The following is a 211,822-nucleotide window of genomic DNA, read 5'->3' as shown; positions in this document are numbered from 1 at the left end:
CTATCCATTGTCCTCAGGATCTCTTTGGGCAGGGAGATAAGCACCAACACAAGTTAAACTACAAGTTGTACCTTTCTGGTGTTCACTGAGTTGTAGTGTCCTATAGTTAGGACCTCTGTTTTTACACCTCATTGTGAATCAATCTGTCAGGGAAGTCTGGTAAAATAACTACAAGGACTCCAATTCCAAATGATATAGATATAGATATAGATATAGATATAGAGTAGATATAAATATAGATATAGAGTAGATATAAATATAGATTCATTCAATCCTCACCTGAGGATACTTTTTTCCATTGATTTTTCTCTCTCTTCTCTCTAAGCATGTCCTCAGATGACGATTAAAAAAAAAAAGAAGCCGAAACCGGTTTGGCTCGGTGGATAGAGCGTCGGCCTGCGGACTGAGGGGTCCTGGGTTCGATTCCGGTCAAGGGCATGTACCTGGGTTGCGGGCGCATCCCCAGTGGGAGGTGTGCAGGAGGCGGCTGATCGATGTTTCTCTCTCATCGGTGTTTCTAGCTATCTTTCTCCCTTCCTCTCTGTAAAATATCAATAAAATACATTTTAAAAAAAAAAGAAGAAGTTGGCATTCTATGTTATTTGGCAGTAAAGCAGTTGCTTATTGTCCTAGGGACTCAAAACACAGCAGCCCTCCTGCCTGTATTAAGGGATATGCAGTTGCTGAGGGGCAGCTAATAGCGGGCTTCGCTGACTTACAGTAGAACTCTTAAAATGTCTCACTGATTAGGAAACTGGCACAGGCGATTGGAATGAGGTGATCGGTATAAAGGTCCATAGTATTGCCTTGTTCTTCAGGCCCCCTAATGTGACGATGTCTTTCTCTGTAAATGCAGTCAGCTGCAATGCAAGGAGGCAAGACTAAGTGTAATATTCTCAGAGATCAGAAAAGAGAAGCTTCACAGCCCTGAACTCAGCCCATGATTTCCTATCTAAGCTCTGAACTGCAAACGTGGAGCAGAAAGCCAGGGAGAATGAGCCAAGTCCTTAGGTAAAGTGCTAAGAACTAGAATTTGCAACAGGATGAACCGGGTTATTCTCTTTAACAGATCTGAAGAGGCAACGGAGCAGAACTTGACAAGATTCTTGGCACTTATTAGCATTCTGAATCCCCTCCAATGAAATATACAGGCAGTCAGATGAAGTGTCGAGGAAGTTGTATCACTAGAAAATCATATCTCTACTCTCTCTAGGTCCGAGGTCGGCAAACTGCGGCTCGTGAGCCACATGCGGCTCTTTGGCCCCTTGAGTGTGGCTCTTCCACAAAATACCACAGCCTGGGCGAGTCTATTTTGAAGAAGTGGCGTTAGAAGAAGTTTAAGTTTAAAAAATGTGGCTCTCAAAAGAAATTTCAATCGTTGTACTGTTGATATTTGGCTCTGTTGACTAATGAGTTTGCCGACCACTGCTCTAGGTGAACAGGGACCATGAACCAGAGCAGTGATTCTCCCTCGACCAGCAGCATATCAGCATCACCTACAAACTGCTGGCCATGTAAATTATCAGGCCTCACTCCAGAACTCCAGAATCAGAAACTCTGGCGGTGCAAGTGTGGAGCAATCTGTGGTTTAAGTATCGTCAAAGATAGGGCAATAGTTAAAGCAGTGAAGACATTTCATTCAGCCAATACTGACTAGGGGGGAAGCTGAGCCCCATTCCCATTTGTGCAGGGGGGACTGGGCATTTGAAGGAGGGAGAGGAGCAAGCAGGGGCTCCGTGGTGTCAGGGAAGTGAAAAACTACAACGGGCTGCTCAGTGTAGGTGCAGTTAGGCCGGCTGTGTCTGCTAGCTGTCCATTATGGAAGTTAGGAGTCTATCCTCCCACCGAGACTGGGAGATAGGGGCCCTAGGCTTCCTGATGATTGCAGTTCAAGGGAATGGCCCTTGAGAGAGACGCCCTGGAGCTGTGGGAGATACATCTACAACTCAAAGGGACAGGGAAAGGTAAATTCTTTTGACAGTCCTGAGCTTTTCCAGGTAGGAACTCTGCCTTAGGCTGTTAGAAGCCCCACTAAAATTTGGTCAAGTCTCTTAAAGCAGGTGTTTGAACAGAGTGTTTGTGTTAAAGTTTTTGCAGATCTCACTAGCCCTCCAGGTGCACTCTCACGTTTGAGAATCACTGCTCTTTTAGGGCAGGCCCTGGCCCAAGCACAGACTACTTAAGCAAGGAGGTACATCAAGCACTGGCTGGTGTTTCTCAGTGGTCAGAGCATCAGCCCATGCACCAAAGGGTCGCAGGTTCGATTCTCAATCAAGGCACGTACCTGGGTTGCAGGTTTGATCCTTGGCCTGGGTCAGGGTGCGTGCAGGAGGCAACCAATCAAAGTGTCTCTCTCACATCAGTGTTTCTCTCTCTCTCTCTCTCTCTCTCTCTCTCTCTCTCTCTCTCTCTCTCTCTCTCTCTCTCTCCCCCTACCCTCCCTCCCTTCTACTCTCTCCAAAAGTCAGTGGAAAAATACCCTCTGGTAAGAATTAATAAAAGGGCACATCAATAAATGGACTCCCGCCCTAGCCGGTTTGGCTCAGTGGACAGAGTGCCGGCCTGTGGACTGAAGGGTCCCAGGTTCGATTCCGGTCAAGGAAACATGTCCGGGTTGCGGGCTTGATCCCCAGTGGGGGGCTTGCAGGAGGCAGCCTATCAACGATTCTCTCTCATCATTGATGTTTCTATCTCTCCCTCTCCCTTCCTCTGTGAAATCAATAAAATATATATTTAAAACAATGGACTCCCAGACACTTTTCTATGCCTGCGATTTAGTTCCTTTTTCCTACGCAGGTGGAAACGGTGCATGCTCAGACCTGGTGGTTGATAATAGTATGCCCCTCTCCTTTCCTGGAAGACAATGTTTATCGTGGTTAATTTACTTATTTCTCTACAGATCTATTGGTGGCAGTTAAGTTTTAGAATCAAGAGGAGTTACATTGAGTTTGTCACTGACTTAGAGGAGGAAGGGGCATGTTCATGCAATGCCATTGCTCCTGGATACAGTAGTTGCATGTGACTTGCAGTTGTCCAAGGGTTATGTCAGGTGTGGGCGTTTTTGAAATTGTCGATTAGGGGAAATGGCATATGTGTTTTTGGCTGTAAAGAGGAGGACTATGGGTAAACATCTATTGCTTTGTCTCCCCAGAACCTCTTTTCTACCTTATCCTCATGGTTGCAGCAGGAGCCAACCTTTATATATCTTTCCAGAGAATTTGGGGTTGAGCTGAAGGAGAGATGTGGCTCAGTGGTTGAGCGTCGACCAGCAGGTCACAGTTCGATTCCTGGTCAGGGCACATGCCCGGGTTGCGGGCTCGCTCCCTGGTGTGGGGCACACAGAAGGCAGTCGATCAGTGATTCTCTCTCATCAATGATGTTTCTCTTTCTCCCTCTCCCTTCCCCTCTGAAATCAATAAAAATAAGTATTGCTGAAACCGGTTTGGCTCAGTGGATAGAGCGTCGGCCTGCGGACTGAAAGGTCCCAGGTTCGATTTCGGTCAAGGGCATGTACCTTGGTTGCGGGCACATCCCCAGTAGGGGGTGTGCAGGAGGCAGCTGATCGATGTGTCTCTCTCATCGATGTTTCTAACTCTCTATCCCTCTCCCTTCCTCTCTGTAAAATATCAATAAAATATATTTTTTTAAAAAATAAGTATTTTAAAAATCCTGCTGCCTTCAAGTACCTGACTTCCTTGTTCCTAAAGTCCACCTGCATCATCCTGGGGTTTTGTGAGATACCGCCAACTTTTTATAAGAAATTCGCGTCATTTTGCTTAAGCTTGTTCAAATTGGGTTTCTATTATTTACAAACATGAATCTTAACATATATACTACAGGAGAAATGCTATGTTGGACATAGGCTCTAGAGAGGGTAGAGAGAACAAGCTACCCTGAAAGCAGAAGGGGACAGTGGATGTCACAGAATAGTGGTTAAAAGTGTGTACTTTTTTTAAAAAAAATAAAATTTTATTGGTTTCAGAGAGGAAGGGAGAGGGAGGGAGAAAGAAAGAAACATCATCGATGACAGAGAATCACTGATCAGCCACCTCCTGCTCGCCCCCTAGTGGGGATAAAGCCTGTGACCCAGGCATGTGCCCTTGACCGGAATTGAACCTGGGACACTTCAGTCCGCAGGCCAACACTCTATCCACTGAGCTAAACTGGCTAGTGCTTTTTTTTTTTTTTTTAATCCTCACCCAAGGATATTTTTTCATTGATTTTTAGAGAGAGGGAAAGAGAGAGGGAAAGACAGAAATATTGATGTGAGACAAACGGGCCAGGGCATGTGTGGTTGTTGTTGTTGTTTTCAAGATTTTTATTGATTTCAGAGAGGAAGGGAGAGGGAGAGATAGAAACAACAGTGATGAGAATCACTGATAGGCTGCCTCCTGCACACCCCACACTAAGGATCGAGCCTGCAACCCGGGGCATGTGCCCTGACCTGGAATCGAACTGTGACCTCTTGGTTCATAGGTCAGTGCTCAACCACTGAGCAACACTGGCTGGGCAAAAGTGTGTGCTTTGCATGATCTCATTCATATGTGGAATCTAATGAACAAAATAAACTGATGAACAAAATAGATCCAAAGACACAGAAGATTGGAACAGACTGCAGAATCTGAGGGAAGGTGGATCAGGGTGGGTGGGAAGAGATCAAGCAAAGAACTTGTATGCATATTTGCATAACCCATGGATACAGACAGTAGGAAGGTGAAGGCCTGGGGCAGTCTAGAAGGGGTCAATGGGGGAGAAGGGGGACATATGTAATACCTTCAATAAAGATATAATTTTTTTATATTTTATTGATTTCTTACAGAGAGGAAAGGGAGAGGATAGATAGTTAGAAACATCGATGAGAGAGAAACATCGATCAGCTGCCTCCGGCACACCTCCCACTGGGGATGTGCCTGCAATCCAGGTACATGCCCTTGACTGGAATTGAACCCGGGACCCTTCAGTCCGCAGGCCGACACTCTATCCACTGAGCCAAACCGGTCAGGGCAAGATATAATTTTTTAAAAAGTGTGTGCTTTGCCTAGCCAGTATGGCTCAGTGGTTGAGCATCAACCTATGACCCAGGAGGTCAAGATTCGATTCCTGGTCAGAGCCCAGGCCTGGGTTTTGGGCTCGATCCCCAGTGTGGGGTGTGCAGGAGGTAGCTGATGGATGATTCTCTCTCATAATCATGTTTCTAACTCTCTCTTCCTTTCCCTTCTTCTCTGAAATCAATAAAAATCTATATTTTTTAAAATTAAAAAAAAGGTGGAGGAGAAACCAAGATGGCGGCATAGGTAAACACCTAAACTGCTGCCTCGCACAACAATTTCAAAACTACAACTAAAAGACAGAACGGACACCATCCAGAACCACAGGAAAGCTGGCTGAGTGAAAATTCTACAACTAGAAGGAAAGAGAAAACCTCACAGAGAATTGGAGGTACGGTAAAGGGGCTTTGTGCGCGCAGAGAGGAAGGGCGGCTGAGAGCCTGGCTGACTTTCTCTGGCGGAAGGGGGAAGGAAGCCTCCGACCGCACTGAACCCCAGTTCTGACTGCACTGAACCCCAGTTCCGGGCGAACCCCTGGGGACCCACGCTCTTACGGGGAGAGTCTGGACTCTCGGGCGGAGACTCGAGCTGGGAAAGGTAGAAGTCTGAAGGCGCACGCGGGCCAGTGCGCACAAAGGCTGCGGAGGTTGCCACAGGCTTTCCCTAGTGGAAGGGAGTCAGAGGCTCCTGACGGCACTGAGCCCCAGTTCTAACTGCAGTGAACCCCGGTTCCAGGCGAGCCCCTGGGGACCCACGCTCTTGTGGGGGGAGTCTGGACTCTCAGGCGGAGACTCGAGCTGGGGAAGGCGGAGGACTGAAAGCGCACATGCGTGCAAGGGCAAGGCTGACAGGAAGCCAAGACTGAGACTCCACCCCATCCAAGCTGAGCACAGAGGCTATTGCAATTTGGCAAGTCTAATCCTATAAGGCTGTCTCCAGCACCAAACTTCTCCCAGCATAGACACAGCTGATCCTTACAGACAACTGGCCTGGAGGTCAATTCTTCCCAGTGATACCAACAACAATAAAGACTTAATTACAACAAGGCTGTACACACAGTGCACAAAGGGGTGCACCAAGAGTGTCCACCTCAGGTTAACTGGGGAAGCAGACCCACTGGGCCATATTGGAAACCTAGCACAAATATCTACCTTACCAACTCAGGGAATCAATGAAAATGCGGGGTCAAAGAATCAGATCACAAACGAAAGAAATGGAGGAAAACAAACGACTGGATATAGAATTCAAAACCACGGTTATAAGACTTTTTAAGGATATCCTAGAAAAGGCCGATAAATATAATGAGACCCTCGAAGATATGAAAAAGGACCAACTAGAAATTAAACATACACTGACTGAAATAAAAAATATTATACAGAGACCCAGAAACAGAATAGAGGAACCCAAGAATCAAGTCAAAGAATTGAAATACAAAGAAGCAAAAAACACTCAACCGAAAAAGCAAAAAGCAAAAAAAAAAAAATCCAAAAAGTTGAAGATAATGTAAGAAGACTCTGGGACAACTTCAAGCGTACCAACATCAGAATTATGGGGGTGCCAGAAGAAGAGAGAGAGCAAGATACTGAAAACCTATTTGAAGAAATAATGACCGAAAACTTCCCCCACCTGGTGAAAGAAATAGACTTACAAGTCCAGGAAGCCCACAGAACCCCAAACAAAAGGAATCCAAAGAGGACCACACCAAGACACATCATAATTAAAATGCCAAGAGCAAAAGACAAAGAGAGAATATTAAAAGCAGCAAGAGAAAAACAGTTAATTACCTACAAGGGAGCACCCATATGACTGTCAGCTGACTTCTCAACAGAAACTATGCAGGCCAGACGGGAGTGGCAAGAAATTTTCAATGTGATGAATAGCAAGAACCTACAACCAAGATTACTCTACCCAGCAAAGCTATCATTCAGAATTGAAGGGCAGATAAAGAGCTTCACAGATAAGAAAAAGCTGAAGGAGTTCATCACCACCAAACCAGTATTATATGAAATGCTGAAAGGTATTCTTAAAGAAGAGGAAGAAGAAAAAAGTAAAGAGAAAAATTATGAACAACAAATACATATCTATCAACAAGCGAACCTAAAAATCAAGTGAATTAAAAACCTGAGGAACAGAATAATCTGGTGAATATAATAGAATCAGGGGCATAGAAAGGGAGTGGACTGATAATTCTCAGGGGGAAAGGGGTATGGAGGGTTCATGAAGAGAATGGACAAAAATCATACACCTATGGATGAGGACAGTGGAGGGGAGGTAAGGGCAGAAGGTGGGGTGGGAAATGGGTGGAGGGGAGCTATGGGGGGTAAAAGGAGAAATAATTGTAATAATCTGAATAAAGATTTATTTTAAAAAAATTAAAAAAATGTGTGTGCTTTGGATGTAAGATCTGGGTTCCAATACCAGTTCAACTACTTTAACATGTTACTTAACCTCTTGACCCCTTACTGGATCTGTGACATAGGGACTCATTAATTTATTTAACAGGGAAACCAAGATGGCGGCATAGGTAAACACCTAAACTGCTGCCTCGCACAACAATTTCAAAACTACAGCTAAAAGACAGAATGGACATCATCCAGAACCACAGGAAATCTGGCTGAGTGGAAATTCTACAACTAGAAGGAAAGAGAGGGGCACACGGAGACTCAGAGGAGCTGCAGGAGGCAGAGGTACTGAGACATGCTCACGGAGAGAACGGGCGGCTGAGTGCCTGGTTAGCTTTCTGTAGGGGGAGAGAGACGGAATCTTCTGACTGCACTGAACCCCAGTTCTGACTGCACTGAACCCTAGTTCCGGGCGAGACCCTGGGGTCCCAGACTCATACGGGGGGAGTCTGGACTGTCGGGAAAAGAGAGGAGCGCACGGAAACTCAGGGGAGTCGCGAAAGACAGAGGACTGGAGGCACGTGTGCAAGTGCACGCAGAGAGGATTGACTGCTGAGTGTGCCACGGGCTTTCTCTAGTGGGAGGAAGGCGGAAGCTCCTGACTGCGCTGAACTCCAGTTCCAACTGCACTGAACCCCAGTTTCGGGCGAGACCCTAGGGACCCAGACTCATATGGGGGGAGTCTGGACTGTTGGGAAAAGAGAGGAGCGCACGAAAACTCAGGGGAGCCGCAAAAGGCAGAGGTCTGGAGGCGCGCGCACGAGTGCGCACAGAGAGGACTGACTGCTGAGTGTGCCGCTGGCTTTCTCTAGTGGGAGGAAGACAGAAGCTCCCGACTGCACTGAACTCCAGTTCCGGGGAAGAATCTGTGAATCCAGATTCATTGGGGGAGAAACTAGACTGTCTGGCAGTGGGCGAAACTTGAGGGCGGCTTTCTCTCAGAGGTGCTTGCAGCGATTACCGAGAGACACTGAGACCTAGGGGCCTCATAGGGCAGGGCTGACGGGAAGCCAAGGCTGTCTGCTCAGCCCTGAGACTTCGCCTCATCCAAGCTGAGTACAGAGGCTTTGCAAGTCTTGTCTCATAAGGCTGTCTCCAGCACAGAAGTTCTCCCAGGGTAGACACAGCTGATCCTCACAGCCAATTGGCCTGGAGGTCAATTCCTCCCAGTGATACCAACAACAATCAAGACTTAACTACAACAAGGCTGTACACACAGTCCACAAAGGGGTGCACCAAGAGTGCCCACCTCAGGTAACTGGGGAGGCTGAGCCACTCGGCCATATAGGACACCTAGCACACAAAGCTACTCTACGAACTCAGGGAAGCAGCGAAAATGTGAAGACAAAGAAACAGATCACAAACGAAAGAAATGGAGGAAAGCAAATGACTGGATATAGAGTTCAAAACCATGGTTATAAGGTTTTTCAAGAATTTCCTAGAAAAGGCCAGTAAATTTAGCGAGACCCTCGAGGATATGAAAAAGGACCAACTAGAAATTAAACATACACTGACTGAAATAAAAAATATTATACAGAGACCTAACAGCAGACTAGAGGATTGCAAGAATCAAGTCAAAGATTTGAAATACAAAGAAGCAAAAAACACTCAACCAGAAAAGCAAAAAGAAAAAAGAATCCAAAAATTTGAAGATAGTGTAAGGAGCCTCTGGGACAACTTCAAGCGTACCAACATCCGAATTATGGGGGTGCCAGAAGAAGAAAGAAAGCAAGATACTGAAAACCCACTTGAAGAAATAATGACAGAAAACTTCCCCCAACAGGTGAAAGAAATAGACTTACAAGTCCAGGAAGCACAGAGAACCCCAAACAAAAGGAATCCAAAGAGGACCACACCAAGACACATCATAATTAAAATGCCAAGAGCAAAAGACAAAGAGAGAATATTAAAAGCAGCAAGAGAAAAACAGTTAGTTACCTACAAGTGAATGCGCATACGACTGTCAGCTGATTTCTCAACAGAAACTATGCAGGCCAGAAGGGAGTGGCAAGAAATATTAAAGTGATGAATAGCAAGAACCTACACACAAGATTACTCTACCCAGCAAAGCTATCATTCAGAATTGAAGGTCAGATAAAGAGCTTCACAGATAAGAAAAAGCTGAAGGAGTTCATCACCACCAAACCAGTATTATATGAAATGCTGAAAGGTATTCTTTAAGAAGAGGAAGAAGAAGAAAATGGTAAAGATAAAAATTATGAACAACAAATACATATCTATCAACAAGTGAATCTAAAAATCAAGTGAATAAAAAATCTGATGAACAGAATAAACTGGTGAATATAATAGAATCAGGGGCATAGAAAGGGAGTGGACTGACAATTCTCGGGGTGAAAGGGGTGTGGGGGGGTGCGGGAAGAGACTGGACAAAGGTCGTATACCTATGGATGAGAACAGTGGGGGGAGGTAAGGGCAGAGGGTGGGGTGGGAACCGGGTAGAGGGGAGCTATGGGGCGAAAAAAGAGGAACAATTGTAATAATCTGAACAATAAAGATTACTAAATTAAAAAAATAAGAAAAATAAAAAAATAAAAATGAAAAAAATTATTTAACAGGAATAAAGCTGGGCACTGGAAGAAAAAGTAGTTTTCAAGTCAGTCAAGTACCTTAGAAGGGAGATGGTAATGATAGCTATCTCAGAAGATTAGATGGTCCCTAAGCGGTTTGGTTCAGTGACTAGAGCATCGGCCTGCGGACTGAAAGGTCCCAGGTTCGATTCCGGTCAAGGGAATGTACCTTGGTTGCAGGCACATCCCCAGTAGGGAGTGTGCAGGAGGCAGCTGATGTATGTTTTTCTCTCATCGATGTTTCTCTCTATCCTTCTCCCTTCCTCTCTGTAAAAAATCATTATATATATATATGATGAAGTAATGTCCTTGGCATGACTGCACAGTAAGCACCTAATAAATGTTTGAAGCGTGGAGAGAAGCATAAAGAGGTTTCATGGAGAGTTCACTTGGACTATCTTCTGACATGTTCCACCTAAGTAGTAACTAGCTGTTCAGTTTCTGCAAGGGGCCCACTTAAGCTTTCTCTCTTGCTCAAATCTGTGGAGCCTGTTGAGAGCCTATAAACTCATATGGTTATAGAAAACAATCCATTAGAATGTCTAACGAGACAGCCATATTGCTTGAGTTTCTTTCTTTTTTTAAAAAAATCTATTTTATTGATTTTTTTTTACAGAGAGGGAGAGGAATAGAAAGTTAAAAACATCGATGAGAGAGAAACATCAACCAGCTGCCTCCTGCACACTCCCCTACTGGGGATGTGCCTGCAACCAGGGTACATGCACTTGACGGGAATCAAACCCAGGACCCTTCAGTCCGCAGGCTGACGCTCTATGCACTGAGCTAAACCAGTTAGGGCTGCTTGAGTTTCTTGAGCCAGCCACTGGCTAATAATAGGGAGGGAATTTGGTTACTAAAGGAAACAAGACGGTGGCTCTTAACCCTAGTTACATTAATATGTATGATATTAATATATCACCTAGGGAACTTTCATTTTTATTGAATTTATTGGGGGTAACACTGGTTAATAAAGTTACATAGGTTTCAGGTAGTATACAATTCTATAATACATCATCTGTGTATTGTATTGTGTGTTCACCACCCCAAGTGAAGACTCCTTCCATCACCATTTATCCCTTTACTCTCTTCAACCTCCCCTCATCCCCCTTCCCTCTGGTAATCACCATACTGCTGTCTGTGTCTGAGAGTTTTTTGGTTTTTTTTTTGCTTAAACCCTTCACCTTTTTTACTGAGCCCTCCAATCCCCTCCCCCTGACAGCTGCTAGTCTGTTCTCTGTATCAATGAGTCTGTATTCTGTTAGTTTATTTTATTCATTAGATTCTACGTATGTGTGAATCATGTGGTATTTGTATTTCTCTAACTGGTTTATTTCACTTAGCATGACGCTCTCCAGGTCCATCCATGTTGTTGCAAAAGGTAAAACTGTCATTATTTGCAGGTGACATATTATACATAGAAAACTCTAAAGACTCCACCAAAAAGCTGTAACTAGTAAGTATGAAAGCATACACCATGTGCTTTCAATGATGGAATTAACATCATTAAAAATCCCTACCTGCCTTGGCCGGTTTGGCTCAGTGGATAGAGCATTGGCCTGCAGACTGAAGGGTCCCAGGTTTGATTCCAGTCGAGGGCACATGCCTGGGTTGCGGGCTCGATCCTCAGTAGGGGGCGTGCAGGAGGCAGCCGATCTATGATTTTCTCTCATCATTGATGTTTCTATCTCTCTCCCTTCCTCTCTGAAATCAATAAAAAAAATCCCTACCTATAGATAAAGTACCATCTGGGAAAATATGTAAGGGATACAATTTACACTGATTTTTGTGGTTTATATTTATTTTCTAAAAAAGGAAAACCACTTTAATTTCACTGGCAATCTCTCACATTGAAATAAAAAAGTGCCAATTTTTAATACAAAAAAATAATTCCTACTTAATCTTGAATATTTCTGAATGATCTCTTCCTTGATGACTGTTTGTATAAACATATGCATGATCTTTCTACCTAAATTACCAAATGAACAAGTGATCTGACATTGATAGTCTTCTAAGTCACAGTATTGTGGTGATAAGAAATGTGGGAGGGACATAGCCAAATGTACTTTTTTTCTAAAGATGGACCATAATCAGTCAATATGAAAAGAAATAATATGTGCAGAGGGCATATTTTGAATTTTCTTGTACTATATATACTACAACTGAAATTATGAAACAGGTACTAGATAGAACTTCATGTAAGATGTGTAAAAGAATACACACTAGCCAAAACCGGTTTGGCTCAGTGGATGGAGCGTCCGCCTGCGGACTGAGAGGTCCCGGGTTCGATTCCGGTCAAGGGCACGTAACTTGGTTGCGGGCACATCCCCAGTGGGAGGTGTGCAGGAGGCAGCTGATCGATGTTTCTCTCTCATCGATGTTTCTAACTCTCTATCCCTCTTCCTTCCTCTCTGTAAAAAATCAATAAAATATATTAAAAAAAAAAGAATATGCCGAAACCGGTTTGGCTCAGTGGATAGAGCGTCGGCCTGCGGACTGAAGGGTCCTGGGTTCGATTCCGGTCAAGGGCACGTACCTTGGTTGCGGGCACATCCCCAGTAGGGGGTGTGCAGGAGGCAGCTGATCGATGTTTCTCTCTCATCGATGTTTCTAGCTCTCTATCCCTCTCCCTTCCTCTCTGTGGAAAATCAATAAAATATATTAAAAAAAAAAAAAAGAATACACACTAATCCTCTAATTTGATGAAAACCTACTGTAAATGTATTTGGATTATGTTTCATGTAGTACATCTGACAGTACGGCTCGGGATTTTTCCTGTGAGCTTTTGAGTCAGATAGACCTGGGTTTGGATCCAGGCTTCACCGTTTACTAGCTCTTGTTACCTTGGTGAATTCTTTAAGCTCTTTGATTCTCCAATTTTCTCTGTAAAGTGTAGATAAGTAACAGACCTAGTTTATACGATTGTTTTATGAATTAAAATATCACGGATAAAAGCGTACCTAACATAGTAGGTGCTCAGTAAATCACAGTGACTCTGACACTTATCGCTGATTGACAATGTGACCCAAGATTCGTTGGGGCTATAAATCGAGAGAGAACACAGCTTGGTTGGTCTGACCAGCCGGTGTAATCTATAGGACTTGATTTTAAATATCTGCCAAATTAAATTTGGTAAGTGAAGAACTAGTTTAAGCCAGATGACTGCAGTGACTCCGACAGTATTTTAATAAGATGACATACTGATTTTTAACACAGCCTTTATTTTCTGTTTGAAAACAAAATTTCCAGGAAACAAAATACAATGGTTGGGTACAAATGAAATAAAAATCACAGTTTCAAATAACCAAAATAAGACAACTGCTTAAAGGCAGATCACTTGGTTTACCCAAAAAAAAAAAAAAGAAAAAAAAAAAGAAAAAAAAAAGAAAAGTTAAGGTCAAGGATTAAAATGAAGTTTAACAACATTCTATATAACGCTACATTCCCCAATTAAGAAAAGAGAGTTCAGCCCTGGCCGGTGTGGCTCAGTTGGTTGGAGCATTGTCCTGTACACTAACAGGTGGTAGGTTGGATTCCGGGTCAGGGCACATACCCAGGTTGCGGGTTCAATCCCCGGTCGGGGAGTGTACTGGAGGCAACTGATCGATGTTCCTCTCTCTCTCTCTCTTTCCCTTCCTCTCTCTTAAAAAAAAAAATCAATGAAAAAAAAGAGTTCACATATACAACTAAATGTTAAATGTAGAGATGTGACTGAAATTCTGTATACTTCATAGTAAATTATGCATGAAAGTTTATTAATTGCATAAACTTCCTGAGTGGCTCCCATGCTGAACTAGGTCTACATGCTTAATATTCATATCAAACAAAGCTTTATGTGATTGAGCATGGCAGACCTTGAACAACTGCACTTTCCGATCAGTCACTATTTCTGCTGAGGGTATGTTCTGGACCACAAACCTCAATCTGAAATCTTAAAATATAGTGAACAAGAAATGCAACTTAAAAAAAAAATACTGGAAGGATGACAAGCACACAATTAGGAATTTATTTTACACTGGCACTTTTTTTCTCTCAAGAGCCCAGTTTCTCTCTTCCCTTCTTGCTTGACTTTCAGCCTTTTAAACTTTTTAAAAATGAAAAGAAAACCTTCCAGAATGGGAGCTGGTGGTGTGTACACTCTGTTAGCTATCTCAGTTAAAAATAACTTCAGTGTAACCCAGTCACTATCCCAGGCCCCTGCCTAAGTCGGCTGTCAAGACCTGACCAATGTTTGTGTTCATCCTTCACATGTAAAACTATCTCCAGGGTGACCTGAAAGCATTTGGCTCCATTAAAGTTTCGTGCTAATTACACTTCAAAGGATTTTAGCAAGTTTGACTGTCGCAATTTTATAGTCTGTTTTTTTTTTTTTTTTAAAAATGTCAATCCCAGAAATTACATTTACCAAATCAAGTAATTGTCTTTTCTATGCCACCCTGCCTTTTCTGGTTCATCGGGTGGGGAAACAAGTCGCCAATAAACAGAATGAAATGTGAACAATCTATTCCAGAAAATGGCCCACATGTCATCTCAAATTTTCCTGAAACAGAAAGATGAAAAAACTGAATCCCAAACTGATGGCACATATACCTCAGGAATGTACTTGTGCATGAAGCCTGAAATACAGTATTTGTTACCATGAAATATGCTGTAGTGTTGCACATGGTAAACATGTGGAACAAGGGCCATGTGGTTTACAAACATTTGCTGAGTTTTTTTTTTTTTTTGGAAAAACGGAATGCATCATTTTCATCACTCGGAAAAGACAGCAAAGAAAGTCAATGCCTCCAATAAACTTTAGAGATTGGATCAAGTTATCACCAACTACAATTTAAGTGAAAGCTTACAGCTAATTCCAGGTAACAAAACATCACTGCAAATATCTCGCAGATGCTAATATGCTGAATGACAGGCCACCGCTGTAGGATTTGTCAAGCTATTTCACTGTGGTAGTCAGTTAAAACAGTTTCACCCATAGCCCTTTAGGAACACAGATAAGAAACGCATCTCTAATAAAAGACACAAAGTTACAGGCACTGAACTGTCTAATTTGGGTGCTTTCTTATCATTTGCTCATTTTACAACTAATTCCTACAACTAATTCTTCTATTGCCACAAGCTGGATTTATTTATCTGCTCTCCACCCCCAAATCCCCAAAGCTTATTTCAGAGATGCATGTGGCTCTCATCACTTAAACACAGATCAGTGGCAGAGTGATAGCCTCTCTCATCACAAATTCAGAGTTAACGCTGGAACAAAGAGGCAGGCTAGGTTAATAACCTGAAAGAATACTGAGAATCAAGGCAAAAAAAAAAAAAAAAGCAAGTTTCACAGGCAGTGTTTACTTGTGCACCCCCAAACAGCACTGAAAACGAGGTAGATTAACAAAAGCAACTGGACTGGAATTAAACCTGGGGTTCTAAAATGATACATCCCATCATACTCTACACTCAAAACACTCTACACTCAATCTAAAAATCGCAGCGGAAAAGTGCCTTTTAAACTTCCACAGATAATTTTGCTGTCAAACCATTAGAATTCATGCTCGATATAAAACTGGTAAGAAGAGGATGGGAAACAGAATGGATATTGGTTATATTACAGCAAATTACCTTAAACAGAGATTCAAGACTGCTACAAATATACATAGGGTAATTTTCATTAGATTTACACCAATACTGGTTTCATATTCTTAAGATGTTACACCCAACTTCACAAACATAGCAGCAGGTAACTCATGAAGAGATGCTCACATTAGCACATATGGAGGTACAGTACTATTCGTCAGACTTGCACTTTGAGAAGTAAACATGGCGCTGGACATACAGACTACCCCCCAAATAAACGTTACAAGCAGATGACATAATACAACCCTTTTCTCTCCCACAAGAAGGAAAATGAAAAGGACAGTTTGTTTTTGGGAAGTGGGTAGAAGGCCCTTGTTATACAGTAGGCTCTTGGTTAAGTAAGAAGGGAATTTCTGAGCTTTACCTCAAGAATTAATTATTTCTGGGTTGGAAAAGTACCTCAGCAAGGATGCAAACAGCACTATTATATGATTTAGCAAAAAGTTAGGAAATAATGCAAAATCCCTATATAGAAAACTAGCCAATATTTACAGTCAAAGTGACTATAAGCTGAATCAAACATTTAAGTAATGGAAAAAATAAATAAAAACCCCACAGTGATGTGAATAACACTGTTTTCTTCATTTCTGCACAAAGTCACTGGTTTGTTTTTTTTTTTTTTGCATTTTTACTTCCACACACGTTACATATACACAATGTATACATAACATATATGTTAACTCAACCACTGCAGTCAGCATGGACGCGGCAGCACACTATTTACCATCTTCAAACTTTAGAAGACTACTTTTCTTTCCAGCAAAAAATCTGAAAAGATTCTAAATACTACAAGGCACTGCAAAAGTCTGCAGGCAAACAAATGATGAATCAGACATAAAACAGAGGTGGTGGCAAAACGTGGGGCATGTGATATAGAGCAGCCATTAATAAATGGAATTGTGCATATCATCCATGGAGCTTTTTTCATCTTGGGGTAGGTACACTGTTTAAAAGGATTGTGACTGGAGCCCTGGCTGGTGTGGCTCAGTTGGTTGGAGCGTTGTCCTGGACACTGAAAGGTGGCAGATTCGAGTCCCGGTCAGGGCACATACCCGGGTTCCATCTGCAGTCAGGGCGCATACAGGAGGCAGCCCATAGATGTCTCTCACTCTCCATCTCTCTTTCTCCCTTCCTCCCTCCAAAAAACAATTTTTAAGAAGTAAAAGAAAAATAAAAAGGATTTTGACTAGAGGAGAAGGGACCTTCAAACCTGCAGTATTTTCACCTTCTGGGTCAGTGGTCTGAAAGGTTGGCGACCGCTGTTCTAGGTTATAAGTCTCAATGTAATCACACAAATCCAAATCTTCTAATGAAACATGAGCAGTTTGAAAGAATTACAAATTTTAGGCACGTTGTTTTTCTATAGATGGTAAACACTGCAATGCAAGCATTTGCATTACACTACTGTCCTAAAATCACTCAACTCGCAAAGCAATACTGTATAAGGAATTTGAAGAATGTGTACATAAGATTTAGGAAGACTCATTCAAACTAGCATGTTATGCAAAAAAACTTTGGCTCTTACCAACAGCAATTCTCAAAATGCTACCCTACATGCCCCAAATGATAGTGACAGAATCTTTACCATGGCGAGGGCAATCCTCAGGTAAGCAGTATAAGACATAAATCTTTTTAGAAAGGGCACTGAATGTCACAAAGTAAACGGTGCAAAAAAAACCCAAAACTACACCCATTAAGTTTGCTTCATTACCTGGCAGGCTCATGGGCTAAAATTTATAGTGGAATATGGAAGAAAATCTGTTAACAGAAATATTGGGTGAGAATTCGGAATGTTTACCAGTAGACAGAACTTGTTCTTAAGGTAAACGTGCACTAGAAACCACCTTGAAATTGTCAAGAGTGAAAAGTATTTTAAACATGTCTATGTGGCGGTCGGTAAATACCATTTACGAATTTGACTCGGGTTTCACAGACTGAGTGTTAGGTAACTCTGTGACCAGCCTTTTAAGATGATTATAGTTAACCTTGTTTGAAAACCAAAAGTGTATATTTTGACATTGCCTTCCCTCCTCCTAAAACTGGATAAAACCCAGTAAAGTGCAACTTGACAGTGACCTCTCGCAGATTCTACAGAGGCTGCAAAAATAATCTAAGATCTAAAAACAAGAGGCTATAGATACTAACTAGAAATTATAACAACTAAAAAAAAAAGGCAATAAAAAAAGCTAAGGGCAATTAAATAGTATACTTCAAGGGTCTACTATTTCACTGCAGGACAGTGTATACCCCACATCTCTTAGAACCCTGTAAAGCCAGTGTTTCATGTGTAAGTCTTGAAACCTACAAAACCTACTGTGTCAAGTAAATTTCACTTCAGAAGAATGGGTCAATAGAGGTGTGACTTGAATCCTCTTTGTTAGGAATACAAAGATTCCCCCCCAAGTGAGATTCATATCAGCTGCAATATATCCCTTGCAAAAGAATGCAAGCCAAACCAATGCCTCTCAGATGCTCAAAAACAACGCAGTGTGCACATGAGAAACAAGGAGACAGCTGCTTTGAATTACTATGGAAATCCTAAAACAGCTACATTATCTGCAGAATCAAGGAACTGTTACAGTTCTGTTTTTATCCTTTCTTTCCGCCTCACCTAGAACAAGGCTTCACTCCTACAGCTGTGAAGACGGGAAGAAAATCACATTAAAAAGGGCTCGTGTTCTATATTAGTTGACAAACGTTATTCTAGTTTTATACACCAAAACATTTCCTGCAGCATTACCCTGCCTTCTGGGAGAGGTAAACCTAAGACAAACACGTGAAGAATCCCACAAGACTCCGGCTGTCGGAGGGTCTCACTTTGTCCACATTGGGGGAATATCAATTTAAATAGTTTTTATACATTTTAAAGAAAAGTATCATCCAGCTGCAGTTGGCAGCAGTAAAAAATGGAGGCTTTTCAGCAATTCATGGTAAGTGTCCTGGAAATGGTAATGCTCAAGCCGAGCTCATTTAAAGCATTCTGAACAGTATTTTTAAAAAATCAAGTATCAAAGAGGATAGGATTTGAAGTGAAAAAACATTTCTGTGCGCAGTGTTCTATGTACAAACTGCACAGTTCTACAGAATGACGAGCTATATCAAAGACTACATCGGAACCCAAAAAAATACAGTGGAAAGTAAACTCAAATGAGGAAAAGATGGCAGAACCCAAGAAGAAGAGAGTTTAATATCTTAGGTGTCCCGGAAATAATTCTGAAGAAAAACTCCCTTTTCTTCATTCATCATTTACTCTGATTCACTTGGGACCCGGAGGGTTCGTGGATGGATTCTGCACTGAGGATGATGGAAACGCAGGCAAATTCATTCCTGGCTGGAACGGTGGCCCTGGTTGGGTAGGCATGACCACAGGCTGTTGAGCTGGTCCGGGAATTCCTACCCACTGTACTGGATACCCGGGCCCCCCCACAGCATTATACTGACAGACATGGGACACTCCATATGATGGTAATGGCCCAGGATACGAAGCGAGTGGGAGTCCTTGTGGTGAGGACGCTGGAACAGCTCCACGGATTTGGGGCAGAGAAGAAATCCATGTTGGTGTGTAGCCCAGAGCAGATGGAGTATTCTAAACGAAAACAAAAATAAAAACAAAAGATCAGTTTATTTGGCAGATGCTTTTACCCATCTATGTTCCTTCCTATTCTTTTTGGCTTTCTGCGCCCATGATTACGATGAGTGGCTACCATTTTTGCAGCACCTTTCTGTGTGCTAAGCATAGTTACATACCTTGTCTATTTCATCTTCATAACTGCCCTGCAAGGTAGGCATTTTCAGATGTGGAGAAAGAAGTTCAAAATTGGTAACAGCTGACACACTAAGCAAATTCATAGTGAGCTGAGGATTTAAACAATGTTCCAGCGAACTCTAAGGGCCCTGCTAAATCTCTGTTCGGTTTAATGTCTCCTGTCCTCATGCTAGCATTACTCTTCTATTTTTATTTCCTTCTGCCAGTCCTGGGAATTCCCTTATTCAGCACCACACACAATAGCCCATCTTACTATATTACATAATCCTTTGAAGACAGAGGAGCATGATTTAGTATGGCATGGGGCAGTGGTCGGCAAACTCATTAGTCAACAGAGCCAAATATCAACAGTACAATGACTGAAATTTCTTTTGAGAGCCAAATTTTTTAAACTTAAACTTCTTCTAACGCCACTTCTTCAAAATAGACTCGCCCAGGCTGTGGTATTTTGTGGAAGAGCCACACTCAAGGGGCCAAAGAGCCGCATGTGGCTCGCGAGCTGTGGTTTGCTGACCACGGGCATGGGGAAAAGAGCCTGGGATACAGTAGGTACTCAATAAATGTCATCGCCCTACCCTCTTCTACTCACTGTCTTTAAATAAAGTCTGACATTTCTGTTATATTTTTAGAAATTTAAACTCAAGACAATCATGCTTTTGGCAGTATTGAGGAAATATATTCCTGTCTGATTCTTCTTATCATATTGTATTGTGATTAAGCATATGTATAAAGATTATTGAAATCTTATGCACATGGGACTAATAAGTCTAATGGAAGTAAATAATTTTCACTCAAAGGAGAGATTAGTATCAGTCCCAAATGCTTAGTTTTTCTAAAGTGAATGGTCAAGCTAAAACCATTTCAACTAAACTGAAAGTTTCAAGGCTAAAGTTAGGGTAAAGTTTTTGAGCTTGACTGAAGGATAAATGACAATATCTCTTGAGGTGAAAAAACTACCACACATTTGCTTAAGTTCCAGCAATCCCTTCTTCATATCAATGTTTTTGTTCTGTTAAAGTAAAGCTGAATTTAACACCTCTGATTCAAAAGAGCACATACAGTATGATTGCATTTTTTATACATATACTAGAGGCCCAGTACACAAAATTCATGCACTGGTAGGGTCTCTAGCGGCTGCTGGCTGGGGCCTCCCTCCCTTCCCCCAGCCAGCCCCACCCCCTGGTCAAATTCCTGGACAACTCCAGGTTGAGGGGACAATTTGCATACTACACTTTTATTATATAGGATTTCCATGTATCCATATACAGACATAGAAAGATATCTAAAATGGTGTTTATCTAAAGCTAGTGACAATTATATCTGGGTGGTGGGATTTGAAGGCAGTGTTTTAAATTTTGTACTTTTCCACATTGATTAAATTCTATAACAAGTATTTTATAAACAATAATGTGACTTTTATTTTTATTTTATTTTATTTTATTTTTTATATATATTTTATTGATTTTTTACAGAGAGGAAGGAAGAGGGATAGAGAGTTAGAAACATCGATGAGAGAGAAACATCGATCAGCTGCCTCTTGCACACCTCCTATTGGGGATGTGCCCGCAACCAAGTTACGTGCCCTTGACCGGAATCGAACCTGGGACCTTTCAGTCCGCAGGCTGACGCTCTATCCACTGAGCCAAACCGGTTTTGGCATGACTTTTATTTTTAAAAGACTGAACTGGATATTTCAAAAGCATCTCAGGCCCTGGCCGGTGTGGCTAAACGGTTAGTGTTGGCCTGAGCACCAAAGGGTCGCAGGTTGGATTCCTGATCAAGGGCACGTAACTGGGTTGTAGATTTGATCCCTGGCCCCAGTTGGGGCACATGCGGAGGCAATTGATGGATGTGTCTCTCTCACACCAATGTTTCTTTCTCTTCCCCATCCCTTCCATTCTCTAAATATCAAACATACCCAGGCATGTGCTCTGACCGGGACCCCTAGGTGTACAGGATGACCCTCCAACAACTGAGCTACACCAGCCAGGGTTTTAATTCTTATAAGTAAAGAGAATTTGGTATAAACAACTTACTTCATGTACTTTGTTCCAGTTGTCAGTCTCTAATTTGTGTTGACTCTGTTTAAGTTGGTTTAAACTTGGCTTAATAAGAGAATTTCCAACCGTTTCCTTTGTCCAGTCATCTACCAGTTTGTGTAAGTCATCTGTGAACATCCCTTTTTTACTAGCTGGAGATTGCTGGCTTGATGCTGTATTACTCTCCGCACACAGTGGATCTATAAGGGAAACCATGAAAAGGAATTAAAACTGATAAATACTTATTTGAACACCAATGCAATCGACAGAGTAAGCAGACATTTCAGTTTATCTGGGGTCAGTTCTGGTTTAAAGCTGTTGTCCTGAAGTAATTACTAACCAAACTCCTTTCGTTCCCAAACATTTCCTCTTGTCTGGATCGCAAATTATATGTTCACCTTAGGTATAAATCAAGTATCGTAAATAGTAGTATCCCTTAAAAAATTAGCATCAACCCTAATCTTTTCATCAGTTTCCTCAGATACTTAGAAGATTTAAAAAACAAACAAACACAGGATGTTAAAAGTAGAAAGAATCTTAGAAGTCTAATCTAAACCAGTTGCTTTATAATGGGGAGAAGAGGCCCAGAAAAATTAATTGACATGCCTGGGTTAACGCAATTAGTTGCCACAGAGCTAGGCCTGGAAATATGAAGCTGAGACAGGGACTCTCTCTCTTTTCAGTATACCATATTGACTTACAATGAGCTTCAAAAAATTAGTGGCTTAAAAACAACACAAATTTATTATTTCATAGTTCTGTAGGTTAGAAGTCTGACATGGGTCTCACTGGGCTATGATCAAGGTGTTGGCAGGGCTGCAATGTCTTTCTGGGGGCTTTAGAGATGTTCCCAGGCCTTTTCCAGCTTCTGGGGGCTGCCTACATTCCTTAGTTTGTGGCCCCCTTCCTCTGTCTTCAAAGCCAGCGTATTGATTCTCTCTGACACTGCTTCCCTCCTCACATCTTTTCTCTGACCCTCTCTTCTGTCTCCCTTTTGTAATTTAAAGAATGCTTCTGATTACATTGGACCCAGATAATCCAGGAAAATCTCCCTATCTTTTAAAAAATATATATTTTTATTGATTTCAGAGAGGAAGGGAGAGGGGAGGGATAGAAACATCAATAATGAGAATCATTGATCAGTTGCCTCCTGCACGCCCCCCCACTGGGCAAAAATCTCCCTATTTTAAAGTTCATTGAGCCCTGGTTTGTTTGGCTCAGTAGATAGAGCACTGGCCCGCAAACTGAAGGGTCCGAGATTCGATTCTGATCAAGGGCATGTACTTCGGTTGCAGGCTTGTTCCCGTGCTACAATGTGTGGGAGGCAACTAATCAATGTTCCTCTTCCACATCGATGTTTCTCTCTGTCTCTCGCCCTCCCTTCCACTCTCTCTGAAAACCAATGGAAAAATATACTTGGGTGAGGATTAGCAAAAAATAAATAAAATCCACTAATTAACACCCTTAATTCCATACACCTTCAATTCCACTTTGCCATATAAATGAACATAGTCACAGGTTCCAGGGATTTACACACAGACTTCTTGGGGTGGGGAGTAACCATCATTCCGTCTACCACAAATTCTATTGAAATCTCACATACATCCTTAATGTACACCTTCAACTCCCACCTTGACTTTGCACATGTAACCAAGGAAGTCTGACTTAACTAACAACTTCTTTATTAGTTAAATAGAGACTGATCCTTAAAAAAAAAAAAGTACACCCCTAGCTTGCTTTGCTCAGTGGTTAGAGTGCTGGCCCTCCAACCGAAGGGTCACGGGTTTGATTCTGGTCAAGGGTACTTACCTCGGTTGCAGGCTCCATCCCCAGCCCTGGTCTGGGAGGGGGCTGGAGGCAACCAGTCGATGTGTCTCTCATGTTCATGTTCCTCATTTTCTCTCTCCCTTTCTTCCACGCTCTCTAAAAATCAATGGAAAAAATATCCTCAAGTGAAGATTAACAAAAACAAGTACATTTTCTAATATTCTCATAAATAATAAAGATCTTGTATCAGACAGAACATGACTATATTTTTAAGATTATCTTTGTTGGCAACAAACAACAAACTCTAAATGTTACACGAGCAGTTCCCATTAATTGCTAAAATTTCAAAAAGTACTTGGGGACTGAAATTGGGACTTCAGGTTTTTGTTTTCCAAATAAAAACATGAAATACATTAATCTGCTCTCCAAAATCTCTCATTTATCCTCATCATTATTTCATAAAAGAACATTTAACACCAAAAAAGGTAGAAAAGAATCTCAGAATGTGCACCTCTTCAAATCATCTTAGCTTAATAAAAAATACATGAGCATTATTTTTCCCATTTTGCTGATCATTGGCCAATTTTTTTAAAACCACTTTTAAAATCGATTTACCTGTAGCAGCTGAATCACTGTCCACCTGTGTCAAGGACTGAGGGCGGCTTCGAAGTTTGCTTCTGAAAGATCTTGGTCGACGCGGTGGGGATGCGGACGGCACAGAAACCTCAGATGACTGAGGTTTGCTATCTTTAATTGCCTGGAGGCGATCATAGAGCTCCTGCAGCTCCTTATTCTGCTGGGTTTGAAGATTTATCACCTCCTGAATATGTCTACATAAAATGAGGCAGAAAGCGTTTTAATGGTGCTGGTTCCGTACAGAGGAGCTAAAAAATGTCACACCAGTACAAGTAAAGTTTAACAAGGAATTTAGATTAAGAATGTGGATATACAGAATGTTTTCAGAATTTTAAAATGGGAAATGTCTTCTTAAGCATACCATTAAACTAATCAGACATAAAGAAGAAAGGTCAACAAACTGACGGGAATAAATTTCTAAAACTTCAATATCGTGAAAAACAGCAAAACAAAGTTTAAAAATCACAGAGCATTGATAATATCAATTTTTTCTTTATTATTTGATGCAGGCATAAACAAGAAAAAAAAGTATCTGCATTATATAGAAAAGGTTAATATTTAGAATATGTAAATAATTCCTAAAAATCAGTAAGAAAAAAAGAAACTATCTTTTAGAAAAGAGGAAATGAATATGAAAAGGTGACTCCAAAGAAAAAGAAATACAAATAACCAATAAATGAGATGATGCACAACCTCACTTTTAGTTAAGATAACACAATTTTTAAAAAACGAATTCATCTGATTGGAATAAAACTAAAAGGATCAACAATATCCAGCCCAATGTTGTTAAGAAGTAGGAAAATAGGCACTTTCATATGTTTTTGTTTGGTGCGCAAAACGGTATAGCTACATTTGATAATAGCAATATCTATGGAATTTAAAATGTACATATCTTTTAACCCAGCAATTCTACTTTTAGGTATTGATCCTACAAAAATACTTGCATAACTGTTTAAAAAATAAGGATGTTCACTTCAAGCAAAACATGGGATAAAACTGAAATGTCCATTAAGGAGAGATTAAATAAACTTTCAATGGTGATAAGCTATTTCAGTGTATGGAATAAATATTATTTGTGCAAACATGAATATACATAGGTGACAAAGTTAAGTAAAAAATTGCAGCATAACATGTGTATCATGATAACACTTTTGTCAAAAGCAAAAACTATATATTTTTAAATGAAACAGGTCACAGTGGTTGAGGAATTATATTAGGGCATGAGAAATAGGAGATGGATTTTTGTAATTTCCTAAGTCAGTGGTCGGCAAACTGCGGCTCGCCAGCCACATGCGGCTCTTTGGCCCCTTGAGTGTGGCTCTTCCACAAAATACCACGGCCTGGGCGAGTCTATTTTGAAGAAGTGGCGTTAGAAGAAGTTCAAGTTTAAAAAATTTGGCTCTCAAAAGAAATTTCCATCGTTGTACTGTTGATATTTGGCTCTGTTGACTAATGAGTTTGCCGACCACTGTCCTAAGTGATAAGAGCAATGGGAGAATCGTTTGGTCTTGTGTCTTCAAATAGCTCCAGAGTAATAAAGGTGAAAGGAGTGTCTTGTTATTCATAATGAGAAACGATGCACAACCTCACACTGGTGTCTAGGTCAATCAAGTGGCTTTTGTAAAAGTCCCAGGAGAACCAGCCAAGTGATTATAGGATGAGAATTTTCATCTCCTCCCCCCGACCCCTGATGAGGGGCGCGGCTGGAGATTAAATTAATCACCAATGGTCAATGATTTACTCAGTCACACCTATCTAGATGAAAATTCCATAAAAACTCCTGTATTACAAGGTTCGGAGAGTTTCCAGGTTGGTCGGAGAGTGGCACTCGTGAGAGTGCATGGAAGTCCCATGTTCCTTCCCCCATGCCTTGACATTTGGCTGTTCTGGAGTTACATCCTTTGGGGGGAACCTCCAATTGATAACAGGCTAGTTAGAAGCATAGGTAATACCACCTGGACTTGTGACTGGCATCTGGGGGGGGGGCAGTCTTGTAGGACTGAGTTCATAATTAGTGGGATCTGATGCTGTCTTTGTAGTTTTCAATCATAAAAAAAGTTTTCAATCATTACAATGTCATCAGTCCTGCCCGGCCCGCGTAGCTCACTGGTTGAGTGTCGACCTATGAACCAGGAATTCACGGTTCAATTCCTAGTCAGGGCATACGCCCGGATTGTGGGCTCAGTCCCCAGTGTGGGGCATGCAGGAGGCAGCAGATCAATGTCCCACTCTCACATCGATGTCTCTCTCTCTCTTTTTCTTTCTCTCCCCCCAACACTTTCCTCTCTGAAATCAATATATATATATATATATATACACACACACACATACATATATGTATATATATGTGTGTGTGTATGTGTATATATATATATATATATATATATATATATATATATATATACTTAAAATGCCACCAGTCCTAAATTAGTTAGCAACCTAACAGTTCTATAAAACCCAGGGCACCCCTAGCTGGTTTGGCTCAGTGGATACAGTGTCAGCCTGCGACTGAAGGGTCCCGGGTTCGAGTTCAGTCAGGGGCACATGCCTGGGTTGCGGGCTCAATCCCCAGTAGGGGGCGTGCAGGAGGCAGCTGATCTATGATTCATCAATGATGCTTCTATCACTCTCTCCCGCTCCCTTCCTCTCTGAAATCAATAAAAATATATTAAAAAACACACACACACACACCAAACTAAACCCAGGGCAACTAGCTAGGTGACAAAAGAGAAACAGTTCTTACTTTTCTCGTAATTTTTGAAGCTCCACCTTCAAGTCCTCATCCTCTATTTCGGATTCATCATCACTGCTCATTGGGGAAGATGGTGAATAGAAGAGTGAGCTCTCTGTCTGAGCACAGGCTTTTTCTTCATGGAGTGGTAAGCACTGATCGCTCTCCGGATTACTCTCTGCCACAGAGTTCCCTCTGTCAGTAAGAGTGGCTGAAAATTCACCATCAGAGCAAAGCTGTTTCTCAACAGTAAGTCTCTCTCTCCCTTTAAGCAGCAGTTCAGAGCCAGACTGCATGCTACTTCCCGTAGCTGAGTTTTCTTCCAATTCCTTTTCCGGGGTTATCGAAGATACATCAGTCTCACCAGCTGTGCTGAAAGATGAACTGTCTCCTGGTTTAGGAATTGGTTTACCTTCCTGAAAGGTTTCATGAAGAGCTTCTGGGTTCTGAGGAGAAAATACAGTCTCTGGACTGTGCATGGCAGGTTCTATTTCTACTACCTGAGCCTTTGCTGTTTCAGTGAAGGCTGGAGCTTCTTCACTAGAATGGCTTGGCATCTCATTGAAGGCTGGTCCGTGTTTGATTCCAGTACATGTCACTTTCTCGGACTGCTGTTGAGGGATTGTAATCACCTGAGATACAAAAAGGCAAACGTGGCTGGCTCCGCCTAACTAAAGAGCAAACCCACAAAGAAATTCAGGATCAACATGTGGCACAGACAAGTGGCTATTCTGCTTGTGATGTATGCATTGATAATACCAAAGCTTTAAAATCCCATAAACCTCCCCATATTGCAAGTCTTTCTTTTTAATTTTGTTATTTGTTGATTTTAAAGAGACAAAGGGGGGAGGAGGAGAGAGGGAAGGAAAGTGGGGGAGAGCGAGGGAGGGAGGGAGGGAGGGAGAGAGAGAGAGAGAGAGAGAGAGAGAGAGAGAGAGAGAGAGAGAAAAACATCGTTCCACTCATTCATGAATTCATTGGTTGATTCTTGTGTGTGCTCTGACAGGGGATTGACCCTACAACCTTGGTGTATGGGCACGAGGCTCTAACCAACTGAGCTACCCCACTAGGGCTTCAGAGGCTTTCAATTGGTCCCCTTGGGTAAAGAGCCTTGGCGCTGATTGCTCAAATGAAATTCCACAATTTAAGCCTGACCGGTTTGGCTCAGTGGATAGAGCGTCGGCCTGCGGACTGAGGGGTCCCAGGTTCGATTCCGGTCAAGGGCATGTACCTTGGTTGCAGGCACATCCCCAGTGGGGGATGTGCAGGAGGCAGCTGATCGATGTTTCTCTCTCATCGATGTTTCTGACTCTGTATCCTTCTCCCTTCCTCTCTATAAAAAATCAATAAAATAGCCCTGGCCGGTTTGGTTCAGTGGATAGAGCGTCGGCCTACGGACTGAAGGGTCCCGGGTTCGATTTCAGTCAGGGGCATGTACCCTGGTTGCGGGCACATCCCCAGTAGGGGGGTGTGCAGGAGGCAGCTGATTAATGTTTCTCTCTCATCGATGTTTCTGACTCTCTATCCTTCTCCCTTCCTCTCTGTAAAAAAATCAATAAAATATATTTAAAAAAAATTCCACAATTAAAAAAAAAAGTCCATAATTAAAGATGCCAAGATACTAAAAGACATGAAATGGGATTTATAAAAACAGGTGACCCAACCTCCCACTGTTACAGAAGAACGGAGAAGAACCAAGCAACGCTTGGAGAGATGGAGTTACATTTATTATTATTATTATGCACGGGCCCAGAGAAAAATGTCTCTAGAATTCTGGGCGAAGTCACACAGGAAGTTTCCTGTATTTATACCTTTTTACCCTCTTGGTCTCCTAAATATGGGGTTTTCCGGTCCCCTTTGCAAGTTCTTAAAGAGCCCCTAAGTGCTGGGGCTTTGAGACCGCAACCAAATGCTTGGCCTGGTGCCAGCACTGATAACTTCATCCGGGGAAGGTTTAATGGCCTCTCTGAAATGAGAGTCGTCTTATTTTCCTTATTATTTAAGCAAGCAAGCATTTACAGAAGCCAAAATAGCAGGGTTAAAATTTCAAACAGCAGTTTTTATATAAGATGGATGCTTCACCACCACAAAATAATGATCCCTTTCTGTGTTCTCTTCCAGCTACTAAAATCCATTTCTTTTTTTTTAAAGGATGCCATTCATTCACTCATTCATTTTCCATCACTATGTATCCCCCCTATATAAATCCCCATTTCTTTAGACACCTTTGCTGGATGGCTTCAAAAGGTGAAGGGATGCAAATTAAATATGACAATGATCTACACTGTCTTCAATGCTGTTACCTGTTACAATGCATTGTAGATAAGGATTTAATCAAAAGCACAAACCTGGAACCGTCCCCGCTGAAAGGATCCACTCATCGATTTGCATCTACTCAAAGGCCTACTATCAGCTGCGGACTCTCCTGCCAGAGGAATGGGATCAGGAGCAACTGTGGATATCACATCATCTGTTTCCACTGTAAGTTTCGCCAAATTGTAAAGAGAAAAGAGAAAATTGATTAAGACTAAATTTGTTTACATTTCCAAAAATGAAGAAAAGCAGAAAAAAGCTTAACTCCGGCTAGACAATTAAAAAGTGTTACCCTAACTCTCAACCAGACATTGCAAGATTTATCCCGACTTAGTATCTATATGAAATGAAAAAACTATAAAATCAAATTACTTACAGAAGAAAAAACAAAATGGCAATGACATTAATGGGATGTGTCACATACATGGGCTACGTGGAAAAAGTGGCAACATTTGTGTATGAAGAAAAAAACCAAAAACCAAACAGAAGTAAATGAAAAGTGATGTTACCTAGTCTAGGTCCCTGACTGTAAGCACACTACCTTGACGGACTTTTGATCTCTTGAAAAAGCTGGTTGACTGCCGTAGCCTGTATGCCCAGCTTTTTAATTTGCGAGTCCAGGATTTCTTGCTAATAGGATTTTTGAGACTAGGACAAGTAAAGCTTAGGCCAAAATATCCACCTCCTGTGTGCAGACGAGTGGCTCCACCGCTTGGCACAGCAGCAGGATGGGCCTCTGGATCCCCTGGAAGTGAGGCATCTGGGGACATCTCCTAATCGAGACAAAAACCAAAATGGTAAAAATTTAGGTAAGGTGTAGCAGTTGGTTATACCATTGCAGTTTCTTGTATGGACTAATTGGTAATCAAAAATCGAATGCCATGTATACTTGCATTAATAGTACCATTTCAGTCAGAACCTGAAGTATTCAACTTATGGAATGAAGCCTTCCCCTTTCTTTAAAAATATTATTTAGATGTCAGGCCCTGGCAGAGCTCAGTTGGTTAGAGTGTCGTCCCCATCCACCAAGGCTGTGGGTTCCATGCCAGGTCATGGCATATATAAAAATCAACCAATGAATGCATAAATAAGTGGAACAAATGGCTGTCTCTCCCTCTCTCTCTCCTCCTCCCTCCCCGTTCCTCTTTCTGTCGAAAATCAGTAAATAAAAATATATATATTACTTAGACTTCAGATAAATAAAACAACAGAATATGAATCTCCTACCCTAGAATATTTTCCCTTATAGCAACTTTGAAAAATTGAAATTATTTCCTTCATATGCACTAATTTACTAAAAAAGGTTACTGAAACCCTACACTTTTTTTCTTCTTTTTAAGATTTTTAAAATGTTTTTAAAATTGATTTCAGAGAGGGAGAGAGACAGAAACTTCAATGATAAGAGAAAATCATCAATCGGCTGCCTCCTGCATGTCCCCTACTGGGGATCAAGCCTGCAACCCCGATGTGCCCTGACCAGGAAACTAACTGTGACCTCCTGTTTCATAGGTTGATGCTCAACCACTGAGCCACATTGGCTGAGCAAAACCCTATATATATTTAAATATATTTTATTGATTTTTGCAGAGAGGAAGGGAGAGGGATAGAGAGTTAGAAACATCAATGAGAGAGAAACATCGATCAGCTGCCTCCTGCACACCCACTACTGGGGATGTGCCCACAACCAAGGTACATGCCCTTGACCGGAATCAAACCTGGGACCCTTCAGACCACAGGCCGACACTCTATCCACTGAGCCAAACCGGTTAGGGCAAAACCCTATATTCTTAAACTGAACATTTTTATTTATGCTTGTTATCTAGACATGTAGATTTACAGGAAAATATTACCAAATCAAATTTTTTACTTTATGTAAGCACACAGAAATTTACAATGGATCTCAAAATTACTTCAAATTCATGCTCTAAAAACTGTTAACATCAGGCTACGCATGGCTGGCAATAAAATCATTCTTCCCTCTTCTTGACCTCCTATCCCTCTCCTAAAAAAGCTAGAATTAACGGTTGTATTCTAAATAAGCACTTTAAAAATAAGTTCCCTATAATAATTAACACAAAAATTAATATACACAATCAAAAATACTTTCGGAAACATGAGAATGGTCACTACTAATCTAGAAAGTTAAAAGAGTATTTAAAAGCTCAAGGAATGGGATTTAGCATTTGTCTGAAGGAAGACAGCCTAAGTGGCACTAAGTATATTGCAGTCCTGGGTAAGAATTAACACTTGGGGCAGGTTAGCAGTTATTGAAAATAAAATTCTAAACAAGTAGTTTTCATTTTCCAAAATCCCATTTGGAATGGTAATAATACTACCTTCATGAAGAGGAAAAATAGCCCTAGCTGGTTTGGCTCAGGGGTCCTCAAACTTTTTAAACAGGGGGCCAGTTCACTGTCCCTCAGACCGTTGGAGGGCCGGACTATAGTTTAAAAAAAAACTATGAACAAATTCCTATGCGCACTGCGGGCCGGGACAAGTCAGCTGCTAAGCAGGACAGGCAGCGGCACCCAGCGGGCTGGATAAATGTCCTCGGCGGGCCGCAGTTTGAGGACGCCTGGTAGAGCATTGGCCTGCAGACTGAAGGGTCCCGGTTAGAGTCCTGGTCAGGGCACATGCCCGGGTTGTGGGCTCAATCCCCAGTGCGGGGCGTGCAGGAGGCAGCCAATCAAGGATTCTCTCTCATCATTGATGTTTCTCTCTCTCCCTCCCTCTCCCTTCCTCTCTGAAATCAATAAAAATATATTTGTAAAAAAGAGGAAAATATTCTTAATAATATTATAATGTAGAAAGTGTTGCATTGGTCCCGCTGAAATTACAGACAAGACTTTTCATAAGTAATAACTGGATCAATGTGGTAAATCACATAAAAGTTCTAGCCTCCTTTACCAATCCAAATTCACAGACACGCAGGAAAAACAGATGTAGACATATGCATATATAATTAAAGGAGGAAAAAGCAGCCCATGACATATGCAGGAACTGTTACAAAATGTTGCAAATTCGAGTGGCGGATATGGGCAGTGGGAGAGAGTCCTGGCCGACCAAGATAATTAGTGGTTGGCTAGAACGCTTATAAAGTTCCACACGATCTGTCTTCTCTTTGCCTCTCAACATCATATCATAACACCCTCCTACATGCTGGCTTTCTTTTGGTTCCTGGAACAGGTCTCCATCTGTGAATGTCACCGCCAAATACAAGTCCTTCCTTGACCAACCTACATAAAGTCATCCTGAGTCTTTCTATCATAGCCCTTTACTTGAATTATTTATCTTTTTAGGGCCTATCTTCCCCCACTAGAATGTGAACGGCACAAAAACAGAGATCTTGACTTATTCAATGCTCACTGAGTGGAAGAGTAAACTGCTTGGGGTAGCAAAAAAGGAACAGCCAGGCGGTTCTGGTCCTTCTCTCTCCACCTCCACAGCAAGCAAAAGACAGCGGGAGACATCTGCTCCCAAATTCAGAGTGGTAAGAGGAAAATGTGTGTGGCCAAGAGAAAGGTCAGCAATGTAGGGAGGAGACAACATCCAGGAAAAAGGGGAAGCTCGTCTTCTGGGCCACCCCCTAGGCCAGCGGGTGCCAACCTTTCGGACCTCAGGGACCACCAGTGGTCTGTGGACCACCGCTTGGCGACTGCTGCTCTAGGCAGCATTATAAACAAGGTGCAATCCAGTGCCAGGAAGCATGGCCCATGCCTTTCTCCAAATTACTGGAGGTAGGCTACAATGATGATGCATAGTATTTATGAGGCGACCAGCAAGACGTGTTATAGGGGAAAAAAGAAGAGTACACAACTAAGAATCACCAAACACTTATGGGAAATCAACACAATAAAAAAAACATTTAACTCAACAAATAGAACAGCCAAGGAACTAGCATTAGTAACATAAAATAAGACTAATATCTTCAAGAGATGTGTGAATATACAACATCTATAAGAAAAAACAATGAACTACCTACAATGACTAGAAGTTAAAAACATAATCATCGACTTTAAAAAATAGCTGAATAGGACGTTAGAAACAGCTTAAAAATTGAGAAATTCTCCCAGTATAGAAAGCAAAGGGACAGAGATGAAAGTGTGAAATGAAAAGTTAATAGATAAGAAAAACAGGAAATGAAATAAAACTATCTCTATTCACAGATGATATGATCTTATATACTATACAGAAAATCCTAAATAATACACCCAAAGCTGTTAGAGCTAATAAACTCAGCAAACTTGTAGAATATAACACCCCCCAAAAAATCAGTTCTATTTCTATACACTAGCAATAAAAATAATCTGAAAAGTAAATTAAGAAAACAATTCCAGCCGAAACCGGTTTGGCTCAGTGGATAGAGCGTCAGCCTGCGGACTGAAAGGTCCCGGGTTCGATTCCGGTCAAGGGCATGTACCTTGGTTGCGGGCACATCCTCAGTGGGAGGTGTGCAGGAGGCAGCTGATCGATGTTTCTCTCTCATCGATGTTTCTAGCTCTCTATCCCTCTCCCTTCCTCTCTGTGAAATATCAATAAAATATATTTAAAAAAAAAAGAAAAAAAAAGAAAACAATTCCATTTGTAATAACAACAAAGAATGACAAGTGGTGCTGGAACAACTGGATCTCCACATACAAAATACTGAAGCTAAACCCTTCTTAATACGATATACAAAAATTAACTCAAAATGATCCTACCGTATGTAATTAATCAAGTGTGAAATAAAATAAAGACATATTTGGACATTAAAAAACATTATTATTTCAACATGGTATTGTTTTTTATTAAAAAACACACCATGTTTCACATATTCAAAAGTTCAGCCATTTAAACTATCCCGCTTAGTGGGTTTTTAAAAACTGAATTTACTGGGGTGACATGGTTCACAAAACAATACAGGTTTCAAGTGTACAACTGGGCAAAACATCATCTCACACTGCATTGTGCACCCATCACCCAAAACACACACACACACACACACACACACACGTCTCTCATGCAACATATTTTTTAAAAAATATATTTTATTGATATTTTACAGAGAGGAAGGGAGAGGGATAGAGAGCCAGAAACATCGATGAGAGAGAAACATCAATCAGCTGCCTCCTGCACACCTCCCACTGGGGATGTGCCCGCAACCAAGGTACATGCCCCTGACCGGAATCGAACCCGGGACCCCTCAGTCCGCAGGCCGACGCTCTATGCACTGAGCCAAACCGGTTTCGGCTCTCATGCAACATATTTTAAGATATCAGTCACAGAAACATTTCGGGGAGGGAGGAATTTTAGGACACCAGAAACAATGGCAGGTAAGTTTGATCAAGATGCAGCAATGGACACTTAAAAGAAACAAAAGAATCCATTTGACAGTAACACTTGGAAGAAGTCTCCTTCAAATAACAAAGTATAAATGACAGAGAATTATATTTCATTTTTTATAGTCCTAATCACATAATATGATCATTAGATAACATTTATAATATAAATGCTGTTTATTGATTTCCAATTCTTTAAATCAAACTATAGACAAAGTACAACCAATAGTTACAGAAAATATATAGATGCTAAACTTTACCAAAATTAAAAAATAATCCTATCTAATAAAAGAGTAATATGCAAATTGACCATCACTCCAACACACAAGATGGCTGCCCCCATATGGACACAACATGGCCACCACAAGATGGCCAGCAGGGGAGGGCAGTTGTGAGGGACCAGGCCTACAAGGGAGGGCAGTTGTGGGCGATCAGACCAGCAGGGGAGGGCAGTTGTGAGGGACCAGGCCTGCAAGGGAGGGCAGTTGGGGGCAATCAAGCCTGCAGGGGAGGGCAGTTAGGGGTGACCAGGCCGGCAGAGGAGGGAAGTTGGGGGTGACCGGGCCTGCAGGGAAGGGCAGTTGAGGGGGACCCAGGCCTGCAGGGGAGAGCAGTTGGGGGGGGGGGAACAGGCCTTCAGGGGAGGGCAGTTAGGGGTGACCAGGCCTGCAGGGGAGGGCAGTTAGGGGCAAACAGGCTGGCAGGGGAGCAGTTAGGCATCAATCAGGCTGGCAGGGGAGTGGTTAGGGGGCGATCAGGCTGGCAGGCAGAAGTGGTTAGGGGCAATCAGAAAGGCAGGCAGGTGAGCAGTTGGGAGCCAGCAGTCCTGGATTGTGAGAGGGATCCCAGATTGGAGAGGGTCCAGGCTGGGCTGAGGGACACACACCCCTGTGCACGAATTTCGTGCACCAGGCCTCTAGTCTACCTAATAAAAGAGTAACATGCCAATTGACCGTACCTTTGCGACTCCCACCAGCCAATCAGGAGTATGCAAATTAACCTAACAAAGATGGTGGGTTAATTTGCATATACAGGTGCCGAGTGGCTGGGGGCGGGGCGGGATGCTTGTGTCGTCGCCATGGCGATAACACAGGCATTCAGCACCACCCCAGCTGCTCCGGGCCTTTAGGCAGCGTGGGAAGGCGGAAAGGCGGCTCCGGCCAGCACGAAGGCGCTGCCGGCAGCCAGGGAAGGAAGGCCCATTCTTGCACGAATCTTCGTTCATTGGGCCTCTAGTATAATTAATAAAAATTGGAAGATGTACAAGTGGAGGAAAGAAAAAGTATAATTTCCTCACCCTTCATAGCAGTAAGCCAATAAGTATTGTCTGAAATTACTAAATTAAAAAAATAAATAAGTATATTATTTACTAGTTATTAATGGCAATGAGCACAAGAATTGAAACAGAAACTTAGGTCCTAGCCCAGGGGTGGGCAAACTTTTTGACTCGAGGGCCACAATGGGTTCTTAAACTGGACCGGAGGGCCGGAACAAAAGCATGGATGGAGTGTTTGTGTGAACTAATATAAATTCAAAGTAAAGGAGCGGAGGGGAGAGCAAGAGAACCTTCCGCTCTTTCGGCTCCGCGGGCCAGATAGAACAGCCAAATGGGCCGGATCTGGCCCGTGGGCCGTAGTTTGCCCACGGCTGTCCTAGCCGGTGTGGCTCAGTGGATAGAGTGTCAGCCTGTGGACTGGGATTCCAATCAAGGGCACATGCCCAGGTTGTGGGCTGGATCCCGAGTAGGGGGAGTGCAGGAGGCAGCAGATCAATGGTTCACTCTCATCATTGATGTTTCTATCTCTCTTCCTCTCCTTTCCTCACTGAAATACATAAAAATATATTTAAAAAACACAAAAAACCAAACAGGATCTTAGAACGGCCGGTGTGGCTCAGTTTTTGAGCATCAGCTTATGAACCAGGAGGTCAGGGTTCGATTCCCAGGCAGGGCACATACCCGGGTTGTGGGCTTGATCCCCAGTGTGGAGGGGGGGTGCGTACAGGAGGCAGCTGATTGATGGCTTTATCTCATCACTGATGCTTCTAACTCTCTCTCTCTTTCCCTTCTTCTTTGAAATCAATAAAAATATATTAAAAAACAAAACCCCCAAATCAGGAACTTAACCGTGTTTGGGGAGTGCAATGGGGGGTGGGGGGTGTTAACAAAACAATTACTTTAGTACAAAATAAGTGGGAAAAGATGCAATCCACCCGGCCAGTGTGGCTCAGTGGTTGAGCATCGACTTGTGAACCAGGAGGTCACAGTTTGATTCCCGGTCAGGACACATGCCTGGATTGTGGGCTCAATCCCCAGTGTGGGGCATGTAAGAGGCAGCCAATCAATGATTCTCTCTCATTATTGATGTTTCTATCTCTCTCTCCCTTACTCTCTGAAATCAATAAAAATATATTGTTGCCGAAACCGGTTTGGCTCAGTGGATAGAGCGTCAGCTTGCGGACTGAAAGGTCCCGGGTTCGATTCCGGTCAAGGGCATGTACCTTGGTTGCGGGCACATCCTCAGTGGAAGGTGTGCAGGAGGCAGCTGATCGATGTTTCTCTCTCATCGATGTTTCTAGCTCTCTATCCCTCTCCCTTCCTCTCTGTGAAATATCAATAAAATATATTTTAAAATATATATATATTGTTTTTTTTTTAAATATATTTTATTGGTTTTTTACAGAGAGGAAGGGAGAGGGATAGAGAGTTAGAAACATCGATGAGAGAGAAACATCGATCAGCTGCCTCCTGCACACCTCCCACTGGGGATGTGCCCGCAACCAAGTTACATGCCCTTGACCGGAATCGAACCCGGGACCCTTCAGTCCACAGGCTGACGCTCTATCCACTGAGCCAAACCGGTTTTGGCGAAAAAAATATATATATTGTTAAGAAATGCAAACTAGTCCACCTATGTAAAGAAGTATATGTAGCCCTGGCTGGTATGACTTCAATTAGTTGAGGGTCACACTATACAACAAAAGGCCACCAGTTTGATTCTAGGTCAGGACACAAGCCTGGGTTTCGGGCTTGGTCCGTAGTAGCGGGTGCAGAAGGCAGCCAATCAATGTCTCTCTCTCTCATCAATAAAAACATTAAAAAAAAGAAGTATCTATATATATAAAAGCCTAAGCGATCATTCAACCGGCCGGTAGCTACAACGCACAATGACCACCAGGGGGCAGATACTTAATGCATAGGCATGGAAACATGGAACAGACTGCTGAATCTTGGAGGGAAGGGGGAAGGGTGGGAAGAGATTAACCAAAGATCTTATATGCATACTAGAGGCCTGGTGCACAGATTCATACACCAGTGGGGTCCGTCGGCCTGGCCTGCGTCCTCTCGCAATCCGGGACTCCTCAGGGGATGTCACAGAGCCAGTTTTGGCCCAATTCCCACAGGCCAGGCCGAGGGACCCCAGTGGTGCACAAGAACAGGACTGATTTATTGATTTTGTGGGTGGGAAGAACTTACTTTTATATTTACAGTTAAAAATGTCTGTTGTTAGTTTCCTTTTCAAGAATTTTGTTATTAATGTAATCTTGTTTTTGTGGGTTTTAATTTATTTGAAACTTTTCTTTATAATAAAAGTAAAAATCATCCACAATCTCATGACTTTCTTTTTTAGGTTACATAATGTAGCAATTTAATTTCCCTTTTCTGTCTCTTTAAATCACAGAAGTAATCATTATCTGATGTTTATCTACTATTTGGTACTTAACCCTTCTTTTTTTAAAAATCATTATTGTTGAAAGTATTACGTATGTCCCCTTCCCCCCCTCATTGACCCCTTCCAGCCCGCCCCTGTGCCACTCCCCCACCTGCCCCAGGCCTTCACCACTCTATTGTATGTATCCATGGGAAAGTTCTTTGGGTACTTTTTGGGTACTTAACCCTTCTTGACTTGAGCTTACACAGATCTATTTACATACCTGGAATTTTTCATTCACAAAAATAGGATTGTGCTACATACATATTGATCTGCAACTTTATTTTTTCAATTTATAGTATATTATAGTAACGTTTCTAAATCTTTACCACTATATCTATGATTTTTATTATTACATTTAAGTAGTATTTGTGTATATATACAGTAAAATCCATCCCACTTCCAAACCTATAGACATAGCTGTAAATAAATCTTTTCAGACATGGTTTTAACTGACATACACACATTTATCTAGACATACTTCTTTATATATACTATATATTTACAAGACATGGATACATATTATATATTTATTTGTATACTAGAGGCCCAAAACAGGTTTGGCTTGCAAGTTCCTAACTAATTCACCAGAGGGCGCTCTTACCATAAATAGGTCTGCCATCTCTGTTGAGAAGCTCTGGTCACCTGCAACTAAGATGGCCTTCTGAAATACCTGTGCCCTCGGAATCTTGTGACACAGACAATTACATTCCGAAGGATAGAACTTAAGCAAAGAATGTTTTGCCTGGCTGGTGTAGCTCAGTGGTTGAGGGTTCACTTATGAACCAGGAAATCATGGTTCGATTGGTCCCCAGTAGGGGGTATGCAGGAGGCAGCTGATCAACGATTCTCTCTCATCATTGAAGTTCCTATCTCTCTCTCTCCCATTCCCTTCCTCTCAGAAATCAATAAAAACATGTATTTTTAAAGAGTGCATTTTTTACAAGCACAAGGATAAGGAATTGTTTAGAAAGAATCATACTTACATGTAAACATAATTCGCTGGGTACAGAAGTAATCACATTCAGGTCCCTTTTGAACACTGATATGTTAGCAGGCTGACTGGCAGCCACATTGGACAGAACCTTAGAGCCTGTCTGCTGAAAACTGGGGGACTGCGCAGGGCTGTCTTGAATTCCACAGTGACTGATGGCTATGACTTCTGGCAGTGGACACGAGAGTGTATCTTCAGCACAGGAAGAGAATGGAGAGTCTATGCTGTGGGTGTCCTTCTGGCTGTCAGGGTAGATGCTAGTCATGCTATGCTCCTGATAGAGCAAGTTTCTTAGTTTTTCATCTAGAGTTTTAATTCGGTTATCTGCAAACTCCATTTTTGGAGGTCTTTCCCCATCTGATTCCAGGACAGTAGTGGGTAGAAGGGTAGACGGTTCAAGGCCGGGGGTCTGAGTGGGGATGACCTTCTTAGGAGAACTTGCTTCAGTGTTCACTGTGGTTTTCTCTCCTTCTTGGGAAATAAACTCTGCATCCATAGTTGGCTGCTGCACTGATAAGGATTGAGGCCTTTGATCAGAAATCAATGCTGAAGTTTTAAGAGAGTTACCAGCAATCTGAGTTGACTCGCCAGGAGGTGCCGTAAGTACATTAGCCTGACTGGCAGCTTGGTGACAGGGAAGCACAGGTAGAAATGTTCCTGCTTGGTTGGTGGGTCCCTCACATTTAACTGGAACTGTACGAACTGAAGTAGCAGTGTAAGCGGAACTACTTACAACTGGTGCCATTCTATGCCTGTCATCTTCCACTTGATAAAGTACAGCTGACTGCTTAGTTTCTACACTGGCACATTCAGAAATCTTACCATCTACCACATCCTTGTGTTCTGACTGGGAGGTGAAAAGTGCACGCTGGCATGGATTATTTTCTAGAGTGAGCAGTGTGTCCTGTGACATTTCCTTATTATTTGTTTTTCTTGGACCTGGAACAATAACAAAGAATGGGTAAGCATGTATTGGTAAGCACAAAGCATGAACTGCTACCCAAACTCAAAGGGGACAGGTAAATCAAGGGGCAAATGAGAACTTGTGTGAAAGTACTTTTGTAAAAAGGACTCAGAATATACAATTCTACCTGTGAAGGAAAAGGAAACCTTTTCTTTTTAAAAAATAAATATTAAATAAAAATGGTTTAAGTTACACCCTGGTATTAACATCTTCCAAAATGATTATGAAAATTCTCATAAGCACAAAATACCCATGAAAACAAGCTAAAAATATGGTCCAGCCCTAGCCAGTGTGGCTCAGTTCATTGGGCGTCATCCTGTGAACCGAAAGGTTGCAGGTTTGATTCCTGGTCAGGGTACATGCCTGGGTTGCAGGCTCAATCCCCAGTAGGGGTTGTGCAGGAGGCAGCTGATTGATGTTTCACCCTCACATTGAAGTTTATCTCCCTCTCTCTCTCTCTCTCTCTCTCTCTCTCTCTCTCTCCCTTCCTCTCTCTCTAAAAGCAAATTAAAAAACCTTTAAAAAAAGATACGGTCCATATTTTGCACCCCTATCCTCCAAGTCTGGATAAAGTTGGCAGAGAATGAATGCTTACTAGAAAGTGGATATAGCCCAGGCACTGTAGATATGGACTGCTGAAGAGAAGGAGGAGATTGAGCCTCACGGTTTCTTATCGTTTGATTGATACAGAATCGCCACCGACCAACTGGGGATGACTGAGGAGCAGATTCATCTGTGGAAAATTTAATATGCTAAGCAACTGTCAGCATGTTTACCTTGTTGACTAAGGAAACCAGGTTAAAACACCAATTTTTCTTGTACCTCCATTTCAAACAACACTAGGATGTGTGCAATTTATGAGACCAGACCTCCTCCCCAATCCTGAAAAATACTCTAAAGAATTAAGAATAGCCCAGCCCTGCCCTAGCTGGTTTGGCACAGTGGTTGAACCATCGGCCCTCAGACTGAAGGGTCCCGGGTTTGATTCCAGTCAAGGGCACATACCTCAGTTGCAGGCTAGATCCCCAGCCCTAGTCAGGGTGTGTGCAGGAGGCAACCCATTTGTCTCTTTCACATCGATGTTTCTCTCTCTTTGTCTCTCCCCCTCCCGTCCACTCTCTCAAAAATCAATGGAAAAATATCCTCGGGTGAGGATTAACAACAAAAAAAGAATAGCACAGCCGGTGTGGCTCAGTTGGTTGAGCTTCGTCCCATGCACCAAGAGGTCATTTCCCGGTCAGGGCACATGCCTGTGTTACAAACTCAATCCCCAGTAGTGGGTGAGCAGGAGGCAGCTGATCGATGTTTCTCTATCATTGATAGTTCGATCTCCCTCTCCCTTCCTCTGTCTCTAAAATCAATAAAAACTTAAAAAAATGTTTTAAAAAGAATTAAACGTAAGATGACTTCAGAGAAAGATTTTAGATTCTTCTGAAACAAACATATCAATAGCAGTTAGAAGCCGGGCACTTTTTTGGGGGAGTTGGGGGAGGAAGGAAGCACTTTTACTGTTAAGGCCTACATTTCCTGTTCTGTATCCTGATTATGGTGCTTATAGAAATCTACACTAAGTATTACAACTTCCAGGACTGTACACCAAAAGAAAAATGTCAATTTTACTGCATGACAACTTAAAAAAATAAAGTAAAATAAGCCCCTACACATCTTTACCCCGACTTTGTAAACTTACTGAAATAAGTAATTCTCTATTAAATGTTACCCTAGTTTGCCAGCCAGAAATCTGTTCAGACTCCTGCTAATGAGAAAAAGAAGATAGAAAAGGACCCTGGCATTCCAACACAAACTGAATTTCAGGGTAATGGTATCTGGTTCCATAACTCGCACACCACCTGTTGCTTCTTCGTGTCGTTATAATTCCTTCAGAGGTCCTCATTTGTCTATGGCTTTTCTCCCCCTCCCAGATACTCTAAATATACCCATGACCAGAGCTGAGAAGAATGGAGAGATAAAGTCGTCAGAAAAAAAAGAGGACCCCCCCCCACCCCGCTTTCAGCCCCTGGAAGTTTATCTGGTATCTGATTTACAAAAACTTAGTGATCAGAGCAAGGAGAAGCTTATCACTAGTGGAATGAAATCATGATATCAGTGACTATTAAAACACGAGGCAAACTTTGAACATAATGATTCTAGTTAAGAACGTTTCTGTACATCTCACACGGGGGGGGGGTGACTTAGCAGTCAAGTTCAAATAATAAAGCCGTTAAAGATTATCAGTACCATGACTGCTTTTCTGGTAGCATACCATACAGCAACTCAGAAATAAATTAATCAGATAAAGAACCAATACTTGAAGGAAATTTGGAGAATGGTGAATGGTTTTACTTCCTATTCTACTTTCTTCTGGGCTATAAAGTTCTTTCAAAGTGTGGGAAATCCTATATTAACAACTTACTTAATTCCTTTATTGGCTAACATCTTTCTCAATGAAGATGTGTAAATTAGAGTCTCCAAATGTCTTGTTTCAAATGCCAACTGGTAAATTTTATTAAATATACTTACTGCTGGTTTGAGTGGATGCAGAATTTATCTGTGCTTGTTCAGATGACCCTGTCTGAATTAAAAACGAATAGGTAAATAAAGAAGTTCCTGATACATATCCCAGAAGACCTATTTGCTAAATAATTGCTCTTACTTGGCCACTGTTGGGTTCTACAGCGACAGCGTCAACTCCACTGGCTCTTTCTGTAGCAGAGTGGACATGAAGAATCTCCTGGGCTTGACCTACAATAGCCCTCAATTCTTCTACAAATTTTTCTTTCTCACTATCCAGCACAAAGTTATCTTCGACCTGTCCAAAAGTAAAAGTAAGTCTATTTACGAGAATGAATTTAGTGCCTTCAAAATTATAATATTATGTCTATCAATGGTTACTACCCCAAAGAAAAATAAATTAAAATTTATTTACATCCAAATGCCACAACAGAATTAACAAAGACCAGTTATTAAATTGTTAGTTCTATTTTGAGACCACTAACATTTGTCAGGTTGGCATTACCTACCAGAGAAGAAGCCAGCATTTGAAAAACTATCTGGCATTCCATAAATTGATTGTCATTTGAAGGACATAACTGAGGCAATGGCCGGGAATATATCTCTAAAGAAAACTGGCAGAAACAAAAGCATGCGTACTCTTCCTGTTACCCTAGCCCATCCCCATTTTTTAAAATAGGTTTTTATTTTTTAAAAATATATTTTTATTGATTTCAGAAAGGAAGGGAGAGGGAGAGAGAGATAGAAACATCAATGATGTGCCAAAACCGGTTTGGCTCAGTGGATAGAGCGTCGGCCTGCGGACTGAAGGGTCCCGGGTTCGATTCCGGTCAAGGGCATGTACCTTGGTTGCGGGCACATCCCCAGTGGGAGGTGTGCAGGAGGCAGCTGATCGATGTTTCTCTCTCATCGATGTTTCTAGCTCTCTATCCCTCTCCCTTCCTCTCTGTAAAATATCAATAAAATATATATATAAAAAAAAAAAAAAAAAGAAAAGAAAAGAAAAGAAAAGAAACATCAATGATGAGAGAGCATCATTGATCAGCTGCCTCCTGCACATCCCCTACTGGGGATCGAGCCTGCAGCTGTGCATGTGCCCTGATCAGAATTGAACCCTGACCTCCTGTTCCATTGAGCCACAACCGGCCGGGCACATCCCCATTTTTTAAAAATGGAAAAATATGCCCTGTACAGTGTGACACAGTGGAATGTCATCAAGCACTGAGAGGTTTCTGGTTTGATTCCCAATCAGGGCACATATCCGGGTTGCAAGCAGGAGGCAGCTGATCAATGTTATGTTGTTTCCCTCTTCTCCCTTCCTCTCTCTTTAAAAATCAATAATCTATTCCTTTAAAAAATAATAAACAAACAAATAAATGGGAAAATACTAACTTAAGCCTAACAATTCAAGAAAAATATGAAAATTAAATGACGTAATGAACATTACTTAAACACTGAAATATAACATGTTATATCAGTAGCTAACTCATTAGAATTAACTGGTGAACTTTTTTTTACTTATTTAAGCTGGGGACAGTAAAACAAGGAAGGGCTGAGGAAATGAGCCTAGACTGGGTTACTTAGGCTCACTAAAAAGTCAGGGAAAAGGCGACCTTGAGGACAGGCTCGGGGTGTTTGCCGGGGATGAACTGCCACTGCCCATTGCTGCCCTGGTTGCAAACCTCATGGGGTCCCTTAAAGTTTAGGAGATGCATGCCTGTGGGGAAAGAAGCTGGTATGGGCAGGTGTTATGTGCACAGGCATGCTCCTGGGAAGGAGAGCAAATTCTGGTGAACTTTATAAACTACTAGAGGCCCGGTGCACGACATTCATGCACTGGGGGGCAGGGAGCCCTCAGCCCTGCCTGTGCCCTCTCGTAGTCCAGGACCCCTCGGGGGATGTCAGTCTGCCAGGTTAGGCCCGCTTCCTGGCAGGCAGACATTCCTGGCTTCTGGCTGAGCGGCGCTCCCCCTGTGGGAGCACACTAACCACCAGGGGGCAGCTCCTGCGTTGAGCGTCTGCCCCCTGGTGGTCAGTGTGCATCATAGAGACCAGTCGTTCTGCAGTTCAGTTGATTTGCATATTAGGGTTTTATTATATAGGATTGATGCTTAGGCCTCACCTCCAAACACTCTGATTTAATTAAGGACCTAGGGAATTGTTTTTTAAAAAACCTCTTCAGGTGATTTTAACATGCAGCCTGGGATAAAGAACCACTGACCTAAAACATCTCTTAATGAAACACCTTCATATTTTGCAGATAAAGAAACTGAAACCAGAGGAGGTGCACTGGCTTCCTCTTGATCATAACCAATTTAGCTCTGCACAAATTTTAAAAACAGTATCCTAAGAAAAAGATGGCTCTGAATAAATGGTGGAAGAGTTACAGGGAAAAAAGAGGGAACACTGAAAGGAGAATCATTTGGTTTTACTGTACTTACCATATAGTCCGCAATATCCTCGGGTGCATCACCATCAACATCAAACTTGAAGGTGACCATCTTGTTATTGTGTGTCTCCAGCTGACACTCTACCATGTTGTCTCCAGAGGTTGACACCTGGGCACAAACATTTCACCACCAGATTAAGAATCAATCATTGTTGAAGAATCAACATAGTTAAAATGGCTATCTTACCCAGAGCAATATACAGATTTAATGTGATCTCCATCAAAATGCCAATGGCATTTAAAAAAATAATTATATATATGTATATATATTGCTAATCCTCACCCAAGAGAAACACTGATGTGAGAGAGACTCATTGATTGGTTGCCTCCCACATGTGCCCTAAGCAAGGCCGTGGATCGAGCCTGCAACCAAGGTACATGCCCTTGACTAGACTGAACCTGGAAGCCTTCAGTCCGTGGGCCAACACTCTATCCATTGAGCCAAAGTGGCTAGGGCAAAAAATATATATTTTAAAAGATTTTTAAATTGATTTTTAGAGAGAGGGAGAGAGAGAAACATTGATTTGAGAAGGGACATCAATGAGCTGTTTCCTGCACACTCCTTACAGAGGATCAAGCTCACAACTCTGGCATATGCCCTGATCAGGAATTGAACTGGTGACCTCTTGGTTCATGGGTCGACACTCAACCACTGACCCACCTCAGCCAGGTGGAAACAGAACTTTTATAACAAGGCAAAAACAAGTTATAATAGTATCACTATCTACAATGCAAAGACCTAAATTTGGTCATTGATTTCCAAAACTCTCTTTAAAAAAATACTTTTTAATTGATTTCAGAGAGTAAGAGAGAGGGAGAGAGAGATAGAAGTATCAATGATGAGAGAGAATCATTGATTGGCTGCCTCCTGCACACCCCTTCCTGGAGATTGAACCTGCAACCCGGGCATGTGCCCTGGCCAGGAATAGAACCGTGACTTCCTGGCTCATAGATCGACGTTCAACCACTGAGCAATGTTGGCACTGCTAATGAAAATGTAAACTGGTCCAACATGTTGTTAGAACAGTGATCTAGCAACATGTAATTTTCATACTGTTTGACCCACTAATTCTACTTCTAGGAATCTAAGATAAGGAAAAAATCAGGGATATGTAGTACAAAGGTTTGTGGTTCCAAGGGTGTTTGCTGCAAAGACAGATGGAGACAGACAAAAAGAAAGAAACAGCTTAAAAAAAAACAGAAGGCATGATTTTATCTCTATACAAGGAACTATCCAAGGTAGCCATTTAATTTATTTTTTTAAAATATATTTCTTTATTGGTTTAAGAGCGTAAGGGAGAGAGAGAGAGAGAGAGAGAGAGATAGAAAAATCAATGATGAGAGAGAATCATTGATTGGCTGCCTCCTACACAGACCCTACTGGGGATCAAGCGCACAACCCAGGCATGTGCCCTTGGCCAGAATCGAACCTGGGACCCTTCAGTCCGCAGGCCGATGCTCTATCCATTGAGCCAAACCAGCTAGGGCAGTGGTCGTCAAACTCATTAGTCAACAGTGCGGCAAACCACGGCTCGCAAGCTGCATGTGGTTCACGAGCCGCAGTTTGCCGACCACTGAGCTAGGGCAAGGCAGCCATTTTAAATATGTTATTAAAAATTACTTAATGTGCCGAAACCGGTTTGGCTCAGTGGATAGAGCGTCGGCCTGCGGACTGAAGGGTCCCGGGTTCGATTCCGGTCAAGGGCACGTACCTTGGTTGCGGGCACATCCCCAGTGGGAGGTGTGCAGGAGGCAGCTGATCGATGTTTCTCTCTCATCGATGTTTCTAACTCTCTATCCCTCTCCCTTCCTCTCTGTAAAAAAATCAATAAAATATAAAAAAAAATTACTTAATGAGCCGGGCTGGTGTGCCTCAGTGGTTGAGTGTCAATCCATGAACCAGTAGGTCAAGGTTCCATTCTGGTCAGGGCACATGCCCGGGTTGCAGACTCGATCCCCAGTAGGAGATGTGCAGGAGGGAGCCAATCAATGATTCTCTCTCATCATTGATGTTTCTATCTCTCTCTCCCTCTCCCTTCCTCTCTGAAATCAATAAAAATGCATTTAAAACTCTTAAAGTTTGTGGTACAGACACAATTGGTTCTGAAAAAAATTTTAAATTTATTTAATGAAACAATAAAATATATATAATATACTAAGTTTTTTTAAAAGGCAGGATTGCCCTGACCGGTTTGGCTCAGTGGATAGAGCATCGGCCTGCGGACTAAGGGGTCCCAGGTTCGGTTCCAGTCGGGGGCGTGTACCTTGGTTGCAGGTGCATCCCCGGTGGGGGGTGTGCAGGAGCCAGCTGATTGATGTTTCTCTCTCATCGATGTTTCTATCTCTCTATCCCTCTCCCTTCCTCTCTGTAAAAATTAATAATATATATATATTTTTAAAAAGGCAGGAGATAAAATTATATATAAGGTTTAGCATCCATCCAAAACCTATACTATATTGATTAGAGATATGGGGTTTACAGTCTGATCTGGATTCAGGTCTGACTATGGCTTGCTAGTCGAATGACCTTGGGCAAATTACTATACCTCTCTAATTCTCATTTGTAAAGATAAGTATACTATCACACATCATACAAGATTATCAAAGGATTAAATGATAAAACAAATATATAACATTTGGGGTGTCTACCACAAAATAGTTCAATACATTTTCACTATTACTGGTACTATTACAATCAATGTAAAAGATGATACATACATACAGAATAAAAGAGATGAAACAAACTAAAACATTAACAGGTATTATATCTGAGAGTGCAAGTGATTTTTAAAAACATATATTTTTATTGATTTCACAGAGGAAGGGAGAGGGAAAGAGACATAGAAACATCAATAATGAGAGAGAATCATTGATCAGCTGCCTCCTGCATGCCCACCACTGGGAATCGAGCCCCCAACCCGGGCATGTGCCCTTGACTGGAATCGAATCCGGGACCCTTCACTCCATAGGCTGATGCTCTATCCACTGAGCAGAACCAGCAGGGGCAGTACAAGTGATTTTTATTTTCCCTATATTTCCCATGTTTAACAATTAATACATAATGCTCTTATTATTAAAAACTTTTAATGAAGGAAAAGTTAATTTAGAGAATCTCACAATACCCCACTTGCACAGTAACATCGCCCTTCCCTGACTCCCCAGACCTCTATGTGCACTTAGCCCACCCATGTTCACACACTGACCTGCAGGACAGTAAGCTGGAACTTGGTCCCCTTCTCTGGTCGAGGACAGGACACTCTTCTCTGTTTGATCCGATCCTGTTTGCCATTTCCACTTGGGTTATCGGGGGTGTTGTTGTTTTCCTTCACAGCTGCCACATCATGCTGCAAACTAGTAATTAAAAATACAGAAGCAACTTCTATTCAATTTCTCAGAACAGACATTCTTCTGTGATTCTCAAAACGCAATAGTTAACCCCAATCAGACTTACCAAATAAACTTTCTTCATGGGTAGAATCATTTTATACTGATATTAAAATTCTAAGAAAACCTCCCAATTTAAGATCATAAATAATGAGTTTATGGAAAATAAATAAGTAGTACAATATCTTTTAAAAAGTTATGACTTCACAATCCTGTAATGTACTAAAAGCAATTGAACTGTATACTTTAAATGGGTAAATTAAAAAAAATATATATTTTTATTGATTCCTGAACAAAAGAGAGAGGGAGAGATAGAAACATCAATGATGAGAGAGAATCATTGATTGGCTGGCTTTGCATGTCCCCTACTGGGGATGGAGCCTGCAACCTGGGCATGTACCCTGACCAGGAATTGAACTGTGACCTCCTAGTTCATAGGTTGATGCTCAACCACTGAGCCAAGCCAGTTGGGTTACCCAAGGATATCCGTTTCTATTGGTTTTTAGAGAGTGGAAGGGAGGGATGGGGGGACAAGAGAGGGAGAGAGGGAGCGGGGGGAGAGAAAGAGAGAGGGGAAGGGGGGGAGAGAGAGGAAGAGAGGAAGAGAGGGAGAGAGAGAGAGAGAGAGAGACAGACAGACAGACAGACAGACAGACAGACAGACAGACAGACACACATCCATGGGAGAGAGACACATTGATTTGTTGGGGCCAGGGATGGAACCTGCAACCCAGGTAAGTGCCCTTGACCAGGAAACGAACCAGAGACCCTTCCGTGTGCAAGTCAATGCTCCAACCACTGAACAACACTAGCCAGGGCTGCAGAGTTACTTTAAAATTCTCCATGCATCTCCCCTCAAAGTACAACTAAAAAATCTGGAAATAATATAGTAGACAATCACAGGAGGGCACTGATGGGACTCCCCAGAACTTAAGGAAAAAGACTGCAGCTTGGTATCTACCTTCCCAGTGACACAAGGCAGTCCACGTTTAGTGTCTCTTAACCCAAAGCCCAAAGGCAAAGGCAGCCCAAGTCTAGTGGTCTCCTGACCCCCAACCCAGCAGCAGAAAGGGTTCAGGTAAGCCCTTTCCTCCCCCTAATGACACTGCTGGCCACTCCACCAGCAGCATGTGACCTAGAGACCTGGCCTGGGACAGCGGGCCTAGAGAGTGCTCCCAACCCTTCCATCCAGAGGTGGGGCCCAGGAGAGGCAGGTGATCCAAGGAGACCAGAATCATACTCCAAGTACTGTGAAAACTAAATGGCCATCAGAACAGGGTGACGACTGCCTGATAAGCTACAATATTTAAATAGAGTCCAGAATCCCCTGAAATAATATCCAAAAGGTCCAGGAGATAAATGAAAATTCCCTGTCACACCAAAAACCTGGAAAAAGCACACTTTGAATGAGGAAAGACAGTCAGAGACACCAACACCAGAATGAATAAGATATTGGAAGTAACTGACAAGGATTTTAAAGCAGCCATCATCAAAATGATTCAATAAGTAATTACAAATACTCTTGAAGCACATTAAAAAAAATTTAAAATCTCATTAAAAATAGAATACACTAAAAAAGATCGAAATGGAAATTATAGAACTATAAGTACAACCACAGAAAAACAATGCATTGGAATGGGCATAATAGCAGAATGAATAGGACAAAAGAAAGACTCAGTGAACTTGAAAACAGAGCAATAGGAATTAGCCAATCTGAAAAACACAGGGTAAAACATTAGTTTACAACTACCAAATAATAGCACAATTATATATCTCATTATAATTTATTTCTTTACATTAGCTGGAATTTTACTCTATATTATTTCTTTCCTTTATTAATTCTTCTAAGTTTTTCTTAGAAACAGAAATCTACACTAATAAAAGAGAAAAATGCTAATTGACTGTACCTCCACTACGCCCACAGCCAATCAGGAGTGATATGCAAATTAACCCAGCAAAGATGGCGGGTAAATTTGCATACGCAGGCAGCGCAGGCAGTGCCCTATGCCACCGCCGGGATGCCAAGCCGAGATCGGGGACCGGGCAGGCGGTGGGGGCAGCACCCAATGCTGCCTGCCCGGGTCCAAGCCTCCCGCCCTGCCACCTGCCCAGGTCCAAGCTGCCCTGCGATCACGGGGCGAAGAGCCCAGGCCAAGCCGCCCCGCGATCATGGGGAGAACCGGCCAGGCTGAGCCAACCCGCGATCACGGGGAGAACAGCCCAGCACCCCATGATCACGGGGAGAACAAGCTAGGCAGAGCCTGGCCAAGCCGCCCCGCGATCCCAGGCGAAGAAGCCGTTTTGCTGACCAACCTGTGCTAGGGACCTGTTCGGGCGCGTGGTGCGGAGTCCAGGGCCTCTAGCCTGCAGCCACAGGAAGTCTCCCTCTCCCCAGAGGGAGGAGCACCAGCCAAGGTCTACCCAGCGGCCCGGTCCTGACTGCGGGGGTGAGTTTCTGCAGGCTGGGGTTTGATCCCCACGCATTAGCAGTAGGAGACCAGTGCCTTTGTTATTGCTGTGTGTCTGGGTTTTAATTGGACAAATGCCTGGTGGTCCCGGTCACCAGCTTAGCAAAATCTTTTAGGAGGAGAATTCTGTCTGGGTTTCCTCAAATTCCCTCAGCCCCTACTCATCCCTCTGTAAAGGCACAGAACACCTGAGGCCCTTAAATAAAAATCAGAGGTCTCCAGAAACAGTGGGCCTCTCTCATCACAGTCATTTGGACTGGATGGCATTTGAGTATTTATCTAGGCACCGTGACAGAGAAACACAAGCTCAAGTCATGATCTCTGCCCTTAAAAAATTCACAATCTTATTAGAGCGAGTGGATGATAAAAGCGCAGTAATAACATCAGAATGTAAGGCAACAATACAGAGAGGAACAGAGGCAATTGCTAGGATGGTTTTCCAATAAGTACAGAGTATGTGCTATGAATTAAATAAAGAAAAATGTGTGGAAGTAGCTGCTTCATGAGTATGGCATCCCTTCCTATTTTAAAGGAAGCTGAGTTCCATGTGAACTGTGTACTACGCTATTATATCTGAGGCACAGGACAAGGGAGGCCCTAAGTGTACTATGCTTTGATATTTGAGTCATTCTTTATTGTTCAATGTGATTTATTTCTGTATGCCTCAGTTTTGTAATAGTTAAATTACTAGAATAATACATCTTGCTATAAAATATTACTAGAAGATCAAATGATCAGGTGACATTTATTGTTATTTTCTATAAATGAACACAATCTCTGGTATGCTAAAGTGATAGGTATTATAGAAATATTCAGATAGAGAGACCTACAGGCTTGATTACAAGTGAGGATTACTATCACAACCCAAATTTATTGCTTAAAAAAAAAGCAGGGAGCCAACTAGAAACTGAACCAAATATAAGCCCTTGAAGGGCAAATGTAAATTGGATAAGCTTTGCTATTACAAGAGCAAGAAGAAAAAAATTCAGATGCAAGAATGAAAACCACATTGCATCTACTCCAAGTAGCTGATAAAGAAAAAGAATGGTATACTATGAAAATACTTAATACAGATTGTAAAGACATTTGTTCAAAGAGGATTTCCTAGAGTAGGTGATATTTCAGTTAATTTTTTTAAATGTGAAGAGGTTAGCTAGATAAGAAAAAGGTGTAGGGGTCCTGAATTGCAGAGGGTGCAGGCAGGGCTGAGGAAAACCCCCTCCGTGCACGAATTTCATGCACTGGGCCTCTAGTGTTATAATAGAACAAGAAAATGGTCAATAATTTCACAATACATGATCTTCATTAAAATAAAAAAGTAAAAAACAATAACTACTATTTTTATTGAATGTACACATAAATTCAAGAACACAAAATCTTCTCCAGTCATGATACAATGGGCCCCTAATGATTGCAAATACTTCAACATATCCTCATCATTTCCATGGTTTTAAATTTGAAGATACTCACCTTCTAACTAAATCCGGTTTTAGAATTGCTGCTTGTTGTTCAGCTGCAACCGGTTGGGATACAGGCTGTAAATAGTATAGAAATAAAACTTATGTTAACAGCAAACTTCAGGCTAAAGATGAAATTTGGTATTATTTCAGAAAACATACATGTTACATTTCTTCTTTTTTTAAAATATATTTTATTGATTTTTTACAGAGAGGAAGGAAGAGGGATAGATAGTCAGAAACATCGATGAGAGAGAAACATCGATCAGCTGCCTCTTGCACACCTCCTACTGGGGATGAGCCCGCAACCAAGTTACATGCCCCTGACCGGAATCGAACCTGGGACCTTTCAGTCTGCAGGCTGACGCTCTATCCACTGAGCCAAACCGGTTTTGGCTACATGTTACATTTCATATTTTGGTTAATTCAATAACCAGGAAGAACATCTATACTTTTGTATGTTTACCTCACATTTAAAAAAATATATATTTTATTGATTTCAGAGTGGAATGGAGATGGAGACAGAGATAGAAACTTCAATGATGAGAGAGAATCATCAATAGGCTGCCTCCTGCACACCCCCTACTGGGGAATGAGCCCGAAACCAGGGCATGTTCTCTGACCAGGAATTGAACCGTGACCTCCTGGTTCATAGGTTGATGCTCAACCACTGAGCCATGCCGATCGTGTCAGAATATATTTCTTTATAGTTAAAAAACCGGATTGATTGCTTTAAGAGATGGAGAGAAAAACATCAATTTGTTGTTCTACTTATTTATGTATTCACTGGTTGATTCTTGTATGTGCCCTGACTAGGGACCAAACCCACAACTACCATATTGGGACGACTCTCTAACCAACTGGACTACCTGGCCAGGGCAGAACAAAATAGCTTTTTAAAAAAATATATATTTTATTGATATTTTACAGAGAGGAAGGGAGAGGGATAGAGAGCTAGAAACATCGATGAGAGAGAAACATCGATCAGCTGCCTCCTGCACACCTCCCACTGGGGATGTGCCCGCAACCAAGGTACATGCCCTTGACCGGAATCGAACCCGGGACCCTTCAGTCTGTAGGCTGACGCTCTATCCACTGAGCCAAACCGGTTTTGGCTGAACAAAATATCTTGTAGAAGGAAAGAAAAGGTTGCAATCTGATACTTTTTTCTACCCAAATTATATTTCATTTATGAATGTAAGTGAAAGGTAAGTTTCACATACCCAAAGGATCAAAAATAGCACACCAAAGTAACCTTGAAAAATTACACAAACCCATTTTCCTAACTACAGAGGCATTTAGCAAAATTTAAGAATCCAGGATAGTTAAGTTGTGGTATAAAAACTGGTGCTGTGTACTAACACTATCAATCAGTATTAAGTCCAAATTATTAAAACTGCATTTCAAAATTGTACACATAAAAACTGAAAATGTAAAATGTATAGTATGATAAAATAAAAAATACCTTTCATACTATCCCCCAGAAACAGTAGTTTGCCTTTTCCTTAAATACTTTATATAGTAGTAATGCACAGGTAATCATTCGACTTATCTCATTCCACCAATCTCCCAAATTGAAGATTTCAACTGTGCTATTTTACAGGCTGGTTCCTTCCTGGAGAATGAGATCAACCAGAAAGGTCCCCATTCTTTCAACATGTTCCATGCTTTACCTAATTTACATTCAAAGGGGAGAAGGCTGAATAATGTCCCTGTAAATCAATCCAAATGACTAATGTCCTTGGACATTATGAAGCTATACAAAGCAGTGTGTGCCTTTTGTGAACATTTTTTTGACAATGTTCAGGAAACACACCCACTACTTAGACCAATTTCCCTTCAATTACAGTACAGTAATTTCACATAAAACCACTATTGTGCTAAATAGCATTTTTACATAAATGGTTTAATACCCTGAAAGCCAGAATCACTCTTTCTAAAGAAACCAGTCATAACTTTCGCAATTTTTACACAAAGATTTTCATTTAATGGAATTAACGGCTTTATAGAGGAAGTTACAGTGAAGATGAAATGAGGTGGCTTGCTTGGTCCTCAGTGTCAGTTCACTAACTGTAAGATTTACTCTGTTAGAATGCTTCAGAAAATGGTCTCATGATATATTAAAACCTTCTTTACCAGAATAAACTTGTCTTAATCATATTCACACACAGTAAGCCCACAGATGTTTCTCAATAAACTGAACTTGCAGATTCTTTGGCCAATTGATAGCAGCATTATAAACATCAACAAAACAAAGTCTATTCTTCATATAGTTTCTGTACTGTCCTAAAAACAGAAGAGCCCTGGCTGGTTTGGCTCAGTGGATAGAGTGTCGGCCTGAGGCCTTAAAGGTCCAGGGTTCGATTCCAGTCAAGGGCACATAACCTCGGTTGCAGGCTTGATCCCCAGCCCTAGTTGGGGCGCATGCAGGAGGCAACCAAATAATGTGTCCCTCTCATCATTGATGTTTGTATCTCTCTCTCTCCCTTTCTCTCTGAAATCAATATATAAAAAACCCCCACAAAAAACAGAAGAATAGAAATGTAACCAGAGACAAAGCAAACATCTAAAAGGCACTGTTATCTTCAGTAACTACCTTTCCATGGTTAGAATTAAAATCACCAAGTCTGAAGTGTAAAGATATTGTGTACTTCACTGATTAAGAAAGTGGAGCCACACGGCCGGTGTGGCTCAGTGGTTGAGCGCTGTCAACCCATGAACCAGGAGGTCCCTGTTTGATTCCCAGACAGGGCACATGCCCGGGTTGTGAGCTTGATCCCCAGTGGGGGGCGTGCAGGAGGCAGCCGATGGATGTTTCTCTCTCATTGATGTTTCTATCTCTCTATCCTTCTCCCTTCCTCTCTCTCTAATAAAAACACATTTATAAAAAAGAACGTAGAGTTGAAAATTATTCAACTGAGATCAGCTAGGAAACAGTAGGAAAACAGGAATTGCTAAGAACCACAATCTCCAGAGTGATTTTATATATAGACAACTCAGATATGCTAATATGTAGATTTATCTGTGAAAACAGTTAATGCATGATAACATTTTATTGACTCCTGATGCATTCAAAGTCTGAAATCTGGACAGTTCTGTCACTGCTTCTAAAGACGTATCAACAAAAACCCCTTCTCCTCCTTGTCAATACTAAACATTAACAACAACAAAAATCACTCAGTCACCTTTCTTTTATAATGTTAATCCGCATTATTCATGCAGATAAAAAATTCTAAGAGACTAAAGCAACATCATAACAAGGAATATATACATCTACTCTAATACTACAGTAAACTAAAAAAGAGTGCCATCCACAAATCATAAATGGTGGAGAATCTCCGAAGGAACAGAAACCAATGGATCACATCCATAGGGAAACAAAATCTATGGAAAAACTAAAGTTTAGAAAAAGATAAGCACCAAATTCAACAAAGATATTAGTTCTTTAGAACAATGAATTTCAAGTAGGTACTTAATGCTGCCTGGCAATCTTACTACTGTTCATTCTACCATTCTCCTAGGAAACTATTTTATAGCTTTGCCTCTTTCTTCAAACTTTTCTTTTTAAAATATATTTTTATTGATTTCAGAGAGGAAGGGAGAGGGAGAGAGAGATGGAAACATCAATGATGAGAGAGAATCATTGATCAGCTGCCTCCTGCACATCCCACACTGGGGGATCGAGCTGGCAACCCAGGCACGTGCTATGACCAAGAATTGAACCATGACCTCCTGGTTCATAGGTCTAAGCTCAACCACTTGGGCTTTCCTCAAACTTTTAATACCCACTTCCTTCCCAAACTCATGCTCAGAATATGGCTTTCTATCTATTTCAATGAGAAAATGAAAAGCAACAAAGAAGAGCATTTCCATAAGCTCCCACTACCAGATCTGCTCACCTAATAGCATTTGTGACCATATTCTCTGCCTTTGCCTTTATTATGGAAAAAACCTGTCTGGGCTCTTATGCTAAGGCCAACCCCTCTATTTAGAAACTAAACTTTAGCTCCTCTCACCTTCTCAAGGACATCATTCCAGTAATTCTCCTATCTCACCATATTTTCCCCATGCTCCTAAATCATTCCTTTTATAAACATGAGATTGTATCTCTATTAAAACAAATCTTCTCCACCAAGGCTTGTTGAGATGTGACCGATTATGAAGCTGGGGCAGTGATGAATAGGTTATGTCTGGAATGTCTTGTTGTGTAAAAGATAAGTTCAAAGAATGATGGGGACATGTCAAAAGGACAAAGGAACCAGCTTGAAGAGGATCCCACTAGCCAAATCTGAGATAGATGGTGCATCAAAATAAATAAACTCATAATCATTTAAAAACAACTTTTATTTAAGCGGAAATCAAAGCAAAAATTTTAAACTTCTTATAAATAAAGATAAAGTAAATAGAACACGAGTATTGGTATAAGAATGGATAAAGGTCAAAGGAACAAAACAGACAGTTGACAAATGACCCAAGAATGTATAGTAACTTCAGATATGATAGAGATGGCATTTCAGATCAGTGTGGAACTGATGGACTGTTTAATAAAAATGTCAGGAGAAATGTCTATTAACTTTGAAAAGACACAGCTAGATCTCTGCCTCACACAGCCCACAAAAAACAAAATCCAAATGGAATATAGAGCTAAACAAAGACAAAATATTTTCAGTATCAGAAGGAAGTACAGAATAATATTTTATGCTCATGAGCCTTCCTAAGCAAAATGCAAAATCCAAAAGCAAAAAAAAGGGGTGTGGTGAATAGATTTGATTGTATAAAGGATAAATGCTTCTGTGTGACAAAGGATTCTATAAGCAAATTAGGGACACAATTAGAGATTAGTATTAGAATGTATAAAGAAATCAGAGAAAAAGAGGAAGACCTCAATAGACAAATGGACAAAAAGATATGAATGGCATTTACAAAGAATAACAAATATTCAATAAACATATGAAGAAGTAAAACTACTGGGGCAGGGGCTGGGTGGAGGTGGGCAAAGGAGTGGGGGATGTAAGCACCTGTAATAGTGTCAACAATAAAAAAAAGGGTAAAAAAGTAAGCAACTACTGATACACATAACAACCTGAATGGATCTCAAGTCAATCTCAAAAGTTTATATACTGTATGATTCTATTTATATAATACTAGAGGCCCGGTGCACGGATTTGTGCATTGGTGGAGTCTCTCGGCCTGGCCTGCGGGGATCAGGCCAAAACTGGCTCTCTGACATCCCCTGAGGGGTCCCAGATTGTGAGAGGGTGCAGGCCAGGCTGAGGGACCCCACCGGTGCACAACTGGGCCGGGAAGGGACCGCGGGAGGGCTCCAGGGCATGTCCGGCCCATCTCGCCCAGACCCAATCAGCTAAACCCCAGCAGCAAGCTAACCTAGCAGTTGGAAGTCTGCCCCCTGGTGGTCAGTGTGTATTATAGTGACTGGTCGAATGGTCAGACACTTAGCATATTAGGCTTTTATTATATAGGGTTCTTGAAAAGAAAATTATCATGATGGAGAACAGATTAGTGATTGCCAGGAGTTAGAGGTGGGGAGGGAGGGTGTGACTATAAATGGATAGCTCAAAGGAGTTTTTAGGGGTGATGAAACTGTTATCACCTAATTGTGGTGATTATTCTATAAATCTATACATGAAATAAGTTAATAGAACTACAGATACACAAAATAAATGAATGCATGTGGAAATTGGTAAAAGCCAAATAAGGTTTATAGTTTAATTAATAGTATTGTACCAATGTCAATTCCCTGGTTTTAATTATTGTACTATGGATACATTACATATATATTGGAGAAAGCTGAGTGAAGGGTACACGGGAACTCTGTACTCTTTTAGCATCTCTATGTGAGTCTAAAATCATTTCAAAATAAAAAGTTAAACATAAATAAACATATGAAGATATACTCATCATCTCTAGTACTCAGGAAATTCAAACTAAAATAATATATTATTTTTCACTCATCAGCTTATCAAAAAACATCTGAATTATCAAACACTGACAGTAAGATTATACCACTGGCTGTAGAAATTTTGAATTGGTCTAGTCCAGGGGTGGGCAAACTTTTTGACTCGAGGGCCACAATGGGTTCTTAAACTGGACCAGAGGGCCAGAACAAAAGCATGGATGGAGTGTTTGTGTGAACTAATATAAATTCAAAGTAAAGGAGCGGAGGGGAGAGCAAGAGAACCCTCTGCTCTTTCGGCTCCACGGACCAGATAGAACAGCCGAATGGGCCGGATCCGGCCCGCGGGCGGTAGTTTGCCCACGGCTGGTCTAGTCCCTTGGGAAAGCAATTTTGTAACCCTAATATATAAAAACCCAGGGTCTGTAACATCCAAAACAGCTAGACCAACCGGAAGTCAGTGCTGACTGCCCACCACTGCAGGTGTGGCGACCCAGCACTGACTGCTGAGGGGGCTTCAGATCAGGCCCGAAGAAAGGCTCAGGGAAAGAGAGGCAGGATCTGACCCGCAGCCTCCGTGGCAGCTGTTCATCAGCCCTTGCTTCTCTCTTTCTATCAGGGCCTGGCCAGCAGCCGCGCCTCTCTTTCTCTTGGGCCTCCACTGAGGCTGCTGATCAGCCCCTCTCTGATCAGGCCCATTGATAGGCCCAGAGACGCTGACTGGCATAGAAACTAACCAATCAGAACCAAATCTGGGTGAGCTGCGAAGGCAGAACCTAAGGTGGGGACTGAGGAGGGGTTTTAAGGGCAACAGCTATTTGGTGTAAGGTGTAAGAAAGCGGTTCAATTTTTTAATGACTGGTTTGGCAGTAAAGTGCATATGGCTGGCTATCAGTCCAGATATAGGGATTATGTATTTTTGTCTGCCAAGAGCATCTCCTCCTGATGAAAAAGGCTCCCCCCCCCCATTTAAGCAATCCTATCCTATATAATCTATACTACTAAAAGAGTAATATGCTAATTAGACCGGGTCGACTGGCAATCTTCCAGAGGTCCGACTTCCTTCCAGACAAAGCCATGGGGGTGGGGGCCAAGGCAGAGGCCCTAAGGGGCAATCAGGCCGGCAGGGGAGAGCAGTTGGGGTGAGATCAGGCCGGCAGGGGAGGGGACGTTTGGGGTGAAATCAGGGCAGCAGGGGGCAAGATCAGGCCAGGAGGGGAGGGCAGTTAGGGACAATCAGGCAGGCAGGTGAGCAGTTAGGAGCCAGTGGTCCCAGATTGTGAGAGGGATGTCCTGTGGGATTGGGCCTACACCAGCAGTTGGACATCCCCCAAGGGGTCCCCAACTGGAGAGGGTACAGGCTGGGCTAAGGGAACCTCCCCACCCCGTGTACATGAATTTTGTGAACTGGGCCACTAGACTTACATAATAAAAGCCCAGCAACCAAACAGCAGAATGACCAGAAGGACTGGTTGACCAGTCGCTATGACATGCACTGACCACCAGTGGGCAGATGCTCAATGCAGGAGCTGTACCCTGGTGGTCAGTGTGCTACCACAGTGGGAGTGCCACTTGGCTAACTGGGTTGAGTGGCTGCTCCCACTGCGAACCCTGGGTCGATGGGTAGGAACCTGGGCTTCAATCGTCGCCTCCTCGCCCCAGACTCCTCCTCCTCGCTCTCTGCCACTTCCTCCAGACGCTTGCACCCCAGAGGCTGGGAGGTGGGTTCGTGGCCACCGCAGGACTGAGGACTACTCCACTGCCTCTCAGTGCTATTGTCCCTGGGTCCAGCCCTGACCGGTTCCCCTGGAGAGGCGAATGCTCTGGCTCCACGGAAGATGCCGGACCAGAGAGCAGCCACTCAGAGGGCGGGTCCATAGCTGCTCAGCAGACCAGGATGAGCAGTGCTCCTACAGCGGGCTGATCCCCGCAGGCCACGCCCCCCACCAGTGCATGAATCCCATGCACCGGGCCTCTAGTATGTATTAAATTAAAAAATGTGTAGAACTTATGGTCCAGTATTTTTGCTCCAGTGCCTCGTCTAGTATGATCTACTATTATAACATTAGTTTAAATAGTGAAAAATTGGAAACAGCCAAAATGTCCATCAGTAGGTGGAAGAGCTAAATAAACTGCAGTGTGGTCTTACAAATGAATACTATAGGGCAATTACAGAAAAGCAAGTATATCTCTATGTAGTAACAGAGACATATCTCCAGGACATATAATTGAGTAAAAAAATACAAAGTGACACATATGATAGGATCTCTTTTATCTCTTTTGGAATGGTGCTTAAAACCATTCCAAACCAGAAAACAATACTATACGATCTAAGGGTACATATCTATGTATGTAACTACACTAAAACAAATCTGGAAGGATGTCCAGCCAGCATTAACTTAGTGGTTCAGCATCAACCCATGAACCAGGAGGTCATGGTTCAATTACCAGTTAGGGTACATGCTCAGGTGGTGGGCTCGATCCCCAGTGTGGGGTGTGTAGGAGGCAGCCAATCAATGATTCTTTCTCATCATTGATGTTTCCATCTCTCTCTTTCCCTCCCTCTCCCTTACTCTCTAAAATCAATAAAAAATATATTTAAAAAAATTTTAATCTGGAAGGATACACACCAAGCTGAAAACAGAAGGGACAAGGACACAGGGAGGTCAAATGAGACTTCTCTGCCTTGTTTTAAATTATTACCAGGAGTATATATTGGCTTATTACCTAAGTAATTAAATTAATCAGAAAAAGATTTTTAAAAAGAATGCAAATATTGTGGTAGAGAATCAAAATGATATTAAAACACTGTACTGAGTAGAAATAAACCTGCATAGAAAAATGCTGAGGTTGAGTATTTCTCTCCAGAGGCTTAAAATAAAACCATCTAAACAAATGTTTGATTAGACCACAATGTCAACTGAAAAGGAACCAATGTCAACCACCAAAGTACTAATGCACTAATACTATGACATCACAGAACAGGAGGTAAAAAGTGCTGACCTCAGCAATAGATAAAAATTAGAATAAGTGATTTTCCCTATTTCTGGGTAAAACAATCAAAAGCACAGTCGACACATCTGAACTCATGATCCGCTTTGTCTCTCATAAGCCCTATTGCTACGTGGGGAAATAAAATGGAGAAATAAGAATAGATATTAGGTTGTCCACCAATACAAGTTCATTATCAACTTAGAAGTCCTGATTAGGCAACAAGAATGATGAACATAAACAAAGGATTGGTCTCCCATTGATAGCAGGCTGATAGCAATATATACAGCCATTTTTATTTATTTATTTATTTTTAAATATATTTTTATTAATTTCAGAGAGGAAGGAAAAGGGAGAGAGAGAGAGAGAGAGATAGAAACATCAATGATGAGAGAGAATCATGGATTAGCTGCCTCCTACACGCCCCACAATGGGATCAAGCCCACAAACCAGGCATGTGCCCCCAATCGGAATCGAACCCGGGACCTTTCAGTCCACAGGCCGACACTCTATCCACTGAGCCAAACAGGCTGGGGTGCCATTCTTATTTATTAATTTATTCAACAAGCATGTTAACAAGCAACTATTTGTGTCCAACACTGTGCTAGGTGCTAGGAATAGAGATAAATCAGGTACAGATCTCACTGTAAAGAATTTTCAGTTTTATTGGGGGCACAGACACAAAATATAAGCACCGCCTGCAATGTGACCCAGCTGAAGAGCCCTCTCCCCTTTGCCTAGGGCTAGGCCCTCCTAGGCCAGTGATCAGCAAACTGCAGTTTGTGAGCCACATGCGGCTCTTTGGCCCCTTGAGTGTGGCTCTTCCACAAAATACCACGGCCTGGGCGAGTCTATTTTGAAGAAGTGGCGTTAGAAGAAGTTTAAGTTTAAAAAATTTAGCTCTCAAAAGAAATTTCAATCGTTGTACTGTTGATATTTGGCTCTGTTGACTAATGAGTTTGCCGACCACTGTCCTAGGCAGTAAGAAAAACCGCCAATTCACTCCATTCCTCTGTCATTAACTCTCCAGGGTTTACAGATGGGCATATAGTGGTTACTTACCTCAATTAAGTCAGGGATGCTATTTTTCAACAACAAAAATGAGGAAAGAGAGGTTCTACTTCTGGAAGGACCCCATCAGAACCCTGTAGTTACCAACAAAAAGTGCTGGACAAATATAAAAAACAACTGCCTGAAGGCATAAGAGAACAACCAAAAGCAGGTAGAAACTGATAGGAAGGCGCCACTTGGAAGAAAGGAAGGACAGTGGATGGATGAGTTTGCCATTTTTAGGCTTTTCCTCTGAGGGAGGGCCCTACAGAAGCTAAAACTCAGAAAAAAACCCATATTCTTATAAGACTGAAAACACATATTCTTGCAATATACTCAAAACAGTATAAATATAACAAGAAAGAATCCTAAAAAATTTGCAAGTAGCTCACAGGAAGACAAGGAAAGGGAAACAGAGGAAAGAGAAACATAAGGAAGAAATCAAAAGCAAATACTAAGGAACCAAAACTTATTTTAAACAGAAATGGTTTAAATATATCAATTAAAAGGGAGACACTGGCAGAGTGGATAAAAAACCAATTATATGCTTTCTACAAGAAACTCACTTCAAACACAAGATAAATAGGTTGAAAGTAGAAGGATATAAAAAAATATGCTGACATTAATCAAAAGAAAGCAGGAGTAGATCTGTAATATCAGATAATGTAGACTTCAGAAAAAAGAAAATTGCTAGGGATGAAGAGGGACATAATATAATGACAAAAAAATCAATCCACCAAGAAGGCACTGCATCCTAACTGTGGATGCACCACACAAGAGGCCTTCAAACAAATGGGGGGAAAAACAACTGACCTAAAAGGAGAAATACATAAATCCACAATTATAGTTAGGAACATCAACCCTACTCTCAGCAATTGGTCGAACCTCTAGACAGAAAATTAGAAAGATATGGAAGAACTGAACTACCAACTAATGTAAGATTCAAAAAATCCTCAACAAAATATTAGTAAATTGAATCCAATAATGTACAAAAAGGATGATATATCATGACCAATTGGGTTTGATGCAAGGGTGTTTCAACCTTCAAAATCAGTCAATATAACACATTTATCAATAGGTGAAATAAAAATAGTATGAGCTTACTAATTAACACAGGAGTCGGAATAATGGAGCAACACCTCAACTTGATAAAGAGCATGTATAAAAAATCTATACCTTATAATAGTCCTAATGGTGAAAGACTTAATGTTTTCCCCGAAGTTTGGAACAAAGTAAGCATATTCATTCTTACCACCCTTATTCTACACAGTACTCAAAATTCTAGCCAGCACAATAAAAGAAAAAATTAAGAACTAAATGGCAGAGTTAAGAAAGAGGTTAAACTGTTTCTATTTTGGAGATAATATGATTGTCAACAAAAACAAGTTTCAAGAGCGTCGGCCTGCGGACTGAAAGGTCCCAGGTTCGATTCCGGTCAAGGGCATGTTATCTTGGTTGCGGGCACGTCCCCAGTAGGGGGTGTGCAGGAGGCAGCTGATCGATGTTTCTCGCTCATCGACGTTTCTAACTCTCTATTCCTCTCCCTTCCTCTCTGTAAAAAAATCAATAAAAAATATATAAAAAAAAAAAAGAACCCTCCTAGAACTAATAATAAATTCAGCGAGGTCATAGGCTATAAGATACATACAGACACATACAAATAAATTTGCTTTCTATATACTAACAATGAACATGTAGAAACTAAAATTAAAAAATACCATTTTACAATCCCTCCAAAGAAAATTAAATACTTAGGGATAAACTTAGGCAATAAAAGCAATCAAAGTAGACCTAAATAAATGGAGAAATATACTGTGTTCATGTACTGGAAGACGAAACATAATAAAGATGTCAATTCTCCCCAATTTATATATAGGGTTAATCAAATTCCTATCAAAATCCCAGCAGGATTTGTTGTAGACAAGCTTATACTAAAATTTATATGGAAAGGTAGAAGTCCTAGAATAATTAAAGTAATCTTTAAAAAAAGAGGACAGCCGAAACCGGTTTGGCTCAGTGGATAGAGCGTCGGCCTGCGGACTGAAGGGTCCCGGGTTCGATTCCGGTCAAGGGCATGTACCTTGGTTGCGGGCACATCCCCAGTGGGAGGTGTGCAGGAGGCAGCTGATCGATGTTTCTCTCTCATCGATGTTTCTAGCTCTCTATCCCTCTCCCTTCCTCTCTGTAAAAATATCAATAAAATATATTAAAAAAAAAAAAAGAGGACAGTGGGAGGAATCACTTTCCTAATGTTAAGATTTTCTATACAACTACATAATCAAGACCGTATGTAATTAAGAGAGGGATAGACACAAATGCACTAAACAAAATAAAGAACCCAGAACAAGACCCACACAAATATGCCGAACTGATTTTTGACAAAGGTATAAAAAGAATTCAACAGGATAGTCTTTTCAACAAATATTATGGCACTAGATCAATTATACATGGACAGGCAAAAGAAAAAGAAAAACCCTCAATCTAAACCTCACATCTTATACAAAAATTACAAAATAACATAGGTCACATGGATCATAAATGAAAACCCATAAAAATTTTATAGAATCCCTATTAAAATTTTGCTAGACATTTTTCTGGTAGAAATTGTCCATATGATTCTAAGATTTATGTGGAAATGCAAAGGACTTAAGAATATACAAAAAATCTTGAAAAGCATAACAAAGTAGAAAGATTTGTACTACCTAACCTCAAGACATGCTATAAAGCTACGGTAATCATGACATTGTGGTTTGGCTTATGGATGGACAACTAGATCAATGCAATAGGTTATATAGCCCAGAAACAGATGAACATTTATATGGTTACTAGAGGCATGGTGCACCAAATTCATGCATGGGTAGGATCCCTAGGTATGGCGGGCGATCATGGCCAATCGGGGCCTTATGGCTGCTGACCAGGGCCTCCCTTCCCTGACTGCTGGCTGCCAGCTGGGGCCTTCCTTCATTCTGCGCCGCCCCCTGGTGGTCAGTGCACATCATTGTGAGCAATTGAACTCCCTTTCTCCTGGATAGAACTCCAGATGGGACAATTTGCATATTAGGCTTTTATATATAGATTTTACTGTTGACAAAAGTACCAAAACAACCCGATGGGAAAATGAAATCTTTTCAACAAATAGAGCTTGAACAATGGGATGTTCATGCGGAGAAATAAAAAAGGAAATTTGATCCCCTACTTCATGCCATTCATAAAAATTAATTCAAAATGAACTATAAATCTGAACATAAAACCTAAAACCATAAAACAGGAGAGTATCTTTGTAACGTGGTTGTTGGCAAAGGTTTCTGAAGCCACAGAAAGCAATATATCAGTTTGATTCATAATAGCAGAAAGCTAGAAAACTCTGGTATTCAAGAATAGTAAAATGCATTAATAAATGGAATATTACTTGGCAGTAAAAATAAAAAGAACAACCTACTGATACACACAACATAGATTAATCTAAAAAACATGTCAAGTAACAGAAGCTTTACACAAGAGTACATACTGTATGGTTCCATTTATATGAAGGTCTAAAACAGGCTAATCTATGGTGAAAAAATCAACAGTAGTGGACTGTGGGGAGATGTAATGGGGACTGACTGGGAAGGGGCATTTGGAACTTTCTGCAGTAATGGCAGTATTCTATATCGAGTGGGCAAGTTACATACAGCATGTAGGCCAAATCTGGTACACCACATGTTTTTGTGAATAAAATTTTACTGGAACATGGCCATGCCTATTCTTTTGCATTATTGTCTATGGATGTTTTCATGCATGCAATATGAAAGATGAGTTGTTGCAACAGAGACTCAATAGCCCACAAAGGTTAGAACAGTCATTCTAGAACTTTACAGAAAAGGTTTGCTGCCCTAGCCCAGTGGTCGACAAACTCATTAGTCAACAGAGCCAAATATCAACAGTACAACGATTGAAATTTCTTTTGAGAGCCAAATTTTTTTTTAAAATATATTTTATTGATATTTCACAGAGTGGAAGGGAGAAGGATAGAGAGTTAGAAACATCGATGAGAGAGAAACATCGATCAGCTGCCTCCTGCACATCTCCTACTGGGGATGTGCCCGCAACCAAGGTACATGCCCTTGACCGGAATCGAACCCGGGACCCTTCAGTCCGCAGGCTGACGCTCTATCCACTGAGCCAAACCGGTTTCAGCGAGAGCCAAATTTTTTAAACGTAAACTTCTTCTAACGCCACCTCTTCAAAATAGACTCACCCAGGCCGTGGTATTTTGTGGAAGAGCCACACTCAAGGGGCCAAAGAGCCGCATGTAGCTCGCGAGCCGCAGTTTGCCAACCACTGTCCTAGCCGGTTTGGCTCAGTGGATAGAGCTTTGGCCCATGGACTGAAGGGCCTGGGTTTGATTCTGGTCAAAGGCACATACCTCAGTTGCAGGCTCCATCCAGGTTCTGGTCAGGGCATATGCAGGAGGCAACCAAACTGATGTTTCTCTGTCTCTCCCTCTCTTTACTACTCTATCTAAAAATCAATGGAAAATATCCTCGGGTGAGGCTTAACAAAAAAAAAAAGGTTTGCCAACATCTGTTTTATATTTTGATAATGGCTTAGTTTACAAAGGTGTCAAAACACTGAATTAGCTGTAGCTGGTTTGGTTCAGTGGTTGAGCATCAACCTATGAACCAGAAGGTCAAGTTTTGATTCCTGGTCAGAACACATGCTAGGGTTGCAGACTCAGTCCCCAATAGGGAGCATGCAGGAAGCAGCCAGTCAATGATTCTCTCATCACTGATGTTTCTAGCTCTCTCTCCCTCTCCCTTCCTCTTTGAAATCAATAAAAAATATTTTTTAAAAAACTCACTGAATTAGCCCTAGCCAATTACTCAGTGGTTAGAGTGTTGGCCTATGAACTAAAGGGTCCCAGATTCAATTCCAGTCAAGGGCACATACCTTGGTTGCAAGTGCAATCCCTGGCCCTGGTCGAGGCATGTGCAGGAGGCAACCAATCAATGTGTCTCTCTCACATCAATGTTTCTCTCTGTCTCTGTCTCTCCCCCTCCCTTCCACTCTCTCTAAAAATCAATTGGAAAATATCCTTGGGTGAAGATTAACCAAAAAAAGATTGTCATAAGGGTGGGCTGGAGGCAAGTTATAAGAGGTCAATGGGAGAAAAGGGGGAACATATGTAATAGTTTCAAGAATAAAGATTTTTTTTAAAAAGTCACTGAATGACAATCTGTGTATTTCACTGCACATAAATGTAAACTAAAAAATATACACAAATACTGAATTTTAGTCAATGATATACATGCTAAAGTATTTCTGCATAAAGTATACTGATGTCGGGAGATGAAAGCAAGATGGCGGCATAGGTAAACACCTAAACTGCTGCCTCCCACAACAATATCAAAACTACAACTAAAAGACAAAAAGGACACCATCCAGAACCACAGGAAGGCTGGCTGAGTGGAAATTCTACAACTAGAAGGAAAGAGGAAAGCACATTGAGACTCAGAGGAGCTACAAAAGGCTGAGGTACGGAGACTTGCATGTGGAGAGGACAGGCAGCTGAGTGCGTGGCTGGCATTCTAAAGCAGGAGGGAGACAGAAGCTCCAGACTGCGCTGAACTCCAGCTCTGGGTGAGTTTCTGGGAACCCAGACTCATTCGGGGAGAAACTGGACTGTCTGGCAGCGGGCGAAACTCGAGGGCAGCTTTCTCTCAGAGGTGCTTGCAGCAATTACCGAGAGACACTGTGACCCAGGGGCCTCATAGGGCAGGGCTTTCGGGAAGCCAAGGCTGTCTGCTCCACACTGAGACTCCACCCCATCCAAGCTGAGCACAGAGGTTTTTGCAATTTTGCAAGTCTTATCCCGTAAGGGTGTCTCCAGCACAGAAGTTCTCCCAGCGTAGACACAGCTGATCCTCACAGCCAATTGGCCTGGAGGTCAATTCCTCCCAGTGATACCAACAACAATCAAGACTTAACTACAACAAGGCTGTGCACACAATCCACAAAGGAGTGCACCAAAAGTGTCCACCTCAGGTAACTGGGGAGGCTAAGCCACTGGCCCTATAGGACACTTACCACACAAAGCTACTCTACCAACTCAGGGAAGCAGCCAAAATGCGGAGACAAAGAAACAGATCACAAATGAAAGAAATGGAGGAAAGCAAACGACTGGATATAGAGTTCAAAACCACAGTTATAAGATTTTTCAAGAATTTTCTAGAAAAGGCCGATAAATTTAGCAAGACCCTCAAGGATATGAAAAAGGACCAACTAGAAACTAAACATACACTGACTGAAATAAAAAATATTATACAGAGATCTAACAGCAGACTAGAGGACCACAAGAATCAAGTCAAAGAGTTGAAATACAAAGAAGCAAAAAACACTCAACCGGAAAAGCAAAAAGAAAAAAGAATCCAAAAACTTGAAGATAGTGTAAGGAGCCTCTGGGACAACCTTAAGCGTACCAACATCTGAATTATGGGGTCCAGAAGAAGAGAGAGAGCAAGATACTGAAAACCTATTTGAAGAAATAATGACCGAAAACTTCCCCCACCTGGTGAAAGAAATAGACTTACAAGTCCAGGAAGCGCACAGAACCCCAAACAAAAGGAATCCAAAGAGGACCACACCAAGACACATTATAATTAAAATGCCAAGAGCAAAAGACAAAGAGAGAATATTTAAAGCAGCAAGAGAAAAACAGTTAGTTACCTACAAGGGAGCACACATATGACTATCAGCTGATTTCTCAACAGAAACTCTGCAGGCCAGACGGGAGTGGCAAGAAATATTCAAAGTGATGAATAGCAAGAACCTACAACCAAGATTACTCTACCCAGCAAAGCTATCATTCAGAATTGAAGGTCAGATAAAGAGCTTCACAGATAAGAAAAAGCTAAAGGAGTTCATCACCGCCAAACCAGTATTACACGAAACTAGAGGCCCAATGCACAAAATCTGTGCACTCAGGGGGCTCCCTCAGCCTTGCCTGTGCCTTCTCACAGTCTGGGAGCCCTCGGGGGATGTCCGACTTAGGGCTTTTGGCTGAGCAGTGCTCCCTCTGTGGGAGGACACTGACCACCAGGGGGCAGCTACTGCATTGAGCGTCTGCCCCTGGTGGTCAGTGTGTGTCATAGTGACCAGTCATTCCGCAAGTCAGTCGATTTGCATATTAGCCTTTTATTATATAGGATGCTGAAAGGTATTCTTTAAGAAGAGGAAGAAGAAAAAGGTAAAGATAAAAATCATGGCCCTAACCGGTTTTGCTCAGTGGTTAGAGCACCGGCCTGCAGACTGAAGGGTCCCAGGTTCAATTCCGGTCAAGGGCATGTACCTTGGTTGCAGGCACATCCCCAGTAGGGGGCGTGCAGGAGGCAGCTGATCGATGTTTCTCTCTTATCGATGTTTCTAACTCACTATCCCTCTCCCTTCTTCTCTGTAAAAAAATTAATAAAATATATTTTTTAAAAAAAGATAAAAATTATGAACAACAAATACATGTCTATCAACAAGTGAATCTAAAAATCAAGTGAATAAAAAATCTGATGAACAGAATAAATTGGTGAATATAATAGAATCAGGGGCATAGAAAGGGAGTGGACTGACAATTCTCAGGGGGAAAGGGATGTGGGGGCTGCGGGAAGAGACTGGACAAAAATTGTACACCTATGGATGAGGACAGCAGGGGAGGGTAAGGGCAGAGGGTGTCGTGGGAACCGGGTGGAGGGGAGCTATGGGGAGAAAAAAGAGGAACAATTGTAATAATCTGAACAATAAAGATTTATTAAATTAAAAAAAAAGTATACTGATATCAGCAGCTTTAATTTTGAAATGTACCTGAAAAATAAGATGAATTGATAAGCACAAAGGGATAGGTAGAGCAAATACAGCAAAAAGCTAACTATAGAATTTAGCTGGTATGGATATGGGTATTCACTGTACAATTTTTTCAACTTTTTTGTACTGTTGAAATTTTTCTTAATAAAATTTTTGGGGAATTATTTTAATTAGGTAAGGAAAGTATACAACACATGGTCACAGAAATGGATATTCCAAACCAAAATACTTTGTGAAGAACTCGATTCTAAAGAAATAAATCTCAGAATCATGCTTTGTCTGAAGAAACTTCAGGTGCAAAGATCTTTATTAATCCTTGACCATTCCTGCTAGGAGTGAGCACGCACACATAAGAATCTATTTCTATATATATGAAAGACTAAGCGACCAGCTGACTGGCCAGTAGCTATGATGCACACTGACCACCAGGGGGCAGATGCTCAATGCAACTTTGCAGAGTGCCCTCTTGCACTCCGGGAACCCCCAGGGGATGTTGGACTGCCAGTTTTGACCAGATCCTCACAGGTCAGGCCAAGTTACTCCACCTGCTGGAGGGACCTCACTCTGCAGATGCCCTTTGAGCCCCGGCGCCACCCCAGGTGCGGCCAGCCAGGGAGGGACCGTGGGAGGTTGGCTCTAGGGCGTGTCTGGCCCGTCTCACCCAGTCCCGCCCTGCTGGCCACCTTCTAATTAATTTACTTTCAATGTGCATGAATCTGTGCACTGGGCCTCTAGTTCCTTATAATTTATGCCAGCAATTTTCAACCAGTCTGGTGTGCACAAGAATTTTTAAATCATGCAATACCTGACTGTTTAGTCAGGGACACTGACCTCTTTTCCCTTAGATTGTCAAATTAAAAAATGACAACACCTAACATAACAATAGCCATCCAGTGTGAACAAATAAAAATTATAACTACTTTTTGTCAGATTGTCAAAAAAATACATTTTTGGGGTGCTGCAGAATTTTAGTAATTAGTTTTTATGTGCCATGAGATGAAAAAGATTGAAAATCACTGATATATGCCCTTGATAAAGAGAGAATTTTATAAAACACATAATACTTGAGATAATAGCTCTTTGGAACAGTAATATATCATAATTAGAAAACTCTTACAGTACAGTGTACATTTTATCTAAGAAGCTCAAAGCATTTTTATTAGCCAAACTCAACAAATTCAGGGATGTTAGAGATATCTAATGCAGAACAGAAGAGTAAGAAAAAAATAAACTGGATTCTCAGTTCCTTCCTTCAATGATTTCAATCAATCCCTGCATTAAATAAATCTCACTGAAGTCATCATACCTTTTTTTCTCCTTTCCAGTAGAGAAAACAGCTATCCTACAAAGAGGCTGAATGGTGTCATGATTAAGGGCTCAGCCTCTGCAGCCAGGAAACTGGGGTTTAAACCCTGGCCCTCCTGTATGTCATTAAGAAAGTAACTCAACCTCCTGAGCCTCAGTTTTCTCACCTGTAAAATGGGGGTAATGACAGCTACTCTTCATAGGTTTGTTATGAGGACAGTATATGTTAGGCTGTTAGAAAACAGCATTTGGGACCTAGGAATCACTCAGTGGTGATCGTTAGTATCATTTCATAAAGGCAATGCTTTATAATAAATGTAGAACAATAAAATAGGCTCCTAACATTTTAGGACTAACAACTACACTGGCCTCCTTGCTATTCTTCAAACATGCCAGACACACTCCTCCCTCAGGGCCTTTCCACAGCTTATTCCCTCTGCCTGGAATGTACGCTGTGGACTACCTCGCCTCCTCAAATGTCACCTTCTCAATGAGTCCTAACCTGATCACTACCTTACTGAAAATTGCAACCCACTTTCCTCCTTACCCTGTTCTAAATTTCCCCTGATCTCTTTGTACTGTATTATATAATTTACTTTTTATTATGGTAATTGAGTTTTCCTTCGATTAGACAACAAAACTCAGTGACAGAAAGCATTTTTGTTTTTTATTAACTGACATATCCCAAGTTGGTGCTTAAGTAATTGTTGTTATCATCATCGGGTCTCATCCCTTCACTTTACAGATAAGGAAAACCCAAAGAGACTTGGATCAAGGCCACTCAGTACGGAAAAGAGCCAAAACTGGGACTGTGACTCCCAGTTCAGTGCCATTTCTACTATAGCTCACTATCTCCCTGACCCTGGAACATTACAGAAAAATCACAATCATCCACTATCTTCTCCCAGGAGGATTTACCTTTGGAAATTCTTGGCTTTGCAAATGCTGTTGTATGTGTAACAGAAAAACACTCTGAAAGGCAGTGGGAGCCTGTACTGGGAGACCAAGTGTTGATAGATGAACAGAAGAAGATGGCTGATTTGGAAGGGCTATCCTAGCACTTTGATAGAGGGTCTGCTGTTGTAGTTGTGTTTCTGATGACCCAGAAACAGGTGCTGAGCCAGAAGCTGGCTGCCACTGTGACTGGACAGCAGGCCACTGCCGAGTCCATGCTGGCTGGTGCCATGCTAGGTGTTTCTGTAGGGGAAAAGTCTGACTGCTGTCTAATGCCTGAAGCACTTAAGGCTGCTCTAAAGGTTGTATTATATGTTGTCCCACTGCTGCTGGTTGCAACTGTTCTTGGAAAGGACGTGTAATCTAGACCGTGTTTGGAATGGCCTTTGGAATACCTAGTAATGGCTGAACTTGGTTAGGTGCCTGTGATTGAGGTACCTGCTGCAGGAAAACAGCATGTTGGCTACACAAAGAATGATGCTGCTGCCATAGCTGGTTTGGCTCAGTGGATAGAGTGTTGGACTGTGGACTGAAGGGTCCTAGGTTTGATTCTGGTCAAGGGCACATGCTGGGCACATGCCTGGGTTGCGGGCTCGATCCCCAGTTGGGGGTGGGCAGGAACCAGATGATCCATGGTTCTCTTTTATCATTGACTAGAGGCCCAGTACACGAAATTCGTACAGGTGGGGGGGGGTGTGTCCCTCAGTCCAGCTTGCACCCTCTCCAATCTGGGACCCCTCGAGGGATTCCAACTGCCCATTTAGGCCCGATCCAGGATTGGGCCTAAACGGGCAGTTGGACATCCCTCTCACAATCCAGGACTGCTGGATCCCAACTGCTTGCCTGCCTGCCACCCTGATTGCCCCTAACCACTTCTGCCTGCCAGCCTGATCACCCCCTAACCACTCCCGCCTGCCAGCCTGATCACCCCCTAACCACTCCCCTGCCAGCCTGATTGATGGTTAACTGTTCCCCTGCCAGCCTGTTTGCCCCTAACTGCTCTACCCTGAAGGCCTGGGTCCCCCCCGCAAATGCCCTTCCCTGCAGGCCCGGTGGCCCCCAACTTCCCTCCTCTGCCGGTCTGGTCACCCCTAAATGCCCTCCCATTCAGACTTGATGCCCCCCAACTACCCTCCCTTGCAGGCCTGGTCCCTCCCAACTGCCCTCCCCTGCTGGCCATCTTGTGGTGGCCATCTTGTGTCCACATGGGGTCAGTCATCTTTGACCACATGGGGGCAGCCATCTTGTGTTGGAGTGATGGTCAATTTGCATATTATTCTTTTATTATATAGGATAGAGGCCTGGTGCACGGGTGGGGGCCGGCTGGTTTGCCCTGAAGGGTGTCACGGATTAGGGTGGGGGTTCCCTTGGGGCGTGGGGTGGCCTGGGTGAGGGGCCTGTGGTGGTTTGCAGGCTGGCCACGCCCCCCAGTGACCCAAGTGGAGGCCCTGGTATGTAGAGGGTTCCCCTGGGAAGGCACATGGGAATTCTTTAATTATTGTCAGCTGAACCCAGTGGCGTCGGCAAAGCCACGCCCTGGGAACACTCCTTGCAAAAAGGGCAAGTGTGTTGTCAGCTTGACCTTCATTTCAGCCCATGATGTGGGGAAGAGGATTTTGATATCTAAATCCAGCCTAGCACTAGGAATGCTCAGGGCCTACTCAAGAATGCAAATAATCTCCTTTTGTCTTGACTTTTTGGTGAAACTTCTTGGTATTTGGGGGTATAAAATAAACATGCTGCATTGGCTCTGGGTCACTGTCTCTCCATCAGAAGAGGGCAGCGGTCCACCCGGTCCCAGCTTTTCTTTCTATCTCTGTATCCTGTCTTTCTTTTATTTCTCAATCCCCAGCCGCCTCTCCCCAGGAATTGGACCCGCTCTCTAGCCGCGATGGACGCGGAAAAGAGAGAAAATAGTTACACTGTTATCTAGGATTTATTTATCTTCTATAATTGAAACTTTGTAGCCTTAAGCAGAGGCCAAGGCAGGCCAGGGCAAGCAGAAAGCTTGGCTTCTTCCATTGCCGGGGAAACCCAAGCCTCCTGCTCTCCGTGGCCGCAGCCATCTTGGTTGGGTTAATTTGCATACTCGCTCCTGATTGGCTGGTGGGTGTGGCTTGTTGGTGTAGCAGAAGTATGGTCAATTTGTATATTGCTTTTATTAGCTAGGATGTTTATATCTCTCCCTTCCTCTCCGAAATCAATAAAAATATATTTTAAACACCAGGTGTAAGGATTAAATAGGCAATATTCTTTAATACAAAAAAAAGAATGCTGCTGCTGATGTGACCTTCTTGAGTAGATTGCTGATGGCTTTTGTGTGTTTGTCTATGAGATGAATGAATTATCTGCTGATGCTGAATGAAAGCTGAGTGAGAAACCTGGCTTGGTGTTAGATGTGAGGCAGAAAGCTGTGCAGAGAAGTACAGGGCTGGATGTGGGCCAATGAGGAGGTCTGCTGAATGAAGGACATCTACACAGAGTGTTGAAACTGTCCTTCCACAGCCCTCTGAGATGGAATGCTAGTTGACTGGGCTTTTAGCTGCTGGTGTCCAAAATTGACATCTATCTGGGGTGGAGCTTCTGAATGCTGGACACTAAAGGGTCAGTAGAAAGTTTCTGTGGCCCAGCCAGCGTGCTCAGTGGTTGAGCATTGATCTATGAACCAGAAAATCACAGTTTGATTCCCAGTCAGGGCACATGCCGGGGCTGCGGGCTCGATCCCCAGAGGGGGGTGTGAAGGAGGAAGCAAACCAGTGATTCTCTTTCATCAATGGTGTTTCTCTCTCCCTTCCTCTCTGAAATTAATGTATATATGGCTAATATGCTAAGTGTCAGACTGACCGGTCGCTATGACGCTCACTGATTACCAGGGGCAGACACTCAACACAGGAGCTGCCGAGCTGCAGTGACTTGGCAGTGGCGGTTCTTGGGTGATGCACCCTGAAACTAGGGAGGGAGCCCAATTCCTCGAGGGGACGCATGATTCCACCTTTGGCCGTAGGTTATGTTGTTGCTGGGGCACCATTGGCCCGAATCTGGTTTACTGCACACTTGCGTCTGCATTCCACACCCTGTATGACAGCAACTTTGCAGAGTGCCCTCTCACACTCTGGAACCCCTCGTGAGATGTCAGAGAGCCAGTTTCAGCCCGATCCCTGCAGGCGATCCCTGCAGGCCAGGCCAAGGGACCCCCACCTGCCAGAGGGACCCTGCTTACTCCCCAGACGCCCTTCGAGCCATGGTGCCACCCCAGATTTGGCCAGCCGGGTAGGGACTGCAGGAGGTTGGCTCCAGGGTGTGTCCTGTCCTTCTTGCCCAGTCCCACCCTGCTGGCCACCTCCTAATTAATCTCCTTTCAATGTGCATGAATCTATGCACTGGGTCACTAGTATATATACTGAGTGGCCATATTATTATGATCTCTGAATGCATAATAATCTGGCCACTCAGTGTATATCCTATATAATAAAAGGGTAATATGCAAATTGTCCCCTCGACCAGGAGTTTGAACAGCAGGCAGGCCGGCCAACCGCCCATGTCCCCTCCCCCTGGCCATGCTGGTCAGACCCTACCCATGCATGAATTCATGCACTGGCCCCTCCCCCCTCTCTGTGTGTGTGTGTGTGTGTGTGTGTGTGTGTGTGTGTGTGTATATATATATATATATATATATATATATATATGTATATATATATGCATTCAGAGATCATAATAATCTGACCACTCAGTGTATATAAAAGAATATGTCTGTGTATCTAAGGTTGATGTTAAATGTCTTTTGTTGAAGAATTACCTTAAGGCTGTGTTAAATAGGCTTGTTAAGATGTCTGTGCTACATAAGGTGGTACTGAGTACAACTTCTGACCTGCAGAGTTTGTAATAATATGTTTTCTTGCTGTTAGAAGGGTTTAGAGCAGCCGTGGGCAAACTACGGCCCGTGGGCCGGATCCTGCTGTTCTATCCGGTTCTCTTGCTCTCCCCTCCGCTCCTTTACTTTGAATTTATATTAGTTCACACAAACACTCCATCCATGCTTTTGTTCCGGCCCTCTGGTCCAGTTTAAGAACCCATTGTGGGCCTCGAGTCAAAAAGTTTGCCCACCCCTGGTTTAGAGTGTATACATGCTGGGTTATAAAGGTTGCCTGTTGCCCTAACCGGTTTGGCCCAGTGGATAGAGCGTCAACCTCCGGACTGAAAGGTCCCAGGTTTGATTCTGGTCAAGGGCATGTACCTTGGTTGCGGGCACATCCCCAGTGGGGAGTGTGCAGGAGGCAGCTGAATCGATGTTTCTCTCTCATCGATATTTCTAACTCTATCTCTCTCCCTTCCTCTCTGTAAAAAATCAATAAAAAATATTAAAAAAATAAATAAATAAAGGTTGCCTGTTAAGTTGTCTGGATGGTGTAATAAGTTTGTCTTGAATAAGGGGCATGCTATAGAGACAGTGCCTGGTAAGCGGGCTGTTCCATCAGTTGCATGGGGTAAGCTGCTTGGATCCTATATGCTCCCTGGTCTGGAAAAGGTGACTGAACTAGAAGTTGCACTGGATAAGCAGGCTTCCCTTGGCCTGGGGCTGAATAAGAGGGTTGTTCCAGTGGGTGAGACTGGATAAGAAGTCTGCAAAGAATGAGTTGGCTGTGATCCCGATGGCTGTACAGTGTGAAGAGGATGCTCTCTGGCTGGCAGTATCAACAGGCTGTGCTGAAGCCCGGATTGGGTAAGCTGACTATGATGAGCTTGATCCCGAGGATGTATCCCAAAGAGCAGATGCTCAGGAGCCTTCAAGGGAAGGATGGAAGTTCTGTGATGGTCCTGGATAAGTGTGTTGAACAGAATAAGATAGCTGTTCCAGAGTCTGAATCACACTTTCAATACCACCCTTTGGCTGTCACTGAGTTGCATGAGCTTCAGACTCTTGCAGAATACAGACAAAGCTTAAGGGTGGTTTTTTTTCCAATTATTTGAGCAATGTCTCAAGATTCTCGTTATACAATGTTAGTTTAGGTGCATCCTCAAGAAGAATGTCATAGGTGAAGGAAAGCAGAAACTTTCAGCTTTTAGTGACTTTTATAAAAACCACTAGAGGCCCAGGTCCCTAGGCATGGCCAGAGATCAGGGCCAATCAGGGCCTTCCTTCATTCGCACCGCCCCCTGGTGGTCAGAGCATGTCATAGTGCGCGATTGGTCTCCCAGTCAACTTCCGCAGGGACAATTTGCATTTAGGCTTTTATATAGAGAGATGATGAATTTATGAAAGAGAGCCTTTGCCTAGCAGAAAAATCTAGGCAGTGTTGGATATGTTTAACTGAATACAGGGCTTCTAAAATGTATCTTACCTTTGTCTGTGAGACCTTCTGGACAGTTAATGGGGACACCAGGGGTTGTGAGACTGGTGGTCCAAGGACATGTACAGGCAAAACAGTGGACTGACCTTGAGCCATAGGCAAAATTTGGGGCTGAGTCAGCTGTGGCTGCTTCTGTAACAGTCAAATAAGAAAAAAGAACAGATTAAAGATAATCCCTCCCATTTACAGTAAATATACTGATTATATATTTAAAAATATAACAGCTCATCTTACCCCTGAAATCTGCTGGTAATGTCCTACTAGCTGCTGGGGTGGATAAATCTTCCCTGGAACATTCATTTCGGCCTGTGAGATGTTAGAAACCACTTGAGAGCCCATCATCTGGTCCGAGGAATAGCCTGTGCTGGGCTGACTTGCATCTGAGTGTGTAACTGATCCAGCTCCAGCCTCGGATAAATTGTCACCTAGAACAAAGAAAATAAGCAACAGGTAGAAGTGAAAACTTGAAGCACCAGGTCCAAATGGCATAGGAAATGGTGTTTCTTTCATTTTTTTTTTAAATATATTTTATTGATATTTTACAGAGAGGAAGGGAGAGGGATAGATAGTCAGAAACATCGATGAGAGAGAAACATCGATCAGCTGCCTCCTGCACACCTCCTACTGGGGATGTGCCCGCAACCAAGGTACATGCCCTTGACCGGAATCGAACCCGGGACCTTTCAGTCCGCAGGCCGACGCTCTATCCACTGAGCCACACCGGTTTTGGCTCTTTCATTTTTTTTACCCTGACAACCTGAGACATCTTCAAATAAAATATGCACAATGCAGAATTAATAAAAAACCCTCAGTGTAAACTCTCTGTGCTGACATGGTAGAATGGCAAAATTTTTCTTAGTAAAGCAAAAGCTGAAAACAAAGAATCACATAAAAATCAAATCCATTTGCTGGCCATTTCACATATATCCCTAACTAGCCTATACTTTTCAATAGGGTTTCAGTAAAATCTAAATGTCATATTCTTTTTTATTCTCCTAGAACCTAGCTAGAGAATAATACTGTCATTATACAACAATTAGCTATTACTATGAAAATGCTCTGTCCTTCTAGAAAAGAGAATGCATTACAATAGAAAAATTAGAGGCACTGTGTTAATTTTATACTTGAGTAAAAATACAAAGGGTCTTAAAGTATAGAAAATTCTTTCTTAAAGAAAAAATCATACCCTTTAATTCCTAGTTTTCTATATTAAAGGACTTATTTAATCCCCTAAAATGGTAGAAAGATTATAATCCTTATGCCACTAGTACCTTGGGCAAGTCATGTAACAGAACAGTTTCAAATAAAACTAACTGGCTTATCTATTTCAGGGAATTTGTAAAAGGACTGATAAAATGATAGATAACAATACTTTGAAAAATAAAAAAGTATTATCTAAAGATAAGGGAATATAATTACACATTTGTTTGCTTTTATTTACTTTTTTTTAAGGAAGAGGAAGAGAAATATCAATGTAAGCGCATAACATCAATCGGCTGCTTCCTGCACACCCCCTACCAGGGATCAACCCCCAAACCCAGGTATGTGTCCTGACTGGGAATTGAACCAGCAACCTTTCTATGCACGAGACGAGGCCAAAACAACTGAGCCACACCAGCTAGGCATTGTTTATTTTTAAAAGTTGTAACTATGTTACCAGTAACAGAGGAGCATTGCTGTTGTGGTTTTCTTTGCAGAAGCTGTTGTCGAACTTGTTGATCGACTTCGGTTTCTTCACATTCAGCCGCGGTGTGCTGAGCAGGAGCAGGGGGCAAAGTTGTATTCTGGGGTGGAGGGAGAACACTCCCCACAGACTTGCACTGCGAATCTCTGCGTTCTTCTAAAGAGCCAGCTGGCTTCTTCTCTCTTGTCTTCTTTATCAGGGTCACCCGGTCTCTAATGGACTTAGCAACAGCTTTGGAATCACTTTCATGGAAGAATCCTGACTTGACCTACAAACAAAACATAAACAGCAAACTATATCTTTAACATTTAACCCTGGGGATCAATGGGGTGACAGATGTTGCAGCAAGATCTGCCCTCACATCCAACATTTAAGATTTTAATCTTTTTTAAAAAAACTAGTGGAGTTCTTTAGTGCCCCCAAATCCCAAATGCTATTAAATAACAGTTTCTATGTTCTTTCTTAATTAGACATAGGTAAATGTCAGAGTCTTTAATCAACATAAGGAAAACAATACTATCACCAAGCATTGTTAAAAGAATTCTGGTCTTAAATCAAACAAGCAAATAACTTGATGTTTCAGTATATGCAGTCTTATTACAGGGCATTTATGACTGCCCTGTTTTGTGACATTAAAAGGGTTTGCACATTAGCAACATTAAGTGCCTACAATAGGCTCTAGAGACATAGCGGTGATTAAGTTGGCCCTTTGTCCTATATGAGTATACAATCTGATGCTGAGGGACAGATACAAACTTAAAATGAAATAAGAGGTAGAAATGAGCTGCTGTAAAAGCCCTAAAGGAGCACCTGCCTCTCTGGAGGAAGTAGAGAAAGTGTCACAGAAGAAGATAAACTCTGACCTGGATTAAAACAAACAAACAAAAAAAGGAACTTGGCAGGCTATTGAGTGTAGATGACATTTACAGATCAACACTCCAGGCAGAGGGAAGTATGCTAACAGCAAAGTACTACAGCGTGCTAGGTGTTAGAGGAGTGAGGAGAAGTTAAGGACTTGTCTGAGAGGAACAGGGCTGAGGAGTAGAAAAGACTTGGGGAGGTGCTATGGCCTATCATTCTCAGTCCTACTATCTGCATTTTAGAGTATGTCTCGGGAGTCTGCAGACTTGGGGAAATTTCATGGTAGTTGAAAGATGATTAAAATGTGAGGCGGTGTCCATATATTTAAGTTCACTCCCTTTGAAAGCTAAAAAAACACACAAACAAACCCCATAGTAAATGGATTTTTAAGTTATAAGCCCATAAGGACAGGGAGAATAAGAGAAAGACAACCGCAACAATAGTTTGGACTCTTTTGAATACGGAAAACAGATAATAATTGACTTAGCAAACCTCAAAAAGGTGAACTAGAGAAAGCTGAGACTCATTCCCATACACGCTCAACACTACTCACAAGGTGCAGGGACTGGTAGTACCAAGTACTTCCAAAACTGGGTAAAATCAAAAGAGATGACTAAAATAAGGAAGACTAAGGGAAAGGGTTTTGAGAAGCAGATATGTAGGATCCTGTACCCCGCCCTCCAAGGAGTCTACAGTTTAGTTCTCTGGACTATGGAACACCAGGCACAGTTGAGGATATGGCTTCCAAGTGGAAAACAAAAAAATTAAGTGACCAGATGCATGCTGAATGCCATATGCAGAAACTCCCAGCCCTCTTCCCCACTTGGCTACCAAAATACCAGTAACCAGACCCTTACCTTGCAGGAAGGACATTGAAAGATTCCTCTCTAGGGAATCTGACCAATCCAAGAAGAAAAACCTACAAATATTGATGTCAGAGATTCCCCAATTAATAGCCCACTCTGATACCCGGTGGTAGAGGTCAAAGTTAATAAGTCTGACACAAGCAATCACACGGTCCAATCAGCTTGTCAGTCTCTGTGGTAGGCAAAATGATGGCCCCTGGAAGATGTCACATCCTGATCCTCAAACCTGAGCGTATGAGATGTCACTGTGCTATGCACAGTTGACATGAAGGTAGGGAAATGATCTGGTTGAGCCTTTTACCAGCTGGTGACACTAGAAGGATTTTTTAAAAAATATTTTATTGATTTTTTACAGAGAGGAAGAGAGAGTTAGAAACATTGATGAGAGAGAGACATCGATCAGCTGCCTCCTGCACGCCCCCCACTGGGGATGTGCCCGCAACCCAGGCACATGCCCTTGACTGGAATCGAACCTGGGACCCCTCAGTCCGCAGGCCGACGCTCCATCCACTGAGCCAAACCGGTCAGGGCGACACTAGAAGGATTTAACATGCCATTGCTAACTTAAAGAAGTGGGGCATGTGAAGGGACTGTAAGAACTGAAAGTGGCCCCTGACTAACAGCCAGCAAGGAAATGGGGACCTTAGTCTTACAACTGCCAGCATTACATTCTGCCAACATCCTGGATGAGCCTGGAAGCCGACTCTTCCCCAGAGCCTCCAGATAAGAGCCTTGGTAGCCAATACCTTGACTTCAACCCGCGAAACCCCAAGCAGAGAATCCAGCGAAGCCCACTAGGACTTCTGACCTACAGAACTGAGATAATAAATGAGTATTGTTTTAAGCCACTAAGACGTTTGTGATAATTTGTCACACAGCAATAGAAAACTCATAGACTCTTTCACTATTAATCATGAACAGCCGGCCAAGAATTACCAGAAATATGAGAAAAGCCTCTAACAAGAAGATGGAGCACAAAACTAACAGAGGAAAAAAAAACAGCAAATTGGAGTAAAAAGACTATGCAGGGAGAAAAAAACGTCAAAAGCACTCCCTTTACTAAGGTTACAGAAAGATGCGATAATATCATATCAACACAACAAAGAACACGATTTTTACTCTAAAAAAGAAACAGACCAAAGTATAAAGGAACTCTTAAAATTAAAAACATGATAGCAGAAATGAAAAACTCAATGGAAGGGTTAGAAGATAAAGTTGATAATAACTGCCAGAAAGGAGAATAAAAAGACAAAAAGATGGAACATAAAAAAGATAAGAAAATTGGAGAAATAGTTCAAGAGGTCCGACATCCAAATAATAACAGTTCCAGAAAGAGAAAACAAGGGGGAAGAACTCATCAATAATATACTTCAGGAAATCTCCCAGAAACTAAAGGGTATGAGTTGGCCCTAGCCAGTTTGGCTCAGTGGATAGAGTGTCGGCCTTCGGACTGAAGGGTCCCGGGTTCGATTCCGGTCAAGGGCATACAAATCAGTTGCAGGCTCGATCCCCAGCCCTGGTCGGGGAGCATGCAGGAGGCAATCAATCGATGTGTCTCTCTCACATCGATGTTTCTTTCTCTGTCTCTCTCCCCTCTTTCCACTCTCTCTAAAAACTGATGGAAAAATATCCACAGGTGAGGATTAACAATAAATAAATAAGTTTAAAAATAAACAAATAAAGGTTATGAGTTGACAGATTGGGAGGGTCCACTGAGTATCCAAGGCAGTAAATGAAAATAGACCCAAATCAAGACATAACTGTGAAATTTTAGAATACTGAGAAGAATGCCAAGATATTACAACTTCTAAAGAGGAAAAATGGATCCAGAAAACATGCAAAAGATCCAGAAAAATGTTCAGAACAACTTTGCATTTCTCAATATCAATATGGAAAGCTAGAAAAGCAATGAATGACTCTTTTAATTTTTTTTAACTGCCAATCTAAAATGCCTTAGCCAGCCAAATAATCGGTTAAATATGAAGATAGAAAAAAGACACTTTTTATATATGCAAGTCTCAAAGAATTTACCTCCCATGTACCTTTTCTGAAGAAGCTAACAGAGGAAGTTTGAAACCATAACAAAAGAGTAAGCCATGGAAGGGAAAAATGTGCGATTTGGGAACATGAAGTCCAATACAGGAGAGAGGCAGAGAAGTCTATGAAGACAGTGAAGGGAGATACCAGGACGAGAGCTGTGCACCAGATGTTCAAGGCAGTCATTCCAGATTAGAAGTGTGACTAGAAAGACAGACCTGTCGTCTCTAAGATCTCCACCATCACTGTCCCATTTTTTTTTTTTTTGGTTAATCCTTAACAGAGAATATTTTTTCCATTGCTTTTAATAGAGAGTGGAAGGGAGGGGAAGAGACAGAAACATCGATGTGAGAAAGACACATCGATTGGTTGCCTCCAACACACACCCTGACTATGGCCAGGGATCAAACCTGAAACCGACGTATGTGTGCCCTTGACCAGAAGGGGCTGACGCTCTAACCATTGAGAAACCGGCTAGGGCCCATTCTTCTTTTTAACCTGAGAACAGAATGTCCAGATGAGCCTGCTTCACAGTATCTGTACTTCACTAACCTTGACCACATGCTGCTGAATGAAGCTCCTGCAAGCCCTCCCTCCAAGCACTGCAAAGCCCAGGTTGGGGACCCAGACAACTCATTCTGGTCCACACAACAGCCCCACTGATGCACTGACTGAGGGGAGCCACATGTCTAGTTCCCTGGAATCCCACGTGACCTCACCCACTGACTTCCCCAGAAGGGGCTCTTGTAAACCCTTCGGGAAGCTGAAGCCAGGCAATGACTGAGAGGTTCTGTTCAGCTCCTCCTCTCCTGAGCAGCTGCACCTAGGAGTAACTTCAGTAACCAGCGGGGTGTGTGCTTGCCCTCAGGTTTTCAAAACAAAACCATGTGTTACTTAGGTAAACTACAATGAAAAGCAAAGGAATGAACAACACAAAAGTCAGAATAGATATTGCTGGTGGTGATGAGCGAGGGAAATGCAACCTGGAGGGGCACACAGATGGTTTCTAAGATACCAATTGTGTTCTGTTTCTTAACAAAGGTAGCATATTATCAGTCTTTACACTGTATGTACAAATTTAATATACTCTGCTGTAGCAGTACATTTCATAGTACAATATCAATTTAAACAAAGAAAAGGAGAAAATGAAAAAAGAAAGTAATGAGAAAGGAAATCAATGCTGATACTTCTAAGGGGCGGGGGAAATAGCAGTAGAATTCACTTACCATTTCATAGGCTACTTCCTCAGGGGTATCTTTTTCTAAATTGAAACTGAATTCAATAGCTTCATTGTCTTTGTGCTTGCCTTTCAATTTTTTAGGGTCTTCAACCCAGAGTCGTAAAGCCAGAGATGAATTTGAGCAATCATCTTCCTCTGCTAACTCCACCCTCAGTCCTGTATCCTCAGCAAAAAATGCGTGGTTTAGTAGGTTCTTGATAGACAACCTAATAAACAAAATACATAGCTCATTAGCAATCCTTCCAATCATAAACATATAGAACCTTTAAAACTAATTGTATCAAAGTAACAATCTATATTAAAATTTCTATTAATTAAACTATTAATCTGCCTTGTCATAAAAACAAAGTATTTTCTCTAACTTATTATTACCAAGGATGCAAGAAAATTTCCAACTAACATGCATCTGTAGGGACCTTAATTAAAGATCATTACTAGCAACATATCTAGATACTGAAGTTTTACATACCTAAAAGTATGCCTTAAAGAAAGTTGGAGACTGAATCTTGGAGGGAGGGTGAGTGGGAGGTAATCAACAAAAGACACAGACAACTGGGCGGTGATGGCCTAGGGCAGGTGGAGGGGGCGGGTTGCAGGGGGTGAATGGGGGTGGGGGGGGCATATATAATACTTTCAACAATAAAGAATTGTTAAAAGAGACAGAGAGAGACTTAGAGAAGTGCTACAGTTCATGTTACGGGAATTGAGTAGTTTCCCTAAACCACTGGCTTAGGTTATTAAAACACATTGTGGACAGATCATGCGAATTCTCGTGTTTTCAAATTACACAGTGTTTTACAAAGTATCATACTTTAAAAAGATAGTAGCTTGTAAGAACATGTAATAAATAACTTCAAAATGCAATGGGTATTTAATTTTAAGGCGTGCCTGTAACATTTATGTAAAACTTTTTTTGTACTCATTCAATAGAAACTTATCTGGCCACTGGGTAAAGCTAGCAATAAAACTACTGGTCCAAATTTTTTAGGACTCAAGCAACAGATTGTCTGCCAAGGAAATGAAAAACTCTTCCAGATACGTAAACTCTAAAGGAAATTAGAAGTTCAAATTCTTTGCAAATGTTATAAATAGAACTCATAGCCCTGGCCAGTGTGGCACCAAAAGATTGCTGGTTCGATTCCTGGTCAGGGCACATCCTTAGTTGCGGGCTCGATCCCCAGTAGGGGTCATACAGGAGGCAGCTGATCAATGATTCTCTCTCATCATTGATGTTTCTATCTCTCTCCCCCTCTTGCTTTCTCTCTCTCTAAAATCAATAAGAACATAAAAAAAAAATAGAACTCGTAGACTTCATTAGCCATAATCAGTGTATGTCACGCTTTAGAGCATGCCACAGGTGAAGCTAATTTATAATTTATAAATTTATAATTTAAAATTTAGTTCAGCAAAGTCCCATGGTTTTCTTGAAGTATTTATGTCTAGTGTTTTAAGCCAAAGTATACATACAATGGATACAAGACTAGCCTAATATCAGGGATTAACCATCTTTGAAGAAAATAAAAAAAGTACAGGGGTTCTAAAGATTCTTTTACAAGCTGGGAACTTAATTTCCTTTCCTTTGACCAATTTCCAAAATAGATATATAATATCTAATCTATCTGTATTACAGGCCAGGGAGCACTAAAATTGATGTATTCCATAATGTCTACGTAGAAAGCCCCTGCTGTGCTATTTAAAACAGATAAAGCATATTGACAAAGCGTTATCCTGTAAATTAAGGATTTAAACCCTCTACATATTTAGTGATCAAAAGACAAATGATCCTTAATCAGTAAAGAATAAAAAAGAAAAAGAAAAAAAGACAAATATTTAACTAAGGCAGTGATATAAAAAGAATAATCTTGCTCAGACTAATTAGTTTTAAGGTTAAGGAGAAATGTGTTTAAGAAAGCACAACCAAGTTAAACCCTCTGCCTTCAATGAAAAATTTGCCTATCTGATTAAAGAATATAGCAATCACAGAAGATACCATTCATTAAATACATATCACTGTTAGGTATTTTATATGCATTATCTTTTTAATTATCAAAACAATACCTGTTTTGAGTAACAGTTAATCAGTATCACACTGATTGAGTCCAGATTTGAATTTTAGTCTCATACTGAAGCCTGTGCTCTTTCCAATAAACTAATATGCCATGAATCCTTTTGAATATTCCACTGTTCTTAATAAATCGTAATTAAGATGCTGTACAAACAATAATCAGAATCCAAACTAAAATGGATACTTCAACATAGTATTTTTAGCCTTGCTTAAAAAGAGCAAGCCTAAACTCCTACAACTCAAAAAGAACAAAAATAGACAACTCAATTTTAAAAAGGGCAAAGGACTTAAATAGGTAATTTTCCAAAGATAGGCAAATGGACAATAAGCACATGAAAACATACTCAACATCATTAGTCATTAGGAAAATGCAAATAAAAATCACAATAAAATACCACTTCACACCCACTAGGATGGCTATAATCAAAAATCATACAAACAAACATACATACAAACAAACAGAAAATAACGATTGGTGAGGATGTTGAGAAATTACAACCTTCCTACATTGCTGTAGGGAATGCAAAATGGTGCAGCCACTGTGGAAAACAGTTGGGTAGTTCTTCAAAATATTAAATGTAGCCCTAGCTGGTTTGGCTCAGGGGATAGAGCATCGGCCTGTGGACTAAAGGGTCCCAGGTTCAATTCCAGCCAAGGGCACATGGCTGGGTTGCGGGCTCTATTCCCCCCAAGTAGGGGGCGGGCAGGAGGCAGTTGATCAATAATTCTCTCACCATTGATGTTTATATCTCTCTATCCCTCTCTCTTCCTCTCTGAAATCAATAAATATTTTTTAAAAAATTAAATGTAATGTTACCATATCATCCAGTAATTCCACTCCTAGGTTTATACTGAAAAGAATTGAAAGCAGCCCTAACCGGTTTGGCTCAGTGGATAGAGCATCGGCCTGCGGACTGAAGGGTCCCAGGTTCGATCCCGGTCAAGGGCATGTACCTGGGTTGCAGGCACATCCCCAGTAGGGGGCGTGCAGGAGGCAGCTGATCGATGTCTCTCTCATCGATGTTTCTAACTCTCTATCCCTCTCTCTTCCTCTCTGTAAAAAAATCAATAAAATATATTAAAAAAAAAGAATTGAAAGCAGAGATTCAAGCAAATATTTATATACCAATTTTCATTAAGTATTCATAACAGACAAAATGTAGAAATAACCCGTGTCCATCAGCAGATACATGAATAAACAAAATGTGGCATGTTTATGTGTGTGTATATATGTATATATTATATATGTGTTATAATATTATTCAACCTTAAAAAGGAAGGAAATTCTGATACATGCTACAACTTGAAAACTATGCTAAGTGAAATAAGCCAGAAACAAAAGGAGAAATACTATATGATTTCATTTATATGAGGTAACTAGAATAAGCAAATTCATAGAGATAGAGAGTAGAAGAGAGGTTACAAAGGGTTGAGGGAAAGAGGGAATTAGGAGTTGTTTAATGGGTACAGAGCTTCTGCTGGGTTGCTGAAAAAGTTCTGGAAATAGATAGTGGTGATGGTTGTACAATGTGAATGTACTTAATGCCACTGAATTATAACACACAGAAAGGACTAAAATAGTAAATATTACGTTATATAAATTTTACCATGATGAAAACAAATACATACCTAGATATGGCCTGTTGGTAAAAACACAAAGAATATTCTGTAATAAAGCTATAATTACACAGGCCTTACCTTAATGGCTTTATGCATTCTCAGATAAGCAGCACTAAACTTAGATGGAAAAATAATAAAAGTAGGCAACAGTCAATCAAATGCTGGTGGAAATAATTTCTATAAAGAACCTGTCACTTTTTAAAAAATATATTTATTGATTTCAGAGAGGAAGGGAGAGAGAGAGGAAGAAACATCAATGATGAGAGAAAATCATTGATCGGCTGCTTCCTGCATGCCCCCCATTGGGGATTGAGCCCACAACCTGGAATTGCGCCCTGACCAGGAATTGAACCATGATCTCCTGGTTCATAGGTTGATGCTCAACCACTGAGCTACACCAGCCAGGGCAGGACCTGTCATTTTTATTAACCATAATCAATAAGGAGGTAAAAAATCAAATGACTAATCTTTCAATTTAAGTTAGCAACTGTCCAAAGCTCAAATGAAAGAGAAATATAAGCTAAAACTAAAGGGTGTTGTCCACAAGAAAAACAGAAATTGTGATATAAATAATCTAGAATACCAATTCTTGAACAAAAACAGCACTATCAACTTTACTATATATATGTGTGTGTGTGTGTGTGTGTGTGTGTGTGTGTGTGTATGGCTAATAGGCTAAGTGTCCCTCCGACCATCCAACTGGTCGCTATGATGTGCACTGACCACCAGGGGGCAGACACTCAACAAAGGAGCTGTCGTGATGCACTGGCCATTTACAAAGAAATAGCACTGTGGACCTGGTGCCTGACAAAGCAACACTCAGCTTCCCCCAAGTGGGACAGAGGCCCCGCCACCACCATAGAGCAACAGCACACCAAATTGCAGCAAAACGCTGCCAAGACCCCATGGTGCAAAATGCGGCCCACAGCCCAGCCCAGACCGGAAACGGCTGCTGTGGGCACAGGATAATGACGTCAGGTAGCAACGCCCAGCTTCCTCTCCCTAGCAACTAGCCTCCTTGCAGTTTCTTCAGCCCAGGAACATGACTTGCTTTATAGCCAGGTGCAAACATTTTACACTTAACCAAATGTCTGTGAAGCATTTTCCTGTGCCTCATCTCATTTGATCCTCACAGAAGTCCTGGAGTAGGTATATAAGAGACTCAGTAGAATCCTATTTTCTTTTCATTAGCCGGAAAATGGAGATTTAGAAAGTTTAGAAACTTGACGCAGCTGAAAAGAAGTAAGAAACGGTGGACCTTGAAATTGACTTCAGGTTTTCTCACTGTGCAGATAACAGTCAAACACTGCTGCAGTTTAATATTTTACCCTTTGTTCTCCCTGTGTGATCTATAATAATAATCTGCTGTGTTGCTGACAATTACCTGAAAGAGAAGTTGGGGTGCTTCACTGGGCTGGAAAAAGTTTAGCTAAATCAGAAAGCAGGTCTAATTAAGCAAGTTTATTCCATATATACATATATAGTGTGTGTGTGTGTGTGTGTGTGTGTGTGTGTGTGTGTGTGTGTGTGTATGGCTAAGCTGACTCATGCATGCATGATACATATAAAGCTCTCGCTGGTGCCAACTGCACACGTGTTTTGATCTGTCATTATTGATCGTGAATTTGGTTGATACTTCTATTATAGAGAAAGGGTGAATAGCGATATTAAAATATTTCTTCTAATTAATTTCCTTTCAATGTGCACGAATCCGTGCACCGGGCCTCTAGTCATAATATAAGGACATAGGGTTAAATTTTAAAAATCTGGTGGGTTGATGGTTACATTTTTTAAAACTACCATTAAAAAACCATTTAAGTACTTACATGAAGGTGACCCACAGAAGCTCTCTACTTAATCAACTGTCAGAAGTAAGTTAATGGGGGAGGGGGAACCCGCTGACTTAAACTGATGCCTCAAGGTGACAAAAGCTTGTCACAACACACACACACACACACACACACACAACCCGAATGTTGCTTCAAGGAAAATTTAGCAGATGATATCAAAGTCTAAAATGGCAAACAAGATACACTGATACACTTTACTAAAGACAGTATGGTTTAGGTTTGGCTTCCATGCAAAGGTCAGAAAATGACCAGCTGCAAGGTAAGAGAAAAACGCATCCATCAGTTATGTCATTTCACTAAATCGGCACCCACCTTTCAGATTTGTTTTGACGAATACAACCTTCGATGATTTCTTTCACTTCAGGATCAGTGACTTTATTGAAACTGGCTGGTTTTATGCCCTGGGAGGATAAAATGGTTTCTAGTTACAAATGAAGCAACTGAAAGCCCAAATCAACATGACTTTTATTACAATAATGATTTTTACCCTAAACTATATTCAGGTTTTAAATGAGATAAATATATACATACAGTATGTCTTTAACAACTTTTTTTGACCAGGATTTTGTCCTAGTTCTACAGATAACAGTGAAAGTTGTAAATAATCTAAATCAACAATAGAGCCAAAATTGCATATTATGTAATATATATGTGCTAATATTATGTAGAAATTAAAATTGTTCTCAAAGTAATTACTAACATGGGAAATTCTCACACTGCAACATTAAGTAGGGAAAAAACAAGACCCCAAAATGTATAAATAGTACTACCCCAATTAGCAAAATATAATAAACAAATATTTTTTGAAATCAGAAAAAAATTCAATGTTATTAAAGAACACTTATGAAAATTCCTAAGAAGGGCTGCTTTATTGCAAATATTCCAAATCAATATTATTTCAAAGTCTTCCAGAATGGCTAGAAACAATAAACAATCAAATTGATGATTTGTTGGAGAAACTAGGTCATTTTTCCTATAGAATATCCCATATTCTGGACATTGGCCTATTTCTTTTTTTTAATTGACTTTTTTAGAGAGAGGAAGGGAGAGAGAAACATTGATGTGAGAGAAACATCAATCAGTTGCCTCCTATACACACCACAACTGGGGATTGAACTAGCAACCTGGGTATGTGCCCTGTCTGAGAATGGAACCTGCCACCTTGGTGTATGGGATGATACTCAAACCAACTGAGCTACACCAGCCAGGGCTGGCCTTATTTCTTATTGTCTACCTACACAAACCTCTGAAGTCAGACTTGGGATCAAAATCTATTAGTAGTAGCAATGTGAATGTGGATAAGTCACAATCTCTGATACTCAGTATCATTTATAAACTGAAGATAGCACCATCTTGTAGAGATATAAAGATGAAAGCATGTGGCATAAGCATACATTTAAAAACAGTACCTACTAGCATTAGTTACTGGAAACAGTCCAACAATCGCCTTCCTGGCCTATCCTGAGTCACCCAATTGGATATGATGTAGACCTCTTTTGAACAATTCTAACACTTTGCTTCTACCTCCCTTATGTCCCTTACAATAAATACTCCCATGCTCTTATTTTTATAGTTATTTGTGAATTTATATTACTGTCCTGCTAAAAATATAAGCTCTTTGTGGGTAGCAGACACTTTTATACAGCTTTGCATTCCTTGCAATTTCAAAAATTTATGCATAGTAAGAATCAAATACTGTATCTGTTGAACTATATTTTGAATGCCCTTTCTTAATCAGGCTTTTAGAACTGAAAGAGACCCTCAAAACTATTTAGCCAATCTTTATTATTCAGGTTTGGAAAATAAGAACCATCTAATAAGTATCTAAAAATTCTTTACAAACAAATGGATATAGATGATATGTCTATGTTTTCCCAATGATACTAATACAGAGCATTTTATATGACCCCAATAGAATATAGATATACAACATATATCTAAAGCTTGTTTCGTTACAATTATGTTTAATTTAGCACTGTTGTACAGAACTAAACCAAAATTAAGTTTTACTCAGTTTACTTAAACCAACTTCAACATGAAATATGGCAGTTTGTGAAGTAAAAAGAATAAAGTTATACCTACACTAGTTACTTTACGGTATATTTGAGCTGCATTTTGGCACTCAGAATAAGGGTACTCCGAAGTAGCCATTTCCAGCATACACATTCCAAAAGCATAGACATCTACAGATTCATCATAGTGCTCTTCATACATCTCTGGGGCCATAAACTCAGGAGTCCCTACAAGGTAATACCACAACCACACTTTTATTAAAAAGAAAAACGTGTTCACAAAAATTACTTTCCCTTTGCAAAAAGGATTACTTAATTTCTACTTCCTAAAAGAAATTTATAAATATAAAATTTGTTGAATACTTGCTATCCTATAAAGAGGTAATATGCAAATTAAACCTCACACCCCCACAAGATGGCTGCCTACAACCAGGCCGGCAGGGGGGTTAGTGAGGGCTGACCAAATGACTGAACAACCAGGCCGGCAGGGGGGTTAGTGAGGGATGACCAAACAGCAGGCTGCGTGGGGCGACCAGGCCGGCAGGGGTGGCAGTTAGGGGTGACCAGGCCAGCGGGGGGGCTGGTGCAGTTGGGGGCATCCAGGCTGGCAGGGGGGGCAGTTAGGGGCTACCAAGCTGGCAGAGGGGGGCAGTTGGGGGTGACCAGGGCAGAACAGGGGGCAGTTGGGGGTGACCAGGCCAGCAGGGGGAGCAGTTAGGGGTGATAAGGCCAGCACACAGAGGCAGTGAGGGGCGATCAGGCTGGCAAGGGGCGGGGTCAGTTAGGGGTAACCAGGCAGGCAGGCGAGCGATTAGGAGCCAGCAGTCCAGGATTGTGAGAGGGATGTCCAACTGCCGGTTTAGGCCCGATTCCCGGGATTGGGCCTAAACCGGCAGTGGGACATCCCCCGAGGGGTCCCGGATTGGAGAGGGTGCAAGCTGGGCTGAGGGGACCGTACCCTCCTCTGTGCATGAATTTCATGTACCGGGCCTCTAGTATCTATATAAAGCACTTAAAGAATTTCATTAACTTTGTGTACTGATAAAGTACAATCTGTAATGCTCAAGATTAGGTCATGATCACTAAAATTTGTTTTTATTTCTATCCTTTTTAGTTATTAAATTTTTTCATAATTAAATTAGTAAATTAGCTTTCTTAAGTCCTTAGAAACTTTCAATAATTTAAAATATACCCCACAAAAGAAAAAAATACAGTAGGGTATCTCAAAAATAAGGCAACATATAATATTTCAAAGCAAATTCACATACTAGGCCAGAGGTCAGCAAACTTCTCCATTAAGATACAAATGGTAAATATTTCAGGCTCTGCCATTAAATGGTCTCTGTCACAACTACTTAATTCTGCCATGGTAGTACAAAAGCAGCCACAGACAATGCACAAACAAGTGGGTATAGCTGTGCTCCAATAGAGCTTTATTTATAAAAATAGGCAGCAGGGCCAAATTTGGCCCATGGGCTGTAGTTTGCTGCTCCCTGTTCTAGACAAATACAAGCAACAACTCTCTTTACCCAACCAATCAACTATAAAATGTTAATCACCAATGACACTTTTAGCAAATGATGTGCGCATTAAGGTAGCCAGGCCTAGATCACCAATCTTCACAGATCCAGTAGGTCCCGTGATGAAAATATTGTCACACTTGAGATCCCGGTGAATAATAGGAGGAGTCCTAGTGTGCAAGAACTGCAACCCCTTTAAAATTTGCCTGCACCAGCTCCTTAGGACCTTTGGTTTCATGACTTTAAATCGTTTTAAGTACCTATATAAAGAAACAAAAGACCACATGTTAATAAACATACCTAATCTACTATATGAGCAGTATTAGGATAAATCACTTAAGCTAGCAGAAAGTGTATGTGCCATACTACTATTACCATCACTAAGTTGTTGGTTTTTTAAAAATTATTTTAAATATATGGGGTTTTTTTATTTCAGAGAGGAAAGGATAGAGAGATAGAGTCATCAATGATGAGAGAAAATCATTGATTGGCTGTCTACTGCATGGGGATCGAGCCCGCAACCCAGGCATGTGCCCTGACTGGGAATCAAACCATGACCTCCTGGTTCATAGGTCAATGCTCAACCACTGAGCCATGCCGGCTAGGCAATAAGTTGTTTTTTATTGTCTGTTATGGCAAGAAAATTCTAAATCTAAGGCCTCCTTCTTAGAAAATACATCCTACCAAGTTTAGTATTTTTAATTCAAAACAAGAATCATTCCAATCAGAGTGGCCTTTTGTGAAATGGCAGCACAATTTTAAAAAGAAAGTCCATCTCGCCCTAGCTGGTTTGGCTCAGTGGATAAAGTTTCAGCCTGTGGACTGAAGGTCCCAGGTTCGATTCCGGTCAAGGGCACATGCCAGGGTTGCAGGCTCAATCAATTATTCTCTCTCATCATTGGTGTTTCTATCTCTCTCCCTCTCCCTTCCTCTCTGAAATCAATAAAAAAAATATATTTTTTAAAAAGTCTGCCTCTACTTCCTAATAACTGCTTATATAGATCACTAGAGGCTTTAACTATGTAAAATTTTAGAGCAAGGATGCCAGGAAACAGGAAGTATACCCCACATTTAATAGTTACAAATAAGTGATTAAACCATCAAATGAAAAACTAGTCAGAAACAAAGCAATGGACTATAATCACATAGTATATAGCTCATTAGATATGTGAACCTGGCCAACTTTTCAGTATCTTTTACACATTATATTATCTCTATGATTTCTAATTCTAAAATCCTATGCTATCCCACAAATAATTTCACAACATTGTATTTTCTAACAAAATTCATTAACATCATAATTTTTTAACCTGCTCTGAAACATAGTCTCTAGATTCAGATTCTACAAATTCTTTAATCAATTACTGTTATTTTACAAGCAACTTTTATGACTCTGAAAATTATTTCCAAAAAGAACTCCATTAACACTATCAGGATCAACTTACGTCTTTAATGTTCCTGATGTCATAAGTTCAGTCACCAATACAATGCATTTCTTTCCTTTCAATGTAGACTCCCAGGAATCATAAAATCGAACTATATTGGGATGTTGGAGACCCTTTAACATCTCTGCTTCTTCCTTAAACCTTTGCTGCTCAGCTTTGGTTAATTTCCGATCCTGAATGAAGAAACAAATTCCAAATTAAAGTGTGGAAATTCTCATGCACATTTCTCATACCACTCAAATGAGTGCTTTACTTTATTGTACTTATTTATATATGCATTTATTTTTGCCTGACAATTCTTTTCTATATAATCACTGATAGATATCCCTTGTTAGTGATTTTGACTCCTCCCATACAGCAATGCAGCAGTTGCTGCATTTCATAACTGTTATAAACCCACCTGCATAATAAACCAATACCTTGAAAAACATATCTTGGAAGTTAACTTTTTATGGTAATCACTTTGTAATATATACATATATCAAATCATTACATTGTACACCTTAAACTTATACATTGTTATATGTCATTTATATCTCAATACAACTGGAAAAATAAATAAAATTTCTGTTGCTGGAAAAGAAAGAAGGAAATCCTGCCATTTGCAACAATATGGATAGATCTTGAAGGCATGCTAAGTGAGATAAGTCAGACAGACATAGACAAATACTGTACGAGTTCCTTAAATTTTAAAAAATATATATTTTATTGAATTTTTTACAGAGAGGAAGGGAGAGGGAGAGTTGGAAACATCGATGAGAGAGAAACATCAATCAGCTGCCCCCTGCACACCCTCTACTGGGGATGTACATGCCCCTGACAGGAATTGAACCTTGAATCCGCAGGCTGATGCTCTATCCACTGAGCCAAACCAGTTCGGGCCTTAAATATTTTTTTTTTAAAATATATTTTATTGATTTTTTACAGAGAGGAAGGGAGAGGGATAGAGTGTTAGAAACATCAATGAGAGAGAAACATTGATCAGCCGCCTCCTGCACACGCCCCACTGGGGACGTGCCCGCAACCAAGGCACATGCCCCTGACCGGAATCGAACCTGGGACCTTTCAGTCCGCAGGCCGACGCTCTATCCACTGAGCCAAACCGGTTTTGGCTAGCCTTAAATATTTTAAAAATAATATTTTATTCTCAACACAATAAAATGATAATTATGTGACATGATGGAGGTGCTAGCTAATGCTATGGTGGCAATCATACTGCAATAGATAAATATATTATGTCAATACACTGTACACTTTAAGCTTATCATATGTCAAAATTATATTTCAATTGTATTTCTGAAAAAGAAAGACTTAAAAAGAGTTAAGGAACTCAAAGGAAAAGTAAGAAATGCTAAACTTAGAAGATATCTAAAAACCAAGTGTTTATGATTTTCTGTGTAACCTAACATGACGAATAAGTCCTAAATGTCCCTATAATTAGCTAGAAGTCTTTCCATTGTGATAGGTCAGCAGATCTGCTCTGAAGAATGAACAAATTTTGATGCCCTCTGATGAAATTAGCAAGCACAAGTCATGTGCCAAGATAAGCTACATACTTCACTTTATCCTTTGATCCTATGGATTAAAAGTATCAGCATTCAGAGTAAACAACTTTACAAAGTTGTAACTGCTGTCTCAGACATATTACTAAAGGTAAAATTCCACTAAAACGGTATGGCCAAACCCTGGCCAGTGTAGCTCAGTTGGTTGGACGTCCTCCCGTGCAAGGAAAGGTTGCCAGTTCGATTCCCAGTCGTGGCATGTGCCCGGGTTATGGGCTTGATCCTAGGTAGGGGGTGTGCAGAAGGTAGCCGATTCATTTTCTGCTCTCACATCGATGTTTCTCTCTCTCTCCGTCTTCCTTCCTCTCTCTCTAAATATCAATTTAAAAATCTTTTTTTTTTTGAAAGGTATGGCCAAGGTCTTCAAAGGTCCATTCTAATTCAGAGTGGAAAGTAAACCTGTCAAATACACACCCAAATCCAGAGGAGAGCTGTCAGCTACTATAATAATTCTCCTTTAAACTCTCTCTCTCTCTCTCTCTCTCTCTCTCTCTCTCTCTCTCTCTTAATCAGTAACTTTCACACATTGCCAATGAAGAGTTCTTACACAAGAAAGGAATGATGACCCACAAATGGCAAACTAGAGATCACTGATAGATAATGGAGTTGACATAGCCAGAAGCCAGGAAAATTACAGTCTACAAAAATGATCCTTTAATCTTACTGTCTCTAGGTAATGTCAAACCCCCCCCCCCGAAAATCATCAAATATCAATGTTTTAGTGTTATAGATGTTAATTTATATGGCTGATAAATATAATAAGAGGTCAAATACAAATTCACCGAATAGATTTCAACTACTCCAACACTACTTTAAAAAGAATTACTGTCCTTCTATGAATGTTAATTAAACACTTAATCTATCATAATATATGGCATGCTTAAAATGTACACAAAACCTTTCCTGAGGCAAGGCACAATACCAACATGAGTAACCTGCATATGTATTTATTCAAGATAAGAAGCATTTCATTTCCAAAAGGTAAACTCTGGCCTTATCGGCTATGTCTCTTAATGCAAACACCAACAATGAAGTACAGAATCAGGTCAGAGGGTACATGGATACGTCTCTGCAAACGCCAGAGGAAGAAGAAATCAACATATTCTAAAAGCTGTACTATAAAAGAACTTGTTCAAATAAGGATGAACACTATGAAGGCTTCAAAACACTGCTCACTTTACAAAGCAGTCTATCAATGACTAGCCTGGATAAATATGACATTGCTCAGTATTTTATCCCTGTCATTTAATGAACACACAGACATGTAACACATGCTTTATAAGCATTATCTCTAACCCTCAAAATTTTGTTTCTCAAGCTGAGTAGTAAGTACACCAGCTGCACCGTGTTATTCTTTATTATTTTTGTATATCAGAAATATTTGTTATTTTTAGTGAAAAACTAAGGATTCAAAATGTTAAGTAGCTTAGCTTGCCCAGGGTACCTAATGGGAACAGGCAACATTGGAACCAGATCTGCCGTATTCTGAAACCCATGCAACTTTCCAGGTCATCACTCTGCCTCTCAGAAACAATATTCACAGCAAGGACTGCAGATACCTCACTCACAAGCCACTTTCCATGGAGAGACTGAGTAGCACCCCAGAACTACAGTGAAATAATATACACACACACAAGGGCAATGGCAATTTGTAAATGGTAATGCCAAAGAATTAATCAAGAAATCAGTGTATAATAGAGTCTGGCTATCCTATCTAATAAAGGAGTAATATGCAAATTGATCGTCACTCCAACACACAAGATGGCTGCCCCCATGTGGTTAAAGATGGCAGCCCCCATGTCGACACAAGATGGCTGCGACAAGATGGCCAGCAGGGGAGGGCAGTTGTGAGAGACCAGGCCTGCAAGGGAGGGCAGTTGTGGGCAATCAGGCCAGCAGGGGAGGGCAGTTGGGAGGAACCAGGCCTGCAAGGGAGGGCAGTTAGGGGCGATCAAGCCTGCAGGGGAGGGCAGTTAGGGGTGACCAGGCTGGCAGAGGAGGGAAGTTGGGGGCGACCAGGCCTGCAGGGAAGGGCAGTTGCGGGGGGACCCAGGCCTGCAGGGAGAGCAGTTGGGGGGGGACCAGGCCTACAGGGGAGGGTAGTTAGGGGTGACCAGGCCTGCAGGGGAGGGCAGTTAGGGGCAATCAGGCTGGCAGGGGAGCAGTTAGGCATCAATCAGGCTGGCAGGAGAGTGGTTAGGGGGTGATCAGGCTGGCAGGCAGAAGCGGTTATGGGCAATCAGGAAGGCAAGCAGGCAAGCAGTTGGGAGCCAGCAGTCCTGGATTGTGAGAGGGATGTCCGACTGCCCGTTTAGGCTCAATCCTACCTGGATCGGGCCTAAATGGGCAGTCAGACATCCCTTGAGGAGTCCCAGATTGGAGAGGGTGCAGGCTGGGCTGAGGGACACACACCCCCGTGCACGAATTTCGTGCACCGGGCCTCTACTATATGATAAAAGAAAAGTATCTTAATAACTTAAGATATATTAAAATTCCTCAACCACAAATTCCCCAATTTGGGGGGTTTTCAGAAATTCAATGGTCATATTTAGGAAGAGACCACATAAAACTAAGAGGTAATTCCAATGATAAATGTAGAAGGAATGTGGAAAATAGAAAATCACCATTATAATACCACAGTAATACTCACCACAGGGAAATACACCAATGAGTGCCAAAACAACAGGGGAAAGTTTGAGGAGAAACAGATACTTGCAAAGTCTCAAAGTATCTACCCCCAAGATATTAATATAAAAAATATGTATTTAATAGTATAGAAAACCTATCATATGCTACCCTATCCAAGTGATCAAAGCTATCATCACCAGTAATCCAAGTCGACACCATATACCCCCTACTATAATGCACTGAAAATGGCATTATCACTCTTGTGGTATCCATGCCAAAATTCATAGCCTACATCTAATCATGAGGAACCATAAGACAAACCCAAATTAAGGGACATTCTACAAAACAGCTAAACAATACTCTTCAAAAGCTCAAGATCATGAAACACAAGGAAAGACTAAAGAACTAGTACTTCTTGGAAGAGACTAAGGGGACATAACTAAATGCAATGTGGGTCCAGCCGGCATGGCTCAGTGGTTGAGCACTGACCTATGAACCAGGAGGTTCTATTCCCAGTTACGGCACATGCCCAGGTTGTAGGCTCAATACCCAGTGTGGGGTGTGCAGGAGGCAGCTGATCAATGATTCTCTCATCATTTATTTTTCTATTGCTCTCTCCCTTTCCCTTCCTCTCTGAAATAAAAAATATATATATTTAAAAATAAAAGCAATGTGGGATCCTGGATTGAATCATAGCATTAAAAAAGGACATCAGGCCCTAACCGGTTTGGCTCAGTGGATAGAGCGTCGGCTTGCAGACTCAAGGGTCCCAGGTTCGATTCCGGTCAAGGGCATGTATCTTGGTTGTAGGCACATCCCCAGTAGGGGGTGTGCAAGAGGCAGCTGATTGATGTTCCTCTCTCACCGATGTTTCTAACTCTCTCTCCCTCTCCCTTCCTCTCTGTAAAAAATCAGTAAAATATATATATTTTAAAAAGGACATCAGTGGAAAAACTGGTGAAATCCAAAAATAAGTTCTAACTTTAGTTAATAGTATTGCACTAACAATAATTTCTTCCGTCTCTGGTTAAGATATTAACGTAAGGGAAAACTGAGTGAAGGGCATACAGGAACTTTCTAGACTATCTTCGCAACTCCTCTGTTAGTGGCAAATTATCCCAGAATAAAAAGTTAAAAAGAGAAAACCATGTAGTAATGGAGTGGTATTCTGTTGCCTGCTACTCCCAACCCTACCATTTCCATCAAACAAACCTATATTTTAACAGCCCTTTCATGTGATTTTCACTAATTCCAATCTCCAACCCTTCTTCTTACCGATTATAAACTCCCTCCACTTACACTTTATAAAATTGGGGCCTGTGTCTGGTTTTCTCCACTATGTCCCTAGCACTTAGCACAGTCTTGGTACATTATAGAAACTAAATATTTATTTGATGAATGAATGAACAAATGAATGAATGGCAGCTGTGTGTATTGTATGCATTTCCTATTGCTGTTGTAATAAATTACCACAAATTCGGTTGCTTAAAACAACACAAATGTATTACCTTCCAGTTGTGTAGATCAGAAGTCTAAAATGAATCTCACTAAAGTCAAGTTGTTGGCAAGGCTGCATTCCTACTGGAAGCCTTAGGGAAGAATGAATCTGTTTCCTTGCCTTTTCTAGCTTTTAGAGGTTGCCCACATTCCTTGGCTCATTGCCTACTTCCAACAATTGCATCACTTCCATCATGAGATCTCCTTCTGACTATGGCCACCCTTCCTACTCTCTTATAAGGACCCTTGTTATTAAACGGGACCAACCCAGATAATCCAGGAAAATCTACCAAGATCTTTAATTTAACTGCATCTGCAAAGTCCTTTTTGCATTGTAAGGTAACATATTCATAGGTTCCAGGGATTAGGACACAGACATCTTTCAGGTGCAATTATTCAGCCTAATACATGTATCAATTTGTTACCTATCAAGCAGATAGCTCAAAACTAACCCTTTGACCTAAGTGGGAAAATGAATATTTCACAGACCAAGTCTGTCTGTCTCCTGCTGCTCTCACCCTGTCATTTTATGAAAGCATCTGCCTTTGGTTTATACTTTTTAAAAATATATTTCTATTGATTTCACAGAGTGAGAGAGAGAAACATCAATGATGAGAATCATTGATTGGGTGCCTCCTGCACACCCCACACTAGGGATCAAGCCCACAACCCGGGCATGTGCCCTGACCGGGAATCGAACCCGAAACCTTTTGGTGTACAGGACTATGCTCCAACCAACTGAGCCACCCAGTCAGGGCTCCACAATTTTGATACAAGCTTTCAGTGTAGAGGTATGGATTTTAAACTGTTATTTCCATTGCATTGCTTTGAATATATTCGCTACTATAATGAAAGTGTATGAGCTGAAACCGGTTTGGCTCAGTGGATAGAGCGTCAGCCTGTGGACTGAAGGGTCCCAGGTTCGATTCCGGTTGAGGGCATGTACCTTGGTTGTGGGCACATCCCCAGTGGGGGGTGTGCAGGAGGCAGCTGATCGATGTTTCTCTCTCATCGATGTTTCTAGCTCTCTATCCCTCTCCCTTCCTCTCTGTAAAATATCAATAAAAAATATATTTAAAAAAAAAAAAAGAAAGTGTATGAGAAGGCTCACTCAACATGTCATCCTGCTAAAGTCGATTGTGTCTTTTATTTTAATATTTCTTTTCAGTGACATTTTGCTTGAGTTCAGAGACTACAGGTAGACTTTTTGATGTCTATTTGTTAGATGCTACTTAAAGGAGGCCTGTTTAATTATCCTGAGAAGCACACAATCACATGTGACCCCACAGTGGAGCACATTCAAATACATTTTAGGCATAAACAACAAAGATTTTCAGATAGCTATGTTCCTTCATTTGGAAAATAGCCCCGTTAGATGAAAACTCACTTCCATCAAGAAAACAAATGACAAATGTACTAGTGGAAATATTTTTCCAAGTTATAGCAAAGCAAAACCTGGTTATGTTTCCAGGTGTAAAAGCAGAGTGCTGCTGATTCTGAAGTGGTTAGTAGTGGAAGAGGAAAGAAACAATTAAAAACACCTGTGACTGACTCCTCCTGAGAGTTACTAAACTAAACAGTGTCAGTAACATCTGACTAGGTCATTCAACATCATGAACTAAAATAAATAGTATTCTAAACAGGAAGTAGGTCTTAAAGCCCTCACTTGCAGTAAATTACCAATTTACCAAGGAATTACCAAGTTCTTTACAAAGAACAATAGGTCAAAGTTTCTGCACTAATGCATAAAAAGTCAAGAACGGAAACCCTAAAATACGACAAACTGTTGAAATGCAGTTGTTTATGGCCTAACCCTAAATCTGACTTACATCAAAGGGTTTGTTTGTTTGCTTGTTTTTAACATCCTGAAAGTCAAGTATCAGCAGTAAAAATCTCTCTCCTGGTTCTTTGCACTGCCATAAAGCCCATGTCTTCTAAACAAATGGATGTGGTTGGCGCTTTTAAGAATTTGTACACAAGGCTGAAATGTCCACAAAGGAGGGGAAATGCCATCAAGAGAAAAGGTATAAACACTTTTTGTTGAGCTGTGAATTTCAAATTAAACATGTAAAAGATAAAAATTTTTAAAAAGAACAGAACTGCCTAATTTCAGGGGAGAAGAGTAAGCAAGAGGTGGTGTGAATACAATATAGTTTACAATTTAAATGATGTTAGTAAACAGAATATACACTGAGTGGCCAGATTATGATGATCTCTGAACGCACAATAATCTGGCCACTCAGTGTATATCCTATATAATAAAAGGCTAATATGCAAATTGTCCCCTCGACCAGGAGTTCGCCCAGCAGGCAGGCCGGCCAACCGCCCATGTCCCCTCCCCCTGGGCAGGCTGGCCGGACCCCACCCATGCACGAATTCATGCACCGGGCCTCTAAAATATACACACACACACACATATACTGAGTGGCCAGATTATTATGCTTTCAGAGATCATAATAATCTGGCCACTCAGTGTATATCACATTGTTAGTGGACATACCAATTTTTTATATTACATACACATATATAAACAAAGATTGAAAAGAATCTAGAATAATTTAAACTGCTAACTGGGATGTTTTTCTATAAAATTGTTTAATTATATAATAAAGAACACTTTATTTTTTAAAAATATGAGAAATTGTCCATTACAAACTGCATAGTACTCACAGGAAAGTAATTAAAAGGTGATGCTCCTCCCCAGCCAGGGTGGGAGCATAGACCTTGAACCAAAAGGCTGTGGGTTCAATTCCCAGTCAGGGCACATACCTAGGTTGTGGGTTTGATCCCTGGTCTGGGCACGTATGAAAGGCAACCAACCCACATTGATGTTCCTCTCTCTCTCTCTCTCTCTCTCTCTCTCTCTCTCCTCTTTTCCCTCTCTCTAAAATCATTAAGCATATCCTTCTGATATTCTAAATTAGTTTTTCTTCCAAATATGAAGAAAATGAAATGATATCCAAAAAGTTTATCAACTAAGTTCACTAATTCTGACATTCCTTTCATAATAGAAAATTGCAATTGTTCTCTGTATAAATTAAAATGTACTTTATATAATTTATAACATTTGCTGCACATGAGAGAATCCCAAATCTGGCTTTGTATCCAATTACCTAGGGAACTTTTAATTTATTTTTTAAATCTTTGTTGTACCTGGGGAACATTTTACAAATAAGTTTCTGGGCCCTGGCTATTGTGACTCAGTTGGCTGACAATCATCCCATGCACCTGAGAGGTCAAAGGTTCAATTCCCAGTCAGGGCACATGCCTGGGTTGTGGGCTCATCCCCAGTAAGGGTGTGCAGGAGGCAGCTGATCCATTTCTGTTTCATCAATGTTTGTCTCTCTCTCTCCCTTCCTCTCTCTCTCTAAATCAATAAAAACATATTTGAAAAAATAAGTTCCTAGGTCCCATCTCCTGGAGATTTTGATTTGGAAAGTTTGGAGCAAGTGCCAGGAGTCAGTATCCTATATAATAAAAGGCTAATATGCAAATAGACTGAACGGCAGAATGATTGGTCGCTATGACCCGCACTGACCACTAGGGAAGCCCCGCTTAGCCAGAAGCCGGGCTCACGGCTGGGGAGCGCAGTGGCGAGAGCCTCTCCCACCTCTGTGGCAGCGCTAAGGACCCCTTGGGGGATGTCCGCCTGCTGGCTGAGGCCTGCTCCCTAAGCGGGCAAGCAGACATCCCCCGAGGGGTCCCAAACTGTGAGAGGGGGCAGGCCAGGCTAAGGGACCCCCCCCCTCAGTGCACAAATGTTGTGCACTAGGCCTCTAGTATATGATAAAATATAAAGCTCATGTTAAGTGTACTCAGGGATTTCCTCCTCTGATTCAGCTAATTCTTGGAACTGGTCCCTTATTTCAGTGCTTTTCAAACTCTGCTGTTCATCATTTGCAGATGTTACTAAGCGGCAGATTCTGATTCATTGGTCTGGAATGAGGCCTGGGAACATACAATTCCAACAAGCTTTGCTAGGAAGACCTTATAGGATCTTTCAATCTTTCCCCAGGCGAATGATAGGAGGCAGGTCCTGCTGCTAGAATATTTTCTTCAACTTTTATCTAAACATCCTTTAGCATAGATAGAGTGCACAATTTGCAAAATAACTTGACCTAGCTTTACTATATAGCCTACTACCAAGGGAATGGAAATTACTTCCCCCATTTACAGAGTATCACTGAAAGATGAGTGTTACCAATGTCATGATGCAGAGGAGAAATTAAAATGTACATAATATCCAATAAATATATAAGGATGTTGACCACAACATGATTATAATGGTAAAACGTTGGAGAAAAATCTAAATGTCCAATAGTAGAGGACTGATTAAATAACTTACAAGGGCACCTAGTAAAATAATGACATAAATGTATAATTACTGGTAATGAGAAGATGTTAGTGATAAGTTTTAGAAAGGTTTTGTAAAAGCTTATCATTTGATTCCATTTTGTGGAGAAAATACACAAAAAGTCATATATATTTATGCGAAAGGGTCCAGAAAGATACACTAAATTGTTCAAAGCGTCCTCAAAGTACTAGAATTTAAGGTGGTTCTTTTTTCTTTGTGGGGGGGGGAGGGCGGGGAATGCCCTGACCGGACTCTCTCTGGGTGCATGGGAGGGTGCTCAACCAACTGAGCATCACCGGCCAGGGCCTCAGGTGGTTTTCATGTTTATTTCCTTGCATTATCTAATATTTTTACTGTGACACAGACCTTATAAAATTCTTCAAGGATTAAAAAGGGGGTGAGAAGAAAATCAAGCAAACCCCATACCTGCATACACTTTTCAGGAACTACTATAATGGCTCTACTGCTAAATTATTTGCATTCCAAAGAGTCATCAAGGGATTTCCCACATTCAAAACACTGTTTTTTGTTTTGTTTTTGTTAATCCTCACCCCAGGATATTTTTTCCATTGCTTTTTTACACAGAGTGGAAGGGAGGGAGGGAGGGAGGGAGGGAGGAAGGAAGGAAGGGAGGGGGGGGGGAAGAGAGAGAGAGAGAGAAATAGAGAGAGAGAAATAGACATACATCTATGTGATAGAGACACATCTACTGTCCCAGCCACCCCAACCAGTCCATTGCTTTTTTACAGAGTGGGAGGGAGGGAGGGAGGGAAGGAGGGAGGGAGAGACCTAGTTGAGAGAGACACATTTACTGTCACAACTGCCCCAACCAGGGCCCCAGGGCTAGGGATTGAACCTGCCACCTAGGTAAATGCCCTTAACCAAAATTACTGTCTTGCACTCCACCCAGACTTGCTGAATTTGAATCTCTGACAATAAACTCCTGAATCTGCATATGAAGCAATCACTGACTTTTACAGAGAGTAAAGTTTGGAAACTTAGTGTTAAACAAAAAAGCTTCCTAGAAATGCAGAGACTTAGAGACTTGCACTAAATTTCAAACCTATCTAAATGGCAACCTGCAGCATATTCAGAAAGGGTGAAATCAGACACATCCACGGGCACAGAGACTACTAGAATTTGAACAACAATCGCCTGCCTAGAATTACTGGCTTAATTCGATGTTAATTTTAAGAATCTCGTGTGAAAACTGACCATTTCTCTTGAGCTGATTGAGGTCACAAAGGTTTTCCTTATATTTGACCTAAATCTGTCTGAAACTTTATTATAACTCCTTCTATGATACTTGACCCCCTATGTAGTCATTCATTAGTTAGAAGTCCACATAAACATTTATTATGGAACCAAATATCTAGCTGATTTCAACTACAGTCCTGTTGCTTTCATTTCTCCTTTCTAAGCACATTACATTTGACTAACCTCAGTAAATTCTGCTGATTATTTCTTCCAGACATCCTCTTCAAGGTAAACACAAAGGCATGTGGGAGTTTATACTAACAGAAGTCCTCAAAGAATCAAGAAAAGCATTTCCTGTTCTAAAAAACAGTACATGAACCCCCAAAAATGTGTTAAGAGAAAAGGGAGATATCACAGAATATATGACTAACATATCACAGTCTCAAGCACTTATTATATCAAGTCTTAAGGCACAAATTCAGTAAAAAGTTTTAAAAATGAGACGTTAAGAGTTTCAGGAATTTCCTAACGTTAATAAATTAAGAGCATTTTCCCACAGAAAGACACCATAGAGTTTTCCCCCTCTTAAACCAGAAGGGAAAGCAACAGGACAAAAAAAAAAAAAAAACAGTTGGCGTGAGGTCCTAAGAGGATCTAGGAAAGGGGCATAATTTCCGGGAGGTGGGGGGACAAGCACTTAATTTTATTTTAACCTCAGATGCGTTTTAATCCTGGATCACTCAGAAGACCAGGTCAACTAAAACTGGAATTTATTAAAACCAGGAAGATGATATACCGACCTGCAGCTCACACCAAGCAACCTCAACCCATGTTTCCGTGTCCAGTCCTTTATACACTGTTTTAAAGGCTCCTCTTCCCAGCTCTATGTCGAATTTCAGGAACCTGCCACTAGGAGAAGTAGCTACAGCCTTCATTTCCGCTTCTTCTTCCATTTCCTTTTCATTTTTCTCCTTGAGACAATCTTTGGAGGATTCGGAGGTTGCCTTTGAACCTTGTGAGAATTTGGCTTCTTTTTCACTTCTTAGCACATTTGCAGGAAGCTTTTCTCCTCCTGGAATATCTGTTGCAGTCTTCGTTCTCTCATCATCTTTGGAGGAAGAATCAACAACTTTGTCATCAACACTCTTTCGGAAGAATCTCTTCCTTTCGACAGTTTCCCCCCCAGCAGAGAGGGTACTGCCTTTTTCCTTCAGTCTAGTTTCCACTGTCAAAGTGGCTGCCATCTGATGAACTCTGCTTTCCAGTGAAACTCCATCAGGTTTCTCAGAATCTTCTGTGCTAGCTGGCTCCCCTGAATCAGTAGCCATGGTAATTAAGGTTGGCACTAAAAATTTCCCTGTTCTACCCTTCAGTCCAGTTACATCTCAGGTATCAGAATTATCAGAATGGACTTCCTTTTTATGTGGTCATGTTTCCATAGTAACCTGAAAGGGAAAAAAGGATATTTTAAAATTACCTCACAAAGGAAATCATTAAGGAGAAAACAAGTCACCTGATTGTTTAATCCATTTTTTCTTAATAAGAAGTTTGTTCTTTTTTCTGTCCAAGCTTAGCAACCAGCGGACTCCAGGGACTATGTCTTATCTTGTTTACCACTGTAACCCTCAGTGCCTAGCAGGCTACTTGGCATATAGCTCAGTAAGTCTTCATATTGAATGAATGTTGGTTAGGAACCTAGTTCTCAGTCCCATCTATCAATCCATCATATTTAAAACAAGTATCTAAACCTGAGTTCACTTAGCTACAAGGTAAAAGGTAACACACAATAATTAAAACAAGCACATTGCTTCTCAGTAATTGTTTTTCGTCTAAAATTCTGGAATCCGATGGTATCTTTTTTTATTGTGGTAAAATATACTTAATATCAAATTTACTATTTTAACCATACACTTCAGTGGCTTTAAGTATAGCCACAATGTTGTGCAATCATCACCATGATCTATTTCTAGAACTCTCCATCCTGGATCACTTCATCATCCCAAACAGAAATACTGTATCCATTAAACTATAACTCTTCATCTCTCCAGTCTCTAGTAATCCCTATCCTACTTTCTGTCTCTATGAATTTGTTTATTCTAGGTACTACATCTAAGTGGAATCATAGTATGTGTCCTTTTGTGTCTGGTTTATTTCACTCAACAAAATGTTTGCCAAGTTCACTGATGTTGTAGCATGTTATCAGAATTTCATTCCTTTTTAAGGTTGAACAATATTACATTGTATGTATACTGTATACCACATTTTGTTTATCCATTCATCTGGTCAATGGATTGGGTTGTTCCCACCTTTTGAATACTATGAATAATGCTGCTATGAACATCCAATTGTAGTTCTGAGGTACACAAATACTTGTTTATGAGCTTGCCTCCGATTTTAGCAGAAACTACTGTAAAATATTAACCTACAATACGAAAAAATTAAAACACTATACTAAATCTTTTAAGAAACACTTTAAAATATACATTCTCTTGAACCAGCAATTCTACTTATAGGAACTTGCCTTAAAAAATAGTCAATTTGTGCAAAGATTTAATTATAAAGACATTCATTACAGCACTTATAATTTGGAAAAAACTGTAACTAAACATAAGCCTAATAGGGATTTAATTAAATATCTCAAAATGAGATGGATACAGTATTTTTAAAAAACCACTAGCTTTTAATGAGATTAAAAGACATCTATATATTATATGGTTAAATGAAATATATACAATAAGCCTTCATATATACATACATACATACATACATGATATTAATTCTGAATAGTATAATTATGGACTTTCTGCTTTTCTGTATTTTTTACAGTTTTCCACAAAGAACATGTGGAAATACGTGGAACATATAAAGAAAAAGTTATTTTTAAAATTTTATTTTAAAATTAGAGTTTACATTCAATATTATTTTGCATTAGTTTCAGGTGTATAGCAAAATATTTCAGGGACCACTTTGTAAAGTATATGATCGTCTAAGGAAAAAGTTTTTCAAGTGAATAGTCGAACTACCAATAAGAAAATCCTTCTCTTCTCACCACAAACATGCATCACGAAGTTAAGTTCTGTCTAACTATTATTATGTTATACACCTTAGAAGGCACTTTTTGTCACAATCAAAAAAAAAAACACGCAGAAATATAAAATTTGAAACCTGAGAATAACAATCCTTAACTAAAACAAAATGGGGAGAAATACCCCAAACTGTTCTACATATTAAACATAAATCCTATCAATATCCACGTAGTTTCTTTGCAGAAATTAACAGATCCTAAAATTCAGAAAACTTTTGAGGGGCCAGAATAGCCAAAGGCAAAACCATCTTGAAAAAAGAACAAAATTGGAGGTCTCATCCTTTCGAATTTTAAAACCTACCACAAAGCTATAGTATTAAGATAGCGTAGTACTGGCATAAGGATAGATGTAAAAATAAATGGAATGAAAACAGAGAACTCAGAAATAAACCCACATATTTATGGTCGATTTTCAATAAGGGTGCCAAGACATTTCAATGGGGAAAGAACCCTCTTTTCAACAAATGATGTTGGGACAACTGTTTATCTATATGCAAAAGAATGAAGTCGACACTCTAAGGCAGGTTTACTGGAAGAGATGCTGGAACCGAGTCTCAAAAAAAAAAAATTACCTGATCCAAGCAGAAGGAAGATTACAAGCAAAGTCATGAGACAGCATGGATTAAGTGTATGAATGGTACCGTGAAGAGTTTACCGCATACTTTAGAAGCAGGCAGATGAAGACAGAGAGCAGATATAAAATAAGAAGACCAGTTAGAAATCTACTGCAATAATCCAGGAAAGAGATGCTGATGTGTGAATGAAAATATTGGCAAGAGGGATAGATTCAAGATACATTAAAGGAAGTTCTAAATTCGAGGTTTATTGCCTGAGTGAATATGGTTTTGAGGGGAAAGGGAGAATCTATGATAACTCCCAGAAATTTGCCTATCAGATGATACTACTAGGACATAGCTGTATCAATACCAGAGATAAGAATTACAGTCATGCCCTGGCTGGTTTGGCTCGGTGGATGGAGCGTTGGCCTGCGGACTGAAGGGTCTCAGGTTCGATTCCGGTAAAGGGCACATGCCCAAAGTTACGGGCTGGATCCCCAGTAGGGGCAAGCGGGAGGCAGCCGATCAATGATTCTCTCTCATCATTGATATTTCTATCTCTCTCTCCCTCTCCCTTCCTCGCTGAAATCAATAAAAATACTTATTTAAAAAAAAAGAATTACAGTCATGTACCACACAATGGCATTTTGGTCAAAGACAGACCACATACACCATATAGCCTAGGTGTCCAGGAGGCTATACCATTGAGGCTTGTGTAAGTATACTCTATGATGTTCACATAGATGAAATTACCTAACAATGCATTTCTCAGAACACATCCCTATGGTTAAATGGTGCACGATTGCAAACCTAAGGACTCATGAACCGCTTGATGAGGTTACATTGCCAAATCAATGTATTTCAAAAGTCAATGAATAAGACTAGTCTTACCTGTAAGTCAGAAAAGGTAACTAATAACACCTCACTTAGGTGCAGGTTTTTTTCTTTAACTTATTTTGACACAGTTTGGACTTGGAAAAAAGTATACAAAGAATCCAATATACCCTTCACACAAATTTCCCAAATGTTAACATTTTAGGTGAGATATTCTTAAAAATATTACTCACTTCACTTAACTAAAGGTCAATTATCCAGAAACCTCAAGAACAGTGATCCACAAGCCAAAAGGACTTCTACAAAGACAAAAAATAGGTAAAATAAGAGAATTTAAGTAACTGCAGAAATTCTTTTTAAAAAGTGAAATCTTACTCAGAACACTAACATAAAAATAGAGGGGCAAGTAGTCCTGCTCTGGTATAATTCTAACATGTTTAGTCATCACCTGGTTTTCCAAACTATAGGATAAGAAGCAGAAAATCAGAGGATGGGGAAAGGAGTGTTTCCCTCAGCCTTTTAAAAAACAACCTTAAGCCCTAACTGGTTTGGCTCAGTGGATAGAGCATCGGCCCTCGGACTCAGGGGTCCCAGGTTCGATTCCGGTCAAGGGCATGTACCTTGGTTGCGGGCACATCCCCAGTAGGGGGTGTGCAGGAGGCAGCTGATCGATGTTTCTCTCTCATCGATGTTTCTAGCTCTCTCTCCCTCTCCCTTCCTCTCTGTAAAAAAAAAAAAAAAAATCAATAAAAAAAAAACAACCTTAAGACGAAAAATGTTATAGAGACAAAGAGGGATATTTTATAAGTATGAAAAGATTAATTCATTAGAACAATAAAATTATTTATATCTAACAACAGAGCCCCAAAATACATTAAGTTAAAAGTGACAAGAGCCCGACTGGTGTGACTTAGTTGGTTGAGCATTGTCCCATGCACCAGGAGGTTGCCGGGTTCGATTCCCAGTCAGGGCACATGCCCAGGTTGTGGGCTCAATGCCCAGTAGGGGACATGCGGAAGGCAGCCAATCAATGATTCTCTTCCATCTTTGATGTTTCTATCTCTCTCTCCCTCTCCCTTGCTCTCTCTGAAATCAATAAAGACATATTAAAAAAACAAAAGATGCCACCAAGAAAGTGAAACACAAAAGCCTTGGAGAAAATATGTGCAAATCATTTATCTGATAAGAGACTAGTATTCAGAACATATAAAATATTCAGAACATACAAAAAATTCTTACAAGTCAATAATGAAAAGATAAATAATCCAATGGGTTGAAGATCTGAATAGACATTTTCTAAAGAAGATATACAAATGGCCAATAAACACACATGAAAAAAAATGTTCCACATAACTACTCATTAGGTAAATGCAAATCAAAAACTAAAATGAAATACTACTTCATACCCATGAGGTTGGCTACAATAAAAAAGATGAACAGCAACAAGTTGTTGGTAAGGATGTAGAGAAAATGGACCCCTCATGCATTGCTGGTGGGAATGTAAAACGTTGCAGCTGCTTTGGAACATAATCTGGCAGTTATTCAACAAGTCAACATAGAGTTACTATATGACACCATCTACCCAAGTGAAATGAAAACACATGTCCACACAAAAACTTGTACACAAGTGTTCACAGCAGCTCTATTCACAATAGCCAAAAAGTGGAAATGATCCAAATGCCTATCAATTGATGGCTAAACAAAATGTGTTATATCCATGCAATAGAACAGTATTCACACAATAAAAGGGAATGAGGTATCAATACCTGCTACAAGGATGAACCTTGAAAACATTATGCTAAGAGAAAGAAGCCAGAGGAAAAGACCATACACTGTATAGTTCCATTTGTATGAAATGTTTAGAATATGCCAATCTAGAGACAGAAAATAGATTAGTTGTTGCCTGGGGGCTGGGGCTGGGGCTGGGGCACAGGAATAGCACTGACAGCAAACCAGTACAGGGGATCTTCTGGGGTGATGGAAATGTTCTAAAATTAGATCGTAATCAAGAATATACAACTCTATAAATTTGCTAAAAAATCATTGACATTTATATTGGTGAATTTTATGGCATGTAAATTATATCTCAATAAAATATGATGTCCCTGTTTACGATTCTAAAATATTTTTACTAAAATCATATCAAATATGCCTTTTTAAAACCATACACTCTACCCACCCCCCTTCTGTCCACTCTCCTTATCTTCAGCCTGGCCTCCCGGGTTGAGAATCGCTGTTCTGAAGGGAAACTACTGACAACAATAAAATGTAATAGCTGGTAGCCTTAGGGTAAACAATGGATAAGAAAAAAATTTAACTAGGCCAAGAACTTCACTAAGCATAGTATATCTGGGGCCTTTTCATTGTGGATCCACTAGCTTTCTTGAACATAAAACAGTTTCAGAACACAGGTTTTGGGGTGCGAGAAACCTGGAATCAAATATTGGTTCTGCCTCTCACTTCTCAGAGTAGATCTGAGGCAAATTACTTTAACATCATTCATCCTTGATTTCATTTCTGCAATCTCACAGGACTGATACAGAAATACATATAAACTATTTAGCATAGTGCCTGGCATAATATAATAATCAATAAATGGAAGTTTTTATTCTCTATCTCTTAATAACCCCTAGTGGCAGCCCTATATTAAAGCACTATTCAACAATACTCAAAATAGTAAATTATTTTCAGGAGATTACATTTATTTTTAATAAGGCCAAAAAGTATATAATGCATTCTTTTAAAGCTTTGCAGTTGCATTGCTACTGGGGTATACTTCAGTGACCACAATAGTATCTCTTCTACATTCAGCAATGCAGAAACACAGCTCGGTGAAATAAGTCTACAAAAATCAGGCCTGAGCCCAGCCAGCATGGCTCAGTGACTGAGCATTCACCTATGAACCAGGAGGTCATGGTTCAATTCCCAGTCAGGGCACATACCCAGGTCGCAAGTGCTATCCCCAGTCAGGGTGCGTGTGGGAGGCAAGCAATTGATGTTTCACATTGATGTTTCCCTCTCCCTCTCTTTCTCTCCCTCCCCCTCTCTGAAATCAATAAAAAAAGAAAAAAGCTTAAATATATAGAAGATCCATAAATCAAAGAAAGAGGGAGTTATATATGGACACTCCCAGCCCTGTTTGCCATTTAATTCCCACCACTCCAACATGTAACCACTTACTCAATTCTTATAGCCCTCTAGAGTTTCTTTAGGAAAAAATAAGTGAATACATGTTCTCTCTCTCCCTTTCTACACAAAAAGGAGCATAGTATGTATTAAATTTTTTTAGTCACAATATTTTTATTGGTTTATTTGAGAGAAAGGGAGAAAAATTTGTTATTCCACTTATTTGTTGTTCCACTTCTTTATTCATTCATTGGTTGATTTTTGTGTGTGCCCTGACCGGGGATGGAACATGCAACCTTGGCGTATGGGGACGATGCTCTAATCAACTGAGCTCCCCATGCTATAGTCACAATATTTTAGGATATGTTTTTCCCTGTCCGTACATAAATGTTCCTCATTCTTATTTTTACTAACTATATAGTATGTATTCAGTTATTTGCTATGCTAGATAATATTGTGTATTTCATTTTGCCTATGTGTGTACACATATATGTAAATTCCCTGAAATGGGATTGCTGGGTCAAAATAAATTTGTATATTTAACTTGTATCGAAACATACGAATATATCCAGAAAAGTACACATAATACAAGTGTATCTTTATATAATGCTGCCAAACTGCCTTCCACAGGCATTGTACCAATTTCAACTCCCACCTGCAATGTGTGAGAGTATCTTTTACCCCACATCCTTCACAATAAAAAAAGGTGTCATCAAATGTTTTGATTTTTAACGCTCTGATAGATTTAATAAAGGAATCTCTGTATGGTTTCAATTAGCATTTATCTTATGAGTGAGCTTAAACATCTTTCACATAAACAATAATTAAAGTCAGGAATAAGGCAGGAATTCCTATTTTCACTGCTACCACTTAAGGAAATAAAACAAGACCTACAAATATCAGAAAGTAGGAGACAAAACTCAAAACTTGCAGACTACATGATTATCTATCTAGAAAATCCAAGCAAAATAACTACAAAACTATAATAAGAACTAAACAGCAGACCTCAGCAGAAAAACCAAAGACAAAATCAACAAACAAATCAACAGCTTTGCTAGACATCAGCAATAATTAATTACAAAATGGAATTTAAAAGACAACTATCCTAAGGTGAGGGCTTGAGCAGGGGGGTAGGCAACCCCACAAATGGGGCAGGAAGAGCTGGGTACCCTGGAAGGAAGGCAAGTCAGTTGCTTTTTAAAAGATATTTATTTTTTTTTAAATATTTTTATTGATTTCAGAGAGGAAAGGAGAGGGAGAGAGAGATAGAAACATCAATGATGAGAGAGAATCATTGATTGGCTACCTCCTGCACGCCCCCTACTGGGGATCGAGCCAGCAACCAGGCATGTGCCCTTGACCAGAACTGAAACCAGGAGGACTCTTCAGTCTGCAGGCTGGCACTCTATCCACTGAGCCAAACCAGCTAGGGGTCTTTCTATATCTTTTAAAAAACTATCCTGTTCATAAGAGCCGCAAAGCTATAAAATATTCATCTGGGAATAAACTCAAGAAGAAGTATGCAACACATATAAAGAAAGCTGTACAATTTTACTGAAGTACATGAAAAACACTTTTCCTTTGTCAAAAGATTCAATATCAGCATCTTCATATCCCCCTCCAGATTATTCCAAATTCAATGCAAACCCAATCAAAATCTCAAAGATATTTTTTGTCCAAAATTGAAAAGCGGATTCTAAAAGAATACAAGGAAATCCAAGAAAATCTTGAAAAAGAACACAATGAGAACTTGCCTTACCAGATACTACATACAGCTATAGTACCAGGTGTACCGGTTAATAATGCGGATTTTTTTCAATAGCTGGAGTTACACATATGTTGATACATATGCGATTTGCTATGTATGCTATTTTGTTGTATTGACAACAAGCTTCAAAACTTCATATGTCAAATTTGCTGAAGGTGTTAACATCATAGATATTTTTGCACTTAAAAATGTCGAGTTTTGTGCCAAAGAAAGAGCATTTGTGGGAAGTTTTAATTCATTACTTTATTTTGAAGAAAAGTGCTGCTGAATACTTCAGGAAGCTTATGGTGAACATGCTCCATCTCAAGATACTTGTGAACGCTGGTTTAAACGCTTTAAAAGTGATGATTTCGATGTGAAAGACAAAGAACATCCAGGTCAACCGAAAAAGTTTGAAGACCAACAATTACGAGCATTATTGGATGAAGATGCGTGTCAAACTCAAAAAACAACTTGCAGAAAGATTAAACGTTGCTCAGCAAACAATTTCCGATCGTTTACAAGCAATGGGAAAGATTTTAAAGGAAGGAAAATGGGTGCCACATCAACTGAAGGAAAGACAAATGGAAAATCGAAAAGTCATCAGTAAAATGTTGCTTCAACGGCATGAAAGAAAGTCTTTTTTGCATGGAATTGTGACTGGCGATGAAAAGTGGATTTATTTTGAGAATCCCAAATGCACAAAATCATAGGTTGATCCAGGTCAACCATCAACATCGACTGCAAGGCCAAATCGCTTAGGAAAGAAGACAATGCTCTGCGTTTGGTGGGATCAGGAAGGTGTGGTGTATTATGAGCTTCTAAAACCAGGTGAAACCGTTAATACTGATCGCTACTGACAACAAAGAATCAATTTAAACCACGCTTTGATGCTAAAACGACCAGAATGGGCCAGAAGACACGGCAAAGCAATTTTGCTTCATGATAACGCACCATCACACACTTCAAAACCAATTAAAGACACGTTAAAAGATCTTGCCTGGGAAGTATTAACCCACCCGCCATATTCACCAGACCTTGCTCCTTCATATTATCACTTGTTCTGATCGATAGCACACGCACTTTCTTTTTTTTTTTTTTAATGTGAAAAACATTTTCTTTCTTTTTTTTTCACACGCACTTTCTGAGCAGCACTTCAAAACGTACGAAGAAGTGGAAAATCGTGTCTCTGAATGGTTTGCCTCAAAACAAGAAAAGTTCTGTTGGGACGGTATCCACAAATTACCTGAAAGATGGGGGAAATGTGTAGCTAGCGATGGACATTACTTTGAATAAAGCACTTTTGATGTTTCTCTGGAAATTATCGTGTTTACTTTGATTACAAAATCCGCATTATTAACCAGTACACCTGGTAAATTAGTGTAGTTTCAGCACAGAAACAGACAAATGGACTAATAGAGTAGAAATATCAGTACAGAGTCCTGACCCTGTGGCTCAGTTGGTTGGAGCATTGTCCCATACACCAAAAGATTGTGGGTTTGATCCTCAGTCAGGGTACATTCAGAAGGCAACCAATTGATGTTGTCTTTTATATCTATGTTTCTCTCTCCCCCCCACCAACTCCTTCCCTTCTCTCTAGGGTCAATGACCATATCCTCCAATGAAGAATAAAACAAAAGAATCATCCCTCGCTGGTTTGGCTCAGTGGATAGAGCATCAGCCTGTGGACTAAAGGGTCTCAGGTTCGATTCTGGTCAAGGGCACATGCCCAGGTTACGGGTTCGGTTCCCAATAGGGGAGGGTGTGCAGGAGGCAACAGATGAATGATTCTCTCTTATCATTGATGTTTCAATGTCTTTCTCCCTCTCTCTTCCTCTCTGAAATCCATTTTAAAAATTTAATTTTTTTAAATTAAAATAAAAAGAATCAGTACAGAAACAGACAAATAATATATGGGGATGTAGTCCATGATAAAGATGGCATTTCTAATGGTATCAGAATAACTGGCTACCCACTTTGGGGGGGAAAGGGAGTCAAAGCCCTATTTAAAACTCAGTCACAAAAATAAATTCCAGGTAGATTAAAGAGCTAAACATAAACAGCAAAACTACAACTATTAGAGAAAATATGACAATATATTTCTAACCTGAAGAAAGGCCTTCTTAAAAAGACAAAATGCAGCCAAAACCGGTTTGGCTCAATGGATAGAGTGTCAGCCTGCGGACTGAAAGGTCCCAGGTTCGATTCCGGTCAAGGGCACGTACCTTGGTTGCGGGCACATCCCCAGTGGGAGGTGTGCAGGAGGCAGCTGATCGATGTTTCTCTCTCATCGATGTTTCTAACTCTCTATCCCTCTCCCTTCCTCTCTGTAAAATATCAATAAAATATATTTTAAAAAAAGACAAAATGCAGAGATCATTGACGAAAAAGCTAACACATTTTGCCATTTGACCATGAACAAGGTTAAAAGATAAGCAACAGACTGGGAGCCAGCATTTGCCACAGGTATAACAAAACATTAATATCCAGAATATATAAAGAACTAAAAAAATCAGGAAGAAGAAATACAAATGACCAATACATGTATGTTAGAAGGATGGCTCAAACTAATTAGTAAGCAGAGAGATGTAAATTCAAAAAATTCAATGTCATTCTTGTCCATCAGATGAGCAGAATAATAAAATATGCTAATATCATGTTTTGAGAAGTATGTGAGAAATCCTGCACTGTTAGCAGGTAAACTGGAATAGCCTTTTCATATGGCAATTGCAATTCCAAGTATCTAGCACAAACTTGTCACCCAGCAATTCCACTTCTTAGTATTTACCTGAGAAATATTCCTATATATGTACAAATATATATGTACACGGATTTTTTTAAATGAAGCATGGTTTGAAATAGAAAAAAACCCTTAAATAAGGAGACATATGTATTACTTTCAACAATAAAGAATTAAAGAAAAACACCTTAAATATCTATCTTTAAGAGAATAGTGAAATGAACAGTGGTATATCTGAACTATGTAATAATATGCATCTGTTTAAAAAATGAGATGGATATATACTAATATATAAAAATCTACATGTATTTACTGAGAAAAGCAAGTTATAGTACTATGTATACATTACATCTATATATATTTATGTAAAAATTCCCCCAAAACTTTATATTTCTATATATATAAAAAAGACTGACAGGATATGCTCTAAACTGATCCTAGTGGTTAAAAAAGCATGTAGTATGAAATACTGTGTGTCCATTAAAAACAATGAAGTGAGCATATACATATTGACATATATATGTAAATACAGAGAAAAAAGACTGTACAAGTTCACAGTCAACTCTTAACAGTTACCCGCTGGGAGGGCAGGATGTTGGGTAAAGGGAAATCTTAAGGTTTTAATCTACTTCTATATTATTTTAACCCTTTAAAGCAGAACTGTCCACCAACAACCTGTACAAAAGAACCAGTTACGAATATTATAATTTCTTACAATAACTAAAGGAAAGACAAAACTAATAATTATGTACAAATATATTCAAATGAATACCATCAGTTAACATGTATTGAATGCTCTGTGCCAAGCACTGTAAGCATTTTAGCATATAATAATCACAAGAATCTTGAGGTAAATATTTTTATTCTCATTTTACAAATGAGGAAACTAAGCTCAAAAAATTAAGTTAACTTGCCTGAGATTACACAGCTAGTAAAAACCAGGACCACAATTCAACCCAGGCATTTGACTCCAAAGTCCAATCTTAACTACTCCTTATAGGAAGCCATGTATCACTTGGAGCCAGATGCACACACTGTACACAACCCTGAATTTCTTAGGTAAATATACTACACAATCCCATCACAGTCCTTGGGAGTTTATAACACTAACACTATCTTCTTCCTCACTTCCATCCTCCAGCTTTGATTTGGCAAGGTCATTTCTTCAATTAAAGATGCCCATTTTATGTGAAAAAATGTCTGGATCCAAATTAGAAAGGGGGTTGAAATCATCTCTATCTTCATTCATCATCAAAATTAAACAATTTCTATTTATCAATCACCTTCCCTCACATCCTTAATTAACACCTTACTCTGCCTAACCCTTTAAAATGTGGTGGCCAACTTCTAGGACTATATCCTAAGAAACCAGAAACACCAATCAGAAAGAATGTATGCACCCCTATGTTCATAGCAGCACAATTTACAACAGCTAAGATCTGGAAACAGCCCAAGTGCCCATCAGCAGATGAGTGGATAAAAAACAGTGGTACATCTACACAATGGAACACTATGCAGCATTAAAAAAGAAGGATGTCTTACCCTTTGAGACAGCATGGAGGGACCTGGAGAGTATCATGCTAAGTGAAATAAGCCAGGCAGAGAAAGACAAGTATCACATGATCCCATTCATCATGTTGACTCTAGTAACAAAATAAACTGATGAATGGAGTGTATCCAGAGACATGGAAGCATGGAACAGAGTACGGAATCTCAGAGGGAAGAGGGGGTGGTGGGAAATAATCAACCAAGAACCTTGTATGCATAGATGCATGGCCCATGGCCACAGACAATGGGGCAGTGAGGGCTTGGGGCAGGGGCGGGCTGGAAGGGGTCAATGAGGGAAAAAGGGGACATATGTAATACTTTCAACAATAAAGAATTATTTTAAAAAATAGATCCCTACCCTCATGGAGCTTAAATACTAGTAAGGGGAAACAATAGTAAACAATAAGCATAATCCTATATAATAAAAGGCTACTATGCAAATAGACCAAACGGACGAAACAACTGGAACAACCAAACAACAACCGGTCGCTATGACGTGAGCTGACCACCAGGGGTGTGTGTGCAGAAGATGGTGGGTGTCGGCTGCGGCGGGATGGTGGAACAGGTGAGCGGGAGGCGCCAGACCAAGGGTGGGGGGAGGCGCCAGTAGCTGTCATCAGGGCGAGCCTCTGGTGGTTTCTGAAAATTCTTGGCTCCCGCGCACCGCGGACCCACCCAGCGCTTGCACCTGCTGCAGGCGGTGGCTCCACTTGCACCTGCTGCCAGCACCAGAGCCACTGCTCACACCCACTGCCAGAGCCCAGTGCCAGCCCTGATCACTCCGTGCCATCAGTGGATGCGAGTGGCGGGTGCCGGCCCCAATCACCCCACAGGGCTTCTCCACCTCCCCTGTTCCTGAAGAGAGATCAGGGCTGTCAGCCACCTCTTGCACCAGCTGCTGGCGACAGCCCCACTTGCACCCACAGCCAGCACCAGAGCCACCACTCACACCTGCTGCTGGTGTCTGGTGTTAGTCCCGATCACTCAGCGCCATCAACGGGTGAGCAGCGGCTGCCGGCCCTGATCACCCCTGAGGGCTTCTCCACCTCCCCTGCTCCTGAGGGGCGATTGGGGCAGTAGCTTCCACTCGCACCCGCTGCTGGCACTGGCCCCAATTGCTCTGCGCCTTCAGCAGGTGCGAGCAGGGTCAGTGCGTGGGGCAGTGACTGCGGCAGGAGCAGGGCTGCCAGTAGACAGGGGACCGGGGCCGAGGTGGGAGGGGCCAGGTGGGGGCACAGAGAATGGGCCGAGACCGGCCTCTGTGCCTACTACCACAGCCTCGCAGCCCACGGTTCCTTTCAAGGTGTACAAGTTCGTGCACTGGGCCCCTAGTGAATATATAAAATATCTAGTATTTGCAGTTTGTGAGTAAGAAACAGGTATGAACATTAAGTAGCATGGTCAGAATAGGCTTCAGTGAAAAGGCAACATTTGAGCAAAGATGAGGAGGTAAGTGTGTAGAATGTCTAAAGGAACAGCTAGTTGCAAAGGCCCAATGTCAGGAACAAGGCTGGAGTTTATGAGGTAGGTCTAGGCTGGAGATGTGAATTTGCTGTGAAACGGTATTTTATGCCATCCTATGTAATAAAAGGGCAATATGCATAGACCAAACGGCAGAACAACCAAACAACCAATCAAAGTGTAATATGCTAATGATATGCTAAGGCTGCTCAACTGCTCCCTATGATGTGCACTGACCACCAGGGGCAGACAGTCAACTGTTTGACCAGTCGCTATGACGTGCACTGACCACTAGAGAGGGTCCCTCAGCCTCGCCTGCACCCTCTCACAATCCGGGACCCCTTGGGGGATGTCGCAGAGCCAGTTTCAGCCCGATACCTCAGACGACTCCCCTTGGGAGGGCACCAGACACAGGGCTCATGGCTGCAGCACTCGCCACTCCTGATCGGGACTGAATGGGCGTGAGCCTGTGGCAGGCATAGTGGGGCCAAGATGGGTGGGAGCGGCAGGTGGGAGCTGGAGGTGGCATTGCACTGCGGGTTTTGGCCCCATCCCTGCAGGCCACACAGAGGGACTCCGCCCTTGCACGAATTCATGCACTGGGCCTCTAGTAAGACCATATGAGATCACTGAAGCAGGGACTATAGATAAAGTGATAGTCATGACTTTCACTGAAAGGAGCAGTCAGAGAAACCCAAATCTTAGGAAATCTAAGAGCATAGAAACATGGTAGAACATATGTAAGGAACAGTGTGTATCCACTCTCTCCTTTGGCCCATCAAAAATCATGAGGACTTAAGAATCCAGTTTTTTAAAAAAATAAAATGTGGCAGCTAAACTACATACAGCACCCAGGCCAAACCCACCTCACCTAACTAACTGTTTTTGTGTAGTAGGTGAGCTGAGAAAGACTTTTACACTTTTAATGGTTGGGAAAAAGAAAAAGAGTATTTTATGACACATGAAAGTTATTCAAAACTAATTATTTCAGTGTTCATAAATAGCTTTATTGGAATACTAGAGGCCCAGTGCACGAAATTCGTGCACGGGGTGAAGGGTGTCCCTCAGCCCAGCCTGCACCCTCTCCAATCTGGGACCCCTCGAGGGCAGTCGGACATCCCTCTCACAATCCAGGACTGCTGGCTCCCAACTGCTCGCCTGCCTGCCTTCCTGATTGCCCCTAACTACTTGTGCTTGTCAGCCTGATCACCCCCAAACCACTCCCCTGCCAGCCTGATTGATGCCTAACTGCTCCCCTGCCAGCCTGTTTTCCCCTAACTGCCCTCCCCGCAGGCTTGATTGCCCCCAAATGCCCTCCCTTGCAGGCCTGGTCCCTCCCTACTGCCCTCCCCTGCTGGCCTGATCGCCCACAACTGCCCTCCCTTGAAGGCCTGGTCCCTCCCAACTGCCCTCCCTTGCTGGCCATCTTGTGGTGGCCATCATGTGTCCACATGGGGGCAGGATCTTTGACCACATGGGGGCAGCCATCTTGTGTTGGAGTGATGGTCAATCTGCATATTACTCTTTTATTAGATAGGATAGAGGCCTGGTGCATGGGTGGGGCCCAGCTGGTTTGCCCTGAAGGGCGTCCCGGAACAGGGTGGGGGTTCCCTTGGGGTATGAGGCGGCCTGGGCGACGGGCCTGTGGTGGTTTGCAGGCCGGCCACGCCCCCTGGCGACCCAAGCGGAGGCCCTGGTATCTGGGGTTTATTTATCTTCTACAATTGAAACTGTAGCCTGGAGCGGAGCCAAGCCTTCCGCTTGCTCTGTGGTGGCAGCCATTTCTGTTGGGACTTACGTATCTTCTATAATTGAAACTTTGTAGCCTTAAGCAGAGGCCTGGGCCGGCCAGGGTGTGCGGAAAGCTTGGCTTCCTCCATCGCCGGGGGCAACCCTAGCCTCCTGCTCTTTCCAGCTCCGTGGCTGCCGCCATTTCTGTTTGGATTTATGTATCTTCTATCATTGAAACTTTGTAACCTTGAGTGGAGGCCTAGGCCGGCAAGGGCAGGTGGAAAGCTTGGCTTCCTCCACTGCCGGGGAAACCCAAGCCTCCCTCCTGCTCTCTGTGGCCATAGCCATCTTGGTTGCGTTTATTTGCATATTCGCTCCTGATTGGCTTGTGGGCGTAGTGGTGTGATGGTTAATTTGCATATTACTCTTTTTTTATATAGTATAGCCATACTCATTCATTTACATATTGCCTAAGGCTGCTACAACAGCTGCTGAATACTTGCAACAGAGACTACATGGCACGCAAAGCCTAAAATATTTACTATCTGGTCCTTTATAGGAAAAACTTTATCAGACCTTGCTTTACAGTTTCCAAAAGAAGGGAGAGGGAGAGATAGAAACATCAATGATGAGAGAGAATCATTGATCAGCTGCCTCCTACAAACCCCACACTGGGGATCCAGCCTGCAACCTAGGCATGTGCCCTGACAGGGAATCAAACCGTGACCTCCTTCCTGGTTCATAGATGGACACTCAACCAATGAGCCATGCCACACTCAACCAGTAAGCCACGCCGGCCGGGCTTTTTTCCTTGTTTTAAGCAAGGATTTCACCCTTCACAAACAATTTGAAAACAAAAATAATATTCTTTATTTTAAAATCACTTACGTAACTTTAGCATAAAGATTGTCTCGCTTGCTGTATTAAAGTTTCCTGATAATAAAAGTCTCACTGACTCATAAAAAAAGCTTTAGAATATCTCTCACTTCAAATATTAGGCATGACCGCCCTAACCGGTTTGGCTCAGTGGATAGAGCGTCGGCTTGCGGACTCAAGGGTCCCAGGTTCGATTCCAGTCAAGGGCATGTACCTTGGTTGCGGGTACATCCCCAGTAGGGGCTGTGCAGGAGGCAGCTGATCGATGTTTCTCTCTCATCGATGTTTCTAGCTCTCTATCCCTCTCTCTTCCTCTCTGTAAAAAATCAATAAAATATAAAAATATATATATATTAGGCATGACCTTAAAAAATGCATTTCTCCCCCACAACTGCTCAAAGAGTGACTAGATATCATCACAAAATAGTTTCATTTAACTAATACACACACATAGTAAGTATTGCGTACTCTGTATTTTATAGTTTAAGAACTTTGTTAATCCATTTGCAAAACAATGACACTGGACCCCTATACATACCATATACAAATATGAAATCAAAACAGAGCAAAGAACTAAATATTAAAGCTAAAACTATAAAATTCTGCAAAGAAAATAGGAGTAAGTCTTCATAACCTCGGATTTGGCAACAACTCCTTAAATAACAATAAAAAGATGAACAATCAGATTTAAAAATGGGACAATGACTTAAATAAACATTTCTCCAAAACAGAAATTCAAATAGTCAACAAGCACATGTAAAGATGCTCAACATCATTAGTCATTAAAGAATTACAAATCAAAACCGCAATGAGGTATCACTTCACGCCTACTAGCAAGGCCAGAAAACACACACATACATACAGTAACAAATGTTGGTGAAGATGTGGAAAAATTGGAACTCTTATACATTGTTATCTGCAATGTAAAATGGTACAGCCACCGTGGAAAACAGTTTTGTGGTTCCTTAACAAATTAATCACAGAATTATGTGCAGAACATAATATGAATCAGAAAATCCACTCCTAGGTACGTACCAAAAAAGTTAAAAACAGGTTTTCAAAGAAACCTGGGACAAATATTCATACCAGAATTATCTGAGATCCGTTCCTATGGCGCAACGTAACCCACCTACATAAGCACCTACGTCACTCACATGGAGCACAGACACAGCAGTAATGAAGTGAAACAGTAAATAAACATTTAAAAGAAAGATAACAATTCCTGATGTATACTGGTGGTAAATACATAATAAAAAACATAAAGCACATATGTATATACATTGAAATGATGGAACTTTTTTTTTTTATAAATAAACTAGAGGCCTGGTGCATGAAATTCATGCACGGGGCGGAGGGGTGTCCCTCAGCCCAGCCTGCACCCTCTGCAATCTGGGACCCCTCGAGGGATGTCTGACTGCCCGTTTAGACCCGACCCCGGTAGGATTGGGCCTAAACGGGCAGTCGGACATCCCTCTCACAATCCAGGACTGCTGGCTCCCAACTGCTCGCTTGCCTGCCTTCCTGATTGCCCCTAACTGCTTCTGCCTGCCAGCCTGATCACCTCCTGACCACTCCCCTGCCAGCCTGTTTGCCCCCAACTTCCCTTCTCTGCCGGCTTGGTCACCCCTAACTGCCCTCCCCTGAAGGCTTAATCACCCCCAACTGCCCTCCCTTGCAGGCCTGGTCCCTCCAAACTGCCCTCCCCTGCTGGCCTGATTGCCCACAACTGCCCTCCCTTGCAGGCCTGGTCCCCCCAAACTGCTCTCCCTTGCTTGCCATCTTGTGGCTGCCATCTTGTGTCCACATGGGGGCAGGATCTTTGACCACATGGGGGCAGCCATCTTGTGTTGGAGTGATGGTCAATCTGCATATTACTCTTTTATTAGATAGGATAGAGGCCTGGTGCATGGGTGGGGGCCAACTGGTTTGCCCGGAAGGGTGACCTGGATGAGGGTGGGGATTCCCTTGGGGCGTGGAGCAGCCTGGGCGAGGGGCCTGTGCTGGTTTGCAGGCCGGCCACGCCCCCTGGCGACCCAAGCGGAGGCCCTGGTATCTGGGGTTTATTTATCTTCTACAATTGAAACTTTGTAGACTGGAGCGGAGCCAAGCCTGCTCGCTCCGTGGTGGCAGCCATTTCTGTTGGGATTTATGTATCTTCTATAATTGAAACTTTGTAGCCTTAAGCAGAGGCCAAAGCAGGCCAGGGCTGCAGAAACTTGTCTTTCTCCATCACCGGGGGCAACCCTAGCCTCCTGCTCTCTCCAGTTCCATGGCTGCCGCCATTTTTGTTGGGATTAATTTATCTTCTATAATTGAAACTTTGTACCCTTAAGCGGAGGCCTGGGCCGGACTGAGTGTGCGGAAAGCTTGGCTTCCTCCATCACCGGGGAAACCCAAGCCTCCCTCCTGCTCTCTCAGTGGCTGCAGCCATCTTGGTTGGGTTAATTTGCATATTTGCTGATTGGCTGGTGGGTGTGGTTGGTGGGTGTAGCTGACTGGTGGTTAATTTGCATATTACTCTTTTATTAGATAGGATGGGAGATGGCAACGTAACCACAAAACAACGTAAGTCGAGTCCAACGTAACCCGAGGACTGTCTGTATTCACAAAAGCCAAAAGAGAGGGCTTCTGGTCAAGATGGCAGGGTACGTAAACACTGTCCTCGGCCCCCCCACACAACCACATCAAAATTACAACGAAAACTACAGAACCATCATTCAGCACCACCTGAAGTTTAGCTGAACAGAAGTCCTAGAACTAAGTATATAAAAAAGAAGCCACATTGATACATAAGACGGGCGAGACTCAGAATGGGCTGGTCCCACACCCACGTGTGAAATTTAAAAATCAGGAGGGAGGTCCTGGCTGGGTTGCTCAGTGGGTTGGAGCAGTGGTCGGCAAACCGCAGCTTGCGAGCCGCATGTGGCTCGCTGCGAGCCTTGGTTTGCCGCTCTGTTAACTAATGAGTTTGCCGACCACTGGGTTGGAGCATTGTCCTGTGTGCCAAAAAGGCTGCAGGTTCTGTTCCTGGTCAGGGCACATACCTAGGTTGCAGGTTACAGTTGAGGCATGTACAAGAGGCAACTGATCGATGTTACTCTCTCACATTCATGTTTCTCTCTCTCTCTCTCTCTCTCTCTCTCTCTCTCTCTCTCTCTCTCTCTCAAATCAATAAATATATCCTCAGGTGAGGATTAAAAAGAAAAAAAATTAAAAATAAAAATTGGGAGTGGTAACTTGGCTGTGGAGATCCCCTCTAAGGAGCCAGGGGTCCCAAGCCCTTACCAGGCCCCCCAGACCAGGTTTCCAGTGCCAGCAAGTCCCTTTAACTCTGACTGTGAGATAGAGGCTGTCGGAGTCCAGGCATTCCTCTTAAAGGGGGCCTGCCGCAAGGATGTACTTGGACTCACAGAAACTCAAAAGGTGCCAGGAACATACAGGGAAGAACTGAATTGTCCAGTGAGGATTGGAGGAGCAGCTTTCTCCCAGACAGAAGTATTGGCAGAAGCCATTTCCCCTTTGCTGAGCCCTCCTCACATAGAGCTGGCAGGCGGGTGCCATATGTGAGTCTCTATCAACCTGCATAACACTGTTAGCCCTGCAATGGTGGTTCCCTCAGACCCTGCCCCACCCAACTTTTGGGCCCACCCAAGCCATTTCCAGTGGCTTTTCCATGTAAATGGCCTGTCTTGGTTCATGCTTCAGACTTTCCTAAAATCTCTCAAACAAGCAATATCTGGGCTTGGCATGCCCGGTAACTCTTGCTAAGTGGCCCCTCGCCTGGCACTAGTGGGTAGCCAGCCTTGATTAGCAGCTACACCACTCCCAGGCAACTACAAGCCCAGCACAAGTAGTAGCCATCTGCACATTGCTATGTAGCACATGCCAGGTGGCTCTAGGCAGAACACAGGTGGTGGCTGACCTTAGTCTGCACCTCCCAGGAGGCCCCAGACCCAGTGCACACAGTGGACAGCTTCAGAACATGCCAAACCACCACCCAACCACCTCCACAAGTGACACACGCAAGGGGCTGACTCAGCAGGCCCCAGTCTCACTAAAGCCAGTCCTGCTTCATGGAGTTGATCCCTACACAGCATATGCTCCATGGTGGTCATGACCAGTTCTTGTAGCCCAGGGGTCCTCAAACTACGGCACGCAGGCCACATGCGGCCCGCCGAGGACATTTATCCGGCCCACCGGGTGCCGCTGCCTGTCCTGCTTAGCAGTCGACTCGTCCCGGGCCCACAGTGCGCATAGGAATTTGTTCATAGTTGCTTTTTGTTTTAAACTATAGTCCGGCCCTCCAATGGTCTGAGGGACAGTGAACTGGCTCCCTGTTTAAAAAGTTTGAGGACCCCTGTTGTAGCCAATCAGCCTGGGGGTAAATCCCTCCCATTGGTGCACCAACACCAATCAAGGCTCAACTGCAACAGGAGGGTGCATACAGCCCACATGGCGAAAACACCTGTAGCACCCAGCTCAGGTGACCAGGGAGGCTGCACCACTGAGCCCTACAGGACGCCTACTACATAAGATCACTCTACCAAGACCAGGAGACATAGGAACTCAACAGGGAGGCAGTCAAAATGAGGAGACAAAGAAACATGTCCCAAATGAAATAAAAGAACAAAATTCCAGAAAAAGAATTAATCAAAATAGATAAGCAATCTACCAAATGCAGAGTTCAAAACACTGGTTATACAGATAGTCAATGAACTCAGTGAGAACTTCAACAAAGAGACAGGAAACATAAAAATGGAGATAAAAAGAAACCATAAAAAAGAACCAGTCAGAAATGAAGAACACAATAATGAAATGAAGAATACATTACAGGGAATCTACAGTAGAGTAGATGAAGCAGAGGACAAATAAGTGACTAGGAAGATAAGGAAACAGAAAACACCCATCAGAACAGCAAAAAGAAAAATTAAAAAATGAGGATAGTAGTGGGGTGGGAGTGCAGAAGGATATCCTATATAATAAAAGAGTAATATGCAAATTAACCACCACTCCGTTATACCCACAAGCCACGCCCACCAGTCACGTCCACCAGCCAATCAGGAGTGAATATGCAAATAAACCCAACCAAGATGGCCACAGCCACAGAGAGCAGGAGGGAGGCTTGGGTTTCCCGGGCAATGGAGGAAGCCAAGCTTTCCGCCTGCCCTTCCAGGCCTAGGCCTCTACTCAAGGCTACAAAGTTTCAATGATAGAAGATACATAAATCCAAAGAGAAATAGTGGCAGCCATGGAGCTGGAAAGAGCAGGAGGCTAGGGTTGCTCGCGGCGATGGAGGAAGCCAAGCTTCTGCAGCCCTGGCCCGCCCAGGTCTCCGCTTAAGGCTACAAAGTTTCAATTATAGAAGATACATAAATCCCCCAAAAAATGGCTGCTGTCACAGAGCAAGCAGAAGGCTTGGCTCCGCTCCAGGCTACAAAGTTTCAATTGTAGAAGATAAATAAACGCCAGATACCAGGGCCTCTGCTTGGGTCACCAGGGGACGTGGCCGGCCTGCAAACCACCACAGGCCTCTCACCCAGGCCGCCTCACACCCCAAGGGAACCCCCACCCTCTTCTGGGACACCCTTCAGGGCAAACCAGCTGGCCCCCACCCGTGCACCAGGCCTCTATCCTATCTAATAAAAGAGTAATATGCAGATTGACCATCATTCCAACACACAAGATGGCTGCCTCCCTGTGGTCAAAGATCCTGCCCCCATGTGGACACAAGATGGCCACCACAAGATGGCCAGCAAGGGAGGGCAGTTGGGAGGGACCAGGCCTGCAAGGGAGGGCAGTTGTGGGCGATCAGGCCAGCAGGGGGGAGCAGTTAGGGGAAAACAGGCTGGCAGGGGAGCAGTTAGGCATCAATCAGGCTGGCAGGGGAGTGGTTAGGGGGTGATCAGGCTGGCAGGCAGAAGCGGTTAGGGGCAATCAGGAAGGCAGGTAGGCGAGCAGTTGGGAGCCAGCAGTCCTGGATTGTGAGAGGGATGTCCGACTGCCCGTTTAGGCCTGATCCCTGTGGTATCGGGCCTAAATGGGCAGTCGGACATCCCTTGAGGGGTCCCAGATTGGAGAGGGTGCAGGCTGAGAGACACCCCCCCGCCCCCATCCACAAATTTCGTGCACCGGGCCTCTAGTAGGGAATATAAATGGTGATGGGCAGAGACTTGACTTGGGGTAGTGAACATACAATACAGTGTACAGATGATGTGTGGTACAATTGTGCACCTGAAACCTACATAATTTTGTTGACCAGTATCACCCCAATACATTCAATAAAAAGGGAAAAAATGAGGATATTATAAATACGAACCTCTGGGACAACTTCAAGTATACCATCATTCACATCATTGGGGGGGGGGGTGCCAGAAGGAGAAGAGAGAGAGCAAGGAATTTAAAACCTATCTGAAAAACTGACGGAAAACTTCCCTAATCTGGTTACTACAATTCATAATATAAAATAGTTCTTTCCATCAGTAGATGATGGAATAGTATGCAGGAGTAAAAAAGAAGGATCTTGCTTTGTCTGGTTTGGCTCAGTGGATAGAGTCGGCCTGCGGACTTAAAGATCCTGGGTTTGATTCCAGTCAAGAACACATGCCCAGGTTGTGAGCTTGTTTCCCGGTGGGGGGCGTGCAGGAGGCAGCCGATCAGTGATTCTCTCTTACCATTGATGTTTCTATCTCTCTCTCCCTCTCCCTTCCTCTCTGAAATCAATAAAGAAATATTTTTTTAAAAAAGAAGGATCTCTTACCCTTTGAGACAGCATGGAGGGACCTGGAGACTATCATGCTAAGTGAAATAAGTCAGTCAAAGACAAGTATCACATGATCTTACTCATATGGGGCATCTAATGAACAAAATAAACTGATGAATAAATAGATCCAGGGACACAGAAGCATGGCACAGACTGTGGAATCTCAGAGGAAAGGTGGAGGAAGGTGGGTGGGTGGGAAAAGATCAACCAAAGAACTTGTATACATATATGCATAACCCATGGACACAGACAATAGGGTGGTGAAGGCCTGGAGTGGGGGCGGGCTAGAAGGGGTCAATGAAGGGGAAAAGGGGGACATATGTAATACTTTCAACAATGAAAACTTTTTAAAAATATATATAAGATATTTAAATTCACAAATAAACAAATATAATAGTTTTTAATCAAATATACAAAATCCAATGAAAATGGCATAGTTCAAAAACAGGAAAAGAACATATTTCTATGTATTTTAATGATTTCTTGCAAATAACAACTTAAAACTCTAAAAATTAAGATACTTGGAAACAAAAAAAGTCAAAATATGTTAAGACCCCAAATGCCTATGAAATGATGAATAAGCAAAATGCAGTATACACATACGATGCACTATTATTCAACAATAAAAAAGGAATGAAGTATTGATATATGCCACTCTCAAAAACATGCCAAGTGAAAGAAGCCAGACACAAAAAAAGCCATGTATTATATGATTTCATTTATACAAAATATCCAGAATAGGCAAATCCATAAAGATAGCATGTTAGTGGTTGCCAGGGACTGGGGGAAAAGGGCAATGGGGAGCGACTGCTTAATGGGTACAGGGTTTGCTTTTGGAGTGATAAAAATGTTTGGAACTAGATATGCAACATCATGAAGGTACTTAATGCCAGGGACTGTATGCTCTAAATGGTAACTTTTATACTATGTGGATTTTATCACAGTAAAAAGTTACCAGGCAAAAACACAGGAAACAATGTTGCTTCATTTCTATTTTCAAAAGTTCATGAACCCTGGACAGTGTGGCTCAGTTGGTTGAATGGTTATCCCACAGACCAAAAAGCTTCGGGTTGTATGCCCGGTTGGTGCCCCTGTGGGAGGCAATGGATGGATGTTTCACATCGATTACTATTATTTTTCTTTCTTTCTCTCTCTCTTTCTTTCTCTGTCTCCCTCTCTCCCTCCCTCCCTTCCTCTGTCTCTAAAAATGCCCTGGCTGGTTTGGCTTACTTGATAAGAGTGTCAGCTGTCCACTGAAGGGTCCCGGGTCTGATTCACATCAAGGGCACATGCCTGGGTTGCAGGGGTCGATCCCCACTAGGGGGTGTGCAGGAGGCAGCAGCCTATCAATGATTCTCTCTCACTCCCTCTCCCTTCCTCTCTGAAATCAATAAAAATAAAATAAATAATAAAAATCAATGGAAGCTTATCCTCAGGTGAGGATTGAAAAAAAAAAAAGGAAAAAAGGGGCATTAAAGGCTCATTTCAGTAGTAAGTTAATCTCAATATGTTTTCAAATCCAACAATCTCATGACAAACTCAATCAAAACAATTAAAAATGGCATCGGATTCTACTTTTGAAGCCCTGAGAATTTCTGAATGAATGCCTTATAGCTGTCATTTCCAGTCATCAAATATCTCCTAACAGCACCATAAATTTTATGATTTCAAACCAAATGGAAAAGACCCACCCTTCTTGTTGTATTCTGGCTTTTAGCCAACAGACACAATAAAGTATATATGCAAATAGAGCTGGTCTACTTATACTATAATGGGAGACTGAGAAAGGAAGGGCTTTTTTTTATACACAACCTCCCCAAACATATACAACACAAAAATTTTGGCCCTCCATTATTTTTATGTAAATTATCTGATTAGAAATCTGATAGTAATATAAGTTTTCTTTTTTTTTACTTGACTATTTTCTTGCTTTTTTATTTAAAATTTTAAAAAGTATTGATTGATTTTTAGAGAGAGAGGGAGAGAAGCACCAATTTGTTGTCCCATTTATTTATGCATTCATTGGTTGATTCTTGTACGTGCCCTGACAGGGGATTGAACCCACAACCTTGGCATATGGTGAAGATGCTCTAACCTACTGAGCTATTCAGCCAGGACCTTATGACTATTTTCTTTACTTCTGATTCTGGTTCACTGCACCCATTGCCTTTATCATTTACTGGCTAAATGATGGGACATCTTAATGAAAAAGAAATCCCTCTACTTTACAGAAGAAAGTTAAAGTCCACATTACAGAAATTTAACTCCTAAAACACTACAGAATAATTATATCAATGAATGTAGACTTGTGATATGAGGATCAACATTGGTCTAGAAGTCAAAACTCCAGGGTCTACCACTTACTTTACTAGGGCAAGTCTTATTTTCTGAGCTTTATTTTCTCTCTCAGGTATAAAAAGGAAAACTTTCCTGCTTGTCTCCCAACAGAAGTACAGTAATACAAATATGTACAAGGTGGTTGGTCCCACTAATGGGGGGCACCTAACCTAACTTAGTGTAGGATGCTGAGAAAAGAAAAAAAAGATGGGAGCAGGAAAGACTTTCAGAAATAGCTATTGAATTCAAATTCAAATGGAAAGGGAGAGAGAGCATCCCAAACTGGGGGGGAGGGGGGGGCGGGGCGGGGGGAGGGGGACTCAGAAGCAAAGGTGGTGAGATGAACACCACAAATCTGCTTATGTTATTCCCTTTCTTAAAGAGTCAAGGGCTCCTGACTCTTCAGAGTAGTCCTTCACCCCGACCTCAATGTAAGATTCTAGCCTTATCTCATTCCACTCCCCAAATATACAATGCTTACTCTTTCCAGCCTCGATACTTGAATGTTCTTCCACTCCAGGAACATCTAGCTCAAAATGGGGACACTACCTTGGCCTGCCAGAGTGAGTGCAACATTTCCAGACTGCCACTTAATAAGTAAGTAGTATTCATTTTAATCTAAGAATATGAACATTGTATTTACATCAAAGCAGAATGGAAGAATGTTCTCAAATTTGCAGTATTTCCAAGATAAATGGATGTATGTCAGTAAAGTTTGTAAAAAGTAATCATGAAAAGTTAAAAATCCATAAACTATTCATCTTGACCCAGAACAGAATGAGACCATCACAAGACATCCTTACCAGATAAGTAATGTATTCCGAGAACAACATGTTCAAGTAATCTGCTGTAATTTAAACTCATAAAAAAATCAAGTTCCTATTTCGCAAACAAGGTAAATTCAGAATGACACCAAAAAAAAATCATATATGAAGTATTTTGGCACTCAAAATCAGCTTTAGTGCCTTTTAGCTCCTCTTTAATGCAAGGTAACTTTCCTTTGCACTGTTGAGTTTAAACAGTTTTTAAACTGGTAAATCCAGAGAATAGAGACTGTCTAAAAGACACCTGCTGCTCTGTGTCATATACTGAGACCTCTTCAAAAGTTCTCTTGGTATTACAACTTACTATAGATGAAAAAACAGGTAACAATGCCTCCCAATATTGGATGCAATCACTATTGTACCGAACATTTTCACAACTTTGAAGGCTATTCATGTAACTGCTTCAGCCACCAGTAACTCTTAAGGACTAGCCATACCATTCGCATCTGTTTTGAGGGTTCAATTTCATTTTAACAAGGTCTATCAACTCCCAAGACACGGAGACACACGTGCAGGATTTCCAGCCATACCCCACTACATAAATGTTTCACCACTCTTAACTATTCAAACAAAACCTCTCTCAGTACAGTGAAGCCAGCTCGCCACTTTATCCTAACCCCCTTATACCATCTCCTCCACATCCCCAACCTGTCAGTTACAGAACACACCACCCGGTCCCAAGTTAACACCTCTCAATCTCTTTGAACCTAACCCACTTACACAACGAGCCCGCAGTATCCCTCACCCCGATCCAGTCCGATGGACCTGCACACATCAACTGAATCTCTAAATGAAATCCGCTTTCCCCCACCCCATCACCCACTGAAACCCAACTTCCCATACCTGAAGCGATCTTCCCTTTCAGTAGCCTCAATCTAACTTAAATGATCACTCAGTCCCTTTGTCAACCGTCTCCCGCCCCACCGTGTATCCTCCTCACCTTCCCCGTCCCCTAGTCTTCCATCAACTCCCAAAGTTGCCACCCCCCAACAAAAACAAAAAAGACAAAAAAACGCACCTCAACCTCAGACCTGCCCTTCCCCACTTTTACCCTCTTAATTCTCCTCTCCGCCTGTTCGCCGATACCGACAACCCCGAAGACCCGAGCCCGGCCTCGTCCCATACCTCTTGGGGACGGCAATCACCTCGCCTCGGTCAAAGCGCCCCCCACTAGGGCGCTTACTCCTAACAGACTCCTGGCCGCCGCTGCCTCCCTCCATTCATCCCCGGCCCATTCATCTCTCAGCCCGATCCCAGACACGCCCCCCGGCCTCCTCCCTCTCTCCCAGCGCTCTGCCCGGCCCGGGACCCTCACCAGATTAGAGGTTCTAGTAGATGGAGACTCTGACTCTTTTCGCTTCTCCTCTGTCCTCTTGCAAGCCTCCGCTCGCCCCTCGACGAGCCACACCATAGAGCATACACATACGCACACACCGCCTCCTCCTCTAACGCCTCCTCCGATGCTACTTACTCCCCTCCTCGGTGTCTCGCGCTCCGCTCCGCGGCGTGTGCGCGTGCGCGCGCGAGCGTCTCCCCGCGAGCCCACCGGGCCAGCTACCGCCGGTAGGTATAGAGCGGGCGGGGTTCGGAGAGCGGGGTGCGAGCCCGAGCTCGCGCTCGCCCGAGAGCTGAGCAAGCGCACGCGTACTCCAGCCAGGGAATTCAGTTGGAGCCGAGAGAGGGGCGGAGGGGGCGGGAAAGGGAGGGGAGGAAAGTGGAGGGGGAGGGGCGGAGAAAGCCGAAGGAGCAGCCCCGACTCCGAACGGCCCCGAACGCGGCGAGGTGCCGAGTGGCTGGCCAACTGGAGAGTGCGCGCTCCTCCCCCGCCCTTTTCGGCGCAGCGGGATACAGAGATGCGCGTCGAGGAGAAAGGCTCCCAGAAGAAAATCTCAGTAAGGAGCCACGCGTGACACCTCCCGTGTGTTCAAAAGCTCTCTCTCCACGGCTGCTTTCTGAGAACAAAAAAGTCCATGCACACACAACTTCCTAGCCGCCCTCCATCCACTCTCAGTTTTTCACATGACTGTAAATGCGGGAGCTCCGCCGAGATGTGGTACCCGCCCGCACCTTTCCAACTACCACCCCTAACTCCCTTTTTCCAACTCCCGTCTTTTCTCGCGAGACCCATACCTGCCGGCTTTGGGATTAGAAGTCGAAGCACAGATTTACAAATACCGGTCTCCCGGTTACGTTGCGAGGGCAACGGCCACGGCATGTACCCCCCCACCCCCGGTGACTGCAGTGCGCGCGCGCGGGAGCTGAGCAACAGCAAAAGCTGGGATGGGAAAGGGAAGCTATGAAAGGGATTTTTGACGGCTTGTAACCGCTAGGCCTGGGCACGTGCCCTGCGCCTCGCGGGCAGGTGCAGGGTACTCTGGGAATTGTAGTTTTTGTTCCCACCTTCAGGTCCACTCCCACCCTCTGCCTTACTTAGGCCTCAGGCCGGGAGGGGGATTACCGACGCCATTTTGCCAGGAACAATGGCTCTCGGCCCAGGCGGTGGCGAGTGGGGGAGGGAGTAAGGTTTTAAGGGTTCGGTTAACCTCCCCTGGCCCCACGGTGCCATAGCAACCTTTTCAGAACCTGGCCCCGCCCCCCTCGCTGCTCCGCAGGGCTCCTAGCCTGTGCGCATGCGGAAAAGCCACATTCCACCCCCCCCTGAGACTGGCTCTCACCATCTCCCACCATCCACCTCCCAGATCCTCTAGTTGGTATGAATACTACCTCCTTAGAGTATTCACTACATACGTTAACCTCGGGGCAGCTACTTGGTTTAAGACTGCTTTCTGCACTATATCAGAATTGTTTCTGTCATTCTTACATGAACAATCCTGGCTCCACAGAAGAGGAAACTGAGGCTCAGGAGGGGAAAATGCACATGACTTGCTCAAGTTCACACAACTATGTATTGAAGAGTCAGAACTTGAACCCAAGTGTGCTCAGTCCAGAACTCGGGCATTTTTCAACCCCCCAAGGTGCGTCTGGGGTCACAGCCCTAGACTGAAAGCTCCTAAGGGCAGGATTGCTTTCTCAAGGCCCCTTAAGCCTTAGGATGCCTTGAGGGTCGGAGGCTGGAAAATGCCGAGCTGATATTTTCAACTGCACAGCCTAAGGGCCCTATCACTAAGCTATACCAACCTCTTATCTCCAACACTTTTTTTTTCTTTACCTACTGCCCTCAGAACCTCAGCCTTTTTCAGCTCTTTAAAAAGCTATCAATAAATGTAACTTTCTAGTCCAAATGGAGTGGAATGGTGGCCCTGCGTCTTGTCTCTGCACCTTTCCTCTCAAAGGTTGATTTTTAATCCCACTATTGCCAGAACATGCAAGGAAACCAGACCTTGCCCTTAATAAATTCAAATCCCCATATCCCAATTTTGATAATGGAGGGAAACTGAGGGAATGAAATTCAGGGTTATAAGGTCCAGCTATTCCACCTGTGGAGATCTTCCTGGAAAAGATCAACAGCTAGCAGGGCCATGAAACTACCCCCATCCCCACTCCTGCAGAATATGGGGGTCTAAAAATGGATCCAATTTCCTGGATAAAATTGAAAGAACAAGTTTCTCCATATAGTGCCACCTCCCTACCTTAGAGGTCTCTACATTCCAAATTAGCTGTAGAATGGATGAGGTCTCCCCAAATCCTTCTTTACTCACTTGCCCCTGAAGATAGTCCCTTTTCCCTGTTAAATTGTTGACTACTGTGGGGGAAATGGGATGCATAGCCAAATAACCACTTAAGAACAATATTAAAGGTTACCACGTTATTCCAAGTCTTTATAGGTCCTGACTCCCACTGAGATAGTAACTAGAAACTGTCCGCCATTTTTATTTTTCAATGTCACTCTACTCCCACCACCACCACATACAACCCACCTTTAGGAAAAGCAACAGGTACCTCCCTCAGTTGTCACCTGTTCCTTTCTTTGTCTCTGAGCCTGAAGATCTAATCAACACAGATCAGTACTTGGAAGCATTAGCCCCTCAATCTGCTCAGATGTGAGCCCATCTAAGAAGTCCCTCTTTGACAGTCAAACATTTGCTAAATAAATCTAAAGTCATGTGAGTTTTATAAACTTTAGAAATTAGAAAATCAAACAAGTCTGCTCCCCATCTGAGTAAAGGCCTTTCTCAATGTAGGCCTTTTATTGACATATTAGAGGCCCAGTGCACGAATTCGTGCATGGGTGGGGTCCGGCTGGCCTGGCCCCAATTGGGGCGGATCGGGCTGGGCCTGTAGGGAGGAGGAGACAGAAGGAGGTTGGCTGGCCGACCCGCCCCCATTGGGGCCTAATCAGGGCTGGGCTGTCTGGGGGGAGGGGCTAAGGGCGATTGGTCAGCAGGCCCCGCCCCAGATTGGTGTTGGGGGGTGATTGGGGGTGGAACTGTCTGAGAGGAGGGGCTGTGGGCCTATTGGGGTTGTGGGGGCCCATCAGGGGTGGGGCCAGCCGGCCAACCTCCTGCAGCCCCTCCCCCCAGCTGGCTGGCCCAAGCCCCTTATGGGGTAAGGGGGGCAATCAGAGGTGGGGCCAGCTGGGTGTGGGGCTGCGGGCCGATGGGGTGGTGGGGGCCCATCGGGGGTGGGGCAGCCAGGGGAGGGGCTGCAGGAGGTTGGCTGGCCAGCCCCACCCCCTCTTGGGGTGGGGGGACAATAAGCGTGGGGCCAGCTGGGAAGAGGAGCTGCTGGCCGATCAGGGTGGGGAGGGCCCATAGGGGCGATGCCGGTCTGGGTGAAGGGCCCCAGGAGGAGTTGGCCGGCTGCCCCGCCCTTGATCGGGGTGGGAGAGGCCGATCAGGGGTGGGGCTGGCTGGGGGAAGGGGCCGGAGGTTCGCCGGCTGGCCCCACCCCCAATCCAGCCAGTTTGCTGGCTTCAGTGGGCATCATAGCGACCCCTCGTTACAGCATTCTGGTCGCTGACTTTTTATATATATAGATGTGCTCTTGTGTTTGAAACAACCTGTCCATAACTCAGCACAAATGCCACTATAGGCAGAAAAGGGCATGGGCAATTATATCTAGTCAACAGCAAACATACAACAGAGAACATTCCCCTCTTACCCACTGGTTTCCACTGACTCTCAAATGGAATTTGTGTACTGTTTCTATTCATCAAATAGAAAATTTGACTTATATTAACCAGTTATATTTGGCTTTACATTATTCCAGGAAAACTTCCTTCCAATAATCTACTTCAACTTATCTGAAGGCTCTGGTGCCAAGATATTACAAAAGCCTTAACTGGATCCATTTTTATTTTTTATGTATTCTTTTTAAATATCTTTTTATTGATTTCAGAGAGTAAGGGAGAGCAAGAAAGAGATAGGAACATCAATGAACAGAGAGAATCATTGATCGGCTGCCTCCTGCACGCCCCACGCTGGGGATGGAGCCTGCAACCCGGGCATGTGCCCTGACCGGGAATCGAACCTGTGACCTCTTGGTTCCTGGGTTGACACTCCACTGCTGAGCCATGCCAGCCTGGCACTGGATCCATTTTTAGACCCCCATATTCTGCAGGAGTGGGGGTGGGGGTAGTTTCATGGCCCTGCTAGCTGTTGATCTTTTCCTTACCACAGAGGATAGTAACTCCTTCCATCAAGATGGAACCAAGATGAACCTCAAAGTTTACAATTAGCTGACTATTGCAGCCATGGGTAGAGTTGTTACTGTTTCTAGAACTCAGTTTCTGACCTTGATCCCTCCTTTGACTAAGCTACTGGGAAAACAATGTAAGTCATTCTTTTTGACCAGTATTATTTTTTTACAAGATACAAAATAAATCTATTACCAGATTGTAGATACAAAATAATTAGTCATTTACATGCAATAAACATTAATATTTCAAGAAAAATGTAAGTCATTCTTTTTTTTATTATTTTATTTTATTGATTTTTTACAGAGAGGAAGGAAGAGGGATAGAGAGTCAGAAACATCGATGAGAGAGAAACATCGATCAGCTGCCTCCTGCACACCCCCTACTGGGGATGTGCCCGCAACCAAGTTACATGCCCTTGACCGGAATCGAACCCGGGACCCTTCAGTCCGCAGGCCGACGCTCTATCCACTGAGCCAAACCGGTTTTGGCAAAATGTAAGTCATTCTTGATGCTCATTTCCCTTATCCCAGGTGATGCCATATTTTGGGGATCTTATGTAGTGCTCAGGCATGTGGGTGGATTAAATGTATCTGCTTGCAGGTCCTTAGATTCTGTCAGTTACTGCTGAGCCCTCTGCCCACCTGGGTATTTTCAAGTGCTGTGATCCTCTTTAACATCTCTACCACACTTAGGGCATGGAACTCATTGCCAAGGTCACCTGTTGGTCCAAATACCTAGACATTCCCCACAGCCCTTCTTCTCTTGAGCCTTCCTGCCAGCCAGGGGTAGCTTTTAGGAGTATATGCCATTTGAGCTCCCACAGAGCTCTCTGCCTCTTTTCTCAAAGGCGGGGGGTGGGGGGAGTGATAAAGAAAAGAATCTTTTTATATAGCTTTGCAACTCTTTCTTCCTTTTAGTTTTCTGGCCCAGATACTTTGTCTCTGCCCCTGAACCCTAATCCCCCTTCCCTAAGGCTTATACTTTTAAATATATATACATATATATTTGTATCAATTTCAGAGAGGAAGGGAGAGGGAGGGGGAGATAGAAACATCAATGATGGGGGAGAATCATTCATCCGCTGCCTCCTGCACGCCCCACACTGGGGATAGAGCCTTCAGTCCTGGCATGTGACCTGACCAGGAATTGAACCCTAACCTCCTGGTTCATAGGTCGAGGCTCAACCACTGAACCACACTGGCTGGGCAGGCTTATACTTTTGGAACACAAAAGCAAGAGACTGGCTGTGTATTTGTTTTCCTGACTTGCCACCTCCTTTCCCTGAGATATACCACAAAGCTGACTACTTTGAGGTGGTGGGGGGGGTGCAGAAAAAAAGGGGGAAAGACAGGAAAGACAAAAATCCATTTCTATCTCAAAGTAATATGGCAGCCACATTCTCCCTCTGTTAAGTCTTAGCATCTCAGCAAAGAAAATGTACCTCTCATCCAGATTCCCCTGTTCAAGACAGTCACTCCCAGGGCTCAGGTACCTGGGTGATCTTTTTTCCAGTCAAGCCTTGGCACTGGGGGAACTTCCACCTGTATCATCTACGGGCTGTTAATGTCTCTCTCCTCCAGCACAAGTGGAGTGCCCCCCTGAGTAAGAATTAGCATCTCCTACCTCAGAAGTGCGCCCCTGCCTTTGGTTTAGTGACTGACCCAGAAACACTCCACCTTTCAGATAGTACAGTGGAATTTCTCAAGCCTTCCTATGGAGTCTGATCTCCTCTTCCTAGACAGTCTTTTCTCCTGTGCCGCAGGGGGGACAACTGAATCTTGGGGAGCCTAAAAAGAAGTAAGCCTATGCCCCAGCCAGTGTGGCTCAGTCAGTCGAATGCTGTCCTGAGCATCCAAAGGTCGCTAGTTCAATTTCTAGTCAGGGCACATGCTCAGGTTGCGGGTTCGGTCCCCAGTCAAGGTGGGTGCAGGAGGCAACCGATTGATGTTTCTCTCTCACACATCAGATGTTTCTCTCTCTCCCTTTCCTGTCCACTCTCTCTTTAAAAAATCAATAACAATGTATTAAAAAGAATAAAAACATTAAAAGAGTAAAAAAAAAAAACATTAAAAGAGTAAGCCCGCCGAAACCGGTTTGGCTCAGTGGATAGAGCGTCGGCCTGCGGACTGAAGGGTCCCGGGTTCGATTCCGGTCAAGGGCATGTACCTTGGTTGCGGGCACATCCCCAGTGGGAGGTGTGCAGGAGGCAGCTGATGGATGTTTCTCTCTCGTCGATGTTTCTAGCTCTCTATCCCTCTCCCTTCCTCTCTGTAAAATATCAATAAAATATATTTTTTTTTTAAAAAAAGAGTAAGCCCACATCATTTCTCTAAAACTTGCTGTGTATGGAATCTTGATTCCTGTTCCAAGTCCCCATGTGGACAGAATACAGAGCCTGAGTTGGGGTTGCTAGAACAGCCCTTTCCCTCTCCAGAAGATCAGTTCTTTAAGAAATGTACAGCCCTGAAGGGTTTGGCTCAATGGATAGAGCGTCGGCCTGCGGACTGAAGGGTCCCGGGTTCGATTCCAGTCAAGGGCATGTACCTTGGTTGCGGGCACATCTCCAGTAGGGGGTGTGCAGGAGGCAGCTGATCGATGTTTCTCTCTCATTGATGTTTCTAACTCTCTATCTCTCTCCCTTCCTCTCTGTAAAAAATCAATAAAATATTAAAAAAAAAAAAAAGAAATGTACAGTCGAACATAGTATATTCTTCTGGGAATCAGAGAATTCAGTCACCTGGGATGGCAACAGGCTGCATTTGACTGCCTCTCTTTCCTTATCTCTCCTTCTCTCTCTCCCTTCCACTAATCCCTCTGAATCTGTTCCAACATTCCATAATAATCTTTCAAAAACAGCCTTGCTGCAAATCCTTCATGTATCGAAAGTGAATCAGAGTCTGCCACTAAGATGTAGAATAATTTTAAAAAATTAATAATAATAGCTAATAATTACATAACATTTACTATGTGCTTTATACAAACTCATTGAACCCTGTGGGGTAAGGACCGTTATTAACACCATTTTTCAAATTGGTAAACCAAGGCAGAAAGAGGTTAAATAACTTGCCCAGAGTAGTACAGCAACTACATGGCAGAGCTAGAATTGAATCCGGTTAGTTTAATTGAGAGTTCATGCTCTTAACCATTTGCTATATCTTCTTTATTGTCTATGATTCCATTTAATTTAATTTTTTTTTTATTTTCAATTACAGTTTGCCTTTAGTATTATTTTGTATTAGTTATAGGTGTACAGCATAGTGGTTAGACAATCATATACTTTACAAAGTGTTCCCCCAATATTTTCAGTACCCACCTGGCACCATACATAGCTATTGCAATATTATTAACTATATTCCTTGTGCTGTATTCTATATCCCCATGACTACTGGGTAACGACTAATTTGTACTTCTTAATCCCTTCACCTTTTTCACCCAGTCACCCAACCCTCCTTCCCCTCGGAAACCATCAGCCTGTTCTCTCTATCTATGAGTCTGTTTCTGTTTTGTTTGTTCATTTATTTTTGTTATTTAGGTTCCACATATGAGTGAAATTCATATGGTATTTGTCTTTCTCTGGCTGACTTATTTTAGTTAGCCCATTATTCGACTAGGTCCATTTATGCTATTGTAAATGATAAGATTTCATTCTGTTTTAAGGCCAAGTAATATTCCATTGTATATATGTCCCAAATCATTTTTTAAAATGTATTGATTAGAGAGAGAGAGAGAGAGAGAGAGAGAGAGAGAGATCAATTGTTCTACTTATTTATGCATTCATTGGTTGCTTCTTGTATGTGCCTGACCCGGGATCAAACCCACAACCTTGGCATAGTGGGACAATGCTCTAACCAACTGAGCTACCCACCCGGGGATGTACATCTTCTTTATCTAATAGTCTATCAATGGGCTCTTAGGTTGCTCCCATATCTCAGCTGTTGTAAATAACACTGCAATGAATGTAGGGGTACATATCTCTGCCTATGTTCCAGTACCACCAGTCCATCTCATATCAGCCATCAATGATCCTTCTAACCCATAGACCCATCCATGTCATTTAACCTGCTTAAAACCCTTCAGTCGACTTCCACCCACAATAAAGTAACAAGGTCCAGATTTACCCTCTGCCTAAAACAACTAAAAACACACAAAATATATATTAAAAAAAAAAAGCTTTTCAGATGTTCAACAATAAGTAGGACAGAGAAGCAAGCCCTGAGAGATGGGAAACAAATGAGGTGAGTTCTGCAATTGCCCCAGCTTACCCCTGAAGAGAGCTTCCAGACCACAGTACAGACAGAGGGGATTCAAATGGAGCTTGATGTTCTTCTCCCTAAGCTGAAGGGTGGAGCTGAGGAGTCAGGTAAACAGGATGGCTAGAACTCACAGAGCAAAATACCAGAGAAGGGAGAGCTGCATAGAGAGTAGAGAGCTGCATGGAGGAAGAACTCCAGAGGATTCCTCTCTAATCTTCAGCTGACTGCTAGTCAGCACATGCATGTGAAGAGATTACCCGAGGCTGAGGAAAGAATCACCTGAAAAGAGCATAGGGGAAAATTCCTGGTGCTCACATAGAGCTGGAATCATTCGCATTCCCTACATGGGACATCAGGAAAAGTACTAAGAGGCATATTGCCTCAATAGTAAGGTAAAATTAGCCCTAGACTAAAAACTATGCTGGTCCCATCTACAGTGTTTGAAAGCAAGCCTCAAAAGGATAAAATTGTTTCCAAGTAACTTACCTGTATCCTAAGACAAAGCTCAAAATCATTTAAAATAGTAAAAAATAAAATCCAGAACCCAACTTGGTAAACTTCACAATGTCTGTGGTCCAATAAAAAATGGTCAGGCATGGTTCAATTCCGATCAAGGGCACATACCTCGGTTGAAGGCTCACTCTCCAGCCCTGGTCAGGGCACATGTGGGAGGCAACCAATCGATGTGTCTCTTTCTCCCTTCCACTCTCTCTAAAAAAAAAAAAAAAAATCAATGGAAAAATATCCTTGGGTGAGGATTAACAAAACAAAAAAATGATCATGTATGCACAATGGCCGAAAAATGCAACCAAAAAGGGGAAAAATTAATCAATAGAAAGAGACCCAGAAATGACACAGAAGGTAAAATTAATTGAAAAGAACATTAAAACCGCTATTATAAATATATTCTATATGTTGAAGGAGGTAGAGGAAAGAGTGAGCATGTTAAGGAGAAAGATGAACGATATTTTTTTTTAAAATATATTTTATTGATTTTTTACAGAGAGGAAGGGAGAGGGATAGAGAGTTAGAAACATCGATGAGAGAGAAACATCGATTAGCTGCCTCCTGCACACCCCCTACTGGGGATGTGCCTGCAACCAAGGTACATGCCCTTGACCGGAATCGAACCTGGGACCTTTCAGTCCGCAGGCCAACGCTCTACCACTGAGCCAAACCGGTTTCGGCTGAACGATATTTTTTAAAGACACATGAAACTTCTAAAGATGAAAAATTAATTGTCTGAGATGAAAAATACAGTAGATGGGATTAATAACCCCATTATTTTCCAACAAATATTTGCTAAGGTCCATAGGACAGACAACACAGTTCTTGAAAGTAGAATGCTTTCCGTTGTAAGGTTTACTTGCAAAGGGAGCTTCTGTTCCCAGTATGTTATATTGTTTTCAACCAGAAGTCTCCTATCATTGTTCTGTACATAAATATATTGTTAAAAACAAACTGCTTTAAGATTTGCTTGGGCATTGCAGAAGAAAGATAAATGAACTTGGAAACACAGTCATAGAAACTATCCAGAATTTTTTAAAATATATTTTTATTGATTTCAGAGAGGAAGGGAGAAGGAGAGGGAGATAGAAACATCAATGATGCGAGAGAATCATTGATCGGCTGCCTCCTGCATGCCCCGCACTGGGGATCGAGCCCGCAACCCAGGCATATGTCCCGACCAGGAATCAAACCCTGATCTCTTTGTTCATAGGTGAGCATACCACTGAGCCATGCCAACTGGGCAAAACTATCCAGAGTTAAACACACTGAAAGACTGAAAAAAATGAAGAATATTAGTGAGTTGTGAGAAACCTTCAAGAGGCCTTAATATACATATAACTGGAGTCCCAGAAAGAGGGAGGAGACATAAAAAATGTGGAGAATTATTGGCTGAAATTTTTCAAAATTTGTTGAAAATTGCCGAAACCGGTTTGGCTCAGTGGATGAAGCGTCCGCCTGCGGACTGAAGGGTCCCGGGTTCGATTCCGGTCAGGGGCATGTACCTTGGTTGCGGGCACATCCCCAGTGGGAGGTGTGCAGGAGGCAGCTGATCGATGTTTCTCTCTCATCGATGTTTCTAACTCTCTATCCCTCTCCCTTCCTCTCTGTGAAAAATCAATAAAATATGTTTTAAAAAAAAAAAAGAAGGATCTTTGGAGCTCTGGAGAGAGAAGGGTGGAAGAGGGGGAGGGGAAAATCAAGGGTGTGCTCCTGGGAGGGACAGGGCCCAGGAAGTTTGTGTTTCAATATTGTTCTTTAGGTAAAGAACAATGATAAGGATGACAGCAGACTTCTTGTTTCAAACAATAAAACCTATGGGGAACAGAAGCTCCCTTCCCAGTAAGCCTTACACTTTCTACTTTCAAGAACTCTGCTCCCTCTTCTGTAGACCTTAGCAAATATTTGTTGGAAAACAATGAGGCTCATTTATTTTATTACATTCATTAATTTAACACATTCTGTGCTCAACTGAAGTGAGAAGCCAGGACAGAAGGCTAAGTTAAGCCAAGTCCCAACATTTGACCTTGCAATTTAGTCAGGGGCCTCCCCAAAAGATCTGTGATTTTATAATTTTCAACCTATTTTGAAAAATGTTGACCATTAGTTCTTCAAGCTTCTTTTTCTTTCTTTGTATCATTCCACTTTTAGTATATGTGCTGCAAAGCGAGCACTGTTCTTCAAACATTTTTTATTTTAATGTTGGGAAGAAGGATTTGTTAGATGATGGCTTTCAGAAGATTAAACAGGACATTTTTATGTTGATTTTGAGGTATCTTTTCAACTCTCTTGACAAATTTGTCCAAAGGAAGTCTGACACCATCCTTCTTTTTCATTTGATAGCAATGTATAAATTGTACCCCCATCAATAGCTCTGTGGAGCTGTGAGCTTCTCTGATTCTGGAAATATATATATCAGTCCAAAATCTAAACAAAATTACTCCATTTCCTTTGTCATTACACTGTAACTTTTTGACTCAATTTTCTTTTCTTTTTTTTAATTAATTGGGGTGACATTGGTTAATAAGATTATATAAGTTTCAAGTGCACAGTTCTATAATACACCATCTGTATATGGCAATGTATGCTCACCACCCAAAGTTTAGTCTCCTTCCATCACCATATATTTGACCCTCATTACCCTCTTCAATCTCTACCAACTCTCCTTCCCTTTTGGTAACCACCATATTATTGCCTGTATCTATGCAAAGTTTTGTTTGTTTATTCATTTGCTGCTTTCTGTTTTATATCCGACATATGAGTGAAATCATATGGTTCTTGTTTTTTTCCATTTGACTTACTTTGCTTATTCTAAAGATCCATCCATGTTGTCACAAATGGCAGTATTTCATCTTTTCTTATGGCTGAGTATTCCATTGTATGTATGTACTATACCTTTCTTGATCTAATCATTCATCAAAGAACACTTAGGTTGTGTCCATGTCCTGACTACCATGAATAATGCTGCAATAAGCATAGGGGTACATATAGTGGAGAAAAGAAAACCTCTTCAATAAATGGTGCTGGGAAAATAGGGAAGCCACATGCAAAAGATTGAAACTAGACAGCTATTTGATAGCATACACAAAAATTAACTAAAAAATGTTTCAAAGACCTAAGTATAAGACCTGAAACAATAAATCACATAGAACAAAACATGGATACTAAACTTATGGACCTTGGTCTCAGAGAGGATTTTATTAATTTGACCCCGAAGGCAAGGGAAGTAAAAGAAAAATAAATGAATGGGACTACATCAAACTAAAAAGCTTCTTCACAGTAAAAGAAACCATCAGCAAAACAAAAAGACCACCTACTGAATGGAAGAAGATATTTGCAAACAATACCTCATTCAAAATATATAAGGAACTCATACAACTCAACAACAACAAAACCCAAACAATCCAATTAAAAAATGGCCAGAGGACCTAAACAGACATACAAATGGCCAATAGGTATTTGAAAAGATTCACAACTTCCCTAGCTATTAGGGAAATGCAAATCGAAACTGCAGTAAGATACCACCTCACATCTGTTAGAACGGCTATTATCAATGAGACAAGGTTGTGAAGAAAAGGGAACCCTCATGCACTGCTGATGGGAATATAAATTGTTATAGCCGCTATGTTAATAGTGCAAAAGTTCCTCAAAAAAATTAAGAATAAAGCTACCATATAACTCAGAAATCCCTCTTCTGGGTATCTACCTGAAAAATTTGAAAACATATATTCATAAAGATATATTGACTCATTTTTCACCGATGTATTTTCAGTCATCTGTACATATTCCTTTACCTTGTTTTCCTTCACAATTCAATCTCCTGTTGACCAGCTGCTCCAGTATGCTTATCTCAAGAGCCACTGCTTTTGATACATTTAATGTTATTAGTCTTTGTTTAAATTATAGTATTAGCCCTTTCACTTTGTTTGGCTTCCCATTTAGATTTTTATAAATAAGAAAAATGTAATAAAATGTTTGAATCACAAAATGTGCTCTATCAAGATGGCTTCATTGTAGGAATTGGAGGGTTGGCCAGCAGGCAATAGCGTGAAATGTTTGTTGTCTGTTGTATTCAAGTCAAAATTCATCCCCCCAAAGATGGTTTGGATATTTTATAAAAGTCAAATGTATAAAAGCTGAAAACCTCCTGTGAAATCAAATAACCCGAATACAAAGTAGAAAATAATGGGTGCTATAGAAAGATATGTAGCTTAAGAGAGCAAGGGGAGTTGTGGGGGATTAGGTAGAGGCAACATTGATGTGGGCCTTGAAAGATTGGTGAGCTTTAGACAGGCCAAGATGCTGGGAAAGGACATTCTAGGTGGAAGCAAAGACTTGGATATTGAAAGTTTGCAACTGACTTGGGTTAGTGGGAAGAGTTAACATTTTCTTTATGCCCACCTACTCCCAAAATGAAGATCTTGTGATAAGAGTCAAGGACACATTAGTCAATCAATCTCTTGAGGGTGGAACTTTATGGGGTAAGAACTGAAAGGTTAAAAGATGTTGCCTTGGTTGCCGTAACCGGTTTGGCTCAGTGGATAGAGCGTCGGCCTGCAGACTCAAGGGTCCCAGGTTCGATTCCGGTCAAGGGCATGTACCTTGGTTGCGGGCACATCCCCAGTAGGAGGTGTGCAGGAGGCAGCTGATCGATGTTTCTCTCTCATCGATGTTTCTAACTCTCTATCCCTCTCCCTTCCTCTCTGTAAAAAATCAATAAAATATATTAAAAAAAAAAAGATGTTGCCTTGGAGATCTCTCCTTTGGCATCTCTTTTTTTTTTTTTTTTAAATATATTTTATTGATTTTTTACAGAGAGGAAGGGAGAGGAATAGAGAATTAGAAACATCGATGAGAGAGAAACATCGATCAGCTGCCTCCTGCACACCCCCGCCTGGGGATGTGCCCGCAACCAAGGTACATGCCCTTGACCGGAATCGAACCTGGGACCTTTCAGTCCGCAGGCCGACGCTCTATCCACTGAGCCAAACCGGGTTCAGCCTTTGGCATCTCTTGATCTTCCCCTTGCTTGGACATCTTTCTCTCTCTAGTTAAACTGTTGGATTGTGCCTTTTTTTTTTTTCTGTGCAGGTCGTGGGGCAGACATGTCCATTCCTAGACTACTATCCTTCACTGAGCAAGCTAAGTGGGAATTCAGATGGATTCCAAGAGATTGGAGGATTGTTAATGGGGAGTGGAATTAATGGGGAGTGGAAGTGAGGCATTTTCTGCTCTGAACTCTCTAAGCCAGGGTTTCTCAACTTCAGTACTATGGACATTTTTTGTTGTTGTAGAGACTATTCTTTGCATTGTAGGATGTTTAGCAGCATCCTGGCCTCTACCTAGTAGATGCCAGTATCACATTCCCCGTCCCCCCGCCACACACACACACATACACATTTGTGACCACCGAAAATATCTCCAGGCATTACCACACTTCCTCTGGACATGGAAGAAAGGGACAAAATTGCCCCTGGTTGACTTCTGAAAGTTTTTTTTATGCCTCTTACTGCTCACAGTCTGGTTAATAAGATTGAGAGGGACAGAACCCAGAGTATGAGTCCAGAGAAAAGGACCTAGGAACGTTAACAGGCCAGTATCTAGTTTGGATTTTAAGCTTGAAAGAATCATTCCTTTTAGACTCCTTGTTGCTCACACATACTCCAGTTCCTCTTATCGGAGTTATATCTAGAGATCTTCCTGAACTTGCATTGCAAAGTTCCTACTCATAGAGCACAATTAACACATAATGTGACTCAGCCACCTGTGGTAAGTACACATGCAATGTGGTGATGCCAATACCTCTGCTTACTGTCTGGGAAATGGTAGTGAATGCCTCTCAGTATCCTGTGGAGGTTTAGAGGGTGGGCAGAGATCATGGAAAGGGGCATGATGACCTCTCACTGGCCAGTTTGTGGATCTTGCCATCTGGCACATATCAGGGTGGGAAAAACCAGGGCAACCGCAGCTTCATTTCAACAGGAGCCAGACCTGGCCTCTTCCTGAGGACTTCTTCCCAAAGCCAAACAATGCAGCATCAGTGGGAGACAGCCCAGGCCAGGGCAACAGACTTAGGAATTCAGGCCCCCACCAGGTACCCACGTGAGTTTCCTCTAAGTGGAAAAAAGTGAGAGAAAAAATGTTTTGGATATATTTGGGCTTTAATTTTTCCTTGGGAAGGAAGTCTTCTCTTGCTGATGGAAAGGACTTGATATTATTAAATTATGTTGAGCACTGTATAGGTCATTGTAATTACTTAATGCACATTGTGAGATCCAATATGTAGAGCTGCGTTTTAGAGTTAGGCAACATGTCCTTGTTTTCTTTTTTTAATTCTTTATTGTTGAACGTATTACATATGTCCCCCTTTCCCCCACATTGACCCCCTCCAGCCTGCCCCTCACCTCCCCGCCCCAGGCCCTCACCGCCCCGTATATGCATGGCCTCATCTGTGTCCATGAGCCATGCATATATGCGTACAAGGTCCTTAGTTGATTACCTCCCCCCTCCCCGTTCCCCCTCCCTTCCCCCCTCCCCTCTGAGATTTCGCAACTCTGTTCCATGTCCATTGTTTTCAACTGCCCTTCCCCCATACTCCTCACAGAACTTTCTAACAGCCCCACTGAGTGGGCAATAGGCCACTGTCACCTCATTCCAGGCTGCCGCTGATTAGATTATGGTAGACACCTAACCTAAGCTGAGCTGATGAGCTTCTCTTCCCTAAGATTTTGGAAGGGAACTCAGTCACTCCAGTTAGCTAGCTACAGGTTCTGGACTGATAAGGATACACATTTGGAGTTTTACATCCCACATTTGGGCTACATGGACTGATTGATGAGCTGGCAGAGACACTGAGTCTTCATCCGGTCTGTTTAGTATCTGTCTCCTCTACAAGATTATAAAGTCAAAGAGCACAGGAACCATGTCTCCTTTGCACACCACCGTAGTCCTAGTCTGGTAGTACCTGGTGCATAATAGAAGTCAATAAATATTCATCTAGTGACGTTATGGCCAGCTTTACCACTTAAGAGAATAAATAATGGCTGTCTTCTCTCTCAATTAGTTGTGTAAGGAATCATCTGCCTTTATTAATAGGAAGTCCCTGTTCCCCCCTAACTTGGTAAATAACCTAGGTAGCTATTCATTCCCTGGTGATGAGTCCTATTTCAAAACTCTAGGCAGAGGGAGAGAGAACTGGAAATACCAGTCAGTCCACTAGCCCTATAAGTAGCTCTCTTGCCATCTTCTTTGGTCCTGCACAATGCAAGGGTTCAGGGTACCAAGGTTATGGCTCCTTAATTCTTTTTTCAAAAAAATATTTTTTATTGATTTCAGAGAGGAAGGGAGAGGGGGAGAGAGATAGAAAGGAATGAGAGAGAAATCATTGATCGGCTGTCTCCTGCATGCTCCCTCCCTCCCCCCTCCCCCCCCCCACAACCCAGGCATGATGTACTCTGACCGGGAATCGGACTGTGACCTCCTGATTCATAGGTTGATGCTCAACCACTGAGCTATGCCAGCCGGGACTCTTTGAGTTAATTCTTTATGTTTAGCTGTTGACCCTCAAAACATACCACTGTGTCTGCCAGGTTCAGTCGTAGGGCTTCAAACCTTAGAACTAGCCCAACCCCCCAAGAACCCTTAGGCCAAGGTGTTGACACCGGATAAGCTGCCCAGCTTCTTGCTGTCTTCCAGGCAGGTAATTTCTCTTTGGGGACCACTGGCATCCTTTCTTGCCATCCCAACAGAATTTTAAAACTTTAGGGAAGAAAGCACTGATTGGATTCTTAGAAATCCTCTTGTCTTCTTATGCAAATTGATCTGCCCCTTCCCCAGGACTCTCCAGAACTCTGAATAACATTGCTAAAACACAGAAAAAAGATCCTGTTATTCCTTGGCTAAGAGTGCCTTCCTGCCTTTCATGTCCATGGCTGAGGGAACTAGCCAAATTATTTTTTCTAGAATAAAAAAATGCGCCCAGAGTGAGTCACAGTCTTTATGACATCAAAGAGATTGGGATAATTTTTTAAAATTTCACTGTATTAGGTATATGGTTATAAAAGAGCAGATAGAGGCACAGTTACTTGGAATGGGCTTTTAGCATAACTCTTTTAGGAGCCTGCAGAGGTAGTAAGCCAAGGATTTTGGGTCATCAGAGTTCTGACTGTTCTCTGACATGCCTAGCAACATGCAAGGGCAAGAGAGAGGAGTATCCAGTGTGACCTCATCTTAGCTTGAATGCATCTGCAAACACCCTATTTCCAAATAAGGTCACATTTACAGGTACTGGGGGCTAGGACTTAAACATATCCTTTTGGGGCATACAATTCAACTCACAAGAGAGGCTAACACATCCTGAGAACATCTGTATTATGGGTGTGTCTCTTGGCACAGTACTTCCAATCTTTGAGGTGCTATGAGATAGGTTGTGTTGTGCACAGAAGTAGGGATAAGTTCCATTTTTTATTTCTGAATTAATCTGTGAAGTAGTTGTACTGAGTTATACTCCAACCATTCATATCTGAGGTCCTTTTTCTTCCCATTCTTTTTTATTATTACTAGAGTCCCGGTGCACGAAATTCATGCACGGGGGTGTGTGTCCCTCAGCCCAGCCTGCACCCTCTCCAATCTGGGACATCCCTCTCACAATCCAGGACTGCTGGCTCCCAACTGCTTGCCTGCCTGCCTTCCTGATTGCTCCTAACCGCTTCTGCCTGCCAGCCTGATCACCCCCGAACCACTCCCCTGACAGCCTGATTGATGCCTAACTGCTCCCCTGCCAGCCTGTTTTCCCCTAACTGCCCTCCCCTGCAGGCCTGGTCCCCCCCAACTGCTCTCCCCTGCAGGCCTGGTCCCCCCCAACTTCCCTCCTCTGCAGGCCTGGTCCCCCCTAACTGCCCTCCCCTGCAGGCCTGGTCCCCCACAACTGCCCTCCCCTGCAGGCCTGGTCCCCCCCAACTGCACTCCCCTGCAGGCCTGGGTCCCTCCCAACTGCCTTTCCCTGCAGGCCTGGTTGCCCCCAACTTCCCTCCTCTGCCGGCTTGGTCTCCCCTAACTGCCTTCCCTGCAGGCTTGATCGCCTCTAACTGCCCTCCCTTGCAGGCCTGGTCCCTCCCAACTGCCCTCCTTTGCAGGCCTGGTCCCTTCCAACTGCCCTCCCTTTTTGGCCATCTTGTGGCAACGATGTTGTGTCCACATGGGGGCAGGATCTTTGACCACATGGGGGCAGCCATCTTGTGTGTTGGAGTGATGGTCAATTTGCATATTACTCTTTTATTAGATAGGATAGAGGCCTGGTGTACAGGTGGGGGCCAGCCGGTTTGCCCTGAAGGGTGTCCCAGATCAGGGTGGGGGTTCCCTTGGGGCATGAGGCGGCCTGGGCGAGGGGCCTGTGGTGGTTTGCAGGCTGGCCACGCCCCCTGGTGACCCAAGCAGAGGCCCTGGTATCTGGGGTTTATTTATCTTCTACAATTGAAACTTTGTAGCCTGGAGTGGAGCCAAGCCTTCTGCTTGCTCCGTGGCAGCAGCCATTTCTATTGGGATTTATGTATCTTCTATAATTGAAACTTTGTAGCCTTAAGTTGAGGCCTGGGCGGCCAGGGCTGCAGAAGCTTGGCTTCCTCCATCACCGGGAGCAACCGTAGCCTCCTGCTCTTTCCAGCTCTGTGGCTGCTGCCATTTCTGTTTGGGTTTATGTATCTTCTATCATTGAAACTTTGTAGCCTTGAGTGGAGGCCTAGGCCGGCAAGGGCAGGCGGAAAGCTTGGCTTCCTCCATTGCCGGGGAAACCCAAGCCTCTCTCCTGCTCTCTGTGGCCATAGCCATCTTGGTTGGGTTTATTTGCATATTTGCTCCTGATTGGCTTGTGGGCGTGGCTTGTGGGCGTGGCTGGTGGGTGTAGTGGAGTGATGGTTAATTTGCATATTACTCTTTTATTAGATAGGATTGATTTCAGAGAGGAAGGGAGAGGGAGAGAGAGATAGAAACATCAATGATGAGAGAGAATCATTGATTGGTTGCCTCCTACACGCCCCTACTGGGGAATGAGGCCACAACCTGGGCATGTGCCCTTGACCAGAATCAAACCTGGGACCCTTCAGTCCCCAGGCTCTATCAACTGAGCCAAACCAGTTAGGGTTTTCTTCCCATTCTTACCAATAATACTTGGTATTACCAGACCTAATTAATTTTTTTAATTTAATTAAATTTGCCAACCTTGTGGGTGTAAAGTATTACAAACCAGATTGCATAGATGTGGGAATAAATCCCATCTCTTTCACTGTGTCACTCTACTTTTAATTTTCCTGATTACTGTACTAGTAATATTTGCCACCTTTTCATATGTTTATTGCCTCTTTTGTGGTTCACTTTGTGTGAATTGTCTTCATATTAGCTTCCCACTTTTTTTAAAAGATATTTTTTATAGATTTCAGAGAGGAAGGGAGAGGGAGATAGAAACATCAATGATGAGAGAGAATCATTGATGGGCAGCTTCCTGCACTACCCCCACTGGGGATCTAGCCCACAACCCGGGCATGTGCCCTGACTGGGAATCAAACCATGACCTCCTGGTTCATAGGTCGATGCTCAACCACTGAGCCACGCCAGCCAGACAGCTTCCCACTTCTTTTTTTTTTTTTTTTTTTTTAGCTTCCCACTTCTTAATTGAGTTGTTTATTTTTTATTATTAGAGTTCTTTATATATACTGGATATTAATCTTTTGCTACTATATGACAACTTATCTTCTCCCAATTTGTGGCTTACATGCTCACAACATTATCTCTATCCATTCACTACCTATCTACTCATTTATATTTCCTTCTTGCTGTTTTAATACATCCTGTAGAGCGACTCATTAATCTGTTAACTCTGGTTATTCCTGGTTGGTGGGATTTTGGAGCACTTGTTACCTTCTTCTTTGTCCTTGTCTCTATTGCTTAACTTTTCTATAGAAAGCACATGTGAGCTCTAGCCAGTTTGGCTCAGTGGATAGAGCGTCGGCCTGCAGACTGAAGGGTTTGATTCCGGTCAAGGGCACATGCCTGGGTTGTGGGCTCCATCCCCAGTAGGGGTGTGTAGGAGGCAGCCAATCAGTGATTCTCTGTCATCATTGATGTTTCTATATCTTTCTCCTCTCCATTCTTCTCTGAAATCACTAAAAATATTTTTTTAAAAAGAATCTGGGGAAAAAAAGCATACATGAGCCCTAGCTGGTTTGCTGAGTGGATAGAGTGTCGACCCGCCTACTGAAGGGTCATGGGTTCGATTCTGATCAAGGGCCTGAGCCTTGGTTGCAGGCTCAATCTCTGGCCCAGGTTGGGGCACATGTGGGAGGCAACAAATTGATGTGTCTCTCTCACATCGATGTTTCTCTGTCTCTACCCCTCCCTTCCTCTCTCTCTAAAAATCAATGGAAAAAATATCCTTGGGTGAGGATTAACAACAAAAAAAATTAAAATAAATTAAAAGTACACATGATTTTTGTAAAAGCAATAAAATTTACTTCTATTTAGTTGAAAGTGTGAATTGAGAATCTGGAGAAGGAAAAAAGAAAGATATTTGCAATTTGCTTTGGGGACAGGGTAAGATTTGCCTTCAAGTAAAGTTGGACAAGTAGGCTCATGAACTGCTGTCCCTCAGCTGAGGTAGGTACAGAGCAAGTTTCCCATGGGTGACAGCCTACTATGTTTAATAAAAATCTACATATGTACTTAGATTACTTTATTCAGAATTCCGGTAACAAAACCTATAGAAGAAATTTTGTTGAGTCCCCTCTGTCCCAGGAAAACCTGCACAGGCATATCACCAGGACAAGTGGAAAGGCAGTATTTAAGCTTCAGGGGTGCCCTAGCCGGTTTGGCTCAGTGGGTAGAGCATCGGCCTGAGGACTGAAGGGTTCCGGGTTCACTTCCAGTCAAGGGCACGTACCTCGGTTGCAGGCTTCTCCCAGGCCCGGACCCTGGTCTGGGCTTGCGCAGGAGGCAACCAATCGATGTGATGTTTCTTGCTCTCTGTCTTTCCCTCTCTCTTCCACTCTCTCTAAAAATCAATGGAAAAATATCCTCAGATTTTTTTTTTTTTTAAAAGAAGCTTCTTGGTGACATCGGTTCCCTTGGTGAATCACATTTCAGAGTCTGGCCCTCAGACTTGCAGTTCAATGTGGCTGGATAAATTTTAGGTAAATTTTATTGAAGTATTACATAAATATTAAAAGTACACCTATCTTAAGTGTAAAGTTTAATGAATTTTCATGAAGAGAACATAGCTGTGTAACTAGCATGCAGACCCCAAAACAGAACATGACCGGTCCCTCAGAAGCCCTCCTAATGTACCCTCCCAGTCACTACTCATCTCAAAGAGAACCACTATCCTGATTTCTAAGGCCAACGATTAGTTTTGCCTCTTTAAAAATATATATATAAATTGAACAATACGGAATATACTGTTATATCTGGCTTCTTTCACTTAATGTTGCATTGGTAAGTCTTTCAAGTTGTTTCATATAAAAATTGTTTACTCATTCTCAGTGTTGTATGTTATTCCATTGTATGAATATACTACCATATACCTTATCTATTTTATCATTGATGAGCATTTGGGTACTTTCCATTTGGGGATGTGATAAGTAGTGCTGTCACAAACACTCTTTTTAAAAAATATTTTTTTTTATTGATTTCAGAGAGGAAAGGAGAGGGAGAGAGAGAGAGAAACATCAATGATGAGAGAGAATCATTGATCGGCTCCCTCCTGCACACCCCACACTGGGGTTTGAGCCTGCAACCTGAGCATGTGCCGCGGCCGGAAATCGAACCAGGACCTCCTGGTTCAAATGTGTCGACGCTCAACCACTGAGCCACACGAGCTGGGCCACAAATATTCTTATATACAGGGTGTCCCCAGATATGTATACACACTTTAAGCTCACTGATAGCTCAATTTTGAAAATGAAATGTGTTTTAATAAACACTGCCTTTATAATTATTCAAATGTGTGTATACACTTTTTGGAACACTGTATATATGTATTGATGAAAATATGTATGTATTCTCTTGGGTATATATCTAGAAATGGAATTGCTGGGCCATTGGATATGTGTGTGTTTAGCTTTAGTTGTTATTGCCAGTTTTCCAAGATAATTGTACTATTTTTTATTATATATTTTATTGATTTTTTTACAGAGAGGAAGGGAGAGGGATAGAGAGCTAGAAACATCGATGAGAGAGAAACATCTATCAGCTGCCTCCTGCACACCTCCCACTGGGGATGTGCCCGCAACCAAGGTACATGCCCTTGACCGGAATCGAACCCAGGACCCTTCAGTCCGCAGGCCGACGCTCTATCCAATGAGCCAAACCGGTTTCGGCAATTGTACTATTTTATGTTTCCCATCAAGATATTCCACATCTTCACCAACTGGTATTGTCAGTCTTTTCCACATTAACCATACTGGTAAAGTGTGTGGTGCTGTTGCATTTTCATGATGATTTATGAAGTTGAACAATCTTTCATATGTTTATTATCCATTTTATGTTCTCTTTTGTGAAGTACTGGTTTTAAGCCAATTTTCAAATGTATTGTCTGCATTTTTCTTACTGGTTTGTAAGATGTTCTTAACATGAATCCTTTGTTGGATATACATATTTCAAATATCTTGTTTTTGTCTTGCTTTTTCACTTTTTTAATAGTATCTTTTGATAAATAACAGTTCTTTATTTTAAGGAGTCCAATTTTCCCCTCTATGGTTAGCACATATTGAGTCCTATTTTTAAAACTTTTGCTCATTTCTAGATAATATTTTGAAGTATTAGGATTTTTTTTCTCCCTGAATTTCACCCTTTCCTTTTCTCCCTTTCTGACAAATAGCAGACTCTGTGCTTCATTGCTTTCTAGGAAGTATGTGGCTGAGCTGAAAGCAGATAAGCTTGCAAGGTATTTGAACTTGCCTGGCCGGCATGACTCAGTGGTTGAGCGTCGACCTATGAACCAGGAGGTCACGGTTCGATTCCTGGTTAGGGTATATGACCCTGTTGTGGGCTCAATCCCCATTGTGGGCCGTGCAGGAGGCAGCCAATCAGTGATTCTCTCTCATCATTGATGTTTCTATCTCTCTCTCCTTCTCCCTTCCTCTCTGAAATCAATACTAATATATATATATATATATATATATATATATATATATATATATATATATATATATTAAAATATATTTGAACTTTCTTTTCTAAAAGCCCAAGCACATTAAGGAGAATTGTGTTCTTCCACCAAATGGGACTCCCACCAAATTCAAAAGAAATGTCCCTTGAGCTGCGGGGAGAGAAGGTGAGAGAAGTCAGCTGGGACCTGGACCTTGCTTCCCACAGCCTCCTGGTGAGGCCCTAGAGAGGAATGGCTGCTTTAATGAACTTAAGGGACAGGGATGCAAGACCTGGGGTTTCAAACATTATAAGAAATGTCTGTCTCCCAAGACTGCCATAGAAGCCACAGACTGTAGTTGCCCATTGGACAGTGTTCCTCAGTAATAACCTGTGAGAATCCTTCTCAATTCCTACCCAAGGCTTGGCATTGCATAAGACCCCAGACCCAGTCAAGGAAGACCAAGAGTATAACTTAGAGTCTAAGTCTTAGACTGACCCCCCACCTCTAGCCCCAACAGAAGTAGCTCTATCTACTCCCTTATATGACAATTTCTGGAGTTTGAGATTAATTTGAGAATGGAGAGCATTATGAACTATTTAAAGATCTAGATACAGAACATGGATGGAAATGACTTGAAGTGAACTGCAGGTGAAAGTATAATCTTCTTAATAAATTCCAGTTTTAGCCAGCATAGCTTCCTGAATGATCTAGGATTAAAATAATAACATGGCTTAAAATGGGAGATTTTTTTTTCTTTTTCCCTGAATTCTATTCCTTTTCTTGATCCTCTTAGGAGCTCACCAAACTTTTCTTCCTCCTGTGTTTTTCCTTTCTATTACAAAATGAACTTTGTTGCTTTCTTTAGATGTAAAAACATGCTCTTAATTTTCCATTATAACAGATTAAAATACTAATTCATCTGTAAAATATTTTAAAGGAAGTAACATTTGATGCATACAGAATAATATTTGTAACTTTATGTTTGTTGTAAAGCTTAACAATAAAATAAATACCTATGAATCTACCACCCAACTTAAAAACTAGAACATATTAGTAACTTGCATTTATCTGAATGTTTCTGTCTATCCCATACCCTGCCTCTCTACATAACTAACCACTATTTTAAATTTTGTATTTGTCATTTGTTTAAAAAGTTCTGCCCAGCTGGTATGGCTCAGTGGTTGAGCATCGACCTATGAACCAGAAGGGTACAGTTTGATCCTCGGTCAGGGCACATACAAGAATCAACCAATGAATGCATAAATAAGTGGAATGACAAACTGATCTCTCTCTCTCTCTCTCTCTCTCTCTCTCTCTCTCTCTCTCATCAATAAATAACAAGTTTTCAAAATATATACATTGCTTAATATTTTCTTATTTTGAATTTATAAAGTTATATTTATTTTTAACTTTATAAATATAATGTGCTCTAGATAAGTCTTCTGCATCTTGCTCTTTTTAAAAAAGTGTATTTTATTGATTTTTTACAGAGAGGAAGGGAGAGGGATAGAGAGTTAGAAATGCATCTTGCTCTTTTCACTCAGCATTATGTTTCCAAGATTCAACTATTTTGTTATATGTAGTTGTAGTTCACTCATTTCCAAAGATATAGAATAGTTTTTACTGTGTACCTATCATAATTTATCTTTCTCTCAGGGGACGTTTGACTTGTTTTCTTGTTTTTGCTATCACCAAAAATGTGGCTATGAACATGTCTTTTAGTGCACACATAAAAGACTTTCCAGGGCATATACCTAAGATTGGAATGTTCAGGTTGTAGGATATGGGTGCGCTCAATTTTATTAGTCAGGTCAGTGGTCGGCAAACTGCGGCTCGCGAGCCGCGGTTTGCCGCTCTGTTGACTAATGAGTTTGCCGAGCACTGAGTTAGGTAATAACAGTGTTCTGAAGTGATTGTCCCAGTTTACTTTCCCACCAGCAGTATAATAGTATAAGCATTCCCCTCCCTGTCATTTTTTAAAATTTTTTATTGATTTTTCACAGAGAGGAAGGGAGAGGGATAGAGAGTTAGAAACATCGATGAGAGAGAAACATCGATCAGCTGCCTCCTGCACACCTCCCACTGGGGATGTGCCCGCAACCAAGGTACATGCCCCCGACCGGAATCGAACCTGGGACCCTTCAGTCCGCAGGCGGACGCTTCATCCACTGAGCCAAACCGGTTTCGGCGTCCCTGTCATTTTGTATTGGTGGACTTGTTAACTTTTGGCAATCTAATGATTAAAAGTGATATCTCATTGAGGTCTGAATTCACCACCTTCTCATTACTAATGAGGTTGAGTGTTCTCTCATATGTTTATTTGACATTCCTGTTTCTCATTCTCTGAAATGCCTGTCCTTGTCTTTTGCCCATTTTTCTACTGACTCCTTTTTTTCCATTTTGATCTGTGGAGTTCTTTCTTTCTTTTTTTTTTTTTTTTTTAAATATATTTTATTGATTTTTTACAGAGAGGAAGGGAGAGGGATAGAGAGTTAGAAACATCGATGAGAGAGATACATCGATCAGCTGCCTCCTGCACACCCCCCACTGGGGATGTGCCCGCAACCAAGGTACATGCCCTTGACCGGAATCGAACCCGGGACCCTTCAGTCCGCAGGCCGACGCTCTATCCACTGAGCCAAACCGGTTCTGCCTGGAGTTCTTGATTTATATTCTAGCTGCCAGTCCTTTATCAAGTGTGTATATGGCAAATATTCTCTTCACCATGTACAGCATTGTGATTTCACTTTAATTACATGTCTTTTGATGAACCAAGGTTCTTAATTGTAATGTGGTTTGTATTAGTTATTTATCAACATGTAACAAATTACTTCAAAACGTAACCGTTTAAAACAACAAACTTTTATCTCGCATTTTTTGAGAGTCAGGAATTCAAACATGGGTTAGCCTCTGGCTAAGGTCTCTCAGGAGGTTGCAGTGAAGCTGTGGACCGGGGCTCAGGTGAAGGATTGACTAAGGGAAAAAGCACTTCCAAACTCATTTACTAGTATGTGGTGCTCAATGGACCTTGGTGTCTTGTCATGAGTGCCTCTTCTTCTTCTTCTTTTATTTAAACATATTTTTATTGATTTCAGAGAGGAGGGAGAGGGAGAGAGAGATAGAGACATCAATGATGAGAGAAAATCATTGATTGGCTGCCTCTTGCACATCCCCTACTGGGGATCGAGCCTGCAACCCTGGGCATATGTCCCCGACTGGAATCAAACCCGGGACCCCTCAGTCCGCAGGCCAACACTCTATCCACTGAACCAAACCAGCTAGGGCTGAGTGCCTCTTCTTCGAGTAGTCTCATGACATAGTAACTGGCTTCTCTCAGGGTGAGCAGTCAAAGAGATAGACAGACACTATCTAAGACAGAAGCCACAGTGTATTTATGACCTAATCTTAGAAGTAACATCTTATCACTTCTGCCCTATTATATTCATAAGATGAACATGTCACTGCATCCAGCCTACTTCCAAGGAGGGAATTTTATTTTTTATTTTTTTTAAATACATTTTTTATTGATTTCAGAGAGGAAGGCAGAGGGAGAGAGATAGAAACATCAACGACGAGAGAGAATCACTGATTGGCTGCCTCCAGCACACCACCGACTGGGGATCAAGCCCACAACCCTGGTATGTGCCCTGACCTGGAATCAAACTCCGACCTCCTGGTTCATAGTTCAATGCTCAACCACTGAGCCACACCAGCCAGGCCCAAGGAGGGAGATTTTACAGGAGTGTAAAAACCGTGAGGAGGGGATCATTGGGACCCTCAGAGGCTGCCTACCACACATTCAAATATATTAATTTGATCTTATATGGTTAGTACTTTTGAGTCTTGCTTAAGAAATACTTCTCTACCTCAAAGTAAAAATGTATTCTCCAATATTTTCTTAAGCCTCACCTGAGGATATGTTTTTATTGATTTGAGAGAGAGAGAGAGAGAGAGAGAGAGAGAGAGAGAGAGAGAAACATCAATCAGTTGCCTCCCTATACATGCCACTACTGGGAATCAAACCCACAATCTGGGTATGTGCCCTGACCGGGAATCAAACCTGCAACTTTTTGGGGTTCGGAACGATGCTCCAACCAGCCAAGCCACCTGACCAGGCTCTTCTAAATGTTTTTACTAGTAAGTTATCAATGCTCTCCAGCCAAAGACCACCGGTAACACACCTGTAATTGAACAAGTTGGGTTCGTTACTCATTGTACAAGGGAGAACACAGAAAAAAACCTTTTATTGGAATTGAACCTTGGTTGAGAGATTTGGAAGAGGGTCTAAGGAAGTGGAAATTCGGTCTAGATTGGATGCCATCAGAAGTGGGGACAATTCTATGGTTGGGTATCTCAATAAATCTTATTTATGGGAAGGAGAGAAAAGTATAAAGCTAAAGCTGTAATTGGTCAAGAAGTAGAAGTCACTTATTTTGGCCAAGAGAGGTGGTGTTTGGTACTTTGTGAGTGGCACAGTGCATAGACAAAATTATGAAGTGACCTTGCTTTGTCTCGATGTATTATGGTCTCAGAGTAACCTTGTCTGAGGTTGGTATTCTGTGTTTATGTCTAAATAAGAGAATAACATGGCCTAGATGTGAGTGCCAGGTCAACTTCTGAATGTCAGGGGCTGCTCTTTTTTTTTTCTTTCTCGAAGTTTTGCCTTTATTTTTAAGTGTCTAATAAACCTTGAGTTGGGTTTTCTATATGGTATAGTATATGAGATATAATATAAGGCTCCAATTTTATTTTTTCTTATGTATAACCAATTGTATCCCTATTATTTACTGCCAAATTTCCGGTCTTTGACTCCCTGTTTTGAGAGCTCTCAGTGAACGTTGTTATAGGTTGATTATTTTACTAATGCTTGAGTGTGATATGTTAGGGATATCCCACTACTTAGCAATTGGCTAAGTCAGAACCAGGCAATCTGACTTGAAAGTCTGTCCTCTTGATCTGTATGGCATTGTGCATTGTCTCCCAAGAAGAAGCAAGATTTTGGTTAATATGCACTGATCTCACATGCTGCCAGGTGGGACTGTAAAGCTGACATCACATTCTCTTCTCATCCCATTGCAAGTAGGTGTTAGTCCCCACCTATTCAGTGAAATTGCCCTTGGCAAAGTCACTAGTGAACTCTAGGTTGCAACTGCATACCATATTTCTTTTTTAATTTAATATTTTTATTGATTTCAGAGAGGATGTGAGAGGGAGAGAGAGATAGAAACATCCATGATGAGAATCATTGATCAACTACCTCTTACATGCCCCCCACTGGGGATCAAGTCCATAACCCGGGCAGGTGCCCTGACCAGGAATCAAACTGTGACCTCCAGGTTCATAGGTCGATGCTCAACCACTGAGCCATGCCAGCCGGGCCAAACCATATTTCTTTTTTTTTTTAAATATATTTTTTATTGATATTTTACAGAGAGGAAGGGAGAGGGATAGAGAGCTAGAAACATCGATGAGAGAGAAACATCGATCAGTCCGCAGGCCGACGCTCTATCCACTGAGCCAAACAGGTTTCGGCCAAACCATATTTCTTTTTTTTTTTTTTTTAAATATATTTTATTGATTTTTTACAGAGAGGAAGGGAGAGGGATAGAGAGAGTTAGAAACATCGATGAGAGAGTAACATCGATCAGCTGCCTCTTGCACACCCCCTACTGGGGATGTGCCCGCAACCAAGGTACATGCCCCTGACCGGAATCGAACCCGGGACCCTTCAGTCCGCAGGCCGACGCTCTATCCACTGAGCCAAACCGGTTTCGGCCAAACCATATTTCTTTATCCTCATTTTATTCAATAACTTACCAACTGTTACGGACTGAATATTTGTGTCTTCCCAAAATTCATATGTTGAAATCCTAATCCCCAATGTGATGACATCAGGAGGTAGGCCTTTGGGAGGTGATTAGGTTATGAGCCCTCATAAATGGGTTTATGCCCTTGTGAAAGATACCACCCCACTTAAACACTAGAACGTTATTAGTGACTTGCATTTATCTGAAGGTTTCTGTCTATCCCATACCCTCTTGCCCTGTCAGCCATGTAAGGATGTAAGGAGAAAATGGCTCTCTGCAACCTGGAGGGGGAGCCTCACCAGACCCAACTATGCTGGCACTCTGATCTTGGACTTCCACCTCCAAAGCTGTGAGAAACAAGTTTCTGCCCTGGCTGGTGTGGCCCAGTGGACAGAGCATCGGCCTGCAGACTGAAGGGTCCCGGGTTTGATTCCGGTCAAGGGCACATGCTTGGGTTGTGGGCTTGATCCCCGGTAGGGGGCGTGAAGGAGGCAGCCAGTCAATGATTCTCTCTCATCATTGATATTTCTCCTTCTCCCTTCCTCTCTGAAATCAACAATATATATATTTTTAAAAAGAAACAAATTTCTGTTGTTTATAAGTCCTCCAGTCTATGGTATTGTTATAGCAGTTGGAACTAAAACACCAACATTCAACAGAGTTAATCCTTCCATTCTTAGTATTTTTCTTAGTCTTCATGACACTGAAAGTTCATAGTGTTCCTCTTATCTCACTGGCCGCTCCTTCACATTACCTTTTGCTCCAATTTTTCCCCCAGCCTCCGAATGTCCTCAGATAATCTCGTCTGTTCCTCATGCTTTAACTACCATCATCTATACTAATTACTCCCAAATAGACATCCCTTGCCTCGTAGCCTAAACTTCACACTTGTAAATTCAGTGGCCTACTTGAACTTTCGGTTTTCATCAGTAACAAAATTATTGTAACTTCATGTTTCAATTTTTAAGGCTATCTGGAAGAAGTAACCATCAAAAACGCTCATAGCCTTCACTGCTGTGGCTCAGTTGGTGGGAGTGGAGTCCAGAGCATAGGAAGGTTGGAGTTCAAGCCCTGGTTCAATGCCCCGACCGAGCACTTATGGGAAACAACTGATAGATGTTTCTCTTTCTCTCTCTCTCCCCCTCTTTCCCCATCCATTGGATGTCTCTAATTGAGCATATCTAAAATTGAATTTTGGTTTTCCTACCATCACAACCCCGCTCCTCCTGTAGTCTTCTCCAGCTTGGTTAATGACAACTCTATTTTCCCAGTTGTTCTGACTAAAAACCCAAGAGTCATCCTTGATACCTCCCTTTCCTTCACAGTCTACATCAAATCCATTATCAAGTCCTCTCAGCCTCATCCCCCAAATATATCCTAAATCTGTCCACTTATCACCATCTACACTGAGAAATCTTGGGAATCAGTGTGGGACGTGCAGGAGGCAGCCGATCAATGGTTCTTTCTCATCGTTCATGTTACTATCCCTTTCTCTCTCTCTCTGAAATCAAGAAAAAACATTGAAAAATAATAATAAATAATATGAAAAGACACGTTACAGACTGGAAGAAAATATTTGTCATGCACATATGCAACAAAGGACTATTATGTAGAATATAGTAAAGAGTTCTCAAAACTCAATAGTTTAAAAAAAACAACAAAAACCATTGAACTTGCCCTAACCGGTTTGGCTCAGTGGATAGAGCGTCAGCCTGCAGACTGGAGGATCCCAGGTTCGATTCAGGTCAAGGGCATGTACCTTGGTTGTAGGCACATCCCCATTAGGGGGTATGCAGGAGGCAGCTGATCGATGTTTCTCTCTCATCGATGTTTCTGACTCTCTGTCCCTCTCCCTTCCTCTCTGTAAAAAATCAATAAAATATATTTTAAAAATAAATAAACATTGAACTAGAAAATGGACAAAAGATGCGAGGAGACAGTTCACTTAAGAGGACATAGAGATAACAGAGAAGCACATGAAAAGATGCTCAGCGTCATTAGCTATTCGAGAAATGCAAATTAAAGCCACCATCAGGTTTCACTGCAGAATTATTAAATGTCTAAAATAAAAATGGTGACAATACCAAGTGGTGTGAGAATGCAGAGGGAGCTGGATCACTCCTACATTGCTGGTGTGAATGTGAAATGTTACAGCCACCCAGGAAAAGAGTTTGGCCATTTCTTAACAAAACTATATAGACAATTACCATATGACCCAGCAATTGTACTTCTGGGCATTTATCCCAGAGAAATAAAAATTTATGTTCACACCAAAACCTGTACATGAATGTTCATAGCAATTTTATGTGTCAGAGCCAAAAACTAAAATGAGTCCAGATGTCTTGCAATAGGTCAATGGTTACCCTAACTGTGGGACAATAAAAAGGAATGAATATTGATGCATGCAACAACTTTGATGAATCTCCATGGAATTATGATGAGTGAAAATGGTCCATCCCCAAAGATTACATACTGTGTGATTTGATCAATATAAAACATTTTTCAAATGGCAACATTTTATAATTGGAGGACAGATTAGTGGTTGAGGGAGTGGGGAGGGGCACAGTAGGGACGTGGGGGTGGTTATAAAAGAGAACACAAGAGGTCCTGTGTTGGAACTGTTCTGTACTTGGACTGTGGTGGTAGACACATGAACCTACACAGGTAATGAGATTGTATAGAATTTAAAAAAAATATTTTTATTGATTTCAGAGAGGAAGGGAGAGGGAGAGAGATAGACACATCAATGATGAGAAAGAATTATTGATTGGCTGCCTCCTGCACACCCCACACTGGGGATCGAGCCCATAACCCTGGCATGTGCTCTGACTGAGAATCGAACTGTGACCTCCTGGTTCATGGGTTGATGCTCAACCACTGAGCCACGCCTGCTGGGCGACATTGTATAGAATTTAATATGCCCGCACACACAAGTGAGTATTAGCAAAACTGAGAAAATCTGAATAAAATCAGTGGATTGTATCAATGTCAATATCCTGAATGTGATATTATTATACTATAGTTTTGCAAAATGTTACTTACCATTGGGGAAAACTAGGCAAAGTGTATGAAGGAGCTCTCTGTATTATTCCTCGTAGTTGCATGTGAATCTACAATTATGTAAAAACAATTTTCAATTTAAAATAAAATTAATAACAATGCTGCTGCTGTTATTTGTCAAATTATGGAGTGATCTTGGACATGGCAAGCCATTCTAACTGTTTTTTTCCAAGAAGAAAGATAGAAGCCTGGTTACATATGTAACAAACAGATCAGGGCTCCCCCAGCTCACTTTGCTAGATGAGAATGTTGTCAAGAGAAAGCAGTTTCTCCAAGCTTTTTGGATTGAATTCAGGTTACATCATGTCCTCTGTTGCTCAGATAAATGAAGTCTAAGCGACTGATCCATTTACATCAGTAACAAAATTATTGTAACTTCATGTTTCAATTTTTAAGGCTATCTGGAAGAAGTAACTATCAAAAACACTCAAAGCCTTGACTGCTGTGGCTCAGTTGCTGGGAGTGGAGTCCAGAGCATAGGAAGGTTGGAGTTCAAGCCCTGGTTCAATGCCCTGACCGAGCACTTATGGGAAACAACTGATAGATGTTTCTCTTTCTCTCTCTCTCTCCCTCTTTCCCTCCCTTTAAAATTCAGTGAGCATATGCTCAGGTGAGGATTGGAAAAAAAAACAACACACTTGCCCTAGCTGGTTTGGCTCAGTGGATAGAGTGTCGGCCTGTGTACTAAAGGATCCTGGGTTCAGTTCCAGTCAAGGACACATGCTCAGGTTGCGGGCTCGATCCCCAGTGGGTGGCATGTAGGAGACAGCTGATCAATGATTTTTCTCTTACCATTTATGTTTCTATCTCTCCTACTCCCTTCCTCTCTGAAATAAAAAAACATATATTTTTAAAACACACTTACTAGTATATAGCATTTCTAGGTAACTGTACAGTATTTTAATCAGAGAAATCAACTGGACATCACCCCTCTCAGCTCCAGCCTATCCTATCTAATAAAGAGGGAATATGCTAATTAACCATCACTCCATCACAAAGATGGCTGCACCCACAGCTGAGGCCAAGTTCCCATAAGGAGCCTTAACGAGCAATTAGCAGGGACCTGAGGCTACCCCCTCCCCCACCCCACCCCGTGGGGTTTGACAGGGGACCTCAGGCCGTGTCCCCCACCCGGCAGGTCTTGACAGGGGATCTCAGGCCTCACCCCACACCCAGTAGGGCTTGACAGGGGACCTCAAGGTGCACTTCCCGTCCTGGTGCTGGGCTAGGGGACCTCAGGCTGCTCCCCCCGCCCCAGCACCAGGCCGGGGACCTCAGGCCGCACCCCCCACCAGCTGGGGCTTGACAGGGGACTTCAGGCCGCGCCCCCCACCCCGGCACCAGGACGGGGGATCTCAGGCCACACCCCCCGCCCCAGCACCGGGCCAGGGGACCTGAGGCTGCACCCCCTGCCTGGCGGGGTTTGACAGGGGACCTGAGGCCATGCTCCCCACCCAGCAGGGTTTGACGGGGGACCTCAAGGAGCACCCCCAATGCTGGGTCAGGGGAACTCAGGCCGCGCCCCCTGCCCAGCGGGGCTTGAGGGGGGACCTGAGGCTGCACCCTCGTGCCAGTGGGACTTGACAGGGGACCTGAAGCTGTGCCCCCTCCTGGTGCCGGGCCGCGGGACCTGAGGCTGTGCCCCTTCTGCCTGGCGGGGCTTGACGGGGGACCTCAGGCCATGCCCCCCACCCAGCAGGGCTTGACAAGGGATCTCAGGCTGTGTCCCCCACCCAGTGGGGCTTGACAGGGGATCTCAGGTCATGTCCCACACCTGGCAGAGCTTGACGGGGGACCTCAAGGCACGCCCCCCGCCCAGGTCTGGGCTGGGGGACCTCAGGCCACACCCCCCGTCCTGGTGCCAGTCCAGGGGACCTGAGGCTACATCCCCTGCCCAGCGGGGCTTGACAAGGGTGGGACTGGCTGGGTCTGGATCTAGCCCAAAGGGGGTAGGGCGGCCAGGTCTGGGTCTCACATGATTTTGAGGCGCATGTGGGTGGCCGGGGACTTGATTCTGGGTCCTGTGGTGTGCCCCAGACTCTGACAGGAGGAAGGTTTTCATATACATTTTACTAATTTTCTTTCATCTCTGACACTTCTATTATAGAGAAAGGGCAAATAGCAATATTAAATTATTTCCTCTAATTAATCCCCTTTTAATGTGCATGAATTTCATGCACCGGGCCACTAGTAAATAAATATTCATCAACACTACAAAGTTAGCAGGATTATATCTCAATCTGCTTTAAAACAAAGGGGATGGTTTGGTTCTTCTTGAAAGTCCAAACTAACTGTAGGCTATAGACAGTGATGTAGGTAGTGGACATTAAAAATTAAAAGGGTTTTCTGAATAGCTCAAAAGAATCTTGAAAAAGAACAAAATTGGAGGACTCACACTTCCTGATTTCAAAACTTACTACAAAACTACAGTAATCAGCCCTGGCTGGTGTGCCTCAATTAATTGGGCGTGAACTTGTCCATGAACCAGGAGGTTGCCGGTTTGATTCCTGGTCAGGGCACATGCCTGGGTTACGGGTTCCATCCAGGTAGGGGGGTGTGCAGGAGGCAGCTGATTGCTGCTTTTCTATCAAATTGATGTTTCTCTCTCTCACTCTCCCTTCTCTTTCTAAAAATCAATAAGCTATTCTTTAAAAAAATAAAAATAAAAACACTCATATATGTGTCAGGAACTGTTCCAAGCCCTTAACAAAATTAAACTTGTGGTACCTTATAACAACCTTATGAGGAAAGAGCTGTTTTTATCTCCATGTGGTACCATGTCTGGAATGATGATGAAGCCACTTAACTAAGGACTAGATTTGCATTTGTTTTGTTTTTTAAATATATTTTTATTGATTTCAGAGAGCAGGGGAGAGGGAGAGAGAGAGAGAAACATCAATGATGAGAGAGAATCATTGCTCAGCTGCTTCCTGCACGCTCCACACTGGGGATCGAGCCCACAACCCCGGCATGTGCCCTGACCAGGAATCGAACTGTGACCTCCTGGTTCATAGGTCAATGCTCAACCACTGAGCCAGGCCGGCGGGGCCGCATTCATTTTGTATCTCTTTGTAACAAATGACCATACATTTAGTGGCTTAAAACAATCCACGAATTTATTATCTTCCAGTGTCTGTGGCTGGAGTCTCAGCACAGCCAAGCTGGGCTCTCTGCCTCAGTCTCCCCAGGCTGCACTACAGGTGCTGGCTTCTCTGGAACCAACACGGAGAGTTTCTCTGGCTTCAGTCTTCTAAGGCAGAGACATGGGTAACATTTGCACGGGAGTGACAACCCATCCTCTGCCATGTCCCGTTGGTTAGAAGCGAGTTCTAAGTTCTGCCTGAACAAATGCACAGACAGCAGGAGGTGGGGATTTGTGGGGATTATCCTTGAGTCTATCTGCCACAATGATTGAGTAAACCAATCCAATTCTGGGCCTCAGAGAGCCAAGACTTAACAGGATTTTGAAGGATTTAAAAAATTAAAATTTTATAAAGAAAAAAATTCTGTCTTCAATGTGGTGGCAGGAGGACGCTGTAGGCCCATTGCTTCCTTGACCACTTTATGCTGTTGGTAATCCTCACCTGAGGATATTCTTCCCCATTGATTTTTAGAGAGAGTGGAAGGGAGGGAGGGAGGGAGGGAGAGGGATAGAGAGAGAAACATCGATATGAGAGAGTCACATTGATTAGTTGCCTCCACCACGGGGCTGCGGAATCTAACCTGCAACCCAGGTGTGTGTCCTGGACTGGGAATTGAACCAGAGACCCTTTGGTCCCCAGGCGGGTCCTTGGGCCAGCGCTGTAACCACTTAGCAACACCTTTTAATACTTGCTCTGGTTCTGGCTTGGCATTTCCTGCCAACATGGCCAGACCAGCTAGTATTTTAAAGACCTCACCACCTCCCTTCCACTTCCTTCATTGTCAAGTGATTGCTTCAGAATGAGTCTCCTACGTCATTGCCTAAAAACATGACAGTTGTTGTTTTTAGGGCTATCCAGTTTCATACTTTCCACTGTGTGTTGCCCTGGCAGAAGGGGAATTCCCAACACCTGCTTCCTATTGCTGGCTCCTGTTACAAAAGCCAGTGGGGCCAGATTTTTTTTTTACCTCCCCCCTGGTATAGACACCATGTAGACATTTGACCCAAATTTGGCTCTCTTTTAGGACTTTGAATCCCGAATGAGTAATGCAATGATCAAGGGAGAGTATTTGCTGCAACTCAAGTGATGTCACAAATCTTTTTCCTTCCACTCCTCAGAGTCAATAAGCAAAGAAACTTGTGCTCTGGGTACTAATGTGGGACCTTGTGGAACTGAGAGTATGCCACGTCTGTTCCTTAAATATCAGCTTTGTTCCCCTGTAGGGGTGAGTATATTGTATGCGACCCTCTAGCCAGAGGAAAATCATAGATTGATTCATTCAACATACATTTGTTCAGCATCTGCTTTGGGCCAGGCACTGTTCTAGATGCTGGAGATACAATGGAGTACAAGGCAGACATGGGCTCTGCTCGAATTAGGTTGCTTACCAGTGGGACAAGACAGATACTTCATAAACAAGATAAGTTCAGAGTAACAAGTTACATAACGAAAATAAAACAGGAAAATGTTGCCCTGGCCAGGTATCTCAGTTGGTTGGAGCATCATTCTGATGCGCCAGGGTTGTGGGTTTGATCACTGGTCAGGTGCACAAAGGAGTCAACCATTGGATACATGGATGGGTGGAACAATGGGTCGATGTTTCTCTCTCTCTCTCTCTCTCTCTCTCTGCACCCCCCCCCCCCCCCGCGCAGCCCTCTCTCTCTCCCTTCCCTTCCTTTCTTTCTAAAGTCAGTGAATTTAAAACACCCATTTGGCATGGCTCAGTGATTGAGTGTCCACCTATGAACCAAGAGGTCATGGTTCGATTCCCGGTCAGGGCACATGCCTGGGCTGTGGGCTCAGTCCCCAATGTGAGGCGTGCAGGAGGAGGCAGCTGATCAATGATTCTCTCTCATCATTGATGTTTCTATCTGTCCCTCTCCCTTCCTCTCTGAAATCAATAAAAATATATTTAAACACACACACACATCTGCATGCTAAAGAAAATAAAACAGAAAAATGTAATAAAATGAGACTGGCTCCTATTTGGAGTAGGAAGGACCACGTTAGATAAGGTAGTCAGGAAAGGCCTCTTTAAGGAGATGACATTTGAGCTGAGACCTGAAGGATGAGGAGTTGGTGATGCGGGTACCTGGAGGAAAAGAATTCTAGGCGGGGGAAAAGCAAGTACAAAGACCCTGAGATGAGATGGGCTTGGTGTGTTTAAGAAACTGAAAGAAAGCCAGCTGGGATAGAGTTATGGTGGAGGAGGGGGAGTTCAGATTAGTGGTATTGGGAGGCCAGATCACGCGGGTCTTTCTAGGCCCCTCTAAGGACTTTGGTTTTGACTCTGAGTGAAGTGGGAGCTGTGGGAGGATTTTAAAAAATATTTTTATTGATTTCAGAGAGAGGAAGGGAGAGGGAGAGAGAGATAGAAGCATCCATGATGAGAGAGAATCATTGATCGGCTGCCTACTGGGGATCGAGCCTGCAACCCGGGCATGTGCCCTGAGCGGGAATGGAACCGTGACCTCCTGGTTCATAGGTCGATGCTCAACCACTGAGCCATGCCAACTGGGCTGTGGGAGGATTTTGAATAGGGGAAGGATGTGATCAAAGGGGGTTTTCACAGGACCGCTTTGGCTGCTAAGAGAATAGGCTGCAGGAGGCAAGAGCAAGGTCACTGTTTAGGTGCCATATCATTGTATGACTGAAAACATTTGCCTCCTCCAAGTGGGCATAGCCCCATGGCACTTGGCTTGGGGGAAAAGGACCTTTGTCTAAAGAGAAAGATGCGCCTGGCTGGCGTGGCTCAGTGGTTGAGCGTCAACCTATGAACTGGGAGGTCACGGTTTGATTCCCGGTCAGGACACATGGGTTGCAGGCTCAATTCCCAGTGTGGGGATGTGCAGGAGGCGGCCAGCTGATCAATGATTTTTCTCTCATCATTGATGTTTCTATCTCTCGCTCCCTCTCTAAAATCAATAAAAAGATTTAAAAAATAAAGAGAAAGAGGAGAAACCAAGATGGCAGCATAGGTAAACACCTAAACTACTGCCTCACACAACAATTTCAAAACTACAACTAAAAGACAAAATGGACACCATCCAGAACCACAGGAAAGCTGGCTAAGTGGAAATTCTACAACTAGAAGGAAAGAGAAAAGCACATTGAGACTCAGAGGAGCTGCAAAAGGCTGAGGTACGGAGACGTGCGAGCATGCGGAGAGGACGGGCAGCTGAATGCACAGGTGGCTGAGTGCGCGACTGGCTTTCTAAAGAGGGAGGGAGACAGAAGCTCCCAACTGCACTGAACTCCAGTTCTGGGCAAGTTTCTGGGAACCCAGATTCATTTGGGGAGAAACTGGACTGTCAGGAAAAGAGAAAGCACACTGAGACTCAGGGGAGCTGCGGAAGCAGAGGTCCCAAGGCACGCACACACAAAGAGGACTGACTGCTGAGTGTGCGCCTGGCTTTCTAAAGCGGGAGGGAGACGGAAGCTCCAGACTGCGCTGAACTCCAGTTCCGGGTGAGACTCTGGGGACCCAGACTCATTCGGGGAGAAACTGGACTGTCTGGCAGCGGGCGGAACTCGAGGGTGGCTTTCTCTCAGAGGTGCTTGCAGCGATTACCGAGGGACACTGAGACCCAGGGGCCTCATAGGGCAGGCCTGACAGGAAGCCAAGGCTGTCTGCTCCACCCTGAGACTCCACCCCATCCAAGCTGAGCACAGAGGCTTTTGCAATTTTGCAAGTCTTGTCTGCACAGAAGTTCTCCCAGCGTAGACACAGCTGATCCTCACAGCCAATTGGCCTGGAGGTCAATTCCTCCCAGTGATACCAACAACAATCAAGGCTTAACTACAACAAGACTGTGTGCACAGCCCACAAAGGGGTGCACCAAGAGTGTCCACCTCAGGTAACTGGGGAGGCTGAGCCACTGGGCCCTATAGAATACCTACCATACAAAGCTACTCTACCAACTCAGGGAAGCAGCAAAAATGGGGAGACAAAGAAACAGATCAGAAATGAAAGAAATGGAGGAAAGCAAACGACTGGATATAGAGTTTAAAACCACGATTATAAGGTTTTTCAAGAATTTTCTAGAAAAGGCCGATAAATTTAGCGAGACCCTCGAGGATATGAAAAAGGACCAACTAGCCGAAACCGGTTTGGCTCAGTGGATAGAGCGTCGGCCTGCGGACTGAAGGGTCCCGGGTTCGATTCCGGTCAAGGGCATGTACCTTGGTTGCGGGCACATCCCCAGTGGGGGGTGTGCAGGAGGCAGCTGATCGACGTTTCTCTCTCATCGATGTTTCTAGCTCTCTATCCCTCTCCCTTCCTCTCTGTAAAAAATCAATAAAATATATTAAAAAAAAAAAGGACCAACTAGAAATTAAACATACACTGACTGAAATAAAAAATATTATACAGAGACCTAACAGCAGGCTAGAGGACAACAAGAATCAAGTCAAAGATTTGAAATACAAAGAAGCAAAAAACACTCAACTGGAAAAGCAAAAAGAAAAAAAAGAATCCAAAAATATGAAGATAGTGTAAGGAGCTTCTGGGACAACCTCAAGCATACCAACATCCGAATTATGGGGGTGCCAGAAGAAGAGAGAGAGCAAGATACTGAAAACCTATTAGAAGAAATAATGACTGAAAACTTCCCCCACCTGGTGAAAGAAATAGACTTACAAGTCCAGGAAGCGCACAGAACCCCAAACAAAAGGAATCCAAAGAGGACCACACCAAGTCATATCATAATTAAAATGCCAAGAGTAAAAGACAAAGAGAGACTATTAAAAGCAGCAAGAGAAAAACAGTTAATTACCTACAAGGGAGCACCCATACGATTGTCAGCTGATTTCTCAACAGAAACTATGCAGGCCAGAAGGGAGTGGCAAGAAATATTCAAAGTGATGAATAGCAAGAACCTACAACCAAGATTACTCTACCCAGCAAAGCTATCATTCAGAATTGAAGGGGAGATAAAGATCTTCACAGATAAGAAAAAGCTAAAGGAGTTCATCACCGCCAAACCAGTATTATATGAAATGCTGAAGGGTATTCTTTAAGAAGAGGAAGAAGAAGAAAAAGGTAAAGATAAAAATTATGAACAACAAATACATATCTATCAACAAGTGAATCTAAAAATCAAGTGAATAAAAAATCTGAGGAACAGAATGGACTGGTGAATATAATAGAATCAGGGGGCATAGAAACGGAGTGGACTGCCCTAACCGGTTTGGCTCAGTGGATAGAGCGTTGGCCTGCGGACTGAAAGGTCCCAGGTTCGATTCCGGTCAAGGGCATGTACCTTGGTTGCGTGCACATCCCCAGTAGGGGGTGTGCAGGAGGCAGCTGATCGATGTTTCTCTCTCATCGATGTTTCTGGCTCTCTATCCCTCTCCCTTCCTCTCTGTAAAAAATCAATAAAATATATTTTTTAAAAAAGAAACTAAGTGGACTGACAATTCTCAGGGGGAAAGGGGTGTGGGGGGTGTGGGAAGAGACTGGACAAAAATCGTACACCTATGGATGAGGACAGTGCAGGGGGGGGGGCGGTAAGGGCAGAGGGTGGGGTGGGAACCGGGTGGAGGGGAGATACGGCGGAAAAAAGAGGAACATTTGCAATAATCTGAACAATAAAGATTTATTAAATTAAAAAAATAAAAAATAAAGAGAAAGATATGCCTTCTTCCTGAAAGATACGCCTTCTTCCTGCAGATGCAGCCCCATACCAGGGCGCACAAAAGCACAAGAATTCAGGCTGTACTTCAGCCCCTACTGGGCCCCTTAGCCAGATACCCTTATTTGGTGCACAAACCACACAACTATCTACAGCTCAGATCAAAGGGGAGGAGGCTGTTGTAGTAATCCAGAGGAGTGATGATGATGGCTTGGATCCGGGTGCACAGGGTAGGGGCAGAAAAATGCACAAGGCATATGCTGAGCAGATCCTTTGCCCTGGTTCCCAGCCCAAGCCCTAGCAAGAATTTGAATGTTATTGCTTCTCTAAGAGCAGCTCTAGTGTCCAACAAACATGTGGGCTCAGACTCATTCCAGCCCTAACTGACTCCCACAAGGTATGGGTGGGGGTGATTATTCTGGGGGAGGGAGGAGCTATGGCCCCCAGGAAGGATGACAGCCAATAGGCTGTCCTCCCAAGGAAGTCCAGGAGCAGTTGTGCATCTATGCAAATTGTGAGAAATGAGACTGACATCCCTCCATGTAGAGTTGGGGCGAGGCAGGGGGTGGGGGGGGGGGAGACGAGAAGAGATAAACCAAAGAACTTACATACTTTATGCATAGTCAATGGACATGGGCAATAGGGTGGTGAAGGTGGGGGTTGGGGGTGGTGTGTGTGTGTGTGTAGGGACTGGTAGGAGGGGGGAAATAGAGTGGGAGAATGGGAGATATCTGTAATATTATCAACAATAAAAACATATTAAAAAAATAAATAAAGTGCCCTAGCTGGTTTGTCTCAGTGGATAGAGTGTTGGCCTGTGGACTGAAAGGTCCCAGGTTCAATTCCGGCCAAGGGCACATGCCTGGGTTGGGTTGCAGGCTCGATCCTCAGTAGGGGGCGTGCAGGAGGCAGCTGATCCATGATTCTCTCTCATCATTGATGTTTCTCTCTCTCTCTCTCTCCCTCTTCATTCCTCTCTGAAAGCAATAAAAATATATTTATAAATAAATAAATAAATAAAGTGATGAGACCAAAGACCAAAAGAAAAAAGGAAGAAATGGGAATATCAATTCCTTTAATGTTATAAGGTTGCTGTGAGGATCAAATACATATTCAAAGCAGCTAACCTGGACCTGGCACTCAGTAGGCACCAGGACTAAGTAGTCCTAAGCTGGAATCTTAGAGAAATCACTTCCCTTCCTAAAACTCAGCTTCCTCATTTGTACAATGAATATTCCCTGCAACGAGGAAGCTGATGGAGCAGATAGAACCAAATCCTGTGTGTGAGGGGAGCTCTTGGCAAGCTGGCTGTGTGCTCACTGGTGGCACCCTGATGTCGCAGCCCTTCTTTCTCTCCTCACTGTCCTACTAGTCTGGTTCTTGTCCCCTTTGCCAGGACTTTGGGAAAAAGCCTTCACGCTGGCTTCTCCACCTTTGATCTCCTTGCTGCCTGAACTAGTTCTCCTGAACCTCAGCTGTGAGTATGTCTGCCCTTGTTCCAAACCTACATTGGCTCCCTAAAGCCCACGGGATCTGTAGGGGGAGGCGACAGCTAGGTGCCCTGCAAGGACTTGGAGCTGACATCAAGGAGCTTGCCCTAAACAGGTAGTGGACTGGCACTCAGGAAATGGTTATCATTCCCCCGGAGGGAGAGGAGGTCAGAGGAGCCGGTTCTACCCACCTTTCTTGACTCTTTCTGGTCTTCCTTTATTTCTGTCTCTCCTTCCCTTTGTCTGTCTCAGACCTTTTCTCCTTCCCGGCCTCCCTTGGTGTTGCCCCTTTCTCTTTTCTGTGATTCAAATTTCTCCTTTTAGGTTTCTCAGTCTCTCTCTTCTCTTCAATGGGGTGCTCTTCGGGTCAATCTAAGTCTCCCCCATCCCCCCATCCCCACTCCCACCCCCACCCCACCCCACCCCCAGCTCTGTCTTCTGTGTCCGCCCCCGCCCCATTCCATCCTTCCTCCCTCCTCCCGGGTTTAAGGATGACCAACGTTTGAGAGTCCGCAGCTTGCAGCTTCCGCAGCTGTTCTGAGCCACTTGGGGCCTCCCATTTCCCAGGCCTGAGTGAGGCTGGCCCTCAGGAAGGGCCAAGGGGGAGGGGTAGCAGGGAAAAGGGGGCGATGTTACACTTTTGGTCTCCTTTTTTGCCCTTCATTTTGGAAGGGACAGGTGAAAAAAAAACAACAACAACGAGGAATTTAAAACTTCCTCTTTTGTCTTGCCCCAGATGCAATTAATGATGGTCTAAGAGCTTGGTTTGACTTTCTAGGAAAGAAAACTCCTCTAAGAAACCACATCATTTAAACACTAGGTTTGCCTGGACCACAGCATCTGATAAGACAATGAAAACAGAAAAGGCTTTTAAAACCAATTTAACCCACACACAAATGTAATTCTAAGGAAGAATCAATAGTCTGGTGGATCATTTTCCCTGCGACTCCTTGGAGAAGCTTAAAGAGACTTTCAATCAATGGGGTGGATAGTGAATAAAATGTTCTTTTAGAAATAAATTGACTTGATTTAATGATGAAGATTAAGTAAATAGTAGCCAAGGTGGTACTTGGTCTTGGCGGTTCTCTGGTGGCTGCTGTTTAGGAAACACTGATCTAATGAAATCAATATATAATGGGAGGTTGACAGATGTCTACACAAATTCATCAAGGCCGCGAACCCATCTGAAGGAAGAATGGTTCCACAGCAAATGTTCCCAGCCTTCAAAAGGAGGCACGCAGCCCCGCCGGTGTGGCTCAGTGTTTAAGCATCGACCTAGGAACCAGGAGATCACGGTTCGATTCCCAGTCAGGGCACATGCCTTGCAGGCTGGATCCCCAGTGTGGGGCGTGCAGGAGGCAGCTGATCAATGATTCTCTCTCATCATTGGTGTTTCTATCTCTCCCTCTCCCTTCCTCTCTGAAATCAATGCAAAAAAAGAAAAAAATTAATTAATTAAAGCAAAGTCAATGCACTGAGTTTCACAGAATAGCAAGGTGTAAAGGACCGGGTCCTTTTGGTACTGAATTAACCAACCCGGGAGCCCCCCTACCTTAGGACTTTGTGCTTTGTAGAATCATACATATCTTTGTTATGTAAGCCAGTTGAGTATGGCTTGAAGTTATTTGCAGCTTAATAATTAATTAATATACCCATTGTATATCATCTTGGTAGGACAATGAAACCCACGATGCAAACTTGAACGGGCTAGATATTACCTAAGCTTAGCCAACCAGATGCTATCTTTGAATTATGAGCAAAGAATACAAGGATGAGAGAAGAGTATGTAATTGTTCACTCCCCAGCATTCCCATGGCTCCATTATTTTCTGCCCTGTTCTCAGCCTGATCCTCCAGTCACTCAATGATAGCACAGAGGTGATTTCTTTTGTTCATGACCAATAACTTTCACAGAGACACAAGGTTAAAGAGAGAGAAATGCCATTCACTAAGAGGTGCTCTCTGCCTCGTTTTGTTTCATCAGGCATATATCACTCAAGACTATTCCACCTGGCCGGTGTGGCTCAGTGGTTGAGAGTCAACCCATGAACCAAGAAGTCACCGGTTCAATTCTAGGTCATTGTTGGAGAGTGGGAATTTTTGAGCATGCTTACTACTACCATTCCAGAGAGGCCATGGACTATGTCCCAGATAGAGTTGTCAGTGCTGACACCAGGCCAGGCCTTGAGATACGGTCTCATGGCCCCTTCCCAGCACGTAGGCCTTCTTTCACGTCAGCTTTCTGAAGAACAGGATGACCCTGTGAATAACATGGTCGTCAATGGCATGACCCTGACATTACTTGGGAAAAACTGTTTTGTCTTAGGTTTCTTGCTCTGCAAAAACAGGATGTGGTTAATGTGCTTAAAGTGGTCCTGCACAAAGGGTCGGGGCTGCTCTCTGGACTCCCTGCGTGGAGAGAGAGCAGTCGCCAGCCGGCTATTAAAGGCTCCCTAAATTTTAATTTGGTCTGGACTCCAGTGGTCGTTCACTCGCATTCGCTCCACAACAGTCAGGGCACATGCCCGGGGTTGTGAGCTTGATCCCCAGTGTGGTGCGTGCAGGAGGCAGCTGATCAATGATTTTCTTTCATCATTGGTGTTTCCATTTCTCTCTCCCTCTCCCTTCCTCTCTGAAACCAATAAAAATATTTTTTAACAAAAGACTCTCCATCTCTCTTGGCACTGGTCCTCTGCTCAACCAGGCAGCCACTCCATAAATTAATTAAATGGCATCTGTTTTGTGGAATAATTGAGTGCCCTATTTGCTTGTGTCATCCAGCTCTGAGCTGCATCAACTCTGTGCACTCTTCAAAGTAAGCTTTCTAGACCCGCATGACTGAGGCTCAGGGGCCTTAAACTGTAGAAGGTGAGGAGCTTGAATCAGCAGTGAGTGGGTTATTCATTCAGACAGCCAGCAAATGTTTACTGAATATCTAACTGTTCTAGGCTAGGGATAGGGCAGTAAACAAAACAGACACTCCTTGATTGCAGCAGAACACGTCCTTGTGGAGTTGACATTCTAATTGGAGACAGACGTGAAACAATCAATTGTAAAGGCATTTAATTGCAATCAACACTAGGAGGGAAAAGTACAGGGTGCCCTGAGAATGTGCAGTTGGGCCTCAAGCTCGCCTGTATTGTCAGGGATAGTTTGCTGTGAGAAAGGGGTGGGGAAATGTTCCAGAGAGAGCAACATCTTGTCAAGGTCCATGTTGGTACATTGGGGGAACAGAAAGAAACTCCTGGTTATTGGACCACAAGTGAGGAGAAGAATGGGGCCAAACGAGGATCGAGAGTGGCAGGGACCAGAAGTGACTTTGTAGGCTAGCCCTTCTTTTTAAAATATATTTTATTGATTTTTAGAGAGAGAGGAAGAGAGAGGGATAGAGAGATAAACACGTCGATGAGAGAGAAACATTGATTAGCTGCCTCCTGCGCGCCCCACACTGGGGATCGAGCCTGCCACCTGGGCATGTGCCTTGACCTCCTGGCTCATGGGTTGACTGCTCAACCACTGAGCCACACCAGCCGAGCTAGCCCTTCTTTTTTTAATTTTTAATTGTGGTAAGATACACATAACAAAATTTACCATCCTAACCACTAAGTTAAATGGACAGTTCAGTGGCATTGAGTACACTCACATCGTTGGGCAACCATCACCACCATCTATCTCCAGAAGTCCTTTCATCTGGCAAAACTGAAACTCTGTACTCATTAAACAGTAACTTTTAAAAATATGCTTTTATGGATTTCAGAGAGAGGAAGGGAGAGAGATAGAGAGAGAAACATCAATGATGAGAGAGAATCATTGATAGTTCGCCTCCTGCACACACCACACTGGGGATCAAGCCCCAACCAGGGCATGTGCCCTGACTGGGAATCGAACCATAACCTCCTGGTTCATAGGTGGATGCTCAACCGCTGACACACACCGGCCAGGCTAAACAGTAACTTTTCATTCCCCCACTCTCCAGCCCCTGGCACCCACATTTTACTTTCTGTCTCTATGAGTTTAGCTGTTCTATGTGCCTCATATTAGTGGAATTATACAGTATTTGTCTTTTTGTGTCTGGCTTATTTCACTTAGCATAATGTCCTCAAGGTTCATCCAGCTATAGTATGTGTCAGAATTTCCTTGGGCAGCCCTTCTTAAACTCTAACTCTACTGCTTCTTGGACTCACTTTAACTAGCAAGGTTGCAGGCCATGCTCAAAATCTCAGAATAAGATCTTGAAATCTTAATCTTTGTGCTTTTCTTATTTGCCTTACATTTCCTAACTCTTCCACTAGGAAACAAGAGCATCCATATCTGTATTAGTTTCCTAGGGCTGTCAGAACAAAATACCATAAATGGGATGGCCGAAAACAACAGAAATTTATCCTCTCACAGTTCAGGAGGCCAGAAGTCCAAAATCAGTGTGTCGATAAGTTAGTTCCTTCAGGAGGCTCTGAGAGAGAGTCTGATCCAGGCTTCTCTCCTAGTTTCTGGAGGTTACTGGCTATACTTGGTGTTTCTGGGCTTGTAAATCCATCACTCCAATCTTCACTTGTATCTGCACGTGGCCTTCTCCCTGTGTGTCTGTCTCTATATCTCTGTGTCTAAAATTCCCTCTTCTTATAAGGACACCAGTCATTGGATTTAGGACCCATCATAATCCAGTATGACCTCTTCTTAACTTGATTACATCTGCAAAGACCATATTTCCAAATAAGGTGACATTCATAGGTTCTGGGTGAACATAAATTTGGGGGAAGGACACTATTCAATGCAGTACATTATCTCTAAAGGATTTTACAGTTAGGATTGTTAGAGAAGGAACATAAAGAGAAAGATAATGTTCAGTTTTTTTGTTTCGTTTTGCTCCCAATTTAATGCACTTTGTGCAAAAGAGAAATCCTTGCCCAGCCAGCATGGCTGAGTGGTTGAGCATCGACCTATGAATCAGGAGGTCATGGTTCAATTCCTGGTTAGGGCACATGCCCAGGTTGCGGGCTTGATCCCCAGTAGGGGGTATGCAGGAGCAGCCGATCAATGATTTTCTCTCATCATTGATGTTTCTATCTCTTCCTCTTCCTTCCTTTCTGAAATCAATAAAAAATATATTTTTTAAAAAAGAGAAATCCTTGATTCAAGAACAAAAATAATAAAATAAAAATAAAAAAGAGAAATCCTTAATTGGAGCAGAATATCTATATATATAAAAGGCTAATATGCTAAGTGTCCCTCCACCCGTCCGACTGGTCGCTATGATGTGCACTGACCACCAGGGGGAAGACGCTCAATGCAGGAGCTGCTGAGCTGCAGTGACTTGGCAGCTGCGGTTCTCGGGTGATGCACCCCAAAACCAGAGAGGAGGGAGCCTGATTCCTCTTGGGCCCATGCGATTCCACCTTTGGCCATGGTTTATGTTGTTGCTGGGGCACTGTCGGCCCCAAATCTGGTTTACTGCACACTTGCCTTTGTGTTCCACACCCTGTACAACAGCAACTTTGCAGAGTTCCCTCTCGCACTCTGCGACCCCTCAAGGGATGTCAGAGAGCCGGTTTCGGCCTGATCCCCGCAGGCCAGGCTGAGGGACCCCACCTGCCTGAGGGACCTGCTCACTTCGCAGACACCCTTCGAGTTGCAGTGCTACCCCAGGTGTAGCCAGCCAGGGAGGGACCAAGGGAGGATGACTCCAGGGCGTGTCCAGCCCATCTTGCCCAGCCCCACCCCACCCTCTAATTAATTTCCTTTCAATGTGCACAAATCTGTGCACTGGGGCACTAGTATTATAATAAATATTGGAAAGAGAGGGAAGAAAATAGAGACCACCTTGTGGGGCTCTGTCCTCACCAAATACTACTTGAGAGTCACTTGATCTGATAAGAGGGAGGAAAGAGTAGTGACAGTGACCTTAGAGGAGGTCAAGAGACCTGAGAAGAAAGGATTGAATAAGGGCATCATGAAGAAGAGCAGGAGCAGGGGGAAAACAGGGCCAAGCACTGTTGATGGCAACCTAGTAAAGCCCCCAGTGAAAAGAATTGCCCCTGGTGTATGTAGCAACAAATGTGACCATGACACCTAGCAGGGCAGTGTATAGTAGCAGAAGGCCCCAGAATAAGTAGGAAGTCTGGTCAGGATAAATGAGATTCTGCCAAGAATCTTCAAAGATATTATGAGATATACTGGATTTTCCAGGTGTCTAGAATTTGAGCCATTTGATGTGAATGTTAAAGAACTAGGAGACCATATCAGATTGTACTTTTTGGGTACATCCAGGTAGAAGGCATGTAGATACCTTTTGGAGTTGTCCAATATCAATGCCTTGCCTTCAAGCCACTACAACACTGGCACCCCTAACACATTAATTTATTCAACAAATGCTTGTTGAGCATCTACTATGTGCTAGATTCTGGAAATGCAGGGATAAATAAGACAGGCAAAGTCCCTGTCCTCCTGGTGTTTTCTGGTTGGGAAGAGAGACACTGAACTAATAATTACATAAAAATAGATGTAGACTATATGAATAATTTGACAATTTTTTTGACAGATACTGCCTCAGGTATTTTGTACAAACAGCACAGGAGGAAACCAGCCCCATGCAAACAGTAGCCCAGGGCTCACACCATTCCTTTGTCCCTACATCGGCAGACAGAGGGCTCTACTCTGAAGCTTCTGTGGGGGCCTCGGTACCTTTGGGAGCCTGAGCTGGAGCTGCAGCCACAGCAATAGCCCGGGCCTTGGTTTGAGCCTTGGACTTGGACTTTGGATGGCAGAGCCCAAGATGAGACCCTTGGCTATACATGTGAGCATGTTTCCCAAGTTTGGGATGAGCAACATAGGCAAGTTGACTGTGTATGTGGCTACTGCCCTTTGGAATCTTGGGGTTGACCTCCTTGGGCTTTATGAGGGCCTTGATAGCCTCCTCATGTGCACTCATGGCCTTGGTGTTGTTGGCCTGCATCTTCTTCAGGCCCTTCTTGTTAGGTTTAGTGGCAAAGGGCATGTTCGTCAGGAACTTGGGATCCACACCCTTAAGACATTCATATCTATGTGGTTTAGGGCATATATATATATATATATATATATATATATATATATATATATATATAAAATTCGTGCACGGGGGTGGGGGTGTCCTTCACCCAGCCTGCACCCTCTCCAATATGGAATCCCTAGAGGGATGTCGACTGCCTGTTTAGGCCCAGTCCCTGTAGGCAGTCGGATATCCCTCTCACAATCCAGGACTGCTGGCTCCCAACTGCTCGCCTGTCTGCCTTCCTGATTGCCCCTAACCGCTTCTGCCTGCCAGCCTGATTACCCCCTAACCACTCCCCTGCCAGCCTGATTGATGCCTAACTGCTCCCCTGCCAGCCTGTTTGCCCCTAACTGCCCTCCCCTGCAGGCCTGGTCATGCCTAACTACCCTCCCCTGCAGGTCTGGTCTCCCCCCAACTGCTCTCCCCTGCAGGCCTAGGTCCCCCCCCAAATGCCCTTCTCTGTAGGCCTGGGTCCCCCCAACTGACTTTCCCTGCAGGCCAGGTCGACTCCAACTTCCCTCCTCTGCCTGCCTGGTCACCCCTAACTGCCCTCCTCTGCAGGCCTGGTCACCCCTAACTGCCCTTCCCCGCAGGCCTGGTCCTCCCCAACTGCTCTCCCCTGGAAGCCTGGGTCCCTCCCAACTGCCTTTCCCTGAAGGCCTGGTCGCCCCCAACTTCCCTCCTCTGCCGGCTTGGTCACCCCTAACTGCCCTCCCCTGCAGGCTTCATTGCCCCCAACTGCCCTCCCTTGCAGGCCTGGTCCCTCCCAATTGCCCTCCCTTGCTGGCCATCTTGTGATGGTCATCTTGTGTCCACATGGGGGCAGGATCTTTGACCACATGGGAGCAGCCATCTTCTGTGTTGGAGTGATGGTCAATCTGAATATTACTCTTTTATTAGATAGGATAGAGGCCTGGTGCATGGGTGAGGGCCAGCTGGTTTACCCTGAAGGGTGATCAGGGTGGACGTTCCCTTGGGGCGTGGGGCGGCCTGGGTGAGGGGCCTATGGTGGTTTGCAGGTGGGCCACACCTCCTGGCAACCCAAGTGGAGGCCCTGGTATCTGGGGTTTATTTATCTTCTACAATTGAAACTTTGTAGCCTGGAGCGGAGCCAAGCCTTCTGCTTGCTCTGTGGCGGCAGCCATTTCTATTGGGATTTATGTCTCTTCTATAATTGAAACTTTATAGCCTTAAGCAAGGCCTGGGTCGGCCAGGGTGTGCAGAAAGCTTGGCTTCCTCCATCGCTGGGGGCAACCCTAGCCTCCTGCTCTTTCCAGCTCTGTGGCTGCTGCCATTTCTGTTGGGATTTATGTATCTTCTATCATTGAAACTTTGTAGCCTTGAGTGGAGGCCTAGGCCGGCAAGGGCAGGCAGAAAGCTTGGCTTCCTCCATTGCAGGGGAAACCCAAGCCTCCATCCTGCTCTCTGTGGCCCTGGCCATCTTGGTTGGGTTTATTTGCATATTCACTCCTAATCGGCTTGTGGGCGTGGCTTGTTGGTGTAAGCGGGGTGATGGTTAATTTGCATATTACTCTTTTGTTAGATAGGCTATACACACACACACACACACACACACACACACTGAGTGGCCATATTATTATGATCTCTGAATGCATAATAATCTGGCCACTCATTATATATATACTAGAGGCCCAGTGCATGAATTCGTGCATGGGTGGGGTCTGGCCAGCCTGGCCAGGGGGAGGGGACATGGGTGGTTGGCCGGCCTGCCTACTGGTCGAACTCCTTGTTGAGGGGACAATTTGCATATTAGCCTTTTATTATATAGGATATACACTGAGTGGTCAGATTATTATGTGTTCAGAGATCATAATAATCTGGCCACTCAGTGTATATTATTTTATTATTTACTAGAAGCCCGGTGCACAAAATTCATGCAAGGGGGTGTGTGTCCCTCAGCCCAGCCTGCACCCTCTCCAATCTGGGACATCCCTCTCACAATCCAGGACTGCTGGCTCTCAACTGCTCGCCTGCCTACATTCCTGATTGCCCCTAACTGCTTCTGCCTGCTAGCCTGATCACCCCCTAACCACTTCCCTGACAACCTGTTTGCCCCTAACTGCCCTCCCCTGCAGGCCTGGTACCCCCCAACTGTTCTCCCCTGCAGGCCTGAGTTCCCCCCAACTGCCCTTCCCTGCAGATCCAATCACCCCCAACTTCCCTCCTCTGCTGGCTGGGTCAAACCCAACTGCCCTCCCCTGCACGCTTGATTGCCCACAACTGCCCTCCCTTGCAGGCCTGGTTCCTCCCAACTGCCCTCCCCTCCTGGCCTGATCACCCACAACTGCTCTCCCTTGCAGGCCTGGTTCCTCCCAACTGCCCTCCCTTGCTGGCCATCTTGTGGTGGCCATGTTGTGTCCACATGGGGGCAGGATCTTTGACCACATGGGGGCAGCCATCTTCTGTGTTGGAGTGATGGTCAATCTGAATATTACTCTTTTATTAGATAGGATAGAGGCCTGGTGCATGGGTGGGGGCCAGCTGGTTTGCCCTGAAGGGTGTCCCGGATCAGGGTGGGGGTTCCCTTGGGGCGTGGGGCGGCCTGGGTGAGGGGCCTGTGGTGGTTTGCCGGCGGGCCACGCCCCCTGGCGACCCAATCGGAGGCCCTGGTATCTGGGGTTCATTTATCTTCTACAATTGAAACTTTGTAGCCTGGAGCGGAGCCAAGCCTTCTGCTTGCTCTGTGGCGGCAGCCATTTCTCTTGGGATTTATGTATCTTCTATAATTGAAACTTTGTAGCCTTAAGCGGAGGCCTGGGCCAGCCAGGGTGTGCGGAAAGCTTGGCTTCCTCCATCACTGGGGGCAACCCTAGCCTCCTGCTCTTTCCAGCTCCGTGGCTGCGGCCATTTCTGTTTGGGTTTATGTATCTTCTATCATTGAAACTTTGTAGCCTTGAGTGGAGGCCTGGGCCGGCAAGTGCAGGTGGAAAGCTTGGCTTCCTACATTGCCGGGGAAACCCAAGCCTCCGTCCTGCTCTCTGTGGCCGTGGCCATCTTGGTTGGGTTTATTTGCATATTCGCTCCTGATTGGCTGGTGGGCGTAGTTTGTGGTGTAGCGGAGTGATGGTTAATTTGCATATTACTCTTTTATTAGATAGGATTTCAGAGAGGGAGAGAGAGAGATAGAAACATCAATGATGAGAGAGAATAATTGATCAGCTGCCTCCTGCACATCCCCTACTGGTGATCAAACCCACAACCTGGGCATGTGCCCTGACTAGGAATCCAACTGTGACCTCCTGGTTCATAGGTTGATGCTTAACTACTGAGTTATGCCGGCTGGGCTGGTTAGGGTTTCTTGATGCTATTTCTGTGCCATTTTCGGGAGTGGTTATGTCTGGTGTGGTTCTTGGACTTGGCCATGTCTGCACTGATGCCCGTGGCTCCCAAAGTGCCTGGGACCAGAAAAGAAGAGGGGGGCTGCAGTGCAGCATGGGAAATACGGTTGTCAACTTTACAACTCTTGAGCTGCAAGTACAGTCACATCTTTTGTAGTTCTTCAAATTAAATCAAAAGTGGCTTGAGCCTCATGGACCAGATTAGCAAGAAGTTTAACACCACCCTCTTTGGCTCTTGTCCTCCTCTGGCTTATCCAGGAGCTTACATAGTCCACAAAGGAGGTTGACCTGATGTCCACGCCTCAGTAGAGAAAAGCTTCCACTTCCAAGCCTGCCTTGTGCTTCATTGCCACAATGTGTCATTCCTGAACCCTGGCCTGCTTCCATCTGGCACTGCTGGTCTACTCCAGAGCAAAGCTTTGCTGACTGCACCTTCCAGCGTGTGTCAGTGTGGTCCTTCAAAGATTTCCCAAACTGCAGCTCTAAGGGCCCAGTGTTTCTGGGCATAGAACCAGCTCTTCTCCTTCGAGACCTCACTGCCTCAGAGCTACAGGGCTCAGATTGAATCAGGGATTTGTCTGTCACAGACCTGCCTTCTTTCCATTCCCTAGGGATTTATGCCAGGAGTTGAGAAGCTTTGCTTTTCCAGCCCCTGAAATTCCCTTTCGTGGGCTAATAACTCCATGGCCTCAAAGGAGGGCCCAAATCTAATGAATACACAAAGCAAATCTAATGAATACACAAAGCTTTGTTAACACTTCCTGAGGGAAAATATCTTCCAAACCTCACCTTTCCAAACATGACCAAGGGTTGAAGTGGATATTTATTGCATACTTGGCCCCCCCAATATGCATTTCCCATTCTTTTGGTAATAGCACCCTGACTTAGGAGATTTGTGTTTTGTTTTGTTTTGTTTTTTATTTCAGAGAGGAAGGGAGAGAGCTAGAGAGATAGAAACATCAACGATGAGAGAGAATCATTGATTGGCTGCCTCCTGCACGTCCCCTAACTGGGGGGGATTGAGCCCGGAACCTGGGCATGTGCCCTTGGCCAGAATCGAACCTGGGACACTTTAGTCTGCAGGCCCATGCTCTATCCACTGAGCCAAACTGGCCAGGGCCTGACTTAGGAGATTTGAATGATCTTTCACCATTGGGTACCGTCTGGCAGGACTGTCAATGATGGTATCATACCTCCTCTAGTCAAGGGATGGACACGTGACCCAAACAAGATCAGCTAGATCTTGAATAGGGCAGTGCCTCTCTGCACTCGAATGTGCGTATGTATGAATCACCTGGGAGTCTTGTTACTATGGAGATTCTGAGTCAGTGAGGCCTAAAAGCCTGTATCTCCTGGATGATACCATTGCTGTTGATCCACAGACCACCACCCGCTAAGTAGAAAGGCAACAGTGTGAGCAAACAGCTGGAGTACTTTCATCCAGATGGCACAACCTTAAAAGACCATCATCAGCCCTAGCTGGTTTGGCTCAGTGGATAGAGCATCGGCCTGCAGACTGAAGGGTCCCGGGTTCGATTCCTGTCAGAGGCATGTACCTTGGTTGTGGGCACATCCCTAGTAGCGGATGTGCAGGAGGCGGCTGATCAATGTTTCTCTCTCATTGATGTTTCTAGCTCTCTATCCCTCTCCCTTCCTCTCTGTAAAAAATCAATAAAATATATATATTTTTAAAAAGACCATCATCGCCCTGACTGGTTTGGCTCAGTGGATAGAGCATCAGCCTGTGGACTGAAGGGTCCCAGGTTTGATTCCAGTCAAGGGCATGTACCTTGGTTGCAGGCACATCCCCAATGGGAGGTGTGCAGGAGGCAGCTGATTGATGTTTCTCTCTCATCTATGTTTCTGACTCTCTATCCCTCTCCCTTCCTCTCTGTAAAAAAATCAATAAAATATATTTCAAAAACAAAATTTATAAAATAAAATAAAAAGACCATCATCAGCCCGACCTGCCATGGCTCAGTGGTTGAGCATCAGCCTATGAACCAGGAGGTCACGGTTCAATTCCCAATCAGGGCACATGCCCGGGTTGTGGGCTCAGTCCCCAAGAGGGGTGTGCAGAAGGCAGCCAATCAATGATTCTCTCTCATCATTGATGGGTCTATCTCTCCCTCTTCCTTCCTCTCTGAAATCAATAAAAAATATTTTTTAAAAAGACCATCATCAGTCTAGAGCTGCTCTGGATCCTGTCCTCTGACCAGAATCTTTAGCCTTTCCTTCCATTCTGCAAGTTCCCTATATACTTACAGTAAATTATTTTTAGTATTCAAGGTGACAGACTTGATTTCTATTGCTTGCAACCAGAGGAAGGTAGGAGGAGAAGGAGGGGAAAAGAGAGAAAGGGAGAGAGGTAAGGGAGGGTGGGTGGAAAAGAGAAATTTCCCTTCAGTATACAACTGGGTCAAAGTACTATTGTCTCCATATAGCCAGCACCTAGTTTTCAGCCTTTATATGCTGCTGATGTCATCAAAGACATTCTATTTTGTAAGCCCCTTTGTGAGACTAATAGGCTCATAGGCATGTTTTAAAATTTATTTTTACTTATTTATTTTAGAGGTAGAGAAAGGGAGAGGAAGTGGGGAGAGGGGGGCGGGGGGAAACGTTGGTTCGTTGTTCCATACATTCATTGGTTGCTTCTTTTTTTAAAAAATATTTTTATTGATTTTTAGAGAGAGAGGAAGGTAGAGGGAGAGATAGAAACATCAACGATGAGAGAGGATAATTGGTTGGTTGCCTCCTGCATGCCCCCCACTGGAGATTGAGCCCACAACCCAGGCATATGCCCTGATCAGGAATCGAACTGGCGACCGCTTGGTTCATGGGTCGACGCTCAATCACTGAGCCATACCAGCTGGCCTCATTGGTTGTTCTTGTATGTGCCCTAACCAGGGATCGAACCTGCAGCCTTGGTGTATCAGGGCAACTATCTAACCAACTGAGCTACCGGGCCAGGGCCTCTTCCTTTTTTTTGAGAAATGTTGTGTTTAATGGTAAAGCTTAGCACATTCCAGCACCAGGCATGGCCTGGAGTCGAAGCAGCAGGGATGGGTAGGTGATCCCCACAGAGCCTCACATGACGAAGAAGAGGAAAGTGACCATCAAACAGAAGAGCCCCATCGTCTTGGACAGGGCAAAGTCCAGAATGGCATAGGAGAAGAGCTGCTGCTTGAAAGACGGGTTCTTGGCATAGCCAATGATCAATTCTAGCCCCTGAACCAACAACATCCACTATAGCAACCCCAGCACCAATAAACGTGTCCACTGTGTCAATGTTCCAGAAGACAACACTGGTCTGGAACTCTGGTCTGGGTCTGGCCACCCGGAGTGGGGAGCTGCTGTAGGAAGGCTGTTCAGATGGGATCTCTGGCCTACTCAAGAAGGAGGCAGACACAGGCCTCATTAGACCCCTGGTACAACAGTGGATCAAAGCCAGGGGAATGAGTAGGGCCCCTCTAGTCTGCATTTTTTTCAGTCTCTCAGCTTTAGTTCTAGGTTTCCAGCTCTTGGGCATCTTCAAAATGACAGGACACATGCCCAGGTTGAGTTGTGGGCTCTATACCAAGTTTGGGGCGTGCAGGAGGCAGCCAATCAATGATTCCCTCTCATCATTGATGTTTCTACCTCTCTCCCCCTCCCTCCCTTTCTGAAATCAATTAAAAAATATTTTTTTAAAAGGAAGTTTCTCCCTGGCTGGTTTGGCTCAGTGGATAGAGCGTCGGCCTGCCAACTGAAGGGTCCCAGGTTTGATTTCGATCAGGGGTACGTGCCTGGGTTTTAGGCTTGATCCCCAGTAGGGGGATGTGCAGGAGGCAGCCGATCAATAATTCTCTCTCATCATTGACGTTTCTATCTCTCTTTCCCTCTCCCTTCCTCTCTGAAATCAATAAAAATATATTTAAGAAAAAAAAATCACTAAAAATATTGAAAAAAATAAAGAAAGTTTCTTTGTCCAGCAACAACTGGAAGAAAACTTTGGGGGAACAATGTGCATAGATGTTTGACTGTTCATCTAGTTTTATTACTTTCATAAAGAAAGAAGGTCTGCACATCACAGTGAGTGTGCTTTGATGTCAAAGTCTCCTTTAATAATTATTCTGGCTCATCAGGTTGCTGGAAGGCCATGTTCAAAAGATTTGGCATTACAAATGCAGAACTTTATTAAAGTCTGGGAGGCAGGAGGGAGATATGGTTATGGGTGATCTGAGCTTGATGTCCCAAACCCAGTGTTCTCACAATTACAGATGCAACACAAAGTACGAGTTTCTCGGGGTGTACCGGGAGATTTTATCAGGCTGGTAAGGACAGTTTGGAAAGCTCCTCTTTTAAAGAATAGATAACAATTTAAAAAATATTTTTTATTGATTTCAGAGAGGAAAGGAGAGGGAGAGAGAGATAGAAACATCAATGATGAGAGATAATCATTGATTGGCTACCTCCTGCATGCCCCACACTGGGGGATCGAGCCCACAACCTGGGCATGTGCCCTGACCGTGACCTCCTGGTTCATAGGTCGATGCTCAACCTCTGAGCCACACCGACCAGGCAAGAATAGATTTTTTTTTCAAGATTTCACATCTCTGTGAGGGTTAATCTTTGAATAAAGCCCTCATCTGAAGCCCTGGTTTCCAGAGATGGAATGAATGCCTGAGGACCTAGACATTATTGTGGATGAGACCCAGCAGCTGGGAATTTCAGGAACTACTCAGCTCTGGTTTCTCCCAGGCAAGGTAATGAAACACTCTTATGGGATTTCCAGCCAGGGTCATATTTGGTATGGAGCAGATTCCATAATGGAGAAAGCAAAAATTTGAGTGAGCTTTGCTTGTCCACACTATTCTCACAAGTGGTGGTCCCAACCTGCCCAACATTTTGACCAAATGACTCAGTCTTCAAGGCTCCAGAAATTTTCCAACAGCAAATAGCCCGAGGTGTTATGTCTACTCACACTTTGGTTTACAACAGGGTTATCACATATCACATAGTAATTTATTAGAATCTGCCCATAGAAAGCAAAATTTGAATCCCTAAGACTTCATTCATTAGTATTCCGAATTCCTTTTGAGGGTGTCCTTTCAAAATCATTCTTTTTTTCTTTTTAAAATATATTTTATTGATTTTTTATGGAAAGGAAGGGAGAGGGATAGAGAGTTAGAATATGGATGACTTGAGCATCTGATCGATGTTTCTCTGACTCTGGATCTCAGGGGGAAGGTAGGGGAGGGGGAGGGTAAAGGGGAGGGATCAACCAAGAGACTTGTATGCATGCATATAAGCATAGCCAATGGATGCAGACAACAGAGGGTGAGAGTGAGGGCAGGATTGGGGGGTGGGCAATGGGGGGATAGCCACACATTTGTAATACCTTAATCAATAATAAAAAAAGAAACATCGATGAGAGAGAAACATCGATCAGCTGCCTCCTGCACACCTCCTACTGGGGATGTGCCCGCAACCAAGGTACATGCCCCTGACCGGAATTGAACCTGGGACCTTTCAGTCCACAGGCTGATACTCTATCCACTGAGCCAAGCCAGTTAGGGCCAAAATCATTCTTATAAGGTTGGCAAAAGGCCAGCTCAACCTCATCTCCTCACTTATAACTGTGGGTTTTGATCAGGATTCTTTGGTTGCAAGTAACAGAAAGTGGTTGGGGGAGAACTCACAGGATTGAAAGGAAGGCTGGACAGACAGAAGTCTCTCAGCTCCCAAGGGAACTTAATAATAGCAGAAAATGATTAACAAGTTCTCCCAGATACTACTTCTGGAATGAATAAATGAATATCAATCATTATTTCCATCTTTGCATTACTGGATACAAATCATCCAATTAAAAAAAAATAAGGATGGGACATGAACAGACCCTTCACAGAAAAGAAAATACAGTGGAGGGGGGAGACACCAAGATGGCGGCATAGGTAAACACCTAAACTGCTGCCTCACACAACAATTTCAAAACTACAACTAAAAGACAAAAGAGACATCATCCAGAACCACAGGAAGGCTGGCTGAGTGGAAATTATACAACTAGAAGGAAAGAGAAAAGCACACTGAGACTCAGAAGAGCTGCAGGAGGCAGAGGTACTGAGCGGGAGGGAGACAAAAGCTCCCGACTGCGCTGAACTCCAGTTCCGGGTGAGACTCTGGGGACCCAGATTCATACGGGGTGAAACTGGACTGTCAGGAAAGAGAAAAAGCACACTGAGACTCAGAGGAACTGTGGAAGGCAGAGGTACCGAGGTGCGCGTGTGGAGCAGGAGGGCAACTGAGTATGTGGCTGGCTTTCTCGAGTGGGAGGGAGAAAAAAGCTCCCGACTGCACTGAATTCCAGTTCTGGGCGAGACTCTGGGGACCCAGACTCATTCGGGGAGAAACGGGACTATCTGGCAGTGGGCTGATCTCGAGGGCGGCGTTCTCTCAGAGGTGCTTGCAGATATTACCACGGGACACTGAGACACAGGGCCCTATTAGGGCAGGGCTGACAGGAAACCAATGCTGTCTGCTCCGCTCTGAGACTCCGCCCCATCCAAGCTGAGCACAGAGGCTTTGCAAGTCTTGTCTCATAAGGGTATCTCCAGCACAGAAGTTCTCCCAGGGTAGACACAGCTGATCCTCACAGCCAATTGGCCTGGAGGTCAATTCCTCCTAGTGATACCAACAACAATCAAGGCTTAACTACAAGACTGTGCACACAGCCCACAAAGGGGTGCACCAAGAGTGTCCACCTCAGGTAACTGGGAAGGCTGAGCCACTGGTCCCTATAGGACACCTAGCACACAAAGCCACTCTATCAACACAGGGAAGCAGCCAAAATGCGGAGACAAAGAAACAGATCACAAACGAAAGAAATGGAGGAAAACAAACGACTGGATATAGAGTTCAAAACCACGGTTATAAGGTTTTTCAAGAATTTTCTAGAAAAGGTCGATAAATTTAGTGAGACCCTCGAGGATATGAAAAAGGACCAACTAGAAATTAAGCATACACTGACTGAAATAAAAAATATTATGCAGAGATGTAACAGCAGACTAGAGGATTGCAAGAATCAAGTCAAAGATTTGAAATACAAAGAAGCAAAAAACACTCAACTGGAAAAGCAAAAAGAAAAAAGAATCCAAAAATATGAAGATAGTGTAAGGAGCCTCTGGGACAACTTCAAGTGTACCAACATCCAAATTATGGGGGTGCCAGAAGAAGAGAGAGAGCAAGATACTGAAAACCTATTTGAAAAAATAATGACCAAAAACTTCCCCCACCTGGTGAAAGAAATAGACTTACAAGTCCAGGAAGCGCACAGAACCCCAAACAAAAGGAATCCAAAGAGGACCACACCAAGTCATATCATAATTAAAATGCCAAGAGTAAAAGACAAAGAGAGACTATTAAAAGCAGCAAGAGAAAAACAGTTAATTACCTATAAGGGAGCACCCATACGATTGTCAGCTGATTTCTCAACAGAAACTATGCATGCCAGAAGGGAGAGGCAAGAAATATTCAAAGTGATGAATAGCAAGAACCTACAACCAAGATTACTCTACCCAGCAAAGCTATCATTCAGAATTGAAGGGCAGATAAAGAGCTTCACAGATAAGAAAAAGCTAAAGGAGTTCATCACCGCCAAACCAGTATTATATGAAATGCTGAAAGGTCTTCTTTAAGAAGAGGAAGAAGAAAAAAGTAAAGATAAAAATTATGAACAACAAATACATATCTATCAACAAGTGAATCTAAAAATCAAGTGAATAAAAAATCTGATGAACAGAATAAACTGGTGAATATAATAGAATCAGGGGCGTAGAAAGGGAGTGGACTGACAATACTCAGGGGGAAAGGGATGTGGGGGGTGCGGGAAGAGACTGGACAAAAATCGTACACCTATGGATGAGGACAGCGGGGGAGGGTAAGGGCAGAGGGTGGGGTGGGAACCGGGTGGAGGGGAGCTATGGGGGGGAAAAGGAGAAACAATTGTAATAATCTGAACAATAAAGATTTAATAAATTTAAAAAAAGAGAAAATACAGTGGAGGAATGAGTGTTAGACTGTGAGAGACACTAGATGAACAGAGGTGTGGTCCCTGCCCACAGCGGGGCACATACACTATCAGGCTGACTCTTCCCTAGGGCAGGACCCAGGTCCCACTTTCCTCTTCAGGGGTTCCCATCAAATGATTTGCATAAATTATCTCCTTTAACCCTCATAACAACCCTGTAAAATAGGTATGATCATGCCCCATTTGTAAAAAGCAAACAAACAAAAAAAACCACACAACACAAAACTGAGGCTCAGAGAGGGGAGGTGGCTAGCTAGGAGCAGGCAGAGCTGAGGCTGCATGCTGGTGTTATGCTGTGTAATCCCCTTCCCTGGAGTATGGGCAGGGCTTGTGACTTGCTTTTAACTATCAGAATATGCTGTGAGCTGCCTATGGAGAGGGCCACATGGCAGGGAACTTGAGGCAAACCCTAGGATCAGAGAGCCTCAGTTCCACAATCACAAAGAACTAAATTCTGCCAACAACCACATGAGCTTGGAAGAGAGTAAGAAATAATAGATGGCCCTGACTGGTTTGGCTCAGTGGATAGAGCATCAGCCTGCGGACTGAAGGGTCCCAGGTTCAATTCCGGTCAGGGGCATGTACCTTGGTTGTGGGCACATCCCCAGTAGGGGGTGTGCAGGAGGCAGCTGATCGATGTTTCTCTCTCATTGATGTTTCTAACTCTCTATCCCTCTCCCTTCCTCTCTGTAAAACATTAATAAAATATATATATATCCTATCTAATAAAAGAGTAATATGCAAATTAACCATCACCGCTACACCCACCAGCAACGCCCACCAGCCAATCAGGAGTGAATATGCAAATAAACCCAACCAAGATGGCTAAGGCCACAGAGAGCAGGAGGGAGGCTTGGGTTTCCCCGGCAATGGAGGAAGCCAAGCTTTCCGCCTGCCCTTGCTGGCCTAGGCCTCCACTCAAGGCTACAAAGTTTCAATGATAGAAGATACATAAACCCAAACAGAAATGGCGGCAGCCATGGAGCTGGAAAGAGCAGGAGGCTAGGGTTGGCCCCGGCCATGGAGGAAGCCAAGCTTTCTGCACACCCTGGCCGGCCCAGGCCTCCGCTTAAGGCTACAAAGTTTCAATTATAGAAGATACATAAATCCCAATAGAAATGGCTGCTGCCACGGAGCAAGCAGAAGGCTTGACTCTGCTCCAGGCTACAAAGTTTCAATTGTAGAAGATAAATAAACCCCAGATACCAGGGCCTCTGCTTGAGTTGCTAGGGGGCGTGGCCAGCCTGCAAACCACCACAGGCCCCTCTCCCAGGCCGCCCCATGCCCCAAGGGAACCCCCACCCTGATCTGGGACACCCTTCAGGGCAAACCAGCTGGCCCCCACCCGTGCACCAGGCCTCTATCCTATCTAATAAAAGAGTAATATTCAGATTGACCATCACTCCAACACACAAGATGGCTGCCCCCATGTGGTCAAAGATCCTGCCCCCATGTGGACACAAGATGGCCAGCAGGGGAGGGCAGTTGGGAGGGACCAGGTCTCCAAGGGAGGGCAGTTAGTGGTGACCAAGCTGGCAGAGGAGGGAAGTTGGGGCGACCAGGCCTGCAGGGGAGGGCAGTTGGGGGGGGGCAGGCCTGCAGGGGAGGGCCGTTTGGGGTGACCAGGCCTGCAGGGAAAGGCAGTTGGGAGGGACCCAGGCCTGCAGGGGAGAGCAGTTATGGGGGACCAAGGCTGCAGGGGACGGCAGTTAGGGGTGACCAGGCCTGCAGGGGAGGGCAGTTAGGGGAAAACAGGCTGGCAGGGGAGTAGTTAGGCATCAATCAGGCTAGCAGTTGGGTGGTTAGGGGGTGATCAGGCTGGCAGGCAGAAGCGGTTAGGGGCAATCAGGAAGGCAGGCAGGCAAGCAGTTGGGAGCCAGCAGTCCTGGATTGTGAGAGGGATGTCAGACTGCCCGTTTAGGCCCGATCCTACCGGGATCGGGTCTAAACGGGCAGTCTGACATCCCTTGAGGGGTCCCAGATTGGAAAGGGTGCAGGCTGGGCTGAGGGACAACCCCTCCCGTGCACAAATTTCGTGCACCGGGCCTCTAGTGTATATATAAAGAAATAATAGATGACCTCATATGAGACTGCAGCCCTGGCCAACATCCCAACTGCAGCATGTGAGACCCTGAACAGAGAAGTTAGCTAAGCTGTGCTTGGACTTCTAACACATGGAAACTGTCAGATAATAAACATTGTTGTTTTAAGTTGCTAAGTTTGCTATGTAGCAATAGAAAAACTAACATACCCAACTTAGATACCATTATTCATCATTCTAATTATTCCCTTGCAAACATCCTTACTATTCTAGCCCTTGTGGCTGACAGGACCCAAAGTGACCCCCATCTCTATACTGGCCTGGCCAAGCACAACCCAGACTAGTCACAATGCCCCACCTACTCCACATATGCATCAGAGCAGCTGAATGTTATTAGAGAAAACCAAAAACCACACAAGTCAATTGATTTCACTCTAAATTATTGATTGCAGACCTCAAATGGGCCTTAATAACATAGCAATCCTGCTATGCTCACTTCCAGCCTCTCAGAGTTAATTATTTTATACCTTCTCCTCTCTTCCCAAACCTCCCAAATCCCAGCCTCGGTCCCATCCTCAACTGTCACCCATTCATTGAGAAGATAGATGAATTCAAATGGGAATTTCCCTATCTCACCACCAGATCTACAATCCTCTTTGTACCCAATCTCTTCTGATTTGTTACATGGAAGAACTATCCCTCCTCATATTGAAGGCCAGTCCCTCTACTTCTGCTTTACTAGTAGACACTCTCCCATCTACTCAAGGACTTCACTCCTTTAGTTACTCCCATCTCTCCTGCATCACCAGTTTCTCCTCTTTTGGGCTATTCCCAGCAGTGCATGCATATGCTTTATTAACTGCCATCTTTAAGAGTGCTCTGTGAGCCGAAACCGGTTTGGCTCAGTGGATAGAGCGTCAGCCTGCGGACTGAAAGGTCCCAGGTTCGATTCCGGTCAAGGGCACGTACCTTGGTTGCGGGCACATCCCCAGTAGGAGGTGTGCAGGAGGCAACTGATCGATGTTTCTCTCTCATCGATGTTTCTAACTCTCTATCCCTCTCCCTTCTTCTCTGTAAAATATCTGTAAAATATCAATAAAATATATTAAAAAAAAAAAAAGAGTGCTCTGTGAGCCCTAACCGGTTTGGCTCAGTGGATAGAGCGTCGGCCTGCGGACTCAAGGATCCCAGGTTCGATTCCAGTCAAGGGCATGTACCTTGGTTGTGGGCACATCCCCAGTAGGGGGTGTGTGGGAGGCAGCTGATCGATGTTTCTCTCTCATCGATGTTTCTAACTCTCTCTCCCTCTCCCTTCCTCTCTGTAAAAAATCAATAAAATATATTTTAAAAAAAAGAGTGCTCTGTGAATTCCAGGAGCTCTTCCTGCTACAGCCTATTTCAAGACACAGGTTACACCTTGCAGTCACTCTTCAACCACTTTCAGTCTGCTTTTATACCACTCTATACAATCTGATCTTGCTTAAAATCACCAAAGACTTCATGTCAAATCCAACAGACAGATACTTTTCTTTTCTCATCCTACTTGTCCTCTCAGTAGCATTTGACACAATCAACCAGTCCCTCCTTTTTTTAAAAAAAATATATTTTTATTGATTTCAGAGAGGAAGGGAGGAAAGATAGAAACATCAATGATGAGAGAGAATCATGGATTGGCTGCCTCCTGTACGCCCCCTACTGGGGATCGAGCCTGCAACCTGGGCATGTGCCCTGATGGGGAATCAAACTGTGACCACCTCCTGGTTCATAGGTCAATGCTCAACCACTGAGCAACACTGGCCTGGGCAGTCCCTCCTTCTTGAAACAAGTCTGTTTCTTCCCACTTTCCTTTGCTGACCTCTAAATGTTGGCATTCTCTAAACTTGTAGACCCATTTGCCCCTTGTCATCTCCACTTTAATATCTCACAGGCACCTCAGATTGAACATGTCTAAAACAGAAATCCTAATATTTCCCCCAAGTCTGTTCTCCTGCCACCTTCTTCTATAGCAGTTCCTAAACTAGAAAGCTGAGAATCATCCCTTCCCCTCACCTCTTCCAAAACACTATTAGTTTTTTTTTAAATATATATTTTATTGATATTTTACAGAGAGGAAGGGAGAGGGATAGAGAGCTAGAAACATCGATGAGAGAGAAACATCGATCAGCTGCCTCCTGCACACCTCCCACAGGGGATGTGCCCGCAACCAAGGTACATGCCCTTGACCGGAATCGAACCTGGGGCCCTTGAGTCTGCAGGCCGACGCTCTATCCACTGAGCCAAACCGGTTTCGGCTATTAGTTTTATCTCTAAAATTTTCTTGAATTTGTTTACATCTCCCTGTCTCCACTATCACTAACCTACACCAAACCACCATTGTCTCTTGTCTGAACTATTATAATAGCTTCCCAATGGTCTCCCTACTTCCACTTTTGCCCCTCTATATTTCCTTTTCCACACGGTAGCCAGAGTGGTCTTTCAAAAAAGTGAACCATGTCATTTCATTCCCCTGCATAGAACATTTTCCATTGTATTTCAAGTAAAATTCAAGCTTCTTGCCAAGATTAACAAGACCCTTGTCTGTGTCACACACATCATCTCCTGTAGCTCTTTTCCTGTCATAATACTAGTGAGTTCTGTTGCCCTGGCCTTTGCATTTGTTGTTCTCTTCTCTTGGAACCTTCTTCCTCTGGCCCTCCATTTCCTCCTCATGAGTACAGCGTAAATGTTACATCCTTAGAAGTACTTTCCCTGGCCGCCCTATTGAAACATGTCTATTAAAAACTGTCCCTCTGTCTCCTATTATGTTTACTCAAATGTAAACCCTGTGAAAGTAGAGCCTTTGTCTAGAGTCTTGTTAGCTCCCTAGTGCTTAGCGCAGTGCCTGGCACATATGCAGCACTCCACCAATATTTGGTGAATGAATGAATGAGTGAATGAATGAATGAATGAGGCAGTTTCTCTGAGGTCAATGTTCATTGATGAGAGGACTGAGATTGATGTGAAAGACAAAATGCACTAGACAATTAAGGCGGTGATTTTATTCAAGCCATTGCAATAGAAAGACAGTACACTGCCCTAACTGGTTTGGCTCAGTGGATAGAGCGTCGGCCTGCGGACTCAAGGGTCCCAGGTTCGATTCTGGTCAAGGGCATGTACCTTGGTTGCAGGCACATCCCCAGTAAAAGGTGTGCAAGAGGCAGCTGATCAATGTTTCTCTCTCATTGATGTTTCTAACTCTCTATCCCTCTCCCTTCCTCTTTGTAAAAAATCAATAAAATATTTTTAAAAAAGAAAGACAGTACACTACTGAGAAATATCTTGAAGAAAAAGAAGGAAGAGTGGGCTTTTATGGATGTAAGTAGATAGGGGTAGACAACTTCACAGTCTTATGATGTGATGAGGAAAGATAGAAGCAGGTCTTATCTGAGTCTTTGAAGAAAGGTTGTGTTGCATTTTATTTTTAAGAAATAGTTTATTGATTTTTAGAGAGAGGAAGGGAGAGAAACAGCGATGTGAGAGCATAACATCAATTGGGTGCCTCCTGCATGCCCCCTACAAAGGATTGATTGAGCCTGCAACCTGGGCATGTGCCCTTGACCAGGAATCCAACCAGCAGCCTTTTGGTGCACTAGCCCAGTGGTAGGCAAACTCATTAGTCAACAGAGCCAAATATCAACAGTACAACGATTGAAATTTCTTTTGAGAGCCAAATTTTTAAAACTTAAACTTCTTCTAACGCCACTTCTTTAAAATAGACTCGCCCACAAGACAGTCTCTTCAATAAATGGTGTTGGGAAAATTGGACAGATACATGCAAAAAAATGAAACTAGACCACCAACTTACACCATACACAAAAATTAACTCAAAATGGATAAAGGACTTAAATATAAGACGGGAAACCATAAAAATACTAGAGGAATCCACGGGCAGAGAAATCTCAGACATATGCCGAAGCAATTTCTTCACCGATACCACTCCTAGGGCAACGGAAGCTAAAGAGAAAATAAACAAATGGGACAACATCAAAATAAAAAGCTTTTGCACAGCAAAAGAAACCATCAACAAAACAACAAGAAAGCCCACTGTATGGGAGATCATATTTGCAAATGTTATCACTGATACAGGTTTAATCTCCAACATCTACAGGGAACTTATACAACTTAATAAAAGGAAGATAAATGATCCAATAAAAAAATGGGCAACGGACCTAAATAGAATCTTTTCGAAAAAAGACAGAGGGGCCCTAGCCGGTTTGGCTCAGTGGATAGAGCATTGGTCTGGGGACTGAAGGGTCCCGGGTTCGATTCCAGTCGAGGGCATGTACCTTGGTTGCAGGCACATTCCCAGTAGTGAGTGTGCAGGGGGCAGCTGATCGATGCTTCTCTCTCATCGATGTTTCTAACTCTCTGTCCCTCTCCCTTCCTCTCTGTAAAAAAATCAATAAAAATATATTAAAAAAAAGAAAAGAAAAAAGACAGAGGGAAGGCCAGGAGACATATGACAACATGCTCAAAGTCACTAATCATCCAAGAGATGCAAATCAAAACGACAATGCGGTACCATCTCACAGCCGTCAGAATGGCTATCATCAACAAATCAACAAATGACAAGTGCTGAGGATGCGGAGAAAAAGGAACCCTCGTGCACTGTTGGTGGCAATGCAGACTGGTGCAGCCACTGTGGAGAACAGTATGGAGTTTCCTCAAAAAACTAAAAATGGAACTCCCATTTGACCCAGTAATCCCACTTCTAGGAATATATCCCAAGAAACTAGAAACACGAATCAGAAAGGATATATGCACCCCTATGTTCATAGCAGCACAATTTACCATAGCTAAGATTTGGAAACAACCCAAATGCCCATCAGCAGATGAGTGGATTAGAAAACTATGGTACATCTACACAATGGAATACTACGCTGCTATAAAAAAGAAGGAATTCTTACCATTTGCAGCAGCATGGATGGACCTGGAGAGCATTATGCTAAGTGAAATAAGCCAGTCAATGAAAGAAAAATACCACATGATCTCACTCATTTATGGAAAATAAAGAACATTATAACCTGATGAATAAAAAGGTAGATACAGAGGCAGTAAAGCACCGAACATACTGTCAAATTACAGCGGGAAGGCTGGGGAGTGTTGGGGAGGGAGGGAAATAGATCAACCAAAGGACTTGTATACACGCGTATAAGCACACCAATGGACACAAGACACTGGGGGGGGGGGTGGGATGAGGGCATGCAACAGGGGGTAGGGGAGGCTGGGGGAAGGTCAATGGGGAAAAAAGGAGATATATGTACTACTATATGTAATGTTTTAAACAATAAAAAAAAATTAATTATTCAACATGAAAAAAAATAGACTCACCCAGGCCGTGGTATTTTGTGGAAGAGCCACACTCAAGGAAAGAGCCGCATGTGGCTCGCGAGCCGCAGTTTGCCGACCACTGCACTAGACAACAGCCAACCAACTGAGCCACACCAGCCAGGGCTGGAACTGAATTTTATCTTGCAATATGTGGGAGCAGGGAGGTCCTTTGCAATTAGCCCTTTCTCAGAGCACAAAAGGATGGGAAGATTTTTGACCATGGCTGTTTTCCAAGAACATAGGGCTCACAAAAGTTTCAAAATTGTCTCTGGTAGCCCTGGCTGATTCCTGGTCAAGGGCATGGACCTGGGTTGCAAGTTCAATCCCTGGCCCAGGTTAAGGCAACCAATCAAAGTCTCCTCTCTCTCTCTCTCCCTCCCCCCTCCTTCTTCCTCCCTCCTCCCTACCTTTGACTCTTTCTAAAAATCAATGGAGCCCTAGCTGGTTTGGCTCAGTGGAGAGAGCGTTGGCCTGCAGACTGAAGGATCCCGGGTTCGATTCCAATCAAGGGCGCATGCCCGAGTTGTGGACTTGATCAGTAGGGAACATGCAGGAGGCAGCTGATCAATGATTCTCTCTCATCATCTATCTCTCTTTCCCTCTCCCTTCCTCTCTGAAATCAATAAAAATATTTTTTAATAAAATAAAAACCAACGGAGTGCTTGCTTCGGCAGCACGTATACTAACATTGGGATGATACAGAGAAGATTAGCATGGCCCCTGCACAAGGATGACATGCAAATTCGTGAAGCACTCCATATTAAAAAAAAAAAACCCACACACAATGGAAAAAATATCCTCGGGTGAGGATGAGCAACGACAAAAAATTGTCACTGGTAATCTCAGTTTCAGTATAGGGGCATGAACTGAAGATTTCAATCTGAGGAATCAGTTCAGAGGCCTGGTCTAGGCATTCCCTCTGGGGGCCTATATGTGTGTTCAATCTGAGTGGATTGCCCATGGCTATCACTGCAGGGAAGTCAGTCTGGAGTCTTAGCCTGAGGGACTCAGTCTCAGGACCTCCATTTGGTAGATCAGTTTCACGGAGTTCCACCTCGGAATTTTACCCTGGAGAACTCAGCTTGGACCTCCAATGGTGTCTGCCTACTAGGCACAGAGGAATGGCTCACTCTGGCTGTGACATACTGGTGCTTTTCATCCAGAGGTTCATTGTGAGGGTGAGGGGCAGGGCCATGAGTTTCATTTAGGGAGGCTCAGAGTATGTCCTGAGTATGGAGTCTCTTGTACAAAGCCTGGGGAGCTTCTTCAAGGGGCTCAGGCAAGGTGTTTGCTCTTGGGGTATCATTTTGGGAGTTTGGTCCAGAAATTGGACCCTGTACTTCATGGTTGCCTCTAGAGGGCTCAGGCACTGATATCTTTTATATATATAAATTTGTATTGATTTTGGAGGAGAAGGGCAAGGGAGAGAAAGATAGAAACATCAATGATGAGAGAGAATCATTGATCAGCTGTCTCCTGCACGCCTCCTACTGGGGACTGAGCTCGCAACCCGGGCATGTGCCCTTGACCACAATCGAACCCAGGACCTTTCAATCCGCAGGCCAACGCTCTCTCCACTGAGCCAAACTAGCTAGGGCTACTGATATCTTTTTTTTTTTTAATGTTTTTATTGATTTCAGAGAGGAAGGGAGAGGGAGAGAGAGATGGAAACATCAATGACAGAGAATCATCAATGGCTGCCTCCTGCATGCCCCCAACTGAGGATCAAGCCTGCAACCCAGGCACGTGCCCTGACCGGGAATCAAACCATGACGCTCAAGCACTGAGCCATGCTGGCCAGGCGGGAATCTATTTTTAATTTGTCATTTGAATTTTCTGGCTGCTGCTGGTATTACATAATGTAACTCATACAAGTTTGTGACCTGTGAAAAGAAAGCACAGATTAACTACATACTTTTAACAAATGTGCCCTAGCCGGTTTGGTTCAGTAGATAGAACATCAGCCCAGGGACTGAAGAATCCCGGGTTTGATTCTGGTCAAGGGCACGTACCTAGGTTGCAGCCTCGGTGTATGCGGGAGGCAAGCAATCGATGTCTGTCTCACATCAATGTTTCTCTCTCAGTCTCCCCCCTTTTCCACTCTCTCTAAAAATGAATGGGAAAAATATCCTTGGGTGAGGTTTAACAACAACAAAATGTATATCTTGTTTTTTACTAACCACCAATGAAATTTGACAATTCTTTCAATAATGAATGTAGGCAACCAACCACAAGAGTATTGGCAGCACCTATGACTTTATCATCAGTACACAGATACTTTTCATAGCAGATCTCTTAAAATATTATTTACACTTGTCATTAATTTGGAATTTCAGCACTATAGTCATTTATCCTGTTAGTAGATCATAGTATTTCATGAATTAATAAAGAAACACATATATTACAAATCGTTTTTGTAATATTTTCATAACTGCATTTTAATATAATTGGTTTCCTTTATAATCCCATATTTTATTGTATGTATTTACAAACATTATTCTGGGGCCCTAGCTGGGTAGCTCAGTTGGTTTAGAGCATCATCCCAATACACCAAGGTTACAGGTTCAATCCCCAGTCAGGGCACATACAGGAATCAACCAATGAATGCATAAAGAAGTGGAACAACAAATTGATATTTCTCTCTGTGTGTCTCCCTTCTTCTCTCTCTCAAATTAATAAATAAATAAATTAAATTAAAAATAAAAACATTATTCTGGGAAGGGATGTATTAGCTTCACCAGATTGTCAGATGGGTGCAAGGCACAGAATAGGTGAAGAAATCTGTCACTTAGTATGTACTCAGCCTGAAATTCAGTCTGAAGGCTAAATCTCAGGGTTCATTCACAGGCCTTGGCTTGTTGGAGCCCAAAAGGGGGCTCCCTGTGTGGGGATTTCTAGCAGGCCTACAGTGATATTGTGATTTTTAATAAGATATATGTATTTGGATATTTGATCTTCCACCCCTTTTCTAACAAAGCACCCCTAAGTCCCCTTTAGAGTTTCCTAAGCGATGACTGTGGTAAAGGTTCTTTTGCCATGTTAATGAGGTCACTTTGGGAAATTCCCTCCGTATGGAAGGGGGTTGGTTGCCTGTGGAGCCAACCACGTGATTAGAGGGCTGGAATTTTCAGTCTTATCCCACGAGCCCCTGGGAGGGGAGAGAGGCTGGAGATTGAATTCAAGCACCAGTGGCCAATGATTTATATATATACACTGAGTGGCCAGATGATTATGATCTCTGAACACATAATAATCTGGCCACTCAGTGTATATCCTATATAATAAAAGGCTAATATGCAAATTGTCCCCTCAACCAGGAGTTCGACCAGCAGGCATGCCGGCCAACCGCCCATGTCCCCTCCCCCTGGCCAGGCTGGCCGAACCCCACCCATGCATGAATTCATGCACAGGGCCTCTAATATATATATATATATATATATATATATATATATATATATATATATATATATACACACACACACACACACACACACACACACACACACACACACACACTGAGTGGCCAGATTATTATGCGTTCAGAGATCATAATAATCTGGCCACTCAGTGTATATGTTTTTTATTGATTTGCTATTGGAATCTGAAATGTGTGTTGGGGGGAGTGAGTTTTGTAGGACTGAGCCCTTAACCTACGGGATCTGACACTACCTACATATAGTGTCAGAATTGAGCTGAATTGTAGGACACCCAGTTGATGTCGGAGAACTGCTTGGTGGTGAGGGAAATCCCCCTGCAACCTCCCCCATGCATACACTGGAACTGGTGACCAGAATCTAATCTACTCCCTCCATATATGTTTGAGGTCTCAGACCCTAGGAACGCAGGCAGAGGTGCCTAATCTCAGTTTCTCCATTTGGGCCTCTTTGAACTCAATCTAAATTGCTGAGTTTAAATTGCTACATCTGCTGGAATGAGTGTCTGGAGCTTGGTAGGAGTTTATGCCTCCTGAGTTTATCAGTCTTGGAATGTTCACTCTTCTTATCACATACCATGCTGTTTCCTGCCTCCGAGTCTTTGTATATACATTGTTTCCACGGCATGAAAGGTTCTTTCTTTCTTTTTGTGACATCCCCTCCCTCATACACACAAACTGCCCATCGCCTGGCAAAATGCCTCTCAAACTTTGCATCACCCCTGGTATCTCTGAGAGGCTTGCCACAACCCCCACGACTGGGTCAGGGACCCCCCCTGCTGGTCTCTCTTGGCCTCCTTTCTCCAACGGCTTTGCCCAGAGCTGGAGAACTAACCAAGCTTAAGCCTCAGTACCGAGCACTGACACAGGCCAGTTCCAAGTCTCTGGTTGTCTTATTGGGCATCGTCAATTTGAAACGTATTTAAGATTTGTCATTGCACAAGAATAGTTAAAATACCCCGAAATTTTACAGCTCACATGTAAAAGAAACTAGATAGAGGTTTCCGCAAATTTGACAACAATCTTAAAATTCACATTACTCTTAACGAGTTGCAAGGGTGAAATTTTTCTAAACCACCAATAATAAAAAGTTTTGGCCCTGACTGGTTTGGCTCAGTGGATAGAGCGTCGGCCTGCAGACTGAAGGGTCCCAGGTTCGATTCTGGTCAGGGGCATGTACCTTGGTTGCGGGCACATCCCCAGTAGGGGGTATGCAGGAGGCAGCTGATCAATGTTTTTCTCTCACCGATGTTTCTAGCTCTCTATCCCTCTCCCTTCCTTTCTGTAAAAAAGCAATAAAATACATTTTAAAAAATAAAAGCAAATATTAAAAAAAAAGGTTTTGATTACCTGAATGGAATTGAATTATTTTTATTCTCCTTAGGAATTGTTATTATAAAATAATTGTCCTATTTATTTATAAGAGAATATAAAAATGGAAACATTAGTAGAGGGGTGAGTCAGGCAATTGATAAGAATATTTTGGTTTTCTGGATTTGAGGATGTTTATTTAAATAAATGCACTTTAAATATTGTAATTTGTATCATTTGTGATTTCTTTGTAAATCTAAAGCAATGTTTACTATCATACCTAAATTGGTACTATTTTTCTTTTTTAAAAATATGCTTTTATTGATTTTAGAGAGAGGAAAGGAGAGGGAGAGAGAAACATCTATTTTATAATAACATTTCCTAGAGAGACTAAAAAGAATTCCATTCCATTCAGGTGATCAAAACATCTATTGACTACCTCCTGCAGGCCCCCTACTGGGGATTGAGCCTACAACCTGGGCATGCGCCCTGACCAGGAGGGACCATTTGGTGCATGGGGGGACAACAAACTTGGCCACACTGGCCTGGGCTGTACTATTTTTCTTAAACAGAGCTTGCAAAATTCTATCTGCTTCAGGCCCTTCAAAACCTAGATTCACCCTGAGCACTGATCATATTGTATGGTCTTTGAACAAATCTTGCACGCCAGACTTTGAGCTCCCTGAGCATCTGACCAAAGACCATGACCCAACAGCATTTAGCACAGGGCCAGGCACTGTTTGTTAACAAGGATCTAGTCCTAAGTTTACAATCTTTGTTGTGAGAGAAAGTCATCTACAATACTTTTCCAAGAACAGCTTTATTGAAATACTAGAGGCCCGGTGCACGAAATTCGTGCACGGGGGAGGGGGCTGTCCCTCAGCCCAGCCTGCACCCTCTCCAATCTGCGACCCCTTGAGGGATGTCCGACTGCCCGTTTAAGGTGGGATCGGGCTTAAACGGGCAGTCGGACATCCCTCTCACAATCCAGGACTGCTGGCTCCCAACTGCTCGCCTGCCTGCCTTCCTGATTGCCCCTAACCACTTCTGCCTGCCAGCCTGATCACCCCCTAACCACTCCCCTGCCAGCCTGATTGATGCCTAACTGCTCCCCTGCCAGCCTGTTTGCCCCTAACTGCCCTCCCCTGCAGGCCTGTTCCCCCCCAACTGCTCTCCCCTGCAGGCCTGGGTCCCCCCCCCCAAACTGCCCTCCCTGCAGGCCTGGTCCCCCCAACTGCTCTCCCCTGCAGGCCTGGGTCCCCCCCAACTGCCCTCCCCTGCAGGCCTGGTCACCCCCAACTGCCCTCCCCTGTAGGCCTGGTCCCCACTAACTGCTCTCCCCTGCAGGCCTGGGTCCCTCCCAACTGCCTTTCCCTGCAGGTCTGGTCGCCCCCAACTTCCCTCCTCTGCCGGTTTGGTCACCCCTAACTGCCCTCCCCTGCAGGCTTCATCACCCCCAACTGCCCTCCCTTGCAGGCCTGGTCCCTCCCAACTGCCCTCCCTTGCTGGCCATCTTGTGGTGGCCATCTTGTGTCCACATGGGGGCAGGATCTTTGACCACATGGGGGCAGCCTTCTTGTGTGTTGGAGTGATGGTCAATCTACATATTACTCTTTTATTAGATACGATAGAGGCCTGGTGCCCGGGTGGGGGCCAGCTGGTTTGCCCTGAAGGGTGTCCCAGATCAGGGTGGAAGTTCCCTTGGGGCATGGGGCAGCCTGGGCGAGGGGCCTGTGGTGGTTTGCAGGCCGGCCACGCCCCCTGGTGACCCAAGCAGAGGCCCTGGTATCTGGGGTTTATTTATCTTCTACAATGGTAACTTTGTAGCCTGGAGTGGAGCCAAGCCTTCTGCTTGCTCCGTGGCAGCAGCCATTTTGGGGGGGATTCATGTATCTTCTATAATTGAAACTTTGTAGCCTTAAGCAGAGGCCTGGGCTGGCCAGAGTGTGCAGAAAGCTTGGCTTCCTCCATGGCCGGGGGCAACCCTAGCCTCCTGCTCTTTCCAGCTCCGTGGCTGCCGCCATTTCTGTTTGGGTTTATGTATCTTCTATCATTGAAACTTTATAGCCTTGAGTGGAGGCCTAGGCCAGCAAGGGCAGGCGGAAAGCTTGGCTTCCTCCATTGCCGGGGAAACCCAAGCCTCCCTCCTGCTCTCTGTGGCCATAGCCATCTTGGTTGGGTTTATTTGCAATATTCGCTCCTGATTGGCTTGTGGGCGTGGCTTGTGGGTATAACGGAGTGATGGTTAATTTGCATATTACTCTTTTATTATATAGGATTTATGTTTCACTTATTTAAAGTGTACAATTCAATGGTTTTTAGTATATGCACAGTGTTGTGTAACTATTAGTTTGCTAAGGCTGTCATAACAAAATACCACAGACTGATGTCTTCAACAACAAAAAATTATTTTCTCTAAAGTCTAGAAGCTAGAGGTTCAAGATCAAGATGTTAGCAGGTGTGGTTTCTTCTGAGGCCTTACTCCTTGACTCACAGATGTCCACTTTCTGTGTTCAATGGTCATCTCTCCATGCATGCATGTGTCTGGTGTCTCTCTGTTTGTCCTAATCTCTTCTTACAATCACACCGGTCATATTAGATTAGGATGCACTAATATGGCTCATTTTACCTTAATTATCACTTCATTATTTTTTTTATTTTTTCTGTATTGATTAAGGTATTACATATGTGTCCTTATTCCCCCAGTGTCCCCCCCACTCATGCCCTCACCCCCTGGTTGTCTGTGTCCATTGGTTAGGCTTATATGCATACATACAAGTCCTTTGGTTGATCTCTCCTCCTTACCCCCACTGTCCCCTACCTTTCCTCTGAGGTTTGACAGTCTGATCAATGCTTCTCTGTCTCTGGACCTGTTTTTGTTCATCAGTTTATGTTGTTCATCATATTCCACAAATGAGTGAGATCATGTGATATTCATCTTTCTCTGACTGGCTTATTTCGCTTAGCATAATGCTCTCCAGTTCCATCCATGCTGTTGCAAATGGTAAGAACTCCTTTTTTACCGCAGCATAGTATTCCATTGTGTAGATGTACCACAGTATTTTAATCCACTCATCTGCTGATGGGCACTTAGGCTGTTTCCAAATCTTAGCTATGGTGAATTGTGCTGCTATGAACATAGGGGTGCATATATCCTTTCTGATTGGTGTTTCTAGTTTCTTGGGATATATTCCTAGAAGTGAGATCACTGGGTCAAATAGGAGTTCCATTTTTAACTTTTTCAGGAAACTCCATACTATTCTCCACAGTGGCTGCACCAGTCTGCATTCCCACCAGCGTGCACGAGGGTTCCTTTTTCTCCGCATCCTCAGCACTTGTCGTTTGTTGATTTGTTGATGATAGCCTTTCTAACAGGTGTGAGATGGTAATGCATTGTCGTTTAGATTTGCATCTCTTGGATGATTAGTGACTTTGAGCATGTTTTCATATGTCTCTTGGCCTTCCTTATGTCTTCTTTTGAAAAATATATATTTAGGTCCATTGCCCATTTTTTGATTGGGCTATCTACCTTTTGTTAAGTTGTATGAGTACCCTGTAAATGTTGGAGATTAAACCCTTATTGGTGATAATTAATTATTACTTTAAAGGCTCTATCTCCAAATATATTTCTACATTTTGAGGTATTGGGGGTTAGGTTTTCAACATACGAATTGGGGGGGGGGTGTTACAACTCAGCCCCTACAGCATGTAATTGTAGAACATTTTCATCACTCCCAAAAGAAAGCTTGTACCTATTAGGAGTCAGACCTCATTTCTCCCTTCCCTAAGCCCTGGGTAACAGTTAATCTATTTTCTATCTCTATAGATTTGCCTGTTCTGTACATTTCTTATAAATGGTATCATACAAAAAAAGAAGTACAAAAAAAATAAATGGTATCATACAATGTGGTCTTTTTTGACTAGTCATAAGTGATGCCACCTTTTTCATTCTCTCTCTCTCTGTC

General features: G+C 42.9%; 1 protein-coding gene and 2 pseudogenes across 3 annotated transcripts; all 3 read right to left on the bottom strand.

Moving 5' to 3' along the window:
* Positions 1–13,311: 13,311 nt before the first annotated feature.
* On the bottom strand, positions 13,312–135,249 carry WNK3 (WNK lysine deficient protein kinase 3). Its single transcript, XM_080653738.1, has 24 exons — positions 134,942–135,249; positions 106,801–107,445; positions 94,763–94,935; positions 93,357–93,577; positions 91,868–92,025; positions 90,098–90,186; positions 84,237–84,456; positions 79,220–79,514; positions 77,797–77,987; positions 77,554–77,694; positions 52,184–52,248; positions 48,065–48,212; positions 44,854–44,970; positions 42,555–42,710; positions 42,422–42,473; positions 40,497–40,634; positions 38,930–39,876; positions 29,457–29,688; positions 28,951–29,081; positions 26,615–27,234; positions 23,851–24,065; positions 23,278–23,391; positions 21,466–21,668; positions 13,312–19,249 (listed from the first exon to the last, which is right to left on the bottom strand). The coding sequence occupies exons 2-24, from the start codon at positions 107,326–107,328 to the stop codon at positions 18,920–18,922; spliced, it is 5,484 nt and encodes a 1,827-aa protein (XP_080509864.1). The 5' UTR covers positions 107,329–107,445; positions 134,942–135,249; the 3' UTR covers positions 13,312–18,919.
* A 48,651-nt stretch (positions 135,250–183,900) lies between these two features.
* LOC308240015 (large ribosomal subunit protein eL29-like) lies at positions 183,901–187,662 on the bottom strand (annotated as a pseudogene). The gene is made up of 2 exons: positions 187,566–187,662; positions 183,901–184,288 (listed from the first exon to the last, which is right to left on the bottom strand). The product of its transcript is annotated as a large ribosomal subunit protein eL29-like (transcript).
* Positions 187,663–190,724: 3,062 nt separating this feature from the next.
* LOC308240332 (ATP synthase F(0) complex subunit C1, mitochondrial-like) lies at positions 190,725–191,118 on the bottom strand (annotated as a pseudogene). Its single transcript has one exon. The product of its transcript is annotated as an ATP synthase F(0) complex subunit C1, mitochondrial-like (transcript).
* Positions 191,119–211,822: the final 20,704 nt, after the last annotated feature.

The sequence above is a fragment of the Plecotus auritus genome (assembly GCF_963455305.1).
Source record: "Plecotus auritus genome assembly, chromosome: X".
Classification (NCBI taxonomy): domain Eukaryota; kingdom Metazoa; phylum Chordata; class Mammalia; order Chiroptera; family Vespertilionidae; genus Plecotus; species Plecotus auritus.
This window is presented reverse-complemented; position numbering and strand designations above follow the sequence as displayed.

What these genes read in the sequence shown, in the direction of transcription:
- WNK3 (XM_080653738.1), bottom strand. Translation starts at nt 107,328, where the DNA reads ATGGCTACTGATTCAGGGGAGCCAGCTAGCACAGAAGATTCTGAGAAA. An exon ending in TTGCTTGGTGTGAGCTGCAG is followed by an intron (nt 94,936 to 106,800) that starts GTCGGTATATCA and finishes TTCTTCATTCAG; the next exon opens with GATCGGAAATTAACCAAAGC. An exon ending in ACATCAGGAACATTAAAGAC is followed by an intron (nt 93,578 to 94,762) that starts GTAAGTTGATCC and finishes TTCTTTATATAG; the next exon opens with GTACTTAAAACGATTTAAAG.